This window comes from Eurosta solidaginis, chromosome 5 (genome assembly GCF_040869045.1).
Source record: "Eurosta solidaginis isolate ZX-2024a chromosome 5, ASM4086904v1, whole genome shotgun sequence".
Classification (NCBI taxonomy): Eukaryota; Metazoa; Arthropoda; class Insecta; order Diptera; family Tephritidae; genus Eurosta; species Eurosta solidaginis.
In genome coordinates, this window is record NC_090323.1 from 106,943,046 (window position 1) to 107,231,403 (window position 288,358).

The following is a 288,358-nucleotide window of genomic DNA, read 5'->3' on the forward strand; positions in this document are numbered from 1 at the left end:
GCCATAAGAACCTCTGAGAGTGCTGGTCTTCGGAATCTACCCCCACCCTGTGATACATTTCGCGAATATCACCACTTATCCATATTCGAGCTACGCGGAAATTGAACAATACTTTGATGAGTGGTGTCAGTGAATCAGACCCTTTATCTAGGCATTTATTCAGAGCAAAACCCTGATATTCGGCGGCTGCGTCCCATACCAATCGCACTTTGTTTGGCTTGCTTGGGCTACTTACCGTGAAAATAGGTAAGTACCATTTTCGGGGATGATTCACGAACATTTCGTCTCGTTCCAGTTTACGCATATATCCTTTGCTTTTCATTTGTCTGATCTTTTCGTCAACTTTGGATTTTAGCATCGCATCCTTCGCTAGTTTGGACTCGAAACAGTTCAAGCGTCGTAAAGCCCCCAAGTAGTTATCGGGTAGGCTTATGTTATTATGCTTCCACAAGAGCTTGACTACGAAGGCGGTTTCCTTTCGTTGGACTGCCTCTTCTAACCTTGGGAACCGGTTAGGAGCAAAGCTTCCTTGCTTGTCATCCTGATGGCTTAAGTAATCGAAGTTCATTTTATCAGCTATTAGTTTGTGTAGGGATATATCGTTCTCCAGTTCGTGAACATGGAGCTGAAACTCGCAGTCGCTATAAGTTTCAGCACCTTCTCTTGCTTGACCCAAGTTCCAAAAATCGTCCAGCCCAATCGCGTTTTAACCGCAGCTGGTTCATGGGGTTTACCCTCTCTGTATTTCAACGGTATAGCTGCACGTACGTTGTTCAGGCCGATTATTATTCTAGGCTTTGCCCCTTGATATGAGGGGATCGGAAGGCCTCGTAGGTGTTTGAATCGCCTTTGCATTTCTTTTGCGTCGAATGTTTGTCTTGGTAAATCTAGGCTTTGTACTGACCGCACATTTAAGAGCCGTACGATTGTGTCGTTTTCAGCTGACGATATATTTAGATTTACTGTTTTGGAATTCTCTTCCGTTCGCATAGTTCCGTCTGTCCATTTCAGTGATAAACATGCCTCAGGCCCATCTATACCTAGTTGGTCAATTACGCTTTGTTTGATCAGAGTAGGGCCCGAGCCGTCGTCAAGGAAGGCAAACGTGTTAAGGGATTTATGTGCTCCATAAATTGTAATAGGAACGATCTTATAAAGTACACTTGAACTGCTCGCTTGCTGGCTCGCTACTAGTGTATTCTCGCTTGACGGATTGTGGAGTTTCGGGTGATGCTTCGCTGTGCACTTGTTGACTCCGCATTCTTTGCGCTCGCGGCAGTATTTGGGGTTATGTTGCTTTAAACAGGATCGACACAACTCGTTTTCGTGTATGTATTCCCATTTTTTATCGTAACTTGCATTTTCGAACGTTGAACAACCTTTAACGTCATGCTGCCCACTACATATAGGGCACTGGGGCTCTTGACTTGGACGCTCCTCTTGAACTTTAACCCTGTGGAGTCTACGTTTCTCCATGTCAGTTGTTTCTTGACTGGCCACCGGTATCGAAATAATACAACTGGCCGCTTCAGCCGATTCGTAAAGCCAGTCACTAAGAGTGGCAATCGTAACGTGCTCCTTGGATCTAGCGAACATGGCCCAGCTCAGGCGCATTTGGGCTGGAAGTTTCTCGATCAATTCTTGGACAAGCATGGGATTATTTAAATGCGCGGTTAAACCGCTCGATTGCATGGACGCGGCGATATTTCTTACCTCAAGCGAAAAATTCACTAGGGTATCGAGCTTGTTTACGTTAACCCCTGACGACGCCCTAAGAGTTGCCAAGAGGTTACTGATAATATGCTCGGGTCGACCGAACATCATCTTTAGCGTCGAGATTACTTGCGCGACTAACGAGGAAATTAATAGTTGATTACTCACGCATTCTAATGCTTTACCCTTTAGTGCTTTCTGTAACCGAAGCATATTTTCTTCGTGCGAGAATCCACATATTCTGGTTGAGTGTTCAAATTTACTTATGAACAAAGGCAATTATTCAGGTTTCCCTGTAAAAAAAAGACTACAGGCCTGTCAAAATGCTTCAATCAGACCTGTCACCTGATGTCTCCTTATGACCGCCGAACACCACCTACATAGCGGTGCCAAAGAGCACAACGAAATGCTGAACAGACAGTTTTTTCTTGTCACAAACCAGGACACCCTAGGACACAGCTGCTTGATGTAGCACCGTCTCCGAAAGGCTTAAGGGAACATCTCCATAAGCTTTTATGTTTATAGATGGACCAATTTATAATATCTGTGTTTGCTGGGTTGAGCACATATGGTCAAAAATTAAAAAAAAAACAGTTGTTGTTGTTTTTTCCCGACGCGTTTCGACGTTCTTTTTTCACGTCATCTTCTGGGGATTTCTTTAATGATAAATATGCAGAAATAATATACATATTAACATCTTGATACTTTTTTCTAACACTTTCTAACAATTAACTTGAAACTGACACATCATACAAATGTTTTATTTACTTGTATTAATTGTATTATAATTAAATGAACTATTGCACTTTATTTTAACAAATATACATAGACAGTTCGCACTTGCATTTTTGTTTACTTTGATTTACATCTCTGAAAAACAGCTGAGTAGACGCTGCTGATGTTGTCAAAGTCTTCTTTGAAATTTAGTGTGTTGTGTATATGTTGTTGTATTCGTATGCTTTCAAAAGACATTCTCGTTTTTTCTCTTTTTTCGATATCTAATATTTCAACATTTGAAAAGTCCGCTACGTGGTGGCTCTTTGTTAAGTGATGAGCTAAACCAGTGTTCGTTTTTTTGTTTGCTGCGTCTTTTTTGTGTTCATTAATACGTATACCCAGTTGTCGTTTGGTTGTGCCAATATAACATTTTCCACATTTATCATCATCGCGACCATTGCATGTTATTTTGTAAACCACATCGTTTTGTTGATCTTTAATTTTCCCAGAAAAAAATCACCAAAAAAAGCTGCAAGCTCAAATAGCACAAAACAGTGACAAGTTTGGAATAAGGTTTAATGAAGATTGGTTCATCAACAAAACCAGCATTGAAGTACCACATGAAAGCTGTTGTTTACTCTCGTTTGGAACAAAATTTGCATTACCAGTAACAAAAGGTTATTTTTCCCCCATATATCTAATCGCAGAATTGGAACAAGGGATACAAGATATCGAGGATGACTTGAATCGTGACGGAATATATTCACAACATCGCCTAAATGGAAGCCAGATACCCCAGGCAACAGCTGTCGCTCTTTGTCTGCGGTGGCCGCACTGGAGTGAAGAAAGAATGATAGATATGATGTTGGATCGAAATAATTTGATAATTTTTTACCTATGCTTTTGAAAAACAAAAAGATTTCCAGAAGTCTCCGAGCCTAAGAATGTATCGGTAATTCTATACGACAGCATGACACTGCTAATAAACGTCCAAAAATATCGAGAGAGGTGTCACACGACGCGCCTTGACATTAATATTCATAATCAGAAACCGGAAAATAAAAATTTTAAAAGATATTAACGAAAAACCGAAAAAATACCCGCGGGTCCCTCCGAAACCGGGGATGAAATCCATAGTATTTTTGCGCAGAACACCTTTCTACGTTGGCGGCCTTCGACCGCGCTTATAAAAAATAATCCTGGGCTACGTCATGCCAAGTCCGGGTTTGGTGTAGCTACCGCCACGGTGATGTCCTTCTGCGTTCAAAATTTTTTTTGTGGATACAATTACAACAACCACATGAAAAGCGCCAACTTCAACTAGAAATATCTCCGCTCTGTCCGGAAAACTTTTATTTTTCGGTTTCGGATTATTGTTGTCGACATTAATACGCGTCTTTTGACACCTCTTTCGACGCGTATTAGCAGTGTCATGCTGTCGTATAGAATTGCCAATGTATCATCCAAAATTTCGACGGCCTGCATCCATTTTGGATCACAACCGCGAGATATTTCAACTTGCTTGTGTTGCAGTAAAGTCATTGAACGCATTAAATCGCCCACCAGTCACCTGAATAGAATAAGAAGTGTTATATATACATATTTATACATACTTCGTGAACTTCACTGCATTATAGCATACCTTTGACTTTTAGATACAAATCAGATATTGGCCCCTATTATGAGACAAACTCGATCTTCGACTGTGGTCGAAAGAGCTGATCGAACGAATTTTCATTCGGTATTACGACGCGCGTTCGATGAAGGCAAGCGTTATTGTGAATTTCGATAAATTCAAAAGTTCACAATAGCACATTTCCAATACTCTGTCAAATAAAATAAAATAAATAAACAAAAGCAGAACTGGTTATTAAATGCAAATATTAAAAATAAAAGTATGACTACAACGGAATTGTGGTTTGATGATTCGTCAGATGAAGAGGAAAGCTTACTGGAGCTAGCCAGAAGTAGAAGACAGGTGAGATGCTTCAAATCCTTTGGAAAGAATTCCACCCCGTAAGTGTAGCTTTCTAAATAAGTTGTTAAATTGTTTAAATTATAAGTTTTGTTTATAGATTTATTCAAAATTTCAGACTGTCCAAAGAAGCGTTCATGGACTTGTTGTCCAGTACAGATGAACTGCTGCAGCAATGCACAAGAGCCAAGTCTATTCCTAATATTTTTTAGTTTTGGCAACAGTTCTCCGATTTTGTGCTCAGGGATCCTACCAACTGAGCGTTGGAAACGAAAATGCACTCGGACTTTGTTACGGTCTGCTGCTACGGTCTACGGCTATGATCCACTTGGGAGCGTGTTCACGCGAACACACCTAGCGATGTGGCGAAAGTTGCGATAAAAAGATATCGAAAAACAAGAAAAAGACAGACCGGCGATCACTAGCGAAAAAATTGCATGCGTTTCCGGGCTTAAAAACGAAAAAGGTGGAAAAGTTTTTGTGAAGCTAGAAATATAGAAGACATCCATATTTCTTTTTTGCTTCACGACAACGCAAACGAAGAAATATTAGAAAAGCTACATTCACCGAAACAAATAAAGAAAAGAAGCGACATTTAAAGCCGACGGCAGTGAAAAACCTATTAATTGCACACTGCTTGCCGTTTAACTGAGTCCCACATTCTTATCGACCAACTACCCGGTCAGCACATTGGTAAAATAAGTGTTGTGAATAATTTTAATTGTGGCGAAGCTTTTAACCAGTATCGAACAGTTTGGAATCTTCCGTTTTTTTGCAATTTCCTGCGGACCAAAAAGGACATTTAAGGAACATTTAACGAATCTGGCTGATACGACAGCATCGACAAGTCCGAATCCAAATAACAACCTTTTAGTAGTGCAGGGTCAAGCGAATTACTAAAAGACTTTTAAACCAACACCTCCGCCTCCAGGGCCAGCAGTACACTGCAGCGTAATACAACGAACACCCAGTTAGCACCAAGTCATCCAGGTCGTAAAAGTCAACACGAAGTTTTTATTGTCACCAGGTTCACTCGATCACCTCGAACCACGAGAGCAACAACCACCAGACGGTACCACCGACCCCAATACTACTAGCGCATCCTTATTAGCTGCGTTCATACCGGCTATAACAATACTAGCACAACCCTTATCAGCTACGACCAGATGGGCTACAATAAACCAGCTACAATGACAATCACAGGGCAGCGAATATAGGCCTGCGGCCAGTCCAATTGCGATAACGAACATCAGCGGTTAAGCGGTGAGTTCGTTCCAATACTGAACTAAAATTATGTATTCGTAGCCTTAACCTTGTCTTTTAAAATTATATTTTTGACTCCGCAACATTATATAATGTCAATATACCAACATACTCAAGTTTAAGGTTATCACCCTAGTGTAGAATTAAAGCGAATGTGAATACGAATGCAATATGCACAATGACCAAAGGAAATGAAAAGTTTAGAAAAAAAAGCAATTCTCGTTGTACGTTCAAAATTGTTGCATACAAAAAAAAATTACCCAACAAAAAAACAAAGCATATTTTAATGGGCATAGGTGTGCAATTTATACTGCCTGTGAAACAAAAAAAAAAGTGTTTCAGGTATTAAAATTTGCTTTGCGATACGGTAGAATTTTACCATTACATTTTTTTTAATTGATGCAATCGTTGCGAATATGATTTTGGAATGAGCAAAAGTGTTGATATTGTTTCGGTAAGGAATAAAGTTTTATTGGTAATTCAAGTTCAGTTGCATTATCAGCTAAAATGCATTAAATCTATATTAAGAGACGCAAATAACAAGTAATGCGGATTAGCTTGCATTATCAAAACAAAAACTTCTTTTGTATACATTTTTTGTTGACTGAGTTGAACTAAGCCCGAAACAATACCAACCCTGACTGTTACATGTAAAACAGTTTACGTTTCACTTGAACAAGTAAAACGATCTCATTAATTGTGCTATAAGTTTAAAAGGTTCACGCTTTACCTGAACCTGTAAAATAATTTCGTTGAGTTCACAATAAATTTAAAAGTTCACGTTCTACCTGAACAGGTGTATGACTCCCGTAATTTTTCCATGAATTTAAAAGCATACGTTTTACTTGAACTTGTGAAACGATATTTTTTTAGTCCTAGTTGCGTTTATAATAAATTTCCTAGTGCATAGTACATATTAGTGTTATTATAATATGTGTAATACCAAATTGTTGTTCTGTTAAACTCAAAGTAAATCTAATACAACAACCTATTAATTTTGTAAGGGGGCCCCAATTATCAGAAGTTGTATCCAAACTGTACAGCCCTAAGATAGATTTGTGAAAAGAAAGGAGAAAAGGGCATTTAACCAAATTTCTACAAAAAAAAAAGATTTTTTTTATTACACATATAGTATAGTAGATTATAAAACAAACCAATTATTATTACTTTCAATGGACCGTCGCAAAACGCGGCTCACAATAAATTTTTCTAAAAACTTACAAACAGGAATAGAGTTCCTCTTTAATTAGGCTCGCATTTTCGATTGCTATATTTTTTTTTATAAAATTATTTATAAGCTTAAACATATTCAAAAACCTTGCAGTAAGAACAGAAAAAGAAAGCTATGTTAGTAATAATGAATATTGAATAAATTTGTTAACAATATGGGAATGCTGGCATCATTATTGATCTAGAAGGTACGTAGGGTGATCAGGTAAGGGGCCACCGAAATTCAGGTGCGTCGGTGGCCATGGATTTGAGGGTGGGTATAAGCACCGGGCGTCGCAACAACACCCGCGGCGTCCCTCTATATATTCGGCCCTTTATGTTTATTTTCCTTTTGGTTCTTTTATTTTATTTTCAGCAGTTTTTTTTGATTTTCAGAGTAGTAACCGGTCATGTCCGGTTCGGTAATTTTTTTTGTGTCAGTTTTTTTTTTTGAATTTTTTGGAATTTAGATTTTGAATGCCAACGGTCTGTCCGTGACATGCGGTTCGGCCGGATGTTGTTTTATTTTGAATTTCAAGCGTTTTGAGTCGGTCTCTGCGCTTTTTGACAGCTAGTTTTGATAGGCATGATAGGAACTTTTTTTCTGTTTATGGCGCAGGAACAGTAAGGTTGGCAAGGACCCGCCCCAGCCGACAATGACTAGCCACTGTGCACCACAACATCATGCCGACCGCCTTCCTTACTGCTTCCACTGTAAATGCGTTTCCATAACAGATGGCGCCCAACGCGATTTGGTGCCTGAGGCGCTGTCGCGCTGATCATTCCGGGTCAACTTGTGAAGTTGACCATCCCACCAGTCCGAGGTGAGCAGCCGAAGGAGCAGCCACCTGCGTTGCGGTGGGATGGTTGGGCGGATCAAGTTGTCCGAAGTGATCATCGTTGACAGTTGCTGAGGCCGCCATAACAGATGGCGCCCAACGTGGCGCCTGAGGCGCTGTCCGCGAGGGTCAACCTGTGAAGTTGACCATCCCACCAGTCCGAGTGAGCAGCCACAGAAGCTGCCACCTACGTTGCGGTGGGATGGTTGGACGGATCAGGTTGTCCGGGCTGGTCATCGGGGGCAGTGGCCAAAGGGGTCACGGGACTTCACGTCAGTCTCCGGGATTTTTTTTATTTTCACCCGATGAGGCAGTGCTGCACGCACTTTATTTTTTTTGTTTGTAAGTCGGGGTTTTTTTTTCCGGAAGTTGTCCGTTAGTCGGCATAGGAAAAATATTTGTCCGCTAATTGGGTTTTTTTATGTCAAATTTTTTCTATTTTTTTTTTAGTTTCCCTCATGCCGAATTTGTGATGTCAGGTATGAGTGAGTGTGTGATTTGTAGGACCCCAGCTCATCCCACGTCTCAGGTGGCAACCCATAGTGCCACCTGGACTGTGACGGGTTGAGCTGGGATTCAAAGTGGCACTCCTTCCTGTCCCACCAGACTGGGGGAGCGGTTCCGAAACCGCTCCACCCATTGCGGCGGAGGCAGGAGGGGTGTCCAGAGTGAATGGACGGGAGGCCTCAACACCCCCAACCAGTCCCAGGGGCAAGGACCTGGAGACTGCCCCTGCGTTGCGGCTGAGCGTGTTGAGACCGACCCGTGTGTGCCTGGAGCGGACCCTAGTGGCCCCAACCAGTCTCGGAGGGGGGCCTTAAGACCCCCTCGCATTGCGGTTGGGAGCACTAAGGACATGTATGAATGTATCTGTGTTTTTTTTTCTGTAGCCCTGCTGCCTTCTAATGATGGGATGTCAGCATTCCCATCACCACCTATATTGTATATTTTACTAACTATTTTTTTCCCAGCTTTGAATTTCTTTGTCGATACGATAGTCGAACAAAGAACAACACACAAAAAATTTTTTTTTCTCGCATATGTATAAATATTCACATTTCTTTTTTTGACAAATCCTCGCCTAAAATATAGGGTGGAAGGAGGGTGAGTTTAGACCTTTTACATAACCCCTAACGGCCTTAAGTTTGGCAGTAAATAAAAGCATTTTTCCGAATACTAGGATCTAACAAACTACGACCTAACAAAAAAAAAAAATTTTTTTTTAATTATTATGTCACGCGAGCAGTCGTACGGCCAACCGGGCCGAACTACTCCCTTTGGGAGTGCGGGAAGCTTCCGGGGGAACCAGAACCGGGGCGGTAGTAATAGGGGGGTTTTTCCCAAGGCCAGGCGTCCCTTGGTGGTGCACACCCCAGTAGGGGACATTACGGAGATCCCGCGCTAATGAACATAGGCTCGGACCTGAACGATCCGCGCGACAAAATAGACAGACCTATAAGCACCAGCAACCTTAATGCGCCTCCAGTAAGCGCGCATGATATCTCGGGGCTAGTGACCAATGTGTCGACCTATGCACCCGATGGAGCTGGAGCTTTACCACCAAATCAGGATATAGGAAATTTTGGAGACGCTACAAGTGATCGGGCGAATACCCTAGGTATGCAGGACGAAGCCAATCGTGGAGGCTCGTGGGTGGACATGCTACACCAACTGTTCCAGGCTTCGCAGGAGGAAATGCGGAGAGAGATGGGGTCAATTCGAAGCAATATGGACCAGCTCTACGCCGCTCTCGAATCCGCGCAGCAATCAAACCAGCAACACAGGAACGCAATTAGGATGGACCGTAACCCATTTCCAACGGGAGTACCACCAATGTACCCGACTCCAAGCAGCATAGCAGTAAAACCGCAGGAGTGGAAAATCTCATTTGACGGCACTGGGAGCGTAGCCGATTTCCTTTTCAAACTGAAAACCTTGTGTGAGCGCACACAATGCCCTGACGAACAAATAATGGCTAGTTTCCACTTATTCCTTTCTGGACGAGCCGAAGAATGGTACTGGCTTTTCACGAAACAAAACCCAAACGCGAATTATGTCTTTTTGTGCTACTCACTGAAAAGAGAGTTTGGCACTTTGAAAACTGACCACGAGATCATGATGGAGATTTTCATGCGAAAGCAGAAAGCAAGTGAGTGCTATGACGTGTTTCACACGGACATAATCTCCTTGAAACGTCAACAGTAGCCTTAAGCTGATGCTTTTCAACGCAGATGTAAGGAACCTTCATGATCTACGCGATGTAGCACGCAGAGGTGAACAAGTGCTGAACGAAAGCAAGCTGTTGGGAGCCACTTACCCAGGACGGCATGTAAGCGAAGCACGCGTGACAACCCCGGACATGAGGATAGAAGGCGAAGACGTCGAGATGGATCCGCAGATAGAGGCGCTGGAATATCGACGCAGCAGGCGATCGGACTATTCCGGAATCCAATGCTGGAATTGCCAGGCAATGGGGCACTCCTATATATATTGTGAGGAACCCATAAAAATCCTTTTTGTTTTAAATGTGGGTATAAGGGGGTATTTACTCCTAAATGCCCTAGGGACCATCGCAGGCAGGGAAACCAGTACCCGAGCGAGAAGGCGGGGGAACCTCGTTCGGCTTCATAGCTCCCACATCAGCCAGTGCTCGAGGCGTCATCCCGTGCGCTCAACCAGAGGGTGAATCTCTGCATGGAGGTGATACGCTTCCGAGGTGCAGTAGTACCCTGGCGGAGGAGCCCTCAAACGTGATAATAACTTACCCTGACAGTACGGACAATTCGAATAGTTCCGAATCCGAGAGTCAAACGTCCTCATCCGCGACGGGCGAGCGTATCAAGATTCTGCAACGCCAGCATAGGGATGTCGCTTGCCAAACACAATTTTCACCAAACCTAGAAGAAATGGAACATAGGTATGAACAAATAAGACAGACCATTTTCGAACAATACCCGGTATCGGACAATATTTTGAAGTGTAGGAAGAGATACCACAGGAGAGTACAGGAGCGTAGACTGCTGCAAGCCACCACGTTAACGCTTACAGAGGATGAAAGGCCTCTAGTAAAGGCTAAAATTAGAGATAGCTTTCTTGTAGGGCTGTTGGACTCGGGAGCCAACGTCTCCATCTTAGGGAAAAATGGAGTAGAATTCCTAGAGGATGACGGCTTCGAATATCAGCCCTTACACGCGTTCGTATATACCGCGGGCGGCAACAAGCAAAAACTTTTTGGCTCAGTATCCCTACCAGTCAAAAATATCACAAAGGTTATTCGTTTTTACTTTGTTCCCTCATTGCTCCAAGAAGCATACTTCGGGGTAGATTTTTGGAGAGCATTTGCGTTAGCTCCCGAAATATTCCCAAGCGTAGAGTGTTTAGAGGTTAGTTTTGAGAAGGAAGAAGAACTTAACCTGCACGAATTGTCACCAACGCAAAAATTAGAATTGCAAAAGGTCATCGAGACGTTTCCTTCATACGAGAAATTAGGCCTAGGGCAAACGAAATTAGTGGAGCATCACATCGACACCGGTGATGCTGTACCTATAAAAAGCAAACATTTCCCTCTTTCGCCACCGAGGCAAGCCGAAGCTTTTAAAGAACTAGACAGGTTACTCGAATTAGGAGTTATAGAAGAATCCAAATCCCCGTGGTGTAGTCCTGTAGTACTGGTCCGGAAACCAGGTAAAGTTAGGCTGTGCCTAGATTCGAAGAAGGTCAACGCGGTGACTAAGAAGGACTCATACCCCCTGCCTCATATCAACGGCTTATTGAGCAGACTCAAGGACACGCATTTTATTAGTGGCATTGATCTGAAAGACGCGTTCTTCCAGATCAAACTGACAGAGTCCTCCAAAGAAAAAACAGCATTCGCAGTTCCGGGGAGGCCTCTGTACCACTTCAAGGTGATGCCATTTGGTCTGTGCAATGGACGGCAGAATATGAGTAGGCTGATGGACAAGGCAATCCCTTCGCGTCTGCGAGAGAATGTCTTCGTCTACCTAGATGATCTAATGGTGTGTAGTACAAATTTTGAAGACCACCTGAAATTGCTGGCGGAAGTGGCTAACTGTTTGAGAGAGGCAGGTCTGACAATAAACGTCGAGAAAAGTAAATTTTGCCAGAAAGAAATACGCTATTTAGGGTACCTGATAGGCAGCGGGTGTTTGAAAGTGGATCCGGGAAAAATAGAAGCAATGCAAAACTTCCCGGTCCCTAAATCCCCTCGGAAAGTGCGTAGGTTTGTGGGCATGGCGAATTGGTACCGAGCGTTTATTACCAACTTTGCTGACTTGGCAGGTCCCTTGACCGACTGTCTCCGCAAGTCAGCAGGCCCGTTTAAGCTTACTCCTGAAGCTATAGAGGCATTCGAAAAACTAAAAGTAGCCTTGAGTTCGGCGCCTGTCTTGGCCCAACCAGACTTTTCCAAAGAATTCGTAATACAATGCGACGCTTCCAAAATAGGTGTTGGCGGAGTGTTGTTCCAGGTCGATGATGAGGGCGCTGAGCATCCAATCGCATTCGTGTCGAAAAAGCTGAATAATGCTCAACGCAATTATACAGTAACCGAGCTGGAATGTCTTGCAGCCATAATCAGCGTGAAGCGTTTCCGACCCTATGTCGAAGGATTACCTTTTCGGATTATTACGGACCACTCCAGTCTCAAGTGGCTGATGACACAAAAAGACTTGAGCGGGAGGTTGGCGAGATGGTCACTCTTAATGCAAAGATACGACTTTAGAATGGAACATCATAAGGGCACCCTGAATGTAGTACCAGACGCGCTGTCGCGTTTTGATGCTGACGAGTTAGCTTTCACTACCACACCCGGAGAAATAGATTTAGTCTCCCGAATTTAGCAGCAACGAATATTTAGACTTAATTCGGAACGTCACCGAAAACGAGGAATCACTTCCGGATTTGCGAGTTGTGGACGGTGTAATTTTCAAAAGAGTTAAGTTTCGTCAGGGGATGGAAGGGGAAGAAGACTCGCTGTGGCGTTTATGGCTGCCAAAAGGGTTGACTAAGGAAGCAGTGCGATTAGCACATGACGCTAACCGGAGTTACCATGGCGGAAGAAGTACTTCTGGCCGCAGCAGGCTAAGGACGTCAGGGACTACGTCCAGCATTGTGACACCTGCAAAACGGTAAAACCCACCAATCAGCAGTCGAGACCACCTATAGGGAGTACCTTTGAATCCGAAAGGCCATTTCAGCGGTTATATTGCGACTTTCTAGGGCCGTATCCAAGATCTAAGCGGCGTAATCAATTTATTTTTATAGTATTAGACCATCTTTCAAAATACGTTTGGCTAAAGCCCATGCAAAGAGCCACCACTGTTAACGTTATAAATTACTTCGCCTCCGAAATTTTTCCGACTGTGGGGGTTCCTGAATTTATCCATAGTGACAATGGTAAACAGTTTATCTCGAAGGAAATGAACCAATTTTTAGTAAATTACGGGGTGACGCACGTGAGGACGGGGCTATATTCTCCCCAAGCGAACGCATCCGAACGCGTCAATAGAGAAATTGTTTCTAAGATTAGGATTTTCCTGAAGGATAAGCCTGACCACACCGATTGGGATAAGCATATACCCGAAATTTTATCAGTTTTGAGAAGTGATTTTCATACAGCGATTCAGTGTTCCCCATACTTTGCATTATATGGCCAAAATATGGTCCAACATGCCTCCACGTACAAAATTTTAGAGAAGCTTGGCAGCTTTCGAGAAGACCAAGTTACGATAGTAAGCAGAACTGACAAGTTGACTAATATTCGTGAGCAAATCCGTAAAAATTTAGATCAGGCTAAGGATAGGGGAGTAACCACCTATAACAAGCGCTCTAGAGAAGTCAACTACAAGGAAGGTCAGGAAGTTTTCCGAAGAAGCTTTGCCTTAAGTAACTTTAAACAGGGTATTAACGCCAAATTCCTGCCGAAATACCTTAAGTGTCGTGTGCTCCGAAAAATAGGCAATGCATTGTATGATCTCGAGGACCTAAACGGGAAATTGATAGGTCGCTTCCATGCTTCGGACATTCGTCCGCAATGAACCAACAAGGGCGTTTCTTTTGCTAAATTACAATTTGATCTTTTTTTTTATATATCTACCAATCGGACTTTTTTGTCTGGGCGTTTTGGCGGTCGGGGACATCTCACCCAGTATTCTCCCCGAGCACTGACCTCATAGGATGTTCACGCGCGTACTCACCGAGGACCGTGAACACCCTGGCAGTCCACACTTAGGTCGGACTAGCCTTTCGGAGTTTTGACGAGTTCTCCAGATCAAAATGTCTACACCTTTTTTTTTGATTTTGCATTCCTGTGGGAGCGATACCCACTAGAAATCATCTTTCGGAGTTTTGACGAGTTCTCCATAACAAATGCCTAATTGCCGCAAAGCCCTTTTAACTAGGAAACAGAAATAATTCCCAACTTGACTGAAATTTTTTTTTGATGGACCCATGTTGCCCGGCTAGCTTCGTAGTAGGACTTTGAGACTCTTATCTCAGGGGTGAGTCATGCCCCACGTTGATTGACATCGGAGGTCCCTGGCAGTGGCTTCCCACAGATGATCCGGTTTCCTGTTCGCTTCATCGTCAGGTCTTCAAAGCGAAGCAGGTTTGTTACGGTCTGCTGCTACGGTCTACGGCTACGATCCACTTGGGAGCGTGCTCACGCGAACACACCTAGCGATGTGGCGAAAGTTGCGATAAAAAGATATCGAAAAACAAGAAAAAGACAGACCGGCGATCTTTAGCGAAAAAATTGCATGCGTTTCCGGGCTTAAAAACGAAAAAGGTGGAAAAGTTTTTGTGAAGCTAGAAATATAGAAGACATCCATATTTCCTTTTTGCTTCACGACAACGCAAACGAAGAAATATTAGAAAAGCTACATTCACCGAAACAAATAAAGAAAAGAAGCGACATTTAAATCCGACGGCAGTGAAAAACCTATTAATTGCACACTGCTTGCCGTTTAACTGAGTCCCACATTCTTATCGACCAACTACCCGGTCAGCACATTGGTAAAATAAGTGTTGTGAATAATTTTACGCCCTTTAATTGTGGCGAAGCTTTTAACCAGTATCGAACAGTTTGGAATCTTTCGTTTTTTTGCAATTTTCTGCGGACCAAAAAGGACATTTAAGGAACATTTAACGAATCTTGCTGATACGACAGCATCGACAAGTCCGAATCCAAATAACAAGCTTTTAGTAGTGCAGGGTCAAGCGAATTACTAGAAGACTTTTAAACCAACACCTCTGCCTCCAGGGCCAGCAGTACACTGCAGCGTAATACAACGAACACCCAGTTAGCACCAAGTCATCCAGGTCATAAAAGTCAACACGAAGTTTTTATTGTCACCAGGTTCACTCGATCACCTCGAACCACGAGCGCAACAACCACCAGGCGGTACCACCGACCCCAATACTACTAGCGCATCCTTATTAGCTGCGTTCATACCGGCTATAACAATACTAGCACAACCCTTATCAGCTACGACCAGATGGGCTACAATAGACCAGCTACAATGACAATCACAGGGCAGCGAATATAGGCCTGCGGCCAGTCCAATTGCGATAACGAACATCAGCGGTTAAGCGGTGAGTTCGTTCCAATACTGAAATAAAATTATGTATTTGTAGCCTTAACCTTTTCTTTTAAAATTATATTTTTGACTCCGCAACATTATATAATGTCAATATACCAACATACTCAAGTTTAAGGCTATCACCCTAGTGTAGAATTAAAGCGAATGTGAATACGAATGCAATATGCACAATGACCAAAGGAAATGAAAAGTTTAGAAAAAAAAGCAATTCTTGTTGTACGTTCAAAATTGTTGCATACAAAAAAAAAATTACCCAACAAAAAAACAAAGCATATTTTAATGGTCATAGGTGTGCAATTTATACTGCCTGTGAAACAAAAAAAAAGTGTTTCAGGTATTAAAATTTGCTTTGCGATACGGTAGAAATTTACCATTACATTTTTTTTAATTGATGCAATCGTTGCGAATATGATTTTGGAATGAGCAAAAGTGTTGATATTGTTTCTGTAAGGAATAAAGTTTTATTGGTAATTCAAGTTCAGTTGCATTATCAGCTAAAATGCATTAAATCTATATTAAGAGACGCAAATAACAAGTAATGCGGATTAGCTTGCATTATCAAAACAAAAACTTCTTTTGTATACATTTTTTGTTGACTGAGTTGAACTAAGCCCGAAACAATACCAACCCTGACTGTTACATGTAAAACAGTTTACGTTTCACTTGAACAAGTAAAACGATCTCATTAATTGTACTATAAGTTTAAAAGGTTCACGCTTTACCTGAACCTGTAAAACAATTTCGTTGAGTTCACAATAAATTTAAAAGTTCACGTTCTACCTGAACAGGTGTATGACTCCCGTAATTTTTCCATGAATTAAAAAGCATACGTTTTACTTGAACTTGTGAAACGATATTTTTTTGAGGGGTAGGATTCACCCCAAGTTTAGTCCTAGTTGCGTTTATAATAAATTTCCTAGTGCATAGTACATATTAGTGTTATTATACTATGTGTAATACCAAATTGATGTTCTGTTAAACTCAAAGTAAATCTAATACAACAACCTATTAATTTTGTAAGGGGGCCCCAATTATCAGAAGTTGTATCCAAACTGTACAGCCCTAAGATAGATTTGTGAAAAGAAAGGAGAAAAGGGCATTTAACCAAATTTCTACAAAAAAAAAAGATTTTTTTTATTACACATATAGTATAGTAGATTATAAAACAAACCAATTATTATTACTTTCAATGGACCGTCGCAAAACGCGGCTCACAATAAATTTTTCTAAAAACTTACAAACAGGAATAGAGTTCCTCTTTAATTAGGCTCGCATTTTCGATTGCTATATTTTTTTTTATAAAATTATTTATAAGCTTAAACATATTCAAAAACCTTGCAGTAAGAACAGAAAAAGAAAGCTATGTTAGTAATAATGAATATTGAATAAATTTGTTAACAATATGGGAATGCTGGCATCATTATTGATTTAGAAGGTACGTAGGGTGATCAGGTAAGGGGCCACCGAAATTCAGGTTCGTCGGTGGCCATGGATTTGAGGGTGGGTATAAGCACCGGGCGTCGCAACAACACCCGCGGCGCCCCTCTATATATTCGGCCCTTTATGTTTATTTTCCTTTTGGTTCTTTTATTTTATTTTCAGCAGTTTTTTTTGATTTTCAGAGTAGTAACCGGTCATGTCCGGTTCGGTAATTTTTTTTGTGTCAGTTTTTTTTTTGAATTTTTTGGAATTTAGATTTTGAATGCCAACGGTCTGTCCGTGACATGCGGTTCGGCCGGATGTTGTTTTATTTTGAATTTCAAGCGTTTTGAGTCGGTCTCTGCGCTTTTTGACAGCTAGTTTTGATAGGCATGATAGGAACTTTTTTTCTGTTTATGGCGCAGGAACAGTAAGGTTGGCAAGGACCCGCCCCAGCCGACAATGACTAGCCACTGTGCACCCCAACATCATGCCGACCGCCTTCCTTACTGCTTCCACTGTAAATGCGTTTCCATAACAGATGGCGCCCAACGCGATTTGGTGCCTGAGGCGCTGTCGCGCTGATCATTCCGGGTCAACTTGTGAAGTTGACCATCCCACCAGTCCGAGGTGAGCAGCCGAAGGAGCAGCCACCTGCGTTGCGGTGGGATGGTTGGGCAGATCAAGTTGTCCGAAGTGATCATCGTTGACAGTTGCTGAGGCCGCCATAACAGATGGCGCCCAACGTGGCGCCTGAGGCGCTGGCCGCGAGGGTCAACCTGTGAAGTTGACCATCCCACCAGTCCGAGTGAGCAGCCACAGAAGCTGCCACCTACGTTGCGGTGGGATGGTTGGACGGATCAGGTTGTCCGGGCTGGTCATCGGGGGCAGTGGCCAAAGGGGTCACGGGACTTCACGTCAGTCTCCGGGATTTTTTTTATTTTCACCCGATGAGGCAGTGCTGCACGCACTTTATTTTTTTTGTTTGTAAGTGGGGGTTTTTTTTTCCGGAAGTTGTCCGTTAGTCGGCATAGGAAAAATATTTGTCCGCTAATTGGGTTTTTTTATGTCAAATTTTTTCTAGTTTTTTTTTAGTTTCCCTCATGCCGAATTTGTGATGTCAGGTATGAGTGAGTGTGTGATTTGTAGGACCCCAGCTCATCCCACGTCTCAGGTGGCAACCCATAGTGCCACCTGGACTGTGACGGGTTGAGCTGGGATTCAAAGTGGCACTCCTTCCTGTCCCACCAGACTGGGGGAGCGGTTCCGAAACCGCTCCACCCATTGCGGCGGAGGCAGGAGGGGTGTCCAGAGTGAATGGACGGGAGGCCTCAACACCCCCAACCAGTCCCAGGGGCAAGGACCTGGAGACTGCCCCTGCGTTGCGGCTGAGCGTGTTGAGACCGACCCGTGTGTGCCTGGAGCGGACCCTAGTGGCCCCAACCAGTCTCGGAGGGGGGCCTTAAGACCCCCTCGCATTGCGGTTGGGAGCACTAAGGACATGTATGAATGTATCTGTGTTTTTTTTTCTGTAGCCCTGCTGCCTTCTAATGATGGGATGTCAGCATTCCCATCACCACCTATATTTTATATTTTACTAACTATTTTTTTCCCAGCTTTGAATTTCTTTGTCGATACGATAGTCGAACAAAGAACAACAATACGTGTTCGCGCGATTTTTTTTTCCACACAAAAAATTTTTTTTTCTCGCATATGTATAAATATTCACATTTCTTTTTTTGACAAATCCTCGCCTAAAATATAGGGTGGAAGGAGGGTGAGTTTAGACCTTTTACATAACCCCTAACGGCCTTAAGTTTGGCAGTAAATAAAAGCATTTTTCCGAATACTAGGATCTAACAAACTACGACCTAACAAAAAAAAAAAATTTTTTTTTAATTATTATGTCACGCGAGCAGGCCGAACTACTCCCTTTGGGAGTGCGGGAAGCTTCCGGGGGAACCAGAACCGGGGCGGTAGTAATAGGGGGGTTTTTCCCAAGGCCAGGCGTCCCTTGGTGGTGCACACCCCAGTAGGGGACATTACGGAGATCCCGCGCTAATGAACATAGGCTCGGACCTGAACGATCCGCGCGACAAAATAGACAGACCTATAAGCACCAGCAACCTTAATGCGCCTCCAGTAAGCGCGCATGATATCTCGGGGCTAGTGACCAATGTGTCGACCTATGCACCCGATGGAGCTGGCGCTTTACCACCAAATCAGGAGATAGGAAATTTTGGAGACGCTACAAGTGATCGGGCGAATACCCTAGGTATGCAGGACGAAGCCAATCGTGGTGGCTCGTGGGTGGACGTGCTACACCAACTGTTCCAGGCTTCGCAGGAGGAAATGCGGAGAGAGATGGGGTCAATTCGAAGCAATATGGACCAGCTCTACGCCGCTCTCGAATCCGCGCAGCAATCAAACCAGCAACACAGGAACGCAATTAGGATGGACCGTAACCCATTTCCAACGGGAGTACCACCAATGTACCCGACTCCAAGCAGCATAGCAGTAAAACCGCAGTAGTGGAAAATCTCATTTGACGGCACTGGGAGCGTAGCCGATTTCCTTTTCAAACTGAACACCTTGTGTGAGCGCACACAATGCCCTGACGAACAAATAATGGCTAGTTTCCACTTGTTCCTTTCTGGACGAGCCGAAGAATGGTACTGGCTTTTCACGAAACAAAACCCAAACGCGAATTATGTCTTTTTGTGCTACTCACTGAAAAGAGAGTTTGGCACTTTGAAAACTGACCACGAGATCATGATGGAGATTTTCATGCGAAAGCAGAAAGCAAGTGAGTGCTATGACGTGTTTCACACGGACATAATCTCCTTGAAACGTCAACAGTAGCCTTAAGCTGATGCTTTTCAACGCAGATGTAAGGAACCTTCATGATCTACGCGATGTAGCACGCAGAGGTGAACAAGTGCTGAAAGAAAGCAAGCTGTTGGGAGCCACTTACCCAGGACGGCATGTAAGCGAAGCACGCGTGACAACCCCGGACATGAGGATAGAAGGCGAAGACGTCGAGATGGATCCGCAGATAGAGGCGCTGGAATATGGACGCAGCAGGCGACCGGACTATTCCGGAATCCAATGCTGGAATTGCCAGGCAATGGGGCACTCCTATATATATTGTGAGGAACCCATAAAAATCCTTTTTGTTTTAAATGTGGGTATAAGGGGGTATTTACTCCTAAATGCCCTAGGGACCATCGCAGGCAGGGAAACCAGTACCCGAGCGAGAAGGCGGGGGAACCTCGTTCGGCTTCATAGCTCCCACATCAGCCAGTGCTCGAGGCGTCATCCCGTGCGCTGAACCAGAGGGTGAATCTCTGCATGGAGGTGATACGCTTCCGAGGTGCAGTAGTACCCTGGCGGAGGAGCCCTCAAACGTGATAATAACTTACCCTGACAGTACGGACAATTCGAATAGTTCCGAATCCGAGAGTCAAACGTCCTCATCCGCGACGGGCGGGCGTATCAAGATTCTGCAACGCCAGCATAGGGATGTCGCTTGCCAAACACATCTTTCACCAAACCTAGAAGAAATGGAACATAGGTATGAACAAATAAGACAGACCATTTTCGAACAATACCCGGTATCGGACAATATTTTGAAGTGTAGGAAGAGATACCACAGGAGAGTACAGGAGCGTAGACTGCTGCAAGCCACCACGTTAACGCTTACAGAGGATGAAAGGCCTCTAGTAAAGGCTAAAATTAGAGATAGCTTTCTTGTAGGGCTGTTGGACTCGGGAGCCAACGTCTCCATCTTAGGGAAAAATGGAGTAGAATTCCTAGAGGATGACGGCTTCGAATATCAGCCCTTACACGCGTTCGTATATACCGCGGGCGGCAACAAGCAAAAACTTTTTGGCTCAGTATCCCTACCAGTCAAAAATATCACAAAGGTTATTCGTTTTTACTTTGTTCCCTCATTGCTCCAAGAAGCATACTTCGGGGTAGATTTTTGGAGAGCATTTGCGTTAGCTCCCGAAATATTCCCAAGCGTAGAGTGTTTAGAGGTTAGTTTTGAGAAGGAAGAAGAACTTAACCTGCACGAATTGTCACCAACGCAAAAATTAGAATTGCAAAAGGTCATCGAGACGTTTCCTTCATACGAGAAATTAGGCCTAGGGCAAACGAAATTAGTGGAGCATCACATCGACACCGGTGATGCTGTACCTATAAAAAGCAAACATTTCCCTCTTTCGCCACCGAGGCAAGCCGAAGCTTTTAAAGAACTAGACAGGTTACTCGAATTAGGAGTTATAGAAGAATCCAAATCCCCGTGGTGTAGTCCTGTAGTACTGGTCCGGAAACCAGGTAAAGTTAGGCTGTGTCTAGATTCGAGGAAGGTCAACGCGGTGACTAAGAAGGACTCATACCCCCTGCCTCATATCAACGGCTTATTGAGCAGACTCAAGGCACGCATTTTATTAGTGGCATTGATCTGAAAGACGCGTTCTTCCAGATCAAACTGACAGAGTCCTCCAAAGAAAAAACAGCATTCGCAGTTCCGGGGAGGCCTCTGTACCACTTCAAGGTGATGCCATTTGGTCTGTGCAATGGACGGCAGAATATGAGTAGGCTGATGGACAAGGCAATCCCTTCGCGTCTGCGAGAGAATGTCTTCGTCTACCTAGATGATCTAATGGTGTGTAGTACAAATTTTGAAGACCACCTGAAATTGCTGGCGGAAGTGGCTAACTGTTTGAGAGACGCAGGTCTGACAATAAACGTCGAGAAAAGTAAATTTTGCCAGAAAGCAATACGCTATTTAGGGTACCTGATAGGCAGCGGGTGTTTGAAAGTGGATCCGGGAAAAATAGAAGCAATGCAAAACTTCCCGATCCCTAAATCCCCTCGGAAAGTGCGTAGGTTTGTGGGCATGGCGAATTGGTACCGAGCGTTTATTACCAACTTTGCTGACTTGGCAGGTCCCTTGACCGACTGTCTCCGCAAGTCAGCAGGCCCGTTTAAGCTTACTCCTGAAGCTATAGAGGCATTCGAAAAACTAAAAGTAGCCTTGAGTTCGGCGCCTGTCTTGGCCCAACCAGACTTTTCCAAAGAATTCGTAATACAATGCGACGCTTCCAAAATAGGTGTTGGCGGAGTGTTGTTCCAGGTCGATGATGAGGGCGCTGAGCATCCAATCGCATTCGTGTCGAAAAAGCTGAATAATGCTCAACGCAATTATACAGTAACCGAGCTGGAATGTCTTGCAGCCATAATCAGCGTGAAGCGTTTCCGACCCTATGTCGAAGGATTACCTTTTCGGATTATTACGCACCACTCCAGTCTCAAGTGGCTGATGACACAAAAAGACTTGAGCGGGAGGTTGGCGAGATGGTCACTCTTACTGCAAAGATACGACTTTAGAATGGAACATCGTAAGGGCACCCTGAATGTAGTACCAGACGCGCCGTCGCGTTTTGATGCTGACGAGTTAGCTTTCACTACCACACCCGGAGAAATAGATTTAGTCTCTCCCGAATTTAGCAGCAACGAATATTTAGACTTAATTCGGAACGTCACCGAAAACGAGGAATCACTTCCGGATTTGCGAGTTGTGGACGGTGTAATTTTCAAAAGAGTTAAGTTTCGTCAGGGGATGGAAGGGGAAGAAGACTCGCTGTGGCGTTTATGGCTGCCAAAAGGGTTGACTAAGGAAGCAGTGCGATTAGCACATGACGCTAACCGGAGTTACCATGGCGGATGGCAGAAAACCTTAGAACGTGTTAGGCAGAAGTACTTCTGGCCGCAGCAGGCTAAGGACGTCAGGGACTACGTCCAGCATTGTGACACCTGCAAAACGGTAAAACCCACCAATCAGCAGTCGAGACCACCTATAGGGAGTACCTTTGAATCCGAAAGGCCATTTCAGCGGTTATATTGCGACTTTCTAGGGCCGTATCCAAGATCTAAGCGGGGTAATCAATTTATTTTTATAGTATTAGACCATCTTTCAAAATACGTTTGGCTAAAGCCCATGCAAAGAGCCACCACTGTTAACGTTATAAATTACTTCGCCTCCGAAATTTTTCCGACTGTGGGGGTTCCTGAATTTATCCATAGTGACAATGGTAAACAGTTTATCTCGAAGGAAATGAACCAATTTTTAGTAAATTACGGGGTGACGCACGTGAGGACGGGGCTATATTCTCCCCAAGCGAACGCATCCGAACGCGTCAATAGAGAAATTGTTTCTAAGATTAGGATTTTCCTGAAGGATAAGCCTGACCACACCGATTGGGATAAGCATATACCCGAAATTTTATCAGTTTTGAGAAGTGATTTTCATACAGCGATTCAGTGTTCCCCATACTTTGCATTATATGGCCAAAATATGGTCCAACATGCCTCCACGTACAAAATTTTAGAGAAGCTTGGCAGCTTTCGAGAAGACCAAGTTACGATAGTAAGCAGAACTGACAAGTTGACTAATATTCGTGAGCAAATCCGTAAAAATTTAGATCAGGCTAAGGATAGGGGAGTAACCACCTATAACAAGCGCTCTAGACAAGTCAACTACAAGGAAGGTCAGGAAGTTTTCCGAAGAAACTTTGCCTTAAGTAACTTTAAACAGGGTATTAACGCCAAATTCCTGCCGAAATACCTTAAGTGTCGTGTGCTCCGAAAAATAGGCAATGCATTGTATGATCTCGAGGACCTAAACGGGAAATTGATAGGTCGCTTCCATGCTTCGGACATTCGTCCGCAATGAACCAACAAGGGCGTTTCTTTTGCTAAATTACAATTTGATCTTTTTTTTTATATATCTACCAATCGGACTTTTTTGTCTGGGCGTTTTGGCGGTCGGGGACATCTCACCCAGTATTCTCCCCGAGCACTGACCTCATAGGAAGTTCACGCGAGTACTCACCGAGGACCGTGAACACCCTGGCAGTCCACACTTAGGTCGGACTAGCCTTTCGGAGTTTTGACGAGTTCTCCAGATCAAAATGTCTAGACCTTTTTTTTTGATTTTGCATTCCTGTGGGAGCGATACCCATTAGAAATCATCTTTCGGAGTTTTGACGAGTTCTCCATAACAAATGCCTAATTGCCGCAAAGCCCTTTTAACTAGGAAACAGAAATAATTCCCAACTTGACTGAAATTTTTTTTTTGATGGACCCATGTTGCCCGGCTAGCTTCGTAGTAGGACTTTGAGACTCTTATCTCAGGGGTGAGTCATGCCCCACGTTGATTGACATCGGAGGTCCCTGGCAGTGGCTTCCCACAGATGATCCGGTTTCCTGTTCGCTTCATCGTCAGGTCTTCAAAGCGAAGCAGGTTTGTTACGGTCTGCTGCTACGGTCTACGGCTACGATCCACTTGGGAGCGTGCTCACGCGAACACACCTAGCGATGTGGCGAAAGTTGCGATAAAAAGATATCGAAAAACAAGAAAAAGACAGACCGGCGATCTTTAGCGAAAAAATTGCATGCGTTTCCGGGCTTAAAAACGAAAAAGGTGGAAAAGTTTTTGTGAAGCTAGAAATATAGAAGACATCCATATTTCCTTTTTGCTTCACGACAACGCAAACGAAGAAATATTAGAAAAGCTACATTCACCGAAACAAATAAAGAAAAGAAGCGACATTTAAATCCGACGGCAGTGAAAAACCTATTAATTGCACACTGCTTGCCGTTTAACTGAGTCCCACATTCTTATCGACCAACTACCCGGTCAGCACATTGGTAAAATAAGTGTTGTGAATAATTTTACGCCCTTTAATTGTGGCGAAGCTTTTAACCAGTATCGAACAGTTTGGAATCTTTCGTTTTTTTGCAATTTTCTGCGGACCAAAAACGACATTTAAGGAACATTTAACGAATCTTGCTGATACGACAGCATCGACAAGTCCGAATCCAAATAACAAGCTTTTAGTAGTGCAGGGTCAAGCGAATTACTAGAAGACTTTTAAACCAACACCTCCGCCTCCAGGGCCAGCAGTACACTGCAGCGTAATACAACGAACACCCAGTTAGCACCAAGTCATCCAGGTCGTAAAAGTCAACACGAAGTTTTTATTGTCACCAGGTTCACTCGATCACCTCGAACCACGAGCGCAACAACCACCAGGCGGTACCACCGACCCCAATACTACTAGCGCATCCTTATTAGCTGCGTTCATACCGGCTATAACAATACTAGCACAACCCTTATCAGCTACGACCAGATGGGCTACAATAAACCAGCTACAATGACAATCATAGGGCAGCGAATATAGGCCTGCGGCCAGTCCAATTGCGATAACGAACATCAGCGGTTAAGCGGTGAGTTCGTTCCAATACTGAACTAAAATTATGTATTTGTAGCCTTAACCTTGTCTTTTAAAATTATATTTTTGACTCCGCAACATTATATAATGTCAATATACCAACATACTCAAGTTTAAGGCTATCACCCTCGTGTAGAATTAAAGCGAATGTGAATACGAATGCAATATGCACAATGACGAAAGGAAATGACAAGTTTAGAAAAAAAAAGCAATTCTTGTTGTACGTTCAAAATTGTTGCATACAAAAAAAAAAATTACCCAACAAAAAAACAAAGCATATTTTAATGGTCATAGGTGTGCAATTTATACTGCCTGTGAAACAAAAAAAAAGTGTTTCAGGTATTAAAATTTGCTTTGCGATACGGTAGAATTTTACCATTACATTTTTTTAATTGATGCAATCGTTGCGAATATGATTTTGGAATGAGCAAAAGTGTTGATATTGTTTCGGTAAGGAATAAAGTTTTATTGGTAATTCAAGTTCAGTTGCATTATCAGCTAAAATGCATTAAATCTATATTAAGAGACGCAAATAACAAGTATGCGGATTAGCTTGCATTATCAAAACAAAAACTTCTTTTGTATACATTTTTTGTTGACTGAGTTGAACTAAGCCCGAAACAATACCAACCCTGACTGTTACATGTAAAACAGTTTACGTTTCACTTGAACAAGTAAAACGATCTCATTAATTGTACTATAAGTTTAAAAGGTTCACGCTTTACCTGAACCTGTAAAACAATTTCGTTGAGTTCACAATAAATTTAAAAGTTCACGTTCTACCTGAACAGGTGTATGACTCCCGTAATTTTTCCATGAATTTAAAAGCATACGTTTTACTTGAACTTGTGAAACGATATTTTTTTGAGGGGTAGGATTCACCCCAAGTTTAGTCCTAGTTGCGTTTATAATAAATTTCCTAGTGCATAGTACATATTAGTGTTATTATACTATGTGTAATACCAAATTGATGTTCTGTTAAACTCAAAGTAAATCTAATACAACAACCTATTAATTTTGTAAGGGGGCCCCAATTATCAGAAGTTGTATCCAAACTGTACAGCCCTAAGATAGATTTGTGAAAAGAAAGGAGAAAAGGACATTTAACCAAATTTCTACAAAAAAAAAAGATTTTTTTATTACACATATAGTATAGTAGATTATAAAACAAACCAATTATTATTACTTTCAATGGACCGTCGCAAAACGCGGCTCACAATAAATTTTTCTAAAAACTTACAAAAAGGAATAGAGTTCCTCTTTAATTAGGCTCGCATTTTCGATTGCTATATTTTTTTTTTATAAAATTATTTATAAGCTTAAACATATTCAAAAACCTTGCAGTAAGAACAGAAAAAGAAAGCTATGTTAGTAATAATGAATATTGAATAAATTTGTTAACAATATGGGAATGCTGGCATCATTATTGATTTAGAAGGTACGTAGGGTGATCAGGTAAGGGGCCACCGAAATTCAGGTGCGTCGGTGGCCATGGATTTGAAGGTAGGTATAAGCACCGGGCATCGCAACAACACCCGCGGCGCCCCTCTATATATTCGGCCCTTTATGTTTATTTTCCTTTTGGTTCTTTTATTTTATTTTCAGCAGTTTTTTTTGAATTTTGATTTCAGAGTAGTAACCGGTCATGTCCGGTTTGGTAATTTTTTTTGCGTCAGTTTTTTTTTGAATTTTTTGGAATTTAGATTTTGAATGCCAACGGTCTGTCCGTGACATCCGGTTCGGCCGGATGTTGTTTTATTTTGAATTTCAAGCGTTTTGAGTCGTCTCTGCGCTTTTTGACAGCTAGTTTTGATAGGCATGATAGGAACTTTTTTTCTGTTTATGGCGCAGGAACAGTAAGGTTGGCAAGGACCCGCCCCAGCCGACAATGACTAGCCACTGTGCACCACAAGATCATGCCGACCGCCTTCCTTACTGCTTCCACTGTAAATGCGTTTCCATAACAACTTGCCCAGCCGACTGTGTCTGTGGTACTATCAGAGGTGTTGAATGTCTTGGAAAATTTTATTTGTGAAAGATGGATAAAATTGAATTACGAGGAGGCTGAGCTGCATCAAGCAAAGTTGCATTTCTATAATGTGCAAGTTCCTTTGCTATATGGGAATTTTGTTCCATAATTGAAACCAGTCTTTCAAGCTGTTGTTTTGTACTCACGACCTTGGACCTATATAAAATTAATTCAAATAGTTTAAAATTACTAGTAGGTAGTAAAAAAGCAGAACATAAATACAAAAAACTTACATTTTAAACAATTCGTTTTCTATTCGATACAGCATCGACAACAAATTTCTATTCGCTTGAAAATTAGATACACAACGAAAATTTCGACAGAGATGAGTTGTCATAATACCAATTTCAAATTCGATTTTCGATGTTCGATAGCCAGCGAAGATCGAAGATGGAATAATGCTCATAATAGGGGCCATTATTTTGTATATTACATTCCATTCGCAACTACTTTTCATTAGTCAATTCGTAAAGGGGTACAAAACTGTTTATACCAGCCACCACTTTGCCATTGAATTCCACCAGAGAATGGCAGGATCAATCAATTTTTGGTAAATGCAATTTGTTTGACTCAATCTTACAAATACTAAATCCAAAAATTACTCTTATATAATCCAGCTGGTAAAATTTTTAAAGACAGGCAGCATTTCTGTTTAGTAGATTGCAAATCTATAAATAGTAAGTTGTGCCAAATCCACATGTCAAATAATTGAATTTATACAGTTGCCGTGTGTAAAAGATGCGCTACTCAAGTCGATGAGCAACAAGTCCTCATATGCATTCAATGTGATTCATTATGAACAAAGTTTTTATTTGTTCTGTGATAATTACAACTAATGATCAGTACATTTTTTAAAAGCATGTATTTTATCCGCCGCTGTGTGAAAGGACTAGTTATTTTGGTAAAGATAGTTAAATAATTCATCTCGGCGACTTAGGTGTGAACTACCAAAATCAACTATTTCAAACCCAAAATTTAAGCCCACTTGCTCTACATTTTCTTCTTCACCAATATCGTATTTTATTATGCATATGTTATGCATAACACAAATACTACAAATTAAATTCGTGACTGCATTTATATCAGTATGGTCTGTAAACTTTAGCAATCGTCGGAACCGTGTTTTGAACAAACCGAAAGTGTTTTCTACTGTCACACGAGTTTGTGAATGCCGCTGATTAAAACTTCTCTGAAGTTTCGTGAGGTGGCCATTGTCTTTATATGGAGGCACTAACCACTTTGTACTAAAATATGCTGAATCTCCAAGTAAAAAAGTTGAATTCGGAAACATTTCCTCATAGCTTTGTTCAGCATGTGCGAAAAGCGAGGATCTTCTAAGAACACTACTGTCATGTAAAGAGCCTGGTTCACCACAGTAAATATCTATAAACTGTTTGTCTGCATCTACAGCCGCTTGCAAAACTAAACCAAAGAGGATAAATACAATATGAGCCGTCACTCGTTATTTTGTGGCGAGTATCTCGCTGGAAATTGAAAAAGTGATGCCGAACGTTTTCTGAGAGGGATATTTTTAATTGTCTCGCATTTATCCATGCCGTGTAGGCCCCTTGTGCAACTGTGATTTTTAGAAAGCGAATTAAATAAGTTAATTAAATACAGTCGAAAAATAAACACAAATACTCCACGAAAATGTATAGAAGACATTTATAAACATCTCGCCCAAAAAAAAAGTAGCGACTACCTCTACTACATCGAGTAAATGCCAAAAAAATAACGAGTGAAGGCTCTTATTGTATTTATCCTCTTTGACTAAACTGTAATTTTGCTTTCTATCAAAATAGTTTTCCTTTCCAACCTTAGGCGCTTTTATGGCTATATGTGTGGAGTCTATTGCCCCAATTACGTTGGGTATTTAACGTTTTTCGCAAAACTTGTAGCAGTTCCTTGATATTTCCGGCCCTTGTGGCCATTTGATGTACTCGTGACTTATGGTAATAAGCCATGAAGTAACGCGTCGAACAACCTGCCATGCCGTTGATTTCGTCACTCCAAATAAGTTACCAAGTTGACGAAAGGCAACTGTGTTGCTAATATACCACACGTAAATATAAACACAACATTTGGGACTTATTTTTGACCTTCCAACATATGTGCAACTAAGCCCTGAGAGTATCTTTCTGTAATTTAAGATTTTCATTAGACTTCGCGAAGTGATATGCATTTTTGCAAATTACCTATTAAGAAATCCGCAGTGCCTTGCTTGATCCTCATGGGGGACTTAAAATCTTTTTCGCTCATTGCATCAATAGTTCCAACAAAGTTTTGAGAACTTTCAGGCGCGTCGCCCTCGCTACCAGAGTCTTCATTTGAACTGGATGAAGTTACCTCGTCGGCTAACTCAGCTATGTCTAGAACTTCATTGATAACGCGCAACATATTTTCGGAATTCTGAAAATGATTTATATAATTAATGACCGAATGTATGAAATTTTTGTATTACTCAACAACTTTTCTTGCCGCCTCCATTTTCAATTAAAAATCATAAATAAACAAAAAAAATAAGTATGCGTATACAGTTCTGCCAGGTTTTTGTGGCATTTTGACATTTGCTGGGCAGTGCTGCCAAATTTTTATATGGCTATGCGCAACTGTCGATGGTCGTTTTTTTTTACCCGTAAACGTAAACGTATATACGCGTGTTAAAAAACTCCGCTTATATATGTGCTAAATGAAAATTAGCAAAATCGGATGAAGAACAACCCCACTTAAAAAAAAATTGTTTTAAAGTAAACTTTTAACAAAAAATTTAATATCTTTACAGTATATAATTAAATTATGTCAACATTTGTGTCTAATCAAAGAAATCAAATGCTTTTAAAAAGGCTTCTTTCAAAGCTTCAAAAAGAGCACAACATGTCTCACGTACTGAATGACAGATGGTAGTTTTTCCCAACAGGAAAACAGTCATCAGGCTGGAAAAGCTATCTCCTGTTCCCAAGTAATGTAAAGTTACTACCAACTTTTTCCCTACCGAGATAGCTTCCCGGAACTTTGTATTAGATTTGTAAAGGTATGGGGTTATGCGCTCCTTAAGAAAGTCAAAGTCCTCCTGAGTCATCCTCAAAAAACTGTTGCACCATTTTGGATCTCGCACGAACCGCTTAGAACCCACATGTTCATCTATCCCGAAGCCTTGGCCTAACCCACCACTGCTTCCGCTTCCTTTGCTGGTTCCCCTTCCTTGTCCATGCCCTTGTCACAAAACAAAGAGTCGCAGCAACTATCGCCATTTGTTTATTTTTCCGAATTTTTTTGTTTCAATTAATTATTTGATGGGCCTTTACAAAATTTAGTTCATTTTCGCACTTCTTCTATTTTAATTTTTTGTCTTTTGTTCAAAAGAATGTATCAGCTGATGGGCTGTTAAAAATATTTACTCAACGTTTGCCATCAGTAGTGAAAACTGGATATCAATCGACTGACACCACAATTTGATGACAGCCTTTGGCACACACTGCTATATCGACTTCATGCCAGTTTTTAATATGTAATGAAAACACATTTGACACCAAATCGCCATGGTGACAGTTAAGTCAGTATTTGATGTCAGTGATTTTGACATAGTGAAAACCAAGCATTAGTGTTTGGTTCAGGATTTGAATTCACAACCCAGCAAAAATCTAGTGACCAAAAATGGCGACCAACAACAAAATATCCCACATTGTTCCACAATTGTTAGTATGGTAGAATGAGATGGCTTAATTGAAATGCCCGATACATATATGCTTGCCTTTTCTTACATGCTATGTACCCTCAAATACGTCACAAAAATTTTCTGCGAATCCGCCATTCCGTTTACCATTTCATTCGTGTCAATTTTTTGCGTGTCAAAATGTTTCCCAAGTGCGTTTACATATAACATATTTAAATAATCGAAATTATTAATGGTTGGTGTAGAGATTAACCAAAAATAATAATGTTAGGAAGGTTAAGGTGGTGATTGCAATATTTCTAAGAATTCGAGTGTATACACATAATCAACGCATGATTAGCATTTATATGCCAAAATTTTTTTTTTTTTTTGGGGCTTTGAATACTCGTTTTGTGAGTATTGATAATGGCACGGATCTTTATGTGTCCGTATAGCGCCAGGTTGTACTTGGGTAGTGATGTATTTCCTTGGTTGTATGTTGATTGCTTTACTATTTGTATTTATCTATGTGCTTTTTAAACTGGTTTTTTCACGGCACCACGCCAGGTTATATTCAATTTGTCTTAAGTTGTTGATTATTCATTTAATTATTGTAATTATTTATCATATTTACTAAGTCCCGTTTTTTGTTCCGTTGATCTACGGTGGCGTTATGTATTATCAGGTAATTTGTCATTTCCAAGAATTGTAGTGCAATTTGGTTTATGTATATTTTTATTTAGATGTTCCAATCCTTTTAGCTCACACCTCAAATTGTCCTTGGTTATTAATTTTAAATTGAGTTAAAGCATGTGTATGTCTTTGCCAATATTCCAATCCTTTTATCACACTCCTTTGATTTTTATCATGACTGTACATTTATGTATTTGATTATAATTTGTCTTATCCAAGAATTATGGTCAAATTTGGTATATATAATTGTTTACATTTTATTTAAAGCATATGTATGTCTTTGCAAGTAGTCCAATCCTTTTATCTCCTTTAATTTTTATCATGACTGTACATTTATGTACATGATTGATTAACTTTAACTTTTTTTTTCTTTTTTGTTCCGTTTGTCCTCGGGACATTATATATTTTATTTTCCTTTCGCACTGGACTGCGCACTTCATTTACTTTTTCCGTTTGTCTTATTTATGTGGGCTCTTTTCTTTTTCATTACAGTTATATGTTTCGTTTGTCCTCAGTGACATTATATATTTCCAAAACGGTATGTATGTACATAACGAGATAGTTTTATGTATCAATAAATTTGCATTTGTTTTAAATTTATTATTTTAATGTGATAATAATGAATTGAATTTATTATATAGGATAATTGCCCGCTGGCAATTGTCCGTGTTTGACATTGAACAGCGTATAAAACGAAAGTTTTATACATATATGTTTGCACATCACATATGGTTTATTATTTCTTTAACTTATTAGGCACGATAGCACTTAAATATTTTTAAACAATTACGCAGGTTAGATATATTGATTTAATGGTTTACTCCAGGTACGATAATTGTTAATTTGATTTTTGTTATTTCGATTTCCGCACTGTCCTCCATTTTGTTCTCAACCGCATGACTAAAGTCCTATTTTTTCACACGGTTGAGCTGTGAGGAAAAACGAACATAACGCGACGACGTTACAAACCGAAGTGGGTATATGCCAAAATAGGAATTAAGTTTAAAGGAACTTTACCACCAAAAAGTCCCATCGTGATTTCGTCGACCACATTTCACATGTTGATCCTATCGACGGGGTAGTTTTCATCGATCCCGAAAAAAGATCGCAAGGTGTTTGGACAAGTACTGCCGCTTTCAGATATGGACGTGAGGATTTGGACGTGCTTCGTCTGACATTTCGTAAAGACTTGTATTTAGCGCATGAGCAAATATATCCGCCACAACAAACTGAACGTTTGAAGTTCCTCCTTATTGTCTAGTTTCTGTGTCACTACAACCCGCGCCTGGCGATACGGGTAAATCTTGTGGCGTTGACTATGAGTTAAAAGCCTTTGTTGGTAAGTATAATTAACAGTAACCAATAGCTACATTGTAAAAAAAAATAATGCACAAGTATATTAAAAAAAATACTATTTGAAGCCTGAGAATCAGATTCACTTGGGCAAATCATAAGAGTGGTATTCATGTAAAATTTTCAGTTGTTTCCATTGTTTCAAATATATAATTTGATTAAATCATAGGGTAATTCTTTACTTTAGCTCACAACTGCTAAAACTCGTGCAAAATTATTGGGAAGGGTGTCAAAAGACGTGCTTTGGGCCCATGTGGTTGTTGTAATTTTGATGGTTTTGTTGAGCCCACAAGAAAAGCTGGGTAAAAGTGTTTTGCGCAGATATAGTTTTGGTCTCCAAACCGGAGTGTACTTATCGCTACAATAACATTAGTTCTGCGCGGAAACGATTTGATCCCAAAATTATGTTGAACCTAATGGTTATTATTTCAAAACGCCACCGAAGCCCACTAAACAGCAAATAGTGTTATGTATGTTAAGATCTGTTATTTTGAATTCAAAATTTTTAGTTAACGCTTTTGTACTACGGAGGTCAAAACGCATCGTTTGATACCCCTCGATAAGTTTTGATAAAAATTAGGTAATGCACGGTCTTGTATAACTTAAGAAGTAGATTAATTTCTTGGAAGTGTATTTGCATATCCATATCAACCAAATACTAGCCCCTTGTCAAAAACATGGGTATGACAAATTTTAGTGATGTTAAGTCACGCGTTTACAGCTTACTGTTTTCGAAAAAATCGTCGTTTTGATTCAGACCTCGACATAGTGACAAGTTAAATCTTTGGCTAGCTAAATTGACACTGAAATGAAAAACTTCGTTTGTCAACATTCCTGTTTCTGGCAAGAGACCGTGTGGTTAATTATTATTTATTTTAGGTGAACCTACCAAGATATCCTGGAAATGTCAGAAGTGTGTCTAGACTTTACATTGTACAAAAATAATGTACGTTACAAATTTTCAGACACTCCCGTACTAAATGTTTCCATAACTGAACAAGATCGACATGTAACAATTTTGGTAACAACAGTTTCGTAGTCTACATCACATACACTTTCCGCATCCAGATACATTGGCCGATAGTGGGGCAAATAATACTAACTTGCAGAATGGAGAAAGCAATGTGCAAGCAACAAGTGGAGGGATTTCTATAGATTTTAATGAGTTTCAAACATTTTCTATTTTTCACGATGCCAATAACTCATTTGTACGCGATCCAAGCAGTTTTTATGTTATTGATACACAAAATGCTGCTACGTGCGCTGTACCACACGCTGCAATTAGCTTTCTATCGCCTAGTGATGTCGAAGCTTATTTCGCTTTAGCCTGTCAATCTGAATTAGTTTTATATATAATAAATTGTGAAACTGGTCATGCAACATCTCAACCATTGAAGGAGAATAATATCATGCCCCGTTTATTTTCGAACGCATTTACGTAAGTTATTTAAACCAAAAAACAATAAGTCTTAATTAATTTTGGCTACTTATTATTTAACAGTGGCAAAAGTGACTTCTCTGATGCAAATCATGCCAATTCGCTAGTATTTAGTTATATCAATGGTCAAATATATTTATTGGCTTTATGTCGTGATGATCAATTATGCGTATGGTCAACGACAAGTTTTCAATGTGTCTCATCAATTGAATGCGTACGCGATAGTAGTAGGGCTCGAACCCAAGGACGTGAGTTGAAAAACGGTTTTTGAAATTTTCCTATACACACTATAAAATAATATATATATATATATATTTTGTTTTTTGTCTGCACAGCTCAACTTAGTGCCCTACGCAAAATAAATGATACATCTGTTTCGCATTCTTGTCGTACGCTACCAAATCTGAATTTGTATGCATAGACATACACACAGACGCTGGAAATTCGCCTGGATTGAGTTTAATTTATCGTAAGAATATACCTGCGCCACTATTAGATTTAGCAGATTTTGCTGTTGCGGAAAGTAGAATTTGGGCATTATGGACAAATGCCGAAGGAGAATTTAGTATATCCAATTACCCATTAATGCGTGGTTTGGGCATTAGTTGGACAATAGTTGCACTGGAAGCACCACCCGATCGATATTGTATTAGCAATGAGCATAGCATGGATCCACGAGAAGCATATTGCAATTACATTTTTCAACGTGGCAAATTTGGGCGTGAAGTTAATGCAAAAGCATTATTTGTAAGTAGTTATTATTAAAACAAAAAAATAGTTATGTTATATTTCTTCCATATTAGATGTTTCGTCGAACAAATTTGCGTTTTGAATCGAAACACTGTACACTGCCTTTATTGAAAGACCAAGTCTGTCAAGCAGTTGAAGATGAAATTTAAAATGAAGTCAAAGAGTTTGATGTTACTGATGACGATTATTTGGAAGTCGCCACACGGCAATGGGAACGTTTCTATTCGTGTTGTGAGCAATACCATTTGAAGTCTTGTCAGCCAAGTGGCCTATTTATACTCGAGCCAATTGATGGTTTATGTTTGGTTAAAAAAAACACATTTTCTTTACTACGTCCATGTGAAACTTTGGAGCATATCATGCTTGTTGGTGAGGAGGTCGATATGAACACTGTAGTTTCAACATATTTTGCAGGAAATGAAAAAGTTGGCGAAGATCTTGTTATTTTAGTTTCTATTGTGGCACAGTTCGAACGTTGGCTGCCAGATGAACTAAAGCTAGACATTGATAAACGTCTTTATAGACTGGAAATGCCCAATGTCTTCATTGCTAAATTAGCTGATGACATATTAGCGGGCGATCCGGATCGTGAATTATTACCGAGCACCTTTCTTATATGGATTAGACAAAAATTACAGGCAATCAATGATATGCGTATGGCAATGACACTTCTGCTTGATAGTTTGCGCATGGATAATAGTAATCCAGCTGGAATGCAAACCAATTTAGGTAACTATTTTCTGGCAATTTTATTTTTTTTTTGTAAAACATCTAAGATTTACCGCATCGAAATAAAGCTGCTGATATGGCTTAGTCTCTGCTGCAAGAAACTCATTTATGACAATGAAATGGAAAACTCAACACGTATTCGTAAATCTGTGGTGAATAAGATGCTTGTTCTCAATGCTTTTGTGCTGCAGTGGCTTTATAATGATTATAAGGTATGTGGGCTTGTATGCCTCTCTGCATACAAATCTTTATTTTATGGCAAATATAAATTAGGAAAAGTTAAGATATACGTGATGTGACCAATTCAAAAAGACGTTCAAAAATATTTCCATTGCTAATCGAAGAATTTAAAATGTTTCTTTGCAGAAAGCAAACTGCATGGAGCTTTTGCATTTGTTTGTCAAACATAGCCGCTTACTTGAAGCCGCCGAATTGACACGGGAAATGATTAGCGCTATTTTGGGTGCTGGAAGTGAATATTTCAGTTTTAAACATGCCATCACAAATCAGGATATGTGCCTGCCAGTAAATAACTCGGACCTTTTGTTGTATGGTCTAAGATTAATTGCCGATGCAGATATTAAATATAAGCAGGTATTTAAATAAATTAATACACATAGAAAACATACATGTCTGATTTGCAATTCTCAGGTGCTTGCCGAGTTAGAAGATATTATACAAATTTATATTGAAACAGCGCAACGCACAGCGGGTGACAAAATTCAAATGGCATACCAAAAAGAACAATCAAGTCAAAGACAACAAATATCCTTGGCTTAAGTAATTACTAATTTATGTAAATTATATTTTAGCTTTTGTAAGTTAAACTATCTGAAAACACACTGAAATAATCTTGATTAAAAAACTATATGAGAACCTAATAATTCTAAGTTTTTTCCTACGTTCCTATTCTAAGCTTTTTATGCCTAATTAAAATTATGCTCTAATTAAAATAATATTCAACAATAAAGTTTGCAAAGATTTTTAAAGCAATATAATTGCAATGTATAACAAAAAAGTATTTTGAATATATTTGTGATGAACTTAACTAAAATAATTCTAAGGTTTTTCCTACGTTAATAATCTAAGCTTTTTATGCTCTAATTAAAATAATATTCAACAATCTCGTAAAGTTTGCAAAGACTTTTAAAGCAATTTAATTGCAACGAATTTGTCAATAATTTTTAACCAAAATTTATAAAATAGATGTATAACAAAAAAATATTTCGAATATAAATAATTGCTGATGAATTTAACTGATAGTACCAATACCATGAAATAAATGGTCCTTATAAATATTGTAATCACATAATTCAAAACAAAAAATTGCTATGAGTACCTATGTACGTTTACTATTGCAAAATCTCGAAGGAAGAAAATTGCATGAAGTACCCTCAATGAAAAATTATTCCACTGAATGTATATATCGCATTTTAAACTAAAAAATGTGAAAACTTAAAAAAAAATTAAATCGGTATTTAAGTGTAAATCGATCCATGAAAGCATCGCAAAATAACTTATGTTTTTTTTGGTAGTTAACGTTATCGTTTAGCCTGGTTTTGTTAAGAATTTTGTTATTTTTGGGGTATAAATCAACCTTCAACACAAAGTTACCCTGATTATGAGTTGAAATACTTTATAGTTAGGTTGCGATATGTAAAATTACATATTTTTGTACACAGTTCTAAAATGTAAAGGAAAAAAATTTATATTTGTCTATTAATTAAATTATTAAAAAGATATTGTTATATTAATGATATAGAGAAGCGCCAACACGAATGCAAGTAGTTTCAAACCTCCGGTAGGCAATTCACCACTTTAACTGTCAGAAAAAATGTTAAATTGTTCATTTTATGTAAAAAAAATTTGAAAGTTGCAATTGAAGTTCTGAAAGCTCAGGAATTTCAATTTAAGTTCAAAAAATTACAATTGAAGTTCACAATTTTCAATAGAAGTTCAGTAAATTATAATTGAAGCTCAGGAATTTCACTGCAGTTCAGCAAATTACAACTGAAGTTCAGAAAATTACAATTTAAGTTCAAATATAATTTTCTGAACTACAAACAGAAATTCTTAACTTCAATTTTAATTTTCTGAACTACAAATAGAAATTCTGAGCATGAATTTAAATTTTCTGAACTTGAATTGAAATTTTTGAACTTCAATTGTAACTTTTGAACCTTAATTGCAGCTTTCTGAACTAAAATAAAAAAGGTTTAGCATTAAAATTGGCGAACTACAAGCCAACTTACTCAAATTGTGAAATGCCTACTCGCGATTTGATGGTTTGCTGCAACCAATAGTTCTGCTAGTTCCTCTCTTTTGTTTTCTATATCATTAATTTATTTATTTAAGTTTCCCTTAACTTTGTATGCATACTATCGCATGCAATAAAATTTGTATTTGTGGGTCACCAACATGACTGAAAACCTATTCCTTCCTTAAGACTTATAGTTAATAATTTACAACTATTATAAATAATGTAATATATTATAAAAATGTTGAATAAAAGAAATGTTAATAGATTTGAATTAATGAAATATTTTATTTATATAGCAGTATAATCCAAGTAAAAAAAACGGTCTTAACACTAGTGAAAAGACGGTCATATTAACGTAAAAATACTGTAAAAACCCTCGTAAAGTTACAGGTATATAACTTAAAAAATGACTGCCATAACGTGAATGTAAGAACAGTACAGCACTATAGCGTGTTTACATTTCGATAACCTAAAACCGTATATGTGTGAGCAGTATGGACAATCACATAAATATGTACGACCATGGTTCAACTATATACAGGTTGGCTCATCTGTAAAGCAACAAAATATGTCTGTTCAAATTGTCAAAATCTGTGTATTGGTGTTGGTGCGAATGCTATGGAATGTAAACATAAAACTTAGCAGTTTTTGTATGTTAAGTAAAATGTTGCCAATGTGTTGGTTTCATTTGGAGTTTGCAATCTCCTTTTGACAATCCCTTCGACCATGCAATGACATAAATAAAATCAGCTGATGAGATGAGCCAACCTGTACATACCCAGCAAAAATCTAGTGACCAAAGATGGCGACCAACAACAAAATATCCCACATTGTTCCACAATTGTTAGTATGACAGAATGAGATGGCCTAATTGAAATGTCCGATCCATATATGCTTGCCTTTTCTTACATGCCATGGTCCCTCAAATACTTCACAAAAATTTTCTGCGAATCCGCCATTTGTTATTTTCAGCTTGAAACACAAGCGCAGCAATAGAGTAATAAAAATTTATTTACAAATAATTTCGGATATAATAAAAACTAAATTTAAATAAAGTGTTGTGTGCGCTACGGTATTTGCATTTTATATTAATAATATATTTATATTTTCCACAAAGGAACCAAATTCAAGTAAGTTTTAATGGATGTAGGTTATGGCGTTTTTGGTAGCATCTGCGTACAGTGAATAATTCAATTCGTGCATGCAATTTCTTTTGTGATTGTGGAAAAAATGTTTCAATTTATGTTGTCTTTTAATGCATGTTTATTGTAAAGCCAAGAAAAAATAATCCCTCAGCATCAGGTGGGGTAATTTTTTTGTATGTAAATGAACAATGCCAAAAATGTGACTATCGCTGCTTTGATGATGGTGGTCGTTGCGAATATTTTTCCCTATGGTAATAGTCTAGTTGAGGGGTCGACTTCTAATACGCTACCAAAAATAACGAGAGAGGTGTCAGAAGACGGGTATTAATCTCGAGAACAATAATCCGAAGGCCGAAAATAAAAAGTTTATCTCTGTCCGGAGATATTTGCAGTTGAAGTTGGTGATTTTCATGTGGTTGTTGTTGTGTTCGTGCCCACAAAAAAAATTGTGCATCACCGCGGCGGTAGCCACTGTTATACCACACACCTGGACTTGGCATGGCGTAGCCCAGGGTTATTTTTTATAAGCGCGGCCGAAGGCCGCCAACGCAGAAAGGCGTTTTGCGCAAAAATACTATGGATTCCTCCCCCGTTACGGAGGTACCCGCGGGTCATTTTTCGGTTTTTCGTTAATATCTTTTGAACGAGTTAAAATTTTTATTTTCCGCCTTCGGATTATTAATACTGATATCAAGGCGCGTCGTTTGACACCGCTCTCGATATTTTTGGACGCGTATTAGCAGTCGAACCCTTAACTAGACTAAAAAAATAAATAAATAGAAAAATAAATTGAGGCAATTTCGATTTAAATTGAGTCATAGAGAGTGGTGTTCATACAACTCAATTTAGCTTACACAATAGTGATTTGACAGCTGTTGTGTTTTGAATTTAAAATTTATTTGTAAAAAAAAAGAAATAATAAAAATTTAAAAAATATGGAAAATTTGAAACGTGTGTTGTTATTTGAAGCCATAGAATCAAGTTTACATTCACGCCAAGGTTCATATCGTAAAAAGAAGAGGGATAACTTAATAGTTATCCAGGATTTAAGAAGACAGCAGCTTTTGATCCTAGCTGCATTGGAGGAAAATACCTTAAATAGGTCATTGTGGAAGCTGGTAAATATATTTAGATAAGTGTTTCTAAATAAATATATACATACATACCTAATGTTGCTATTGTTAGAATCGATATTCATTCTTTTGGGAAGAAATCTGCGCCGTTGATGACCACCATTTCAAGGCATATTTTAGAATGACGCATTCCAGTTTTGAAAAGCTGTGTGGATTCCTCGGAATATTAAGGAAAGCTGATACGAACTGGCGCACAGCAATTTCTTTGCAAAAACGTGTAGCAATTGCTTTGTTTACCCTTGGGTCAGCTGCAGAATATAGAGTAGTGTCGGAGCTATTTGGTGTTGGCAAATCAACTGTGTGCGCCATTTTCCTAGAGTTCTGCGAGGAAGTCTGGCAAGCGCTATCTACACGGTACATTAAAAAACTTCCACCGACGCAAGAAACTGTTGACGAATATGTGGATGGATTTCATAGCCTTGGCTTTCCACAATGTTTAGGGGCGATTGGTGAGTGTAATTTCTCTATTTATATGACAATGGCTGTAAGTGAAATCACAAGGATATCTTATAGAGAGGAAGGAAGGATAATGGTTAGGTTAAATTGAACTTGCCGGTCCGTGAGGACCTCACATAGGCTGAATGAGTTCATAAAGTTACCAAAAGTTTGCTTAACGACGAAACTGAAAAGCCCCTACCAAAAACCAGGACCTATGTTTTCACGAGCCTACAGTCCTCTATTTTTAATTAAAAGAGTAAAACCTGCACATGATATTAGACACATGCATCTCCGGCTTGGTTCCACGCCTTTCCTGATTGGTCGATCATGTACAACTCTCGTCTTCTGTTAATCTCTTCCAATCTGATAAGGCTTCTGCGGTACAAACTTCGGAGGATGCGCCCTGATTAGTTAGCTTATACGCTCCTTCATTTCCATGTTTTTTCATTTACCCAGGCATCCAATACTACTTCCACCTGAAAAATACTACAATGATCTCACATTACTTCTCCTCGTTTGCCATTTTAGCGCCCCTTTTACCAACCTTCCACCTAACTTGTGGCTCTAATGGTCCCATCCAAGAAGAGGTACCGGATCGAGTAGTCTGTTCGTTCAATATTTGATGATCCTGTACTATTATGGTCGCTTGGTCTGCGTGCAAGCTGATACGAGGGATTGAGTCTCAAGTAGACATCTGTCCGAAAGGAATGCTTCGACCAATTAGCGCCCCAGTCAGTGACTGCTTCGACACATAACTCATCCTCTCGGGAACAGTCGGAGCTCTACCTCCCTTTGGCTTCTCCGAGAAGGCCGGACAGTTAGCGTTACTTCCACTTCGTCTTTCCACTTCGTTCTCCCTCTCTCATCCTCCTTACTAACATTAAATTCTGACTTGTTCATCTTAGTCGCACCACCGCCTTTCCCACAAAGCGGGCTCAGCGGCCTAATTAAATATGGGGAAGAAAGCCGTCCGGAACAGCAGCGCCCTTTACTGTGGTACGACCAACGTTGTTTTACGAGGCGATCTGTTATGGGGAGTTATTATATGAGTCTATCATAGACTTATATAGTAACAATAATATATATTATATAGTAATAATAATAATAATAGTATTATTAATAAAAATAATAACTTTAGATGGCTGCCATATAGAAGTCAGACCAAATGCTTCTGACACAACGGATTATTTTAATTACAAGGGATGGTATTCCATTGTACTCCTAGCTCTTGTAGATTATAGGTAAGGAGAACATATAATGCGTTTATTTATTGGCATTTATTTCTTTTTTATTTAATATACATACATATTTTTTTATATAGATACCGTTTTATTTACATCAATATTGGAGCGCCAGGACGATGCAACGACTCCCAAATATACAATTCATCTCTGCTGAAGAAGGTATTGATTGAGGACGAGGTACTCGCTGCAAATAAAAAAAACATAAGCGGAGTACAAATGCCTATATGCATTTTGGGAGACTCCGCATTTAAATTTTCCACAACGTTAATGAAGCCATATGCCTTTTCCACAGATTTGTCCGAGGAAAAAAAACTGTATAACTATATGTTATCAAAATGCAGAAGAGTGGCGGAAAATGCCTTTGGTCATGTAAAGGCTCGGTTTCGTCGAATTGGAAAGGGCATAGATAATGAAATTGGTAACGCCCCGAGCATTGTGCAGGCGGCCTGTGTTTTGCACAATTTCCTCAATGAAGAAAACGACACCATTAACCAGATGTGGTTGGAAAATTTGAGGGAGTATGACCGAAACCGGGAATATCCTACACATAGTGTTGTGATTGGCGATAACGAACCCTCTGCCGAAAATATTAGACAAGCGCTGTGTCGTTATTTTGGTAAGAAAATTATTACTTCATTCATTATACCTTTCATGAAAATGAAATGGTATATTAATTTCGTCACGAAACCCAAAATTGTAAGTCCTCAAAGGAAAATAGATAGACCCACCATTAAGTATACCGAAATAATCAGGTTGAAGAGCTGAGTTGATTTAGCCATGTCCGTCTGTCTGTCCGTCTGTCTGTTTGTATGCAAACTAGTCCTTCAATTTTTGAGATATCTTGATAAAATTTGGTGAGCGGGTATATTTGGGTGTCCGATTAGACATTTGTCGGAACCGGCCGGATCGGACCACTATAGCATATATCCTCCATATAACCGATCTTTCAGAAAAAAGAAATTTTTGTCATATCTTCCTCAATTTATCAGATTGAAGCTTCAAACTCCACCATATGCTTTCGTATATTGCACATATTGTTGTCTGAAAAAATGGATGAGATCGGACGTATATATAGTATATATCCCCCACAACCGATTGCTCAAATAAGAAACTTTTCGTAATTACTGCCCCATTTTAAGAGCTAGAGGCTTCAAATTTCAACGAATGCTTACGTATATAGCATTTATTGTTGACATACGTGATTCGTAGTCATAGTTTTTACATGCAGACCACAAAAGACGTGAAGCTTTGCATCCTCACACAAAGTACGTACCTATATTTTTTATTTTATATTTATCTTTAAAATCGTTTAGGTATGTACATCTGTTCACTATATATTTCTTATCTTATACAGCCGATTATTTGGAGATTACGAATAGGATAAGATTATTGTTCAGCCCCATTCATGAAAGGTATGAGGTGGTCGGTACAGCCGAAGACAGACCCGTCCTTACTTGTTTTCATTTAATAATAAATAAATATGAGGAGACTAGCGTACCCTGAAAGACTTTGTCCTGGCCGGAAGTTGGTACGATTTTTTCGAAAAGATTAATCTTGGTAAAAAGCTTCCGATGTACCAAGTTTCAAGAAAATCACACAAGATTTTTAAGCTTTAGCTTTTTGTGTTTATTTAACTTTTTTGGTACAAATCAATATAATTTAATTATTGTTTCGTCTACTCTTGCCGAAGTGAAAAGTTTGCGAGCACAGCAAGCAAGCGCGGTTGCCGGTATACACTCTCTGCAAGCGGACAAAAACCGGTTATTAGGCGAATTGGAAATTTTACGTTCTGAGCTCAGTAATTTACATAAGCTCTATGATGAAGCGGTGGGTGGCGTACTGCGGGGTAGTGCTGGCAAAAAAAAGAAACGAAACAAAGACAAAGGCACAATCATGGGTAACAATTCTGCCGACGCTAACATTGAAAAGAGTTCTGGCCCCGTTTTTGCTGCTAATGTCCAAAGCAGTTTCAATGTTGCTGTTAGCTCTGCCGAAGTGCCTTGCGCTACTAACACTGCTAATGCCGGCGCTAACATTTCTATGAACACTGCCTCTTCTCATGCTGTTAATAACCAAAATATTGTAGATGATAGCAACACTGCGCGTACTTTAAATGGTAATGACGCTGTATCGAATGACGATAACATTGTTGATGTTGCTGGAAATTTGGGTGACACTAATTTAGATCCGGCTGGTCCTAGGTTGGTTACTGCCGTGCCGCCCCGACGGGCAATTTTCGTATCAAGATTGCATCCATCTCTGACGGAGTCTGATGTCGTTAATTATATCTTAGCTAAGATTAATAGTACAGGTTCTATTAACATTAGTGCACATAAATTTGTTTTTAAGTATGTGAGGGATTTTTCTTCATTTAAAATATCAGTTCCAGATGTATATTTTGATATGGTTCTTGATAAATTTTTTTGGCCTATACATTCGGTGGTACATTTGTACACCACAAAGTCGAAGGTTGAGCCTCGCGCACGTATAGTTTCAAAAAACTTGATTACCAGCCCTGCAAATACGATTCAAAAGTAACTATTCACTATCAGAATGTTCGTGGTTTACGTTCTAAATTAAATGCATTTTACCTTAACAGTTTTACTTTTACTGCGGAAGTGATTGCTTTCACAGAGACTTGGCTAAAACCTGATAATTTAAATTCGGAGTTATTTTCAAATGACTACGTTGTTTTTCGGTGTGATCGTCAATCGAGAGCAGGCGGTGTCCTGATAGCTGTATTGTCCAGTATTTCTACTGAATTGTTGAGCTTTGAGGACGCGCTTGACATTGAATTCATAGCTGTACAGCTCTTTTTCCCGAATTTTTTCTTATATATTTCTTGTTCCTACATACCGCCTCGGTCAGATATGTACGTTTATGATTGCCATAAAGCAGTTATCCACAGCCTTCATTCTCGTTTGCGTGATAACGATCGCCTAGTGGTTCTTGGGGACTTTAATTTACCATACGTTAGTTGGATTGGCAACGATGATTCAAACTTTTTGACTCCTGTTACTCAGCATGATTTCATTGGTTCGCTTATGGAATTGCCGCTAGTTCAGATTAATAACGTGGTGAACTCTAAAAATAAGTTGTTAGATTTAGTTTTTGGTGATAGTTCAATAGGTACTGGTCTCAGTCGAATCCCTGCCTTATCCCTGCCTGAAGATCCCTTGCACCCCACACTTGAGGTTACACTGGACAATCTACTGCCTACGATTAATTGCATGGAAGTGTTATGTCGTTCTCGTTCGAGATGTTTTAAAAAGGCTAACTTTGATTTGCTTAATCAACTGTTAGCTTCCCACGATTGGTCTGACCTTTATACTTGTACTGATGTTGAGACTGCCACGTCTATTTTTTATAGTTACCTTAGTGACTTTATTAATCGTTGCGTTCCGGTTCATTTTGTTAAGGCTAAGAGTAGTAAACCACCTTGGTTCTCGAGGCAACTTGCTAACCTGAACAATATTAAATCGAGGCTCTATAAGCGTTTTAAAAGATCTGGTTCTTCTGAAGATTTTTCTAAATATTTAGTTGCCCGTTCCAATTTCCAACGCCTGAATCAAAACTGCTACAAGTCGTATTTAACAAGATGCAAAATTGAGTTTTTTAATAATCCTAAAAAATTTTACGGGTTTGTTAATTCAAAGCGCAGATCTTCGGGATTTCCATCATCTTTGTCTTTGGGTGGCGAGAATGCTAGCCTTGACCATGATATTGCCGACTTATTCGCAGACTTTTTCAAATCGACCTATTCTTCAACCTGTACCCAAACCGGTAGTTATCCGTTCGAGATAGTTAGTTCTAACTGTATTCTCAATCCAGTCATTGATAGTGCCACTGTACTTCAGAGTTTTTTAGCTCTGAAACCGATTTTTTCTCCAGGGCCCGATGGTATTCCTGGCTGTATGCTTAAGTTCTGTGCTGTGAACTTAACAGAACCGATCGTAAAATTGTTCAATTTATCTTTGCAATCAGCGTCATTTCCATCAATTTGGAAACAGTCGTTTATCATACCTCTGCACAAGAAGGGTAGTAGATCTAATATTGAGAATTAAAGGGGAATTGCTAAGCTTTCAGCTATTCCTAAAACCTTTGAACAAATAATTACCTGTCAGCTTCAACATTCGTGTATTTCCATATTATTACCCTTTCAGCATGGGTTTGTGAGATGTAGGTCAACCACCACAAACCTACTTGAGTTTACCTCTTTAGTTCGGGATGGTTTTTTGGCTTGCAAGCAAACTGATGTGATTTATACGGATTTTAGTAAAGCTTTTGATTCAGTGAATCACGAACTTCTGATTCTGAAGCTTGATTTACTGGGCTTTCCGAAGAGTCTGACTTCATGGCTCTCAAGCTATCTTTCTAATAGAACCCAAAAGGTGCTTTATAAAAATATTATTTCAAAATCAATTCATGTTACCTCTGGTGTACCTCAGGGCAGTCATTTAGGCCCATTGCTTTTTACTCTTTTTATAAATGATCTGCCACAGATTTTGAATCATTCACGAGCTCTAATGTATGCCGATGATGTAAAAATTTGCTATACATGCTTGCCTTCGGAGTTAACTCGCTCAAATCTACTTCAGGTTGATTTGGACTCATTTCAACGCTGGTGTACAATTAATGCATTAGTTCTAAACTGTTCCAAATGTAAGTTCATGACATTTCATCGCGTGAAGCCTGTCCTGTCGTCTTATGCACTTTATTCGATTAACGATTTAGGGGTTCTGTTTGACTCGAAACTGAGCTTCAACTCACATATTTCTGCTATTACTAATAAAGCAATGGGTACCCTTGGTTTTGTGAAACGCTGGGCTAAGGAGTTCAAGGATCCGTATCTGACCAAAGTCCTCTACACTTCGCTGGTCCGCCCAATACTTGAGTATTGCTCGTGTGTTTGGTGTCCATTATATACTACTCATATAAAGCGTATTGAGTCTGTGCAGAAACAATTTTTAATTTTTGCTCTACGGGCCTTTAACTGGGACTCAAATCTTCATCTTCCGTCTTATAGAAGTAGACTTCTTCTCATTAATTTGCCAACTCTGGAAAATCGTAGAATATTACTCGGGGTAATGTTCCTGCATAAGCTAATTCTAGGTGAGGTTGACTCCTCTGAGCTGCTAAGTCGATTGAGCTTTGCAGTTCCTGCTAGGACGTCCAGACACTACGTGCCCTTCCATTTACCCCTGTGTCGTAGAAATTTTGACAAAAATGATCCTATACGTGTTTGGTGCTCGTACTATAACGACTTGTATAATTGCATTAGTATCGAATGTTCGTTTGTTGCCTTACGCAATGGTATACTTTTCAGTCTCAACTGATATCTTAAAGTTTATTTGTTTAATTTGTAATGATAGTTTAATTTAAGTTCTTGTTCAATGTTAAAATAAATTGTAAATTTTTAATTTATTCCATTTTTAATTCTATACTTGTATATATTTTTACGCTATCTTTTTTTTTATGTTACTTTCCTTTGTATTTTGCTAGTCGACCACTCTTGTTAGTTGACTTTAAATAATTAAATAAATAAATAAATAAATAAAAATAAAATATTATTTTTTGCTTAGTACTAACAGAAGTTTCTCCAAGTTGTCTGCTTTTCTTTTTTCAATTGCAATAAGCTCTTTTTCATTATCATCACTTTTACTTAAGTGTTCAGAAATCTCTGAGGACAGATTGTCAAATTTTTGTAGCAATTGTTCTTGAAAAGTACTAGTTTTCTTTTTCGGTTTAGGATCCAATGTCGCTTTCGAGGTTGATGGTCCTGGTGACGGAGAAAATGGAGATGGAGGCGTTGACGACGACGGAGTAGGTGATCCGGCCGATATCAGTGAAATTGATGATTTCGAGTCAATAGATGATTCTGTTTTGGAATAAAAATTTAAAAAATAGTCATAACAATTTTAATAAATGAATATTTAGAGCAGACGCCAAAGGAATTGAGCAATCAAATATGAGGACCTCATTGTGTTAATTAATTTGATCGCAGAAAAGATTTTAGATTATGATTTCGAATAATGCCAGGAGGTTACATAGTATGTTGTATTGCTTACCATGGATCCTCATGGCAACATCTGAAATCATTACCGAAGTTAAAAACAATTAAAAGAATGCGGTCCCCATATTTTTTTCCCAACTCTTTGCCGCTCCTGGTCTAACTATATGAAGATAAAAACCGAAAACCTTTGTACTTATTTATTATGAAGAACCTCAGACCGAACCGACCGACGAAGACCTCTGCTAAACTACTAGTTAAAAATGGTACTCTAGCGAAAAAGAAGCTGTCATCTCGTAACAAAGAGAGACTAAGGGGGAATAATATCCCAATCTCTCAAATACAAAGGGATGATATTCTCGATTAGATAAGTCTTTTAATAACTTCGCGTTGATGACGGTTAATACCGGAGAAGATTTAACTCGACGCTGTGTTGTCTGGACTATGTCTTGTGGTAAAATGCTTATGCTGCCTGAATAATAAAATTCAAATAAATCGCGCCTGACTAACTTCTCGGAAAGAAAGCGGACCAAATTGTAAATCTACAACATCTTCGAATCCCACTAAAGGCATACAAGACATTTCATCAAAATCGGTCCAGTCGTTTAGGAGGAAAACCTTTGTACTTATTTATTATGAAGAACCTCAGACCGAACCGACCGACGAAGACCTCTGCTAAACTACTAGTTAAAAATGGTACTCTAGCGAAAAAGAAGCTGTCATCTCGTAACAAAGAGAGACTAAGGGGGAATAATATCCCAATCTCTCAAATACAAAGGGATGATATTCTCGATTAGATAAGTCTTTTAATAACTTCGCGTTGATGACGGTTAATACCGGAGAAGATTTAACTCGACGCTGGGTTGTCTGGACTATGTCTTGCGGTAAATGCTTATGCTGCCTGAATAATAAAATTCAAATAAATCGCGCCTGACTAACTTCTCGGAAAGAAAGCGGACCAAATTGTAAATCTACAACATCTTCGAATCCCACTAAAGGCATACAAGACATTTCATCAAAATCGGTCCAGTCGTTTGGAGGAATTCTGTCATAAACACGCGCACAGAAATACATATATAATTATTTTTTATACACATCTTTATATGTGCCCATTATTATGAAAGTCGTCTAACTCAATTCCTGTCGTTTCAGTTCAGTGGTAATCTGTTTGTATCTCTCCTCGCCTCCTGTTTTTTAGAGTCCAATAGCCAAAACATACAATTCTTATTATTGGTTTAAATTGCTAAACCCATTTACAGATACATTCGTTTAGAAATAAGATATCACTTAAGACCATGAGTTGGAAATGAACTAGACCACTTTCATAATAATGACCATATACATATAAAGATGTAGATTACGTAACAATTGCAAAACTTAAAAACATACCCTCTATGCTCTCCTTTGAAATTTCTTTATATATATTGGCCTTGAAGCCTCCAATAATCTGGTGCACCCTCTCATAATGTGGCCATGTGGAAGGCGATCCACCGGTTGAACCAATATTTAACTTCTCCCTTCTGCGAATTTCGAAAAGATTAAGTACATACATAGATACGTTTTATTTATTTCGACTTATTCCACAAATGTACCTGTATCTTTGCGTAAAATTTTGCAGTTTCACCTGGATCTCTCGTGGGCTGTGGGGGAAACCAAGGTTGGTCAGCTCTATTGACATTTCTGCATATATGTGCCCATTTTTGCGGACACCGCGAAGATCCTCTACAAGTTCCTCCCAGAGGTCAAGGATGGCCAGCTCGCTGCCATCATACCACCCAAGCCTCTTTTTTTTGCTTTTGGTACTATATAAAAAAGAGAAGTTGAGTTTTTATTCTTTTTTATTTTAAAATTTCAAAATTACTCACCATATACGTTGTTTGCCGTCATTTGTAACAAAATATTGATTAATTTTATTTTTATTTGACGTTTTGTTACTTTGACATTTGGTTTTTTTCATAAAACTGACGTTTAAATCTACTCACTGAACACACTTTACAAGGTTGCATTCGCAGTTTGAAACAATTTATTACGCAATTTTAATTAAATTGGCAATTTGTTATTACAATTTATTATATGACAAATTGCGTAATAAATTGCCCAAATAGTATAAATTGCCAATTTGGTGTCTGTTTGAACATAGTATTAACACTAGTGAAAAGACGGTCATATTAACGTAAAAATACTGTAAAAACCCTCGTAAAGTTACAGGTATATAACTTAAAAAATGACTGCCATAACGTGAATGTAAGAACAGTACAGCACTATAGCTTGTTTACATTTCGATAACCTAAAACCGTATATGTGTGAGCAGTATGGACAATCACATAAATATGTACGACCATGGTTCAACTATATACAGGTTGGCTCATCTGTAAAGCAACAAAATATGTCTGTTCAAATTGTCAAAATCTGTGTATTGGTGTTGGTGCGAATGGTATGGAATGTAAACATAAAACTTAGCAGTTTTTGTATGTTAAGTAAAATGTTGCCAATGTGTTGGTTTCATTTGGAGTTTGCCATCTCCTTTTGACAATCCCTTCGACCATGCAATGACATAAATAAAATCAGCTGATGAGATGAGCCAACCTGTACATAATTGAACCATAGGTACGACGGAATGGACTGGTCACAAAAGTTACCGCTGCCCTGTACAAATGCTACTTAACGATTTACGTGTTCCGTCGACACAGCTTTTAGTCATTTTCCTAATCAATTTACGGGCACATTTTTGCTGGGAAATTGATCATTTGTGATTTGAAATTACCGAATGTGTTATCGATAATTTAAGTTCTCTATCGTAGTTATGAAATAGGCTTAGTTTTTGATAAATGTACCAATATGCTTTCTATTTTGAACAGTGTTAACATAAAGTGCAGAAACACAAATTATCAACCTTATTTAAGGTCAATTACTCAAAAAAATGGGAAAGCAATACATAGTCATGTTCCAAACAATCTTGAAAAGCGGTTTCTAGTTTGGACAGGGAAATACAAACATGTTAATGAAATCCCATCGCACGTTAGGTATGTTCATGCCTTAGGTGAATAATGAAATTTGGGTAAAAGTCTAGTTGGATCGACTGCTATTACGAGTCCAAAAATATCGAGAGAGGTGTCAAAGGACGCGTCCTGACATCAGTATTAATCCGAAGGCGGAAAATAAAAATTTGGGGTAATAGTGCAGCTTACGGTACCCACCGAAATTTGGGCCAAAATTTTCGAGTGAGATATCAAAAGACGCGTATTCACGTCTAGATCAAGAATCCGAAAGCGGAAGTTACCTGTTTTTACCCGTTCAAAAGATATTTGCATCTGAAGTTGGCGATTTCCATGTGGTTGTTGTTGTGTTGTACCCCCAAAAAAAATTGTGCATCACCGTGGCGGTAGCCACGGTTATACCACACACCCGGACTTGGCATGGCGTAGCCCAGGGTTATTTTTTATAATCGCGGCCGAAGGCCGCCAACGCAGAAAGGTGTTCTGCGCAAAAATACTATGGATCCGACCCCCGGTTTCGGAGGTACCCGCGGGTAATTTTTCGGTTTTTCGTTAACCCTTTGATGTCATAATTAAAGTGGGCGCGATTAAAAATATGTTTAATATATAGGGTTATTAGTTAAGCTTTGAATATGAACTGATATCTCTTTCAAGTATCTATCCCTTTTGGAATCACCGTTATAAGATGTTGCTTATAAGCAACATTGCGCCATGGTGGCACATTTTAGAATAAAACCGAATTTTGAACTTTATATGATTTTTATTAAGTTTTATTACATTTTATGTGTGGTATGAAACAAAGCAATTTGATTGTGGGTAATTGCGTCCTGGCCTTCCACAACCTAGGCGTAGTCACCCGTCACTTACCCATAGAGTGGCGACGTCACCCCTCATGCACTTCAGAATTCTGCAGTTAAACTGTAATGGACTAACTGGGAAGATTACGGAGATAGTCGATTTCATGAAGCGGCACAACATCCGCATTGCTGCGATTCAAGAGACTAAACTCACAGCAAGATCTGCATTGCAGACCTGCTCTGGGTATAATGTCCACAGGAGGGACCCCGAGAGCGGAAATGGAGGCGGCCTCGCGTTTATTATGCACCACTCTGTGCAATATCATATATTTGATCCTGGCATCGACCGCAGGGACAATGTCTTAGAACGTCAAGGCCTATCTGTCCGGTCAGGCGATGCAAATCTAGAAATCATCAACATCTACATCCCTCCTGTCGCCTGTTGCCCCAGTGGATACCGCCCTAAAATCGAGGCCTTACTCACTGGCAACAATCGCATTATCTTAGGCGATTTCAATGCCCATCACGACCTATGGCATTCAAACTTGCGGGCGGACAGTAGGGGTGAGATGTTGGCGGATCAAATAGAAGAAACGACGTTCTGCACAATAAACGGAGACGCCCCCACACGTATGGTAGGAAGCTGTCATAGCTCGCCAGATATCTCAATCGTGAGTGCAGAACTCGTAAACTGCGTCAATTGGCAGCCGATGGTAACATTGGCATCCGACCACCTGCCCATACTTATTTCGTTCGAGCGTACCGCCGACTTCATCGTCACCGAAAAACGCACTTTCAAGAATATAAATCTGCAACAGACAGCAGCTTTGCTGCCCTCCCTATCCCGACTGATGCCCGCCAAGGGGAGCGTGCCTTCCGTAAGGTCATTGAATCCGCCTCGGCACATTTCATTCCCGCCGGGAGAATTGCCGAAATCCGGCCCCACTTCCCGGCGGAGGCCGCGAGCTTAGCGAGGGAACGCGACCTTATAATACAGCTTGATCCAGGCGACCCCCAAATAAGGGATATAAACCAACGCATCAGATTGCTTGTGGACGAACACAAGCGGGCGAAATGGGAAGAGCACCTAAGAGGTTGTAACCTCTCTACCGGTGTAGGTAAACTTTGGTCCACCGTAAAGTCCCTATCGAATCCGACTAAGCACAAAGACAAAGTTTCCATCGCCTTTGGCGATAAGGTGCTGTCGGATGCGGAAAAAAGCGCGACCGCTTGCTGCCGACAATATATAATGCATCCTACGGTCGACAAAGATAGACGGAGAGCCAATAGACACGCACATAAACACAAATTCAGCGCGTCACCAATCACCATCACCGCTAGAGAGGTTGAGGACGCCATTGGTCGCGCTAAACCATCCAAAGCAGTGGGCCCAGACGGCATAGCCATGCCGATTCTTAAAAACCTAGGGAAAGAGCGTTTCAAATATTTAGCGCATGTCTTCAACCTGTCTCTCTCCACCTTTGCCATACCCGAGAAATGGAAAATGGCCAAGGTGGTCCCGCTACTAAAGCCTGGGAAACCAGCTAACGTAGGTGAGTCATATCGTCCGATATCTCTCCTATCGCCAGTGGCAAAGACGCTTGAAGCCATTTTGCTTCCTTATTTCCAAGCACATTTGCAGCTAGCCCCTCATCAGCATGGCTTCAGAAAACTCTATAGCACTACCTCCGCGCTAAATGTCATTAGCACCCAGATAAATTGCGGTTTGAATCAATACCCCCACCATAGAACAGTACTTGTAGCGCTAGACCTATCAAAAGCCTTTGATACGGTCAACCATGGCTCATTACTGCAAGACCTGGAAGGGTCTACCCTTCCCCCATGTCTTAAAAGGTGGACCGCAAATTATCTGGGTGGTCGGCAGGCATCGGTGCAATTCAGAAACGAAACATCAAAACCAAGGAGAATTAAACAAGGGGTGCCACAGGGTGGTGTCCTATCCCCACTTTTGTTTAATTTCTATATATCTAGACCACCTACCACCGGAAGGAGTCACAATCGTTTCCTACGCCGATGACTGCACAATAATGGCCACAGGCCCAGGCCCAGAGATCGATGAGCTATGCAATAAAATAAACGGCTATCTCCCTGATGTCTCCAGTTTTTTCGCCTCGCGAAACCTGGCATTGTTTTTATTTAATTTATTTATTATTACGGCTGTTTAAGCCTAAAACTTAAACTACTAAGTACAATTCATTATTATATCATTTATTTCTATTGAATATGCTGTTGGAATGCCATGTGATTCCGATCAGCATATTTACTGGCGTAACAAACGGACGAGTCTGGGAGCCAGTCATTTAAGGAAGGTTGGAAAGGACGCGTTTCCAATCCTCCAGGGCTCCCAGCTTAAGGCAACAAAATTTGGAACTTATATTTTTCAATTATATTTGTATTTTAAGCTGTCGGAATGTATTGGTCTCCGATCAACACAGCTAAACATGTCTTTGGATGTTGGAAATTGAAGTGTACCCAATCACTCCTCAACTTTGTTTAGTAAAGACGCTGTCGGAACGCATGAAGATTCCGATCAGCACATCTCAAAATATATTGGGATGTTGAAAAGGACGTGTTTCCAATCCCCCTGCTCCAACTTTTGTTTGACCTTATTTTGGTTACACATCATATAATTTTATTGTTATATTAATGCTGTCGGAATGCGAGTGATCCCGATCAGCAACAGTAAATATAGGCTGAAAATATCGAATTCCAGCGACATTTGTTGTTGGAAGTGTCTGGAGTTACAGGTGGCGACTGATTTTCTTTTCCTTAGGGCCGGGTGCATTGTATTTTGCTGCTACCAGTATTACCATTCCCTTTTCGCGCTCCAGTATCGGTATGTCATGTAAAAAATAAAAGAAAAAAAAAACTTTATCTTATTGGAAGGGTTTTACAATGCTCCAATAAACTTTTTTTAAAGGTATTGAAGTTATTACTACTTTTTATGTGATTAGGAAGTTCATTGAAATATTTCAGGCCCTTATAAAATATATTTTGCTTATCCACTTCTGTTTTGAAAAGAGGTAATCTAAAATTATTGTTTTCTCTGATTACGTATGAATGTGCATCATTTACATATCTAAGCTTTTCGCTGAGGTATGTTGGTAATTTACCGTGCTTAATATTAAATACAAATTTCATACTGTGGTAGAATATGAGCTGTTTTATACTTAACCAGTTTAGTGCTTCTATCATGTTATTAATGGGAGTATCATACCTCATGTTTAATATAAATCTCATAGCTTTATTTTGCATAACTTGTAGCTTATCTACCTGAGTTACAATTGGCCATAAAGAATATTGTGGGACAATATATGAAATGCGGCTCTATGATGGATTTATACACTTTCAGTTTGTATTTTCTACTGATAAATTTGCATGACCTTTTCCAAAAACCAATTTTCTTGCCTATTTTGGCAACTATATAATCAATATGATCATTAAATTTTAATTTATTATCAATCTGAACCCCTAAGTACTTGAAAGTTTTAACTTCGTTAATGTTTGAGTTCATTATTTTTAGCTCGATATTACAAGATTCCTTATTCATCGTTCTAGATATGACCATAAAATGGGTTTTTATTAACATTAAGTTTAAGCTTATTGTTACAAAGCCACCTGTATAGGGTGTTCAAGTCTTCCTGCATTTTGCTCCTAGCTAACATGATATCAAGTTCACTTACTTCGAGCAGTGCGTCATCCGCAAGATTTGTCACCGACTAAATCTTCCGCGACCTTATTTACAACATGGACGCCCCAAATGTCGACCATATTGAACATCCACGTCGATGGCACTACGTTACCGACTGTCCTACACCCCAAAATCTTGGGTGTGACGTTTGATCAGGATTTACATTTTGGTGCGCACGCAACCGCAATTGTTCCGAGAATTCAGAGCCGTAATAAAATCCTCAAATCCCTTGCTGGCAGTACCTGGGGAAAAGATAAAGAAACGCTCATGACCACATACAAAGCAATTAGCCAGCCGATTACGTGCTACGCGTCACCCATATGGTCGCCAAGCCTAAAAACTACCCACTGGAAGAAACTACAGGCCTGCCAAAATACTGCTCTCAGAATCGCCACGGGCTGTCTTCTTATGTCCCCAGAACACCATCTGCATAATGAGGCGAGAATACTCCCCATCAGGGAGAGAAATGAGATGCTGACCAAACAGTTTCTGTTGAATACCCAGACACCTGGGCATCCCAACAGACATCTGATTGACAAACCAGCACCACCTAGGTGCCTAAGGAGTCATCTCCGTAAGCATTTTGAGGAAATACGGCACCTGAGAACCCAGCCGTATGAAGCGAAAAAACACAAGCAGGTCCTTGGTGAACTCCATAGACAGGCGTCGGACCTTTATGTCGGGAATTGCCCGGTGAATCCAGTACTTGAAGAAAAATATCCAGAACTCGCGGAAGAGGAATGCATACTCCCCAGGGAAACGCGTGTCACTCTTGCTCAACTTCGTTCTGGATACTGTAACAGGTTAAACTCTTACCTATCCAGAATCAACCCCGACATACAAAATGTATGCCCCGCTTGCAATGTGTCCCCACATGACACCAACCATCTCTTTAATTGTAATGTGGAACCAACGCCTCTAACACCCCTTTCCTTATGGTCCACCCCTGTTGAAACGACAAGTTTCCTTGGACTCCCGTTAGAGGATATTGATGACAATTTGTGATCGGTCGCGGCTATTAGGTGGGGCGAGCATTGCTACAACAACAACAACATGGTGGGTTACAACACAAGTGTACCTGACATTTTGACATTATAATACCGGTTTGGCATAATCGGTACCTCCCTTTTGCTCCCCATTCCAGCCAATGGCGGTCTCGATCAAGACGCACTTCCCAAGGCAGTCGGTTCTATGTACCGGAGCGACTCGGGATTTTTCCCGACCAAGGACTGTCATTTCAGTGTGACCCCATTTAATTTGTTTCGTCCCTCCCACAAATTGTCATCCTCCCAGCAGCTCCTTGCAGCAGGACTGCTACATATTCCCTTACTCCGGGAAGGTATCGAACCCAATCCGGGTCCGTTCCTGACCCCGGTCCTGAGAAATGGTTTTGCTGCATTTGCCAGAAAAGAATCTTTTTAGGACGGTCATACTCTGTTCAGTGTGTCTCGTGCAAGGGATGGTTGCATCGGACAGGTTGTTCTGGGCTTGATCCCAAAACCCGACGTCCACGTAACTTTTATAAATCTTTTGTGGCTGCTTGCTGCTCACGCCCAAGGGCGTCCCGTAGTCTACGCCTAAGCGTATCCCCACTACCTTCCAGCAGCTTCGCTGCTCAGCAAGCCACAACAAGTACCCGCTGCTGCTCGCGCCCCACGGCGCCAACAACTCAAACAGCTGATACCACTCATAACTACTACCTTCGTAGTAGAGCTGGTAGCAATGCTGAGCATCAGCCCCTGCCCCCGTCTTCTTCTCCCCCCTCTTTTCTGGCAGCAATCGTGCAGGTCAGGGAAACAGACTCTTAGTCCCTGCCTCCGTTTGCACCGTCTGCCAGCACAGAATATATAGGTTTGCGACATCCGCTCAATGCAGCTCCTGCCTTGGGTGGTGCCACTTTCCTAGATGTTCTGGTCTCCCTGACGGCAACCCCTCGACGGGTTTCATCGCGCCATGTTGCCAGGTCGCAAACCCAAATCATCCGGGTACCCCAATGCTTGCCCAAGGGCGCCCAGTCCCAAGGCCACAACAGCAATTGCGTCCTGGCCTTCCACAACCTAGGCGTAGTCACCCCTCACTTACCCCTAGAGTGGCGGCGTCACCCCTCATGCACTTCAGAATTCTGCAGTTCAACTGTAATGGACTAACTGGGAAGATTACGGAGATAGTCGATTTCATGAAGCGGTACAACATCCGCATTGCTGCGATTCAAGAGACTAAACTCACAGCAAGATCTGCATTGCAGACCTGCTCTGGTTATAATGTCCACAGAAAAGACCGCGAGAGCGGAAATGGAGGCGGCCTCGCGTTTATTATACACCACTCTGTGCAATATCATATATTTGATCCTGGCATCGACCGCAGTGACAATGTCTTAGAACGTCAAGGCCTATCTGTCCGGTCAGGCGATGCAAATCTAGAACTCATCAACATCTACATCCCTCCTGTCACCTGTTGCCCCAGTGGATACCGCCCTAATATCGAGGCCTTACTCACTGGCAACAATCGCATTATCTTAGGCGATTTCAATGCCCATCACGACCTATGGCATTCAAACTTGCGGGCGGACAGTAGGGGTGAGATGTTGGCGGATCAAATAGACGAAACGACGTTCTGCACAATAAACGGAGACGCCCCCACACGTATGGTAGGAAGCTGTCATAGCTCGCCAGATATCTCAATCGTGAGCGCAGAACTCGTAAACTGCGTCAACTGGCAGCCGATGGTAACATTGGCATCCGACCACCTGCCCATACTTATTTCGTTCGAGCGTACCGCCGACTTCATCGTCACCGAAAAACGCACTTTCATAAACTTCAAAAAAGGAAAGTGGGAAGAATATAAATCTGCAACAGACAGCAGCTTTGCTGCCCTCCCTATCCCGACTGATGCCCGCCAAGGGGAGCGTGCCTTCCGTAAGGTCATTGAATCCGCCTCGGCACATTTCATTCCCGCCGGGAGAATTCCCGAAATCCGGCCCCACTTCCCGGCGGAGGCCGCGAGCTTAGCGAGGGAACGCGACCTTATAATACAGCTTGATCCAGGCGACCCCCAAATAAGGGATATAAACCAACGCATCAGATTGCTTATGGACGAACACAAGCGGGCGAAATGGGAAGAGCACCTAAGAGGTTGTAACCTCTCTACCGGTGTAGGTAAACTTTGGTCCACCGTAAAGTCCCTATCGAATCCGACTAAGCACAAAGACAAAGTTTCCATCGCCTTTGGCGATAAGGTGCTGTCGGATGCGGAAAAAAGCGCGAGCGCTTGCTGCCGACAATATATAATGCATCCTACGGTCGACAAAGATAGACGGAGAGCCAATAGACACGCACATAAACACAAATTCAGCGCGTCACCAATCACCATCACCGCTAGAGAGGTTGAGGACGCCATTGGTCGCGCTAAACCATCCAAAGCAGTGGGCCCAGACGGCATAGCCATGCCGATGCTTAAAAACCTAGGGAAAGAGCGTTTCAAATATTTAGCGCATGTCTTCAACCTGTCTCTCTCCACCTTTGCCATACCCGAGAAATGGAAAATGGACAAGGTGGTCCCGCTACTAAAGCCTGGGAAACCAGCTAACGTAGGTGAGTCATATCGTCCGATATCTCTCCTATCGCCAGTGGCAAAGACGCTTGAAGCCATTTTGCTTCCTTATTTCCAAGCACATTTGCAGCTAGCCCCTCATCAGCATGGCTTCAGAAAACTCTATAGCACTACCTCCGCGCTAAATGTCATTAGCACCCAGATAAATTGCGGTTTGAATCAATACCCCCACCATAGAACAGTACTTGTAGCGCTAGACCTATCAAAAGCCATTGATACGGTCAACCATGGCTCATTACTGCAAGACCTGGAAGGGTCTACCCTTCCCCCATGTCTTAAAAGGTGGACCGCAAATTATCTGGGTGGTCGGCAGGCATCGGTGCAATTCAGAAACGAAACATCAAAACCAAGGAGAATTAAACAAGGGGTGCCACAGGGTGGTGTCCTATCCCCACTTTTGTTTAATTTCTATATATCTAGACCACCTACCACCGGAAGGAGTCACAATCGTTTCCTACGCCGATGACTGCACAATAATGGCCACAGGCCCAGGCCCAGAGATCGATGAGCTATGCAATAAAATAAACGGCTATCTCCCTGATGTCTCCAGTTTTTTCGCCTCGCGAAACCTGGCATTGTTTTTATTTAATTTATTTATTATTACGGCTGTTTAAGCCTAAAACTTAAACTACTAAGTACAATTCATTATTATATCATTTATTTCTATTGAATATGCTGTTGGAATGCCATGTGATTCCGATCAGCATATTTACTGGCGTAACAAACGGACGAGTCTGGGAGCCAGTCATTTAAGGAAGGTTGGAAAGGACGCGTTTCCAATCCTCCAGGGCTCCCAGCTTAAGGCAACAAAATTTGGAACTTATATTTTTCAATTATATTTGTATTTTAAGCTGTCGGAATGTATTGGTCTCCGATCAACACAGCTAAACATGTCTTTGGATGTTGGAAATTGAAGTGTACCCAATCACTCCTCAACTTTGTTTAGTAAAGACGCTGTCGGAACGCATGAAGATTCCGATCAGCACATCTCAAAATATATTTGGAGGTTGAAAAGGACGTGTTTCCAATCCCCCTGCTCCAACTTTTGTTTGACCTTATTTTGGTTACACATCATATAATTTTATTGTTATATTAATGCTGTCGGAATGCGAGTGATCCCGATCAGCAACAGTAAATATAGGCTGAAAATATCGAATTCCAGCGACATTTGTTGTTGGAAGTGTCTGGAGTTACAGGTGGCGACTGATTTTCTTTTCCTTAGGGCCGGGTGCATTGTATTTTGCTGTTACCAGTATTACCATTCCCTTTTCGCGCTCCAGTATCGGTATGTCATGTAAAAAATAAAAGAAAAAAAAACTTTATCTTATTGGAAGGGTTTTACAATGCTCCAATAAACTTTTTTTTAAAGATATTGAAGTTATTACTACTTTTTATGTGATTAGGAAGTTCATTGAAATATTTCAGGCCCTTATAAAATATATTTTGCTTGTCAACTTCTGTTTTGAAAAGAGGTAATCTAAAATTATTGTTTTCTCTGATTACGTATGAATGTGCATCATTTACATATCTAAGCTTTTCGCTGAGGTATGTTGGTAATTTACCGTGCTTAATATTAAATACAAATTTCATACTGTGGTAGAATATGAGCTGTTTTATACTTAACCAGTTTAGTGCTTCTATCATGTTATTAATGGGAGTATCATACCTCATGTTTAATATAAATCTCATAGCTTTATTTTGCATAACTTGTAGCTTATCTACCTGAGTTACATTGGCCATAAAGAATATTGTGGGACAATATATGAAATGCGGCTCTATGATGGATTTATACACTTTCAGTTTGTATTTTCTACTGATAAATTTGCATGACCTTTTCCAAAAGCAATTTTCTTGCCTATTTTGGCAACTATATAGTCAATATGATCATTAAATTTTAATTTATTATCAATCTGAACCCCTAAGTACTTGAAAGTTTTACATTCGTTAATGTTTGAGTTCATTATTTTTAGCTCGATATTACAAGATTCCTTATTCATCGCTCTAGATATGACCATAAAATGGGTTTTATTAACATTAAGTTTAAGCTTATTGTTACAAAGCCACCTGTATAGGGTGTTCAAGTCTTCCTGCATTTTGCTCCTAGCTAACATGATATCAAGTTCACTTACTTCGAGCAGTGCGTCATCCGCAAGATTTGTCACCGACTAAATCTTCCGCGACCTTATTTACAACATGGACGCCCCAAATGTCGACCATATTGAACATCCACGTCGATGGCACTACGTTACCGACTGTCCTACATCCCAAAATCTTGGGTGTGACATTTGATCAGGATTTACATTTTGGTGCGCACGCAACCGCAATTGTTCCGAGAATTCAGAGCCGTAATAAAATCCTCAAATCCCTTGCTGGCAGTACCTGGGGAAAAGATAAAGAAACGCTCATGACCACATACAAAGCAATTAGCCAGCCGATTACGTGCTACGCGTCACCCATATGGTCGCCAAGCCTAAAAACTACCCACTGGAAGAAACTACAGGCCTGCCAAAATACTGCTCTCAGAATCGCCACGGGCTGTCTTCTTATGTGCCCAGAACACCATCTGCATAATGAGGCGAGAATACTCCCCATCAGGGAAAGAAATGAGATGCTGACCAAACAGTTTCTGTTGAATACCCAGACACCTGGGCATCCCAACAGACATCTGATTGACAAACCAGCACCACCTAGGTGCCTAAGGAGTCATCTCCGTAAGCATTTTGAGGAAATACGGCACCTGAGAACCCAGCCGTATGAAGCGAAAAAACACAAGCAGGTCCTTGGTGAACTCCATAGACAGGCGTCGGACCTTTATGTCGGGAATTGCCCGGTGAATCCAGTACTTGAAGAAAAATATCCAGAACTCGCGGAAGAGGAACGCATACTCCCCAGGGAAACGCGTGTCACTCTTGCTCAACTTCGTTCTGGATACTGTAACAGGTTAAACTCTTACCTATCCAGAATCAACCCCGACATACAAAATGTATGCCCCGCTTGCAATGTGTCCCCACATGACACCAACCATCTCTTTAATTGTAATGTGGAACCAACGCCTCTAACACCCCTTTCCTTATGGTCTACCCCTGTTGAAACGACAAGTTTCCTTGGACTCCCGTTAGAGGATATTGATGACAATTTGTGATCGGTCGCGGCTATTAGGTGGGGCGAGCATTGCTACAACAACAACAACATGGTGGGTTACAACACAAGTGTACCTGACATTTTGACATTATAATGCCGGTTTGGCATAATCGGTACCTCCCTTTTGCTCCCCATTCCAGCCAATGGCGGTCTCGATCAAGACGCACTTCCCAAGGCAGTCGGTTCTATGTACCGGAGCGACTCGGGATTTTTCCCGACCAAGGACTGTCATTTCAGTGTGACCCCATTTAATTTGTTTCGTCCCTCCCACAAATTGTCATCCTCCCAGCAGCTCCTTGCAGCAGGACTGCTACATATTCTCTTACTCCGGGAAGGTATCGAACCCAATCCGGGTCCGTCTCCTGACCCCGGTCCTGAGAAATGGTTTTGCTGCATTTGCCAGAAAAGAATCTTTTTAGTACGGTCATACTCTGTTCAGTGTGTCTCGTGCAAGGGATGGTTGCATCGGACAGGTTGTTCTGGGCTTGATCCCAAAACCCGACGTCCACGTAACTTTTATAAATCTTTTGTGGCTGCTTGCTGCTCACGCCCAAGGGCGTCCCGTAGTCTACGCCTAAGCGTATCCCCACTACCTTCCAGCAGCTTCGCTGCTCAGCAAGCCACAACAAGTACCCGCTGCTGCTCGCGCCCCACGGCGCCAACAACTCAAACAGCTGATACCACTCATAACTACTACCTTCGTAGTAGAGCTGGTAGCAATGCTGAGCATCAGCCCCTGCCCCCGTTTTCTTCTCCCCCCTCTTTTCTGGCAGCAATCGTGCAGGTCAGGGAAACAGACTCTTAGTCCCTGCCTCCGTTTGCACCGTCTGCCAGCACAGAATATATAGGTTTGCGACATCCGCTCAATGCAGCTCCTGCCTTGGGTGGTGCCACTTTCCTAGATGTTCTGGTCTCCGTGACGGCAACCCCTCGACGGGTTTCATCGCGCTATGTTGCCAGGTCGCAAACCCAAATCATCCGGGTACCCCAATGCTTGCCCAAGGGCGCCCAGTCCCAAGGCCACAACAGCAATTGCGTCCTGGCCTTCCACAACCTAGGCGTAGTCACCCCTCACTTACCCCTAGAGTGGCGGCGTCACCCCTCATGCACTTCAGAATTCTGCAGTTCAACTGTAATGGACTAACTGGGAAGATTACGGATATAGTCGATTTCATGAAGCGGCACAACATCCGCATTGCTGAGATTCAAGAGACTAAACTCACAGCAAGATCTGCATTGCAGACCTGCTCTGGTTATAATGTCCACAGGAAAGACCGCGAGAGCGGAAATGGAGGCGGCCTCGCGTTTATTATACACCACTCTGTGCAATATCATATATTTGATCCTGGCATCGACCGCAGTGACAATGTCTTAGAACGTCAAGGCCTATCTGTCCGGTCAGGCGATGCAAATCTAGAACTCATCAACATCTACATCCCTCCTGTCACCTGTTGCCCCAGTGGATACCACCCTAATATCGAGGCCTTACTCACTGGCAACAATCGCATTATCTTAGGCGATTTCAATGCCCATCACGACCTATGGCATTCAAACTTGCGGGCGGACAGTAGGGGTGAGATGTTGGCGGATCAAATAGACGAAACGACGTTCTGCACAATAAACGGAGACGCCCCCACACGTATGGTAGGAAGCTGTCATAGCTCGCCAGATATCTCAATCGTGAGCGCAGAACTCGTAAACTGCGTCAACTGGCAGCCGATGGTAACATTGGCATCCGACCACCTGCCCATACTTATTTCGTTCGAGCGTACCGCCGACTTCATCGTCACCGAAAAACGCACTTTCATAAACTTCAAAAAAGGAAAGTGGGAAGAATTTAAATCTGCAATCAGACAGCAGCTTTGCTGCCCTCCCTATCCCGACTGATGCCCGCCAAGGGGAGCGTGCCTTCCGTAAGGTCATTGAATCCGCCTCGGCACATTTCATTCCCGCCGGGAGAATTCCCGAAATCCGGCCCCACTTCCCGGCGGAGGTCGCGAGCTTAGCGAGGGAACGCGACCTTATAAGACAGCTTGATCCAGGCGACCCTAAATAAGGGATATAAACCAACGCATCAGATTGCTTGTGGACGAACACAAGCGGGCGAAATGGGAAGAGCACCTAAGAGGTTGTAACCTCTCTACCGGTGTAGGTAAACTTTGGTCCACCGTAAAGTCCCTATCGAATCCGACTAAGCACAAAGACAAAGTTTCCATCGCCTTTGGCGATAAGGTGCTGTCGGATGCGAAAAAATGCGCGAGCGCTTTCTGCCGACAATATATAATGCATCCTACGGTCGACAAAGATAGACGGAGAGCCAATAGACGCGCACATAAACACAAACTCAGCGCGTCACCAATTACCATCACCGCTAGAGAGGTTGAGGACGCCATTGGTCGCGCTAAACCATCCAAAGCAGTGGGCCCAGACGGCATAGCCATGCCGATGCTTAAAAACCTAGGGAAAGAGGGTTTCAAATATTTAGCGCATGTCTTCAACCTGTCTCTTTCCACCTTTGTCATACCCGAGAAATGGAAAATGGCCAAGGTGGTCCCGCTACTAAAGCCTGGGAAACCAGCTAACGTAGGTGAGTCATATCGTCCGATATCTCTCCTATCGCCAGTGGCAAAGACGCTTGAAGCCATTTTGCTCCCTTATTTCCAAGCACATTTGCAGCTAGCCCCTCATCAGCATGGCTTCAGAAAACTCCATAGCACTACCTCCGCGCTAAATGTCATTAGCACCCAGATAAATTGCGGTTTGAATCAATATCCCCACCATAGAACAGTACTCGTAGCGTTAGACCTATCAAAAGCTTTTGATACGGTCAACCATGGCTCGTTACTGCAAGACCTGGAAGGGTCTACCCTTCCCCCATGTCTTAAAAGGTGGACCGCAAATTATCTGGGTGGTCGGCAGGCATCGGTGCAATTCAGAAACGAAACATCAAAACAAAGGAGAATTAAACAAGGAGTGCCACAGGGTGGTGTCCTATCCCCGCTTTTGTTTAATTTCTACATATCTAAGCTACCTTCACCACCGGAAGGAGTCACAATCGTTTCCTACGCCGATGACTGCACAATAATGGCCACTGGCCCAGGCCCAAAGATCGATGAGCTATGCAATAAAATAAACGGCTATCTCCCTGATCTCTCCAGTTTTTTCGCCTCGCGAAACCTGTCATTGTCACCGACTAAATCTTCCGCGACCTTATTTACAACATGGACGCCCCAAATGTCGACCATATTGAACATCCACGTCGATGGCACTACGCTACCGACTGTCCTACACCCCAAAATCTTGGGTGTGACGTTTGATCAGGATCTACATTTTGGTGCGCACGCAACCGCAATTGCTCCAAGAATTCAGAGCCATAATAAAATCCTCAAATCCCTTGCTGGCAGTACCTGGGGAAAAGATAAAGAAACGCTCTTGACCACATACAAAGCAATTAGCCAGCCGATTACGTGCTACGCGTCACCCATATGGTCGCCAAGCCTAAAAACCACCCACTGGAAGAAACTACAGGCCTGCCAAAATACTGCTCTCAGAATCGCCACGGGCTGTCTTCTTATGTCCCCAGAACACCATCTGCATAATGAGACGAGAATACTCCCCATCAGGGAGAGAAATGAGATGCTGACCAAACAGTTTCTGTTGAATACCCAGAAACCTGGGCATCCCAACAGACATCTGATTGACGAACCAGCACCGCCTAGGGGCCTAAGGAGTCATCTCCGTAAGCATTTTGAGGAAATACGGCACCTGAGAACCCAGCCGTATGAAGCGGAAAAACACAAGCAGGCCTTTGGTGAACTCCATAGACAGGCGTCGGACCTTTATGTCGGGAATTGCCCGGTGAATCCAGTACTTGAAGAAAAATATCCAGAACTCGCAGAAGAGGAACGCATACTCCCCAGGGAAGCGCGTGTCACTCTTGCTCAACTTCGTTCTGGATACTGTAACAGGTTAAACTCTTACCTATCCAGAATCAACCCCGACATACAAAATGTATGCCCTGCTTGCAATGTGTCCCCACATGACACCAACCATTTCTTTAATTGTAATGTGGAACAAACGCCTCTAACACCCCTTTCCTTATGGTCCACCCCTGTTGAAACGGCAAGTTTCCTTGGACTCCCGTTAGAGGATATTGATGACAATTTGTGATCGGTCGCGGCTATTAGGTGGGGCGAGCATTGCTACAACAACAACAACAACAACAACAACGCATTGATTTTGGAGGTTTCGATATGTATGATCGTGTTGCTGAAGATGGTGGACTTGGTGATCCAGTATTCGAAACATTAGATGGTATTGGAGAAGTTGATGCCGGTGAATCTGATTCCATACTTGAAAGGGTTGTCGACGGACGACCCGTTGTTGTTGTTGCTGTAGCAGTGCTTCGCCCCATCCAATAGGTCTGACCAATCAAAAATTGTCATCAATGTCCGGTAATTTTTTATAAGCGCGGCCAAAGGCCGCCAACGCAGAAAGGTGGTCTGCGCAAAAATACCATGGATCCCACCCCCGGTTTCGGAGCGACACGCGGACCTTTTTTCGGTTTTTCGTTAATATCTTTTGAACGGGTAAAAAAAGTTATCTTTCGGATTATTGATCTAGACGTTAATACGCGTCTTTTGATACCTCACTCGAAAGTTTTGGCCCAAAATTCGGTGGGTACCGTACACTGCACTATTACCAAAAATGGTAATTGTGCAGTTTAGGGGCCCACCCTAAAATTGGGCCTTTTTTTTGAGTGAGGTATCAAAAGACGCGTATTCACGTCTAGATCAAGAATCCGAAAGCGGAAGTTAACTTTTTATACCCTTTCAAAAGATATTAACGAAAAACCGAAAAAAAAGACCGCGGGTACTTCCGAAACCGGGGGTGGGATCCATAGTATTTTTGCGCAGAACACTTCTGCCACGGTTATACCACACACCCGGACTTAGCATGGCGTAGCCCAGGGTTATTTTTTATAAGCGCGGCCAAAGGCCGCCAACGCAGAAAGGTGGTCTGCGCAAAAATACCATGGATCCCACCCCCGGTTTCGGAGCGACACGCGGGTCTTTTTTCGGTTTTTCGTTAATATCTTTTGAACGGGTAAAAAAAGTTAACTTTCGGATTATTGATCTAGACGTTAATACGCGTCTTTTGATACCTCACTCGAAAATTTTGGCCCAAATTTCGGTGGGTACCGTACACTGCACTATTACCAAAAATGGTAATTGTGCAGTTTAGGGGCCCACCCTAAAATTGGGCTTTTTTTTTTTAGTGAGGTATCAAAAGACGCGTATTCACGTCTAGATCAAGATTCCGAAAGCGGAAGTTAACTTTTTATACCCTTTCAAAAGATATTAACGAAAAACCGAAAAAAAGACCGCGGGTACTTCCGAAACCGGGGGTGGGATCCATAGTATTTTTGCGCAGAACACTTCTGCGTTGGCGGCCTTCGGCCGCGCTTATAAAAAATAATCCTGGGCTACGCCATGCCAAGTCCGGGTGTGTGGTATAACCGTGGCTACCGCCACGGTGATGCACAATTTTTTTTGTGGGTACAACACAACAACAACCACATGAAAATCGCCAACTTCAACTGCAAATATCCCCGGACAGAGATAAAATTTTTCTTTTCCGCTTTCGGATTATTGTTCTCGAGATTAATACGCGTCTTTTGATACCTCACTCGAAAATCTTGGGCCAACTTTAGGGTGGGGCCCCTAAACTGCACTACTATCCCAAAAATTACCCTGAGTGGGTCCAACACCGGTTTGGAGACCAAAACTATATCCGCACAAAACACTTATGTTCACAATTTTTTTTGTGGGTACACAACACAACAACAACCACGTCAAAATCGCCAACTTCAACTGCAAATATCTCCGGACAGAGATAACATTTTTCTTTACCGCCTTCGGATTATTGTTCTCGAGATTAATACGCGTCTTTTGACACCTCTCTCGATATTTTTTGACGGGTATTAGCAGTCGACCCCTCAACGACACTTTTACCAAAACGTGTCTTTTCACACCTCTCCCAATATTTTTGGTCAGGTTTTAGCAGATGTGAGCTAAAGTAAACAATTATCAAAAATTTTAACTCGGTCAAAAGATATTAACGAAAAACCGTAAAATTACCCGCGGGTCCCACCGAAACCGGGGGCCTTCGGCCGCGGTTATAACAAATTACCCTGGATGGGTCCTACACCGGTTTGGAGACCAAAACTATATCCGCACGAAACAACTATGTTCACAAATTTTTGTGTGGGTAAAACAACATTACAAAAACCACATGAAAATCGCCAACTTCAACTGCAAATATCTCCGGACAGAGATAAAACTTTTCTTTTCCGCCTTCGAATTATTGTTACGCGTCTTTTGACACCTCTCTCGATATTTTTGGTAGCGTATTAGCAGTCGACCTCCAACTAGACTATTACCTTTTTTATAAGCGCGGCCGAAGGCCGCCAACGCAGAATTCTGTTCGGGTAGACTATACATTAAGGGACAGGGGAGGTGGTTGGGAGTTGTGGGAACGGATGGGGGTGACTCCCCCTTCCTAAAAACACCACCCCCACCCACAGGAGGCTTTTAGTTTGAACACAATTTAATATTAAACTTACCAAAAAAAAAAATGCAAGAAGACGCAGTGAAAAAAAATCGCGCGATTCCAAATTTTCAATTTTTTATAAAATATACGTAAATAATAAAAAAAAGCGCCGCAGGTGAAAATCGCGATTTTTTAAATAAATTACGTTTACTTAGTAAACAAAAAATAGAAAATCTGGAATAAAAAATGGCGTGATTAAAATATATTTGAGTCGTTTTTTATTTATACATATTTTGAAGTCTGGTAGCACCATATTTGCTCAATTCACTGCGTTTTCTTGCATTTTTTGGTAACTAATATTAAATTGTGACCAAACTATAAGCCTCCTGTGGGTGGGGGTGGTGTTTTTAGAAAGTGGGAGTTACCCCACCCCATCCCACAACTTCCAACCCCCTCCCCCCTGGCCTCTTAATGTCGCGGAAAGTAAACAAATAAATTATTAAATTTTACAACAATACTTAAAATTAAACAAAGGAAAATGTTTGGTTGTGGTTTTATAAACATTATAGAGTGTACTTATGTATAAAATTATTATTTCTTTGTTTCAGTCTATGGCATTTAAAGCCCTTACAGACTAGATAACAATGCTTAATTAAAATTAGATAATTATTTAATAGTATAGTACATAAGTTGAGTACAGGGCCGTAGAGAGAAAATCCGGGCCCGGGACTAAACAATTTACGGGCCCCCTATAAAAAATCCACTAATACATTTATTTATTTATTTATTTATTTATAAATAAATAGCCTACGGCTAATACAGTTAATCCCATACAATTATTAGTTACTGAGAAAAAATATATTATATATATATTTAACAGCCAGCTGTATATAAATTTAATTTTAATTTCAACTACTATAATATTTATTTGATTTTTCAATTCCAGTCTTATAATTTCATTAAGTACTTATACCTAATTCTAACAAATCAACTTATTGCTCAATTTGTTACATGAGCATCTAACCATAAACCAATCTTTTCTCTAAACATTCCGATAGTTCTTACATGTTTAATATCATCAGGTACAGGATTATATTTTGCAATTATATTGTTAAATACCGACTTTAAGCCCTTACTTGTACGTACAGGTTCCAAGTGAAATTGATTAGCTTGTCTAGTTGGGTACTGATACACATCTTATTAATGTCTCTAAGTACTTTACTTGCATTATCTTTTTATCTTTTGTTTTCGCTAGTCATGTTACTTACGTTATTCGTTGTGGTTTTCAGTTGATTATTTGTTTAAGTATTTATTTGCTTTTGTATTCTAGTCTGTAAGATTGTTTAATCATAGACTGAATAAATTATACATACATACATACATACATACTCTGGAAGCAAACCATTTTCCACTCTATAAATAAAAGTTAACACATCCCTTAACACTTCATTTTCTACGGATAAATAGCCTAACTCACTTAACATACTGTGAACATTTTCTCTACGCCTTTTGTTCAATACTGCTCTCATCCCTTTATTAAAATTCTTCTGCAACTTAGATATATAATTTTTATTTGCCATTCAGAGTACTGTAGAACAGTACTTTATATGAGGCACCAAAATAATTTTGAAAAGTTAAATTTTCCCTGCTTTAGAAATAGTTTTCCGTAATCTATACAACAAATTAACTTTTTTTGCCATTTTACCATTTAGTCTTTAAAACTCAAGTTGGCATCTATAATTAACCCTAGGTGCTTATATCATGGAACCCATTTCAGAATTGATCCCATAAGCATAACTGATCCCATTTCCATATCTTCCCTAAACCTCCGCTTTCCCAATGCCATACATTTTGTTTATGAACATTACGCATAATTGATTCATGCAAAGCCAGTCGCACATGGTAGCTAAATCCGCGTTAATCTTTCCACTCAACTCTTGTACATCGGTTCCACTTAAATAAATCAATGTATCATCTGCAAACATATGTACTTCACAATGATGTAATACATTTGGCAAATCGTTTATATATAGTATAAACAACAATGGTCCTAATTTACTTCCTTGGAAGACACCAGGCATGCTTAACCAACGAAACGATATCATTTCGTTACGATAATCAACGTTAATAAACGAAACGAAGTCATTTCGTTTCGTTTATTAACGTTAAGATCGTCAAATTAACGAAATGATTTCGTTTCGTTTTCTGCCATATCAAAACGAAAGCAAATCGTTTATGTTGATTATTAATTTCAAACTATGCTGGCAAAGCTGATTGATGGCGGAGTCATTAAAGGTGAAAGCATTAGCCAAGCTGATTGCAACTTTTCTCATGAATTTTGACAGTACAAACATTTCTCAGAGTATTTTTGACATTACCACCAACGAATTACACAAACAAATTCCATAGAGTTTGTGTGTGTATGTGCGCTCGTTGTTGCCACCTTACGGCTTCACCATGGCTATAGCATTGCCAGCACAATTCAAACATAAAGTATCACGTTTTTGTTAACGTTTTTAACGTTAACGAAAGCTTTTCGTTTCGGTTAAAAACGAGATACAATTTATCTTGATAATTTCTTTATCGATAATATTTCGAAGTGTTTCAACGGAAACGGTGGAAATTTTTTGATAAACGATTAGCTTAACGTTAAGGTGCATCCCTGGAAGACACCATGTCTTACTTCAAACTCATTGGAAACTCTATTGTTAAATGTCACAGTTTGAAATCTTTCACTTAAGTAGTCTTCTAACCACTCATAAACAAATCCAGTGATGTTGTACATATCCCATAATTTTTTCAGCAACAAATTTCTATTTATTGTTTCAAAAGCTCTTTTGTAGTCCAGAAAAACTGCTAAAACGCCTTCACCTCTATCAATAGCTCTAACCCAATTTTCTATAACAAGTTGTAAAGCCGACTCCGTACTGTGTTTCTCTCTAAAGCCTGACTGGTGCTTTGTAAGTAATCTTTTCTGATATGTACTTAGTAATGTTTCATGCACCACAGTTTCAATCACCTTTTCTATCACAGGAAGGGCATTAATTGGCCTGAGATCATTACAATTCACACTCCCCTTGATTTTAGCGATTGGCACAATTATTGACGTTTTTAAGGTTTTAGGCATATTCTTTTGTGCAAGTGACTGTTGGACAATACTAGTCACTTCATCACCCACCACTTCCCACAAGTTTTTAATCGCTTTACTACCGAGGCTATCAGGACCTTTCTGTGATTGATGCAAACGATGCCGCTGATGATGACATGTTGGTGTTGCTTATAATGCACATCGTTACCAAGTACATTCTGCGAGTCTTTTTGCGTCGGGGTCACCACTTATAGAATCGTATGTTTATTCTATAACATTTATTAATTCAAATTCAAAATAAAACTTAAACTAAAACTAAAAAGAAAAAGTCGTGTCTTTCACGGGGAAAGTCTCGAGTTATATGATGCGTTGAAATTCAAAGTATTATTAGACGTTGGCTGTAGTTGCTAAAACTCAGCTGTTCTATGATGTTGCCACATATTGCTGTAGGGTCGATTTAATTTCTGCCGAGTACCATGGACACGGTACACTTTTAACCCACATATCTGGTCTCCTTCCTTGCTGTATACTTAGTAATTATTTGCTTTAACACTTCATATTTAGTTCCACAATCGTTACTTGGGTACCCTACATTTCTGAACTTATTCTGGACTACAAAAGACACTACCTGGTAATCTATTTTCCCTTTCATAAGAAACTTCGTTTGTTTTTCAATAGAACAGTTTAGTATCCCTGCAATATCAATGTCCAGTATAAAATGATCCGAAATCCTTGGCGTTTGCAATACTTTGCATCCAAGATAGCTATTATCAGTTATGACCCAATCAATAAGAGTTTCACTGTCTCTGGTCACCGTAGTAGCATTTGATACAATTTGTTTCATACCTACCTATATCCACAACACAGGACTTCAACCTTCTGGTGTAATAATCATCTTCCTTCATCCAATCAATATTAAAATCGCCTATAATACAATCTTTTCGACTACCATCTAACAACTCTTCCATGCTCAAAGAGAACTCATCAATAAATTCACCTTTATTATAGCTTGGGGATTTATAAACACCAGCAAATGTACCTATCTCGGCTGCCTTAAAAAATAACTTAATGGCCAAAATCCACCATCTTTTCGGATTGCTTTGGGTTTTTAAGACCTCATACGAAAAATCTTCATTTACATATATTACTATTCCTCCGGTGTGTACAGAATCTGAATCGCATATAATACTAGAATATCCCTTGTATCCGCATCAACATCTGTTACGTGTGATTCAACAATTATTGCAATGATTGGCCGGCTTTCAAAAAGTAATTCCCACAACAATTCTTTTTTCGCAATCAGACCATTAACAGTTAAAACTATTAAACGCTTATCAAATTCAGTGTCTTTTTGCTTGGGTTGCTATATGCTTTCATACCTAACTGCTCTTCTCTTAATACTTATTTTTCTTTTGTATACAGGACACTCACTGCTGAAAAAACTATGGTTATAATCCAATTTTAAATGTAACCTACTGTTTGCATTTACACAATTCATACATTTCAAACATTTCAAAACTTCTGATTTACAGTCCTTTGCCAAGTGGTTTCCGCCACATTTAACGCATATTTTTTCACCCTTACATGCCTCACTCCCATGGTTGTACGAATAACATTTCATGCACCGTGACAATGCCAAATACTGCACCTTGGACCTCCGCCACTTGATTTTCAATCTTCTCTGGTCCATCATTCTTTTGAACGTTAGTGGATCACATTCCAAAAGTACCATATATGTATTCTTCAATTTCATATTTCTCTTTACTTCGACTTCTGAATCTGCCTAGAATATTTCTGGATTTTGATTTTTTATTGCCTCTAATAATTCCCCATCTTCCATTTCATCTTCAACATCATTTATTCTTATCTTAGGCCTCTTCCATTCTGGCATCCTAGCTTCATATTCTTTTCCCATCTTTTCACGAACTTCACTACTAATTTTTTTAATTTCCTCCTTAGTTTTGCACGTAATTGCAATGCCACCGTTTCTATTTTTTCTGACGTTTTCAATTCCGATCTTCATTTCTGCTGGGTTCAATTTTTCTTTGCATTCCTTCTTGGTAATATCACTTGTTTGCCTTTGCTTTTTTGGATGTACAATAATAACTTCTTCATTATTCTCTGTAACCTTATTTGCATAAGTTGGCAACTTATCTTTGTTGTTGTTTTTGTTTTTGTGTAATAATTCCGATTGATTAACTTGAATTACCCAAGCGGGTTAGGGGGTCAGAATATACCCGCGGTAGGTATGTCTGTCGTAAGAGGCGACTAAAATACCAGATTGAACGGCATCCGTTTTCGGATTCGTGGTCCAGGGTCCAAAGCGCGTGTTTTGACACATCTCCCGATATTTTTGGACGAGTTTTAGTAGTTGTGAGCTAAAGTAAAGAATTACCTAATAAATTTTCACATCAAAAGTAAATAAACAAAAAATGTAAACATAAACAAAGTTTTACATTTTATAACTAGCTTCGAATGAAAAAACATGTAAAATGCAACTCTGATGCTTTTACCTGCCCTGCAAAAATTGTTGGATTACGTGTTCCATTTTCTTCATATTGGAGTACTCTAACAATACTCCTTTGCATTGCGTTTGCGGACCACCATCACCCGATCATTGCTCGTTTTTTAACGACCGTGATCACGACACGATCACGATCGAACAGAGTTGTCAAAAGTAAAATATTGCATACAAATAACTGATAACAAAATTTTACTATGGCAACTCTGATAAAATACAACCGCGCACTGGTTTTATGTATACATACTATAGTATAGGGAAATATTAGTTTCTTTATTCACGCAAATGCTAAATAACATAAGAATATTTGTAGAATAAAATATAAAAGTTGTATTGCCCTCTTCATTTACTTTCATTTTAAATTAAATTCACTCCGATAATTCTTTCTTACACAATTCCTCTTTAGTACTTTGGCATATGATCCTCTGTGGGTGCTCCATGGAGTACTACAGTGAAAGTACTTTGGAAAGTACTCTCACGTATGTACTCTATGGAATACTCACAAACAAAGCGAGAGTGGGATCACCTACTCATCTCCTAGGACATCGCAATGGTAATTGGAGCACATTTTTTGTATGAATACAGATTAGTTTTGGAACACTCCTATACTCGCAAGGAGTATTCCTTACACTATTTATGGAGTACTCGCGTTTTTGGAAGGGTGGTTATTGTAGCATGGTAAGTTCTAAGTGACGTTTACATTTGCCGTCATCCAGTGAGTTTTACAGTTCCGGCTCACGCTCAGTTCTCACGGGAATGCTGTGGATCATTGAGAGACTTGAGAAGCAGATGTCGTGAAATTTTCGCACACGGGAAATGTGATAGGCAGATGTCGCCGCTGTTTTTCAGTTAACTCATACGGCGAAAGGCTAAGCAGCGGCATCTATTTTTGAAGAATTATGTTTATTAAAGGTATCGTTGCCAAACTAAAAAGATGTAATTAACAAATTATCTGGCTCACAAATTGAACGAGACTTCTATCCGGATTTATCTGGCTCAAGTCGTTGTTGCATTTACATGCAAAATTATTTATTTGGCTCAGGATTTTGCCACCGGATGATGGCTATTTTGAGATGCCATTTGTTTGATTCCATTTCATTTTGACATTTTTCATACAAATTGACATTTATTTTTATTTTATTTATTAATTTTTACACGCATAAATTAATTGAAGTACTCAAAATTAACTAACAAAACTAACTTTGTTTAAAAACCAACACTTTTTGTAGCAAATATTTCACAATAAAACGACAGAAGATTATGACGCCAAATTGTATGCGCTAATACGCCAATTACACGGCTCAAGTATCCTTGTGCCAATTATCAATTTGCACAAGGATTTGCCCCGTGTGTGCACTGGTTGCGCTATTGGCGCTGAGAACTGCGCTAAAATTAAAACGATTTTGATATTTACACATGTCTGCAAATATTGCACATGATTTTTTTGTGTGGTGAATGTTACACAGTTTACCTGTGGTTTCTGATAATATAACATCAGTAATTGTTGCTTAAAAATGTTAATATCGAAGGCGTAAGGACTATCTCCAGCTTGTAACAGGAATTCACACAAATTCAGTAATACATAATAATTTTTTATACAATTAGAACACGTCTCCTTTGTTGCGCTAGTTGAAAAATGAATATTGCGCAGTGCTGCAATGAGTTGAGCTGGTCTTGCAACTAAAATATTAAAATTATAAATACAATGGAAAAATAAACGCTTCTGGTGCGAGTTTTTCGACTTATACTGTGAATTACCAGCACTGTGGAAAATAAATAGTGTTTTTTTATACAATTAGTGCCTTTTTTATACAATTAAAACACATGTTTCATTTGTTGCGCTACATTAAAAATGAATATTGCTTATTATTTTTGAGCCGTGTATGTCAAAATTTTCATTTGCACAAATTCCGTCGTTTTATATTTGCGCATGGCTTTTGTGTCATGTATGGGCCGTCTAAGTGGAGTATAATCGTGGCTAAGTTGCCAAGTCAAGTCAAGTATATGCTAAGTATCAGTAATGGGTCATTAACTACTTATGTGGCGAGGCGTTAAAGCCTCGTTTTCGTTATGGCATATATGTTGTCAAATGTTGCCAAAATAATGAAAACGGAATGCCAAATAGTGTCAATTGTGTTTGCAGTCAGGTTTGACAGCTCACTGTCAGACAAAATGGCATCCAAGTGAAAACGACCAAATTTCAGTTTGCCAGCGCAGTTGGCAACTTTTGACATACAAAACAGATTTGCCAACATGCTGGCAAATCTGTCATAAACCGTGCGCACAGCTAATTTCACACATCACATATAAAAGGTAAATTTTAAAAATTTGTAAAAAAGTTTATTTATTAATTTGTTGCATTGTGCTTTTTAGTTTAAAGTTAAAATAGAGGACGTAATGGATGAGTCAGCTTCAAATTCTTCAATTTTCGTTCACCCATTCGGTAGTACCAGTGAAAAAAAGAGGCGGGTGAGAAAACTGACCGAAAAATGGACAGCCGAGCACACGGAGAGGCTAATGCAGGAAGTAGAGGTCAGGGAAAGGACCTGGAATTTTCTTTCGCCTCAATACAGGGACCGGAATTTGAGGGAGGCTCTTTGCACACAGAGTACATTAACTTTGATTGGATAACGGTTGGTTGTACAGGTATAAAGGAATCGAGATAGATATAGAATTCCATATATCAAAATCATTAGTATCGAAAAACATTTTGATGGAGCCATGTCCGTCCGTCTGTCCGTTAACACGATAACTTGAGTAAATTTTGAGGTATCTTGATGAAATATGGTACGTAGGTTCCTGGGCACTCATCTCACGAACGATATCGGACTATAACCACGCCCACTTTTTCGATATCGAAAATTTCGAAAAACGGAAAAAGTGCGATAATTCGTTTCCAAAGACGGCTACTGGGATGAAACTTGCTAGGTGAGTTGACCTTATGACGCAGAATAGAATATTAGTAAAATTTTGGACAATGAGCTTGGCACCGCCCACTTTTAAAGGAAGGTAATTTAAAAGTTTTGCAAGCTGTAATTTGGCAGTCGTTGAAGGTATCATGATGAAATTTGGCAGGAACGTTACTCCTATTACTATAGCCGTGTTTTTTAACACGCGTATATCCGTTTACGCTTAGGACTGCTAAGAGACAAGTTTTTTTGTCGCTTATGAAATAGTAGAATATAAAATCAGTACTTCTAAGTTTCAATAAGTAGTTTTTATCGACTTTTTTGGTCTGTTTTACCATTCTAATTAAAAACAAAATGTCAGCAGAAGAAATGTGAGTACTTTTGCGTAAATATTATACAAAATTTTAAATAATGCATATTTACTCAATTTTTTCAGAAAATAATCAAGGAAACGTTGGACGAGGGAGGAGGCGCTTCTTTTGTTGCAGTGCTACACTGCCCGAAAGAAGGAGTTTAAGCACAGCAGGAAAAAGAAGTATACTTACGTGAATTTGTTGGAAGATATGTTTGGACGAGGCTTTTTGGTATGTTCCTTTTACTAAATTTTTTATTCAAAAGGTTGATTATGTTTTATATTGATTTTGTAGGATACCACTGTAACAATAAAGACGTTGGAGGCGAAGATGCGCACACTTTTGATAGGGTATAAAAGCGCCAAGGACAACAACAGACAGACCGGTGCGACATATTGCAAAGCTCCATTTATGGAAGAAATGGATAAGATTTTTGGCCGTGAGCCAATAATCTCAAATTCTCACAGCCTGAATCTAGGCTCAAGAATACAAAGGCCATTATCTGAGCGCTGTTCGTTGGCTGCTGTTGGTAAATATTTCACTAATTGGTTATCTATTAGTTTCTCTTAAATACAATATTTGTTTATATTTATTGATAGAGTCATGTTTGCTTCGTGATACCCTGTTGTTGTCCAGTGAAGACTCATCATCGAACACAGAGTCCCAGCGCAATATAGATTCCACATCAAGATGTTTATCGGCTTGCAATCACGATGGAGATGTGCCAACGTCCAGTGGAAACTCATTTGCCAGCCCAGAGGCATTGTGCTATGTAGCCTCCAACCGAGTACCTTTGACTATTGGAACAAGCAATCCCCGAAAAAGAAAGCGTGCAAAGGAGAACTATTATGAAGAAAAGTTAGAGGAAGAGGATATCAAGAATATTATTTCGGAGAAATTAAATGCTCCTTAAGCCAAGGAATTCACACTTTTGTGTACTCAGTGCATCTGTTGTATAATCTCGGGAGAGCGTGAGCATAATGTGTTGTGAAGTACCTGAAAAATTCTGCAATACATTGAATCAAATTCATTTGCTTAAATATATTAGTAAACAACTTGTACGTATGTTACACTTACACTTCAATATTTTTACAATCATCTTCAATTGTTGCTAAATTGTGATAAATAGGATTTTTCAGGCAGCCGAGGTATTCCACTCAGCAGTCGATATAGTAATCAATAAATATATATACATGAAGTCAGCAAATTTAAATGAATTTTATGAATTAATTTAAATTTTTGTCAATCATGTAACACAGTACCTGTTTTAAGACAGCATACAAAACAGTTAATTAAATAAAGTATACAAGTTTAATTTTACTTCTGTTATAGTATTCAGCGTTGTGGGGCCATTTAGAAACTATTCTATTTTGCGATAGGTCGTTTTCGGGCCGTAATGCCAAGATCCATCAGCTAAAAGTGACTACATTAGGAATGGTATTTTCGAATGAAGAAGTTCAAGAAAATTGTGGATAGGGTAGATGTCTTTGTTCAATATTACAACTTTTGTTTCTAGATGGCGATCACATGGGAAATTCGCCAGGCCTGCTTTTGAATCCGTAGTAGCGAATATCCTACACTGACGTTAATATTTTCCGTATCCCTCCATCACACTAATGTCTTCTTACCCTCTTTCTTTTCCTTTCTAACTTTGCCTCTATTTCTACTGTTGCCCTTACCATCTACCTCTCCCTTTTATCTCGACCCCAGTTTAGGCCAATACCTCGGGAGCAGAATAAGATATTGAAATAAAAACCATCATTTGTTCATATCTTTCGTTTGAAACCCATATCGTTAAAACAAAAATCCTTGGAGGTACCTCTGGTTTATATATAGCTTTCTATCTCCAGAACAGAGCAAGGGTATATAAACCCTCGTTGTATGGTCTCCGGGGTCCATATTTAGATAGATATCTCCAGGCCCTGGTTACCCAAAATTATATGAAATATATTTAGCTACGTTCTCGCACACCTACCATATATACATACAAAATTCGGTTCAGTAATTTCTGAAGGAGTTATTCCAGTAAAACCATGACACGAGATTATTATATATAATAAATACATTTTAATTCTGATTTTCAATCATACATTAAGCCAGCAATTTATATTAGTTATGGCATTCAACGCTGTGGTGATGCTAGAAGAAAGGTTCTTAGTGTAGCAAGGAAGTCTCATATTGGGACTTTTGACCTCCAAAACTCCAGGCAGTGGAGTAATTGTGTCCTTAGCGATTAGCTTGTATTCGATTCCCGGATGAACTTTCCTTCGAGACCCTACAAGGGATATTTATTGCTTTCATCATATCTTTGACGCTTCAACGTACTGGTAGGGGATAAGCGTGTTGAATTATAACTATTGTTACGGTGATGTGATACTGTAATAGAAGAAAAAAACTTATTTAAATAACAATATGGTAATGAGTGGAAGTTTTGACTTTAGGGCACTATTAACCTTATAACATCAGTTAAAAACAAGGAAGGACGGGACATACCTTTCATGAACAGAGCTGAACTAAGGAAGCGAATTTTTAGATAAATATAAAATAAAATAAAAAAGTAGGTAATTTGCGTGAGAGTACAAAGTTTCACGTTTCTTGTGGTCTGCTTGACATAGCTATGAAGTTATCTGAATAACATATGACGTACACGTAAGTATTTGATGAAATTTTAAACTTCTAGCTTTTAAAATGGGGCAGAAATGAAGAAAAGCTCCTTATCTGAACAACTCGTTTGTATGGGTATAGACTATATCGCCATCACAGGACGGTGCTCGTGGCACTTGACTTGTCAAAAGCTTTTGACACAGTCAAACAGCACGCTACTCCAAGACGTACATACATATTAGGCTCACACCTGTCCCGTTTTCTAATAAGATGGACAGCTAATTATATGAATGGTCGGCAAGCGTTGGTTCAATTTAGGAACGAAATCTCAAAGCTAAGGAAAATTAAAAAGGGGGTCCCACAGGATGGTGTCCAATCCCCGCCTAATCTCATTTCTACATATCAAAGTTCCCTTCCCCACCAGAAAGAGTTACAATCATTTCCTATGCCGGCGACTGCACGATTATGGCAATGGGACCTGGCCATTCAATAGATGAATTAGTTTCTAAGGTAAACAGCTATCTCTCCGATCTTTCTAGTTTTTTCGATCTCTCTAGTTTCGATCAGGATCAAAACTTTGGTGAGGACGCAGCCGCAATTGTACCGAAAATCCAGAGCCGCAATAAAATCCTCACATCTCTTGCTTGGGGTAAAGATAAAGAAATGCTCATAACCACCTCCAAATTGGCAATTGACCGGCCGATTGCATGCTACGCGTTCCCGATATGGTCGCCTTTCCTAAAGACTACTCCCTGGAAGAAGATACAGGCCTGCCAAAATACCGCCCTCAGAACCGCAACGGGCTGTCTTCTTATGTCTCCAGAACACCATCTACATAATGAGGCGATAATACTCCCCATTAGAGAGAGAAATAAAATGCTAACCAAGCAGTTCCTGTTGAATACCCAGAATCTTGGGCATCCCGACAGACATCTGATTGATGAGCCTACACCGCCCAGGGGTTTAAGGAGGCATCTCCGTAAGCATTATGAGGAAATACGACACCTGAGATCGCCACCGTATGAAGCTAAAAAACACAAGCAGGTCCTCAGTGAAATCCACAAACAGGCGTCGGACGCCTATGACAGGAATTGTCCGGTGAATCATGTACTCAAAAAACAATACCTAAAACTAGCAGAGGAAACGCGCGTCACTCTAGCTCAACTTCGGTCTGGGTACTGTAACAGGTTAAACTCTTACCTATCCAGAATCAACCCCGACATGCAAAACATATGTCCTGCTTGTAATGTGTCCCCACATCACACCAACGATCTCTTTAATTGTAATTATGGTCCACCCCTGTTGAAACGGCAAGTTTCCTTGGACTCCCGTTAGAGGATATTGATGACAATTTGTGATCGGTCGCGGCTGTTAGGTGGGGCGAAGCATTGCTACAACAACAATAACAACAGCAGTTAGGTATGAAAGCATATAGCAACCCCAACTACACCGCAAACCCAACTACACCGGGTACCCCAATGTATACACAGGGACGTCCAGTCCCAGGGCCTAGAGTGACGACTTCTCCCCCGCTGCACTTCATAAGTCTGCAGTTAAACTGTAATGGATTAACTGAGAAGATCACGGAGATAGTCGATTTCATGAAGCGGCATAACATCCTCATCGCTGCGATTCAAGAGACTAAACTCACAGCAAGATCAGCTCTGCAGACCTGTTCTGGGTATAATGTCCACAGAAAAGATCGCAAGAGTGGAAGTGGAGGCGGTGTCGCGTTTATCATACACCACTCAGTGCAATATAATATATTTGATCCCGACATTGGCCGCAGGGCCAATGTCTTAGAACGACACGGCTTATCTAACCCGCACCGGGTTAGGGGGTTAGAATATACCCGCGGTATGTATGCCTGTCGTAAGAGGCGACTAAAATACCAGATTCAAGGGGTTGTGTAGCGCAACCTTTTCAGGTTGCCAGCGCAATATATAGCTTCTCCAAACCCTGTTATCAACCTCACCTATCCGTGGCGAATCCTGTTTCATTAACAGCCGAGGCTCTGGCGACCCCGAACTCCTCATGGATCTAGGGGGTGGGAGGGCGGCATGGTCTAGAAGGTGGCATGTGGTTATAACAAATCGGTCCCGAAATGGTCGGGCTTGGTACCGGAACGTACCGGAACTGCATCCGGCAAAGGGCCATCAACTCGATAACACTCCCCAAGGCCTTCTGTGAGTGTCCTTATCGCTACAACATTAACACCATCTGTCCGGTCAGGCGATGTAAACCTAGAAATCATCAACATCTACATCCCTCCTGCCACATGTTGACCCAGTGGATACCGCTCTAATATCAGAGCACTACTCACTGGCGATAATCGCATTATCTTAGGCGATTTCAATGCCCATCACGATATATGGCATTCAAACCTTCAGGCGGACAGCAGGGGTGAGATGTTGGTGGATCCAATAGAAGAAACGACGTTTTGCTTAATAAACGGAGACGCCCCCTCGTATGGTAGGAAGCTGTCACAGTTCGCCAGATATATCAATCGTGAGCGCAGGACTCGTAAACTGCGTCAACTGGCAGCCGCTGGTAACATTGGCATCTGACCACCTGCCTATAATTATTTCGCTTGAGCGAACCGCCGACTTCATCGTCACCGAAAACCGCACTTCAATAAACTTTAAAAAAGGAAAGTGGAATAGTTAGAGTTGTTTGTTGTTGTTATAGTTGTTTCTTAGGTGTTAGTTTACAGAAAAGTTCAATATTTTATGCACCTTTAGTTATTAAACATTTGTTACTGGTGTAGATTTGTGAGACAATAGTTAGATTTAAGGCTAAGTAGTAAGCTTGGTTGATTTGCATGGACGGAAGTTAACCCATATCGCGCCATCGATTTTTCGATAGGCTTTGGGCTCAGGAAAAAAAGTTCCACTAAGCATACCCAAAAGAATAATTTTCGAGCCTGCGAAATTTGAGTTTTTTGACTTTTTTTCTTTGATTTTTAAGGTGTTTTTCATGACCTACTTAAAAAATTTTCTTTTGATTTTAAAATTTTCATGTATACCCTATCCGACTCAAAATTGTCCCCTAAAAACTCTGGCGATAACAGTTTAAAAAAAAAAAAATATTTTTTGGGTTTTGAGGAGTGTTTTGGTGAAAAAATTTATTTTTTCGCCATTTTTTTAAGGGTTTCTTCAGAAACGTGCAAAAGTGTTGCCGATGAAAACAAATTTGTGTCATAGTTCCTTTCCCACTTAAAATTATGTGATAAAAACTTTGGCGTTAACAGTTTTTAAAAAAATTTTTTTTTTTTGTTTTTGGGACTTGTTTTGGTCGAAATCGATTTTTTTTATTTTCAAGGCTCAAAATCATTTTTTATGTATATTTTTCCGTTAGACCCACCAATAAGTATATCAAAATGATCAGGGGACGAGCTAAGTTGATTTAGAAATGTCCGTCTGTCCGTCCGTCCGTCCGTCTGTCCGTTTTTTTGAACGCAAACTAGTCCCTCAATTTTTGAGATATCTTGATGAAATTTGGTAAGCAGGCATATTTTGATGGGGGATTTGACATTTGTCGGAATCGATCGGATCGGACCACTATAGCATATACCTCCCATACAATCGATTGTTCAATAAGAGGGTTTTCGCCATTTCTGCCTCATTTTAACAGCTAGCAACATCAAATTTTACCACAAGCTTACGTATTGGGCATAGATGGTTGGCTGAAAAAATCGTCAAGATCGGACATATATATAAGATATATCCCATACAACCGATTGTTGAGATAAGAGGATTTTCGCCATTTCTGCCTCATTTTAACAGCTAGAAACATCAAATTTCACCAGAAACATATCTGGCATAGATTGTTGTCTGAAAAAATCATCAAGATCGGACATATTTATAGTATATATCCCATACAACCGACTGTTCAGGTAAGAGGATTTTCATCATTTCTGTCGGAATCGATTTTTAGTCCCAAGTGAATTCATACGCTAAAGACGGTGGTAAGTGTAGTTTAAAAAAAAATTCTTTAATGCAGTTTTAGAAGAATTTTGGTTAAAATGAAGCAGAAACGACGAAAATTCTCTTATCTGAACAATCGCTCATTAATTAACACACAGTGAAAATTTTGTTTTGTTGTTTGAACTATTTATTGAAATGATGAAAATGACAGTTTGCAAATATTTTCTAATACAAAAAAGTGTGAAAAATGTGGGAATTCATTTTAAAGTTCAGATATTTCCTTGTAAATCCTCCATTGATTCCATTCGGTCACTTTACTTCGGCTTTCTACTGTAGTCGCCATGATCCTTTCGCAATTTTTATGAATGGCACGTTTAGATACATTGGATACTAGCTGAACGTACCGCTCGGTGCCTTGAATATGCATGGAATATTCGGATCCGGAGCGGTGGATCTTCTTCGTCTTCAAAATAAGCTTTCAAATGTTCATGCGGTATACCTCTTGTGAATGGCGGTTCTGACAGCTCATGATTGTCGTTCAAATTAATCATATGAACGTAATCAGTGCAATCAAAATTAATTTTTGGTTTTACGTAGGCACGGAGAGATGGATCAACTAAATTATCACGAATATATAACATTTTTTCCAGTGTTTTCGCTCGTCGAAGAGCATGCTGAGTAAAACATTTTCACAATGTGCAAAATAGGAATTATTATCAATTGTGTGGTTAATCACTCTACATAAATTGTCTGGCAAATATTGCGTCCATCGTATGAATTTTCCAAGAAAAGCTCTACCGTATACAACCGACTTATATTATTTGACGTCAAAATACATGGGAACGTACACGAACATTATGTATGTTCCCAAGATTTTCAAATTCTCGGATGGAGTGTTGATTGTAGCGTAAAGACGAAGGATTCTACAGGCTTTTGTGAGCCATCTAGCATGATTTATAGGGCCCGGTGTAATCACAGCCAGTGAAGGTGGAACGTAACCGTTCGAAATAACATTAGCAATTTTGTATAGATACTTCGCATCCGTTGATAGTTTCTTCTCTTCATCTTGATCCAAGGGTGGCGGCATGTTTTCAAGTGGAATCGCTTCAAAATTCGTAACAACCTGGAAAATATATTGTTTTTTGGAAATTTATTACTAATTTATGTCGCGTATAGGGAAAAGTTTCAAAAAAAGGAGTGATAAGTACCTGTTGGTTATGACAATTGTGAAGATCTTTTTCAAGTGATCCTGTTGAGGTTCTTGGCCCAGTCGATCGCAATTTTTCCAGTGTTTCATACAAATGACGAAACGGCAATTCATGGAAATGTAGTAAACAAATCCACCAGTGTAATGCTCTGTTCAGTTGCTTTTCAAATCGTCGCAATATACCTCTGCCAAGTTGACATAACCAAGTAATTGGTTGTTCGGCTCTTGTACGACGACTAAATGTGATTCTTTCTTCATTTCCGAATAGTAAGTTTCGCCAACTTTTATTTGAGTCAATGCGTCGTCTTTCCGACCGTCAAACGAAAATGCTTTCAAACACCCTGTTGTGCGTTGGCTGAGAACATCCGATCTAAGTTTTTTCCTTTCTCTGTCTACTTTTTTTATGTCACAAACAATGGTTTGGCCGTGATCATCTTTCCATCCAATGCCTTCAAAGAAAGCTGATGCTAGGCAAGATGCAACTCTGCTTGTCACGCCCGATCTTCGCACATCATTGCAAATTTTGGTATACTGTATCTTGGAGAATAATGTGGTGCGGTCGATGTATGAGCCACATCCATTGGAGTATCATCTTGCAAATCTGAGGGAGTTGGCTGATACGTTACATCGCCGGTTAAAGCCAATGATGGTTGTATTGTAAACACTTCTGTCTCGAAGGATCCTCAACAACAGGTATTGTTAGTGTTCTATCGTTGTGCTGGTCAAAAATGAAGTGTTTGAGGTTATCGGGAATTTTACCACAGTTGCAAAGATTTGTTTGCAGTGGGCATTTGCATTGTGCGATGAAAAATATTTTCTTTGTACCATCAACGAAACTTTAAAATTTTTCCAAATATCGTCCGGCCCTAGACAATTCCTTGTATTTGTTAAGTAACGCATGTAGTTTTTTTGTGACGGCTCTTTTATTCAATAAATCGATACTCAGTTTGCTCCAAATTTCTATAAGTTTATCGTAAACATTTGGTGTGAATGCCTTGTATGTGAATATTTTATTTGTTTTTCTGATATGATCGGCAAAAAAAAAGTAAAACTTCAGAATATCGAATGCAGTTGGCAAAGAAAGTTCATCTAGATCCCTTGCTGGACCGAATAGTTCCACATTATGAGAATGCAAGTTGCCTAACAGCGGTACTGACGTTGATGCTTCTTCTACTTCGCCCTCATTGTGCTCTACATTTCTTGATGATGATGATGCTCCTTCGTCCATATTGTGTTCCTTATGCCTCCTAACAAAACAAACACATTGTGGTAAAATTTGATGTTGCTAGCTGTTAAAATGAGGCAGAAATGGCGAAAACCCTCTTATTAAACAATCGATTGTATGGGAGGTATATGCTATAGTGGTCCGATCCGGTCGATTCCGACAAATTTCAAATCCCCCATCAAAATATGCCTGCTTACCAAATTTCATCAAGATATCTCAAAAATTGAGGGACTAATTTGCGTTCACACAAACGGACAGACGGACAGACGGGCAGACGGACATGGCTAAATCAACTTAGCTCGTCCCCTGATCATTTTGGTATACTTTTTGGTGGGTCTAACGGAAAAATATACATAAAAAATGATTTGGAGCCTTGAAAATGAAAAAAATCGATTTCGACCAAAACTGTTAATGCCAACGTTTTTATGGCATAATTTTAAGTGGGATAGGAACTATGATAAATTCGTTTTCATCGGCAACACTTTTGCACGTTTCTGAAGAAACCCTTAAAAAAATGGCGAAAAAAAAAATTTTTTTACCAAAACACTCCTCAAAACCCAAAAAATATATTTTTTTCAAAAAACTGTTATCGCCAAAGTTTTTAGCGGACAATTTTAGTCGGACAGGGTATATAAGAAAATTTTAAAATCAAATGAAAATTTTTTAAGTAGGTCATGAAAAAAACCTTAAAAATCAAAGAAAAAAAGTCAAGAAACTCAAATTTCGCAGGCTCGAAAATTATTTTTTTGGGTATGCTTAGTGGAACTTTTTTCCTGAGCCCAAATCTTATCGATGGCGCTATATAGGTTAATAAATCGACCCAGCTTACTAAGTAGCCATACGCATGTTAAACGCGTCCGTCCGTTTCGAGTGCTTCAATTCAACAGCCCTTTCGAAATTTTTTGATCGTTCATTCGTCCGTTAGTTATTAAGCGTTGGTCAAGTTTTCGTTCATTCTCAGAGTCGCTTTCCATTAGGGTCGCTTAGGTCAGTGTTGCATTCCCACATTCGGCTAGCATGACAGGGCATTCGACTCGAATGCTGGGTCCCATTTCTTCATATTCTCCACCACAGAATAACTTTTGGTTGGCCCCTCCGAGCTCCCTACTTTCTCGACTGAATACCGTCCGTGATTGAGTTTCTTGACGACCTTATATGGCCCCAAAAACTTAGGCTTGAGTTTTAACCCCGACCCGAATTGTGTCCTTTTAATGGCCACTAGTTCTCCTGGTGCGTATTCTGTTTCAGGTACTCTCTTTTTGTTGAAATATTTCCTATTTTCCTCCTGGATCCTTTTCATATTTTGCTTTGCCTCCTCTCGAATCTCATCCCGTTCCTCATCTAAAACCTGGAAATTTTCCTCTTCAAGAAGTGCTCGGATATCTGCATTACCGTTTGTGCTCATTTCTACGCCTGTTAATAGCCTAAACAGAGAGTGTTTTGTGCTGCGTGGGGGTGTGTTATTTATCGTTTGATGTACCCGTTCGACGGGCTTGTACCATACCTTTGGATCCCCTGCACACAACTTTGCTAGCATCGGGACAAAAATTTTATTAATTCGTTCGACCTGTCCGTTACCCCGCGGTATACCAGTGGCAATAAAAAGATGTTGAATCATCTCTTGTTTACAATAGTCCTCGAACACTTTCGCCGTACCCCTATCTGTAATGATTCGCTCTGGGTTGCCGAAAATAGACGCGAGTTTCTGCAACCTGTCCACTACTTCTGCTGCACCTGTCCTGGTACATATGCTATGCCGGTAAATATTTTTTTCTGTGTTTGTTATTTTTGTTGTGATCCCTTTTTGTATTAGTGTGCTCGGAAAGCCATTTTTATATAAAATGTTCTTGATTTTAACGTTGTTTTGTTTGAACTCCTGTTCGCTGAGTTTATAAATTTTTTCTTTCAGGTTCAACTCAGTGTTCCTTTTTTGAGTCCAGGGATAATTCGAGTTGAAATTAATCATCCTGGACTAGGCTACAGACTTGGTATACCAGTTTGTTTCTATGTCATTATTGAATCTGTGGAGCTGAATATCAGAAAACGCCAACTTTGTATTTTCTTCTTCTTTACAAGTAAATTTGATTTTTGTATGTTGGTTATTGAGCGGTTTCAGCTTCATTTTTACGTCCGTTTTCTTAATTATAGCAAATGTGTCGTCTACATATTTCTTTATGTATTTTATATAGATTCCTTTTGATCTTAGTTCAGCGATACTATCGTCTAGTATTTTTTCTAAGACAATGTCCGCTACAGTCGGGGATAGAGGATTCCCATTGGCATTCCAAATTTTTTTTTAGTTTCAGTTTAGTTTATTAATAAATTTGTACAAGAGAGACTTTTGTCTCTAAACGTACATCAACATTCGGATCTTATACAATATTTCGAATTTCTAAATTTATTTTTAATATATTATGTTAAATAACTAGTTGTTAAAACTAATCGCAGAATTAAATCTTAACAATATCAACTATTCCATATATATACATCTGTATGAATGCACAAAAATAAAACAAAATAAGAAACAAAAATAAAAGAATGAATCTGATTCAGAAAAATTAATTGTGATAAAGCCAATTTAAAGCGCCTGTTATTGCGTTCATTTTTAATGTCATTTGGTAGTGAGTTCCATAATTTGATAGCACTGACAAAGAATGTTCTGGAAGATGTAAGATACTTATAGCGTGGAACAATAAGGTTGCCAGTTCTGTCGGATTTTGAAAAACGTAAATTTCTAAAGAGGTATTCCGGTTGCCTTTTAAGGATTAAATCGTGCACGAACCCCAAATTGCGATAATTCAGAAAGCTAACCATACTGCAATTAAGTATCTTGGAGGAAAACTCTCATATATGATCAAATTTCCGCCTAGAAAATATATATCGAGCGCAGCTGTTTAAAGCTAGCTGCAGCTTTTTCAGTGACTCACTGCCAATTTGCCGAAAACGATCCCCCTAAAGGATATCAGTGGAACTATAAGAGTTCTCACCAATTTCAATTTCACATTAATTGGAATTAGATCTGCTGAATGCCACAACTTTCTTAGGACGTAGTATATTTTGCTTAAAGTATAGTTTACATGGTCCTTGCAACCAAGGTATGAGTTCAACTTAAATCCAAGGCTCATACCCACAGACTCATAACTAATATCAAGGCCTTGCAAGGATAAAGTAGGCAATGTCGTAACCAGCTGCCGGGAATACGCCAAACACATAGCCTTGGTCTTAGAAGCATTTAGATTTAATTTACTGTCATTTGCCCATGAAGATATGTGCTGAAGGTCTTCATTCATTCTGCACACCAGATCATCTGATAGGCCAATCGGACGAGAAAGATATACTTGAGCGTCATCAGCATACCGATGCATCGACTCTCTCTTGGAAATATAGGTCATATCATTAATAAAAATAGAAAATAGTATTGGACCGAGAATGGATCCCTGTGGCACCCCCGAATCAAGGCGTTTCATCTCCGAGCAGCTGGTTCCAACCACTACTTTCTGTAAGCGACCTCTAAGATAACTTTCAAGCAATCTTACGGAACTATCAGGGAATCCGTAGTACTTACTTAATTTTTGTAAAAGAATAGAGTGATCCACTGTGTCGAAAGCTTTGGGAAAATCCAAAAGCGCCAGCACAATTAATTCACCTCGGTCATGGGCAGGGCGGATATCTTCGATAATCTTGAGCATGGCGGTATTACAACTGTGGAAGGCTCTGTAGCCAGACTGATAGTCGCTCACGAGCCTGTTTGTATTAAGATATTCCGTAATTTAGGCAGCCGCTAATTTCTCCCAGACTTTTGAAAAGACCGGCAATATGCTTATGAGACGATAATCCGTTAAGACAACAGCCGATGGTTTTTTAGCAACAGGAATGACTTTTCCTATTTTCCAAGCATCGAGAAAGATTGACGTTGTAATTGAAAAATTGATTACATATGTGAGTCAGAGTTGGAACTATGTATTGCATTATCAGTTTCAAAAACCTAAGACTAACACCATCCTCACCAACTGCATTCGATTTAATTGCAATCATACTTTTCATGACATCAAACTCTGTTACTGCATTGAACTGAAATTTATCTTCTGGTGTATGAAGTAAACTGTCATCAATCTTAAAATTCTCGCTGTTCCAATGCAAAATACTAGCCTCATATTCAAGCTCAGAAAGATTGGCTGCTTTGAAATCCCTGTAGTAGAAATGTGTTCTATTTGTGCAACTTAGGGATATGTTATAGGAAATAAACAACATGTGGTCTGATAATCCAGCAAGGGAGAATTGGTCATAATGGAGCACTTAGAACTGTTGGATGTGCACATCAAATCTAACAAACTAGATTTGCAATTGGGTGAAAATCGCGTAGGATATTTGTAATGACGTCAAGTCTTGGGGAGTTCAAGTCATTCGTTAATTTTAGACATTGTGAGTCATTGTTGAGTATATCCGTGTTGAAATCACCACAAAGTAATATGTGCGAAAATTGGGCCAATTGCGAAAATAAATTATCTAGCTTAAATGTTTTATTGGGGTTGTATACACATATTATTAAGCATTTTTTAAACCCATTCCCAACTTCCAAGAAAATATACTCAATAGGATCATCTACACTTGACTTAAAAATTATTTTGTGAGGAATATTTGCTTTGCAGTATATGGCAACACCCCCGCCCTTGGCACCCATTTTCCTGTCGTTCCTATTCACTTTGTAACCATTTTATGCATACATGTTATCACTAATATCTTCCCTAAACCAGGTTTCAGTCACACTGCAGAATGAAGTTCATGTAATCAAGCTTTGGGGTATTAAAGCTACGAGCGTTTATGTGACAGAGCTGCAATCCCGGATGATTTTTACTTACAATATTTAAGATAACCCTCAAACAATCATTGTCAGTACTCAAGAACTCATTCGAACTATCCATAATAATTTACGCAACTAGGCTTTCAGTAACAAGAATTACTAAAATCAAAACAAAGTAAAGGGCATACATGCTTATACATACATATAAAAGGAATAAGATCGCGGGTTCGAATCGAGCTCAAGGCCTAACAATAATTTTTTTTTTATCATTATTATTGTTATGATAAATTTTTTCTTAATTGAAAAAATTTTTAAATTAGAATAGAAGAAAGAAAATTTTTTCTTTCTTCTATTCTAATTTAAAAATTTTTTCAATTAAGAAAAAATTTATCATAACAATAATAATAATTTTTGTTGTTATATCGGCCTACTGATTTGTAAGATCGCGAGTTTGAATCGAGCTCAAGGCCTAACAATAATTATTTTATCATTATTATTGTTATAATATATTTTTTCTTAATTGAAAAAATTTTTAAATTAGAATAGAAGAAAGAAAAAATTTAGACAACTGCCAAAGCTCGTTGTATAGATCCATTTCGGGAACTGCTAAATTCCTTCATCGGCAACGTTTAGGCGCCGCTGCTATAACCATTAATATACACAAACAATAATAATGATAAAAAAATTATTGTTAGGCCTTGAGCTCGATTCGAACCCGCGATCTTAAAATCAGTAGGCCGATATAACAACAAAAATTGTTATAAAAGGAATAGATAAAAGAAAATGAATACGAAGAATATAGCTTAGGTAAAATAGTAATAAAAAATAAATAAAAATAAAAATAATAAATAAAATAATATTATGCTCGGTCTTATTATGTTTTTGACGTTTCTTTTGCATGTTTCGCTTCGGTGACTAGCACATCAACATCATTCTTGCTCTTAACTATCTTCGGCTCTGCACTCCGCTGCATTCTCACATATACTTTGCCTCTTATACTAAAACAGATGCAGGTACGTTTTGTCTTTTTTTTTTTAATTGCGTTGCGTGGCGCATTACATCTCTGTTTTGCAAAGTTAAGCTCTCATGAACATAAATTTTTCCGTACCCAACTTCATTAATATCAGAGAGTGTTAATGCTCTCTTTTTTTATTAGCAAAATCCAGCGATAGCTTTAAGCAGTTGGATTCTGTCACGTGCTGTGCTCAGTTTTATTAAAATAGGCGCTGAGGTTGATTTGTGGTTAATGTTTGTGCGCATACGAAAAAATTGGCGTTTGGTAGGAGGCTCGATATTTATGGCACGACACAGCTTTGAGAATATTTCGCTGATATTTTCATCTTTGGCATATGGTATTCCCATAATAATAATACCGATTTTTCCTCAAATTCTTGGATCTGCTATCGCATATCATTTGCTTTGCATTTGAGTGCCTCCAATTCTGTGTATATTTTTTCTACACCATTTACTTTCCCCAATTTTCGTTAATCTTTGTTTGCTGTTTGCTAACTCACCGACAATCTCACCTATTCTTTGCATAACCCTTTCCTCCAAATTTTTCATGGACTCGTTGATTTTCTTGATTATGCTATCTTCATGTTTCTTTAATTTCTCCTCCCACATATCAAGAAGCTGTTCAGATGTAGCCAGCTCAACTTGTACCTTTCTCTCTGGATTCCGAGTGGTGGTCAATGTATTCGGCGAAGATAAATTGGCATTTGCCTTCAGCAACTGTCGGTGTTGTTGTCTTTTGACATTTTAGATTCGTATGTAAATATAAATATGCAATAGGAAGAACAGGTGCAGCAGAAAATGAAACTTTAGATTGACTATATTTTTAGCTAAACAAATAAAAGCAGCTAAAGCAAACCAACTTTTTTTTTATTTATTAAAACGCACGCGACCTATATTAATACTGAATTGAAGCACAATTTAAGTTTTAAATTAAAGTTTATTTGCAAAAAAGGTGCGATTGTTGTCAGCGAAATTTACACGTTTATTCCGTTTTCATTCTCCACAAATTTATTGGTATATTATTTCGTCGCTAACAAAGTAGTTGTTGTCTCTCAAACAAAACTCTAGTATCGATAAAAATTGCTTCCTCGTTAGAGTTGTTTGGTTCTCTAGAGTTGGTCACTTTTGCATAATTGTTCGGATTGCTAAGTAGATTGGGATGTTTGTAAAAAGCGAAACAACGTCAAAGGATACCAGTATTTCATTGTCTTCGATTCTAGCTTCTTTTTAATCTTCTTTCAATTGTAACAAGTTTTTGATGTTGTAATTTTCCGAGACAATATTCTTTGATATTTTTCCAATGAATTTAGCGAGTTTGTAGCCTGGGACTTTAACTGACGATGAAATGGGTTTAAGTGGAATTTTTCGTTATGAATTTTTGGTAGTCTGTATATTTTAGGTGCACTAGCTGCATGGCATTTCAATAATTGTCTAGTTTTCGCGTCAATGTTTTTTTGCGTATATATTTCATTTATGAGGGCGTTGTTTTTCCTTAACAGCTGTTGCGTAGGGCAATTCTCATCGTTTTATACGTTTGCTTGTCACTTAGAAGGTCCTTTATCTTTTTCTTATATTCCATTTTGCACACTATCACAGTTTTGTTACCTATAAGCATAAAATAAGCCCTTATAGGAATTAATATTATAATGTACTAAATAAAATGAAAAGGTCCGCGCGTTAGAAAATTATTGCCTTTATTAAAGAAAATCTTTTCTTTTTATACAGAAATTTCTTAGCTTACACATACACGATTATACTATTACAATTAAACTAAAAGTATTTACAAGATCGCGGGTTCGAATCGAGCTCAAGGCCTAACAATAATTATTTTATCATTATTATTGTTATGATACATTTTTTCTTAATTGAAAAAATTATTAAATTAGAATAGAAGAAAGAAAAAATTTAGACAACTGCCAAAGCTCGTTTCGGGAACTGCTAAATTCCTTCATCAGCAACGTTTAGGCGCCGCTGCTATAACCATTCAGCCATCACAGCGGTTTTTTGTTTGTCTTCATTAATCCTACATCTATTCTGGTTCTTGCCAATTGATATTCACAACACTGCGACATCTGTTGCACAATGAATGTGAAAATTGGACTTGTTTGATGACAATGCTGCCATAGTGTCATATTTTATTGACACTTTTTCCCCGTGCTCTGGGATGTATTAACAATTTTTGTTGTTATATCGGCCTACTGATTTGTAAGATCGCGGGTTCGAATCACTATATTTAACCTTATAATATCCCTTATGTTTTATCTAACTTATGAGAGTAATGGATCTTATTATCTAAAATTATGATCTCTCTAAAAGACGAGGTTTTCCTAACTGAGGCCTCTCAAACTTATATTTATTTCTTTAATATGATATTTCTAACAACTAATAGAGATAAATGATTTATATTTTCTTTTGTTTTCTTGATTATTCCTATTAAACACAATTTTTTTTTTTTTTCATTTCATTTGAGTTCTTAAACATAGAAAGTGTGAAATCTGTAACTAATTGTATAGATAATTGAAGGGTTTGTTGGCGGAAGAGCAAGGTAGTTATGTAATGGTAGTAGTTCAATTAATGGGTAAAAGAAAGATACAGTGGATGCAAAAAAAAAAAGTTCATATTTTTAAATATTCTTTTTATATTTGTTGTATTTTCCAGCAACGTTTTTGATCTTATATGTCATGCGATTTCTGCGGCGGCCCCCAAGACAGAATCGTCATGATATTTATGAAGAATTATTTATTTCTTTTCAAATATTATTGGAGAGAATTATTATTTTTGATATACATTTTCTAGCGTGATAGCCTTCTTGGTTGGTATTTCCATGTGAAATACTCTGAATATTTGCTATTGCTTCCTGATTACCTTTGTCTTCAAAAATATCAAAAGCATTCAAAGAAGTTATGAAAATTATTGATTTGCTATTGAATTTAGACAGGGCTAATGAAGCTGCCTTTACTGTCGATTGCGACATTTTGAGGGTTACTATTTTAATTATTTGTTGCTCTCCCCAGCTTTGGGTTTGGTTTTAAAGGGTTTAGAGTGCTTTGAATAGTAAATACGTGCTTGAACATTTTTCAACTGCCTATATTTAACTTTCATATAGTTTTTGGGTATCGTAGCTATTGCAATGGTCAATAGCGCGATAACGCACATTAAAACTGCTAACCAAGCATCTGAAATGTTTGGAGCGGTTTTCGTATGTGATTCTGTTGGTGGTTCATATTTGACTATTCTACTTTCTGTTACCTTATTATCAAAATCTCCAGAAGATTCCTTTCATATCTCATATCCGGCTATTGCTATCATGATCCCGTTTGCTAATATTTTCCACCAAGAAATTTTGAAGAGAAAAAAAATCTTCCTGCTACTTTGAAGAAAAAATTCTAATTTGAGATTATTTTTAATACAATTTCTTAGTTTTTGTCTTTATTGTTATTGAACCTAAGCATTCCAGTTTACTTAAGAAAATTTTGTTAATTGTATTAACATTATAGAAGCTATTGTTTAAAATTTTTTCTAAAATTTTTGATTTTCTTTAAAAAAATTTTTGTTTTAATTTAATATTTTTAACATTTCTAGTTTTCTGAAAATTGTAATAAATTTTTTTTTTTGTTGAATTTATTTTACAAAGTATTTTTTAAAGTTAAATTTTATGCTATTATTATCTTTTCTACGCCACTTTGGGCTTCAATCTTTTTCTCTATTTTTAGGTTGAGTTTGTGCCATTTTCAAAGCTGACATCAAACTTTTTGTAAACAAAAATTTTTGTTCATCCTACAATGTTAAAAAAAAAATCGTAAGCAAAAACTTTTGTTTGCCGCAAGTCTTGCTGCTGCCAGTCTCAAAAGCTATGCCGCCAGTCGGGAAAAAAATATCTTGTATTATTCCACTTGATGCATTTCTATTTGTTTTATTGCTGCCAGTCTTAGTATTCCACTTCTTTTTATGCTCTTACTGCCCGCCTAATGTGCTGCCATTTGCCGTTTGTTATATTCCTTGTTATTACGGTTGCGATTTTCGCTGCGTATACCAGGCAAAAGTCTTCATCCTTATGATATGAAGTTGCTTGCATCCTTGCCAACATGTTACAGATTCTCAAAAATTTGTTTGATTTTTAAAGGAAAATCCGATTCTTAATGACTTTAACCGATTACACGCAAGTAACAAAATTGGAATTTTGATTTTGAACGGAATGATTTTAAACTGACTGATTTTAAACTGAATGATTTTAAACTGCCAGGCTCTTCCTCCAGTCAGATCATTTTAGCAGTTTTGCTGATGTTAATCTAGACTGGCAGGATCGCCCTATAATGTACTAAATAAAATGAAAAGGTCCGCTCAAGTATAGCGTTAGAAAATTATTGCCTTTATTAAAGAAATGCCATTCTTTTTATACAGAAATTTCTTAACTTACACATACACGATTATACTAATACAATTAAACTAAAAGTATTTACATTACTAATATGGATATGTAAAGTCAGCATTTACTTCATTGACCTATTTATAACTACAATGCAACCAGATATGTGTCTGAATGTTTTGGCAGTGCACATTGACAAACCGACGCTGTCGATCAGTCATGCTGATCGATACGTGGGTTGGTCAGTGTGACGAGTTGAGTAAGAGTTAACAACTGTAAACAGATACGGCTCCCCGCTGAGTTCAACATACCTTATCTATGCCGCTATGACTTGCCTGCGTGTGGTCAATATTTGGTTATGCATAAAAAGTGCATAGAAAGTGAAACTCATTCTGGTATGTACATAAATACAAATACCTTGTATATACGGCGTATTCAGGTAATGCCACAATATAATGTAATCTGTGTACGTGGGGCTTAAGTTGCATTTGACAGGCGCGTGCATTTGGCAACGCGGATGTCAAATGCAACTGAAGCCCACGTCAAAAATTAAAAATAGATATGCAAAATAAACTTGCTCTTAAAGTGGACGGACGGTGTCCAGTTGGAAAAGTGTGGTTTAATCTAAGTTGCTATTATATAAAATTCCAAAGTGTGGCGAAGCCAACCACCACGACAGTCAAAATTGGCTAAAATGAATAATACGGCGACGGTTTGGTGGCGGCGCCCTCCACAGGCAAGAAGCCTAACTTAATATGGCGACCGTGAAGGTTTTTGGTGGTGGTAAAGCAGCGGCATTGAGGGCAGAGTCCCAACGGCGATAATAAAAAGTGAGTGCGTGTGGTTTAAAAATAAATTATCAAAAAAGAGACAATTTTCAAAATTCGAATAATAAAAAAAAAATTTGTTCAAACTAAATAAAAATTGATTTTTTTCTACAAACATAATTAACATAATACGGGTATAATAAACATTTTTTTTCTAACTACATAAAATTTTCTACGAATACTCTAATAATACTATGCACAAATAATAAAAATTTTTCTAACTAAATACAATTTTCTACAACAATACAATTTTCTACAAAATTTAAATTATAATAAAATGCGGAAATATACAAAATAAAGTTTTCTAATAAAAAGCGGAGATAATAGATTTTTCTAAAAATTTAATACAACAATACATATTAGACTAAATAAAATTTTCCCAGAACTAAATACTACGCAGATAATAAAAAGAACTAAATTCGACTATCTACAAAATTTACAATTAATAAATACAGAGATAATATAAATTGTTTAACTAATATACATAGTAACGGCATGTAAAAATCCACGCACTCAAATAACGGTATGAAAAACTCACGCCACTCATATAACGGAATCATAAACTGTACCACCGCCAGCAGCAGCGGCAGCACCAGCAGCAGCGAACATCATAACAGCAGTAGCGAAAAGTAAAAGCGGCAAAATAAGTATATGCACATATATGTACTAAATAAATTTTTTCCTACGGTTTTTTCTAAACGCATATATGTATCAATATAAACACTAAAATTTTTATTAATGCGGTGCGTCCGCATTTCATACAATATATATTTGGATTTTTTGATTACAACAGTGCGTCCGTTTATATAAAACATTTGGATTTTTTTGATTACAACGGTGCGTCCGTTTATATAAAACACTTGGATTTTTTTTTTATTAAAACGGTGCGTCCGTCTAAATGCACGAATAAATTTAACCACTAATAATAATTCAGTATTTAAAAATTTTAAAATTTTCAAACCATTTTACAAATTTCAATATCTTCAGATCTCAATTTATTCGAGTTTCAATTCATTGTACAAATTTTCAATTTCTTAAAATTTTTCATACATTCAAATTTCTATTAAAATTTTTTTTTTCAATTCATTTTACAAATTTTCATATTTTCAAGCTCCCATTTTTCAAATATTCAATTCATTTCACAAATTTTAAATCTTTTTTCACATTTCCGAATTTCCATTTTTCAAATTTTCATTTTATTTCCAATGCATTTTTCAATACGTCGATTTTCCAACAAAATTTTAATTTTCGATTTTACATGGCGACTGTTTCTTTAAGGTTGTTGTATTATGAAAGATTGCGTGCAAAAATTTAAAGAAAATCAAGAGGCATTTATTAATATTACAAAGTGCGTTTTGCAAAATCGTCCATTATCAACTAACGTAGTAAAACTTAACTAGTATAAAAAGTCTCTCAAAGTAATAATAATATAATAATATTATTATAATTGCAAAGAAAAGTGAAACTAACAACCTTAAAGATATTAAATTTAAACTTGAGCGCTGTAGGGAGTTATTAGTGAAGTGTTTTGATAAGTTAAATTGTGAAATAGAAATTCCATTAGATCCGTTGAGCCTCATTGAATATAGTGATCTGGTACAAATAGAATCTGAAGAAAAGTACTCAGGACGCTAAAAAACGAACTTTCAGTAAATTTCCAAATTTCAAAAAGCTCTTCGTTACCTAATATCAAACATTCACTCACAGAACCTACTAGTTCATGAAATAATTCAGATTTTTTTAAGAGTTTTGCTAAAATGGCAACAGTAGAAGAAAATAAATCTTTCATAAGCCTTTTTGCATCGATAATTAGGGAAAATTATAGTGGAGATCCGTTAGCTCTCGAGTCGTTCCTTGATAAAATTAGTTTGATTGAAGATTTAGCAGAAGCGAACTTGACCAGTACATTAGTAGCGTTTGTAAAATCAAAATTAGAGGGAAAACCCGTGAAGCAATACCGACGCAAGTAACTTCAGTTAATGAAATTAAAGTAGCTCTACGTAATAGGATCAAACCATACAACTCGGGAAAATAGATCGTCAAACGGTAGAGGTAGAAATGCAAACGTCCGCGCTTTAAACGCGAGTGCCCCTCAGGAGCGAACACTGGGGGAGGACGAACTAAGCGAGTAAGCGATTTTCCCTCACCAATAGACATCTATTGTTTAATTTAAATTATTCAGATTTCATAGAGTTACAACTTAACGGGTCACAAAAATTTTGTCCTTTCCTAGAAGACATTCAAGCCGACATTTCTTTAGTAAAAATATCATGTATAGACAAAAACATATCCTTATATTACAAACGCATATTATTAACATTGCCGGTGTCACTTCCAATTCAGTTTCTACTTTAGGTAAAATTACCATAAATTTAACTTTTCCAAAATTTTCTCTTAAGCAGAAAGTAGTAGTAAATGAAGACTATAACATTCCATCCGATGGCATACTGGGTAAAGATTTTCTGAAACTTAACAAATGCATTATTAACTATAAACGAAATATTACTTCCTTTTGGGTAGGTAATGAAAAAGTCGCGGTACCAATTCTTCACGGGACAGAAAACGACAATTGTATCATTCCTCCCAGATGTGACATTTTTTGACTTTTTGATTTAGGTGATTCACCCGATCAACTTTTCGTGGACTCGCAGGGGATTCAAAAGGGTGTATTCACAGCGAAATGCATTGTTAATTCCAGTAATCCAATAACTAAAGTCATAAACACCACGGATGATGTAAAATATGTGCAAAGAAATAGTATTCGAACATAAAAACTTTCAAACTACAATGTTTATTCTATCAACAAACTGAAATCGATAACAAACGTACGCAAAAACCATGATGCAATTATAAGGTGACTGACGTTGGCAGCTTCTCTTTCTAATCCGCCATCTTGAACTCCCACTCTGAAATTCATTTTGCCTCTTTGCGAAACTACTTTTTCATTCAGAAGAAAAATCGTATTAAAATCCACGAAATTTTCCTGGAAAATTATGCAACGGCATCACTTTTTTCTCTAATTCTATTTTGTGTTGACTTTTATATGATTCGATGTTGTGACAATTTTCATAAAATAATTTTGTTTATCTAACAAAATTATAGAAATTTGAACATTTTCGACACAAAATGAAGGTATTTTGTTGAAAATAATGATTATAATACATATTTAAATAACTATCCTAATTTGGGTCATTTGTTTTTCTTTTCCAGGTGTTTTTTCTGTTCTAAGGCGTCTTCCCAATGTACTCCTTCTTCAGCCTGTCGCAACATATTCGGAAGACGAAACTATCGCCTTGCCAATATTTCAGATGTTGCTAAATTGAATTGCCAATTTATTTGGTGGGATATCGTCCTAGAGGCTATATTTTTATTTGGCCAGGTACACCTTTGATAACCCTCGCCGTTAAGTTGGCAAGTGTGGTATTATATACAAGTAAAAGTGGTGTTATATAGTGGCAGAGGAGCGCTTGTATGTATGTGCATTGCAAGCGTTTGTACAATGCAATATGCTTTGTCGGTAGTGTGTAGATTAATGTTGTAACGAACTACCGCCGGATCCCACACCAAATTTAAGCTTATCTACTTCGGTCTGGGAGCAATAGTGTTAGATTACACATCGTAATGCGATCCATCAGAAATCCTTCAAATAGTTTATGACTGAGTGACCTTGCCTTGTTTTAACCTTAAACACATCTTCATACTGATGGTAGGTTATTCAATGGTGAATGACGTTTAGAAAGTTTCATACTTGTGTGCACTCTGTTTAGCCCCGCAGTTTAGGGGTTGCTGTTGTTATTTTTGTACCGATAAGAACACTCCCCGATGGCCTTGGGAAGTGTTATCGATGTTGATGGTCTTTTGCCGGATGCAGATCCCGTACGTTGCGGTAACAAGCACCATTAAGTTACTAGCCCGACCATCTCGGGAACGATTTGGTATGACAACATGAAACCTTCTGGCCCGTTCCGCCCTCCCTCCCCCTAGATCCATGAGGAACTTGGGGTCGCTAGAGCCTTGGCTGATAAAGAAACAGGATTCGCCTCGGGTAGGTGAGGTTGGGTTGGAGAAGCTATATGTTGTGCTGGCAACCCCTTCAAAGAGATGCGCTACACAACCTGTCGATTGCTGTGATGAGGGAGTAAGCTATCCGACGCACATTTTCAATTTATCGTTGAAGTCCATCGTCATTCCCAAACAATGAAAAACGGCAAGGATACTTCCTCTTTTAAAGCCTGGGAAACCAGGTAACGAAGGTGAGTTGTATCTACCAAAATCACTTCTTTCGCTAGTAGGGGAACATGAATTCAGGACTGAACCAGGAAAAACCCCATCATAGGACGGTGCTCGTGGCACTCGACCTGCCGAAAGTTTTTGACACCGTCAACTACGGCACGCTACTCCAAGACATAGAAGGGGTGAATCATCACCCTTGTCTAAAAAGATGGACCTCAAATTATCTGAATGGTCGGCAAACATCGGTTCAATTTAGGAACGAAACTTCAAAGTCTAGTATAATTAAACAGGGGGTGCGACTGGGTGGTGTCCATCCACGATTCTGTTTTACTGATTTCTACATATCGAAGCTCCCTTTCACACCAGAAGGAGTTACTATTATTTCCTACGCCGGTGACTGCACGATAATGACAACAGGACCTGGCCCTCCAAAAAACGAGTTAGTTTATAGAATAAGTCGCTATCTCCCCTGTATTTCTGGTTTCTTCGCCTCGCGCGACCTGGCACTATCACCGACCATATCCAGGGCCACTCTGTTTATGACGTGGAAGGAACATATGACGCAAATATTGGACTTCACGTCGATGGTGTTACGTTATCAAAAGTCAGTCACCTAAAGATCTTAGGTGTAACATTCGATAACAAAATCACCTTCAAGTCACATGTCACCGAAATTGTCTCCCAAGTACAATGCCGCAACAAAATTCTCAAGTTGCTTACCGGCAGTACTTGGGGAAAAGATAAAGAAACGTTGCTAGCCACTTGCAAAGCAATTGGCCGCCGCTCATCTGCTACGCGGCATCAGTTTAGTAGCCTAGTCTTAAAAACTCACACTGGAAAGGCTGGAGGCCTGCTAAAATGCTGCACTCAGAACTGTCACGGGATGTCTTCTTATGACCCCTGACAGCATTATATAGTAAGGTAAAATATCTCAAAATTAAAGAGCAAACCGATATGCTGCAGGGACAGTTTTTGCTTAGTCACAAACCAGGAAACTCTAACAAACAACTGCTTGATCTATCCCGGCCTCCAAGAGGGTTAAGGAAACATCTCCATAAGATGAGATCAGGCACCTACATACCATGGAGCCCTAAGCAAAATCCATACAGAATCAGTAAACGCTTTTGTTGGGTCGCGGCCGGTGAACCACGTTATCAATATACACTATCTTATCCCTTGCAGAAGAAGAAAGCATACCACCAAGGGAGACCCGAAGCTCTCACCCCCAGCGGGTTAGGGGATCAGAATATACCCGCGTTAGGTATGCCTGTCGTAAGAGGCGACTAAAATAACAGATTCAAGGGGCTGTGTAGCGCAACCCTTCAGGTTGCCAGCGCAATATATAGCTTCTCCAAACCCAATTGTCAACCTCACCTATCCGCGGCGAATCCTGTTTCACTAACAGACGAGGCTATGGCGACCCCAAGCTCGTCATGGAACTTGGGGGTGGGGAGGGAGGGAATGGCCGAAGGTTTCATGTGGCCACATAAATCGTTCCCGATATGGTCGGGCTAGCACCTTAATGGTGCTGTGGTACCGGAGCGTACCGGATCGCTTCCCAAGGCAGTCGGTTCTATGTACCGGAGCGACTCGGGATTTTTCCCGACCAAGGACTGTCATTTCAGTGTGACCCCATTTAATTTGTTTCGTCCCTCCCACAAATTGTCATCCTCCCAGCAGCTCCTTGCAGCAGGACTTCTACATATTCTCTTACTCCTGGAAGGTATCGAACCCAATCCGGGTCCGTCTCCTGACCCCGGTCCTGAGAAATGGTTTTGCTGCATTTGCCAGAAAAGAATCTTTTTAGGACGGTCATACTCTGTTCAGTGTGTCTCGTGCAAGGGATGGTTGCATCGGACAGGTTGTTCTGGGCTTGATCCCAAAACCCGACGTCCACGTAACTTTTATAAATCTTTTGTGGCTCCTTGCTGCTCACGCCCAAGGGCGTCCCGTAGTATACGCCTAAGCGCCCCTCCATTACCTTCCAGCAGCCTCGCTGCTCAGCAAGCCACAACAAGTACCCGCTGCTGCTCGCGCCCCACGGCGCCAACAACTCAAACAGCTGATACCACTCATAACTACTACCTTTGTAGTAGAGCTGGTAGCAATGCTGAGCATCAGCCCCTGCCCCCGTCTTCTTCTCCCCCCCTCTTTTCTGGCAGCAATCGTGCAGGTCAGGGAAACAGACTCTTATTCCTTATTTCCAAGCACATTTGCAGCTAGCCCCTCATCAGCATGGCTTCAGAAAACTCTATAGCACTACCTCATATAACGGAATCATAAACTGTACCACCGCCAGCAGCAGCGGCAGCACCAGCAGCAGCGAACATCATAACAGCAGTAGCGAAAAGTAAAAGCGGCAAAATAAGTATATGCACATATATGTACTAAATAAATTTTTTCCTACGGTTTTTTCTAAACGCATATATGTATCAATATAAACACTAAAATTTTTATTAATGCGGTGCGTCCGCATTTCATACAATATATATTTGGATTTTTTGATTACAACAGTGCGTCCGTTTATATAAAACATTTGGATTTTTTTGATTACAACGGTGCGTCCGTTTATATAAAACACTTGGATTTTTTTTTTATTAAAACGGTGCGTCCGTCTAAATGCACGAATAAATTTAACCACTAATAATAATTCAGTATTTAAAAATTTTAAAATTTTCGAACCATTTTACAAATTTCAATATCTTCAGATCTCAATTTATTCGAGTTTCAATTCATTGTACAAATTTTCAATTTCTTAAAATTTTTCATACATTCAAATTTCTATTAAAATTTTTTTTTTCAATTCATTTTACAAATTTTCATATTTTCAAGCTCCCATTTTTCAAATATTCAATTCATTTCACAAATTTTAAATCTTTTTTCACATTTCCGAATTTCCATTTTTCAAATTTTCATTTTATTTCCAATGCATTTTTCAATACGTCGATTTTCCAACAAAATTTTAATTTTCGATTTTACATGGCGACTGTTTCTTTAAGGTTGTTGTATTATGAAAGATTGCGTGCAAAAATTTAAAGAAAATCAAGAGGCATTTATTAATATTACAAAGTGCGTTTTGCAAAATCGTCCATTATCAACTAACGTAGTAAAACTTAACTAGTATAAAAAGTCTCTCAAAGTAATAATAATATAATAATATTATTATAATTGCAAAGAAAAGTGAAACTAACAACCTTAAAGATATTAAATTTAAACTTGAGCGCTGTAGGGAGTTATTAGTGAAGTGTTTTGATAAGTTAAATTGTGAAATAGAAATTCCATTAGATCCGTTGAGCCTCATTGAATATAGTGATCTGGTACAAATAGAATCTGAAGAAAAGTACTCAGGACGCTAAAAAACGAACTTTCAGTAAATTTCCAAATTTCAAAAAGCTCTTCGTTACCTAATATCAAACATTCACTCACAGAACCTACTAGTTCATGAAATAATTCAGATTTTTTTAAGAGTTTTGCTAAAATGGCAACAGTAGAAGAAAATAAATCTTTCATAAGCCTTTTTGCATCGATAATTAGGGAAAATTATAGTGGAGATCCGTTAGCTCTCGAGTCGTTCCTTGATAAAATTAGTTTGATTGAAGATTTAGCAGAAGCGAACTTGACCAGTACATTAGTAGCGTTTGTAAAATCAAAATTAGAGGGAAAACCCGTGAAGCAATACCGACGCAAGTAACTTCAGTTAATGAAATTAAAGTAGCTCTACGTAATAGGATCAAACCATACAACTCGGGAAAATAGATCGTCAAACGGTAGAGGTAGAAATGCAAACGTCCGCGCTTTAAACGCGAGTGCCCCTCAGGAGCGAACACTGGGGGAGGACGAACTAAGCGAGTAAGCGATTTTCCCTCACCAATAGACATCTATTGTTTAATTTAAATTATTCAGATTTCATAGAGTTACAACTTAACGGGTCACAAAAATTTTGTCCTTTCCTAGAAGACATTCAAGCCGACATTTCTTTAGTAAAAATATCATGTATAGACAAAAACATATCCTTATATTACAAACGCATATTATTAACATTGCCGGTGTCACTTCCAATTCAGTTTCTACTTTAGGTAAAATTACCATAAATTTAACTTTTCCAAAATTTTCTCTTAAGCAGAAAGTAGTAGTAAATGAAGACTATAACATTCCATCCGATGGCATACTGGGTAAAGATTTTCTGAAACTTAACAAATGCATTATTAACTATAAACGAAATATTACTTCCTTTTGGGTAGGTAATGAAAAAGTCGCGGTACCAATTCTTCACGGGACAGAAAACGACAATTGTATCATTCCTCCCAGATGTGACATTTTTTGACTTTTTGATTTAGGTGATTCACCCGATCAACTTTTCGTGGACTCGCAGGGGATTCAAAAGGGTGTATTCACAGCGAAATGCATTGTTAATTCCAGTAATCCAATAACTAAAGTCATAAACACCACGGATGATGTAAAATATGTGCAAAGAAATAGTATTCGAACATAAAAACTTTCAAACTACAATGTTTATTCTATCAACAAACTGAAATCGATAACAAACGTACGCAAAAACCATGATGCAATTATAAGGTGACTGACGTTGGCAGCTTCTCTTTCTAATCCGCCATCTTGAACTCCCACTCTGAAATTCATTTTGCCTCTTTGCGAAACTACTTTTTCATTCAGAAGAAAAATCGTATTAAAATCCACGAAATTTTCCTGGAAAATTATGCAACGGCATCACTTTTTTCTCTAATTCTATTTTGTGTTGACTTTTATATGATTCGATGTTGTGACAATTTTCATAAAATAATTTTGTTTATCTAACAAAATTATAGAAATTTGAACATTTTCGACACAAAATGAAGGTATTTTGTTGAAAATAATGATTATAATACATATTTAAATAACTATCCTAATTTGGGTCATTTGTTTTTCTTTTCCAGGTGTTTTTTCTGTTCTAAGGCGTCTTCCCAATGTACTCCTTCTTCAGCCTGTCGCAACATATTCGGAAGACGAAACTATCGCCTTGCCAATATTTCAGATGTTGCTAAATTGAATTGCCAATTTATTTGGTGGGATATCGTCCTAGAGGCTATATTTTTATTTGGCCAGGTACACCTTTGATAACCCTCGCCGTTAAGTTGGCAAGTGTGGTATTATATACAAGTAAAAGTGGTGTTATATAGTGGCAGAGGAGCGCTTGTATGTATGTGCATTGCAAGCGTTTGTACAATGCAATATGCTTTGTCGGTAGTGTGTAGATTAATGTTGTAACGAACTACCGCCGGATCCCACACCAAATTTAAGCTTATCTACTTCGGTCTGGGAGCAATAGTGTTAGATTACACATCGTAATGCGATCCATCAGAAATCCTTCAAATAGTTTATGACTGAGTGACCTTGCCTTGTTTTAACCTTAAACACATCTTCATACTGATGGTAGGTTATTCAATGGTGAATGACGTTTAGAAAGTTTCATACTTGTGTGCACTCTGTTTAGCCCCGCAGTTTAGGGGTTGCTGTTGTTATTTTTGTACCGATAAGAACACTCCCCGATGGCCTTGGGAAGTGTTATCGATGTTGATGGTCTTTTGCCGGATGCAGATCCCGTACGTTGCGGTAACAAGCACCATTAAGTTACTAGCCCGACCATCTCGGGAACGATTTGGTATGACAACATGAAACCTTCTGGCCCGTTCCGCCCTCCCTCCCCCTAGATCCATGAGGAACTTGGGGTCGCTAGAGCCTTGGCTGATAAAGAAACAGGATTCGCCTCGGGTAGGTGAGGTTGGGTTGGAGAAGCTATATGTTGTGCTGGCAACCCCTTCAAAGAGATGCGCTACACAACCTGTCGATTGCTATGTGATGAGGGAGTAAGCTATCCGACGCACATTTTCAATTTATCGTTGAAGTCCATCGTCATTCCCAAACAATGAAAAACGGCAAGGATACTTCCTCTTTTAAAGCCTGGGAAACCAGGTAACGAAGGTGAGTTGTATCTACCAAAATCACTTCTTTCGCTAGTAGGGGAACATGAATTCAGGACTGAACCAGGAAAAACCCCATCATAGGACGGTGCTCGTGGCACTCGACCTGCCGAAAGTTTTTGACACCGTCAACTACGGCACGCTACTCCAAGACATAGAAGGGGTGAATCATCACCCTTGTCTAAAAAGATGGACCTCAAATTATCTGAATGGTCGGCAAACATCGGTTCAATTTAGGAACGAAACTTCAAAGTCTAGTATAATTAAACAGGGGGTGCGACTGGGTGGTGTCCATCCACGATTCTGTTTTACTGATTTCTACATATCGAAGCTCCCTTTCACACCAGAAGGAGTTACTATTATTTCCTACGCCGGTGACTGCACGATAATGACAACAGGACCTGGCCCTCCAAAAAACGAGTTAGTTTATAGAATAAGTCGCTATCTCCCCTGTATTTCTGGTTTCTTCGCCTCGCGCGACCTGGCACTATCACCGACCATATCCAGGGCCACTCTGTTTATGACGTGGAAGGAACATATGACGCAAATATTGGACTTCACGTCGATGGTGTTACGTTATCAAAAGTCAGTCACCTAAAGATCTTAGGTGTAACATTCGATAACAAAATCACCTTCAAGTCACATGTCACCGAAATTGTCTCCCAAGTACAATGCCGCAACAAAATTCTCAAGTTGCTTACCGGCAGTACTTGGGGAAAAGATAAAGAAACGTTGCTAGCCACTTGCAAAGCAATTGGCCGCCGCTCATCTGCTACGCGGCATCAGTTTAGTAGCCTAGTCTTAAAAACTCACACTGGAAAGGCTGGAGGCCTGCTAAAATGCTGCACTCAGAACTGTCACGGGATGTCTTCTTATGACCCCTGACAGCATTATATAGTAAGGTAAAATATCTCAAAATTAAAGAGCAAACCGATATGCTGCAGGGACAGTTTTTGCTTAGTCACAAACCAGGAAACTCTAACAAACAACTGCTTGATCTATCCCGGCCTCCAAGAGGGTTAAGGAAACATCTCCATAAGATGAGATCAGGCACCTACATACCATGGAGCCCTAAGCAAAATCCATACAGAATCAGTAAACGCTTTTGTTGGGTCGCGGCCGGTGAACCACGTTATCAATATACACTATCTTATCCCTTGCAGAAGAAGAAAGCATACCACCAAGGGAGACCCGAAGCTCTCACCCCCAGCGGGTTAGGGGATCAGAATATACCCGCGTTAGGTATGCCTGTCGTAAGAGGCGACTAAAATAACAGATTCAAGGGGCTGTGTAGCGCAACCCTTCAGGTTGCCAGCGCAATATATAGCTTCTCCAAACCCAATTGTCAACCTCACCTATCCGCGGCGAATCCTGTTTCACTAACAGACGAGGCTATGGCGACCCCAAGCTCGTCATGGAACTTGGGGGTGGGGAGGGAGGGAATGGCCGAAGGTTTCATGTGGCCACATAAATCGTTCCCGATATGGTCGGGCTAGCACCTTAATGGTGCTGTGGTACCGGAGCGTACCGGATCGCTTCCCAAGGCAGTCGGTTCTATGTACCGGAGCGACTCGGGATTTTTCCCGACCAAGGACTGTCATTTCAGTGTGACCCCATTTAATTTGTTTCGTCCCTCCCACAAATTGTCATCCTCCCAGCAGCTCCTTGCAGCAGGACTTCTACATATTCTCTTACTCCTGGAAGGTATCGAACCCAATCCGGGTCCGTCTCCTGACCCCGGTCCTGAGAAATGGTTTTGCTGCATTTGCCAGAAAAGAATCTTTTTAGGACGGTCATACTCTGTTCAGTGTGTCTCGTGCAAGGGATGGTTGCATCGGACAGGTTGTTCTGGGCTTGATCCCAAAACCCGACGTCCACGTAACTTTTATAAATCTTTTGTGGCTCCTTGCTGCTCACGCCCAAGGGCGTCCCGTAGTATACGCCTAAGCGCCCCTCCATTACCTTCCAGCAGCCTCGCTGCTCAGCAAGCCACAACAAGTACCCGCTGCTGCTCGCGCCCCACGGCGCCAACAACTCAAACAGCTGATACCACTCATAACTACTACCTTTGTAGTAGAGCTGGTAGCAATGCTGAGCATCAGCCCCTGCCCCCGTCTTCTTCTCCCCCCCTCTTTTCTGGCAGCAATCGTGCAGGTCAGGGAAACAGACTCTTATTCCTTATTTCCAAGCACATTTGCAGCTAGCCCCTCATCAGCATGGCTTCAGAAAACTCTATAGCACTACCTCCGCGCTAAATGTCATTAGCACCCAGATAAATTGCGGTTTGAATCAACACCCCCACCATAGAACAGTACTCGTAGCGCTAGACCTATCAAAAGCCTTTGATACGGTCAACCATGGCTCATTACTGCAAGACCTGGAAGGGTCTACCCTTCCCCCATGTCTTAAAATGTGGACCGCATATTATCTGGGTGGTCGGCAGGCATCGGTGCAATTTAGAAACGAAACATCAAAACCAAGGATAATTAAACAAGGGGTGCCACAGGGTGGTGTCCTATCCCCACTTTTGTTTAATTTCTACATATCTAAGCTACCTTCACCACCGGAAGGAGTCACAATCGTTTCCTACGCCGATGACTGCACAATAATGGCCACAGGCCCAGGCCCAGATATCGATGAGCTATGCAATAAAATAAACGGCTATCTTCCTTATCTCTCCAGTTTTTTCGCCTCGCGAAACCTGGCATTGTCACCGACTAAATCTTCCGCGACCTTATTTACAACATGGACGCCCCAAATGTCGACCATATTGAACATCCACGTCGATGGCACTACGCTACCGACTGTCCTACACCGCAAAATCTTGGGTGTGACGTTTGATCAGGATCTACATTTTGGTGCGCACGCAACCGCAATTGTTCCGAGAATTCAGAGCCGTAATAAAATCCTCAAATCCCTTGCTGGCAGTACCTGGGGAAAAGATAAACAAACGCTCATGACCACATACAAAGCAATTAGCCAGCCGATTACGTGCTACGCGTCACACATATGGTCGCCAAGCCTAAAATCTACCCACTGGAAGAAACTACAGGCCTGCCAAAATACTGCTCTCAGAATCGTCACGGGCTGTCTTCTTATGTCCCCAGAACACCATCTGCATAATGAGGCGAGAATACTCCCCATCAGGGAGAGAAATGAGATGCTGACCAAACAGTTTCTGTTGAATACCCAGAAACCTGGGCATCCCAACAGACATCTGATTGACGAACCAGCACCGCCTAGGGGCCTAAGCAGTCATCTCCGTAAGCATTTTGAGGAAATACGGCACCTGAGAACCCAGCCGTATGAAACCAAAAAACACAAGCAGGTCCTTGGTGAACTCCATAGACAGGCGTCGGACCTTTATGTCGGGAATTGCCCGGTGAATCCAGTACTTGAAGAAAAATATCCAGAACTCGCGGAAGAGGAACGCATACTCCCCAGGGAAACGCGTGTCACTCTTGCTCAACTTCGTTCTGGATACTGTAACAGGTTAAACTCTTACCTATCCAGAATCAACCCCGACATACAAAATGTATGCCCCGCTTGCAATGTGTCCCCACATGACACCAACCATCTCTTTAATTGTAATGTGGAACCAACGCCTCTAACACCCCTTTCCTTATGGTCCACCCCTGTTGAAACGGCAAGTTTCCTTGAACTCCCGTTAGAGGATATTGATGACAATTTGTGATCGGTCGCGGCTATTAGGTGGGGCGAGCATTGCTGCAACAACAACAACAGCGTACCGGATCTGTATCCGGAAAAGGACCATCACATCGATAACACTCCTCAAAGCCTTCGGGGAGCAACCTTATCGCTACACAACAACAACAACCCGAAGCTCTCTTTGGCTTTGGACCTCTGCCCACAGTTGGACTATATGCATATTGGCTGGATGATAAGCATTTTGATACTCCTTATCGAACCAAAATTTGGCATAATCAAAAGTTGGCGAAACCTATCCTAATATTTTTTTTGGGGAATGTTTTTTTGGCAGAAATACACTCCTTATCAAACCATTGTCGAAGGACGACGCCGTTAAGTAAAAATACTAAACATTTGTTTCTAAAGTACTTTGAACTGGATACCAAAAATTTCGTTATAGGAAAAAGACACATTACCTATTTCCCGCGGCAGTCGCTTTGGCCTATACTCACTTCTTTAATAAACAAATTACAAAATATTAGTTTCGTGCTTTGCTAAAAAAAGTACTTGGTTTAATACTATTTCACAAAAGGGCACCTTCTTTTCTTCCCCTTTCTCTCATCCTTCGTTTAATATGGGAGTTTTCAAAATGAGCTGTCACTACATATACCACCTTGTCGTTATTACATCATGCCCAAAAACTAACTTCAATTCGGAAAAAACAAATTCCTAAACAAGCTCAGAATGAATTAATAGACCTTTGCATAGATTATGCCGACATTTTCGCTCTTGACACGGAAAAAATGACTTTAAGCAACTTCTATGAGCAAAAATTAAGACTTGCAGACAATGACCCGGTATATGTTAAAAACTATCGATTGTCATATTCTCAACGCGATGAAATAAATCTCCAAATAAATAAATTGTTAGACAACGATTTCATTGAACCTAGCTAATCTAATTACAATAGTCCTTTGATTTTAGTTCCAAGAAAAGATACTAATGGCCAAAAAGCTTAGCGTATGTGCATAGATTTTCGCGGAGTTAACAAAAAAATCATTGCTGATAAATTTCCTCTTGCGAGAGTTGACGATATTTTAGAAAATCTTGGTAGGGCAAAGTATTTTTCCACATTAGATCTTTTCCCGGGATTTCATCAAATTCCCTTGCATCCTGACTCACGCGACATAACTTCTTTCAGCACTCACCGAGGTGCATTTAGATGGAAAGTTCTTCCATTCGGTTTGAATTCGTTCACACGAATGATGACAATTGCTCTTTGGGGTATACCACCCAATGTAGCATTCTTATACGTCGACGATATAATCGTCACACATAGGTAGATTTTCAAGTTTTAGGCGCCCAAAAATATTTTATTGCCTATATCTTCATAAAACAGTTTATTAAATGAAGAATTATAATAATTTGTTTAATTAATCGGTTATGTTAAAAAAATAGATATTACACTGTGTAACACTAAAAAATTTCTGCGCAGTGAGGCTATTTTTCATGTTGTACAGCAAGAAGTGTAATAACTTAGTTCTGTCTTTATCTAGGGTAAATTTTTAATAGGTTTTATGAAAAATTATAATAATTTGTATAACTAATCGGTTATATTAGAATAGATATTACACTGTGTAACACTCAAAAATACCTGCGCAGTGAGGCTATTTTTCATGTTGTACAGCAACAAGGGTGTATCAAACCCTCTATCTAACCCCCTATCTGCAAGTATCTGCAGCTAAATTTAATGCAGTTGGCAAGCTAATTGTGCCAAGTACCATGTTCAATACTAATTTTCACTTGGACGGACTTGGAAACATAACAAAACTGGTTTTGAACACCAAAAATCAAAAAAACAAAAAAAAAATTTTGTTTTAACATTCTAAATAAAATCGGTTCTTTATCAATTTATAACTGAAATATCAGAATCCATCACAATTACTTAATTCAATTGTCTTAAAACTTAAAATGTTCACGTTAAAACATGCGATTTCCCATAGGTTAAAAAAAAAACATAATACGCGTTTCAGGATATATGCAATACTTCTATATTGCTACAAAAAGCTAAGTACATTCCCCAACATCAGAGTGCCGATATATTGCTGTTTATATGTTTTTGTTTTTGTATTCCAGAATCGAATGTACCAAAATTTAAGTTTTTCCTTGTCACACTTATGCTGCTACAATCACAAAAATTTTATAGGCTGTCTTGCTTTGATTTCGCATCCAAAACACATTGCGAGCATTTTCTATTAGCAATATGGGAGTATTACATATATGCGTTTCAGAAATAGCTGAATTCCGATTACTTGACAGCTAAGGCAGATATGCGATGGATGGGAAGGGGTAGAATTATTGTTCCCATGTCTATTCTTAAGCTGTGGGAGTGCTTTTTTTATACTCAGTTGAGCAGAGCTCACAGAGTATATTAACTTTGATTGGATAACTGTTGGTTGTACAGGTATAAAGGAATCGAGATAGATATAGACTTCCATATATCAAAATCATCAGTATCGAAAAAAAATTTGATTGAGCCATGTCCGTCCGTTAACACGATAACTTGAGTAAATTTTGAGGTATCTTGATGAAATTTGGTATGTAGATTCCTGGGCACTCATCTCAGATCGCTATTTAAAACGAACGATATCGGACTATAACCACGCCCATTTTTTCGATATCGAAAATTTCGAAAAACCGAAAAAATGCGATAATTCATTGCCAAAGGCGGATAAAGCGATGAAACTTGGTAGATGGGCTTACGTTATGACGCAGAATAGAAAATTAGTAAGAGTTTGGACAATGGGCGTGGCACCGCCCACTTTTACAAGAAGGTAATTTAAAAGCTTTGCAAGCTGTAATTTGGCAGTCGTTGAAGATATCACGATGAAATTTGGCAGGAACGTTACTACTATTACTATATATGTGCTAAATAAAAATTAACAAAATTTGGATGAAGAACACGCCGACTTTTTTAAAAAAAAATTTTAAAATTCAAATTTTAACAAAAAATTTAATATCTTTACTGTATATAAGTAAATTAAGTCAAAATTTAACTCCAGCAATGATATGATGCAACAAAATACAAAAATAAAAGAAAATTTCAAAATGGGCGTGGCTCCGCCCATTTTCATCTAGCTTGTCTAGAATACTTTTAATGCCATAAGTCGAACAAAAAATTACCAATCCTTCTTAAATTTGGTAGGGGCATAGATTCTATGACGGTAACTGTTTTCTGTGAAAATGGGCGAAATCGGTGGAAGCCACGCCCAGTTTTTATACACAGTCCACCGTCTGGCCTTCCGCTCGGCCGTTAACACAATAACTTGAGCAAAAACCGATATATCTTTACTAAACTTAGTCCACGTACTTATCTGAACTCACTTTATCTTGGTATAAAAAATGACCGAAATTCGACCATAACCACGCCCACTTTATCGATATCGAAAATTACGAAAAATAAAAAAAATGCCATAATTCTATACCAAATACGAAAAAAGGGATGAAACATAGTAATTGGATTGGTTTATTGACGCAAAATATAACATTGGAAAAAACTTTGTAAAATGGGTGTGACACCTACCATATTAAGTAGAAGAAAATGAAAAAGTTCTACAAGGCGAAATCAACAGCGTTTGGAATCTTGGCAGGAATACTGTAAGTGGTATTGCATATATAAATAAATTCGCAGTACCCGACAGATGATTTTCTGGATCACCTGGTCCACATTTTGGTCGATATCGCGAAAACGCTTTCACATATACATCTGAGGGCCACTCGCTTTTAAAACCCTCATTAGTACCTTTAATTTGATATCCATATCGTACAAACACAATCTACAGTCACCTCTGGCCCACCCTAATGGCGATATCTCGAAAAGGCGTCCACCTATAGACCTAATGCCCACTCCCTCTTAAAATGCTCAGTAACACCTTTCGTTATTTACCCATATCGTACAAACATACTAGAGTCACCCCTGGCCCACTCTAATGGCGATATCTCAAAAAGGCGTCCACCTATAGACGTAATGCCCACTCCCTCTTAAAATGCTCAGTAACACCTTTCGTTTGAGACCCATATCGTACAAACATTCTAGAGTCACCCCTGGCCCACCCTAATGGCGATATCTCGAAAAGGCGTCCACCTATAGACCTAATGCCCACTCCCTCCTAAAATGCTCAGTAACACCTTTCGTTTGATACCCATATCGTACAAACATTCTAGAGTCACCCCTGGCACACCCTAATGGCGATATCTCGAAAAGGTGTCCGCCTATAGACCTAATGCCCACTCCCTCTTAAAATGCTCAGTAAAACCTTTCGTTTGATACCCATATCGTACACACATTCTAGAGTCACCCCTGGCCCACCCTAATGGCGATATCTCGAAAAGGCATCCACCTATAGACCTAATGCCCACTCCCTCTTAAAATGCTCAGTAACACCTTTCGTTTGATACCCATATCGTACAAACGTTCTAGAGTCACCCCTGGTCCACCTTTATGGCGATATCTCGAAAAGGCATCCACCTATAGAACTAAGGATTACTCCATTTTAAAATACTCATTACCTCCTTTCATTTGATACCCATATCGTACAAACACATTCTAGAGTCACCCTGGCCCACCCTAATGGCGATATCTCGAAAAGGCGTCCACCTATAGACCTAATGCCCACTCCCTCTTAAAATGCTCAGTAACACCTTTCGTTTGATATCCATATCGTACAAACATTCTAGAGTCACCCTTGGTCCACCTTTATGGCGATATCTCGAAAAGGCGTCCACCTATAGAACTAAGGATTACTCCCTTTTAAAATACTCATTACCAACTTTCATTTGATACCCATATCGTACAAACACATTCTAGAGTCACCCCTGCCCACCCTAATGGCGATATCTCGAAAAGGCGTCCACCTATAGACCTAATGCCCACTCCCTCTTAAAATGCTCAGTAAAACCTTTCGTTTGATACCCATATCGTACAAACATTCTAGAGTCACCCCTGGCCCACCCTAATGGCGATATCTCGAAAAGGCATCCACCTATAGACCTAATGCCCACTCCCTCTTAAAATGCTCAGTAACACCTTTCGTTTGATACCCATATCGTACAAACATTCTAGAGTCACCCTTGGTCCACCTTTATGGCGATATCTCGAAAAGGCTTCCACCTATAGAACTAAGGATTACTCCCTTTTAAAATACTCATTACTAACTTTCATTTGATACCCATATCGTACAAACACATTCTAGAGTCACCCCTGCCCACCCTAATGGCGATATCTCGAAAAGGCGTCCACCTATAGACCTAATGCCCACTCACTCTTAAAATGCTCAGTAACACCTTTCGTTTGATACCCATATCGTACAAACATTCTAGAGTCACCCCTGGCCCACCCTAATGGCGATATCTCGAAAGGACATCCACCTATAGACCTAATGCCCACTCCCTCTTAAAATGCTCAGTAACACCTTTCGTTTGATACCCATATCGTACAAACATTCTAGAGTCACCCCTGGCCCACCCTAATGGCGACATCTCGAAAAGGCGTCCACCTATAGACCTAATGCTCACTCCCTCTTAAAATACTCAGTAACACCTTTCATTTGATTCCCATATCGTACAAACACATTCTAGCGTCACCCCTGGTCCACCTTTATGGCGATTTCTCGAAAAGGCGTTCACCTATAGAACTAAAGCCCATTCCCTTTTAAAATACTCATTACCACCTTTCGTTTGATACCCATATCGTACAAACAAATTCTAGAGTCAGCCCTGGTCCACCTTTATGGCGATATCCCTAAATGGCGTCCATCCATAGAACTATGGCCTACTCTCTCTTAAAATACTCTTTAATACCTTCCATTTGATACACATGTCATACAACCACATTCCAGGGTTTCCCTAGGTTAATTTTCCTACATGGTGATTTTCCTTATTTTGTCTCCATAGCTCTCAACTGAGTATGTAATGTTCGGTTACACCCGAACTTAGCCTTCCTTACTTGTTTCTAATTGTAGCAACTTTCAGAAATTCAATTATGGTCGCCTAAATGTCTAAAATCTACCTATGTGCGTCATTGGTTGTAGTGAAGCACACCATATCAAAAATCTAACTAAATCCAAATAAATGCAACTTTTTACGAGCAGAAGTAACATTTTTAGGTCAAAATTTTCCGCAAAAGATTTGTTGCCAGATGACTCCAAAATAACTTCTATAAAAAAGTATACAAAACCAGCAGATAAAGACGTGGTACGACTTTTCGTCGCGTTCGCTAACTATTACAGAAGGTTTTTACCATATTTTGCGTCTCTGGCAGCGTCTTTAAACAGTTTGAGCAGAAAAAGAGTTGAATTTGTTTGGAGTAGATAGTGCGAAGAATATTTTCAGTCGCTGAAAGCAGCGTTACTTTCAATAAAATTACTACAATACCCAGATTTTACAAAGCAATTCATTATTATGGTCGATGCTTCCACAACTGGATGTAGCGCTATTTTGAGTCAAGACAACCAAGGCAATGATTTACCAATTTGTCTCGCTTCCAAAGCATTTAATAAAGCAGAGCAGAAAAAACCAATAATAGAATTGGAACTCTTAGCTATTTACTTCCCAATAAAGCAATTTCGACCATACGTTTATGGCACACATTTCATTGTAGACCTCTAGTATACCTTTTCAATATGAAAGACCCATCTTCAAAACTTTCGAGAATAAGGCTAGAACTAGCTGAATACAATTTCACTATTGTATATATTAAGGGTAAATCCAACGTTGGCGCTGATGCACTGTCGCGCATTACAATCGATGAGATTAAGGAATCTAACAACCAATTTTAGCAGTACAGACAGGATCAAAGACAAAACGACAAAACGAGGAAAACCTTCATAGGAAAAGTGACAAAAACGATAAAAAACAACTTTACACGTTTACCATAAATTGTCATTTAATCTTTGGAAAAAATCTGAAATTACTTACGATTATTTTTATCATATTATGAGCATTTTTCGATCTTCGCTGGCTATCGAACATCGAAAATCGACATCTAATCTCTGTCGGAATTTTCGTTGTGTATCTAATTTTGAAGCGAATAGAGATTTGTTGTCGACGCTGTATCGAATTAGAAGAAAATTGTTTGAAACGTAAGTTTTTTGTGTTTATCTTCTACTTTTTTGCTACCTAATAGTAATTTCAAACTATTTGTATTAATCGTACGTATATAGTGCAGGATGCTTTATTTTTATTAAAATTAATATCCACACAAAAATGATTTAAAAGAAAATGTTATATTTTCATGATACAAAATTGAATAATAATGAAACTTTTTGAAAATAGAAAAATCAATATTGAAAATTAAAATATTGTAAAACATATTAAAATTACAAAGTTCAAAGTAACATAATAACAAAGTTAAATAAAAATAATTGAGTCGATATAATTTAAGAACCCTACATATAGGTCCAAGGTCGTAAATACAAAACAGCTGATTGGAAGACTGATTTAAAAAATTGGACAAAATCCGTTTATGTAAACCATGTAAAATGTTTGTGTATGAATATTTGGGTGATTCACATTAACAAAGTAAACAATGTAAATTAGTTGTGTGTAAAAATTTTGGTGACAAATTAACATTGACGATCGGCAAGTGTATTGACCGGGGTGAGTAACTGAGCAAAAATGTTAAGGTGTGAACTGACAAGGGTTTCGTATTCGGCATTCATTTGATGTTGGCTTACCGCTATGTTGGGTCAATGTAATTTATGTCGCATAATATTGTAATATGATTATGCTATGACTGCGTGTGATCGGTTCATAAAAATGCATTGGCATAGAAGTTTATGGCGGCCACCGTGGTGTGATGGTAGCGTGCTCCGCCTATCACACCGTATTCCCTGGGTTCAACTCCCGGGCAAAGAAACATCAAAATTTTAGAAATAAGATTTTTCAATTAGAAGAAAATTTTTCTAACCGGGGTCGCCCCTCGGCAGTGTCTGGCAAGCGCTCCGATTGTATTTCTGCCATGAAAAGCTCTCAGTGAAAACTCATCTGCCTTGCAGACGCCGTTCGGAGTCGGCATAAAACATGTAGGTCCCGTCCGGCCAATTTGTAGGGAAAAATCAAGAGGAGCACGACGCAAATTGGAAGAGAAGCTCGCCCTTAGATCTCTTCGGAGGTTATCGCACCTTACATTTATTTATTTTTTTTTTTATAGAAGTTCATGAAGCATAATGCCGCAAATGCTACACCATCCGCCTTAGAAAAAGAGGCTTATATAATTGTGTGAACAATTGTGTAAGACTCTTTGTTTGAGTTTTGAATGCTTTTGGTAACTTGATATGAAAGTGAAAGAGTTTGTGTACTTGGTTTCTAATATGCTAACCTTGATACTTCTATTTATTTTTACATTTTTTTTAACAAGGTTTTGTACAAGTATTTTTCTCATCAAAATTTTAAATTTAACAATTATTTTACTTATTTTGTTTATTTTATTTATTTTACTTATTTTATTTATTTTACAGCCCGATTTTAAATATGTGCACCTACTTAAAATCCGCTTGTCTTTAGAAATTTTTATTAAATAACCGAGTAAATTGGAATGCTTATTTTACGATTTATCGAAAATTTTTTTGTATATAAGTTAACGAAAAGATTCTTATTGTTTATCTTACTATGGACCCTTTCCTTAATCAGTTAAGTATCCTATTCTACCGAGGGTTATAGTAAAAATAATTTCCTATTAATATTTTCTATTCTACCTGTGGCTAAAAAAAATATTTTTCCTGTTATGTATTGCTTATGACCTTTTGAATTGTGAGGTTTACTTAAAGGGGACCCCAGGTGCCTGAATATTTTTATGTTTATTTCTAATAACTAAAGATGATTGATTTTTTGTTGTTTGGACACATAAAGTAAGGAGTTTTTCACTCTTTGTGCGAGAAAAAGAAAATGTTTGGGGTTGTGATTGATGGAAGAGCATAGTAGTTTAAATAACGGGTGAACGGAAGGTACAGTGGATGCAAACATTTTTTCATATCTTTAAGTGTTCTTTTTGTGTTTTCGATATTTTCATATTCTCAAGCAATATATTTTAAATTTTTTCTTCATGCGATTTCTGCGGCGGCCACCAAGGCAGAATCGTCATGACTTTTATGAAGAATTATTTTTATTTCTATACCGGGATTGTCACATGCACAACCTCTTTGGTTAGTGCAATTATTTGATCTTTGAGAACTTGTGTACCAATTGTTATTTTATAAATTCGCCTACTGCAGTAAATATTTTATTCTTAATCCCCAATTTGTCCCTTAGGACAACTGTGTTTTTCCTTATAAATTTCAAGTCCTGGATTGCCGGCATTTCTTGTATGCCTGGTCGAATATTGTTCTAAGTCAATAACTTCCTCAACAATCTGGTTGCATGAAAATTTTCTACGCTACCATTTTCTATCCTAAGATGGAAATGAGCGTGACTAGTCTTTTATTGCAAATTTATATAGCGCTTTAATATTTCTATATATATGTTTTCTTTGTAACTTTTTCTTCATTTTTTCTTTTGTTGTTATGGGCTGGTTTTAAAAGTTTTGTATTTGTTTTTTTCGTTCTTAGTTTTTGCCTACTTCCACTGTCCTAGAAGTTCCTATTGCTTCATGACCATGTTTGTCAGGAGCATTCACATGAATTTATGAAAAAAGTTTTTTTTTTTTTTTGATTTGCTGGTCGCTTAAGGCAGGGCTGCCTTTGCTGTTGATTGTGACATTTTTAGATGTACTATTTGAGATCTACTTGAATTGTTTATTGCTCTTCCGCAGTTTTGGGTAAAAAGAATTTAGATGTTTGAGGAGAGAAAAAAAAATTTTAGATGCGCTGTTGTGCGTTTTTTAATTGCATATATTTGATTTTCAAATATTTTCTTAGTATCGTCGCCATTGCAATGATCAATAGCCCGACTACGCAAATCATTGCTCCTATCCAAAAATCTTGATTTTTTGGGGTAATTTTTGTGTCTAGTTGGTCTGGTGGCTCATATTTAACTGTCCTATTTCAGATACTTTATTTTCTGAACTTGCTGAATTTTCCTTCCCAAGTTCATATCCGGCTATCATTATGCCATGCGCAATCTTTGTCCACCAAGCCATGCTGAAAATTTTCTATAATTATCTTTCTGAGAAATGAACTAATTTTAATTTTTAATAAAATTTTGAATTTATTATTTATACTGTGTTTCATTAGGTTTATTAGCGTAATATAGTTTATAAAAAAAATTTAAAATTAATTTTAATTTTCAGAGTCAAAAAAACATTATTGGTGCTACTATAGCTTAACATTTAGCATTTTCGGGGAACACTCTCCTAATCATTCTCATTATTTCTTCTACCTTGGTTGTGGGATTTATTATAACTTCTGTTGTGGGTTCCCTTTCCGTTCCTATTATTTTCCACAATTTCTTTAACCCTTCTAATTACTTTTTTAGGTCCCTAGTGTGTAATGCATTTTCGTCCCACCATTGGAGGGGGAAATCTGGAAAGTCCCTTTCCATTGAAAAAAAATGTATAAAATGCCCTATGGACTATCTCCAAAGGGATAGGCGACACTATCGGAAGTTAACTTACTGTTTTAAAAAAATGTCCTAAACATTCCATTTTACTTGTTATCTAGTTAACTTTATTAACGTATAAGAAAATGTTTATTCTTAACTGGAAAAATTTGTTTAACTTAAAAAAATTTTTAGCATTTTTATTATTATTTTTTTTAATTTACAAAATATTAATTTCTGTCATTTTCATCGATAGTGTTAAAAAATTTCTTTAGCTTTTAATATTTAAAATTTTCTTTTCAAATAATACATTTAATTTTCCTACTCCCTGTTTTTTTTTTTATGAAATTTTCTTTGAACAGGAGCGTTTTACCTTTTATTTATTTTTCGATTCCTACTTTTAAAAAAAATCCTAAGCAAAAACTTTCGTTTTTGCTAATAGTTTAGAGTCCGTAAAGGCCGCCCAATTTATTTCTAAATATACTTATAAGTACTGCTCTCCGCCAGTCATGCTGTCAATTGGCCGTTCAGAATATTGCTGTTTAAAATGTGTCCTTTAAATCCGTTTATTCCACTTCGCCTTATGCTATGTATTTGCTTATTATTTCAGGATCCTTTAAAATTCGAATTTTGCCCGGATGGTAAGATTATTAATTTTTATACTTTGTTTTTAAAATTTCCTGGGCAGGATCTCTGAGCAGCTAAATCTTTTAAGCGATATTTGCTTGGTCAGCAAATCTTATGCTTATTGCAGCTAAAACTGGCAGGATCTTTTTCCTCCAGCCAGATCTTTTAGCAGTTTTGCTGATTTCTGATCAAGCTGGCAGGATCGCCATGAAAAGTTAAAATTAATGAGACGAAAGGCTTCAGCTTCAATGTCTGACAATAATTGATTTTATTAAAGAAATTATTTTCTCTTTTATACATAATTTCTTAACCTACACATTCATAATTATTCTAATACTAACAAACTAAAAATATGTACATTTGTAATAATAGTATGCAAAGTCAGCAGATTGCTATTTATGTAAACCATGTAAAATGTTTGTGTATGAATATTTGGGTGATTCACATTAACAAAGTAAACAATGTAAATTAGTTGTGTGTAAATATTTTGGTGACAAACTAACATTGACGATCGGCAAGTGTATTGACCGGGGTGAGTGACTGAGCAAAAATGTTAAGGTGTGAACTGACAAGGGTTTTGTATTCGGCATTCAATTGATGTTGGCTTACCGCTGTGTTGGGTCAATGTTATTTATGTCGCATAATATTGTATTATGATTATGCTGTGACTGCGTGTGGTCGGTTTATAAAAATGCATTGGCATAGAAGTTCATGATGCATAATGCCCCAAATGTATTGCATAGGTGGGCATGACGCATAATGCTACAATAAATCAACAAGTTTAAGAATTATTGCATATATAAAACATAAAAAACTCGAGTTACTTGGTTTTGAGGTCGCTAACGAAATAATGACTTTAGAGAAATTACTTTGGAGGCTTGAATTAGAAGCCAGCAAACGCAAAATTAATCGAATTGAATGGCCTAAAGACGATACTTTATTCAAACATTATACTATTACAAATTTAGAAGATATAAGGAAATAAAATTTTAAAATCATTAGAAATTATTCTAACAGATCCAGTGGAGACAGTAACAGACGAAGACACAAAACTAAAGATAATGAAAATTTACCATAACGATCCAATTTCAGGTGGACATCGCGGAATGAAAAAACTTTACGCAAAAATACGAACAAAATTTTATTGGAAAAATATGACTCGTGATATATCGAAATATATCAAAAGTTGTAATGATTGTCGTTTAACAAGGTTAAACCTATAACGAAAGAAAAACTTGTTTTCACACCAACACCTTGTAAACCATTTGATGTACTAGTTATAGATACAATAGGACCTCTTCCTGAGTCCAAACACGGTAAAAAGTTCGCAGTTACCATGATTTGTTACATGTCTAAATATAATAAAGAAAAAAATAAAGACTAATGTTTTTGCTTTAAATTGAACGACCAAAAAAATAAAAAAATCAACTCAACAATTCCTTTGGTCTAATAAATAGAATAACAATTTCAATCGGAGAGCGGAACCGAAATACAAGAAAACATAATCTATAAATCTTATAAAATAAAGCCTCTAAAAGCCATGTATGCACATAACTTCACACAGAATGCTCCGATTTTAAAAAGGTTAAAACGGTCTCAAGATATAGGCCAAAACCTGGATCCGGATACCCCTAGGGTGTGTGTGTAATAGGGATATCAAATGGAAGCTGTTGCTGAGAGCTTTAAAGTAATTTCCATTGCTATATTTGATTTAGTTGCATTAACCTGGCAAAACTGATAAATATGCATGCGAAGCCGAAATAAAGACATGAATTAATAATACCCACATAACTATTTACATACGGCCTATTCGATTTGCCGGGAAATAAGAGATGAAGAAGAATGGGAAAAACTTGAGAGAAGAGAAAAGATGGAAGGAGACTGAGAAAGAGATAGAGTGAGACGAAGATAGAGATAGATGAAGCGAAAAGAAGGAGGGAAGGAGTGAATAAAAGGATTAAGAAAAAGTGAGGGGGGGGGGCAGAGTTAGACGGAAAAAGCTTATTAAAATGTATGCAGATAGACCTAATTTAGGACAGAACAACGTCTGACGGGTCTGCTAGTATTATATAATATGAAGCACTTTTTTCAACACATACGATACAAATACAATGATGACACCTGTTACATAATAAAACAACACAACAAGAACACTAAAGGACTCGCAAATATGCAACAAAGGCTCAAATTTCTATTGAACTACAAAGGTTATGATATTATACCAACACTTAAAAGGTAAAACGAGTAAAATTATAGAAGCGTTCAGTTTGTAAAAAACAAGAAAAGAAGCAGAAAAAATTGCGGGTGAGTTTTCAAGAAAAATTTTAAATGTAGAAATCAAAGAAAAAAATATACAATTAAAAATGTTCTTAACTACCATTGGCAACATAAACGAAGACCTACTCAAAAGGCTAGACGAAAAAGATTTCCGATTAATTACAGAGAACCACAAACAACATTTGAGCGATGTAAAGAAAGTTACCGAGAAAAATATAAATACAAAAACATAAACACATATACAATAAACTTTGAAAAATTTGGTTTAAGGTCTAATAAGGATTGGTTTGTTAACAAACCCGAAATAGATGTACCGAAAGAATGTCGCTGGTTGTTGTCACTGGGAAATAAATTTGCACTACCAGTCTCAAGGAAATCTTTTTCACCCATACACATGATTGCCGACATCGAACAAGGAGTCCAGAGGATCAAAGATGAAAATCATAAAAATACGGTACGATGCAAGATTGCGAATAGAATAAGCAACTAAAAAACAAAATGAAATGTGGACCAAAAGAAAAATTTATTTTGAGGCTTTACGATGAAACAACCAAATTTATGAATAATCACAAGGACTCTATAATAATAACTAGTGCAGATAAAGGTAACAAAACTGTGATAATGTACAAAACGGAATATAAAAATAAGACAAAGGACCTTCCAAGTGACAAGCAAACGTATTGAACAATGAGAATTGACCCCACCCAACAGTTGTTAAGGAAAAACAACGCCTTCATAAATGAAATATATAAGCAAAAGAACATTGACGCGAAAACTAAACAATTATTGACATGCCATGCAGCTAGTGCACCTAAATTATACGGACTACCAAAAATTCACAAGGAAAATATTCCACTTAGACCCATTTCATCCTCAGTTAACGTCCCATGCTACAAACTCGCTAAATTCATTGGAAACATATTAAAGAATATTGTCTCGGAAAATTACAATATCAAAAACTCGTTACAATTGAAAGAAGTTTTAAATGAAACTAGAATCGAAGATGACGAAATACTGGTATCCTTTGACGTCGTTTCGCTTTTTACAAACATCCCAATCCACTTAGCAATCCGAACAATTATGCAAAAGTGGCCGACTCTAGAGAACCAAATAACTCTTACGAGGAAGCAATTTTTATCGGTACTAGAATTTTGTTTGAAAGGCAACAACTACTTTGTTAGCGACGAAATAATATACCAACAAATATTTGGAATGCCAATGGGGAACCCTCTATCCGCGGAAGTGCGATCCTCAATTAATTATCTATCTATCTATCCCCGACTGTAGCGGACATTGTCTTAGACAAAATACTAGACTATAGTATCGCTGAACTAAGATCAAAAGGAATCTATATAAAATACATAAAGAAATATGTAGACGATACATTTGCTATAATTAAGAAAACGGACGTAGAAATGGTACTGAAAACCCTCAAAAACCAACATCCAAAAATCAAATTTGCTTGTGAAGAAGAAGAAAATACAAAGTTGGCGTTCTTGGATATTCAACTCCACAGATTCAATAATGGCATAAAAACAAACTGGTATGCCAAGTCTGTAGCCTCGTCCAGGATGATTAATTTCAACTCGAATCATCCCTCGACTCAAAAAAGGAACACTGCGTTGAACCTGATTGAAAAAAATTATAGTCTTAGCTACCTGGAGTTCAGAAAAGAAAACAATATTAAAATCAAGAATATTTTATATAAAAAACGGATTTCTGAGCACCCTAATACAAAAGTGGATCACAACAAAAATTAAAAAAAGCAAACATTCAAATCAGAACACAAAAACATAACCAAAAGAAAATATTTACTGGCATAGCATATGTACCAGGATTAACAGACATGAAAACGTTAGGCACATACATACCCAACAACACTATAGCTTTTTCTCATCGACCTCATCAAACACTAAATACAATATTTACAAAAACTAAAGACAGAACAAAAAAGGAACAACAACACAACGTTATATATGAAATTAAATGTAATGGTAAAGAAGGAGAACCCTGCGATAAAATATATATAGGAACAAAGAAGCGAGTTTTGGGAGTGAGAATAGGCGAACGAAATATGACGACAGCCTTGGCGCAGCACATCAACGAATTCGATCACTCAGCTGATTTCGATAATGCACGCATAATAGATGTGGAAAGCAAAATAAAGAAAATATTAACGTTGGAAGGGCTTCGAATCCAAGAGCAGATAAAAAATGCAATGAACTACAAAGAGAATGTAGATAATATCAGCTGTGCATCCAAAAGTGTAAATGTTTATTAATTGTAAAAATTTAGTTTATGTTAAATGTATATATGTGTGGTTAATTCGCAGTCTGCAATTTATGTTAAGGTATGTATGTATTATAATTTAGAAAATATTTTCTAATTATGTTTTCTTGGCGAAATAAATACATAGTCTCCCTGAAGAAGACACAATAACGTGTCGAAACGCGCCAAAGAAAAAGAGAAAAACTAATGTTTTTGCTTTGTTTTGATGCTTCCTACTTTTTAAAGGATTTCAAATGATGTTATTGAATAGATAACTTTAGCATTGTGCTAGTGGTTCTCGATATTTCGCTATATTCTCTGGCCCTTAAATTGTTTTTTTTTAATTTTTTGGAAAATCTGCAGGTCTTTCTAAGGCGTTTGATAAAGTCTCCCATTCCATACTCTTGTACAAACTTGACCGATTAGGCTTTCCGTCTTTGCTTCTCTCATGAGTTTCTTCTTATTTAAGTGAAAGAAAGCAAACTTTTATATTTAAACATTGTTGGTCTCATTTTATCAACATAACTTCTGGTGTTCCACAAGATTTACAAGAGGGACAATTTCTAGCCCATTTTTGCTTGTCGAATTAAGTTCAATATTCCAGTCAGATCGTCTAGACATAATTACATACAGCTATGAAATCGTAACATCCGCGATAGCTAACTCGTCATGTTAAAACATGAGCTTGAACCTGATCGCTGAATTGAATATTTTTTGGTATTTTTACAACCAATTCAACGTCTATTATCAAATTAAAATATGTTCCAACGTACTTTTGGTCTGTAAAAGTGCAATTCATTCAAAATAAATCATGGTTTGTTTGCTATCGTATGTTGGTAGACAAAAAATGAAAATAGTGGTAGAAGTTTTTTCCAAGAAAACAATAGCTACAGTTTATATTTGTACAAAACAATTCATAATTTATTTTAAAACAAATAAAGCACATTTCACGGAAATAACACTTAAAAAAACATGTAAACAAAAAAAATACATGTAAATTTGTATATACATATGTGGCTTATGCCTATATGATTTCGAGCTTGAAATACTGACGAAAATTTACCGAAACGTCTAATTACAACAATCATTTTCCAACGGCCACAAAATAACCGACTCCGGCATGTTGTCGTTTACGTTAAACTTTTTTATTTTCGTTCAAATTTATTCACAAAAAACTGATGAAAATAGCGCAGAAAAATATTTGCGTACTCATTTACTACATTTATTTCATAAAGAAATTAATTTCTTGTTTGAATTTGTGCACAAATTTTTCAAAATTGGTTAGTTTTGTTAGTGTCACCTCTTAATGTTATTTGGGTGTGCTCGGAAATTAAGTACGTTTACATAATGATCGCAGTATTTGGTTTCAATGCGAATATATTGAAATTTTGGTAGATTTTTGGTCTTTGGTTGTAGAAGTTGTAGAAAATGAAAATGGGTCAAAAAGTTGGTAGATCTACCAATAAAGTTGTAAAGTCCGTGCACTGATTTCAATAGACATTGTAAAAACTTAGGCCCTTGCGATTCGATATTCGAAATTAAAACATATCTACTTATAACTTTAAATATGTAGGTTGAATTGAATTGGTGCCAACCCCTATAACTCTGTTGACTCTTAGACACTTGTTTAATGATTATTATCTCTATATTTTTATAATTTATAATTTTGCTGTATTTTTTTACCCTTTTAATGTTATTTAAAATAGTTAAGTATCTATCTATGAGACAGTGTCCTGAAGATAAATTAATAGTTATTTACCATTTGTACAATAATCTTGTACAACTTTAGCGTCTTCTAAATACAGATATTTATTTTTACTCAGGCAGCTGTACACTTTGTCTTCATGCTGTTGTTCTTCAATTCGCAATAAAGCGAAAACTATGGAAGCTCTATCGATTAAGTAACTAATAGAAAAACCAGAAGACCACAGTACCGCAACAGTCCTCAACCCATACTGAACCGAACCATACACTTATTAAAATAATTAATTAAAACTGTGCACTTCATTTTCGGAACAATCCTCATATGTATATCAGAAGCAAGGTCTTTAAACTACCTTCCCAACCTCGCTTTAACTTTGAACATCGCCTCAATACTTTTACGTTTGAAATATAAGCTTTTAAAAGTTCTACCGTTTTCCTCCGAAGATGACACGGTACGAGTCATAGCGGAATAATGCAAAGTAACGAACAGAATTCGGGAAAATTTCGTTTTTTAGAGAACTAGAGCATGCTGATTTGTTTTTTCATACCTCAAATAATTTCGATGCTATTGAGATTGGAAAAAATGCTGCCGCGAAAGTAATACTTCATAAAAGTTAAACTTACATCCTAAAACTACATCGAACGAACTAGAAGTAAAGAAGCTTAAGGCGGATTTACATAACCGCTTTGGTCGCGTTGCTCCGCTTCGACAGCGCAATAAGATAACAATGAAAATGCCGCGTTTTTCGCTTTGAAGCGACCAACGAGGTCATGGAAGTCCGCCTTTAAGCGGAGCTTCTCTTCCAATTTCCGCCATGCCATTTTTGAATTTTTCTACTATTTTCTACATTATTTCGCCATGACTCGTTTATGTCATCTTTGGAGGAAACTGTCTGATTTGCAGAAAGGTGTTCTTTGCAAAAAAAACTATGTATTGGGTCCCCGATTTCGGACCCTCATGGATCCTTTTTGTCGTTTTTTGCAAATATTTTTCGACAGAAAAAATTTTTATTTCCTCCTTTGGATTCTAAAATCTGCGGTCGAAACGCGTATTTTGATACCCCTTTGCTGATTTTTGATAAAAATTTGGTGTTGCACCGTCTTGTAATACATTACCAAATTACTTTTATTACAGCCACGAGGTAATGGAACGCTCTCGAAATAAAATGCGTATACGTATCGCAAACATTATGATAGCGCTGACGATTTTGGGATGCTGTATTATGGTATATAGTGGCAAGCAAGCTGCAAAAAGTGGCGATTCTGTGGTCAAACAAAATCTGGAGTGGCACAAAAAGTATAACGAGGAATCAAAAAAATCTTAGAATATAAAACGAAATTTTTAATGTAAACATATCTTGTTAATGTTATGGTATTGAGCATAGTGCAACAATACGTGTAATATATATGGAAGGAAATTTGGCAAATTATAGTAATATTTTTTGTTTTGGTATTTATACTTTCGAGATGCATAATATTTCTATCAATACTGTTCAACTCGTATTGGCAGGTTGAAAAGTACGTGTTGCCAATCCTGTAATTTCACAATAAACTTAGCGAACAACGCAAATTAAATATATCACTGGGCTAGTATACTGATCCAATTGTCCGCTGGGTTTCATCAGTTATTTTTGATACAAGTTACTCTGCACTTTCCAACATAGAAAAGCGCACACTCACAAATACATGCTACTGTTGTTTATTGTTTTGTACATTACTGAAATTTCAATGGATAGCGTCATAAACGGATGACTTTGCTGTTTGTTTATTGCGCTAACATTTTTTATTTAAATATGAACCAAAGTAAACAGCAAGACAGTAACGCTAGGAAGACGAGCGACTGGCCAGCAAGGGCAGCAATTTTTTAACGCGCCGTGTCAACATCATTTTGTCTTTAAATTTGTTTGTATATTAAATTCGTGGTTTTAATTTCATTGTGTTCATTAAATGTAATCTAAATTTTAATTATTCTCGAGCAAATCGTCAACGTAAACCTAAATCAAATTAATTCAACAAAACTAAATTGGTGATTTGTGATTGGATAGAAGCTTTAATCCGTCATCGTTCTCCGGCAATCTGTTCAAAGTCATTGTCAACGTCTAATTGGTGGTAAATTGTGCATCTTTCCCGTCTATCACGTAATTGTCATCGTCAAGGTCCAATTGGTGATAAGTTGTGCATCGTTCTCCGTCAATATGGTCATGTTGTTTTTTTATTAACAGCGCTTCGCTCCATTCAATGGGCTCGACCCCTCACAAATTTGTCATCAAAATCCTCTAACGGGAGTCCAAGGAAACTGGCTGTTTCAACAGGGGCGGACCATAGGGAGATGGGTGTTAGAGGCGTAGGTTCCACATTACAATTGAAAAGATGGTTGGTGTCATGTGGGGACACATCACATTCAGGACATACATTACGTATGTCGGGTTGATTCTGGACAAGTAAGAGTTTAACCTGTTACATTATCCAGAACGAAGTTGGGCCAGGGTGACTCGTGTTTCCCTTGGTAGTGTGCTTTCTTCTGCAAGGGCGGAATATTGCATATTAAGAACGGGGTTCATCGGGCGCGTCCTGACAAAGGCGATTACCGATTCTGTGTGGATTTGGCTAGGGGCCTGCTTATGCTTGCCTGGGTCAAACGGCTGTGGTGGCAGGTGCCGGATCTCGTCATAGTGCTTTAGGAGTTGTTCCCTTAATCCCCGCGGAGGCGGTGCTAAATCAAGAAGTTGTTTGCTAGGATGTCCTGGTTTGTGACAATTAAGCAAGAACTGCTTGTTCAGCATTTCGTTGTGCTCTTAGATATTGAGCTATTTGGCCTCACTATGTAGATGGTGTTCGGTAGTCATAAGGAGACAGGTGGCAGTTCTGATTGCAGCATTTTGGCAGGCGTGTAGCCTTTTCCAGTGTGTATTTTTAAGACCAGGCGACCAGACTCTTGACGCGTAGCTCATGAGCGGCTGGCCAATTGCTTTGTACGTGGTTAGCAACGTTTCTTTATCTTTTCCCCATGTGCTGCCGCAAGTGACTTCAGGATTTTGTTGCGACTTTGTACTTTAGAAAGAATCTCGGTGGCATGAGCCTTGAAGGTTTGAGTATTATCGAACGTTACCGCTAAGATCTTTGGGTGACTGACAGTCGATAGTGTGACACCATAGACGCGTACGTCCAATATTTGCGACATCTGTTCCTTCGACGTCGTAAACAGTGTGGCCGTCAATTTTGTCGGTGATAATGTCAAGTTGGGCGAGGTGAAAAACCGGAAAGATAGGGGAGAGAGCTATTTATTTTAGAAACTAACTCATCGACTGAATCGATCCAGGTCCTATAGCCATAATCGTGCAGTCGTCAGCATAGGAAATGAGTGTGACTCCTTCTAGTGGGGAAGGGAGTTTTGATATGTAAAAATTAAACAGAAGCGGGGATAGCACACTACCCTATGGAACCCCCTGTCTAATTATTCTAGGTTTAGAAATTTCGTTCCTAAATTCAACCGACGCCTGCCGACCACTCAGATAATTAGCGGTCTATCTTTTTAGACAGGCGGGGAGGTGCGAGCCTTCTATGTCTTGGAGTAGCGTGCCGTGGTTGACTGTGTCAAAAGCTTTTGACAAGTCAAGTGCCACTAGCACTGTCCTATCATGGGGTTTTTGCTGATTTAATCCGTAATTAATCTGGGTATTAATGGCATTGAGCGCGGTGGTGGTGCTGTGCATTTTACGGAGGCCATGTTGATGCGTGTCTAGGCGAAGATTTGCCGTGGAATGAGGGAGCAGAACGGTTTCCAATGTCTTGGCTACTGGCGAAAGGAGTGATATCGGTCGATAAGACTCGTCTTCGTTAACTGGTTTACCAGGCTTTGCTATTTTCCATTTTTTGGGAATAAGAAAGGATTACAGTGGCAGGTTGAAAACATGTCTGAGGTATTTTATTCCCTCATCGCTAAGGTGTTTAAGCATTGGCATTGCTATTCCGTCGGGGCCTATCGACTTGGAGGGCCTGGTCTTACGGATGGCTGCTTCAACCTCTGTGGGGGTGATGGTAATGGGTGAGATGTCGTGTTTATGTTTATGAGCTCGTCTGTTAGCGCGACGTCTGGCTTGTCTACAGAAGAATGGTCATTGTCATTGTCAACGTAATTTGTGGTAAATTTTGCATCGTTCTCCGTCAATCTGGCCATAGTCAACGTCTAATTGATGGTAAATTGTTTATCGTTCTCCGTCAATCTGGTCTTAGTCATAGTCAACGTCTAATTGGTACTAAAATGTTCATCGTCATCCGTCAATCTGGTCATAGTCATCGTCAACGTCTTTTTGGTGGTAAATTGTGCAACGTTCTCCGCCAATCTGGTCATAGTCATCGTCAACGTCTAATTGGTGGTAAATTGTGAATAGGTCAGCGTCATAAAATTCGTTAGTTTAAAAGCTTCCAACGAAAATAAATTAACAATAATAAATAAATTGGCGCCTTATACTAGGAGTTTTTTGTAGTAATACAGACGTTGGGTCGGCATTCCAAACATAGGGTGGTACACACATCCTTTGTTTTTAATATGAGCTAGAACTACTTTCGGTCAAGCAAACGATAGCGACACAGGGTCGGACGGAGATACTACGTCAGTGAATATGGCTGAAAGAAGTCGTAGCCAGCAGCGGATTGAGGCAGAGGCAAGTAATGTCGTTCCAGCGGCGGGTACACATACCCACTTTTCACAGCCACCACCGATAACACCGCAAACAACATTACCATCAGCACAGCCACAAGCATCGTCATAATCGTCGTCGTCAAATTCATTGTTGCTGGTAGAGAGTTCCGCCGTAAAGTTACACCCACAGTTATCTACCTTTGTTGGCAATACAGAGGACTTTCCTTTATTTGTAACGAATTTCAGCGCCAGCACCGCCCAGTTCTCCTACAAAAGATAGAACCTAATGTGACTGCAGAAAGCACACCAACGCAACACATGGCGTCAATGCATACATATCTATCCCGAAGACGTTTCAAATCTTGGCAATACCTTGCCAGTTGCAGAAAGTGCAGCAGTTTCTCGCTATTAACGACAACCACCTCGAGAAAATTTTAAAATTTTCAAATAAGTCGCCAAATGTGAGTACCATCTTATGAACCCCATGTTGTTGGAGCAATTGATTTCGAAGCTTCCTTCATTCATACAATTGGAGTAAGTATGCCCTATTGTTTATCCTTTCCCCACTGTTGGCGTATTGGTTTGGTTGGGCAATTTGGTGAAAGTAGTTGCGACTATGGCCGGGGTTAGTAACAGTTCTCTGCGTTCTAGTCAACAAACATTACCACAGTTGCGATATAATGTACAAACTAATCGTCAGTCTGGACCAAATGGAGGGTCGGCGCGCAGAGTTCTGCATAGCAATTACGAGCAACTGTCATTTCCTTCATGCAACGAATCTCACACTCCGCCACAATGCCGAACATTTCAGTCGCTCGACTTAGTCTACAAGTGGTCATTGGTCAAGGAACATCGTCTTTATTTCGACTGCACTATGGTCTGGCGACCGGGGTTTGCTGGCCAAAAGTCATTTTCTAATGTATCCGATATACATTTTTTTTATACCCTCACAAAAATAATACTTCAGATTAAGAAAGCGCATACTTAGTTTTTTCTTTAAATATTTGGCAGTAAAGATTTCAGCTGTTAAATTTCGCATTTCGAAAAAAAAAAAATTTAATAGTTCTTTTTCAACTTCTTCGGATAGTGCATATATTTAAAAAAAAGTGTATGGAGGTTAATAAGGAAGGTAATTATTTGTGATTAAAGGAAAAAACAATTACTATTGATTGCTAGATAAAAAATAAAATCCTTTTCAAAAAGGGCTCAAATTTTGATGATAATACTCCTAGTTAGAGAGCTATAAAAAAAGTCTGAGGTTGTCTGACCTAAAACTTCTTTGAACATAAAATGCATTCAGTTTTGAGTTTGAGGGCTGGCTATTACGTTGCGTTTTTTGAATAAAAGCCCTTTTTCTTAGAAAACTTCTGCGTGCGTTTTTCCGTGCTTTTCGATGTTTAGAAAGAAGCAGTGAAAAATGATAAGAAAAAAACCGCTGTTTGCAACTTTCTGTTAAAAAATATAATTAAATAAAGTACAACTGAAGAGTATGATAGATACCCGAAGGAAAAATCGAGACTAGTATGCCTGCAAATGAGTGAAAGATGGGAGAAATGTTATAGAAAGCCCGAACATTTCTTGAGGAAAAAGGCTCAATGGCTTCAAACGGAAGCTATAATAAAAAACCGAAATCATTTTCTTTAACCCCCATATCAAAAATGGGCCGCAAACCACTCGTTTTCAAAGAAAAATCAGACAGATTCCAAAAAAGACAGGCTGCGAAGCTAGCAAAAAGTCAAGAAAACAACCTAGGTTTAATGCTCCGTGCTACTTCTACGGCTGCGGTAAAAAGAGATAATGTTGATTTAGCTGCTACTTTGAGGGCACTTTGTCAAAATTTCACAAATATTTCCAAACTCAGAAAAGTTGTTGAAATAAATTTAACGAAAGATCTCCCATTTCGATGTCTGGAAATGAAGCCTTAGCTTTCATTTTAGACAATAACCATACGAAGGAGCAGCATATGAATACGCGCTTGGAAAATAATAGGCGAAATTCTTACATTTACCTACCATATGAAGAGATTTTAAACAAAAAACGCGAGTGCCGGCCGGCGATAATCACTGTAACAGAAAATTATGCAAAAGTTTCGTTAAACATGTTAGTAAGGCATAAAACTGAAAGAATTGTTGAGTTACAAAAGGAGGTAATCCTTGCAACCATGGAGTCCAAAAAAGAGGAATTTTTAGTTGCTGATTTAACTATCAGTTACGGGTTTGATAGTAGCACGGGTCATTCTCTTTTTAAACAGAACTTTCCGTCCTCATCAATATCATCGCAATTGAACACTTCGCTCCTTGCTACCACGTTTACACCTTTATGTTTAAAAGATGCAGCTGGACACCTTTTATGGTGCAATCGAACACCACAATTCACTAGATTCTGCCGACCACTAAAACTAGAATATATAAAAGAAACAAGAGAGGTTATCTTGAATGAAGACAAAAATATTAAAAAAAGAAATCGAAGAAATCAAATCTCTCCTAATTACAATAGATGCTCAGAAAAAACTCGAAATAAATTGCAAGTTTTATTTGAAAGCAAGTGATGGAAAAGTTTTAAATATATTAACTGTAACCAAGTCAACTCAAACTTGTCCGATATGCAGTGCAACTTCAAAAGAATTTTTTTAAAATAACAGACCCCTCGTCAGGTAAGTTCAAACCAAGTCCCGGCAGTTTACGATATGGAATAAGTCCTTTACATTGCTGGATAAGGTTTTTTGAATTCGTTGTTCATCTTAGTTATAAAAAAGTGGCAAATTCGCAATGAAGCAGATAAGCGCATAATTGAAGAAAACAAAAAGAAAATTCAAGACTTGTTTTGGGAAAAGCCTGGACTGCATATCGATAAACCAAGAGCTGGAGGACTTGGAAATACAAACGACGTGAACGCATCACGACGCGCTTTTTTGAATAATGAAATATTTGCAGAAATCACTGGTGTTGACAAAGAGCTTATATATAATTTACACATAATACTGACATGCTTGTCATGCCAACTTCCGCTAGACTTAAACAATTTTGAGCTTTTCTGTTTCCGAACAGCAGAAATCATGTATCAAAAATATCCTTGGTGCCCGATGACAGCTACCGTACACAAAGTTCTTATTCACTCGAAACAAATTATTAAGAGCATGATACTTCCAGTTGGATATTTTGGGGAAGATGCATTAGAGAGTAGACACAAACTTTATAAATTCGATAAGCTGCACAATGATCGCAAAAACAGCAGAGCTAATAACCTTGGAGATGTATTTTGCAGAGCCTTGGATACGTCAGTCCCACTGATTTGAGCGTAAGTCTTTCCAGACGGATCAAAAAAAGTCACGTATGCAACTTCCAGCAGAAGTAAGATCCTTGCTGAGCAGTGCGGATTGCTATTTACCAAGTAATGAAGACGAGCAAGACGAAGATGGGCGCGATCTAGAGAATTTCGATATCGATCCAAGTTCCGATGCACTTTTATATAGCTTAGAGTTAGAAAATGAGATGTTACAGCATTATTTTTGTTACTATAACTACTATTTTTCTATTGTAATATGTTTGTAGTTTTGAATAAATTAAAACAATATTGTGCAAATATAATCTAAATACAAATAATCTCGAAATTTATGTCTAACCAAACACGTTTTATTAGAAGCACATCTGATAATATTAAATTTTTCATAATTTTCACAATCTTTTTCAATAAAAGTAGTATGATCTCAAAACTGAGTATTTGAACTTTTCAAAGGTGTATAAGACAGTGTTATTATTGTCACTAGGAAACTAATGGCTGTACTTAAAATGACTTAAGTTAATGGTTAACAGAAAACATGGAAAGCATCAGGTTGGTTTCTTTTATCGTTCTGTGTTCTTTGAAAATAATTTGTAAATAAAAAAAAAAATTTCGAATCACCCTAATGTAGTTGGGTGAAAAATGAAATTCTGACATCATATTCGTGATCAGAGACTTCGAAAACCCTGGCTTTATACAAAATTTTGAATAAAACGGATATATTAATAAAATTGGTCGCCATATTGGATCCGCCATTTTGAATTTTAAAATTCCGACATCCGATTCGAAATTAAAAACCTCGAAACCCCATGTATACCAATTTTCAAAACAATCGGATAACTCCTCGAGTTTTGGCCAGCAAATAGTGCTCGCCAGACCATAGTGCAATGGTTGGAAGCTTATGCATCAAAAGTTTTTGCGTACGAACTTATGGTTCAAACACGCAGCGACGTGTGTAAAGTACGTATACGTATAATGTAGGTGCATACGATAGTTTTTAGCGAAATAAATATGTGTAAAGCTGTGTACATGTTTACATCTTTGTATGTGTCTTGTTAACAGAAAAGCAATGATGCCCTTGACCAGTTTGCATGCATGCTTATGAAAACATCAAATTTTGGAATTATCATATTTCACTTGTTAAGGACTGGAACTGGTATGAAATAGGTATAGGTTAGGTTGAACTGGCTGGCCCATGAGGACCTCACATAGACTGAATAAGCCCGTAGTGTTACCAGAAGTTTGTTTTAACGACCAAACTGAAAAACCCTATCAAAAACCAGGACCTATGTTACAAAATAACTCCGGCCTCTTGGCAAATACTAAAAGCTTCCTAGGATTGAGGCAACTTGCTGCTTCTAGATCTGACAGCTGTATCACTCCTAGTAGCTGGAGTCTTAGCCTGGCAAGCGCAGGGCAAGAGCACAGAACGTGCTCGATCATTTCCTCCTCCAGCCCGCACTTCCTATATCTGCTATCACTGACCAAACCTAATTTAAAGGCATGTGACGCCAGAAGGCAGTGTCCAGTCAGAATACCTGTCATGAGTCTACAGTCCTCTCTTTTTAATGATAGAAGCAACTTTGCTAGTCTAAGGTTGTAAGACCTGCACATAATCTTCGACACTTTACACCCCGCACTTGAACCCACGCCTTTCCTGCTTGGTAGATCATGTGCAATTAATTGGGACGTCTACGGAGCAAGTTTCAAGGGATGCGCCCTTTTTAGCTAGTTCATCCGCTTTTTCATTCCCATCTATTCCCATATGCCCTGGGACCCAATATAGATGTATGCTTCTCCCTGTACCGATTCTTTCCAGGACTGCTTACACTCTAATACGCATTTAGATGCTGTGGTATGCGAGATTATTCCCTTAATTGCTGCTTGACTGTCAATATAAAATTTAACAAGATTGCAGCTTGGGTTATTTTCTTCCAGGGTTTCTACTGCTTTGGTTACTATTTCCGCTTGGAAAACGGTACAGCAATCCGGCAGCCTGTAGGATCTGTTTATTTCCGGATCAGCACAGTATACCGCAGACCCTACTCTTTCCACTACTTTGGGACCATCTGTGTACACATGTATCGCCTCGTCCGCCATTTCAGCACCCTTGCGCCAACCTTCCACCTCTATTGTGGCCTTAAGATCGCCCTAGAAGCGCAGATAGGGAATCAGGTAGTATGTTCGTCTTGTGATTGATGACGCTATACTACTATGGCCGTATGGTCGGCGCTCAAGCTGCCCCGAGGCACCGAGCCTGGTTGCAGTTGTTAACGCTATGTTCTTTGCCACCAGGTCTACAGGTGGAATGTGCAGAATGGCATACAGTGCAGCTGTCGGGGTTGTTTTCACGGCTCCCGTAATGCTAAGCATAGAGAGTCTGCATACCCTCCAGTTGTTTGGCCTGGTGAACGGAGGTGTTTTTTGACCGCTCTATAAACGATGTTAATTTTTCTCAAAGCTTAAGCTTTTATCCACTTGTTGACTCAAGTGTAATCAAACAATTTTACTTACCTGTGTTTTACATTTTTATATCGTGAATTTCAATTATGATGAGAGACAGTGACTTTATAAAACATATTTTATTTAACTCTGGCATAATAAGTCATAATAAATAAATTTGCTATTTTGCTCAATTTATGCATAAGTGAGACAGTGACTCTTTTTTGCCGTACTAATTTTTGTGCTTTGCTCAGCTTTGTCAGGGTGTGGGTGTTCCCCGCGTTGGGCGTACCTTGGCCCGCTCGAGTGGTACAGCCGAACTCCCAAGTCGTTGGCAAAGGTACCTAGAAAGACGAAATAAAAGTAACAATCCTTATATTCATTTTTCTAAGCAAGTGTACTTCCCGTAAACTCGACACTCCAAGGTCCCAACACCTCGTCCGCTACGCCTTAAAGCCGGAGCCTCCTAGTTTCCGCACTAGAAAAGAAATAAAGAAAAAAAAGGAAAAACCATTTTTATTAATTTGGGCATAAATCACTTATATAAGTGGACAATTTTTTTTGTTGGGTAACAAATGCATCAAAATTCCAACAATCACATGAAAATTGTAAACTTCAGCTGCAAATATGTATTTATAATTGAAATTTTCTTTTTTTATTACCTGTTATTGTGCCTGAGGCATTTGGGTTGTCGTTGGACACCCACCTGATACATTTTGGACGCTAATAGCAGTCAAAAATGCCCCAATATGCTTTGCACAACAGAAATCCCGGCGCCATGGGGACCATAAGTTTGAGGTGACCTTTTCAAAGCCAATCCAGATGGATGCCGGCACACACTACGTTTGAATTACCCCGTAGAGCGGCGTGCTATTTTTTAATAAATAACACTCGCGCACTGGATTTAGTTAATTTAACAACCCGAAATTTAAATTAAGCACCACGAGACACTAGAGCAGGTATAAAAATGTAAACAAACGCGAAATGTCAAATTAAAGTAAACCAACAAAAATCCCAATATGGGGAAGTTTACAAAAGCTCGATTTCAAGCGTTGCCGGATGAGCGGTAAGGGTGTGGTGAAAATCGGAAAAGGATAGATATGGGGTAGAAATGATTGCGGTTGGTTTGAGGATGAAGAGATAAAACGGCATATGAAAACGGAGTCCTTTGGGATCGGCTATATAAGAAGGAATACCTGTAGAGAAAGAGTATAGTTGTTGAATATAGCACATACAAGTCTGCAGCGCGCCGCCCGCTTACAGAAATTTTTTGAGATTAACAATTTCTAATAGCAAAGTGCATATCCCTTGTGCGCGAAAAATTTAAAACAGTTTTAGTGCGAAGTAAATGGTGTTTTTGTGTAAGAAACCCTCCAAAAAGGCAAAAAGCCAAACATTGATCGCGCGTACGGGCGACAAAAAATTTTAAATTCAGGCAGGAGCCAAAATTCGGCGGGCATAAAGGATGTGGAATACCACTTATCTGGAAGGAGTATCACAGCTAATCATGAGTGCTTCTGCATAGCGCCAGGGATATTTCGTTGCACTAAAGTTGTATCAATACCTACCATAATTTCAATGCCATAACGATTATCTGTACCAGTATAATTAGCGAAGACTGAATCCAGGAGTGTTGAGTGCATCAGAAGTAACAAGTGTGAAAAAAGCGGGGAAATTAAAACAAGAAAAGGGGCTTAGCGTTATTATACGTATGAGGGTAGGTTAAGTTTAGTTTTTTTTTATGCGTCGAATCGCTTATCGTTAGAAAAAAATCATTCCATTGTAGATTAAGCTATTTTCTGTTTTTTTGTTTTAATGTAAAAATTAACGTTTCCTCGTAAAATTGAATTGTCACAAGTTAAAAGGCGACTGTAAGTCGCCGGAAAAACACACCACACGTGTCCTGTAAGACAATCTAAATTTTTTTAATTTAGAGTGCAGTGACTGATAAATCCTGCAAACAACCCCTGATCTCCCGAAAAGAGCGCTCTCATAGGTAAGAATTAGGGTGTTTTAATAGTTTTGAATTTGGCTACGATTTAGCCTACAATCGTTTGGGTGAATTTGTTTTTGGTGACCAAACGCTCATATATATAACTTTTAAATTTTGAGACTGATACCAACATATTTGTCGTTTGAAGAAGTATTTTTTTTGTGCAATATAAAAATGTTATGCGCGAAAATATTGTCAAGATACAATAATAAGGTAAAGATTGATTTTTGTCTAGGAATATTTCGTACGTAATACAATTTTTCTATTGTTTCATTACATGTATCCTTTTTGTACAATATTATACCACAATGTTCGTATCGATATAGTTCTTTGATGTGAAGTTTGTGCAGATTGCATTTACGTGGACGATTCCATTTGAGTATAGGCGAATGCCTTATGGTAGTAATTTTAATTTTGTTTTATATAAATACTCGTCACCAAAAGAGATACTTAAGTTTGTATTATTACGCATACATGGAGTTTTGCGAACGTATATTTTCTTATAAGAAAGCCAGTTTAAAAATTTCTTTTGGCGTAAATAGTTTCTTATTTCAATCTTTGTATAGGATTAAGGTATTTTAATTATAAAATGTTAAAGTGAATGGAAAAGAAAAGGATGATGGTTTGCTAAATCTAATCGGTCGGGGAGGGGAAGATGACGCTAGGGTAATTAAATAGGGTCATTTGGAGCAGAGGAAAAGGGGACTCGCTGCCAGACGAAATTATCGAGAGGTGCAAGGTTGGGTGGGCTTCCTGCGAGGGAGGTGCACGGATGTAAGTATGATGATGATTGTGACATCCGCCCCGCATCAAGGTGGACAAGGGTTAAGGGCCCCGATCTCTCGCCCTGAGCTAGCTGGGCGACATTCCACCTTGATTGCACAAAGGGGCGGATTCACCTTCCAACAGGTGTACGTAACAGTTATTATTTATATGGTGCCCAATCTAAAATACAGGAAAAGTACATATATTCGTATAGTTATATGCAAGTATAGGGTACATAGAATTTTAAAGTAACATCAGCGCAAAAAAGAAAAAAAGTTTAAATTGGCGCTCATGCAGTTTAAGTTTCAAAAAAAAGGAAACATTTAATATTTTTCGTTTTATTTGCATTTTAAAAATTTATTTAAACTTTTTTTTGATTCAAATCGTTCATCGAAAAAGGGTTTGATGAACGCTGTCAGCCGTGCGGCTTAGGTGCTTTCTTATAAAGTTTTTTTTGTTTAATTGCACTAAGGCGTTAGGTGACAGCACATCAACCCCCATACAATAGCCAAACGGTGACATAGTTACCGAACATTAGGGGGATCTATCTGCACCGCCACAGTACAATGCACAGATAATTTTCAAATTTCTTTTTTGTTATAATTTGTTTCTTACAGTTTCTTTGAATTAACAATTTAAATCAGTTTAGTTTCTATGTATGAAGACCGAAATTGAAAGTTTAAATTTTGATGTTCCATGCATACATACATATGTATATAGAGTAGTTAGTGGCCGCAACACTCGTTTAGATACAAAGGTTGTAAGCATAACTCTTTTTTGGATATACATACTTATATCTTTTTTTTATTAAATAATCAGTCCACACACGAACTCATACAGGAACGATAAACTATGCTCCAAACCCTCTGTTTGGAAAAACCTCTTCGGGAGTCATGCCATCTGAACTCCCGCAAAGTAGCACATTGTTAGAGTTTTGAAATTACAATAAGGATTTGCTTTACACAAGCATATTTGAAGTTTTGTTGAAAATATTCGAAATTACAATAAGGGTATTTTTTTTTATTTGCAATTTTTTTTAATTTGAAAATAATTTGGCGCTTAACATACATGCATACATACTGGTTACTTTAGGTTTTATACGAGTTTGTATGTAAAATACAAGGTTTCAGAAAGTCATTGCGTTTTTGATTATTTCCTTTTGGTGATACACGGAAACTAAATTTTTTTTATGAATAATACACCACTTGCATTAAACACTAGAGGCAAAAAGAATATTGCAGCCATGGCATCTAATGATCCAAACGTGAACGCATCGGTCGAACAGGATGCCTCGTTCATTGATTTATCGGAGCGGTTTGGAGAGACAAAGAGTAGTGAGGAAACCGGGGCAAAATCGCTTTTGTTTAGATGCTCGCAAACTAAACGCCGTCACCGTAAAAGATGTATACCCTTTACAAAATATAGAGGGTATACTAAGTCGCATTGACGACACACACTTCATAAGTAGCGTTGATCTAAAGTTCGCGTTTTGGCAAATCTAGATAGACGAAGCTAGTAAACCTTATACCGCGTTTAGCGTGCCTGGACGTCCACTCTACCAATTCGTTACATTGCCATTTGGATCGTGCAATGCGGCCCAAAGACTATGTCGCCTAATGGACCGTGTCATTCCACAAAGACTAAAGTCGAATGTTTTTATCTATTTGGATGACTTACTAATCATCGCCCCTGACTTTGACTCACATCTTCGGATTTTGCAAGAAGTCGTCATCTGCTTAAGAGACGCGAACCTTATACTAGGGTTGGAAAAATCGAAATTTTGTTTCAAGGAATTGCCATATTTAGGTTATATAGTAGGAGGCGGGATGTTAAAGACATATCCTGAGAAGATCAAAGCAGTACAGAAAATCCCTGTTCCAAAAACGGTAAAAGATGTGCACAGTTTCCTCGGAACTGCAGCATGGTATAGGAGATTTATAAAAGATTTCGCCACAATGGCAACACCTTTGACAGATTCGTTGAAGAATGGGAGAAAGTTCGAAATGTCTGAAGAAGCATTCAATAGCTTGAAGAGAGCACTCACGAGTGCTCCGGTTCTCAAACACCCTGATTTTTCAAAAAGATGTTTCATACAATGCGATGCATCTGATTATGGTCTGGGTAGTCTACCTAAAAGAAAGTGATGATGCAGAAAAGCCAATCGCATACTTTTCACAAAAGTTCAACGAATGTCAAAGAAAATATAGTACAACGGAGAAGGAATGTCTTCCGGCGGTGATGGCCGTCAAGAGATTTCGACCATATATCGATCTAATGCCCTTTACGATAGTGACTGACCTCGCCAGCCTGAAGTGGTTAATGTCTTTGAAAGATCCCAATCGGAGATTAGCTAGGTGGTCATTACAACTACAAGCATTTAATTTTTAAATAGAACACCGTAAAGTTGCAGACAGTATAGTGGCCGATACGCTCTCGCGTTGCATAGAAGAGATCACAGAATCTCCAATAGCAAATATGGATACCGTAGAGTTCGAATCGAAGGAATATAAAGAGTTAATCAACACAATTGAGAACAATAAAGAAAGGTTGCCGGATCTAAAGGTAGAAGACGACATGGTTTTTAAAAAGTTTTTGTCTAAAAAGGTAGAACTAGAAGAGAATGAGTAGAAGTTGTGGGTCCCTGAAGCTCTGACGTCAACTCTCATCGAAAACGCACATTGTCCAGAGATAGCTGCGCACGGGGGTATGGCGAAAACGCTACATATACTTAGAAGATTGTACTATTGGCCTAACATGGTGGTACAGGTTCGCAACTTTGTGCGAGAATGCCAGACCTGTAAGGAAACAAAACCTTGTAATACAATCTTAAAGCCAGGGATCGGAAAAGAAGTGGTAACGGTCCGCCCATTTCAGAAATTATACATTGATTTCTTAGGCAAATATCCGAGATCGAAACGCGGAAACTGTTTTATTTTTATCATTATCGATCATTTTTCAAAGTAAATTTTTTTGAAGGCAATGCGCGAAGCTACCGCGAGTAATGTGGTTAAGTTCTTAACAGAAGAAATATTTCACAAGTTCGGCGTTCCGGAAATAGTACATTCCGATAACGGTAAACAGTTTGTATCCAAACAGTTCTCGGAACTATTGGAAACGTACGGGGTTAGACACCTAAAAACAGCCTTTTAATCACCGCAGTCGAATGCTGCTGAAAGGGCGAACCAGTCTGTTTTAGCTGCCATCAGATCATATCTAGAAAATGACCATCGAGACGGGGACTTATACCTAACTGAGATCGAATGTTCTCTTCGGAGTGCAATGCACTCTGCGACAGGAGTCTCGCCATATTTTGCACTCTTCGGATTTAACATGTTCACAAATGGGGCTGATTATGCATTGGCAAGGAAATTGAGTTGTCTAAACGACAACGAAATGTTCATACTTGATCTCAGTGACAAGCTTAGATTAATGCGCGAGAAATAAAAGCAAATTTACATGAAGCGTATGAAAGTAACGCGACTCGTTACAATAAAAGACTCCGTCAAATACAATTTAAGCCCGGTCACGAAATTTACAAACGGAACTTTGTACTTAGCGACTTGAAGCAAAACGTAAACGCTAAATTTTGTCGCAAGTTCACTAATTGTCGAGTTACTAAGGCGCTAGGGAATAATATGTACCTATTAGAGTCATTGGGAGGTAAGAGTCTAGGGGCCTGGCACGTGAAGGACCTTAAACAATAACCGCAACCTAAGAACCTAGCGCCAAGGAGCCTAGCACTGAAGAACCTAATGCTCAATAGCTTAATACTGATTAATTTAATACTAGTTAACCTAGAACTAAACACCTTACGGTTAAATAACTTAAAACTATATACGTGTATACTAAATAACTTAATACTAAAATGCCGCTGCGATGACCTGAAAGAAGGACAAAATGTAATAAACTTTATACAAATATATTCCATTACGTGCTGTGAAACTCACCCTCGAAGAGGGTCAAGTCGGGGGTAGGTTATTCCTGCAGAAGTGGTGATGCAAAATTTTCCTATAAGAAAGAAAAGAAAGAAAGAAAAAAGTAACGAATCTTAAGTACATATCTCAGTTTTTTGTACTTCCCGCAATGGCACGGCACCTAAATCGACATATGCCCGGCTGAGTTCTCGAGGCAGGGGACGTTGTCAGGGTGTGGGTGTTCCCCGCGTTGGGCGTACCTTGGCCCGCTCGAGTGGTACGGCCGAACTCCCAAGTCATTGGCAAAGGTACCTAGAAAGACGAAATAAAAGTATGCAAAAGTAACAATCCTTATATTAATTTTTCTAAGCAAGTGTACTTCCCGTAAACTCGACATTCCAAGGTCCCATCACCTCGTCCGCTACGCCTCAAAGCCGGAGCCTCCTAGTTTCCGCGCTAGAAAAGAAATAAAGAAAAACAAAGGATAAACCATTTTTATTAATTTGGGCATAAATCACTTATATAAGTGCACAATTTTTTGTTGGGTAACAAGTGCATCAAAATTCCAACAACCACATGAAAATTGTAAGCTTCAGCTGCAAATATTTATAATTGAAATTTTCTTTTTTTATTACATGGTATTGTGCCTGAGGCATTTGGGTTGTCGTGGGACACCCACCTGATAAGTTTTGGAAGCTAATAGCAGTCAACACTGCTCCAAAACTCCAATATGTTTTGCACAACAGAAATCCCGGCGCCTTGGGACCATAAGTTTGAGGTGACCTTTTCAAAGCCACTCCATATGGATGCCGGCACACACTACGTTTAAATTACCTCGTAGATCGGCGTGCTCTTTTTTAATAAATAATACCTCCGCACTGGATTTAGTTAATTTAACAACCCGAAATTTAAATTAAGCACCACGGGACACTAGATCAGGTATAAAAGTGTAAACAAACGCGAAATGTCAAATTAAAGTAAACCAACAAAAATCCCAATATGGGGAAGTTTACAAAAGCTCGATTCCAAGCGTTGCCGGATGAGTGGTAAGGCTGTGGTGAAAAGGATAGAAATGGGGTGGAAATGTTTGCGGTTGGTTTGAGGATGACGAGATAAAACGGCACATGAAAACGGTGTCCCTTGGGATCGGCTATATAAGAAGGAATACCTGTAGAGAAGGAGTATAGTTGTTGAATATAGCAGCATACAAGTCTGCAGCGCGCCGCCCGCTTACAGAAATTTTTTGAGATTAACAATTTCTAATAGTAAAGTGAATATCCCTTGTGCGCGAAAAATTTAAAACATTTTTAGTGCGAAGTAAATGGTGTTTTTGTGTAAGAAACCCTCCAAAAAGGCAAATAGCGAAACATTAATCGCGCGTTCGGGCGACAAAAAATTTTAAATTCAGGCAGGAGCCAAAATTCGGCGGGCATAAAGGATGTGGAATACCACTTATCTGGAAGGAGTATCACATCTAATCATGAGTTCAATGCCATAACGATTATCTGTACCAGTATAATTAGCGAAGACTGAATCCAGGAGTGTTGAGTGCATCAGAAGTAACGAGTGTGAAAAAAAGCGGGGAAATTAACACAAGAAAAGGGGCTTAGCGTTAATATACGTATGAGGGTAGGCTAAGTTTAGTTTTTTTTTATGCGTCGAATCGCTTATCGTTAGAAAAAAATCATTCCATTGTAGATTAAGCTATTTTCTGTTTTTTTTAATGGCAAAATTAACGTTTCCTCGTAAAATTGAATTGTCACAAGTTAAAAGGCGACTGTAAGTCACCGGAAAAACACACCACACGTGTCCTGTAAGACAATCTACATTTTTTTTATTTAGAGTGCAGTGACTGATAAATCCTGCAAACAACCCCTGATCTCCCGAAAAGAGCGCTCTCATAGGTAGACATTAGGGTGTTTTAATAATTTTGAATTTGGCTACGATTTAGCCTACAATCGTTTGGGTGAATTTGTTTTTGGTGACCAAACGTTCATATATATAACTTTTAAAATTTTGAGGCTGATACCAACATATTTGTCGTTTGAAGAAGTATTTTTTTTGTGCAATATAAAGATGTTATGCGCGAAAATATTGTCAAGTTACAATAATAAGGTAAAGATTGATTTTCGTCTAGGAATATTTCGTACGTAATACAATTTTTCTATTGTTTCTTACATGTATCCTTTTTGTACAATATTATACCACAATATTCGTATTGATATAGCTCTTTGATGTGAGGTTTGTGCAGATTGCATTTACGTGGACGATTCCATTTGAGTATAGGCGAATGCCTTATGGTAGTAATTTTAATTTTGTTTTATATAAATACTCGTCACCAAAAAGATACTTAAGTTTGTATTATTACACATACATGGTGTTTTGCAAACGTATATTTTCTTATAAGAAAGCCAGTTTAAAAATTTCTTTTGGCGTAAATAGTCTCTTATTTCAATCTTTGTATAGGATTAAGGTATTTTAATAATAAAATGTTAAAGTGAATGGAAAAGAAAAGGATGATGGTTTGCTAAATCTAATCGGTCGGGGAGGGGAAGATGACGCTAGGGTAAGTAAATAGGGTCATTTGGAGCAGAGGAAAAGGGGACTCGCTGCCAGACGAAATTATCGAGAGGTCCAAGGTTGGGTGGGCTTCCTGCGAGGGAGGTGCACGGATGTAAGTATGATGATGATTGCGACATCCGCCCCGCATCAAGGTGGACAAGGGTTAAGGGCCCCGACCTCTCGCCCTGAGCTAGCTGGGGGACATTCCATCTTGATTGCGCAAAGGGGCGGATTCACCTTCCAACAGGTGTACGTGACAGTTATTATTTATATGGTGCCCTATCTAAAATACAGGAAAAGTACATATATTCGTATAGTTATATGCAAGTATAGGGTACATAGAATTTTAAAGTAACATCAGCGCAAAAAAGAAAAAAAGTTTAAATTGGCGCTCATACAGTTTAAGTAAAAAAAAAGGAAACATTTAATCTTTTTCGTTTTATTTGCATTTTAAAAATTTATTTAAACTTTTTTTTGATTCAAATCGTTCATCGAAAAAGGTTTTGATGAACGCTGTCAGCCGTGCGGCTTAGGTGCTTTCTTATAAAGCTTTTTTTGTTTAATTGCACTAAGGCGTTATGTGACAGCACATCAACCCCCATACGATAGTCAAACGGAGACATAGTTACCGAACATTAGGGGGATCTATCTGCACCGCCACAGTACAATGCACAGATAATTTTCAAATTTCTTTTTTGTTGTAATTTTTTTCTTACGGTTTTTTTTGAATTAACAATTTAAATCAGTTTAGTTTCTATGTATGGAGACCGAAATTGAAAGTTTAAATTTTGATGTTCCATGCATACATACATATGTATATAGAGTAGTTAATGGCCGCAACACTCGTTTAGATACAAAGGTTGTAAGCATAATTCTTTTTTGGATATACATACTTATATCTTTTTTTTATTAAATAATCAGTCCACACACGAACTCATACAGGAACGATAAACTATGCTCCAAACCCTCTGTTTGGAAAAACCTCTTCGGGAGTCATGCCATCTGAACTCCCGCAAAGTAGCACATTGTTAGAGTTTTGAAATTACAATAAGGATTTGCTTTACACAAGCATATTTGAAGTTTTGTTGAAAATATTCGAAATTACAATAAGGGTATTTTTTATTTGAAATTTTTTTTAATTTGAAAATTATTTGGCGCTTAGCATACATGCATACATACTAGGTACTTTAGGTTTTATACGAGTTTGTATGTAAAATACAAGGGTTCAGAAAGCCATTGCGTTTTTGATTATTTCCTTTTGGTGATACACGGAAACTAAATTTTTTTTATGAATAATACACCACTTGCATTAAACACTAGAGGCAAAAAGAATATTGCAGCCATGGCATCTAATGATCCAAACGTGAACGCATCGGTCGAGCAGGATGCCTCGTTCATTGATTTATCGGAGCGGTTTGGAGAGACAAAGAGTAGTGAGGAAACCGGGGCAAAATCGCTTTTGTTTATACGCCAATTACACGGCTCAAGTATCCTTGTGCCAATTACCAATTTGCACAAGGATTTGCCCGGTGTGTGCACTGTTTGCGCTATTTGCGCAGAGAACTGCACTAAAATCAAAACAATTTTGATATTTACGCATGTCTGCAAATATTGCACATGCTTTTTTCTACGTGTGTGGTGAATCTTACACAGTTTACCTGTGGTTCCTGATAATATAACATCAGCAATTATTGCTTAAAAATGTTAATATCGAAGGCGCAAGGACCATCTCTAGCTTGTAACAGGAATTCACATAAATTCAATAATAAATAATAATTTTTTATACAATTAGAACACATGTTTCATTTGTTGCACTAGTTGAAAAATGAATATTGCGCAGTGCTGCAATGAGTTGAGCTGGGCTTGCAATTAAAATATATATTTTATAAATACAATGGAAAATAAACGCTTCTGTGCGCGTGAATTACCAGCACTGTGGAAAATAGTGATTTTTTATACAATTAGTGCCTTTTTTATACAATTAAAATACATGTTTCATTTGTTGCGCTACTTTAAAAATGAATATTGCGCAGTGTTTTTGAGCCGTGTATGTCAAAATTTTCATTTGCACAAATTTCGTCGTTTTATATTTGCGCATGGTTTTTGTGTCATGCATGGGCCGTATTAGATGCTCGCAAACTAAACGCCGTCACCGTAAAAGATGCATACCCTTTACAAAATATAGAGGGTATACTAAGTGGCATTTACGACACACACTTCATAAGTAGCGTTGATCTAAAGTTCGCGTTTTGGCAAATCGAGATAGACGAAGCTAGTAAACCTTATACCGCGTTTACCGTGCCTGGACGTCCACTCTACCAATTCGTTACAATGCCATTTGGATTGTGCAATGCGGCCCAAAGACTATGTCGCCTAATGGACCGTGTCATTCCACAAAGACTAAAGTCAAATGTTTTTATCTATTTGGATGTCTTACTAATCATCGCCCCTGACTTTAACTCACATCTTCGGATTTTGCAAGAAGTCGTCATCTGCTTAAGAGACACCTTACACTATGGTTGGAAAAATCGAAATTTTGTTTCAAGGAATTGCCATAGTTAGGTTATATAGAAGGAGGCGGGATGTTAAAGACAGATCCTGAGAAGATCAAAGCAGTACAGAAAATCCCTGTTCCAAAAACGGTAAAAGATGTGCGCAGTTTTCTCGTAACTGCAGGATGGTATAGGATATTTATAAAAGATTTCGCCACACTGGCAGCACCTTTGACAGATTCGTTGAAGAATGGGAGAAAGTTCGAAATGTCTGAAGAAGCAGTGGAAGCATTCAATAGCTTGAAGAGAGCACTCACCAGTGCTCCAGTTCTCAAACACCCTGATTTTTCAAAAAGATGTTTCATACAATGCGATGCATCTGATTATGGACTGGATAGTCTACCTAAAAGAAAGTGATGATGCAGAAAAGCCAATCGCATACTTTTCACAAAAGTTCAACGAATGTCAAAGCAAATATAGTACAACGGAGAAGGAATGTCTTCCGGCGGTGATGGCCGTCAAGAGATTTCGACCATATATCGATTTAATGCCCTTTACGATAGTGACTGACCACGCCAGCCTGAAGTGGTTAATGTCTTTGAAAGATCCCAATGGGAGATTAGCTAGGTGGTCATTACAACTACAAGCATTTAATTTTTAAATAGAACACCGTAAAGGTGCAGACAATATAGTGGCCGATACGCTCTCGCGTTGCATAGAAGAGATCACAGAATCTCCAATAGCAAATATGGATACCGTAGTGTTCGAATCGAAGGAATATAAAGAGTTAATCAACACAATTGAGAACAACAAAGAAAGGTTACCGGATCTAAAGGTAGAAGACGACATGGTTTTTAAAAAGTTTTTGTCTAAAAAGGTAGAACTAGAAGAGAATGAGTAGAAGTTGTGGGTCCCTGAAGCTCTGACGTCAACTCTCATCGAAAACGCACATTGTCCAGAGATAGCTGCGCGCGGGGGTATGGCGAAAACGCACGATAGACTTATTGGCCTAACATGGTGGTACAGGTTCGCAACTTTGTGCGAGAATGCCAGACCTGTAAGGAAACAAAACCTTGTAATACAATCTTAAAGCCAGGGATCGGAACGGTCCGCCCATTCAGAAATTATACATTGATTTCTTAGGCAAATATCCGAGATCGAAACGATGAAACTGTTTTATTTTTATCATTATCACTCATTTTTCAAAGTAAATTTTTTTGAAGGCAATGCGCGAAGCTACCGCGAGTAATGTGGTTAAGTTCTTAACATAAGAAATATTTCACAAGTTCGGCGTTCCGGAAATAGTACATTCCGATAACGGTAAACAGTTTGTATCCAAACAGTTCCCGGAACTATTGGAAACGTACGGGGTTAGACACCTAAAAACAGCCTTTTAATCACCGCAGTCGAATGCTGCTGAAAGGGCGAACCAGTCTGTTTTAGCTGCCATCAGATCATATCTAGAAAATGACCATGTTATTGTTGTTGTAGCAATGCTCGCCCCATCTAATAGCCGCGACCGATCACAAATTGTCATCAATATCCTCTAACGGGAGTCCAAGGAAACTTGCTGTTTCAACAGGGGCAGACCATAAGGAAAGGGGTGTTAGAGGCGTTGGTTCCAAATTACAATTGAAGAGATGGTTGGTGTCATGTGGGGACACATTGCAAGCGGGGCATACATTTTCTATGTCGGGGTTGATTCTGGATAGGTAAGAGTTTAACCTGTTACAGTATCCAGAACGAAGTTGAGCAAGAGTGACACGCGTTTCCCTGGGGAGTATGCGTTCCTCTTCCGCGATGGGGAGTATTCTCGCCTCATTATGCAGATGGTGTTCTGGGGACATAAGAAGACAGCCCGTGACGATTCTGAGAGCAGTATTTTGGCAGGCCTATAGTTTCTTCCAGTGGGTGATTTTTAGGCTTGGCGACCATATGGGTGACGCGTAGCACGTAATCGGCTGGCTAATTGCTTTGTATGTAGTAATGAGCGTTTCTTTATCTTTTCCCCAGGCGAGGGATTTGAGGATTTTGTTACGGCTCTGAATTCTCGGAACAATTGCGGCTGCGTGTTCACCAAAATGTAGATCCTGATCTAACGTCACACCCAAGATTTTGGGGTGTAGGAGAGTCGGTAGCGTAGTGCCATCGACGTGGATGTTCAAAATGGTCGACATTTGGGACGTCCATGTTGTAAATAAGGTCGCGGAAGATTTAGTCGGTGATAATGCCAGGTTTCGCGAGGCGAAAAACTGGAGAGATCAGGGAGGTAGCCGTTTATTTTATTGCATAGCGCATCGATCTTTGGGCCTGGGCTTGTGGCCATTATTGTGCAGTCATCGGCGTAGGAAACGATTGTGACTCCTTCCGGTGGTGAAGGTAGCTTAGATATGTAGAAATTAAAGAAAAGTGGGGATAGGACACCACCCTGTGGCACCCCTTGTTTAATTCTCCTTGGTTTTGATGTTTCGTTTCTAAATTGCACCGATGCCTGCCGACCACCCAGATAATTTGCGGTCCACCTTTTAACACATGGGGGAAGGGTAGACCCTTCCAGGTCTTGCAGTAACGAGCCATGGTTGACCGTATCAAAAGCTTTTGATAGGTCTAGCGCTACGAGTACTGTTCTATGGTGGGGGTATTGATTTAAACCGCAATTTATCTGGGTTCTAATGGCATTTAGCGCGCTGGTAGTGCTATGGAGTTTTCTGAAGCCATGCTGATGAGGGGCTAGCTGCAAATTTGCTTGGAAATAAGGGAGCTAAATGGCTTCAAGCGTCTGTGCCACTGGCGATAGGAGAGATATCGGACGATACGACTCACCTATGTTAGCTGGTTTTCCAGGCTTTAGTAGCGGGACCACCTTGGCCATTTTCCATTTCTCGGGTATGACAAAGGTGGAAAGAGACAGGTTGAAGACATGCGCTAAATATTTGAAACCCTCTTTCCCTAGGCTTTTAAGCATCGGCATGGCTATGCCGTCTGGGCCCACTGCTTTAGATGGTTTAGCACGACCAATGGCGTCCTCACCCTCTTTAGCGGTGATGGTGATTGGTGACGCGCTGAATTTTTGTTTATGTGCGTGTCTATTGGCTCTCCGTCTATCTTTGTCGACCGTAGGATGCATTACATATTGTCGGCAGAAAGCGCTCGCGCATTTTTTCGCGTCGGACAGCACTTTGTCGCCAAAGGCGATGGAAACTTTGTCTTTGTGCTTAGTCGGATTCGATTGGGACTTTACGGTGGACCAAAGTTTACCCACACCGGTAGAGAGGTTACAACCTCTTAGGTGCTCCTCCGATTTCGCCCGCTTGTGTTCATCCACAAGCAATCTGATGCGTTGGTTTATATCCCTTATTTGGGGGTCGCCTGGATCAAGCTGCCTTATTAGGTCACGTTATCTCGCTAAGTTTGCGGCCTCCTCCGGGAAGTGGGGCCGGATTTCGGGAATTCTCCCGGCGGGAATTAAATGTGCCGAGGCGGATTCAATGACCTTACGGAAGGCACGCTCCCCTTGGCGGGTATCAGTCGGGATAGGGAGGGCAGCAAAGCGGTTGTCTGTAAAGGATTTATATTCTTCCCACTTTCCTTTTTTGAAGTTTATGAAAGTGCGTTTTTCAGTGACGATGATGTCGGCGGTACGCTCGATCCAAATGAGTATGGGCAGGTGGTCGGATGCCAATGTTACCATCGGCTGCCAGTTGACGCAGTTTACGAGTTCTGCGCTCACGATTGAGATATCTGGCGAGCTGTGACAGCTTCCTACCATACGTGTGGGGGCATCTCCGTTTATTGTGAAGAACGTCGTTTCATCTATTTGATCCGCCAACATCTCACCCCTACTGTCCGCTCGCAAGTTTGAATGCCATAGATCATGATGGGCATTGAAATCACCTAAGATAATGCGATTGTTGCCAGTGAGTAAGGCCCTGATATTAGGGCGGTATCCACTGGGACAACAGGTGGCAGGAGGGATGTAGATGTTGATGATTTCTAGGTTTGCATCGCCTGACCGAACAGATAGGCCTTGACGTTCTAGGACATTGTCCGTGCGGTCGATGCCAGGATCAAATATATAATATTGCACAGAGTGGTGTATGATAAACGTGAGACCGCCTCCATTTCCGCTCTCGCGGTCTTTCCTGTGGACATTATACCCAGAGCAGGTCTGCAATGCAGATCTTGCTGTGAGTTTAGTATCTTGAATCGCAGCAATGCGGATTTTGTGCCGCTTCATGAAATCGACTATCTCAGTAATCTTCCCAGTTAGTCCATTACAGTTTAACTGCAGAATTCTGAAGTGAATAAGGGGAGACGCCGCCACTCTGGGGGTAAGTGACGGGTGACTACGCCTGGGTTGTGGAAGGCCAGACGCAATTGCTGTTGTGGCCCTGGGACTGGGCGTCCTTAGGCAAGCATTGGGGTACCCGGATGATTTGGGTTTGCTACCTGGCAACATGGCGCGATGAAACCCGTCGGGGGTTGCCGTCGCGGAGACCAGAACATCTAGGAAAGTGGCACTACCCAAGGCAGGGGCTGCATTGGGCGGATGTCGCAAACCTATATATTCTGTGCTGGCAGACGGTGCAAACGGAGGTAGGCACTAAGAGTCTGTTTCCCTGACCTGCACGATTGCTGCCGGAAAAGAGGGGGGAGAAGACGGAGGTAGGGGCTGATGCTCAGCATTGCTACCAACTCTACTACGAAGGTAGTATTTATGAGTGGTATCAGCTGTTTGAGTTGTTGGCGCCGTGGGGCGCTAGCAGCAGCGGGTACTTGTTGTGGCTTGCTGAGCAGCGGGGCTGCTGGAAGCTAGTGGGGGGCGCTTAGGCGTAGACTACGGGACGCCCTTAGGCGTGAACAGCAAAGAGCCACAAAAGATTTATAAAAGTTACGTGGACGTCGGGTTTTGGGATCAAGCCCAGAACAACCTGTCCGATGCAACCATCCCTTGCACGAGCCACACTGAACAGAGTATGACCGTCCTAAAAATATTCTTTTCCGGCAGATGCAGCAAAACCATTTCTCAGGACCGGGGTCAGGAGACGGACCCGGATTGGATTCGATGCCTTCCTGGAGTAAGAGAATATGGAGCAGTCCTGTTGCAAGGAGCTGCTGGGAGGATGACAATTTGTGGGAGGGACGAAACCTATACCTAACTGAGATCGAATGTTCTCTTCGGAGTGCAGTGCACTCTACGACAGGAGTCTCGCCATATTTTGCACTCTTCGGATTTAACATGTTCACAAATGGGGCTGATTATGCATTTTCAAGGAAATTGAGTTGTCTAAACGACAACGAAATGTTCGTACTTGATCTCAGTGACAAGCTTAGATTAATGCGCGAGAAATAAAAGCAAATTTACATAAAGCGTATGAAAGTAACGCGGCGCATTACAAATAAAAGACTCCGCCAAATACAATTTAAGCCCGGTCAAGAAATTTACAAACGGAACTTTTTACTTAGCGACTTGAAGCAAAACGTAAACGCTAAATTTTGTCGCAAGTTCACTAAGTGTCGAGTTACTAAGGCGCTAGGGAATAATATGTACCTGTTAGAGTCATTGGGAGGTAAGAGTCTAGGGGCCTGGCACGCGAAGAACCTTAAACAATAACCGCAACCTAAGGAACCTAACGCCAAGGAGCCTAGCACTGAAGAACCTAATGCTCAATAACTTAATACTGATTAATTTAATACCAGTTAACCTAGAACTAAACACCTTACGGTTAAATAACTTAAAATTATATACATGTATACTAAATAACTTAATACTAAAATGCCGCTGCGATGACCTGAAAGAAGGACAAAATGTAATAAACTTTATACAAATATATTCCATTACGTGCTGTGAAACTCACCCTCGAAGAGGGTCAAGTCGGGGGTAGGTTATTCCTGCAGAAGTGGTGATGCAAAATTTTCCTATAAGAAAGAAAAGAAAGAAAGAAAAAAGTAACGAATCTTAAGTACATATCTCAGTTTTTTCTACTTCCCGCAATGGCACGGCACCTAAATCGACATATGCCCGGCTGAGTTCTCGAGGCAGGGGACGTTGTCAGTGTGTGGGTGTTCCCCGCGTTGGGCCTACCTTGGCCCGCTCGATTGGTACGGCCGAACTCCCAAGTCGTTGGCAAAGGTACCTAGAAAGACGAAATAAAAGTATGCAATAGTAACAATCCTTATATTAATTTTTCTAAGCAAGTGTACTTCCCGTAAACTCGACATTCCAAGGTCCCATCACCTCGTCCGCTACGCCTCAAGGATAAACCATTTTTATTAATTTGGGCATAAATCACATATATATAAGTGCACAATTTTTTGTTGGGTAACAAGTGCATCAAAATTCCAACAACCACATGAAAATTGTAAGCTTCAGCTGCAAATATTTATAATTGAAATTTTCTTTTTTTATTACATGTTATTGTGCCTGAGGCATTTGGGTTGTCGTGGGACACCCACCTGATAAGTTTTGGAAGCTAATAGCAGCCAACACTGCTCCAAAACTCCAATATGTTTTGCACAACAGAAATCCCGGCGCCTTGGGACCATACGTTTGAGGTGACCTTTTCAAAGCCACTCCAGATGGATGCCGGCACAAACTACGTTTAAATTACCTCGTAGATCGGTGTGCTCTTTTTTAATAAATAATACCTCCGCACTGGATTTAGTTAATTTAACAACCCGAAATTTAAATTAAGCACCACGGGACACTATATCAGGTATAAAAGTGTAAACAAAAGCGAAATGTCAAATTAAAGTAAACCAACAAAAATCCCAATATGGGGAAGTTTACAAAAGCTCGATTCCAAGCGTTGCCGGATGAGTGGTAAGGCTGTGGTGAAAATCGGAAAAGGATAGATATGGGGTAGAAATGGTTGCGGTTGGTTTGAGGATGACGAGATAAAACGGCACATGAAAACGGTGTCCCTTGGGATCGGCTATATAAGAAGGGATACCTGTAGAGAAAGAGTATAGTTGTTGAATATAGCAGCATACAAGTCTGCAGCGCGCCGCCCGCTTACAGAAATTTTTTGAGATTAACAATTTCTAATAGTAAAGTGAATATCCCTTGTGCGCGAAAAATTTAAAACAGTTTTAGTGCGAAGTAAATGGTTTTTGTGTAAGAAACCCTCCAAAGGGGCAAAAAGCCAAACATTAATCGCGCGTTCGGGCGACAAAAAATTTTAAATTCAGGCAGGAGCCAAAATTCGGCGGGCATAAAGGATGTGGAATACCACTTATCTGGAAGGAGTATCACATCTAATCATGAGTGCTTCTGCATAGCGCCAGGGATATTTCGTTGCACTAAAGTTGTATCAATACCTACCATAATTTCAATGCCATAACGATTATCTGTACCAGTATAATTAGCGAAGACTGAATCCAGGAGTGTTGAGTGCATCAGAAGTAACAAGTGTGAAAAAAGCGGGGAAATTAAAACAAGAAAAGGGGCTTAGCGTTAATATACGTATGAGGGTAGGCTAAGTTTAGTTTTTTTTATGCGTCGAATCGCTTATCGTTAGAAAAAAATCATTCCATTGCAGATTAAGCTATTTTCTCTTTTTTTTTTAATGGCAAAATTAACGTTTCCTCGTAAAATTGAATTGTCACAAGTTAAAAGGCGACTGTAAGTCACCGGAAAAATACACCACACGTGTCCTGTAAGACAATCTACTTTTTTTTTATTTAGAGTGCAGTGACTGATAAATCCTGCAAACAACCCCTGATCTCCCGAAAAGAGCGCTCTCATAGGTAGACATTAGGGTGTTTTAATAATTTTGAATTTGGCTACGATTTAGCCTACAATCGTTTGGGTGAATTTGTTTTTGGTGACCAAACGCTCATATATATAACTTTTAAAATTTTGAGGCTGATACCAAAATATTTGTCGTTTGAAGAAGTATTTTTTTTGTGCAATATAAAGATGTTATGCGCGAAAATATTGTCAAGATACAATAATAAGGTAAAGATTGATTTTTGTCTAGGAATATTTCGTACGTAATACAATTTTTCTATTGTTTCATTACATGTATCCTTTTTGTACAATATTATACCACAATATTCGTATTGATATAGCTCTTTGAAGTGAGGTTTGTGCAGATTGCATTTACGTGGACGATTCCATTTGAGTATAGGCGAATGCCTTATGGTAGTAATTTAAATTTTGTTTTATATAAATACTCGTCACTAAATAAGATACTTAAGTTTGTGTTATTACACATACATGGTGTTTTGCGAACGTATATTTTCTTATAAGAAAGCCAGTTTAAAAATTTCTTTTGGCGCAAATAGTCTCTTATTTCAATCTTTGTATAGGATTAAGGTATTTTAATAATAAAATGTTAAAGTGAATGGAAAAGAAAAGGATGATGGTTTGCTAAATCTAACCGGTCGGGGAGGGGAAGATGACGCTAGGGTAAGTAAATAGGGTCATTTGGAGCAGAGGAAAATAGACTCGCTGCCAGACGAAATTATCGAGAGGTCCAAGGTTGGGTGGGCTTCCTGCGAGGGAGGTGCACGGATGTAAGTATGATGATGATTGTGACATCCGCCCCGCATCAAGGTGGACAAGGGTTAAGGGCCCGACCTCTCGCCCTGAGCTAGCTGGTGGACATTCCACCTTGATTGCGCAAAGGGGCGGATTCACCTTCCAACAGGTGTACGTGACAGTTATAATTTATATGGCGCCCAATCTAAAATACAGGAAAAGTACATACATATATTCGTATAGTTATATGCAAGTATAGGGTACATAGAATTTTAAAGTAACATCAGCGCAAAAAAGAAAAAAAGTTTAAATTGGCGCTCATACAGTTTAAGTTTCAAAAAAAAAAGGAAACATTTAATCTTTTTCGTTTTATTTGCATTTTAAAAATTTATTTAAATTTTTTTTTTCAAATCGTTCATCGAAAAAGGGTTTGATGAACGCTGTCAGCCGTGCGGCTTAGGTGCTTTCTTATAAAGCTTTTTTTGTTTAATTGCACCAAGGCATTATGTGACAGCACATCAACCCCCATACGATAGCCAAACGGTGACATATTTACCGAACATTAGGGGGATCTCTCTACACCGCCACAGTACAATGCACAGATAATTTTCAAATTTCTTTTTTGTTATAATTTTTTTCTTACAGTTTTTTAGAATTAACAATTTAAATCAGTTTAGTTTCTATGTATGGAGACCGAAATTGAAAGTTTAAATTTTGATGTTCCACGCATACATACATATGTATATAGAGTAGTTAGTGGCCGCAACACTCGTACAAAGGTTGTAAGCATAACTCTTTTTTGGATATACATACTTATATCTTTTTTTTATTAAATAATCAGTCCACACACGAACTCATACAGGAACGATAAACTATGCTCCAAACCCTCTGTTTGGAAAAACCTCTTCGGGAGTCATGCCATCTGAACTCCCGCAAAGTAGCACATTGTTAGAGTTTTGAAATTATAATAAGGATTTGCTTTACACAAGCATATTTGAAGTTTTGTTGAAAATATTCGAAATTACAATAAGGGTATTTTTTTTTATTTGAAATTTTTTTAAATTTGAAAATTATTTGGCGCTTAACATACATGCATACATACTAGGTACTTTAGGTTTTATACGAGTTTGTATGTAAAATACAAGGGTTCAGAAAGCCATTGCGTTTTTGATTATTTCCTTTTGGTGATACACGGAAACTAATTTTTTTTATGAATAATACACCACTTGCATTAAACACTAGAGGCAAAAAGAATATTGCAGCCATGGCATCTAATGATCCAAACGTGAACGCATCGGTCGAACAGGATGCCTCGTTCATTGATTTATCGGGGCGGTTTGGAGAGACAAAGAGTAGTGAGGAAACCGGGGCAAAATCGCTTTTGTTTAGATGCTCGCAAACTAAACGCCGTCACCGTAAAAGATGCATACCCTTTACAAAATATAGAGGGTATACTAAGTCGCATTTACGACACACACTTCATAAGTAGCGTTGATCTAAAGTTCGCGTTTTGGCAAATCGAGATAGACGAAGCTAGGAAACCTTATACCGCGTTTACCGTGCCTGGACGTCCACTCTACCAATTCGTTACAATGCCATTTGGATTGTGCAATGCGGCCCAAAGACTATGTCGCCTAATGGACCGTGTCCATCAAGAGATTTCGACCATATATCGATTTAATGCCCTTTACGATAGTGACTGACCACGCCAGCCTGAAGTGGTTATTGTCTTTGAAAGATCCTAATGGGAGATTAGCTAGGTGGTCATTATAACTACAAGCATTTAATTTTTAAATAGAGCACCGTAAATGTGCAGACAATATAGTGGCCAATACGCTCTCGCTTTGCATAGAAGAGATCACAGAATCTCCAATAGCAAATATGGATACCGTAGAGTTCGAATCGAAGGAATATAAAGAGTTAATCAACACAATTGAGAACAATAAAGAAAGGTTGCCGGATCTAAAGGTAGAAGACGACATGGTTTTTAAAAAGTTTTTGTCTAAAAAGGTAGAACTAGAAGAGAATGACTAGAAGTTGTGGGTCCCTGAAGCTCTGACGTCAACTCTCATCGAAAACGCACATTGTCCAGAGATAGCTGCGCACGGGGGTATGACGAAAACGCACATAGACTTATTGGCCTAACATGGTGGTACAGGTTCGCAACTTTGTGCGAGAATGCCAGCCCTGTAAGGAAACAAAACCTTGTAATACAATCTTAAAGCCAGGGATCGGAAAAGAAGTGGTAACGGTCCGCCCATTCAGAAATTATACATTGATTTCTTAGGCAAATATCCGAGATCGAAACTCGGAAACTGTTTTATTTTTATCATTATCGATCATTTTTCAAAGTTAATTTTTTTGAAGGCAATGCGCGAAGCTACCGCGAGTAATGTGGTTAAGTTCTTAACAGAAGAAATATTTCACAAGTTCGGCGTTCCGGAAATAGTACATTCCGATAACGGTAAACAGTTTGTATCCAAACAGTTCTCGGAACTATTGGAAACGTACGGGGTTAGACACCTAAAAACAGCCTTTTAATCACCGCAGTCGAATGCTGCTGAAAGGGCGAACCAGTCTGTTTTAGCTGCCATCAGATCATATCTAGAAAATGACCATGTTGTTGTTGTTGTTGTTGTAGCAATGCTCGGCCCACCTAATAGCCGCGACCGATCACAAATTGTCATCAATATCCTCTAACGGGAGTCCAAGGAAATTTGCCGTTTCAACAGGGGTGGACCATAAGGAAAGGGGTGTTAGAGGCGTTGGTTCCACATTACAATTGAAGAGATGGTTGGTGTCATGTGGGGATACATTGCAAGCGGGGCATACATTTTGTATGTCGGGGTTGATTCTGGATAGGTAAGAGTTTAACCTGTTACAGTATCCAGAACGAAGTTGAGCAAGAGTGACACGCGTTTCCCTGGGGAGTATGCGTTCCTCAAAATGCTTACGGAGATGACACCTTACGCCCCTAGGCGGTGCTGGTTCATCAATCAGATGTCTGTTGGGATGCCCAGGTTTCTGGGTATTCAACAGGAACTGTTTGGTCAGATTCTCATTTCTCTCCCTGATGGGGAGTATTCTCGCCTCATTATGCAGATGGTGTTCTGGGGACATAAGAACACAGACCGTGGCGATTCTGAGAGCAGTATTTTGGGAGGCCTGTAGTATCTTCCAGTGGATGGTTTTAGGCTTGGCGACCATATGGGTGACGCGTAGCACGTAATCGGCTGGCTAATTGCTTTGTATGTAGTCATAAGCGTTTCTTTATCTTTTCCCCAGGCGAGGGATTTGAGGATTTTGTTACGGCTCTGAATTCTCCGAACAATTGCGGCTGCGTGCTCACCAAAATGTAGATCGTGATCAAACGTCACACCCAAGATTTTGGGGTGTAGGAGAGTCGGTAGCGTAGTGCCATCGACGTGGATGTTCAAAATGGTCGACATTTGGAACGCCCATGTTGTAAATAAGGGCGCGGAAGATTTAGTCGGTGATAATGCCAGGTTTCGCGAGACGAAAAACTGGAGAGATCAGGGAGGTAGCCGTTTATTTTATTGCATAGCGCATCGATCTTTGGGCCTGGGCTTGTGGCCATTATTGTGCAGTCATCGGCGTAGGAAACGATTGTGACTCCTTCCGGTGGTGAAGGTAGCTTAGATATGTAGAAATTAAACAAAAGTGGGGATAGGACACCACCCTGTGGCACCCCTTGTTTAATTCTCCTTGGTTTTGATGTTTCGTTTCTAAATTGCACCGATGCCTGCCGACCACCCAGATAAATTGCGGTCCACCTTTTAACACATGGGGGAAGGGTAGACCCTTCCAGGTCTTGCAGTAACGAGCCATGGTTGACCGTATCAAAAGCTTTTGATAGGTCTAGCGCTACGAGTACTGTTCTAAACTGATTTAAACCGCAATTTATCTGGGTGCTAATGGCATTTAGAGCGGTGGTAGTGCTATGGAGTTTTCTGAAGCCATGCTGATGAGGGGCTAGCTGCAAATTTGCTTGGAAATAAGGGAGCAAAATGGTCAAGCGTCTTTGCCACTGGCGATAGGAGAGATATCGGACGATACGACTCACCTATGTTAGCGGGTTTCCCAGGCTTTAGTAGCGGGACCACCTTGGCCATTTTCCATTTCTCGGGTATGACAAAGGTGGAAAGAGACAGGTTGAAGACATGCGCTAAATATTTGAAACCCTCTTTCCCTAGGCTTGTAAGCATCGGCATGGCTATGCCGTCTGGGCCCACTGCTTTGGATGGTTTCGCACGTCCAATGGCGTCCTCAACCTCTTTAGCGGTGATGGTGATTGGAGACGCGCTGAATTTGTGTTTATGTGCGTGTCTATTGGCTCTCCGTCTACCTTTGTCGATCGTAGGATGCATTATATATTGGCGGCAGAAAGCGCTCGCGCATTTTTTCGCGTCCGATAGCACTTTGTCGCCAAAGGCGATGGAAACTTTGTCTTTGTGCTTAGTCGGATTCGATAGGGACTTTACGGTGGACCAAAGTTTACCCACACCGGTAGAGAGGTTACAACCTCTTAGGTGCTCCTCCGATTTCGCCCGCTTGTGTTCATCCACAAGCAATCTGATGCGTTGGTTTATATCCCTTATTTGGGGGTCGCCTGGATCAAGCTGCCTTATTAGGTCACGTTATCTCGCTAAGTTTGCGGCCTCCGCCGGGAAGTGGGGCCGGATTTCGGGAATTCTCCCGTCGGGAATGAAATGTGCCTAGGCGGATTCAATGACCTTACGGAAGGCACGCTCCCCTTGGCGGGCATCAGTCGTGATAGGGATGGCAGCAAAGCGGTTGTCTGTAAGGGATTTATATTCTTCCCACTTTCCTTTTTTGAAGTTTTTTGATGTTTTTCAGTGGCGATGAAGTCGGCGGTACGCTCGAACGAAATGAGTATGGGCAGGTGGTCGGATGCCAATGTTACCATCGGCTGCCAGTTGACGCAGTTTACGAGTTCTGCGCTCACGATTGAGATATCTGGCGAGCTGTGACAGCTTCCTACCATACGTGTGGGGGCGTCTCCGTTTATTGCGAAGAACGTCGTTTCTTCTATTTGATCCGCCAACATCTCACCCCTACTGTCCGCCCGCAAGTTTGAATGCCATAGATCATGATGGACATTGAAATCGCCTAAGATAATGCGATTGTTGCCAGTGAGTAAGGCCCTGATATTAGGGCGGTATCCACTGGGGCAACAGGTGGCAGGAGGGATGTAGATGTTGATGATTTCTAGGTTTGCATCGCATGACCGAACAGATAGGCCTTGACGTTCTAGGACATTGTCCCTACGGTCGATGCCAGGATCAAATATATAATATTGCACAGAGTGGTGTATGATAAACGCGAGACCGCCTCCATTTCCGCTCTCGCGGTCTTTCCTGTGGACATTATACCCAGAGAAGGTCTGCAATGCAGATCTTGCTGTGAGTTTAGTCTCTTGAATCGCAGCAATGCGGATGTTGTGTCGCTTCATGAAATCGACTCCGATCTCCGTAATCTTCCCAGTTAGTCCATTACAGTTTAACTGCAGTATTCTGAAGTGCGTAAGGGGAGACGCCGCCACTCTGGGGGTAAGTGGCGGGTGACTACGCCTGGGTTGTGGAAGGCCAGGACGCAATTGCTGTTGTGGCCCTGGGACTGGGCGTCCTTAGGCAAGCATTGGGGTACCCGGATGATTTGGGTTTGCTACCTGGCAACATGGCGCGATGAAACCCGTCGGGGGTTGCCGTCGCGGAGACCAGAACATCTAGGAAAGTGGCACCGCTACGAGTACTGTTCTAAACTGATTTAAACCGCAATTTATCTGGGTGCTAATGGCATTTAGAGCGGTGGTAGTGCTATGGAGTTTTCTGAAGCCATGCTGATGAGGGGCTAGCTGCAAATTTGCTTGGAAATAAGGGAGCAAAATGGTCAAGCGTCTTTGCCACTGGCGATAGGAGAGATATCGGACGATACGACTCACCTATGTTAGCGGGTTTCCCAGGCTTTAGTAGCGGGACCACCTTAGCCATTTTCCATTTCTCGGGTATGACAAAGGTGGAAAGAGACAGGTTGAAGACATGCGCTAAATATTTGAAACCCTCTTTCCCTAGGCTTGTAAGCATCGGCATGGCTATGCCGTCTGGGCCCACTGCTTTGGATGGTTTCGCACGTCCAATGGCGTCCTCAACCTCTTTAGCGGTGATGGTGATTGGAGACGCGCTGAATTTGTGTTTATGTGCGTGTCTATTGGCTCTCCGTCTATCTTTGTCGATCGTAGGATGCATTATATATTGGCGGCAGAAAGCGCTCGCGCATTTTTTCGCGTCCGATAGCACTTTGTCGGCAAAGGCGATGGAAACTTTGTCTTTGTGCTTAGTCGGATTCGATAGGGACTTTACGGTGGACCAAAGTTTACCCACACCGGTAGAGAGGTTACAACCTCTTAGGTGCTCCTCCGATTTCGCCCGCTTGTGTTCATCCACAAGCAATCTGATGCGTTGGTTTATATCCCTTATTTGGGGGTCGCCTGGATCAAGCTGCCTTATTAGGTCACGTTATCTCGCTAAGTTTGCGGCCTCCGCCGGGAAGTGGGGCCGGATTTCGGGAATTCTCCCGTCGGGAATGAAATGTGCCGAGGCGGATTCAATGACCTTACGGAAGGCACGCTCCCCTTGGCGGGCATCAGTCGTGATAGGGATGGCAGCAAAGCGGTTGTCTGTAAGGGATTTATATTCTTCCCACTTTCCTTTTTTGAAGTTTTTTGAAGTTTTTCAGTGGCGATGAAGTCGGCGGTACGCTCGAACGAAATGAGTATGGGCAGGTGGTCGGATGCCAATGTTACCATCGGCTGCCAGTTGACGCAGTTTACGAGTTCTGCGCTCACGATTGAGATATCTGGCGAGCTGTGACAGCTTCCTACCATACGTGTGGGGGCGTCTCCGTTTATTGTGAAGAACGTCGTTTCTTCTATTTGATCCGCCAACATCTCACCCCTACTGTCCGCCCGCAAGTTTGAATGCCATAGATCATGATGGACATTGAAATCGCCTAAGATAATGCGATTGTTGCCAGTGAGTAAGGCCCTGATATTAGCGCGGTATCCACTGGGGCAACAGGTGGCAGGAGGGATGTAGATGTTGATGATTTCTAGGTTTGCATCGCATGACCGAACAGATAGGCCTTGACGTTCTAGGACATTGTCCCTACGGTCGATGCCAGGATCAAATATATAATATTGCACAGAGTGGTGTATGATAAACGCGAGACCGCCTCCATTTCCGCTCTCGCGGTCTTTCCTGTGGACATTATACCCAGAGAAGGTCTGCAATGCAGATCTTGCTGTGAGTTTAGTCTCTTGAATCGCAGCAATGCGGATGTTGTGCCGCTTCATGAAATCGACTCCGATCTCCGTAATCTTCCCAGTTAGTCCATTACAGTTTAACTGCAGTATTCTGAAGTGCGTAAGGGGAGACGCCGCCACTCTGGGGGTAAGTGGCGGGTGACTACGCCTGGGTTGTGGAAGGCCAGGACGCAATTGCTGTTGTGGCCCTGGGACTGGGCGTCCTTAGGCAAGCATTGGGGTACCCGGATGATTTGGGTTTGCTACCTGGCAACATGGAGCGATGAAACCCGTCGGGGGTTGCCGTCGCGGAGACCAGAACATCTAGGAAAGTGGCACCACCCAAGGCAGGGGCTGCATTGGGCGGATGTTGCAAACCTATATATTCTGTGCTGGCAGACGGTGCAAACGGAGGTAGGGACTAAGAGTCTGTTTCCCTGACCTGCACGATTGCTGCCGGAAAAGAGGGGGGTGCAGACGGAGGTAGGGGCTGATGCTCAGCATTGCTACCAACTCTACTACGAAAGTAGTATTTATGAGTGGTATCAGCTGTTTGAGTTGTTGGCGCCGTGGGGCGCGAGCAGCAGCGGGTACTTGTTGTGGCTTGCTGAGCAGCGGGGCTGCTGGAAGGTAGTGGGGGGCGCTTAGGCGTAGACAACGGGACGCCCTTGGGCGTGAACAGCAAAGAGCCACAAAAGATTTATAAAAGTTACGTGGACGTCGGGTTTTGGGATCAAGCCCAGAACAACCTGTCCGATGCAACCATCCCTTGCACGAGACACACTGAACAGAGTATGACTGTCCTAAAAAGATTCTTTTCCGGCAGATGCAGCAAAACCATTTCTCAGGACCGGGGTCAGGAGACGGACCCGGATTGGATTCGATGCCTTCCTGGAGTAAGAGAATATGGAGCAGTCGTGCTGCAAGGAGCTGCTGGGAGGATGAAAATTTGTGGGAGGGACGAAACCTATACCTAACTGAGATCGAATGTTCTCTTCGGAGTGCAGTGCACTCTGCGACAGGAGTCTCGCCATATTTTGCACTCTTCGGATTTAACATGTTCACAAATGGGGCTGATTATGCATTTGCAAGGAAATTGAGTTGTCTAAACGACAACGAAATGTTCGTACTTGATCTCAGTGACAAGCTTAGATTAATGCGCGAGAAATAAAAGCAAATTTACATAAAGCGTATGAAAGTAACGCGGCGCATTACAAATAAAAGGCTCCGCCAAATACAATTTAAGCCCGGTCAAGAAATTTACAAACGGAACTTTGTAATTAGCGACGAAGCAAAACATAAACGGCGGCCACCGTGGTGTGATGGGTAGCGTGCTCCGCCTATCACACCGTATGCCCTGTGTTCATCTCCCGGGCAAAGCAACATCAAAATTTTAGAAATAAGATTTTTCAATTAGAAGAAAATTTTTCTAAGCGGGGTCGCCCCTCGGCAGTGTTTGGCAAGCACTCCGGGTGTATTTCTGCCATGAAAAGCTCTCAGTGAAAACTCATCTGCTTTGCAGATGCCGTTCGGAGTCGGCATAAAACATGTAGGTCCCGTCCGGCCAATTTGTAGGGAAAATCAAGAGGAGCACGACGCAAATTGGAAGAGAAGCTCGGCCTTAGATCTCTTCGGAGGTTATCGCGCCTTACATTTATTTTTATTTATTTAAAACATAAACGCTAAATTTTGTCACAAGTTCACTAAGTGTCGAGTTACTAAGGCGCTAGGGAATAATATGTACCTGTTAGAGTCATTGGGAGGTAAGAGTCTAGGGGCCTGGCACGTGAAGGACCATAAACAATAACCGCAACCTAAGAACCTAGCGCCAAGGAGCCTAGCACTGAAGAACCTAATGCTCAATAACTTAATACTGATTAATTTAATACTAGTTAACCTAGAACTAAACACCTTACGGTTAAATAACGTAAAACTATATACATGTATACTAAATAACTTAATACTAAAATGCCGCTGTGATGACCTGAAAGAAGGACAAAATGTAATAAACTTTATACAAATATATTCCATTACGTGCTGTGAAACTCACCCTCGAAGAGGGTCAAGTCGGGGGTAGGTTATTCCTGCAGAAGTGGTGATGCAAAATTTTCCTATAAGAAAGAAAAGAAAGAAAGAAAAAAGTAACGAATCTTAAGTACATATCTCAGTTTTTTCTACTTCCCGCAATGGCACCTAAATCGACATATGCCCGGCTGAGTTCTCGAGGCAGGGGACGTTGTCAGGGTGTGGATGTTCCCCGCGTTGGGCGTACCTTGGCCCGCTCGAGTGGTACGGCCGAACTCCCAAGTCGTTGGCAAAGGTACCTAGAAAGACGAAATAAAAGTATGCAAAAGTAACAATCCTTATATTAATTTTTCTAAGCAAGTGTACTTCCAGTAAACTCGACATTCCAAGGTCCCATCACCTCGTCCGCTACGCCTCAAGGCCGGAGCCTCCTAGTTTCGGCGCTAGAAAAGAAATAAAGAAAGCAAAGGATAAACCATTTTTATTAATTTGGGCATAAATCACAACCACATGAAAATTCTAAGCTTCAGCTGCAAATATTTATAATTGAAATTTTCTTTTTTTATTACCTGTTATTGTGCCTGAGGCATTTGGGTTTTCGTTGGACACCCACCTGATAAATTTTGGAAGCTAATAGCAGCCAACACTGCTCCAACACTCCAATATGTTTTGCACAACAGAAATCCCGGCGCCTTGGGACCATAAGTTTGAGGTGACCTTTTCAAAGCCACTCCAGATGGATGCCGGCACACACTACGTTTAAATTACCTCGTAGATCGGCGTGCTCTTTTTTAATATATAATACCCCCGCACTGGATTTAGTTAATTTAACAACCCGAAATTTAAATTAAATTTAAATTAAGCACACCAGAGCAGGTATAAAAATGTAAACAAACGCGAAATGTCAAATTAAAGTTAACCAACAAAAATCCCAATATGGGGAAGTTTACAAAAGCTCGATTCCAAGCGTTGCCGGATGAGTGGTAAGGCTGTGGTGAAAATCGGAAAAGGATAGATATGGGGTGGAAATGGTTGCGGTTGGTTTGAGGATGACGGGATAAAACGAAACTCCCTTCGCTCGCCGTTCCCTATTGTCGTTCCTGAAGCTATTGACAGTTTTGAGCTCTCGCATACTCCTACATCGTCATCACTTGACTCTACTAAACTAATGCCTGCCTTGGATTTGGCGCTAAAGGAAATCAGCGCTCTTAAATTTGATAACTCACGCTTGGCTGATATCGTCAACTCTTTGCGAGATGAATGCAAAATACTCATTGAGCAGTCTGGCGCGCTTAAAGCCGCTGTTCGCTCATTAGAAAAACAGCTTTGTTTAGATGAGCTGCTTTCTGCTATTGCTTCACTAGCCACTGAAGAGAAGGAAATGCAAAATGAAAACAAATCCAAGAACAACTGTTTGGATAATAATTATGCTCTCCCGACTATCAAACCAGATTGACTGAGAGTTCTGCGGGTGTCACTGTTTTAGACACACGTACAACTACAACTACGTTATTAAACGGCTCTCTGCATTCTGCTGGAGTCGGCGTAACCTATAATGCTGCCTCTTTCTGCTGTCTCTGCCGCCGCTAGTTCTAATAATTATTGTTCGTTGCCTTTGACAACACAATCTTCAACAATGGCAAATGGCGCTCTGTCATATGCTATTGCAGCTGCTCCATAAAACAGTTGTGCTATCTCCTCTGCTGCTGCTGTATCTGCTGTTAGCAATAATCAGCATTCGTCAAATATTATTAATAACAATAATAACAATGTGACTCAGCTTTGTCCCGATTTGCAAAAGCCTTTGTCGTCGGGTACTCCTAAAAACTTGCCTTTGCCTGGTCAGTGGACCAAAGTTCAGCGTAAAGGTCGCAAAAATAAAAAGCAAGATATCAACAAGCCTTTGCATACTGGAATTAACCATGAATCCATAATCCCCCTAAAGATTCCGTAAGGGTAAATCATCAAATCAAAACCCGCTCCTCCAGTTTGATAATCGGCCTTAGTGATAACACGGAACTTGACGTTGTTAGCTCTAGGAAATGGTATCATCTATCCTCCTTCAAACCAAGTGTTACTGCGGATGGTCTTATTGATTTTGTTTCCAAAAACACTAACATTAGTGTTCATCATCTCACATGTTTTCCTCTGGTCAAAAAGGACGCGGATATCAAAGAACTGACACGATTAAATTTCAAGCTTGGTGTATCGCCTGCACTAGTGGATAAAGTTTTAGATCCCAAGCTCTGGCCGGCAGATGTTAAAATTAAGCCTTTTAAAAACCGTAAAGTTGGTCAAGGTGGCGGTGGTGATGCTTAGCAATCAGCAGTGCCAGAAAAACATTTTTCTAGGTATGTCAGAATTTATTTTCAAAATGTCTCTGGCCTTAGGACTAAGTCCAACTTGCTTTTTGATATGAGCTCCCATTTGGAATATGATATATTCGTTATCATTGAAACATGGCTGAACTCTAATTTTTTTGATAGTGAATTCTTTGATCCCAACTTATATAATGTCTACCGCAAAGATCGTGACTATTGTAAACCTGGACTTTCTAGAGGTGGTGGAGTCTTAATTGCCGTGCGCCGTCATTTTCGGTCATCGCTTGTGGACCTGTCTGACATGGATTCGTTGATCGACCAACTTTGCGTCTCTGTTCAAGGCAGCTCGAAATTGTTTGTATGCGCTTCATATATTTATAATTTTGAAAGCTTTGTTCCAGATAATGCTCCTAGTTTCTCATTTAGGTGTGGGAACTTTGCTAATATTTCCCGAGAAGTTTCTTTAATTGATTGGGAAGCTATTTTTTCTGGAAGTGATCTCTCACGCTGTTTCAATGCCTTCAAAGGCCTTATCAATGAGATTTTTAGTGACAATATTCCGCGGAAAATTAAAAAGTGTTACAAAATTCCTTGGTATACTACTGGGCTCAAGCGCCTAAAGAATTTGAGGAATAGATTTTTTTTTTAAATTCAAGACTACAAAGTCTTTGGTGTTTACAATCAAGTACATTCACTACAACAAAAAATTTAAAGCGTTAAATAAGAGGCTGCGTACTAATTTCACCCGAAACTTCGAATCTTGTATCAAAGATAACCCTAAAGCTTTTTGGAATTATGTAAAATCCAAGAAAGCTACCTCGAGTATTCCCTCGTCAGTTTTTTATAGTGGGTTTCATACCTCTTCACCTATGGAGTCGGCTAACCTTTTTGCAGACTTTTTTAACTCCAATTTTGATACCCAGCCAGTTAGTGTTTCTGAGTCCTCCTCAATGGTAGACTCTCCCATCAACTTCGGGGCTCTTACTCTTCCTCTAGATGACATTGTTGATGGAATCCGGAACCTCAAGTCGTCTTCTCAGACAGATATTGAGGCTTATCGTCATATCTCTTTAAAATTGTATGAATCTCCCGCTTTTTTTAATCTTCAATAAATCTCTCGAGTGTGATGAGTTCATTGATGCTTGGAAGTTAACCTTCATATCCCCCCTTTTTAAAAGTGGTAATAAAAACAATGTTGGCAACTATAGACCAATTGCGAAATTATCTACTATCTCCAAACTTTTTGAGTATGTTGTAAAACAAAAAATTAGTTTTGCTGTCAAGAAATTAATTAGTGATAGTCAGCATGGCTTCATGCCTGGTAGATCCACGGTTTCAAACTTAGCAATTTTTTCTGAATTTTGCCTTGCAGCCTTCAACAACCGTCTTCAAGTCGATACGGTTTATACGGATTTCTCCAAAGCGTTTGATAAAGTCAGTCATCAAATCTTGATTTCGAAACTAGCCAGATTGGGCTTTCACTCTGTATTTTTTTCTTGGATTAAGTCTTACCTTCACTCACGCAAATGTGTAGTTGTTGTTGACAATACTCACGCCAAGCCTTTTATAGCATCCTCAGGAGTACCGCAAGGCAGCATTTTTGGGCCACTGCTTTTTGTAATTTTTATTAATGACATTTCAGCCTGCTTTCAGCATTCCCATTTTTTGCTTTACGCTGATGATCTGAAGGTGTTTACAACTGTTTCTACTCCTTCCGATTCAGAAAACATTCAGTCTGATCTGAACAACGTTGCTGGTTGGTGCCGTAATAATAATCTGCCTTTAAATATTGGTAAGTGCTTTCACGTAACCTTCTCTAAGTCTCGTTGCACAATTACCACTTCATGTTATATTGACGGCTCTCGACTGTCCACACGTACTGAGATTTCTGACTTAGGCGTAGTTTTCGACTCGCATTTTTCGTTTACCACTCACATAACCTCGATAATTGCTAAATCCTACTAGGTTTTGGCTTTTATTTGGCGATTTAGCTCTGACTTAACAGATCCTTATACTCTTAAGTTGCTGTTTACGTCTCTCGTACGCTCTAAGTTGGAATATGCTTGCTTTATCTGGAGGCCTTATCATGACTGCCATATCAAAAGGCTCGAACGAGTCCAAAAAATCTTTTTATGGTTTGGCCTGAGGTCTTTGAACTTTTCCGAGCCGATTCCCTCTTACAATGCCAGATGCGCACTCATTAGCCTCCAATCACTTCAAAGTAGGAGGACAAGTCTTTCTCTTACTTTTGTCTATGATATTATTAATGCTGTGATTGATTCACCACGTTTACTCGAGAGTATTTGTTTCCATATACCCCCTAGATCATTTCGAAATTGGGATATGTTGTACATTGATTGCGCCCGGACCCTCTATGCCTCTAACGCTCCCATTTTTAGAGCCCTGATGGAGTTCAATTCTTTGGCCATTGACTTTTCTTTGCCAAAGACCACCTTCAAATCATTGTTGGGTGTAATAATTTTTTGATTGTATTGCTAAGTTCTGTGTATTTTTAAGTACAAACTCAAGTAGTCTGTAAGAACTTTAGACTATTTTTGAAATTAAATAAATAAATAAATAAAAATTGTTTGAGGTAGGTTACTTTTTGTGTGGCTTTCCACCAAATAAGAACTCCATAGTATAGGATAGGGCTTACAATCGCTGTAAAAACCCAATGAGAACGAGAGGGCGATAAGCCCCACGAACACCCCAGCATTCTCTTACATGCATAAAGTGCCGTTGAAGCCTTCTACCCCCTCCCCTAAACGAGCTTCCATGACAGCTTACTGTCTAGGATGATTCCTAGATACCTTGTGCAAGGTTTCTCCTGTAGGGTCATCCTCTTTGTAAACAAGACCATATCCGTCTTATCCGCGTTGACTTTCAACCATACATTAGATGCCCAGGTATGAATATCCCGAAGCGCCCGGTCCATCAAAGAGCTAATCGTTGGAAGGCACTTTCCACTTATGACAATTGCAACATCATCCGCGTAAGCCGTAAGTTTTACGGGTCCCTCAGCAGTTGATTGATGATCAGCGTCCACAACAGAGGTGATAGCACCCCTCCCTGCGGCGTTCCCCTGTCCACTGATTTCGTGGCCTCGTACAATCCCCATTGTGATGTAATCTTCCCGCAATTTAACATGCAGCCGATCCATCTGGTTAAGGCTGGATGTTCTTTAATGTAATTAAGACCATCCATAATCGCACATTAAGAAACATTATTGAAAGCCCCGGAAATGTCTAAGAAGACCCCTAGAGCATATTCCTTATATTCCAGGGCTTTCTCTACGTTTATTACCACTCTATGCAATGCGGTGTCTACGGCCTTGCCTTTGGTGTACGCATGTTGTGTTGTGGAGAGCAGCTTTTCATCCACGTTGGACTTTATGTACACATCTATCAGCCTCTCAAAGGTTTTGAGCAGAAATGATGTTAAGCTAATGGGTCTATAATCTTTGGGATACACGTGACCAATCTTCTCCGCCTTTGGTAGAAAAGCTACACGAGCAGTTCTCCAAGAGTGCGGTACATGATTCAGTCTTATGCACCCATCGAATATTATTCTAAGCCATTCCACGACCGCCTTACTTGAAACTTGTAGCATGGCCGGGAATATACCATCTGGGCCCCGCGATTTAAACTTAGAAAACGCCTTCACTGCCCACTCGATCTTGGTATCGGTCACCAAGCCCGGCACTACCCGCTCCGTGATCGAAGTGTGAGTGCTGTCTGCTGGCTCTTCTAAACCATCTCCCGATGGGAAATGTGTATCGAGAAGCAACTGAAGGGATTCCTCACTATTGCGTAACCATTCCCCATTATCTTTCTTTATTAGTCCCTGGACTATATTTCCCTTGCTAGGACTTTTCTCAACCGTGCTGTTTCGCCGGAGCACTCTATGTCCGTACAGAAACTCTTCCATGAGATTCTCTTCGCCCTGGAAATTTCACGCTTGTAGATCCTCAGTAGATCCCTGTACTCGTCCCCACACGCTTCGCTCTCCGCGGTCTTTGCTAGCTTAAACATTTCTTTTACGTGTCTTCTTAGAAGACTCAGCTAATTGCTCCACCATGGCGGCTTTGCTTTTCCTCTGAATCTTCTTAGAGGGCAAGCTTTCTTATACGCAGTCATAAGCGTCCTTGTTAGGAATTCATTAGACTATAACCGCACTGCGTCACCCAGCCTTAACGCACTGAACACACCTCTGGGTACAACTGGCATCGCTGTCAGCTGTTGCTGAACAGCAGTTGCACTCAGCAGTCCCAATTGCATTCAGCAATGAAAAATGATGGCCACTGAGCGTGGGAAAAACCGGCGCGACCGAATTCGTTTTTGGACAACTGAAATTACCGGTTGTGGCTAAAAAGGTAAAAGAAAAGTTGAAGCCCAAAGGAAAGTGAAAATCAAAAGTATAGTTAAAACCAAAGAGTATTTTCATTATATATTGTAACGAATGTAAGCAGCACTGATCGATGCTACCGTCTCTAAGCCGATGCTAAGCAGTGACGTGAATTCACATCCATAGATCAATCATTATGTATCTACATAAACGAAACAATAATTGCGTCTACACATATGTACCATGTACGTATACGAGAAGCGGAGAGTCAATGCACAAACACATCATATATCTGAGATACTCCTGAAAGTATGCAATGAGAAAAACTATAAAATCATGCAATTGTAGTTACAGCTGAGAAGTTTGAGAGCTGCTGGACTAGTAGGTTCTGGAAGCGCCTAGAAGATGCGAACGTTGAAATCCGATAGTATAAAAGGCGGCAACTGTAGAGGCGCTGGATTTCAGTTTGATTTGAGTTTCGATTAAGACGCTATCTAGCGAGCAATAGCAGTATTATTTTGAATAGTAGAGTTTCATTTGAGCTATTAATCAGTTTGGTTATTAAGCAAGCTAGTTGCAAAGTATAAGTGTTACTGTGAAGTACCTTAATAAAGGCCATTTTCCATTATTCAATATTGGAGTTATTTATTCAACAGTTTAGTGGTTCGAACTTAGAAGAAGAAGGGCAAATAAGAGGATTTGCAAGTAAATTTGTTACAATTGGTGTCAGAAGAGGAATTGTTGAATAAATTCCAGAGGACAACAAGGACATGGCAAAGTTCAGTGAATTGAAGATCCAGCAACTGAAGAAGGAGTTGGAGAGCCGTGGATTGAATACAAGCGACGTTAAACTCGAACTTCAGGCACGGCTACGAGAGGAAATGGAAGCAGAAGGAATTGATGTGGACGAGTATGTCTTTTATTCTGATGGGGACGAGACAACAACAAAAATTGAAGAGAAAAATGAAACACCGCAGACAATGGCGAACACAGACCTGAACATGATATTGGCTGCAATGTCGGCACAAATGTCCGAAATGTCATCACAAATATCTACCAGCATGTCATCACAATTAGAATCGCAGGAGACACGCATAACATCGAAGATTGAAGCACAAGGAACGCGTATGTCAGAAATGTCGACACAGATTACATCTAAGATGGAAACGCAATTGGAAGAACAGAAGACATATATGTGTCACGGATATTAACATCACTAAGCTATACCATCACTAAGGCGATGCTAAGGCCATGCTAAGCGGTATTTACGTCAATAATCAAATCATGTATACACATATATAAGGCAGCCGAGAGATGTCACACACAGATGCATTTACTTATACGCCTATGTGTGTGCGAGAGACTGTAAACTACAAACTCACATACATCTGAGAGACGCTGAAAATTAGACAATTGTAAACAAGTAGAAACTATATGAGAACTATAAACACACGAAACAGTTGGTAAGTTCTGGAAATAGAAGAGCCTAGATGTATGCAGCGTAAACTATAAAAGCGGCGCAAGCGAGTAAGAAGTAATTCAGTTTGATTTGAGTTGTCAAGCAGTTTCGACTAAGACGCTATCTAGCGAGCAAGAGCAGTATTATTTTGAATAGTAGAGTTTCATTTGAGCTATCAATCAGTTTGGTTATTAAGCAAGCTATTCGTTGCACAGTTTGAGTGTTATTGTGAAGTACTTTAATAAAGGCCATTTTGCATTATTACAAATTGGAGTTCTTTATTCAACAGTTTAGTGATTCGAACTTAGCAGAGGATTGCAAATAGGAGGATTTGCAAGTAAATTCGTTACAATTGGTGTCAGAAGAGGAATTGTTGAATAAATTCCGAAGATTGGGAATACAACTTGGACATGGCAAAGTTCAGTGAATTGAAGATCCAGCAACTGATAAAGGAGTTGGAGAACCGTGGATTAAATACAACCGGCAATAAGATCGAACTTCAAGCACGGCTACGAGAGGTAATGGAGTCGCAAGGAATTGATGTGGACGAGTTTGTCTTTTATCCTGATGGTAACGAAACAAGAACAAAAATTGAAGAGAAAAACGAAACATCGCAGACAGTTACGAGCACAGACTTGAACATGATATTGGCTGCAATATCTGCACAAACATCGACAGTAGCATCAATGTCGTCGCATATTTCATCACAACTGGAAGCGCAAGAGGCACGTATAACAGAAATGTCATCACAAATATCCACAAATATGTCATCACAACTGGAAGAGCAGAAGACATATATGGCATCCCAACTGGAAGAGCAAAAGACATATATGACAGATGAATACCAAAAACAAATCAAAGTTGCTATAAAGAATGCAACCAATATAGTAGATTCTAACATGGCACATAGATTGGTCCAAATGAACCCTTCGGCTCCTCCACTGGTTGCGCTACCAAAAATCCACAAGCCGGACACGCCAATGAGGCCCATCATTAATTTTAAATCGGCACCATGTTACAAACTGTCCAAATATTTAAAAATGATATTGATAGATACTCTGGAGCTAAGGAACGAATATGCAATAGCTAACACAACAGAACTAATAGAGAGACTCGAGACCGTAGAGCTAACAAGAAACAGCAAATTGGTATCTTTTGACATAAAAGATTTATACCCATCTATACCACTATCGGAGACTTTGGACATAGTTAGCTCAACAATAGTTCATAACACAAAAAACAAAGTGAAAAGTATGCAAATCACAAATACGCTAAGAACCACTTTACGTCAAAACTATTTTCAATTCAACAATAAAATATATAGACAAACAAACGGTCTTGGAATGGGAAGCCCCACATCAGCAATTCTTATGGAAGTGTTCATGCAAAATCTGGAAGAAAAGTACATACAGGAGCTGAAGTCCAAATTAGGCGTGTCATTTTATGCTAGATACGTGGATGACATAATATGCGTTTTAACTACTAATAACGAAGAGCTTGTACTGGAGTACTTCAACAAGCAGCACGGAAATATAAAATTTACAATGGAAACCGAAAAAGACGGAGGAATCAACTATCTAGACCACACGATAAATATTGATAAAGAAGCCAAAAGATTTAACTATGACATATATAGAAAGTCAACGGCCACCGATACAATAATACACAATACCTCAAATCACCCTCAACAGCATAAAAATGCAGCATTAAGGCACTTGGTACATAGACTTGAAAGAACACCGCTTACACAAGAGGCATATAAGAGAGAACTTGAGGTTATATATAATATCGCTGCAAACAACGGATATAAAAAAGCACTAGTAGATAAGCTCAGAAGGACAAATGGAGAATCAAAAAGAAATAATGAAAAGGAAAATAATAGCTGCACGACTATGACATATACTGGAAAAGCAACATATAAATTGGCAAACTTCTTTAAAAAATACAACATTAACACAGCATTCAAAACATCGAACAACCTAGGACGAAAACTAAGAACAAACATTAACTCAGAGGATCCGTTTAGCAGCCACGGCGTATACAAGCTTACTTGCGGATGCCAGCATAGTTACATAGGGCAAACAGGACGGCAAATAAGAACGAGGTTCAGAGAACATATTAGAGATTACAACAAAAAAACACGGAATCCAAACATTATACCCGAGTCTAACTTCGCGAATCACATGGTCGAGAATGAATGTTCCCCAGCAAACATCAATAAAACAGTTAGGGTTCTTCACATACAGGAAAAGGGCCGACGTCTCAACGTACTCGAAAACATGGAAATCTACAAACAGAAAACATTAGACGGTAGAATAATAAACGAACAGATAAACACAATTTCTGACACAATATTCGAGCCTTTAAAACTTGTTTACAGGAAACAACTTAATCACACAGGTACAACAGACAAACACACAATATCAAATAAACACAAAACAATTAACACACCAAAACAAAAAACCGACAAAGAAGGTCAAACGACTAAAATCACAGATTTCTACCTACCCCAGTCAGCCACACAAATCGATTAGTAAACCACCCTCGGTTCTGAATGAACACACAGCACATACACCTAACTAAATATACACAAGCATCAATTTGACAATACCTGCTCATATACCTACGAATTATAAATACAGGACAAACGACAACAACAGATCAGAACGAAAATCGACACTGACGATGGCACAACGCCGAAACCGGTTTGTCTCAAAACCAAATTTGACAAATGATGACGGAAAATCGTTCCAATATACATCACAAATATGTCATCACAACTGGAAGAGCAGAAGACATATATGGCATCCCAACTGGAAGAGCAAAAGACATATATGACATCTCAGTTGGCTGAGCAGTTGAAAGCACAGGAGACCCGCATATCCTCGCAGCTGGAGGCACAGGAGATAAGGGTAACATCGAAGCTGGAGGCCCAGGATACAAAAATTTTACAGTTTGAGGAAAAAATCGAGGCCGAAGTGGATGCTTTGAGAGGACGTATCGAGCAGTTGCAACTTAATCGCCCAGCAGTTTCAGCAAGCAATCCAAAGGAAAAACTCCATCTTTTGACGGCTCTGTTCCTTTCCAGGTCTTTAAGTTACAGTTTGAGAAGACCGCAGCAGTGAACAACCGGAATGCTGAAGATAAAGTTGCTGCCCTATTCGTAGCATTGAAGGAGCCAGCAGCCGAAATCCTACAGACGATTCCCGAGGGAGAGCGCAACAACTATGAAGTATTGATGGCCGCTGTCGAGAGACGTTATGGAAGCGAGCATAGAAAACAGATATACCAAATTGAGTCGCAAAACCGTTACCAAAAAGCAAATGAGACATTACAGGAGTTTGCTTCGGATGTTGAAAGATGGGCTCATCTTGCAAATGCGGACGCACCCGTGGAATACACTGAAAGGGTAAAGATTCAGAGCTTTATTAACGGCATACGGGACGTCGAAACGAAGCGAGCCACATACGCGAACCCAAAGTCAACATTTGCTGAAACGGTATCCCATGCACTGACTCAGGAAACAGTGTCACTTTTGAGTAAGCCCGCATACAAAGCTCATGGCGTGGAAGTGGAAAGGCCAGATTGGGTAGACACAATTTTGGAAGCACTGAAGGGATTACAACAAAACAATGCCGGAGTTATGAAGTGTTTCAAGTGCGGTAACCGAAGTCACATTGCACGTCATTGCAGCACCGGTCATGGTAGTTCCAACTTGGCTGGTCGTAAACGCAAAGCTTGAGGAGATAAACAAGAGCGAGTCAAATGTAAAGATCGAGAAATTGCCCCAGCTATTGAATGTCGTGTGATACCTATCTCGCAAACTGGAAGGAAATCGAGCAGTCTTAACGTCAGAGGGAATGTGGATGGTAAAGAACGTGTACTGACTGTAGATACGGGCGCATCTCGTTCCTTGATCCGATATGATTTGGTCAACAGGAGAATAAAACCGTTACCTGGAGCAAGGTTGCGTACGGTCACTGGCGAGTATAACAAAGTTCAGGGAGAAGTGATATATGAAGTCTTGATTGGAAAGGTCACGGTTGTACACAAATTCGTTGTGTCGAAGATCGTTGAAGAAGTCATATTGGGAGTGGACTTCTTGGTTGACTATGACATCAAAACCGATATGCAGAGAAAGGTGATGCGTTATGAGAACCAGGATATATCACTTAACTTCAAATTGGAGAAAGGGCTCAGTAGTAATCGAGTACTGGTGGAGAAGACTCGACAAAAACCACGGAAGTCAAAGGAAAAGGTTAATAGGTCGAATGGGCCAAATAAAGCAAAATCAAAAGTACCTGTAAGATGAAACACTGGCATGACAAGAACTTTAATTCGGAAGGTTTCTTGGCGGAAGATTTGGTACTGTTAAACAACCCTCACCGGCGGAAAGGTGTTCCAGCCAAATTTCGGTGCAGTTGGGAAAGTCCGTACAAGGTTGTGAAGAAGATCAGTGATACCATCTACCGCATACAAAGCATTGAAAAACCACGGAGTAGAAGAGTGGTACATTTGGAGATGCAAGCGACGTTTAGATCGGGAGATTTGTCTGATCGGGACGATCAGACTTAGGTGGAGGGCAGTGTAACGAATGTTAGCAGCACTGAGCGATGCTATCGTCTCTAAGCCGATGCTAAGCAGTGACGTGAATTCACATCCATAAATCAATCATTATGTATCTACATAAACGAAACAATAATTGCGTCTACACATATGTACCATGTACGTATACGAGCAGCGGAGAGTCAATTCACAAACACATACATATATCTGAGATACTCCTGAAAGTATGCAATGAGAAAAACTTAAAATCATGCAATTGTAGTTACAGCTGAGAAGTTTGAGAGCTGCTGGACTAGTAGATTCTGGAAGCGCCTAGAAGATGCGAACGTTGAAATCCGAGAGTATAAAAGGCGGCAATTGTAGAGGCGCTGGAATTCAGTTTGATTTGAGTTTCGATTAAGACACTATCTAGCGAGCAATAGCAGTATTATTTTGAATAGTAGATTTTCATTTGAGCTATTAATCAGTTTGGTTATTAAGCAGCTAGTTGCAAAGTATAAGTGTTACTGTGAAGTACTTTAATAAAGGCCATTTTTCCATTATTCAATATTGAAGTTATTTATTTAACAGTTTAGTGATTCGAACTTAGCAGAAGAAGGGCAAATAAGAGGATTTGCAAGTAAATTCGGTACAATATTTAAATAAAACTAAAGACAAGTTGTGATCGAAAAATAACTTAAGAGACTAAGAACATTCAAAAGAATAATTATAATTAGAGATTAACATAATCTAATACAAACTGAAAGAGTAGAAAAAGAAATTTGTTAAATAAACTGTGTGAACATAAACTGAACTAAGTCTAATCGTTTGAAATAAATAAAATAGTTAGTGAGTGCGGGTGTGAACATTGGGCTGCATACCCACAAATTAGCGTGATTATAAATTACACAAAAAATTGTTGGCACGAGAAGGCCAACCTTTCAAGACACCTCCAGTTGTTCCACATTGGCAATTAATTTAGTCCAGTTTGTTGATCTAGGGTTTCTAAAGGTTCTTCCCTTCTCTACCCTCTTTAGGGGAATGCTGAAGCTGATATAAGCATGGTAGGAGAAGGATGGTCTATCAAGAACCATCCAATCATACCTTGATATATCACGTTCGGAGCTCAGTGTAATATCAAAAACATTGCTGGAAGTTGGACCAATGTATGTAGGGACATTTCCCCTGTTGCCTATCTTCAAATTGGTTTGCAGGATGTAACAAAATAGAGATTCGCCTCTCTCGTTTGTATCTGCTCCTCCCCACGCATTGTGGTGAGCATTTGCATCCGCGTCTATGACCCCGCGCGCGCTAAGTCCAGAAACTTTTCCTCCCGATGAGAGCCACGGCTCCTGAATCAGCGCCAGGTCAAACTGAAATAGGTATACCTAGCTAACTACTGCAAACGGTTCAAACCTAGGTGTAGTTGACACGTAGTTACGGGCAAAATCTAAATTTGTTTTATTGATACGTTCCAGGCTGATTAGGTACGTACGTTGAACGTCAGTTAGTTTTCATTTGCATGACTTCCTCATTAGATACGCCTTGTCAGCTGACACGTACCACGCATGTCCGTTGGTGAGTGTTCGCAGCATAAGAGTCATCGCTTACGCCATTGTCCGATCGGGAACGAATTTTGAATTGTCGAAAGGACCAGGTAATCAGTATTTTTAAAGTTGTCCCCGTTACTTTGTCAGGTCCTCGAGGTAAAATGTCTATCTACACAATGTTCAACGAAGGATCATCAGTGTCGCTTTTGGAAGACGATGTCGCAACACAATTAGTTGTACGAGGTCGTGTCATCAATATCCTCTAACGGGAGTCCAAGCAAACTTGCTGTTTCAACAGGGGTGGACCATAATGAGAAGGATGTTGGAGGCGTTGGTTCCACCATACAGTTAAAGAGATGGTATGTGTCATGTGGGGACATATTACAAGAAGGACATATGTTTTGTATGTCAGGGTTGATTCTGGATAGGTAAGAGTTTAACCTGTTACAGTATCCAGATCGAAGTTGAGCTAGAGTGACTCGCGTTTCCTTAGGGAGTTCCTCTTCTGCTAGTTTTGGGTATTGTTCTTTGAGCACAGGATTCACCGGGCAATTCCTGGCATAGAGGCCCGACGCCTTTTTGTGGAGTTCACTGAGGACTTGCTTGTATTTTTTAGCTTCATACGGCTGTGTTCTCAGGTGCCGTATTTCTTCATAATGCTTACGGAGATGACTCCTTAAGCCCCTGGGCGGTGTTGGCCCATCAATCAAATGTATGTTGGGATTCCCAGGTTTCTGGGTATTCAACAGGAACTGTTTGGTTAGCATTACATTTCTCTCCCTAATGGGGAATATTCTCGCCTCATGTAGATGGTGTTCTGTGGACATAAGAAGACAACCCGTGGTGGTTTTTTGCGGTATTTCGGCGGGCCTGTAGCTTCTTCCATTGAGTAGTCTTTAGGCTATAGGGGATGCGTAGCATGCAATCGGCTGGCCAATTGCTTTGTAAGTGGTAATAAGAGCTTATTTATCTGTACGCCAAGTACTGACAGCAAGAGATTTGAGGATTTTATTGCGGCTGCATGATCACTAAAATGTAGATCCTTATCAAACGTCACACCCGTAGCGTAGTGCCATTGACGAGGATGTTCAAAATGGTCGACATTTGGGACGTCCATGTTATAAACAAGGTCGCCGATGATTTAGTCGGTGATAACGCCAGGTTTCACGAGGCGAAAAAACAGGAGAGATCAGGGAGGTAGCCGTTTATTTTGTTGCAAAGCTCATCGATCTGTGGGCCTGGGCCTGTTGCCATGATTGTGCAGTCATCGGCGTAGGAAATGATAGCGACTCCTTCTGGTGGCGAAGGTAGCTTTGATATGTAGAAGTTAAACAAAGGTGGGGATAGGACACCACCCTGTGGCACCCCTTGTTTAATTCTTCTTGGCTTGGGTGTTGCGTTCCTAAATTGCACCCATGCCTTCCGACCATCCAGATAATTTGCGGTCCACCATTTAAGACTTGGGGGTATGGCAGACCGTTCCCGGTCTTGCAGTAACGTGCCATGGTTGACCGTATCAAAAGCTTTTGACAAGTCTAGCGCAACGAGTACTGTTCTATGGTGGGTGTTTTAATTTAAACCGCAGTTTATCTGGGTGCTAATGGCATTTAGCGCAGTGGTTGTGCTATGAGGTTTTCTAAAGCCATGCTGATGATAGGCTAATTGCAAATTTGCTTTAAAGTAGGGGAGCAGATCCTTGGGGATCAGCCTACAGAACTGTGATGGCCAAAGTTAAAGGACCGATATCACAGCAACCTACGGGCCCGATACTGATGAATATTATTGTTGAAACACTTTTCCCGGCGCAAGATCGCTGGACTTATCCAAGCGAGGATCTAGAAAGTACGGAAATTCCGCAAATTACAGAGCAAGAGGTGCTGGACGCTGCAAAAAGAGTTGCTGATAACAAATCCCCAGGACCCGACGAAGTACCAAACATAGCCCTTAAAGCCGCGATTACAACTAGGGCTACATTATTTACTGATCTTTTTAATGCCTGTATGCAAGAAGGCGTGTTCCCTCGCCCGTGGAAACGACAAAGACTTGTCCTATTGCTGAAACGTGGTAAACAGCCGGACCAACCATCCTCATATAGGCCACTTTGTATGCTGGATTCCCTAGGGAAGATTTTCGAGCGTATAATTAGTGAGCGCCTACAGCTGACTCTAGAAAGACCAGGTGGCTTATCGAATAGTCAATATGGATTTCGCAAATCAAGATCCACCGTAGATGCAATACAAACAGTCGTCAATATAGCTAGAGAAGCTATCTCTGGAGGCCAAAATAAAAGATAGTTCTGTGCACTGATTATGTTGGACATCAAGAATGCTTTTAACACTGCGAACTGGATGCAGATAATGGCAGCGCTGCAAAGCTTCGGCACTCCAGCTTACTTACGCAGAATTATAGGTAGCTATCTTAAAGACAGAGTACTTCTTTTTGACACGGATCAAGGAGCTAAAGAGTACAAAATCACAGGAGGCGTCCCACAGGGATCTGTTCTCGGTCCAACGCTTTGGAATGTAATGTATGACGGGGTGCTAAAGATTGATCTACCAGAAAACACGTAAATTGTGGGATATGCTGATGATATTGCAGTGGTAGTAGTGGCCAAGAAACTGGACCTGCTTCAAGCATTATGTAATGACGCCGTAGCAAGAATAAAGGAATGGCTGACCAATACAGGACTGGAGTTGGCTAGCCAAAAGACGGAAGTGGTATTAGTAAGCTCCAAAAGGTCGGCGAACAAGTTAGTCTTAACTGTCGGGGATCATCAAATCACCTCAAAGGATTCCTTAAAATACTTAGGAGTGCACATTTACTCTAAGTTAACTTTCAAAGAGCACTTCAGAGCGGTGGGGGAGAAAATTACCAAAGTTAATGGATCACTTATGCGAATAATGCCTAACATTGGTGGTCCGAGCGAAGCTATACGTCAGCTATTGTCCACAGTAACCAGCTCAATAATACTATACGCAGCACCAGTGTGGTATGGATCTAAACAGACCCCTCAAAAATATATATTAGCAGCGTACCGACTTGCTTCTTTAAGAATAGCAAGTGCTTATCGGACGGTGTCCGACGACGCGATCCTGGTTCTAACCCGGAAAATCCCAGTGGACTTACTGGCAAGCGAAATGGCCGATCTGTATAACACTAATATCGAGCGACCATCTGAAGAAGACAAGAAAAGAGCAAGGACACAAACAATAGCTAAGTGGCAAGAACGGTGGGAGGCCTCGAGTAAAGGGCGTTGGACTTTCACACTAGTTTGGAACGTAGCTCAAAGGAATGAGCGGAAGCACGGCGAACTGAACTACCATCTCACGCAGATAATGAGTGGACATGGCGGTTTCAAAGAGTATTTATGGAAGCGTAGGATAGAGGAAGATCCTCATTGCCCAATGTGTACCACAGAGTTAGAAAACGCAGAACACGTCATGTTCTACTGCCCCCGTTTCCACGAAGAAAGACCCACCTTGCATGGAGTCTTTGGGGAGGAACCTACCACGAGAAATTTAGTTTCACATATGTGCAGCAGGAAAGAATGCTGGACTGCAGTGAGCAAAATGGCATTTATAGTAATGACACGCCTGACGGATGCTGAGAGGGAGCGCAGAGAAATGCGCATGCGAAGCAGTGGCGATTAAATGGACACTCAGAGCAAATAGTGGGAACCTGGACGCAGGGACAACAGTAGGCTCTTAAAAAATGAGAAATATGGAACGCCACCCTGAAGTAATGCGAAAGTGGTGCCGGGGTGGGCGACGGTTCCAGAACGGAGCTGTTTTTTAGTCTACGGACACACGGTTGCTGCGACGGCAGCAATTATGGTGCATTAGGCATTTTTCAGCCTCCCCGCAAAAAAAAAAAAAAAAAAAAGTAGGGGAGCAGAATGGCTTCAAGTGTCTAGGCTACTGGCGATAGGAGAGATATCGGGCAATAAGAATCTCCTATGTTAGCTGGTTTCCCAGGCTTTAGTAGCGGGAACACCTTGGCCATTTTCCATTTTTCAGGGGTGACAAAGGTGGAAAGGGACAGGTTGAAGACATGTGCTAAATATTTGAAACCCTCTTTCCCTAGGATTTTAAGCATCGGCATGGCTATGCCGTCTGGGCCCACTGCTTTAGATGGTTTAGCATGACCGATGGCATCCTCAACCTCTTTGGCAGTGATGGTAATTGGGGACGCGCTGAAATTATGTTTATATGTGCGTCTGTTGGCCCGCCGTCTAACTTTGTCAACCGTAGAATGCATTATATATTGTCGGCAGAAAGCGCTCGCGCATTTTTCGCATCCGACAGCACTTTTTCGCCAAAGGCTTAGACGGATTCGATAGGGGATTTACGGTGGACCAAAGCTAACCCCCGCCGGCAGAGAGGTTACAACCACTAAAATTCTCCTCCCATTTCGCCCGCTTGTGTTCATCCACGAGCAATCTGAGACGTTGGTTTATATTCCCTATTTGGGGTTCGCCGGTATCGAGCTGTCATATAAGTTCACGTTCTCTCGCTGAATTTGCGGTCTCCGCCTTAAAATGAGGCCGGATTTCCCGAATTCTTCCGGCGGGAATAAAACGAGGCGAAGCGGATTCAATGACCTTGCGGAAAGGACGTTCCCCTTGGCGAGCATCAGTCGGGATAGGGAGGGCAGCAAAGCGACTGTCTGAAAAGGATTGTACCCATCCCACTTTTCTTTCGTGTTATGCCTCTCACTCTTCAGTGGTACGGTGACAGCCAGACAACAGAAAGTTACAGGAAACCGTCTCTTGAAATAAAAGAATTAAATAGTTGCCATACATACTTATTGAAAAACGTCCACACGATAAAGGGAACAACCAAGTAAGCCCCTTCCAACCTTTGATTCGGGGGGATGGTATAATGGTGTGAAGATGATAGTGTGCGACAACATCGCGAGCTTGAGGTGGCTGGAGGAAGTGGTTACAAACCTCCTAAGGCAAGGCACGAACGCGCGGTTTGCGGTGGTGGATAGGTACGAAGGTGCTGAAGGGGGACAAACAGCCCAATGGTGCTGCGAGTCCTATAGATGAACCTCCAACACAGTAAAGTGGCGTCGAGCGAACTCCTCCAAACCCTTGAGGAGAGTTCGTTTGACGTGGCGCTGATCCAGGAGCCGTGACTCTCATCGGGAGGATAGGTTTCTGGACTAGGCGCGCGCGGGTTTGGCGTTTAGTACGGGCAAACGGAAGCACGGGTGCGAGCTGTAGTAATGGTATGGAAACAGCTGTATTCATATATGCTGCCTAATTACATTACCGAGGACCTCGTAGTGGTGGCCGTTGACCAAAAGAATAAGCAGGCATTTATCCTGGCATCCTGCTATATGGCCCATGCTGCGGAGGTTCCACCGATGGAGTGCAAAAGTCTAGTACAGGGGGAAGGGCGGCTGGTCATAGGCGCAGATGCAAATGCGCACCACAATGCGGGGGGAGGAGCAGATACGAACGAGAGAGGCGAATCTCTATTTTGTTACATCCTGCAAACCAATTTGCAGATAGCCAACAGGGGAAATGCCCCTACATACATTGGTCCAACATCCAGCAATGTTTTGGATATTAAATTGAGCTCCGAGCGTGATATATCAAGGCATGATTGGATGGTTCTTGATAGATCATCCTTTTCCGACCATGCGTATATCAGCTTCAGCAACCCCCTAAAGAGGGTAGAGAAGGGAGGAAACTTTTGAAACTCTAGGTCAACGAACTGGACTAAATTTCAGAAACAGATAGAAAAACAACTGGGACAACCCAAAGAGGTCGCCAATGTGGAGGAACTGGAGGAGTCGAATGAATTCCTAACAAAGACGCTTATGAATCTGTATAACAAAGCTTGCCCTCTAAGAAGATTCAGAGTAAAAGCAAAGCCGCCATGGTGGAGCAATGAGCTGAGTCTTCTAAGAAGACAGGTAAAGAATTGTTTAAGAACGCAAAGACCGCGTAAAGCGAAGCGTGTCGGGACGAGTACAGGGACCTAATGAGGATCTAGAAGCGTGAAATTTCCAGGGCGAAGAGAATCTCATGAAAAAGTTTCTGTACTGACATAGAGTGCTCCGGCGAAACAGCATGGTTGGAAAAAGTCCTAGCAAGGGGAAACATAGTCCAGGGACTAATAAAGAAAGAGAATGGGGAATGGTCACGTAATAGTGAGGAATCTCTAGAGGTGCTTTTCGACACACATTTCCCATCGGCAGACGGTTTAGAAGAGCCAGCAGACATCGCTCACACTTCGATCACGGAGCGGGTAGTACCGAGCCTGGTGACCGATACGAAGATCGAATGGGCAGTGAAGTCGTTTTCTAAGTTTAAATCGCCGGGCCGAGATGGTATATTCCCGGCCATGGTACAAGTTTCAAGTATGGCGGTCGTGGAATGCCTTAAAATAATATTCGATGGGTGCATAAGGCTGAATCATGTACCGCACTCTTAGAGAACTGCTCGTGTAGCTTTCCTACCAAAGGTCACGTGTATCCCCAAAGACTATAGACCCATTAGCTTAACATCATTTCTGCTCAAAATATTTGAGAGGCTGATAGATGTGTACATAAAGTCCGACGTGGATGAAAAGCTGCTCTCCACAATACAGCATGCGTACACCAAAGGCAAGTTGGTAGACACCGCATTGCATAGGGTGGTAATAAGCATAGAGAAACCCCTGGAATATAAGGAATATGCCCTAGGAGTCTTCTTGGACGTTGCGGGGGCTTTCAATAATGTTTCTAAATGGGCGATTATGGATGGTCTGCATTACATAGCGGCCATGATGGTTTTTTGATTTTAAAAAAAAAATTTTAAATCACTCTCTTAAACATTGTAGAAATGCCAAACCAAAGGAAACACACAAAAAATTGTTGGTATGACATTTTTCACTTTTTTTAATACCAAAAAAATAAAATGCTTATGAATTAAGTGAAAAAATATTTCGAAAAGTTTTGAAATCCGTTTTTGTGTACATACATGGCAAAAGACTTAGTTGCCAATATAGTGGATGCCTCAACACGTCCTATTTTTTTCAAAGGGACAAAAAAAAGGCCTTACTTCTTAACCTCTTCTAATTAAGAAGCGAATGTTGGAGACCATCCCTATTGATTTTTCATTCATCCTTCTTCACTTGGTTGATACGTCTTTAACCCTTAAATGTGCTGAAACTTCACTTCATAAGGGATCAGCAGTATCAAATGTTCCTCCCGGTTGGAAGATAAATTCGTTAATTGGCGCTTAACTGTTTAGGAGATGCTGGTCGTTGCGTAACAAGTCATTCCAGCTAACCCTGTTTCGCGATAACTGACGCCAACAGGGGGCACCAAGAGAGATCAAAGTCTTCCCCCACCTGCTTCTCCGAACTCAGTGGAGATCTTCCCATAACTTGCCCACGCCAGCAAAAGCGCTGTAGCTCTTCGCAGCTTTGCTAAACAGCATCGTTCAGTTGGAGTATGATAGTTCGTGGAGGCTGAATTTACCGGCTGAACTGCCAAAGTCTGCCGCCGTGGTCTGAAGCTAGTGTGCTGGCCTATCCATCAAAAATATTTAAGAAAATTCTTATAAATGGTATCGATAGTCCCTCGGCATTACCTTGGCACAAAAGTTCGTCCGCCTTAGCAGATAAAGTTTTGGCTCGGCATAAAACATGTATTTAGGTGATCCAGTTCGTAGAAAAATGAATACATGATACGTAGCCTTCAAATTGGATGGCAAGCGAGACCTTAATCTCCTCGGATATATGTCACACCAAACTGTTATTATTAGTAGGTATGCATCTCTTACGTACACCTTGGTACAACAATTTGTTGAAGAAAATTCCTCAGAAGAGGATCGCGGCCTGATGCTTATTTTTGCGGGAAACCACAAAAAAATTCTGAATTGAAAATTCTGGAATGTGGTTGACCGTTGGGATTTCTTTCCCACCAAAAACTGTTATTTCCACCAATAAAAAATTCGGTTTTGGATAAAATATCATAATATTAATGCTAGAACGCAAAAATATATGGTAATTTTATACGACAGCATGACACTGGTAATACGCGTTCAAAAATACCGAGAGAGGCGTAAAAAGACTCGTATTGACCTCGACAACAATAATCCGAAGGCGGAAAATAAAAATTTTAGATCGTTCAAAAGATATTAACGAAAACCCGAACAATGACCCCGGAGTGCTCCGAAACCGAGGGTGGAATCCATAGTATTTTTGCGCAGAACACCTTTCTGCATTGGCGGCCTTTGACCGTGCTTATAAAAAAATACCTTGGGTGGGTCCAACACCGGTTTGGAGACCAAAACTTGTTATATACTACCAGACGTCAAATTAGTTTTCTACTGACCTAAGGAGCTCGGAGCGAACGTGCATGCTTGTTTTAACCGGGCTTTGTTACTCGGGAGGTCGGGGTTCTTGCTGCGATTCACTCTAGTGTGAGCATATGTTTATAACTACAATATTTCATGCACTATGCGGACTAAACCGCCTAAAGGCAAAGAGTCAAAATAAAAGCACAAAAGCAAAAAGCACACAGCCTGTATTTGTTATTTACTCTAATGAATGGCAAAGTAGGAACGGACGGACTGCTTAAAGCAGTTAGCTAAGCGTGGGGCAGTTGAGGGCGAGCAGTTTAGTGTGAGTTATAAGGGAGTAATTTGATGTGCTTGTAGGCGTATGAGTCGGGGCACAGTGCATGACGTACCCGACTCACACGTTTGGGGTTGCGGGTTCAAAGCCCACTGCAAGCAAGCATTTTTTAAATTTATAATCTTTTTTATTTTATAAATTACTATTTTAATGGACTGTATGTTATTTTACTTTGTTTATGGTGCATTTAAAATACGGGACGATGCAAAGCATCGGCACACCTTATTTATGATATCTTTATTTTAATGTATTTGTTTGTTATTTTTAAATTTATTTAGAGAGAGGTCACTATGTACCTGTTGCACCTTGTATTTATTCATTGGGGGCGAGCACTGGGGGCTCCAAGGTATTGGCTGCGGGATGAACCACCTTGTTTTGCTTTGAAAACCCCCTTGTATTTATTCATTGGGGGCGAGCACTGGGGGCTCTGAGGTTTCGCTCTAATGAGCCACCTCATCTTCTATTTGAAGAACCTCTTGTATTTATTCATTGCGGGCGAGCACTGGGGGCTCTGAGGTTTCGCTCTAATGAGCCACCTCATCTTATATTTGAAGAACCTCTTATATTTATGCATTGGGGGCGAGCACTGGGGGCTCTGAGGTTTCGCTCTAATGAGCCACCTCATCTTCTATTTGAAGAACCCTTAAAAAATGTGATATGGAGGCGAGCACTGAGCTCTGAGGTATTGGCACCCCATGTTCTACTCGAAGAACCTCAATTTTAAATTAAAAACTAAAACTAAATCTTTAGAATATTTCACTAACAAGTTGAGAATTACAAGCACACTCAATGGCTAATGAAACAAACGAAAGAAAAAAAGTCATAGTTTAAGTCGCTTAAACACAGTGGAATGAAAAACCTCAAATAAATAAATAAATAAAGCGTGCATCAACAAAAGGAAAATGTATACACCAGCGTGTGGAGGAGATAGGTGTCGTTACTCCTCTGAGTGTCTTCTCTTCCCTGCCCTACCTTGTATTGAGAGTTACTGGCACTCTCCCATACCCATCCAAAATAAATAAAGTCACGACTAGATATTTTGCTTACAAGACCAAAACAAAAATCTACACTTTATTCATTATTTGAAAACTATAATTTTAATAACCTTATATATATGAAATACTGTGCCCTTTATATTCTTGAACAGGCATTTCTATAAAAGTTTTTACAAACGGCTTGAAGCAAACTTGCTTTGTGAAGCTACATAACGCATTTAGATAACTTATTCAACTTCTTTCAAAAAAACAAAAAAAAAAAATTACGAATATAAGTGTTGGAGGCAAACGATATTTGGATCCTGAATCCATTTTTAAATGATTACAAAACTCCAGAAAATAATTCGTCAATGCGGTATAGCTTAAACATTTCTGCCATTAATTTCATGTGTATATACATACGCATATGGTTTCATGTACCTAATAGTATTATAAGTAACGACTCTAAATGAGAATTGCCATTTAATAAAGAAAGTTCAAAAAAAAAAAAACCTTGTCTTAAGATGACTTACAAATTTACATTTATAGTGTTTTAGCAACGAGCCATTACGTTTATTCACGCTTATTCAAATAAAATCCAACGTTTTTATTAAGCTTAAAGTTTACCTTTGAATCTTTTCCACCGGATTTACAATATGTCTATTTCGTTCGTTGGGTTGGGTTGTATGCCCGACAAGTCTATACTCTATTAATTACGATATTAGTACATAATTGTCTTGTCATCATTTAGCTAAATAAATATGACATACATTTCCACACCTATATGTATCACGAACCAACTCTTTATCAGGAATTCCTGCGTACTAATTCGCCTATATATTTATGAACATATGTACGTGTGTTTACAAATGAAGAAACGAGCAACTAACATGCATGATACCAAAGCGAAAGGTGGAAATGTAAGTTATGAAAACGCGAATGATGCTCATTCAAACCTTGAATCATGTTCGTTCAAACTTTGAATGATTTGAAGAAAAGAAAATACGGTAGTTAGTTACAACTACTACTTGTTTATAAAAGAAAAATATATAAAGTAAATACATATATATATGTGTAAATATACAATACGGTGTGACTTACATTTTGGGGTGGGTGCTCCATGGTTGTTTGCGCAAACAGCTTCAGGCTCCACTGTAAAACTTTGTTACGTTGTTTGGTTTAAATATATACAAATGCACACTCTAAAAATTTTCTTTTTTTAGTCTTTACGTATTATACATCATTGCGAATATTATTATTTTTTTTTTGGTTTTCCTTTTAAATTTTAAAAGGAGTAAACTCTTATTTATCGATTCTTATTTACTGGTACATTTTAGGTAGGAATTAAATAATTGTTTTGCTTGTCTTAAGGACTGCGCGGTCAGCTCCGTATGGATGGTATTGACTTAGTTTTATGGTTTTTGTTTACACAACCTATGTTTTGGTGACCACATAATAGTGCCACATACTACGTACACTAATAATGCTAGGAGTTACATTTCGGAAAACCAAATCATTACATAAAATGGGTATAGTAACGCGATATGAAGTATAGATGTATTGAATGAAGATGATCCCACATTCAGCAGCCTACGTCCTGCCACAAGGACCCAATACGAATTTCATTATTTTCACCAATGCCGTTGGTTCATTCATTTGGTCATTACATTAGGTTTCTTTTCGGTTGTTGTTTTTAAAATTTACCAACCCACCCTAGTATGATTTTTGCGTAGGTGGCACAAAAGTTAATTCTTCCTAGAAAATTAATGATGCGTGCGGAGTGCTTCGGACGTAACAATGTCGAATATATCACATTAAAAATTGTACCAAGCCAACGTCTGGCGGTATATGCGCTTCTTTACTGGTGTTTTCTGCATCAATTCACTCTACTCTTCAACTTCTGCGGATTCATTGTGGAACTCTGTGATGATGGCAGCTTTAGCGCCAGTAAGTCCGACGTTAATTGGGTTCGATAACAATGAACTTTCGCGTCACAATCACGTTGGTTCTCTGTTTTTGTACCTGCATCCGATGTTTCGTTAATCCTAGGGATATTCTCATCAAATGGCGTGGGATAATCGATACCCCATTCACATCTGGCCGTCAGGATCGCATTAGCTCAGAAATTTGAGTATTTGGCAGCTTTTATTGCCAATGAAATGCCCGAAGGGCAAGCGCAGTATCCTCGTTAGGGGAAATAATTCTTTGCAACAACGAATTCTTATTTTTATTCGCGAAATACAAGCGCTGATAAGCCTCTGTGGCTTTTCATAACACAGCCGTGCTAAACTTTTCCCGCAATTACTAACGATTGCGTATATAAATCCCGATATAAAAACTTAACTTTATTTTGGTCACAAAATAAATTTTACTTCACTTCTCCTGAGCAGAAGTGGCTTCCTTCACGTATTCGATCAAAATGGCCGAGCCAAACAAATTTCTTTCGCAACACCCTCTTTGTTCTCTCATTCTCAGCTGTTCTGACACACAATGGCAGTGTTGGGTAACGCCAAAGAAAAAGATATGTTCAGTTAAGAGTTGACGTGTTGAATAACTTGTTATACAATCTCCGACTATCTCTCATAGCGAACGGTTCGTTCTCTCTTTGTGTTATTTGACTTCTCGCAAATCGTGCTGCAATACACAGCCCACGTGGGTTTTTCGTTGACGGATTCTGTGTTTCAACAATTAATTACTTTTTTCTTTATATACACACAGTGCATATACAAAATTAATTATTCTTAAATAAGTGGCGAAACCATGGCCCCCGGGCCTCCCTTATAGGCGCTAATCGGTTTGCTTTGCTATCCGATAGCACAACAATAAAAAAAAAGAAAAGTGAAAAATAAAAACCACAACAATCACTCCAATCTTAAATTTCCCTGCACTTCAGTCTCCCAAAATTCATAGTTTTGGAATCTGTTGACAAAAATAAGCCGCTGTCACATTTCTCTTGCTTCTCAGTTCACAACTCCATTCGTGCTGTGAGCAAAGAATTCCAATCCATTTCTGAACTTCGCGATGGAAACATATTGTTACTAGTGAATAACACCAGCGCCGCGGAAAGGTTCATCTCCCTAAAAGAACTTCCTGGCATATGCCGTATAAACGCAAAGTATCACGAAACGCTTAATTACAGCAAAGGCACAGTCTATGCTCCGTTCCTTAACAATGTACCAAACGAAGAAATAGTAGGAGAGCTTAGTTCCCAAGGAGTTGTAGACGTCTACAAATTCCAACGCAAAGTATCACCCTAACTCTATTTCGGAAGCTGCCAATTTTATCGAAAAGCCCATCTCCTTTGCCGAACTAAACACAGCAAAGCAATTTGTTAAAGGTAAAACTCCGGGACATGATAATATGACATAATAAAAAATGCTCCAACTGATGTCAAAATTAGACTTCTGAGGCTTTATAATAATATCTTTGTGCAAGGTATTTTCCCACAAAACTGGAAACACTCTGATATTGTACCTATACTACAGCCAAACAAACCACAATACGACGTTAATAGCTATATACTCATTTCCCTTTTCTCTTGTCCCAGTAAAATATTGAAAAAATCATTGCAAAGCGTATAATATGAATTGAAAAACAAGTATTTAAGTCCCAACCAAGTAGCATTTAAACCTGGGCAAAGCACATCCGACGTACTATTGCACTTCGAACATCAGCTGTCAACCGCTATTTCAAATCGAAACCACGTCACCGCACTTGGTCTCGACTTCGAAAAAGCATTTGACAGGATCGGTATACATGTAGTTTTGAGACAACTCAAAAAATGGAATATAGGTGCAAAAATATTTAACCTCGTAAAAAGTTGTTTGACCAACCGCACTTTTCGAATAAAGGTTAACAATAAATACTCTGATAGGGTACCCCTGTACAATGGAATTGCACAGGGCTCCCCTATATCGGCAATATTCTTTATAATCGCATTCGGCGAAATAAACAATATATTAGCAAAATACGATGCCATGCACTCTATTTATGCCGATGATGTCCTGATTTTCTCAAAAAGGCACAACTTGAACGAAGTTAATAACATGTTCCAGAATTTACTGAGTGATATCTCTCTATGGGCTTTGAGCTCTGGATCAAGATTATCATTTAGTAAATGCAAGATATTATATATTTGTAGAAAGCGTATTGCGATAGATTCAGCTTAACTTATAATAATCACACAATTGAAAGCGTTGCCAATCTAAAAATATTAGGAATAATCTTTGATAAATCGCTTAGCTTTAAGGATCATTGTAATTATATCAAACGTAAAATTAACAATAGATTAAATCTCATCAAATATTTTGCCTCAAAACATAGTAACATTCATCAAAATACTTTAATAAATTTAACAAAATCTTTAATTATATCTGTCATTGATTATGGTTTACCAATATATGGCCAGTGCCCAAAAAGCACGATAGCATGCATATCGACAGTCTACCATTCGGCAGTCCGTAAAAGTCTTCGGGCTTTCTTAACCACACCAACTAAACACATTCTGGCAGAAGCTGGACTTTTTGAATTGAGGGATAGAATCGAGTACACTACACTTCGCTTGATTCCAAAAATTTACTGTTCTAGTAATCCAATTATCCATAATGACTTAAAAAATGCTATTAGGAGAACCAAGAAACTTAAGAGAAAATCAGTTATATATATAAAGTCGCCGAGGGAGCCGCGAAACTATGTGTGCTCATAAAACCTAAGCTCACTGTACCATCGAGATTCCCACCGTGGGAGTTCCCCAAAGAAAATATTATTACCAGCCTGCTACAGTATCCAAAGCAAGGTACATCGAATTCCGTATATCAAACATTATTCTCCGATATTAAGAATCATTGGAACAACAAAGGCTGGAGTTTCATTTTCACTGATGGACAAAGATTCAACTTTGTTCGCTATCGTATCTGAAAAAAGTCACATTCTTCGTACAGGTCCTTTATATCCACATAACTCAGTTTACACCGCCGAGATAACGGCAATCAGCTCGCCACCGACTACGCATCTTCAACAAAAGGTGTTTAGGCCAGCAGGCTAACCCCAAAGGAAAATTAAGGGCCGGCCACCCTAATGCAATTTAATACAAACCCGATTATTTGTTACGGCCGTTAGCACTTATACTAAAAGAAAAAGTGACGTTTCGTTAAGTTACCCCGCCAAAGGCCTGTTAGCTTTGGGGGTAAACGGAATGCGTGGAAAGGAAACTCTTTCACTTGGATTAAAACCGCAGCAGTTTACGCAAGCTCGAACGTCTTGAAGCCGCAAGTTAAAACCACATCAAACGTCACACCGCCAGAACGCAGAGTCCCTGGATATATTAAAGGTAATATTGTAGCAATTGCATGCTTGCACCTTTAAACTCTCTTTCTGTTAATTTCCACTGCATATTTTGTGAAATAAAGTCTATTGAAATTTTAATATTAATCACTGCCTTTCTTTCCTAACCTCCATCGAGAGAAACTAGTCTGGAATCCGCCAGCTCAAGTTTTCGTGGTCCATCAGCGCCAGTAAAGGAGTCAGAACTATATCGAGATACAGTCCACTAATAAAACAATTAAAGTTATCAAATCATCACATCAAGCGTTGACTACAAAGCCATTCCGGACAAAACAACGGAATTTGTTCAGCGTCAATACACTAATAAAAGCGTTGGTTAAAAGGTATGTGCTCAAATTAAAAGTGACACAAAGAAAAAAGTGGTTAAGTTTTTTTCATATAAATCACACGCGGTGATAAAAAATTTGCTAAAAAAAAAGTGACACAAGAGAAAAGTGTAAAAAATTGTTTGTTCATATTAATCACATGCGGTGATTAAAAAATTACTGAATAAACAGTGGTATTGCAAAGCCTTTTGTCTATCCAATACTCTCCCCCACCCGTGGTAAGAGGTATTGGACACAGCCTAAGGCTAGCAGTCAGTGGCTTTAAACTTCCCTTGAAACGTTGCACTGCACTGCACTTTCGGTTCTTGCAACCATCGCGGTTATAAATTATTATACAAATTTTGAGCTTATTCGTGACAAAAAGGTGCTTGTCCAAATTTCTATAACACCACTTTGGTCGTTATCTGAATATTTAGAAAAAATCGCTATCACAGTGCTTTCTGCTCGTTTAAAAATTTAAACGTGCACACACACACGTTTTTTTTCAAAAGACCATTTATTGGCTCTAGCTACAAGAGTTAATTTTGTGGCAAGCAAATTTTCCTTGGACACTTAGCACCAGCAATACATTTTATTAGAAGAGACATAACCTCACTCCTCATATTGCACACCGGTCACACATACAGGCTCACTGTTTTGTCAATTTAATTATAATATCTTCTTTTTTTAAAAAACAATATAAATTGGGTTTGAGTCGTTCAATCCTCACATTTATATTCGATTTTTTTCACTGTATCTTTATATCACATATTTATTATATTATATCACACACGTATATAATTATTTTTCATAAAATCTGGTATTCAGTGGCGAAGAGCTGTAAATAACACTTTATTGCATATATATACATATATATTTGGTTATAATAAATTTTAAAAAGATCATAAAGAGGTGATTCCAAAATTTTTCTTTTGCGTGAAAATTTGTTTTTGAGTGGTGGTGTTAGGTTATTGAAACCCTTCCCTTTGCTTCTGAGCATCAAACTCGAATTTGCTAATTAGGCCCTGCATAATAGTTATTCTCTGTTAAATATCAAACGATATGGAGAAATTCATTAAAGCAGCTGATGAGGTGGCACAGTTTGAGGCTGAATTCAACGACAGACCTCAAGCTGAGCACACAAAATATACTCTAGCCATTCACCAAGAAGAGTTCAAGAATAATTGGAGAAAGGCAAAGTTAGCTTACGAGGATCTCTTGTACTCTGAAACGGCAGAGAAAAAGGTGTTAGCGCAGGCCAAGCCGAAATACCAGGCGACGTATGCCGCATATGTACGCGGCAGTTCAACCATGGCTGAATTAATAGCAAAGCTAACTAAACGCGATAAGGAGGGAGAAGGGACACCTGATCCAGAACACAGCATGCGACTACCTCCGTGCGATACGGATGTATTCAAAGGTGACTACCTCTCCTGGCCAACGTTCCGTGACATGTTCACGGCAATATACATACGGAATAAGCGCCTCACTCTAGTTGAGAAGTTATTTCACCTCAACCAAAAAACGCAGGGTGAGGCAAGGGATATAGAGAAAAAATGCCCACTTACAAACGAAGGGTTTGACACAGCGTGGAAGAATTTAGGGGAAAGATATGAGAATAAACGAATTCTCGTCAATACCCAATTAAAAATATTATTCAATCTTGAAAGCGTAGAAAGTGAGTGTGGCACCGCGATTAAAACACTTCAGCGGGAAATAAATAACTGCATCTCAGCTCTGAAAGCTCATCAAATTGAGATAGGCAATTGGGATGCGATATTCACATATCTATTCTCCACCAAACTACCCGAAAGCACGCTAGCTTTATGGGAACAGACCATAGAGAATAAAACTGAAATATCAAAATGGGAAGATATGGATACATTTTTATCAAATAGGTTCCAGACCTTGGAAACAGTCTCGGGATTAACAGGTAGCAAAAATACCAAAGCTCCCAAACAACCACCACCCAAACATAATAATGATTCGTCTCAAAAGAAGGTAGGCGCTTACCAAGCAAATGTAGCTAGAAACACTTGCAGATGCTGTAAGAAAAATAACCACAAGCTGTCACAATGCCAAAGCTTCCAACGGCTCTCTGTCGTAGACAGAGTAGCGTTTATAAAAGACAGTAGGGGGTGTCTGAATTGCCTCTCAGCGAAACACACAGTATCCAAATGTACGTGCTCCTTTAATTGTAGAATTTGCCATCTAAGGCATCATACACTCCTGCATATTCAACAAAATGCGGGCACGAGTGCAAGACCAACCACAACCCAACAAACACAATTAGATCAAAGACCATCTACCTCGGCACAGGCTCAGGCCCAACGTCAGTTTGCCACGGCAAATAATCAACCAACCAACTTCAATTCCTTTTTCGCGAATACAAGCAAAGGGGTTCTATTAGGCACTGCGCAAGTCAATATATTTTATAACAATGAACACTTTTCGGCCCGCGCCCTAATAGACTCCGGATCAGAGTACTCGTTCATTTCGGAGCGACTTAAGAGAAGGATAAATTTGCCCTGTCGGAAGCTAAATGCACAAGTGTCAGGGATAAACAACACGGTGTCAGCCCAAGTGAAAGAGGCATGCTTCATTCAGTTGCGGTCATCAATAAACCCGAATGTACGCATACACACTACAGCATTGGTTTTAGCCCAGCTCACCGGCAATCTGCCAACCTGTCAAATTGACCCCATGACACACCAAGTTTTCCCGGCCTTGGTGCTAGCAGATCGGAGGTTCTTTGTAAATGAACAAGTAGATCTTATTCTGGGTGGGGATATTTACGCACAGATAATGCTAGGCGGTATACGGAAAAATGTTTTAGGCACCCTCCTTGCGCAGGAAATAGTATTTGGCTGGATATTAACTGGCCAAACGGAAACGGCCAGCCCAGCCGGCCGGTGTGTGTCATTTTTTAATGAGGTATCGCTGGATAAACAAATAGCGTCATTTTGGGAGCTGGAAGACATTCCCAAAAACCATATGTATACCAAAGACGAAAATTACTGCGAGGAGTTGTATGAAAAAAACCACCAAAAGAAATAAAGATGGCAAATATATCGTGTCTTTGCCTTTTAAGCAGGATTTTCAAAAGGGTATCTCATTAGGACCGTCGCTTAAGCCCCGCTGTGCTTAGGAATCAATCTTCTTGAAATAATTGGTTTGGCCGAATATCTAGCCCTGTGCTGTACAATGTTATTATCTTTTCTCACCTAGAAGATGTTACACCAAACACGTACGCACAATTAACTCATTTTCGCTGCACTTACTTTATATTCATGCCTTTATATAAATACATATGTACTACACATAACTTTCATCGCGTCATTAATTGCTTGTGAATTTTCGCGGTGGTGCTTTTAATCTCAAGATGCCCATTTGATATACAGAGTGCCGTTGGTAGGGGGATAGGTGTTAGTCATAATATTAACAAGGGTGGTGGTGATGGCGTCTATTTGGCATCAATTTAAGTTATTCAAGTGCTTCTTCACACGATTTCACTCATGAAAATTCCGATTATTAGTGGCTGCTCGACTGCAGCAATCTTGATGGCTGGGGCAGTTAATTACAGCGTAGCATATTCTCATCAATATCATAATAATGGTGATATAATCTTCTATGATGACTTCTCAAAAAATTGGATGCTAATCTTGCCGAAGTTGATATGGAAAGGTTTTGTGCTGAAGACATTCTTCTACGTATGCCTTCATATTGCAAGAATATGGGTAATAGTAATCATTTTCTGCAATCGTATACCATAGAAAAAAACCATGTAGCCTCTGAATGCACAACAACATAATGGAGGAGGCGGTGGTATGATTGGTTGCCCTAATCAAGCATCACAAATTCCTATCACCTCAAACATGGATAATGCCATATGTAAATCGGGTTTGCTTTCGTCGCCGTTTAAAAAGTCTCATTTATCAGCTGATTCAATATCCACGGATGCCTCTCCGGAAGATCAGGATATTATATTGACATGCGAAGGAAATAAAGACAATTACACAATCGCTTTTGCGAGTACTGTTCTCCATTCCAATGAGAGCTTCTATGCTGAACCTACGGATGTAGCCGCAAATTCACATCGAAATTGGTCCAGCGCGACCTTCCCTGGTATATTGAACTGGCAACAACGGCTTTGGCAGACCTTACAATGTCTTTATGCAGCACGTACTGAACCAAAGCAAAAACATATTGATACAGAAAGTGAAGCGTTTAAAGAGGAAGATGCTAAATTATTCGATGCACGCAACTCTTATGTGAAAGGTGCAACATTTAATTATCGACACTCATACCAGCTAAGTGTGGCCATCTCTAAAATGCAAGGCCTAACAAATTCGACAAGACGTGGACCTAAACACGTTATTCGCTATGGTCCACAATATTAACGCGCTTTGGCTAGTCCAATAATTATGCTCGCACCAATGGCGCCACATTTCGCATCAGAACTATGGTCGAACTTTGTAGCTACAGCAAATCGTTTGAGTATTGAATCAACCGAACTGCAATGGGACCTCCATGTGCTGATACAACGCTGGCCGGATACAGACGTAGGCTACAAACTGGATTTAACAATTAAGGTTAATGGTTCTGAGAGTCGTGCCATTAAAGTATAACGTAAAAATTTGGGTAGTATTACTCATAATGATGCCATGGATATTGCATTCGATACCGCACCTATCGCGCCATATCTTATTGATAAGAAAATATGTACAACAAATTTCGTGTTATATCTCGGTATTGGAGTTATATTTATGTAATTAAAATTAAACAATCAACGGAGCAACCAACAAATTCAAATGCTGAAGCTTTCAGTAGATAAGCATCACATAGGTTAATAGGTATGTAAATTGTTGTAAATAGATGTACTTAATACATAGTTGCTAACAACGCAGGAGTGTAGCTCTAAGGAGAAAACAGAATAAAAACCGGCATACTCACAATTTCATACATTTGCATAACAATCTTGACGATATTGTGACGCATAAGGCTTTGGATGTCTCAATGTCACGTTCAGATCAGGTCACCGCTGTGCAAGTCAATTTACGAAGAAGAACCACATTGGCGTTGCACAGTCCGGTCACAGTCATCGCTCGAATATGCCTTGGATGATCATTTAGGTACAACTATGTTATATTATAGCTTTTAAATAAGCTTTCGCAAACATTGAGTCGCTCGAATTATACAAACACACATTCACCTCTGCCCACCAGCCAGATTCTTGCCCAACCACGCTGGTCAATGCTAAAAGGGGTCTATACAAACACCACGCATCTTTGCCACAATGAGCGCCGAAGAAAATAAACCACTTTGACACAAAACAATGCTGGTCATATTTGTATGATATTTCGTTTTTGTCACTGAGGAATGCCATAGCGGCAAATAGTTCTTATCATTTACGGCACGCCCCGCCAATATGATCAATAATAAATTAGCCAAATGAAACTGTGCGACGAAATGAATGCTGCAGAAAACCTGAAATTGAAAAGAAAAGAGGAAAACAGTTCATTAATAGTAATAATAATTTAATACATTTACGACACTTACCGCTCTGCTACCGTACAGCCTCGTGGAATTTTTCACAATGACATTTCTCATCCAGGAAATGCCTTTAATAGCCAAACAACAAGCAGTGATGCCAACACCCATGGCCGCAATTAATGAGCACTTGACTCACCCTGCACCATTTAAGCCCAAAAGCCAAATGTACCAAATATTCTGGTAGGTCGTTAATAGCAAGTAAGACGTTGCTATTCAATGAAATACCAATTAAAAGAGTATACCAAATCGTTTACGAACGTATGAGGAGAAAGAGTAGTATTGTCACATACAAGGGAAGGGGCAATAACCGATCTAGCCACCAGTGTAAAAACCCTGCAAAGACGCCGCGTCAATCCACGTCATTTGACTAGTCATTTTACAGCCACAGGTTATATTCATAGTCACATTTGCATGGGTGTGGGTAAGTTTGTGACCAAATTTTTTGTAGGGAATGTCCACATAATAATCCAGCAAAGTTTTGCACCTGGTTGGTGGGAGCCCAGGGTGGCTTATAGTAAACATCACCACCATTTATAGCAAGTTTCTGCAATTTAAAACACACTAGGGGACACAAAGATAACGCCAAATTTTGAACTCTGTTTCTAAATTTTGTATACCTAAATTTGTATACCTAATTTCGTATACCTGGATTTGTATACTTAAGTTCGAAATTTGTACACCGGGTTCTGAAATTTGTATACCTAAATTTGTATACCTGTTTCTAAATTTTGTATACCTAATTTTGTATGCCTAAATTTGTATACCTGTTTCTAAATTTTGTATACCTCATTTTGTATACCGAAAGTTGTATACCGGGTTCCGAAAAATTTTATAAGTCACAATTTTGAGGTAATCTCGTCACTCAGCCACAACCAGATATTTTTTTTGAAAAATAATCGACACGTATATAATATGACTTAATGAGTCTAATTGCAGGCATCATGACCCGCTACGGCCAATTGCGCAAGGCATATGAAAAAAAGGTCAGCTATTTCAAGGTCCCATGCCTTTTGTGTTCGGCTAGGCATCCGATCCGTTTATGCCCAGTCTACCGTTCAAAGACGCCTGAGGAACGGATGCGCGAAGCTCTTCTGGGCAATTATTGTGGCAATTGCCTCTCCATGGCACATCGCACGGCTGGTTGCACAAGCAACGGGAGATGTCGGCGATGTGGCGAGAAACACCACACCACCCTTCACGTGGATGAGCAAGCCAAAGCCTCGCGTGCCCCGTACAAGCCGTGGAGCGTACAGGTAGAGGAGGAAGAACGCGAGAACCTCGAAGGGGCGTTATCACTATACGCCTCCGATATTGAGGCGGAGGAGATGGAACGAGAAACCACGGAGAGGGACATCTATTCTCAACCGGCCAGCATGGTCCAAGAGAGATCGGAACCACTGCCCTTCCGACTCTCCGATAGATCGGAACCACTGCCCTTCCGACGATCAGGGGGATCGGAATCACGGCTCTTCCGACCCCTGCTACAACATGAGCGCCAACAGTCGAACAGAACCCCTCACCGTCGTCGCCGACAACGACAACGCCCTCAGCTGGCCAACAACAACACAAATCGCCGTCACGAAGCCATCACGAGTAGCCTGCCTCGCTCTACGTCGACCGCCGCCGATTCTCGAGGAGTCATTGCCACTCGCCAGCTAAGGACGCCGCTAACATTACGCAGTGGACGTACCGGGCTGAACCCCGTCACTGGACCGGTACTGCGGCCCATGATCTCGCTTTCGCCGACCGCTATCGTCAAAATAGAAGCTGGAGGACGACTATATCTGGTGCGAGCATTGATCGATGTTTGTTCGCCGTCAACCGTCATATCGGCCGACTTGGTCCGGGATCTGCGGCTGGACGAAACTCGAGTGGGTACCCAGACAGGCTGTGTGGTGTGTCTGCGGGGGAAGCACGGCGATAACAAACGAATTGCGACCCATGCCGTCGTCACACCACATTTCCACCGAGTGGCGCCTAGTCACAGCCTGGATCCAGCCATCGCGGCTATGTATACACACATCTGTCTCGCCGATCCCAAATTCTACGTCGCGTCGCCAGTACGCCTAGTTCTCGGGGCAGACGTATATGCCGACATTATGCTGAATCAAGTTCTGCCAGCGTCATTCGGCCCGCTCTTGGCGCAAAGCACGATATTCGGCTTCGTGCTCTCTCGAGTATCCAGAGCCTAAAGGGTCGCAGATAAATATCAAAAAAAAAATGAATTTTGAATTTGCCTTTAAATTATGAATTTTGTAATAAAGAATATGTTATACTTTGAACTCATGTGTACAGTCTGTCCATCCACAAATTTCTCATCTTTCTCCCTCTAGATGTTGTCTGCTCTAGCAGCAGGGCAAGGCGACGTTGCGTACCGCAAGGGGGCCGGCATGTTTAGGCCAGCAGGCTAACCCCAAAGGAAAATTAAGGGCCGGCCACCATAATGCAATTTAATACAAAACAGCTTATTTGTTACGGCCGTTAGCACTTATACTAAAAGAAAAAGTGACGTTTCGTTAAGCTACCCCGCCAAAGGCCTGTTAGCTTTGGGGGTAAACGGAATGCGTGGAAAGGAAACTCTTTCACTTGGATTAAAACCGCAGCAGTTTACGCAAGCTCGAACGTCTTGAAGCCGCAAGTTAAAACCACATCAAACGTCACACCGCCAGAACGCAGAGTCCCTGGATATATTAAAGGTAATATTGTAGCAATTGCATGCTTGCACCTTTAAACTCTCTTTCTGTTAATTTCCACTGCATATTTTGTGAAATAAAGTCTATTGAAATTTTAATATTAATCACTGCCTTTCTTTCCTAACCTCCATCGAGAGAAACTAGTCTGGAATCCGCCAGCTCAATTTTTCAAAAGGGAACTGGGTAATCTGCTCGGATAGTAAACCCGGCATTGAAGCGCTCTTGAGCCCAAGCACGAAAGAACCTATTATCGAAAAAATTCGGTTTAAGCTATGCTAGCATAAGCAGAAAATAAAAATCATGTGGGTTCCCGGACGCAAGGGAATCGTAGGCAATGAAAACGCCGATATCGCAGCAAAAAGCGTTAGCAATATGCCTAGCTTCTTTTTTGATGTTTTTATTAAAACCGACATCCTAAGAAAAATAGATAACATCTTTAATTCCTATGTATCTGAGAAGTGGATCACCTACGATCACTTCTACAAAACAGTAAACACTGAAAGACTAAAATCTATAATACCAACAGGCGTATCTTCGCTCCAAACAAAAATCTTCACCAGGCTCCGACTGGGACATACACAAATCACTCATCAACATCTTTTAAAAGAGACGCCTGCTCCAATATGCTCTGCCTGTGACTGTCCACTGTCCATTACTCACCTACTAGACAACTGCACCAAGTACAACAACGGCCGGTATAACATTTTCAATGGCAGGAAACCTTCTGATTTATTAAAAGAAATTTCAATAGAAAATATTTTAAGTATTTACGATTTTATATACCAAACTGGACTACTTTATTATATATAAAAGCTGTTCTCCATTAATGTCTACACAATGTACTAAGCTATTCTAGCTGTATTTCGTTGCTAACTAGTACAATTAAAACACTAGCTAGCTTACCGAATTGCATGGAAAGCAACAATAAAAAGTAATCGAGTTGAGTTGGCTAACCGCTTTCAGTTGAAACCGCTTAGGTAATTGTCGACCTGATTGATAGTGTAGTATAGTGTTGCATATTCAAAAATAGGGCACTATTGTGAACGAGCAAATGAAATGGGGATCCACCCCAGCGGGTCAGGGGGTTAGAATATACCCGCGGTAGGTATGCCTGTCGTAAGAGGCGACTAAAATACCGGATTGGCCTGAAGGTTTAATGTGGCCATATAAATCGTTCCCGAGATGGTCGGGCCAGCACCTTAATGATGCTGTGTTACCGGAGCGTACCGGATCTGTAAACGGCAAAGGACCATCACATCGATCACTCCCTAAACCTTCGGGGAGCAAACGTATCGCTACAACAACAACAACAACAGCAAATGAAATGAACATACGAATGTACAGATAAACAAAAATAACAAAATAACAGCGTGGCGGCGGGGTGACATACATACAAACAAACACACGCATTTCATGTATTTTGTTTTTGTAATTCTCGGGTTGAGTGTCAAAAACATACTGCGCTAGAAGTAGAAATGTCATAGCAGCGAAAAAAGGTAACAATTAGCTGATAAACCTCCACCATCTGTATGGTTTTGGCATATTGAAACTGTTTAGCTAGTTCAAGCGTTTTTTCTAAGCTCGCTTAAAAAAAAACATCTGTTGATTATTTATAATTTAGTAAAAAATCCTCTAGAATTAGATTAAGCATTGTTAGAATTTTCAGGCCGATAGTCTTAGCCGCTAGTGCCTACTCAAAGTAATATAATTATTTATAATTGTATTTCTCATAAATAAATAAATAAAAAACTTGTTATACTGATAACTTCTGGTTGACTGATATGAGTGATCATATCCTGAGACAAACGTATGACCACAAATCAAGGAGAATGCAGAAAAAAAGAGTTAGGATAGCTGACAGCCATAACAAAACAGGTTTTAAAGATGCTGAAGTAATAAAACATCTTTAAAAGCTGAAAAATGGCGAAATGTTATGTCCTAGCTGAGAGGTTGAATATCCTTCGCGTGAAACGTATGTTTCGTCGTTTTACAAACTTCACAGCACGAAATTTACTCCCTCATAGCGCGATATAAACCTGGCCAGTAGAAATATCTCCTTAATCTTTCTAGTGTTTTAGCAACTCCGCCATGCGAGGCTGTATCCACGTTATGGGCATCAAATAAAACTTGATTATGCAATCCGTTCGGTACGACGAGTTTCCAGTCGGTTTCTTGTTGGTCTGTATTTCCGCTGTAAAACTCAGTCCTATAATATATATATTTATATTCATCTTTAAAGTCGGGATATCGGCCTTCCTTGTCCCTGATCTTCTCCCTTAGCTCTGAGTACATGTCACTGTCAAACTCGTCCGAGTTTAAATCGATTTCAGGAGCATTTTCGCAACTTAAAGATAGTACGTTCACTCGAGACAGAGCATCTGGTACGATATTGGCTAAGCCTTTACGATGTTCAATCATAAAATCAAAAGCTTGTAATTTAAGTGCCCATCGCGCCAAACGACCGCTGAGATCAGTTTGCTTCATCAACCATCGTAGGCTGGCATGATCGGTGATAATACGAAATGCTTGGCCTTTAATGTAAGGTCTAAACTTTTTCACAGCTCGAACTGCCGTCAGATAATCTTGTTCCGTCATGAAATAACCACGATGTGCTTTATTCAGTTTCTGGCTCATATACGCAATAGGGACTTCCTCTCCCATCTCATTTGTTTGAGCCAGGACTGTGCCTATGCTGTACTGACGCGCATCACACTGTGTTTGCGCGGCGTAGGCTGTCACCCGTCCCATCACCCTCTTGTACATACGTATAGCTATGAATTTATATATAACCCGTACCGTGTATTGTATTCGATCTCTTGAATTGTATTTTTTTCATATTGAATTACCCCCAAAATCAATACATGGCATTTACCCTTAAATTCCCTATTGGGAATGCTCATGGCCGTGTGGCAGCCTCCACCGCGCAAAATCCACCAAATCAAATTCGCCGCAAGGAAAGGATGGCGATCTGGCATGATCGCCATCTGTCAGAAAACCACCACCTTTTGGCTATCAAAATTTTCTTTATTGTTGTTGTCATCTCGTGTAAAGAGATCGCTAAGAATTTCATTTTTTCGTGCAAATCAACATCTTTTTCGATAAAAAACTTCTGTTAATTTATTATTAGCATACATAGTGGTGCAAACTCATTATAGTTCTTTTGCTAACTTCTGTGTTAAAAAAACCATCGTTTGCTAAAATCAAAGTGGTTTTCTCCTTTTTTTCGCGGCACCTCCACACATATATATTGTACAATTATAAATTTTAATAGTCAAGTGCATATTATATGCGTATACAATTATAATAATATAACTCCAAATAGTCGGAGTGAATCTCATGTGCTTATATCGCGTAAAGTTTGTGAAGACGGCAGCTTCTACCAATTGTCAAGTCACCGATAATTTTATTTTCTTAACACAATCTTGTAATCACTTATAGTGTGAAAAAATTTACAATAAAATTGTACCTCAATAGTGTTTAAAATATCATCCAGAGTTAATTCAATTTGTTTGGAAAGATACGATTAGCCAGTGCGCATCAGCTCGCCGCCTAGACGGGTGAACCACTTATTCAACAAGTCAAAGCAGAGTTCAGCATATTCTTGCAACGAAGACATTTTACTGATCTACAATTGTTGGCTGTGCAACTGCCCATTTGGCCCATCATAGCTACGTTACGTGACGGCCCTTAGAACCAACGTGAAAGCACCAAGGTCTTGGACATACGTTATCATCGAGATTTGCTTCGCCGTTTATCTGTAAGAACCATAGTCGGCCCATCAGCCCTCTCAATACAAACCGGTGAGTACCATCCTCTTGAGTATCTAATGGTCCTTCGAGCCGGATATGAACCAGCGACCTATGGATCTACAGTCCAATAAGTATACATTTTTTTCTTTTTGTTTTGTTGCTTAATAGGCGAGTATAAAAATCCCGAACGCACGTTAACTGAAGATGAAAGTAGTGAAAATGAGCAAGATGATGAAGATTTATCCAAAGATTTCGACGATTTGCCGGGTCCCAGTAATGTAAAGAAAAGTCGGCCGCGAATCAACTTTATTACACCCGAGCTTATCACAGTTCTGGATAAATGCAAAGAAAGTGATCGTGATGCGGTACGAATACTAATAGCAACTGCTAAAGCTTTAAAACATGACGCTAACGACCTTATTATAAACGGAACCTCCCTTCGACGGTGTCGTTTTCGATATCGAGTTGAATCCGCCCAAAAAATTTATCGCGCCTTCAAAAACCAGGAAATAACTGCAGTGGTGGTTCATTGGGATGGTAAAATTTTACCATTTTTGATCAACTCAGAGAACGTTGATCGGCTACCGGTAGTGATATCATTCAATGGTACTGAACAATTGCTTGGAATCCCAGCTATTTCTGCAGGCACGGGAAAGCAACAAGCGTCAGCCATATACAGCTTGCTCAGCGAATGGGGCCTTCTTGAAAAAGTGCAAGCCCTCTGCTGCGATACTACAGCGTCCAATATGGGACGTTTACAAGGGGCGTGTATAATTTTAGAGCAAAAATTAGAGAGAGACCTTTTATATTTACCCTGCCGACATCACATTCTGGAAATAATTTTGCGGAGCATGTTTGAACAAAAAATGCAAGTGTCTTCTGGTCCTGTTGTTCAAATATTTCACAGATTTAAACAGAGTTGGCAGAAAATAAATCAAATGAATTTCAAATGTGGTGTTGAGGATAACTATGTGAAAGATACACTTGTGGACACATCAGAAATTATAGAATTCGCCTTGCAGAATCTCAATTAAAATCAACCACGAGAGGATTACTTATAATAATGAAAACCTTATGGCTACCTTATAATAATGAAAACGGAATAGACGTGTAAAATTTCGCTGACAAGAAATCGCACCTTTTTTGCTAATAAACTTTAATTTAAAACTTAAATTGTGCTTGAATTCAGTATTAATAAAGTTCGCGTGCGTTTTAATAAATAAAAACAAAGTTGGTTTGCTTAAGCTGGTTTTATTTGTTTAGCTAAAAATATCGTCAATATAAAAAGTTTCATTTTCTGCAGCACCTGCTCTTCCTATATTGCACATTTATATTTACATACAAATCTAAAATGTCAAAAGACAGAAGCGAAAGACAATACAAACCGGTGAGTACCATCCTCTTGAGTATCTACACTGTATTAGGAATGGCTTACTGAAATCGGGGTTCGCTAATAAAGGTGCTTACGTTAAACTTTGCTTCATAAGCTCGAAAGCGTTCTGTGCTTCTTCAGTCCAATGGAAACAGTGACCCTTTTTAAGGAGTTTAGTTAAGGGGTGGGTAATCGCAGCAAAATTCGCTATAAATCTCCTGTACCATCCAGCCATTCCCAAGAAGCGGCGTAACTGTTTCACAGATTTCGGTGGCGGATATTCCATTGTGAATGATGACAAAGTGTGTTATCTTATCTGTCAACTGCCTGGCAGGCTGTTCAATATGGCTACTTTTCAGCGTTTTGACAGGCTGTTCAATATGGCGGCGCCTATCTACAGCGGGTGATAGAAAGAGATACAGAATGAGACAGCGATAGTCATTTACAAATCAGGTGATCCAATCACTTTGGAATTTTGACGTTTATGCAGAAGATATCACACTTAGTCATCATTCACAATGGGATATTCTACGATTGCTGATGTAAGGTAGCCCTTATGATAAGTGTTGAGTGACCATAACATCAATCATTAAATATTAACCATATCAATTTTTTTGACCACACCAATCACTCACAATGAGGGTTACCTTAACAAACGTCACTTTGAATGACGCGAGATTTTTACGCGCATTCAAACTGACCGGTTGTGAAAAAATTATAGCTCATGAGAGTGTGAGAAGAAACTAATTAATATATTTAGTATCGTGACGGTTCTTCTTTGTAATTTAATAAAAACGTTTTTTAAATAAATAATACAAGTATAAATGTTTACTAAATTCAGAATTATTATAGGCTTGTATGGTCAGATATTTGAACAGTGCAAGATTAAACTTCACTTATAAACCCGACGTTTCGCCAAGCTCCTTGGCATCCTCAGGGGCTGGACATCTTTATTTAAAAACAATAACAATAACAAAGACAAATTTGTAAAAACAAGTTGGAACATAAACATTTTTAAATCATGACACAAACATTAAATGCGGAAAAAAAGAAACTCACATGAAATAATAATTAAAATAAAATATCACAAAACTCATAGGAGTATATAATACCATGCATGTTTGGTATATTTGTCAAAACTAATTTCAAATCATAAGCATAATAGATATGCTGCCGCAATTTGATCAGTATCTTCTCGTCTATTTACTGTTTTCTCTCTATTTTTTAGTATGTGAAGACTCTCTAGTGTGTACCGCTTTTTCTCTTTCCTCTCTGTGTCTATTATTTTTGTATTTTGTAAATCAGCGGTGTGTCCATGTGTTAGAATATGTTGAGCAAGTGCCGTGCCGCTTTTTTTTTTCTTTATGTCCGCTTCGTGCTCTGCTAGTCGAACTCCCAATTTTCTTTTCGTCGTCCCTATGTATATTTTGTCGCATTGTGTGTTTTCTCCACCTTTGCATTGTACTTGGTAGATTACATTGTTTTGTTGGTGTGGTTCTACTGGGCTTTTTGTCTTGGTAAATATAGTGGAGAGAGTGCAGTTGGATTTGTATGCTAGAGAAATATTTCGTTTTTTAAATGTTTACACTTAAACCAATGTACGAACTATTTTATTTCAAGTAGAAAAGTGGAAACAACGTGCGTGCAAAGATTGCAGCGAGCAATTGCACAAACAAAAGAAGAGGGAGACAGCAATTGAAATTTTACATGGAGACCATTTTGGCCAAGCCGGAATCGGTCTCGCTACATGGCGACCGTGATCAAGCCTGCGGTAAAAGCGGAAAAATGGCTCCTGGGAGGTGGGAAAAAACCCCCCATCATAATATACTAATGAATTTTAATCGAAAATATGTGCGTGGTGGTTGTGAAAAAGAAATGCGTGGTGGTTGTGTTAACACAAAAATATGCAAAGAAATACATAAAATAACATAAAATCCAGAATTACATGAAGTAAAAATTTTTTTTTCAAAAACTTACATAAAATGGTATAAATTACAAAAAAATTATTGCAACAAAATTTAAAAAAAATTACATGGAATAAACTATAATTTCGAACTACAAAATCTACCTACAAAAATTAGAAAATTTCAAAAAAACAAAATACAAAAAAAAAAACAAAAAAAAAAGTTACAAAATTTCAAAAAAAATTATAAAAAGACTACAAAAAACAAAAATTTTACAAAATTACAAAAGACTAAAAAAAAAAAAAATATTTCAAAAAGGTTACAAACAATATGATCATATGTATTTAATTAGCGAGCTTTGCTCATATTGCTTTATACAATGGTTTTTGTAATTGATATTAGAGAAAAATTGTAAGTTTACAAACGGCGATGGTTACTAGGACATGTTTCTGAATTTCACTTCTTCATCAGCTAGCTTTTCGGGAGCTGAGCGTTGAACTCGAGTAACCATCGCCGTTTGTAAAATTACAATTTTTCTCTAATATCAATTACAAAAACCATTGTATAAAGCAATATGAGCAAAGCTCGCTAATTGAATACATATGAAAGCCAAAAATTTACACCGAGGTAAACATCTTGCTTTAAACTAGGAAAAAGGTAAAATTCGATAGGATAGGTTTTGTTTTCATAAAGTACATCTAACGTTACAATGCCTAGAACTGACTGGGTCGAGCCATCTGCGGTGCATAGGTTTGTGACCAGTTTCTTAATCTTCGGGTTTTTCGAAAGCACATCCGTTACCCATTTGGAACCTAAACAACTAACCGAAGCTCCAGAGTCGAGTAACTCTAAAACTTGTTTTCCTAAAATTTCTACAGATGCGTAAGACCTAAGATCTCCTGGTTTGCAAACTACCGTGGTTGATAAGTGTTCTTGTTTTGTCTTTACATTTATCCAGTATGCTTTGGCTCGAGCAGTCGAACGGGAATCAGAGAATATTTTCTGTCGCTTCAATGCATACTCTTCTAAGCTGCGATGGAGTGGTTGGATCGGGTGAACTGGTATGTCTGATACAGCCTTTTTAGTGGTATTTTGTAATACAGTGATTTTTGGCCTTAGTTCTGGGTTTGTTTGGGATGCCTGCTGGTGGAGTTGTAGACACTCCTTTGTTTGTTTTCCGGATTATTGCAGTTCGGGCAGTTTGGCAAGAAGAATGCAAGTAATCCACATCCGTAGCAAAACACTCTACGAGGTTTGATACACTGCTTGTAACTATGCCCAGACAAATTGCAGTTCCAGTATTTCCTTTCTATTTCTTCAATATTTGGGGTCTTTTCAGGTCCCGTCAAATCGTTTCCCATATTTGAGTTCTGATCGGCTTGCAATATTTCTGCTAGCGGTCTTTTATTCTGTGGAATTTGCGGTCGCGTAGAATTTCCTTTTACCGTTTCAAAAAAGTTTTCGCGGCGCCTACATGCACGTCTTAATGCAGAAATGGATGATACCTCTAAGTGAAGCAACTCCAAACGTATCTCCGGAAGTAGGTTTCGAATGAGGGTTTCAACTAATTCTTGCTCTGACATTGGTTCTCTCAGATTATCCGTTAATTTCATAACACTTTCGAAATACTGCTCAAATGTTTCCCCCTGTTTCTGTCTCCTATTCCTTATCCTTTCCTTGATATCATAATCTGTTCGAATATCCTTAAAATTGCTTTTTAATGCTTCGCATAATTCGAACCAGTCTACACCTCGCACAAAATGGTGATACCTCCAGTACCAATTCTTTGCCTTTACTTCAAAAAGTATGTGCGCATTTTGACAGAGAGCATTAAAGTTGCCTCGCAATGATGAAATAGTCAATGCGTTTATCCCGTAAATGAATTCATCAACGGAAACATTTTCCAAAGACCCATCAAAATTTAATTTCCAATTAATGATAATCTTTGAAATTACTTCTGGCGATAGATTTTGTGAGTTCCCATTACTCCGGTTACTGTTAGAATTATTTGGAGTATCATGGTCGCTATGGTTGAAATGCAGAAAGTCGTGTTTCACTTGTATTAGGCAGGTCTAATTAGTTTCGGAGCGACTCTTGGTCTGGTCTTTGCCTATTATCCCGATTGTTATTCAAACTAAGAATTTGTAGTTCGGAGATTTCGCGTGTCATGGTAACCCTCTGACTCTGAGCTGCCTCTTCTACCATTTCCTGTATTCTATCAATGTCTAAATTAGTATAACTCTGATCTACCCGATTGTGTCTGTGGTTGCGTCCGCGGCGCATATAAGCAGGCGACCGCGTGTCGTATTGTAAGGCTCTGTCGTGTACATTATGATTAGCAGCCCTAGGCCTTAGCGTGAGATCTCTAAAACTATTGTTAGCATTTCTGGGTACTGCGCTGTGATGATTCATTCTCAGGGATTCAAGGGGTTGTGTAGCGCAATATATAGCTTCTCCAACCCAATTGTCAACCTCACCTTCGAGCGGCGAATCCCGTTTCACTAACAGACGAGGCTCTGGCGACCCCAAGCTCCTCATGGAACTTGGGGGTGGGGAGGGAGGGATGGCCTGAAGGTTTAATGTGGCCATATAAATCGTTCCCGAGATGGTCGGGCCAGTACCTTAATGGTGCTGTGTTACCGGAGCGTATCGGATCTGTATCCGACAAAGGACCATCACATCGATAACACTCCCCAAAGCCTTCGGGGAGTAACTAATCGCTACAACAACAACAACAACATGATTCATTCTCAATTCCCGTGCGAAGTTTCTTGTTCGGAGAAGCTCCTTAAAGAATGAGAATCAGTCGTCCTCCTACACAATGGACATGATTCGTTATCTGTCAACCACATCGTTAGACACGATCGGTGAAACCCGTGCAAACATGGCGTGGAGACAAAATTTAAATTCGTAGTCTCCTCGTTACAAATCGCACAAATATTCCCCGGTGTTGGGTGGTGGTCTAAATTCTCATTACTGTGGCGTACAGACATTTTAAATTTATTTTATTTGGATTCAATTACCCAAATACGCAATAAAAAAGAAAAAAAAAGTATGTTTCTGGTGTCTATGTATAAGCTCTATCATCAACAAAAAGAAAACTTGAAAAAGAACCTTGAATGATTTATCAATAGGCCGATAAAAACAAAAATAATTGTTAATAAACCATGAGCACTTGGGAATGTCAAACAAAGTAATTGACAATAAACAAAAATCCAGCATTATCAGTGATTTGCACCAGATGGCGCAACACTGAATAAATATAGTTGGTAAAAAAGGAATAGAAGTAGCAAATTTGCCAGTCAAACAAACCACCGCTGTATAGCTAAATGGTTAGCGCAGCATGCCTAAGGCGTACTGATGATGAAGGCTTAGCACCCTTCGAAATGGATCTATCTGCGCAGCTATGGCAGGTTGTCTGAAAAATTGTCTACTTACTATTCCAAAAACAAAATACAATTTTTCAAATTTAGAAAAATTAAAAAATAACAATAATTCTCATTAGAAAAAAATTATTGTTCTGGCCTTGAGCTCGATTCGAACCTTGAATGATTTATCAATAGGCCGATAAAAACAAAAACAATTGTTAATAAACCATGAGCACTTGGGAATGTCAAACAAAGTAATTGACAATAAACAAAAATCCAGCATTATCAGTGATTTGCACCAGATGGCGCAACACTGAATAAATATAGTTGGTAAAAAAGAAATAGAAGTAGCAAATTTACCAGTCAAACAAACCACCGCTGTATAGCTAAATGGTTAGCGCAGCATGCCTAAAGCGTACTGATGATGAAGGCTTAGCACTCTTCGAAATGGAACTATCTGCGCAGCTATGGCAGGTTGTCTGAAAAATTTTCTACTTACTATTCCAAAAACAAAATACAATTTTTCAAATTTAGAAAAATTAAAAAATAACAATAATTCTCATTAGAAAAAAATTATTGTTCTGGCCTTGAGCTCGATTCGAACCTTGAATAATTTATTCAACTTCTTTCAAAAAAATAACTTATATAAGTTTTGGAGGCAAACGATTATAAATATTTGGATCCTGAATCCATTTGTAAATGATTACAAACTCCAGAAAATAATTCGTCAATGCGGTATAGCTTAAACATTTCTGCCAGTAATTTCTTAAAAAAATTTGGTATATGTAAGAGGATAGTGCATTGAACATCTCCTTACATGGTTTAGATTCTCCTTATAATTGTATGATGTTAGAAAATTGTATGTGTGTATATATATACGTATATGGTTTCATGTATCTAATAATATTATAAGTAACGACTCTAAATGAGAATTTTCATTTAATAAAGTTCAAAAAAAAAAAAAATTGTCTTAAGATGACTTACAAATTTACATGTATAGTGTTTTAGCAACGAGCCATTACGTTTATTCACGCTTATTCAAATAAAACCCAACGTGTTTATTAAGCTTAAAGTTTAACTTTGAATCTTTTCCACCGGATTTACAATATGTCTATTTCGTTCGTTGGGTTATATGCCCGACAAGTCTATACTCTATTAATTACGATATTAGTACATAATTGTCTTGTCATCATTTAGCTAAATAAATATGACATACATTTCCACACCTATATGTATCACGAACCAACTCTTTATCGGGAATTCCTGCGTACTAATTCGCCTATATATTTATGTACATACGTACGTATGTTTACAAATGAAGAAAATAGCAACTAACATGCATGATACCAAAGCGAAAGGTGGAAATGTAAGTTATGAAAACGCGAATGATGCTCGATGCTCATTCAAACCTTGAATCATGTTCGTTCAAACTTTGAATTATTTGAAGAAAAGAAAATACGGTAGTTAACGTACAACTACTATTTGTTTATAAAAGAAAAATATATAAAGTAAATACATATATATATATGTGTAAATATACAATACGGTGTGACTAACATTGGGGTGGGTGCTCCATGGTTGTTTGCGCAAACAGCTTCAGGGCTCCACTGTAAAATTTTGTTACGTTGTTTGGTTTAAATATATACAAATGTACACTCTAAACATTTTCTTTTTTAGTCTTTAATTATTATACATCATTGCGAATATTATTTTTTTTTGGTTTTCCTTTTAAATTTTAAAAAGAGTAAACTCTTATTTATCGATTCTTATTTACTGGTATATTTTAGGTAGGAAAATAAATAAATATTTTGCTTATCTTAAGGACTACGCGGTCAGCTCCGTATGGATGGTATTGACTTAGTTTTATGGCTTTTGTTTACACAACCTATGTTTTGGTGACAACATAACAGTGCCACATACTGTGTACACTAATAATGCTAAGAGTTACATTTCCGAAAACCAAATCATTACATAAAATGGGTATAGTGACGCGATATGAAGTATAGATTTATTGAATGAAGATGATCCCACATTCAGCAGCCTACGTCCTGCCACAAGGACCCAATACGAATTTCACTATTTTCACCAATGCCGTTGGTTCATTCATTTGGCCATTAGATTAGGTTTCTTTTCGGTTGTTGTTTTTAAAATTTACCAACCCACCCTAGTATGATTTTTGCGTAGGTGCCACAAAAGTTAATTCTTCCTAGAAAATTAATGATGCATGCGGAGTGCTTCGGACGTAACAATGTCGAATATATCACAATAACAATTTTACCAAGCTAACGTCTGGCGGTATATGCGCTCCTCTACTGATGTTTTCTGCATCAATTCACTCTACGCTTCAACTTCTGCGGATTCATTGTGGAACTCTGTGATGATGGCAGCTTTAGCGCCAGTAAGTCCGACGTTAATTGGGTTCGATAACAATGAACTTTCGCTTCACAATCACGTTGGTTCTCTGTTTTTGTACCTGCATCCGATGTTTCGTTAATCCTAGGGATATTCTCATCAAATGGCGTGGGATAATCGATACCCCATTCACATCTGGCCGTCAGGATCGCATTAGCTCAGAAATTTGAGTATTTGGCAGCTTTTATTGCCAATGGAATGCCCGAAGGGCAAGCGCAGGATCCTCGTTAGGGGAAATAATTCTTTGCAACAACGAATTCTTATTTTTATTCCCGAAATACAAGCGCTGATAAGCCTCTGTGGCTTTTCATAACACAGCCGTGCTAAACTTTTCCCGCAATTACTAACGATTGCGTATATAAATCCCGATATAAAAACTTAACTTTTTTTTTGGTCACAAAATAAATTTTACTTCACTTCTCCTGAGCAGAAGTGGCTTCCTTCACGTATTCGATCAAAATGGCCGAGCCAAACAAATTTCTTTCGCAACACCCTCTTTGTTCTCTCATTCTCAGCTGTTCTGACACACAATGGCAGTGTTGGGTAACGCCAAAGAAAAAGATATGTTCAGTTAAGAGTTGACGTGTTGAATAACTTGTTATACATTCTCCGACTATCTCTCATAGCGAACGGTTCGTTCTCTCTTTGTGTTATTTGACTTCTCTCAAATCGTGCTGCAATACACAGCCCACGTGGGTTTTTCGTTGACGGATTCTGTGTTTCAATAATTAATTACTTTTTTCTTTATATACACACAGTGCATATACAAAATTAATTATTCTTAAATAAGTGGCGAAACCATGGCCCCCGGGCCTCCCTTATAGGCGCTAATCGGTTTGCTTTGCTATCCGGTAGCACAACAATAAAAAAAAGAAAAGTGAAAAATAAAAACAACAACAATCACTCCAATCTTAAATTTCCCTGCACTTCAGTCTCCCAAAATTCATAGTTTTGGAATCTGTTGACAAAAATAAGTCGCTGTCACATTTCTCTTGCTTCTCAGTTCACAACTCCATTCGTGCTGTGAGCAAAGAATTCCAATCCATTTCTGAACTTCGCGATGGAAACATATTGTTACTAGTGAATAACACCAGCGCCGCGGAAAGGTTCATCTCCCTAAAAGAACTTCCTGGCATATGCCGTATAAACGCAAAGTATCACGAAACCCTTAATTACAGCAAAGGCACAGTCTATGCTCCGTTCCTTAACAATGTACCAAACGAAGAAATAGTAAGAGAGCTTAGTTCCCAAGGAGTTGTAGACGTCTACAAATTCCAACGCAAAGTATCACCCTAACTCTATTTCGGAAGCTGCCAATTTTATCGAAAAGCCCATCTCCTTTGCCGAACTAAACACAGCAATGCAATTTGTTAAAGGTAAAACTCCGGGACATGATAGAATATCATATGACATAATAAAAAATGCTCCAACTGATGTCAAAATTAGACTTCTGAGGCTTTATAATAATATCTTTGTGCAAGGTATTTTCCCACAAAACTGGAAACACTCTGATATTGTACCTATACTACAGCCAAACAAACCACAATACGACGTTAATAGCTATATACTCATTTCCCTTCTCTCTTGTCTCAGTAAGATATTGAAAAAATCATTGCAAAGCGTATAATATGAATTGAAAAACAAGTATTTAAGTCCCAACCAAGTAGCATTTAAACCTGGGCAAAGCACATCCGACGTACTATTGCACTTCGAACATCAGCTGTCAACCGCTATTTCAAATCGAAACCACGTCACCGCACTTGGTCTCGACTTCGAAAAAGCATTTGACAGGATCGGTATACATGTAGTTTTGAGACAACTCAAAAAATGGAATATAGGTGCAAAAATATTCAACCTCGTAAAAAGTTGTTTGACCAACCGCACTTTTCGAACAAAGGTTAACAATAAATACTCTGATAGGGTACCCCTGTACAATGGAATTGCACAGGGCTCCCCTATATCGGCAATATTCTTTATAATCGCATTCGACGAAATAAACAATATATTAGCAAAATACGATGCCATGCACTCTATTTATGCCGATGATGTCCTGGTTTTCTCAAAAAGGCACAACTTGAACGAAGTTAATAACATGTTCCAGAATTTACTGAGTGATATCTATCTATGGACTTTGAGCTCTGGAGCAAGATTATCATTTAGTAAATGCAAGATTTTATATATTTGTAGAAAGCGTAATTGCGATAGATTCAGCTTAACTTATAATAATCACACAATCGAAAGCGTTGCCAACCTAAAAATATTAGGAATAATCTTTGATAAATCGCTTAGCTTTAAGGATCATTGTAATTATATCAAACGTAAAATTAACAATAGATTAAATCTCATCAAATATTTTGCCTCAAAACATAGTAACATTCATCAAAATACTTTAATAAATTTAACAAAATCTTTAATTATATCTGTCATTGATTATGGTTTACCAATATATGGCCAGTGCCCAAAAAGCACGATAGCATGCATATCGACAGTCTACCATTCGGCAGTCCGTAAAAGTCTTCGAGCTTTCTTAACCACACCAACTAAACACATTCTGGCAGAAGCTGGACTTTTTGAATTGAGGGATAGAATCGAGTACACTACACTTCGCTTGATTCCAAAAATTTACTGTTCTAGTAATCCAATTATCCATAATGACTTAAAAAATGCTATCAGGAGAACCAAGAAACTTAAGAGAAAATCAGTTATATATAAAGTCGCCGAGGGAGCCGCGAAACTATGTGTGCCCATAAAACCTAAGCTCACTGTACTATCGAGATTCCCACCGTGGGAGCTCCCCAAAGAAAATATTATTACCAGCCTGCTACAGTATCCAAAGCAAGGTACTTCGAATTCCGTATATCAAACATTATTCTCCGATATTAAGAATCATTGGAACAACAAAGGCTGGAGTTTCATTTTCACTGATGGACAAAGATTCAACTTTGTTCGCTATCGTATCTGAAAAAAGTCACATTCTTCGTACAGGTCTTTTATATCCACATAATTCAGTTTACACCGCCGAGATAACGGCAATCTGCTCGCCACCGACTACGCGTCTTCAACAAAAGGGAACTGGGTAATCTGCTCGGATAGTAAACTCGGCATTGAAACGCTCTTGAGCCCAAGCACGAAAGAACCTATTATCGAAAAAATTCAGTTTAGGCTATGCCAGCATAAGCAGAAAATAAAAATCATGTGGGTTCCTGGACGCAAGGGAATCGTAGGCAATGAAAACGCCGATATCGCAGCAAAAAGTATTAGCAATATGCCTAGCTTCTTTTTTGATGTTTTTATTAAAACCGACATCCTAAGAAAAATAGATAACATCTTTAATTCCTATGTATCTGAGAAGTGGATCACCTACGATCACATCTACAAAACAGTAAACACTGAAAGACTAAAATCTATAATACCAACAGGCGTATCTTCGCTCCAAACAAAAATCTTCACCAGGCTCCGACTGGGACATACACAAATCACTCATCAACATCTTTTAAAAGGGACGCCTGCTCCAATATGCTCTGCCTGTGACTGTCCACTGTCCATTACGCACCTACTAGACAACTGCACCAAGTACAACAACGGCCGATATAACATTTTCAATGGCAGGAAACCTTCTGATTTATTAAAAGAAATTTCAATAGAAAATATTTTAAGTATTTACGATTTTATATACCAAACTGGACTACTTTATTATATATAAAAGCTGTTCTCCATTAATGTCTACACAATGTACTAAGCTATCCTAGCTGTATTTCGTTGCGAACTAGTACAATTAAAACACTAGCTAGCTTACCGAATTGCATGGAAAGCAACAATAAAAAGTAATCGAGTTGAGTTGGCTAACCGCTTTCAGTTGAAACCGCTTAGGTAATTGTCGACCTGATTGATAGTGTAGTATAGTGTTGCATATTCAAAAATAGGGCACTATTGTGAACGAGCAAATGAAATGAACATAAGAATGTGCAGATAAACAAAAATAACAAAATAACAGCGTGGCGGCGGGGTGACATACATACAAACAAACACACGCATTTCATGTATTTTGTTTTTGTAATTCTCGGGTTGAGTGTCAAAAACATACTGCGCTTGAAGTAGAAATGTCATAGCAGCGAAAAAAAGTAACAATTAGCTGATAAACCTCCACCATCTGTATGGTTTTGGCATATTGAAACTGTTTGGCTAGTTGAAGCGTTTTTTCTAAGCTCGCTTAAAAGAAAAACACCTGTTGATTATTTATAATTTAGTAAAAAATCCTCTAGAATTAGATTAAGCATTGTTAGAATTTTCAGGCCGATAGTCTTAGCCGCCAGTGCCTACTCAAAGTAATATAATTATTTATAATTGTATTTCTCATAAATAAATAAATAAATAAATAAAAAACTTGTTATACTGATAACTTCTGGTAGACTGATATGAGTGTTCATATCCTGAGACAAACGTATGACCACAAATCAAGGAGAATGCAGAAAAAAAGAGTTAGGATAGCTGACAGCCATAACAAAACAGGTTTTAAAGATGCTGAAGTAATAAAACATCTTTAAAAGCTGAAAAATGGCGAATTGTTATGTCCTAGCTGAGAGGTTGAATATCCTTCGCGTGAAACGTATGTTTCGTCGTTTTACAAACTTCACAGCGCGAAATTTACTCCCTCACAGCGCGATATAAACCTGGCCAGTAGAAATATCTCCTTATTTTTTCTAGTGTTTTAGCAACTACGCCATGCGGGGCTGTATCCACGTTATGGGCATCAAATAAAACTTGATTATGCAATCCGTTCGGTACGACGAGTTTCCAGTCGGTTTCTTGTTGGTCTGTATTTCCGCTGTAAAACTCAGTCCTAAGATATATATATTTATCTTCATCTTTAAAGTCGGGATATTGGCTTTCCTTGTCCCTGATCTTCTCCCTTAGCTCTGAGTACATGTCACTGTCAAACTCGTCTGAGTTTAAATCGATTTCAGGAGCATTTTCGCAACTAAAAGATAGTACGTTCACTCGAGACAGAGCATCTGGTATGATATTGGCTAAGCCTTTACTAGGTTCAATCATAAAATCAAAAGCTTGTAATTTAAGTGTCCAGCGCGCCAAGCGACCGCTGAGATCAGTTTGCTTCATCAACCATCGTAGGCTGGCATGATCGGTGATAATACGAAATGCTTGACCTTCAATGTAAGGTCTAAACTTTTTCACAGCTCGAACTGCCGTCAGACATTCTTGTTCCGTCACGGAATAACCACGATGTGCTGTATTAAGTTTCTGGCTCATATACGCAATAGGGACTTCCTCCCCCATCTCATTTGTTTGAGCGAGGACTGCGCCTATGTCGTACTGATACGCATCACACTGTATTAGGAATGGTTTACTGAAATCGGGGTTCGCTAATAAAGGTGCTTACGTTAAACTTTGCTTCATAAGCTCGAAAGCGTTCTGTGCTTCTTCAGTGGAAACAGTGACCCTTTTTCAGGAGTTCAGTTAAGGTCTGGGTAATCGCAGCAAAATTCGCTATAAATCTCCTGTACCAGCCAGCCATTCCCAAGAAGCGGCGTAACTTTTCACATACTTCGGTGGCGGATATTCTACGATTGCTGACACTTTATCAGGGTCAGTTTGAAGGCTACCACGTCCGACAACATAACCTAAGTAGCGAACTTGCTTCAAACAAAATTTACTTTTCGAAATGTTGATAGTTAGGCCAGCTTTCTGAATATGCAGCGCAACTTCTATCAAAAGTTGTAGGTGAGATTCAAAATCTTTAGATATCAGCAGGAGGTCGTCAAGGTAGACGAAGACGCGTTCTTTGAGGTAATAAGGAATAACCTTATCCATTAACCGGCACATAGTTTGGGGTGCATTGCACAACCCAAATGGCATTACTTTAAATTGATATAATGGCCTATTGGGCACAGTAAACGCTGTCTTTTTGCCCGAATCCAACTGAAGCGGGATTTGCCAGAATGCGTCCTTAAGGTCTAAACTAGAAATAAACTCTGCCCGTAGTAATCTGCTAAGTATGCCTTCTATGTGCGGTAAGGGATAAGCATCCTTTACTGTCAAAGAGTTAACCTTCCGGCTATCTAAACATAAACGAAATTTACCCGGTTTTCTGTCTAAAACTAATGGCGAGGACCAGGAGCTATTCGATTCTTCGATTACTCCCGTAGCTAACATGCGATCTAATTCTTGGCCCATCAACTTTTCAATTGCCGGAGATATAGAAAAATGACGTTGCTTTATAGGAGTTGCCTCCCCAACTTCAATAACATCCTCGACAAGGGTTGTCTTTCATAAGCCCTTTTCTTTAAATGAAGGGTAGCAACGAATAGCTGCGGCCAACTTTTCATTTTGAACCGGCGAGAGGATATGCGCATTTGCATCTTCTCCGCGTGCAGTCAGTTCACTTACTATGTTTGGAGAAATTCGAACACGTTGCAAAAATTTACACCGAGGTAAACATCTTGCTTTAAACTAGGAACAAGTTAAAATTCGATAGGATAGATTTGGTTTTCATAAAGTACATCTAACGTTACAATGCCTATAACTGACTGGGCCGAGCTATATGCGGTGCATAGGCTTGTGTCCAGTTTCTTAATCTTCAGGTTTTGCGAAAGCACATCCGTTACCCATTTGGAACCTAAACAACTAACCGAAGCTCCAGAGTCAAGTAACCATAAAACTTGTTTTCCTAAAATTTCTACAGATGCGTAAGGTCTAAGATCTCCTGGTTTGCAAACTACCGTGGCTGATAAGTGTTCTTGTTTTGTCTTTACATTTTTGCAGTATGCCTTGGCTTGAGCAGTCGAACGGGAATCAGAAAATATTTTCTGTCGCTTCAATTCATACTCTTGTAACCTGCGTTGGAGTGGTTGGATCGGGTGAACTGGTATGTTTGATACAGCCTTTTTAGTGGTATTTTGTAATACAGTGATTTTTGGCCTTAGTTCTGGGTTTCTTTCGGATGCCTGCTGGTGGAGTTGTAGACACCCCTTTGTTTGTTTTCCGGATTATTGCAGTTCGGGTAGATTTGCAAGTAACTTGTTTGTAACTATGCCCAGACAAATCGCAGTTCAGCATTTCCTTTCTATTTCTTCAATATTTGGGGTCTCTTCAGGTCCCGTCAAATCGTTTCCTATATTTGAGTTCTGATCGGCTTGCAATATTCTGTGGCATTTGCGGTCGCGTAGTATTTCCTTTTACCGTTTCAAAAAATTTTTCGCGACGCCTACATGCACGTCTTAATGCAGAAATGAATGATACCTCTAATTGAAGCAACTCCAAAAGTATCTCCGGAAGTAGGTTTCGAATGAGGGTTTCAACTAATTCTTGCTCTGACATTGGTTCTCTCAGATTATCCGTTAATTTCATGACACTTTCTAAATACTGCTCAAATGTTTCCCCCTGTTTCTGTTTCCTATTCCTTATCCTTTCCTTGATATCGTAATCTGTTCGAATATCCTTAAAATTGCTTTTTAATGCTTCGCATAATTCGAACCGGTCTACACCTCGCACAGAATGGTGATACCTCCAGTACCAATTCTTTGCCTTTCCTTCAAAAAGTATGTGCGCATTTTGACAGAGAGCATTCAAGTTGCCTCGCAATGATGAAATAGTCAATTCATTAACGGAAACATTTTCCAAAGACCCATCAAAGCTTAATTTCCAATTAATGATAATCTTTGAAATTGCTTCTGGCGATAGATTTTGTGAGTTCCCATTACTCCGGTTACTGTTAGAATTATTTGGAGTATCATGGTCGCTATGGTTGAGATGCAGAAAGTCGTGTTTCACTTGTATTGGGCAGATCTAATAATTTTTGGAGCGACTCTTGGTCTGGTCTTTGCCTATTATCCCGGTTGTTATTCAAACTAAGATTTTGTAGTTGAGACTCTAACGTCCGAGTTAATATTTGTCTTACCATTTCGGAGATTTCGCGTATCATGGTAACCCTCTGACTCTGAGCTGCCTATTCTACCATTTCCTGTATTCTATCAATGTCTAAATTAGTATAACTCTCATCTACCCGATTGTGTCTGTGGTTGCGTCCGCGGCGCATAGAAGCAGGCGACCGCGTGTCGTATTGCAAAGCTACTTCGTGTACACTATGATTAGCAACCCTAGACCTAGGTGTGAGACCTCTAAAACTATTGTTAGCATTTCTGGGTACTGCGCCTTGTGATGATTCATTCTCAATTCCCGTGCGAAGTTTCTTGTTCGGAGAAGCTCCTCAAAGAATGAGAATCAGTCGTCCTCCTACAAAATGGACATGACTCGTTATCTGTCAACCAGATCGTTAGACACGATTGGTGAAACATGGCGTGGAGACCAAATTAAAATTCGTAGTCTCGTCCTTACAAATCGCACAAATATTCCCGGGTGTTGAGTGGTGGTCTAAATTCTCATTACTGTGGCCTACAGACATTTTAAATTTATTTTATTTGGATTCAATTACCCAAATACGCAATAAAAAAGAAAAAAAAGTATGTTTCTGGTTTCTATGTATAAGCTCTACAACATAAATAGGTCTTGTAAGTTGTTACGTACGGGCTGTCGGATAACGCCCGAGCTCTACTGGTGTCTCTTCTCTCTGCTCTTCTCCTCCTACTGTATCCGCTGGGCAAGCTCGAAAAACACTGGGTACGCTTGCGTTAATGCACGAGCTAGCTCGCCGGACTATGGGGTGGTTCTTGTGCCTTCGCTGCATGCCAACCGCACCATACAAAAAACTCGTACCCTTCTTTAACTAGGAGGCGATACTGTGGTTCCCCCTTTTTCTTTCTCGCATCCGATGCCGAGGAAAATCGCCACTGATGTTGTGTGGCAGGCATTCATCTTCCCTCCCTACCATGGTCGACATTGGCCGTTGTTGCTGTCGACCCCAACGATTGTCCACTGGGCCTTTTACGAATCTCTCATTCTGCCCCTCCTAAAGTCTGAGTCCGTCCGTTGATGTTGCCCCCGCCCAACACACAAGTCACGCTTTTTGATGATCAACAATTCATAGCATTATATTTACTACCATAACTTACATACTAAGTGTTTAAATTCTTGTTGGAATCTAGCGCTAAGCCTGTTCAAACGGCCGAGTATGCTAAATAGTAATGTATTATAAATCAATGAAATATCAAATGTATGAAAGACACTAGCCTATATTAAAAGTTGCTAATTATTATATTGTATAAAATCCTGCGCTATCTTATCCACGTATGCCGAATTTTGGCTCTTCAATAAAACGCGGTGAGAACACACCTACGTATGCGAATCAATCAAAATACCAAACAAATTGTTGGAAGACGCCAGGCTCATCGTGGCCAACCGCTACATCCACCCCCGCAAACCCTACAAGACGTCTTGTGCAGGCCCTTGGTTGCACTTTCTAGCGCGCTCGAATCACCCTACCACTCCCTTTGGTTCTGCCAGCGTCTTTGCGCTTCGCTCAACAAAAAAAAAATAGTTTAATACTCGTGAGATAACGCCTTCACATGAATTAAATGAAAGCAACAAACCAGGAGAAACTAACACAAGAACTGTAGCACTATAAGTGTGCAAAAAAAAAGATTTACATTTAACAAATCATAGAACAAGCATATTTGGTGGTCATTCTCCTCATTGGATCACTCTTCGATTCATCGCCGAATTCCTGTCACATCATTCTTGGATTATAAAAATGTCTTCACGTTGCTGTGGAGCGCAGGTTCAGAGCACACCTGACCGCGTTCCTAACTATCAATCTGCTTAACTGTCGAGACGCGTGGCTTAAGCGCCAACGCAACACTTAAAACTTAAAAAAACTGTTTGACTGCTTCGCCGTTCACTGCTTCCGTTGATGCTTGTTATTTCGTTACATATTTTCGCTGCTGTTGTACACGTGCACATGGATGCAGTTCAGCGACGGCTCTTTCAACTGGCGCTGACCCCGTGTGCGCGCGCTCAGCAAACTGTCGCCTTCCTCGCCGCGTCCCACTTGCTGGTGATAAAATAATTTGCTCACTACCAGGGCGCGCAATCCAGCCGCCTGCGAGATGTACGCTCTAAATTGGGAGAATAAAATCAGAGTCTCTCTTTTGTTTCTGTTGGCTGCTCACTTACCCTAATTTTTGCGCTTGTACTGGGCGTTGCTCCAATCAATTGGCGGATATTTCTTGCGCGTCAGGCAACGAAGCCAAAAAACTCTAACTCTTACAATATGAGTAAGCTTTTGGATAAAAGCAATTATGGATAAACTGAGATATTAAATTTGAGACGCCAATCCGACCGCGCTGTTCATACAGAAAGAAGGCGGAAGTTGGCCGTCGCGGCCTATACATTTTCCCACAGCTGATATGACATACGTCACATGGATGGAAGCGTTTGGGAATGGAATAACAGAGTTACATTATTTTGGTACTTTATGTTATGAAGTTATTAGGGTGACCGCAACAGGGCGAGCGCTGCAGCTGAGCTCACGAGGCAAAGCGCTCGAAAAGCAGGTCCACCAATACATCACGTACGTATGTCCTTCGCATGATAAATTCCAACGGAGCGCCCCGATGAGTCGCCTAGCTCATAGAGGGAGTTTCCTTTCGCCGCCAGCACGATGGATCTGAGATATTTGGCTGAGAGCTTCGCATTGAACTTTTCGGCCACGTTGCTTAGTTTGAAATTCTTTCGATACACGATTTGTCCCTCTCGATACTTTACTGGCCGAGATCTCATGTTATAAGTCCGTTGTCCCTTACTGAATGCTTTCTCCAAGTTAAGGATGAGCTGGCTTCGTATCGAATTGAGGCGGTCATTCTTTGATAGGACCTCTAGATTTGGGTCCCTCAGAGCGTCCATGCGCCGTAGTATCTCATACGCGCTGCCGTGCTGCATCATTGTTTGCCCAAATACCGCTTTATATGGTTCCATCCCTATCGCTTCGTGTGTTGCGCTTCGCAGCGCGAAAGCTGCGCACGACACGTGCTGATCCCATGCTTCTTGCCCCACTCCCTGCAAATATGTTCGAATCATAGCTAACAACGACCGGTTGACGCGTTCCGACGCATTGGCCTGAGGTGAGTAAGGAGCCGTCTTCACATGACTGACACCGTATCCTTGCAGAAAATTCTGAAACACTTCCGCGATGAACTGACGACCATTGTCCGAATGGACCGCCTCTGGAACGCCGAAAACGTGAAACACATCATTTTCCAGATACTTTATCACCTCATCGCGCATTGGCTTGAGGAAGACGAATTTGGATAGATGGTCGAGAGCTACAAATACATAAGCATTTCCCGATTTAGAGCGCGGATATGGGCCACAAAAATCTACGTACAGGCGTTGAAATACCCTTTCTGATCGGAAGCGACCTATCATAGGTGGCCTCGAGGTAACGTTCGGAGACTTAGAACACTTGCAGAGATCGCAATCTCCCAGAAACTTCTTAGTGTTACCAAGCATTCCTGGCTAGAAAAACCAACTCCTCAGCCTGACGAGCGTTTTCGCCACTCCTCCATGTCCTGCTGACTCGCTGCAATGCATTTGCCTGAGAAGTCCTTGTCTGAGACCCTCGGGAACCCAAATTCTCCATGTGCTCTCCTCAGACTCTTCCGCGCGCCTAGCATATATCTGTTTAAATACTAAGCCACCCACTACCCGAAGATCTGGCAATCGTTCTGCGTTCTCAGTTATATTTTGCATCAGTATTTTGTAACTCTGACTGGTGAATTCGGGAGAGGAGAAGTCTAGATAACGCTCCATTTTCTGTTCGTTGATCTCTTCCATGTGCACGCGGCTCAACGCGTCAGGGACAATATTCTGGGATCCTTTCCGGTGCTCTATCTTGAAGTCAAAACCCTGTAGCTTGAGGCTCCATCTGGCCAAGCGCCCGGAAAGGTCCTTCTGTCCCATCAACCACTTCAGACTTGTGGCGAACATCGTACACTTTCACGTATGTAGTATTGACGGTCCGAACAGGGCATAATAATAGTATTACGCACCGAATGTAACACGAACAATGTATCGATTTTAAGATATACATATATTGTCAGCGCTAATTTTTGTAATTATTATTCCAACCCGACCTCTTGAGTAAACCACGCGGTCACGATAAAGTTTTTATTAAATATATAGTTTAGTGATATTAAACTCGCCTTTTATTGTGGTAAACAGCGCCACAAACTGGTGACCCCGACGGTGCAAAGACATCGAACACTGGACAGCCCGCTGTAGGAACAGCAACTAGCGCACACGTGGAATACCCAATAGTTAACAAGGTATCTGTGAAGGTACCCCCATTTTGGCCGGAACAGCCGGAAATATGGTTCGCCCAGGTAGAGGCGCAATTTGGAGTTTCTGGTGTCTCCAGCGACAGTTCCCGCTTCAACACAGTTGTGGCCGCGGTGGAATCGAATGTTTTAGCTCAAATTTCAGACGCCATTTTGAATCCACCTGATAGCGGAAAATATGCTAACCTAAAAAAATGTATAATCGAAAGATATTGCGAAAGTGAGCAGAAAAAGGCTCAAAAGCTACTATCTGAAGTTGATTTAGGCGACAAACGACCAACACAGCTGTTAAATGAGTTAAGCGCTTTGGCAAAAAACAAAGTAACTCAAGAATTTTTAAAGTCACTTTGGCTGCAGCGACTACCACCGCAGGCACGAGCAATACTGCAAGCATCAGACGCACAACTCCCGGAGTTAGCTAAGCTGGCCGACAAAATTCTTGAGGTTGGTGACTTTCAGCACATATCAGCAATCTCTACACCAAAATCAGCTGTGAGTGAATTAGCAGACATCAGCCAACGAATTGAACGGATCGAAAAGCAAGTAAGTAAATTTACTCAAAACTGCGATTATAGACAACACAAACGATCGCGATCAAGTTCTGCAAGGCGCCGTAGGCGATCGCCGACTCCGAAACGTGACAACGGCGAGTACTGTTGGTATCACGAAAAGCACGGGGAAAATGCCAAAAAATGTCGCAGTCCTTGCTCGTACCCAAAAAAGTCTCCAGAAAACTAAACGCATCTTCTGATCCCGCGAGCAGGTTGGAAGAAAATACTCCTAGTATAGCTCGCCTTTTAGTCAGAGACAATATTTCGAAAATCAACTTTTTAGTAGACACAGGTGCTGACGTATCGGTTCTTCCAGCGCGCTACGCAACATCAAATATAGTCCGTCACACTCCGAAGCTTTTCGCAGCTAACGCTTCCCCTATACGTACGTACGGCGAGAAAAGAATTAAAATCTCTTTGGGTCTACGGCGCGAATTCCCCTGGACCTTCGTGCTGGCCGACGTCAACTCACTTATATTGGGATCCGATTTTTTAAAACATTATGACCTACTGGTTGACATTAGAAAGGGGGTGTTGCTAGATAGAAAAACCCTGCTTCAATCCAAAGGTGTTACTACTCAAGCAGATATTAAACAAATTTTCACTTACAATGTGCACGAAAACTTCGGTAAACTACTTCAGGAGTACAAAGACCTGCTAACCATAAATGCAAATAAAGGGCCAACTGACTGTAAAGTCACGCATTATATTACGACAACTGGACCTCCCGTTTTCGCACGCCCACGAAGGCTGTCAGGGGAGAAGTTACAAGCGGCCAAGAGGGAGTTCGACTACCTCATGGAGAAAGGTATTTGCAGGCCGTCCAAAAGTAACTGGGCCAGCCCACTGCACCTGGTAAAAAAATCTAATGGGGAGAGGAGGCCCTGCGGTGACTACCGCGATTTAAACGCGATAACGGTGCCAGATAGGTACCCGATACCGTATATGCATGATGTGACTAGCATTTTGCACGGTAAAACGATTTTCTCCGCCATCGATCTTCAAAGAGCGTACCACCAAATCCCGATAGAACCGAACGACATACCAAAAAACGGCAATTTCAACGCCATTCGGTCTTTTTGAGTTCGCGTTTATGACATTTGGCTTAAGAAACGCCGCTCAAACCTTTCAGCGCCACATCCATAGTGTGCTTAAAGGCCTCGATTTCACTTTTTCGTACATTGACGATATCCTGGTAGCTTCCAGCTCAGACGAGGAGCATGAAATGCACTTGCGAGCCGTCTTCGAACGCCTTCGTAAAAACAACTTAACGATTAATGTGGCTAAATGCCAGTTTGGCAGAAACGAGTTGACTTTCTTGGGGCATGCAATCAGTGCATTAGGTATTAAGCCACCCCCCGAAAAGGTGGAGATTATACGCAAATTCCAGTTACCAGCCGTAGCGAAAGACCTAAAAAAGTTCTTAGGCATGATCAACTTTTATAGAGCGTTTATTCCTAATGCGACAAAAAATCAGCAAACTTTGCAGCAATTAATACAGGGTAATCGAAAAAATGACAAAACGCCTATAAATTGGTCCGCCGAATCAACAGCTGCTTTCAACGCTTGTAAAGAAGAGCTAGCCAACGCTACTTTATTGAATTATATGGCACCAGCTGCGCAGTTGACGCTTAGCGTCGACGCCTCCGCCGAAGCTGTAGGTGCCGTATTACATCAAATCATCGACGGACAGGTACAACCATTGGGTTTTTATTCGAAAAAGCTCACAACAGCGCAAATAAAGTATAGCGCCTACGATAGAGAGCTGACCGCCATATATCAGGGAGTACAACATTTTAAATACGTTTTGGAAGGCAGAGAGTTTGTGATATTTACTGACCACAAACCCTTAATATTCGCCTTTCAGCAGAAGAGCGATAAAGCTTCGCCAAGGAGAGCACGACAGCTGGATTTCATCAGTCAATTTTCAACTGATATACGACATGTGCACGGCCGAGATAACAACATTGCTGACATGCTGTCACGTATCAACGAAATACAAACAAACATCATCGACTTCGAACAGCTGGCGACAGAACAAGAGAACGACGCTGAACTTAATGTTTTGCTGAATTCAGGTGAGAATAAATCAATTATTTTGAAGAAAGTTTGTATTCCGGGTTCAAAAAAGGCCATTCTCTGCGATCTATCTAAGGATAAGGCACGACCTTTCGTACCCAAATGCTTTCGAAATGAAGTACTACTAAAATTGCATAATCTTTCACACCCCGGCATCAGAGCAACGCGTAAGTTAATTGCAGAGCGCTACGTATGGCCTGGCATGCACACAGATGTTGCAAAGTTCGTTCGTGGATACATGGCATGCCGAAAAGCGAAAACACAGAGACACACAAAAGCACCGCTGGGTAATTACGCCATGTGTGACGGGCGATTTCAACATATCAATATAGATATTGTGGGGCCATTGCCGACATCCAATGGTTTCCGCTATTGCTTGACGTGCATAGACCGATTTTCACGATGGCCTGCGGCCATACCACTCACCGACATAACAGCAGAAAGCGTAGCGAACGGTCTTATTGGTGGATGGATAGCAATGTATGGTGTGCCACAGAAAATCACCACAGATTTAGGCCGCCAATTTGAGTCCGGCGTTTTTCGAGAGTTGACACGTTTATTGGGCGTTCAACATTTACGTACAACACCCTATCATCCACAGGCCAACGGCATAATCGAGCGTTGGCACCGTTCTTTAAAAGCTGCTATTAAGTGTTGTGATACGAAGAATTGGAGCTTCGTTTTACCACTCATTCTCCTCGGTATGAGAACTACGGCGAAAGCTGATATTGGGGCAAGTCCAGCCGAAATGATGTATGGTTGCACCTTGCAGATACCAGGAGAGTTTATACAACCTAAAAACCTACAAAGCAGTGAAACTGAGTTTTTGCAGTTATTACGTAAAGCAATGGGAGAGCTTCCTATGACTAAAGCATCACGCCATTGCAAAGATAGTTCGTACGTGCAACCCGCATTACATGATTGCAAATTTGTATTCATCCGCGTTGACAGAGTACGATCTCCGCTAGAACCCGCATATGAGGGCCCGTACGAAGTTATCGCCAAAAACGACAAATATTTCACTGTGAAAATTCAACAACGCAGTTCAAAAATCTCCATCGATCGGCTAAAGGCTGCATACTTTTACGATGATTCTTCAACCACCCGAAGCAGATCAAAAACTCCCACGAGCAATACCGAAACGCAAAGGGAGTATAACGAGAAGGAACAACCAGTGCGAACTACCTCCTCCGGACGACGAGTAAGGCTGCCGGTTCGTTATCGTTAACTTCGTAACTAGCAGGGGAGTATTGTGGCGAACATCCTACACTTTCACGTATGTAGTATTGACGGTCCGAACAGGGCATAATAATAGTATTACGCACCGAATGTAACACGAACAATGTATCGATTTTAAGATATACATATATTGTCAGCGCTAATTTTTGTAATTATTATTACAACCCGACCTCTTGAGTAAACCACGCGGTCACGATAAAGTTTTTATTAAATATATAGTTTAGTGATATTAAACTCGCCTTTTATTGTGGTAAACAATGCCACAGACTCATATGGTGGGTGATGATGGTGAATGGGAGACCCTCCACATATGCCCGAAACTTTTTCACACTTACTACCGCGGCTAAGCACTCTAACTCCGTTATAGTGTAGTTTCGGTGGGTCGAGTTAAGCTTTTGGGACATATATGCGATGGGTCTCTCATTCCCCTCGTCATCTTTCTGGAAGAGGACACTCCCAATTCCTTGCGTTGATGCATCGCATTGAATATAGAATGGTTTACTAAAGTCCGGGTTAACCAATACGTCTGCTCACGTTAACGCAACTTTCAAGTCATTGAAGGCCTTCACCGCGGACTCGGACATGGCAAACGCTTTTCCTTTCCGCAAGCAGTCTGTCATGGGGGGCGCCATGGTGGCAAAGCTTGGTATAAATCTCCGATACCAACCACACATGCCGAGAAAACGACGAAACTGCTTACTCGTCGAAGGGGTGTGGAAATCAAGTACTGCCCGTATTTTCGATGGATCTGTCTTTAATTCACCCTGACCGACAATATACCCGAGATACTTTAAGTCCCTCTGGCAAAACCTGGACTTCTCAAGATTCATAGTCAGACCCGCGCTGGCGAGGCATTTCGCTACTTCCGAGAGGTGCTCCAAATGCGATTCAAAATCCGGAGAGCAAATGAGAAGATCGTCTATATAAATAAAGACATTCTCTCTCAAGCGAGACGGAATGATCTTGTCCATCAGGCGGCAAAGTCTCTGGCTTGCGTTGCACAGTCCAAACGGCATAACCTTGAACTGATACAACGGTCGGCCAGGGACCGTGAACGCCGTCTTTTCTCTTGACGAACTCTCCAAGGGGATCTGCCAGAAGGCGTCTTTAAGGTCTATCGGGGATATAAAGTAGGTTTCCCTAAGACGGGACAGAATGCCTTCGACGTGCTGCGTTGGATACGCGTCCTTTTTGGTAAGCTCATTGAGCTTCCTCATGTCCACACATAGACGCTTCTTCCCTGGCTTCTCGACGAGGACAATAGGGGAACTCCACGAGCTATTACTTTCTTCGATGACATCTAGCCTTAACATCCTATCAATTTCCTCATAAGCAAATTGCTGTTTCACTGGTGACATTGGGTAAAACCTTTGCTTTACAGGGACAGTGTAATCAAAGGTTTCGATTACATGTTCCATAACATGTGTTCGTCCCAAGCCCAGTTCGGTGAAAGACGGGAACAGCCTCTTCACTCGCTCTAGCCTACATTGTTCCTCCTCGGAAAGACTGAGCTGATTCTCGTCCCCGATCTTCAGTTCTGAAACTACTGCGGGAGCAACCCCGAAAGTGTCCCAGAAATCGATTCAGAGATACAGCTCCTGCTGCAGACTCGGGGCAAGATAGAGAGTCATAATCTCCGTTCTCCCTCTCCAAGTCACCTTGACTTCCACTTTACCAGTAATGGGTTGAGATCTCCCGTGTGCCGTTTTCAGTCGCTGGTCTAATCTTTTAACCTTTTCCTTAAACCTCTCACTCCACATAGTTGCGCCAGACCCAAAGCAACTTATTGACGCACCACTGTCCAGCAGACCATTCACCTGTTTTCCCTCTATTTCCACGTTTACATAAGGCCGTCTGTCCTCTGCATCTCGGATGACAGTCTCCTCAATGGCCTTCCGCTCCCTTTTACTGCTTTTTGTACTTTTACGAATGCGAAGGATTTTTCGCCAGTTTCTCTTCGGCAATCCTTCCTCCTGTTCATCAAATACGTCTTCGTCTTGTCCAAATATTCTCCGCCTAACAATCTTATACCGCTCCTGTCTTTCCTGGAGCGACATGTGGGCCGGCGACCTCCAATCTGTTTGGGATCGGCGGTCACCTGTTATTGGTGCTTCTAGCTTAATTTTTCCGGGGCTAAACTCTGCTGGCAAGGCTCCCCGGTTTATCCCGCCAATCTTCCTGTTTTCCTGACAAACCTCGCACAACACGTACTGCACGTTCGGAATGCCGCACTTGTAGCACAACATCCTATGCAGTTTCCCATCGCATGAATTTGCATGCGACCCGTTCGTGTTAAAAGTTGGTGTGACTTTCCCAAGATCTTTCCCAGTAAAGTTCCCCCTATGCTGACCCTGAAAAGCTTCTACGGCTTCTGTCGTTTCCTCACTCGGCTCATCATCCAGTTCCTCGACAGCTCTCCTTCGGAAAAGCTTCGGCTCAAACTCGGTTAGATGTTTCTCTGCTCGGCGGCATTCTTTACGTAAGTCTTCCAGCGACTCGATTCTGCACCCAAAAATTAGATTTTTGATTCTGGGCTTCAAGTTCCTTCTTATGAGGTTGACTAGACGTTGCTCTGGCATCCCTGTCTTCAAGGTCAGCTCCAGTCCTCTAATGGCGGCATAGAACTCCTCAAATCTCTCGCTATAATCTTGCTTCCGTTCATTCATCGCCTGCCGAATCTCCTCATCACATTCAGCCTTCCGAAACTGTCCCACCATGGCTGCTTGAAATGAATCAAAATCCACTGTTTTATCCCCGGCATGTTCTTCGGTATATAACCAATACCAGTCCTGTGCCTGTCCGTCCAATAGCAAATGAAAGTTTGCGAAGAGATCTTAGGGAGAGATGTCGTGTTTTCCCCGCAGAGTCTGAACTCTAAAGAGGAACCGTTCAATCGGTATAGCTTTGGGCCCCCCATCAAACTTAATATTCCAGTCGCGTATGGCTTTGGTAGTGCCCCTTTCAAAACGCTGACTTCTTCTGCCCTTTTGATCCTCCGATGGCGGTGTCATCCCACGATAAACGTCTGCTCTCCCTCTGCGTTGAGGTGAGCTGTTGTCCTCATCCGTTGCAAAATTGTCACCAGCCTCTGTTTCCCCTTGCCAGCCACCCCGATTCGCTTCGGAGCTACCCTGTATACCCCACTTTTCCAAATTCGACAGCCTATCTGCCAGACCGTTCATGTCCTTCCTCAGAGTATGGACCACTTCCTTCACGGCGTCTGATGTCGACCGACTGACATCCATCTGGTACTGAAAGAACATGAGCTGAAACTTGTGAAGCAGCTCATGTCCCCCAATCCCCGAAGCCACGTCCCGTGTATTTTGTGGAATGTTAGAATTGTCCACTTCTCGCTCCGAAGAACCTGTTTCCCCGTCGAGCGGTTGAGCTGGCGGAACCTGATCTTCAGCATTCCCCTCCTTCTCCGTATTACTACGGGGGCCTGCTTTCTTTTTGTTTGGATTAGTCATCTTTTGCTTTATGTACACAACATGAAGGTACCACGTTATGCAAGAATTTAAGTATGTATTTACGTTTGTATGTGATAATTTATATATGTGCGTAATCAGCGTGACCTATAGTGATTAGATGCGACCTCTGCCCTTTTCCGTTCTGCGTCATTCAAGAGTCAAAATGTCCCATGTAATTTAATTCCTAACCTACAGCTGCAGACACTTGTGACTAGACTTCTGGAATAAACATATATTACTTCAACCCTATTCCAAATGAAAGGCAATTGGAGTCTAAAGCTGACCATATGTTTACAAGGTATAACAGGTTAAGAGATTTTTCGTCTGAGTTTTAGGGATTGCGGTTAAACACCAATGGCATTATACCTAATTCCAACGTTCTCCAAAACTTGACCTGATAAACAGAAAGAGTTATTATTCGGGTACCCACTAAATCGAGGGCGCCATTTATTGTTATATATTACCAAACGCCAAATCAGTTTTCTACGGCAACTGACCTAGGGAGCTCGGGGCAGGCGTGCATGCTTGTTTTAACCGGGCTTAGTTACTCGGGAGGTCGGAGTTCTTGCTGCGATCCACCCTAGTGTGAGCGTATGTATATAACTACAATATTTCTTGCACTATGCGGACTAAACCGTCTAAAGACAAAGAGTCAAAATAAAATCACAAAAGTCAAAAGCACACAGTCTGTATTCATTATTTACTCTATTGACTGCCATAGTAGGAACTTAGTAGGAACATAGTAGGACTTCTTACAGCAGTGGAATGAAAAACCTCAAGGTGAAGGTCGTAACACACAAAAAAAAAAAAAAACAACAGGACTATGCAAAAGTAAAGTGTGCATCAGCAAAAGGAAAACGTATACACCAGCGTGTGGAGGTGATAGGTGTCGTTACTCCTCTGAGTGTCTTCTCTTCCCTGCCCTACCTTGTATTGAGAGTTACTGGCACTCTCCCATACCCATCCAAAATAAATAAAGTCACGACTACATATTTTGCTTACAAGACCAAAACAAAAATCTACACTTTATTCATTATTTGAAAACTATAATTTTAATAACCTTATATATATGACATACTGTGCCCTTTATATTCTTGAACAGGCATTTCTATAAAAGTTTTTACAAATGGCTTAAAGCAAACTTGCTTTGTGAAGCTACATAACGCATTTTTAGTATTAGATAATTTATTCAACTTCATCCAAAAAAAAAAAAACACCTTTATAAGTGTTGGAGGCAAACGATTATAAATATTTGGATCCTGAATCCATTTTTAAATGATTACAAAACTCCAGAAAATAATTCGTCAATGCGGTATAGCTTGTAATGGTAATTCATAATTCCAAAAAAAAGTTTTTGGATGGTTATTATATTTTCGTTTGTCTACACACTAGCGCGTATATATTTTTGCCAACGCTTCGTGGGTATAAGGCTACGAAATGAAAGCTGACATTAAAAGGGTATGTCGTCTGTCTACATAAAATTTTTAAGGTCTTGATCCTTGGGAGCGAGGTCTTTCGGGGCCCGTCTTTGTGGCTAACAAGCAGTGGTTGGGGGGGGTGGGGGGGGTTCGCGACCTCTTCCTTAAGATCTCTGTCATTACATGGTTATTACAGAGCCCCTATTTGTCTTTATTACAAAAATTTTTTTATACCCGTGGATAATATATTGGAAAAAATTTAATGATAAGGGTGGATGGTGTGATGAATGAGAATCGGATCATCTGAAAATACAGAAACTAAATATGTTCGTACACGGAAAGCTGCACCGATGTAATTGCGCTCGCGCTTCCATGCCCTCCCTGCCTTGGCCTTTAAGCGCCTAAAATGTTTATTTATAAGGCCCCTTGGTTCAAATTACCCTTTCACACTATTACCCGGAAAACATTTGTTCCTAAATTAGCACTCCATGATTTTCATTTTTAGAGTTGGATGTTTAAATTCAACAACCTTTCATCCTTACGTATATTTCTGGTTCTTTTTCTTTATTGTTTTACTTTACAATATTGTTACATAAATCATTCTTACTCTAAACGTACGAATCTAAACCTAATTTAGTAAAGAATTTATAAGAAGGTCCTGATAAAGGAACGCAAATGGAATGTTACAAAAATTCAAAAACTAACGTTTGAGTAAATATATATTAACTGTTTTTAATATAGTAATTTTCGGTATACACACGTATCTTTCAGAAACAGGAAACCACCTTGGACCTAACAATAAGTTTATTTGTTTAATTTACGATGTTTTCTAGAATTCAATGGGATACAATAATATAATTGCTAACATGATTTTTTTGGTGGTAGCCCAATCCCTGATCTACCTCAACATTGTTTATTGCACATATGTGCTCCGTGACCTACTTTTGGTAGTCATATGTATCAATGTAACAACATTATGCACCTATATACGTATGCAAACGAAGATCAAAAAAAACATGCAAAAGAAGCTCAGCTGCTTCGATCTATATGGTGAGGTATGTACTTGATAAAAAAATTCCAGCACAGTGCCGTCCAATAAAAGTTAACAATATAAGATAATGTATGGCAAAAATTGAAAGACTTTATTACTGATTTTAAATAATAAGACAACTGGTCCTAGCTAAGGAACGTAAGGTGGATAGCGTTCAAAGATAAACAAAATAGTGAAAAAAACAAATTGACATTACCTCGTTAATAAGGTGAAGGAAATCCTGAGAATCTCTATTCACCGTATTAAACCATGCAAATTGCTGTTCTGCAACTCAAATTTGGGTTTTTAGGAATCACATATATATAAACAATTCGAAAATTACGCGTTACGGGGTCCCACCACAATTTGCTTTCATAACACACATATATAAATTAACTTGAAAAATTATGGAAAACTTGAATATGATACATAAGATTAATACAAAGTACTTACGTGATTATCGATGATACGTAGAAGGCCCTCCATGATCGTCGTTATCACTGTTTTATGGTAAAAGTTTTCCATCATTTAATTATTGGGGGTAAATTTACGAGTTTTAGGTGGTTAAGTATGGCAAAGGAAAATAAGCTTGATACTAACCCACAGGGTTTTAACTTCGCAAAGTACGTTTGTTTCTTTTTGAAACAGCCTAATATGCGTACATTAACTTGCTATATAGCAGGAGGTATATGCTCACAGAGCTTGAGAAGGATTACTTAGAGGCAAATAATGAGATTACATCTCTTTGTAGATGACCAATATGACATTGACCATGAAAGTTTTCTGTCCGTAATTTACAGAAGAAATCGCAAAAAAAAAACTGAAAACAATGTTGAGAAGATTGGTGGGGAACAAGTGTGTGAACCAAAGACTTTCATACATATATGTTTGTAACACATTCTTAAATTTAACATGTATATATGAAGTGTACGTATAAAGGTATATAACTAACATTTGAATTTGATTGATAGCTGACTTATGTATATACACATTTTTGTTGTAAAAATTGGGTTAATAATTCAAATTAATTTGGAATCCAATGCTAAAACAATTAATTCTTAATGCTTTTTAGGTACCAACCTAAGTAGTTAAAGGTACGCATATATGTAGGTATGAAAAACGGAGATATATGTTGAATTTACGATAAGTAATTTCGTAAAGATTATTCGCCTGGAATCAAATCCAACACGATTTTCTTATTTTATGTAGTTGATCGGGGTAATTTAGGTATGCAGGTGCATGTATGTTCAGCAAAAATAGGAAATTGTACCGTAAGTATTACGATAGCTAAGGAGTGATTATCGAATCACGTTTTGCAAACTAAAATATTTTGTTTTTGTTTTTTAAAGAAAATAATATTTAGGACGTGTAAACTTATCCTGTCCCTCTAGATTGGGTTTCAATGCCGCAACTGGAACTTATATCAGCAAAACGTGTCAATGAGCTGGATCGCCTTTATGCCCAATGCCGGTTGTAGTTTCGTCTATCAAATGGTTGTCTCTGCTGGTAGTTATGCATAGATGGTCGTTGCAGACGAAGAAAAATAACGTGGGCAGAATTGTTACTGCTTGATTGTTGTACATTGTAATTATATTTCAATGTAAAATAATTTATGGCTTAGCCGGATGTACATGGTACTGCAAATTTATGTTCACTTTGTTTAAACTACACACAATAAAAAGAAACACGTCTCAACTCTTTGATGGTCCAATTGGAAAAGAACGAGGCTGCTCATTCTGTGTAAACCATATATCCGCCATATGGTAATGACATTTGGTGTGTACCAATTAGAAAATTGTAGTAGATTACATTTATGCTTTTTGGTATACCAGTTCGCTTAGTTTTGCTTTGGTACTTTTTATATGTTACCATTTTTATTTTTGGTACATTTTTTATTAGGTGTATTTTTCCGGTTGGTTTTGCTCAACTACGCAGAGGGATTACATAAAAAAGGATATCTCTAACTCGAACGCAATCAATTCAGAGTATTTGTAGACAGATTCCGATGAAATATTACGAGGTTAGCTTCCTTTCCCTCGAATACTGGTAATTTCTGCAATGTCCATTACAAACAAGATAATGCGATAACTTGCTTCCAGAGCATTAGCTTGAAAGGAGGACACTTAGCTTCGTATGTCTTTAGCGTGGAACGTACCTATTTGTCTACCTTGCAGGTCTTCTAATATATAATATGCATTACCGATTTTTTCTTTAATTCGTGCTTTTAAAAACGATGGACTGAGTTTTGCATTGATGTTTTTCTCGAAGTTGCTTTGGGAAAAGTTCCTACGGAAAACTTCTTGTCCTACCCTAAATGATACAGGCTTCGATCGGAGATCATATTGTCGCTTGCTTTGTTCATATGCTTTAGTCATCCTTTCCTTTAATTTTGTTCTCATTAGGGAAAGTTCATCGTCACGGGACAGTCTGGTGGTCGGCTCATTTAACTGCTGAAGTTTTCTCAAGAGTTCGTAGGAGGACCCATGTGTTATCATGTCGAAACCGAACAAGGCATGATAGGGTGAACAGTGTAATGCTTGGTGTAGGGAATTCCGGAGCGCGCAGCTAATGGCGCTTATATTTATGTCCCATTCACGGTGATCGGCTTTCATATATGCCCTGATACCAGCTATCAAAGAACGATTTATACGTTCAGAAGCGTTTGATTGGGGAGAATACAAGGCTGTGAAAACATGCTTTACGCCATGTTCTGTAAGGAAGGCTTCAAAATCATTCGATTTAAATTGAGAACCATTGTCGCTAACAATAATTCCCGGTGTACCGTAAACGCAGAAAATCTGAGTTTTTAAAAACTGTATGATAAGATTTGTCGTAAATTTTTTTAATGGACAAAGCCAGTGAAATTTAGATAAATGGTCCATTACAATAAGTAAACCAATATTACCTGACTTGCTTCTTGGGTAAGGTCCTAAAATGTCGACATATAGCCGTTGGAAGGGTCTTTCTGAAATTCTTTGATTACCCATTGGCGGTCGTAAAGTCGCATTTGGTGCTTTCGTCATTTTACAAGTATCACATTTTTTTACATATTCTTTGACATCTTTTACCATTCATGGCCAATAAAAATTCCTACGAAGTAAATCTAAAGTCTTAGCGATTCCACCATGAGCTGCAATCATGTCATCATGTGCCTGAGATAATAAATCTCGCCGCAGTTCTAGAGGAATCCAAAGCTTCCACGCATCTTGTTCCGTTTCCTCATTACCGTCATAATGCTGAGTCCGCATATAAACATATTTATCAACAATCTTTATATCTGGATACTTTTCCGAGTTTTGAAAAATGTTTGCTTTTAACTCTGCATAATCTTTGTCATTGAAATGTGAAGAATCAAGATCAATTTGTGGACCCATTTCTAACGCGTTCACTTCTTCGTGCATTCTAGAAAGGGCATCTGGTACTATATTATCTTTGCCTTTCCTGTGGCTGATAGTAAATTTAAAGCTTTGCAATTTTAAAACCCACCTAGCTAATCGACCACTTAATTTTGGTTGCCGCATTAGCCATAGTAGACTCGAGTGATCAGTAATTACCTCGAATCCTTGTAATTCTAAATAACAGCGAAAACGTTCTATTGCCAGTACAGCAGCAAGACATTCGCGTTCAGTTACGCTATAGTTGCGTTGTGCGGAGCTTAATTTTTTTGACATAAAGGCAACCGGACATTCATCACCACTTTCATTGAGCTGGACTAGGACAGCGCCAATACCAAAATCACTCGCGTCGCAGTGGGCGAAAAATTTTTTTTCAAAGTTCGGATTTTGCAAAACAGGAGCAGTAGTAAGCAGACGCTTCACTTTTTCGAATGCAGCTTGTGCTTCATTCGTCCACCGGAAGCTCTTTTTGGTCGAAAGGACCTCAGTAATCGGAAAAGTGACTTCCGCGAAATTTTCAATAAATCGCCTGTACCACCCTGCCAAGCCAAGAAATCCGCGTACTTGCTTGAACGATTTAGGTTTTGGCCAGTTAAGAATAGATTCTACTTTTTCTGGGTCTGTTGCAATGCCACCATTGCCGATAATATAACCAAGATATTTAATTTTTTTCACACCAAATTGACTTTTATTAACATTTATTGTTAAATTTGCTTTGCGAAATTGTTCTGCGACTCGTAATAAAACCGAAAGGTGGGATTCAAAAGTATCCGAAATAACACAGAGGTCATCTAGATATCCGAAGACACAATGTTTTAGGTCAGGTGGAATAATTTCATCCATTAATCTACACATGGTCTGTGCCGCATTACACAAACCGAATGGCATTACAATGAACTGGTACAGAGGCCGACCAGGTACAGTGAATGCAGTCAGTGCCTTAGACCGTTCTGTAAGTGGTATCTGCCAGTAGGCATCTTTTAAATCAATTTTAGTTATGATGTGTGCTTTGGGCAACCGATAAAATATACCTTCTATAGATGGGAGTGGGTAAGCGTCCTTGCAGGTAACTTCGTTGAGTTTTCTAGCATCTAGGCATAAGCGAACTTTATTTCGCTTAATAACCATGCGCATTGGCGAGCTCCATGCGCTATTGGATTTTTCAATTACACCTAAATCAAGCATTCTGTCTACCTCCTTGTATATGAGCTTCTCCACGGCTGGCGAAACGGGATAGAAGCGTTGCTTAACTGGCTTCGCATCGCCCACGCCAATATCATGAGTAATTAAACTTGTTTTACCTAAACCTTCGTTTTCAAAGTTGGGAAAGAGAGATTTAGCCGCTTCAAGCTGTCGACTTTGACCCTCGGTCAACAGACATGAATTGCCGTCGAAACTCCCAGTATCCGTGTCCTTCTCCGAATTATCTAAAGATACTTGAGAAATGATGTTTGGCGCTAAGCCAAAGGTTTTCCAGAAATCGACGCCTAAAATCAAATTTTGATCTAGCGACGGTACGACAAAAAGATTAAGTTTTTTTATCTGATTTTTATACTCGATATCAACGAGTAGACTACCTTCCACGGGATGTGGTTTACCGTCTGCTGTCTTGACATTCGGGTGTATTTTCTTAAATTGTGGCCAGTCAGCTAAGTTTTCTTTTGCGAGTGACGAACCCACGCAACTAATGTTTGCTCCAGTGTCCAACAAGCCGAACACTGTGCGATTAAGGACTTTGACTTCCGCATAATAAAACGAGTCTTTGTCGTTTAAAACTGCTGAAACCAGATATTTTTTGTTTCGCGTAATGCTTTCCAAAACTGTCTTAATCGTAAGGTTGACCTCCTGGGTTTGCAATGAGAATCCAAACTCTGAGGAAAGTCTTTGAAGATACGCGCTTTTGCCTGAATGTAATTCCACATGCGCTCATGAAATGGTTTAATTGGGTAGAGGATTTTGTCTGTTGCTTCAACTTTTTTCTTTCTTTCCAATGTTTTACAGGGCAAAGAAGCGTCAAATAGTTGTGGTAGGCCTGAGCTAGCCGGTAAAGTGTGTGAGGTTTTTTGTAATATTATTGGTGTGACATTCTTTTCTTCTCGAATGTCACCTTCGGCGAGTTTTTTGATCTAGCGAGACATATTTCGCACTGAGGCTTATAAACGTTTTTAGCTCCACAGCCGTAGCAAAAAACTTTGCGCTCTTGAACGCACATATCCCACGCGTGTCCTTGAGTATCGCAATTCCAACAACAGAGCATATTTGGCGGTTTCGTTATTGCCGCAACCGAAGATACAGGGTTTGCATACAAGTCACCAGTTTCTTCCTCACCATCTTCTTCACGCAATGTTGCTACATTACGTCTGGACGGTACTGTATGAGCTTGTGACAATCGTCTATAGGACTCCTGGCTTAAAAGATTTTCGCGCATTTGCACAAGTTTGCGGAGGTGTGCTATGGATTGAATGGGAATATATAAAAGTTCGTGTCGTATGTCTGACCTTAAATTTCTTGTGATCATTTCGATCAACTCCGATTCGTCTAAGGGAATGGGTAACCGATCCACAATTGAAGCGATGGAGTCATAGAACTGCTCAAAGTTCTCTCCCGGGCGTTGTTTTCTGTTCCTAATCTCTTCACGAATATCATAATTCGTACGATAATCTTTAAACTTGTACTTTAGCGCTGCACAAAATGCTGGCCATTCTATTCTAGGTACTTGTTTATGATATCGCCAAAACCATGATTTAGCTTTACCAGAAAGTATATTATGCAGGTTTTTGCAGGCCGCTGAGAAATCATTATTTAACGTTAGAGCCGTAAGCGAGCGAATTCGGTATATAAATTCTTCTACACTCAAGCTTGTTGATGAACCGTCGAAACTAATGCGCCAGTTTTGAATAGTGGTAGTTACTCTATCTGGCCTTAACGAGCCTACATTGGTATTGGATCCCATTGGTAACTGATTAGATACTAGACTCTCCCCGATAGTGCCGTGTGGGGTACCTGATTGGTTCTGTTGCAAATTCAGATTCGCGAGCAACCGTTGGACTGTCGTCTCGACCATTTGTCCAATATGTCGATAGTCAATTGCAGTTTGGTTTTGAATCGGCATAACGTTTTGGTTATACTTATTTTGCTGGTATGAGCGTGATTGAGCACTGTTTGGTGCCGAATGGGGTACACTGTTATTCTCCCTAATGGTTGGTGAATTATGGACATTGGTTAAGGGAAGGGAAAGATTTCGGTCATTTTCACTTAAGTTTGATACTTCTTCTGCATTTGCTGCATACAGTCTACGATTAAGTCGTCTCATGTTATATCGTGGCACAGCTCCTTGAGCTTTACCTCTACCACGAGCTGAATTGTGGGAATTAGCCACTTGAGATTGTTCTTGTGAGCTTGGCTTTAAATTAAGTTTTTTTTAGATCCCGTTGCTTGCAGGTTCGCCTACAACAAGGGCATTCCTGAGAATCGATTAGCCAATTTGTAATGCATTGGTTATGATAAACGTGATTGCACAGCGTTATCAAACAGTCTTGTCCGGGTTTCATGTCCTGAAGACAAATTGTGCACGCGCACATATCGTTGTCAACAATAGCTGACAAATTCTCGTTGCTATGTACAACTGCCATTTTATCAACTAACACGTATAAAGAACTCAAGAAAAGTAATTTTATTAACTTTAAATATTAATAACCTGTTACAATGTTTTCCGTAATTGGTAATTTGTGAAGGGTAAGTAAGAATATACCAGTGTACAAACAAGAGATATAAAAGAATAATTAACTGGGCTATGACTTGTGAGTTTACATTTGTTATAATTCCGCTGGTTTTGACTTAAGATATTGTTGGACTAAACCTTGCTACCTGGAGCTAAAATCTAGTAAATCCGAAACAACAAATGTCTTTAAAATGTTTTTTTTTGTTTTTTTTTTTTGTTTTTAAGCTTGGTAAACTCACTGATACCTGCCAAAATTTAGTTTAACTTAGCTAAATCCCTAAAGGAGTTAAAAAGAAACTGCAGAGAGCCAAGCGGTCGAAATCTGTCTGGTCTTTAATACGCCAGACAGTCGAAGTTCCAGCGAGGATCTGTGATTTATTTTAATACCTCAGGTCTCTTAACAAAGTTATTTAAAGATTGGTATACTATGAAATCTTCATTTGATTTTATTACAAAGTTAGAAAAATACATAGCCACGGGCTGAAGCAACGATGTTGGCATTTTAACCGAAGTCGTTTCGTAACCCGAAGGTTGATAATGGATTTTTCTTGCCACACATCGGCCCCACGTTGGCCGCCATTTTGTAATGGTAATTCATAATTCCAAAAAAAAGTTTTTGGATGGTTATTATATTTTCGTTTGTCTACACACTAGCGCGTATATATTTTTGCCATGTCAACGCTTTTTGTGGGTATAAGGCTACGAAATGAAAGCTGACATTAAAAGGGTATGTCGTCTGTCTACATAAAATTTTTAAGGTCTTGATCCTTGGGAGCGAGGTCTTTCGGGGCCCGTCTTTATGGCTAACAAGCAGTGGTTGGGGGGGTTCGCGACCTCTTCCTTAAGATCTCTGTCATTACATGGTTATAACAGAGCCCCTATTTTTCTTTATTACAAAAATTTTTTTATACCCGTGGATAATATATTGGAAAAAATTTAATGATAAGGGTGGATGGTGTGATGAATGAGAATCGGATCATCTGAAAATACAGAAACTAAATATGTTCGTAAACGGAAAGCTGCACCGATGTAATTGCGCTCGCGCTTCCATGCCCTCCCTGCCTTGGCCTTTAAGCGCCTAAAATGTTTATTTATAAGGCCCCTTGGTTCAACTTACCCTTTCACACTATTACCCGGAAAACATTTGTTCCTAAATTAGCACTCCATGATTTTCATTTTTAGAGTTGGATGTTTAAATTCAACAACCTTTCATCCTTACGTATATTTCTGTTTCTTTTTCTTTATTGTTTTACTTTACAATATTGTTACATAAATCATTCTTACTCTAAACGTACGAATCTAAACCTAATTTAGTAAAGAATTTATAAGAAGGTCCTGATAAAGGAACGCAAATGGAATGTTACAAAAATTCAAAAACTAACGTTTGAGTAAATATATATTAACTGTTTTTAATATAGTAATTTTCGGTATACACACGTATCTTTCAGAAACAGGAAACCACCTTGGACCTAACAATAAGTTTATTTGTTTAATTTACAATGTTTTCTAGAATTCAATGGGATACAATAATATAATTGCTAACATGATTTTTTTGGTGGTAGCCCAATCCCTGATCTACCTCAACATTGTTTATTGCACATATGTGCTCCGTGACCTACTTTTGGTAGTCATATGTATCAATGTAACAACATTATGCACCTATATACGTATGCAAACGAAGATCAAAAAAACATGCAAAAGAAGCTCAGCTGCTTCGATCTATATGGTGAGGTATGTACTTGATAAAAAAATTCCAGCACAGTGCCGTCCAATAAAAGTTAACAATATAAGATAATGTGTGGCAAAAATTGAAAGACTTTATTACTGATTTTAAATAATAAGACAACTGGTCCTAGCTAAGGAACGTAAGGTGGATAGCGTTCAAAGATAAACAAAATAGTGAAAAAAACAAATTGACATTACCTCGTTAATAAGGTGAAGGAAATCCTGAGAATTTCTATTCACCGTATTAAACCATGCAAATTGCTGTTCTGCAACTCAAATTTGGGTTTTTAGGAATCACATATATATAAACAATTCGAAAATTACGCGTTACGGGGTCCCACCACAATTTGCTTTCATAACACACATATATAAATTAACTTGAAAAATTATGGAAAACTTGAATATGATACATAAGATTAATACAAAGTACTTACGTGATTATCGATGATACGTAGAAGGCCCTCCATGATCGTCGTTATCACTGTTTTATGGTAAAAGTTTTCCATCATTTAATTATTGGGGGTAAATTTACGAGTTTTAGGTGGTTAAGTATGGCAAAGGAAAATAAGCTTGATACTAACCCACAGGGTTTTAACTTCGCAAAGTAGCTATACGTTTGTTTCTTTTTGAAACAGCCTAATATGCGTACATTAACTTGCTATATAGCAGGAGGTATATGCTCACAGAGCTTGAGAAGGATTACTTAGAGGCAAATAATGAGATTACATCTCTTTGTAGATGACCAATATGACATTGACCATGAAAGTTTTCTGTCCGTAATTTACAGAAGAAATCGCAAAAAAAAACTGAAAACAATGTTGAGAAGATTGGTGGGGAACAAGTGTGTGAACCAAAGACTTTCATACATATATGTTTGTAACACATTCTTAAATTTAACATGTATATATGAAGTGTACGTATATACGGTATATACGGTATATAACTAACATTTGAATTTGATTGATAGCAGACTAATGTATATACACATTTTTGTTGTAAAAATTGGGTTAATAATTCAAATTAATTTGGAATCCAATGCTAAAACAATTAATTCTTAATGCTTTTTAGGTACCAACCTAAGTAGTTAAAGGTACGCATATATGTAGGTATGAAAAACGGAGATATATGTTGAATTTACGATAAGTAATTTCGTAAAGATTATTCGCCTGGAATCAAATCCAACACGATTTTCTTATTTTATGTAGTTGATCGGGGTAATTTAGGTATGCAGGTGCATGTATGTTCAGCAAAAATAGGAAATTGTACCGTAAGTATTACGATAGCTAAGGAGTGATTATCGAATCACGTTTTGCAAACTAAAATATTTTGTTTTTGTTTTTTAAAGAAAATAATATTTAGGACGTGTAAACTTATCCTGTCCCTCTAGATTGGGTTTCAATGCCGCAACTGGAACTTATATCAGCAAAACGTGTCAATGAGCTGGATCGCCTTTATGCCCAATGCCGGTTGTAGTTTCGTCTATCAAATGGTTGTCTCTGCTGGTAGTTATGCATAGATGGTCGTTGCAGACGAAGAAAAATAACGTGGGCAGAATTGTTACTGCTTGATTGTTGTACATTGTAATTATATTTCAATGTAAAATAATTTATGGCTTAGCCGGATGTACATGGTACTGCAAATTTATGTTCACTTTGTTTAAACTACACACAATAAAAAGAAACACGTCTCAACTCTTTGATGGTACAATTGGAAAAGAACGAGGCTGCTCATTCTGATTGACAGCTCACTCTCTTTCCTGTGTAAACCACATATCCGCCATATGGTAATGACATTTGGTGTGTACCAATTAGAAAATTGTAGTAGATTACATTTATGCTTTTTGGTATACCAGTTCGCTTAGTTTTGCTTTGGTACTTTTTATATGTTACCATTTTTATTTTTGGTACATTTTCTATTAGGTGTATTTTTCCGGTTGGTTTTGCTCAACTACGCAGAGGGATTACATAAAAAAGGATATCTCCAACTCGAACGCAATCAATTCAGAGTATTTGTAGACCGATTCCGATGAAATATTACGAGGTTAGCTTCCTTTCCCTCGAATACTGGCAATTTCTGCAATGTCCATTACAAGCTTAAACATTTCTGCCATTAATTTCATAAAAAAATTTGGTATATGTAAGAGGATAGTGCATTGAACATCTCCTTACATGGTTTAGATTCTACTTATAATTGTATGATGTTAGAAAATTTACTGTGTGTATATATATACGCATATTGTTTCATGTATTATAAGTATTATAAGTAACGACTATAAATGAGAATTGTCATTTAATAAAGAAAGTTCAAAAAAAACCTTGTCTTAAGATGACTTACAAATTTACATTTGTAGCGTTTTAGCAACGAGCCATTACGTTTATTCACGCTTATTCAAATAAAATCCAACGTTTTTATTAAGCTTAAAGTTTAACTCTGAGTATTTTCGACCGGATTTACTATATGTACTATGTCTCTTTCATTCGTTGGGTTGTATGCCCGACAAGTCTATACTCTATTAATTACGATATTAGTACATAATTATCTTGTCATCATTTAGCTAAATAAATATGACATACATTTCACACCTATATGTATCACGAACCAACTCTTTATCAGGAATTCCTGCGTACTAATTCGCCTATATATTTATGTACATATGTACGTATTTTTACAAATGAACAAAAGAGCAACTAACATGCATGATACCAAAGCAAAGGTGGAAATGTAATGCGGCAGTTACTCACGAACGTACGTACCAAAAACGTGTCAGCTGACACGACCTATCTTATGAGTGTGTAATGTAAACGAAAACTCACCGACGTGCAACGCCCGTACGTACGTCGTAGCAATCAAAACAAAACGTTTTTCCGTAAGAACGTGTCAGCTGATCGCACTCTAGACAGAGTTGCCTAGTAAGCTTTTGTGCGCTAATTTTTGACCGTTTGCAGTTTTATGCAAAAACACCTAATTAAAGTTTGAAAAATTGTGAAAATAATTCGAAATAATTATGTAAAAGTGCAGATTATAAATATGTTATCTATTTATATTAGTTTAATATTAATTCCAGCCTTTTACAACATCAAAAATTAAATTGGAAACAGTTGATGTTTCCACAAGCATGCATGCAAAATGGTCAATGGCAACAGTGCTTATCTGTAAACAATACACACATAAATATGTTATGTACATGTACACAGGCGCACACATTGATTCTCACGGGCTTGAGGGTTCGGTCAAATGTGTTTCGTACGACAAACGTCCGTACGTACGGCACACGTCGGTGGGTAATTGCCGCTTAAGTTATGAAAACCGAAAGATGCTCATTCAAACCTTGAATCATGTTCGTTCAAACTTTGAATGATTTGAAGAAAAGAAAATACGGTAGTTAGCGTACAACTACTATTTGTTTATAAAAGAAAAATATATAAAGTAAATACATATATATATGTGTAAATATACAATACGGTGTGACTTACATTGGGGGCTCCATGGTTGTTTGCGCAAACAGCTTCAGGGCTCTACTGTAAAATTTTGTTACGTTGTTTGGTTTAAATATATACAAATCTACACTCTAAAAATGTTAGTCTTTACGTATTATAGGTCATTGCGAATATTATTTTTTTTTTTGGTTTTCCTTTTAAATTTTAAAAAGAGTAAACTCTTATTTATCGATTTTATTTACTGGTACATTTTAGGTAGGAAACTAAATAATTGTTTTGCTTGTCTTAAGGACTGCGCGGTCAGCTCCGTATAGATGGTATTGACTTAGTTTTATGGTTTTTGTTTACACAACCTATGTTTTGGAGACCACATAACAGTGCCACATACTACGTACACTAATAATGCTAGGAGTTACGGTGAGGACCCCAAAACCGAGGGTTTTGTACCCTTGTAACGTAGCGTTACAATAAACCACTTGTACTTATGCTTGTATAGCATAGTCAACAACCACTAATAGCAAACCAATGAAAAAGCACAATAATGGTGCGTTGACTTCTCAACCAGTTTCTATAGCATAGCCAAAAACCACTTGTATAGCATAGTCAACAACCACTGATAGCAAACGAATGAAAAAGCACAATAATGGTGCGTTGACTTCTCAACCAGTTTGCGGCACCACCCATATAAACATTGAATTTGCATTTTTGCAATTCAGTCCTCGCAGGTGAGCCAGCGGGAGTGGTTGTCTTTTTAAAGACAAAATTGCCACTCCGGCTAGCTAGCCGAGTGGAAGGGGGCGCTGTCATGGCGCGGGTCACCCTCCACCAGAGTTGGACGACGAGAGTGGTGTCTTCGGACTATCCTTCCCTCCGTCGCCCACCCTGGTGTTGAGCGGCCCGCTGCCTTAATGACCAAATAACCCCCTCCCCCCTCAGCTCTGATTTTAGTAGGCTGGCCGGAGCGGAGGAACCACTCCCTCTAGTTAGCCGGGGAGAAGAGGGTGCGGCCGTGGCGCGAGTCACCCCCTGCTGCACCAGGATGACGCGAGTGGTGTCTTCGGACTACCCTTCCCTCCGTCGTCCTGGTCTGGTAAGGAATGACGCGCCGTGAGCCGATGCGTGCGCACAAGGGGCTACCGCTGTGCCGTTAAGGTGCACTTCCCCTCCGCCACGGGTCGACCCACGGCGCCTCGGCTGGTACAACCCCACCCCCCTTACGCACCTTCTATTAGTGTGCAAGTAGGGAGGCGGGGGTGTCCAGCGGTGAAACCAGCACTAACCCGAGTCCTCGCAGTTTCTCCCGCAGGTGACTGACCCCGCCGATTACCGAGCCTGCCGAAGACGTTCGATCAGCCCGATCCTGCCGAAGCCGACCGACCAATACAAGTCCGCTGGTACGTCCATCCTATCCCGCCCGCAACACGCTGCCGCTGTCCAGGTAAACCCCGTCGCCAGCCCATCTCCCCTCTCACCACGGCCCTGGTACGCGCTCCGTAGCCCACCGCCGCATCGTCGCCCCTCTGGTGCCGCCGCTGCTACGACGACCGTTGGCCGTTCGCCATCCTACCGCCGTTAAGCCGTTGCATCCGTCGCGCCGCTGCTACGACGTCCGCTGGCCGTCCGACATCCTACCGCCGTTAGGCCGCTGCATCCGTCACGCCGCTGCTACGACGACCGTTGGCCGTTCGCCACCCTACCGCCGTTAAGCCGCTGCATCCGTCACGCCGCTGCTACGACGTCCGTTGGCCGCTTGCCATCCTACCGCAGTTAAGCCGTTGCTTCTATCCCGCCGCTGCTTCCGTACCGCCGTACCAGTCCGTCCGTTACCCGACCGTTCAGCCGCCCTACCGAACCTCCGTTAGTCGACGCTCCGCCCCCCTCGCCATCTTGCGACGGAAAGCTGCTGTCCGCCTAATATCTCCAGCCGTGTGTGCGTGTGTTCGTAACACATAAATATTGTGTATTTATTCAGTAGGGGTTTGTGGGACCTTTACTCGACTCTGGATTGACTGAGCGTTACCCCAGCCTTAGACAAAACCCACCTCATAAATGGCGCCCGAGCAGGGACCCTCCTCCGCAGGTGACCGTGGAAAAACAACTACAACCACCACCAACACTGCCGGGGCGGGTTCAACGAACACATCGCTAGAAACAACACACACACAGGCTCCGGAAGGCACGCTGCTGAACACCGACTCGCTAAATTGGATCTACCTACTTAGGAAGGAGAAGCTGATCGAGGAGTGTAAGGAACACCGAATCGACGTGGAAGGCCAAACCGTAGCCGAGCTGCGTCGCGCACTGAGTACTTACGTGAGAGCGAAACGCGCCAGGAAATCCAGTGAAGACTAGTGTTGGGAACTATCGAATGAAAACTATCGAGTTATTCGATAGTTCACTAATTTTCATTCATTCGATAGTAATTTGAAATTCGTTCATTACTATTTTTTCGAATTACTAGTTTTAGGTATGAATGATTCGTTCACTACTATTTTTTCGAGTTACTAGTTTTAGGTATGAATGATTCGTTCATTACTATTTTTTCGAATTACTAGTTTTAGGCATAAATGATTCGTTCACTACTATTTTTTCGAGTTACTAGTTTTATGTATGAATGATTCGTTCACTACTATTTTTTCGAGTTACTAGTTTTATGTATGAATGATTCGTTCATTACTATTTTATCGAACTACTAGTTTTTGGTATGAATGATTCGCTCATTACTATTTCTTCGAATCGTTCGTTCTATTTAAATTTTTGCTGTGCATATATCAGTGTTAAAAAGATATTAAAATAAATTTAGCATACGTCAACCTAATCGACAAACGTTTTAAGCGTGGTAATTATTAAATATTTTTAACTGAGGAAGTGATTTTAACGATTTAATTTGTGTAGATATTTATAATGCGGCCTGGATTGAAGAGATCTTTCGTTTGGGAGTTTTTTTTACCAAAAATGGCAATGAAGTTAAATGCCATATATGCAAAAAAAATTTAAAATTTTCTGGCAACACATCAAATTTAAATGACCATCTACGCCGTAAGCATCCGTCTTCCTCAGAACATAGGAATCTAACTTCAGGAGAAATAGCGCCAGTAATTTCAGAAGAGGAACGTAGTTCTACTTCTCTTTCGTCAACTACTGCAGGGAGTGCAGCGCGCAGTTCGAACAGTACCTACCGAAGACATTTCCAATAGTGGATGTTTGAGAAGGACTGTTCAAACAAAATTATTTGTTACCAGCACACTTTCTGAGCTCTCAGAGCAAGAAAAAACTAATATTGATGAATCTCTTTTAAAGATGATTACAAAAGACTTGCAGCCGCTTTCCATCGTTGACAATGTAGGATTTGTAGAATATACAAAAAAGCTTCAGCCATTATATTCCTTGCAAAACAGAAAAGTTTTATCAAATACAATGCTACCTTTTAAATACAATGAAGTAAGAAAGAAACTGCATGACTTGCTCAACATTGTAACATATATTTCAGTTACAATTGATATGTGGACTTCTGATAGTCAAAAATCTTTTTTGTCAGTTACTAGTCATTTCGTTCGGGATAACAAAATGATTTCTGCAGTTTTATCAACAAAGGAAATCTTAGGAAATCATACCTCCCAAAATATAGCTACAGAATTGAAGTTAATATTTGATGAGTGGTCCGTTTTTGACAAAATTGTTACTGTAGTAAGTGATAACGGGGCTAATATTAAAAAGGCTATAATTGAAATGCTACAGAAGCACCACCACCCATCTGTAGCGCACACATTAAATTTATGTGTAATTGATGCCATCAAAGCTGTTCCACAAGTTACTGTGCTCATAACCAAGTGTCGTGCCATAGTCACTTACTTTAACCATAGTTCTCAAGCGACGGAAAAATTAAAAAATATCCAAAAGCAAATGGGCGTTACTGAACTGAGGTTAAAACAAGATGTCCCTACCCGGTGGAATTCCACCCTTATAATGATGGAGCGCAAATGCTTGGTAAAAGAACCACTCTCTGCCATAATAACTTATTTACCAAATGCTCCTGATTTCCTCAATTCATCAGAATGGGAAACATTGTTGGACTACACTAATCTTTTCAAGCCCGTAGAGGCCATGACAACCGAATTGTCAGGAGAAAATTATCCCACGATGTCACTGGTAGTGCCCCTAATCAGAGGTCTTCAATACGCAGTACGAAATCGCAAAATGAAAACTGTAGAGGGAGAAAGTTGAAGAGGAGATTCTTAGAGGTAGTTTGGAGACGACTAGGGCAGTTGGAGTCTGACAAAATGTGCGCCAAATCAACATTCCTAGATCCTAAGTTTTAAAAAATTGCGTTCGGTAATGAAATTAGAGCAAATAATACAACAAAATGGCTAGTGGAAGAAGTAACTTCCCTAATACGGCAACAAAACACAAGTGTTTCTACCAACACCCCAAGAGAAGTATCGGTCGATAAAAGCGAAGTATCTCTCTGGAACCTTCTCGATGAAATAGTTGCTGAAGCAAAAACAATTTGTCAAAACGCGCCCAATGTCAATGCAAATATTCAGTTGGAGCAATATCTAAGGCAAAATTTTGTTGATCGCTCAAATAATCCCCTAGACTATTGTAATCGTAGCTAGTCAACATTTCCGGAACTATATATGCTTTCGAAAAAATATTTATGTATACCCGCAACATCGGTTCCGTCAGAACGAGTTTTTTCGAAAGCAGGGCAAATAATTAACGACAGGAGAAACCGACTTAAAGGAGATAAACTAGATATGATAATATTTTTGAACAGCAATTTAAACATTGAAGGTATTTTTCATGTCAACTCGATGTACATACTTGTATTATTTACTTTACAATCAATTTTTTAAGGGTTTTAATAATACAATCAGTTGCCATCTCTGCGGCGAAAATTTAATATAGACTCTCATGTACTATCCGACTTTGGCTAGAACAACTATAGCGACTTTTAGTATTTAAGTGCTTGAAATATTTGTTTTATGTTTCTTTTATAAGTGAAATTTAATGTGGAATTTTTATATTAATTAAACGTGACCTGAATTTTGAAAAAAAAAAAAAAAAACAGTAGCTTATGTATAAGTTAAGGCAATCAATAATGCCTCTGAAACAGATTTGAATAATACAGATATAAATCCATTTTAAGTAACCTTCTTTCCTGTTGTTGTTGTTGTAGAGGCATAAAATCTCCCCACAGGTTTGGGGAGACCAAAAAACTCAGTGGGTTGCGAACCAAGGTCATTTGCATATCATTCATGCGCTTTGCATAACATGTAACAAAGGCATTTAAATTGAATATTTTCATAATTTACTTGAAGCAAAATTTACACCATTTTAGTCATATTTAACGTTTTTGTTATGTTCCAATGTAGCGTGATCCAGATACGGATAGAAATTTAACATACAAATGCAACAACAAATTGATCCATATGGTTCACATTGTTGTCGCATTTGCATGTTAAATCTCTAGCCGTATCTGGATCACGTTTGATTGGAACACGACGTTTTTTGTCTTATATAGGTTTGTTCTTTAGCTACCCCGAGGGGTAACTAAAACAATCCAGAAATTGTTATTTTGGCTTCTGGCAAGCTAAAGAACAAATCAAATTAATGAATGAATGAATGAAAAAATTCGTTCGATAGTTAAAATCATTCAGTAACTAACTATCGATAGTTGAATTCATTCGATAGTTCCCAACACTAGTGAAGACCTGTTGAAAGAGCTGGAACGAGAAGTGAACGAGGAAGAGGGGAAGTTCGCTACGCTACCCCAGCCAACAACAAAGCCGATCCCTTCAATCCAGATCCACAGCCCACAGCCGCACGGAGGAAAGGGAGAGACCGCATTACCGAAACGAGACGAAATGAGCGACGGTGAAATTATGAATACCGTTCGCCGCTGGGACTTGCACTTTTCGGGGGAGGAGTCACTGCACGAATTTCTTGAGAGGATAGAGGAGCTTGCCGAATGCTACCGCATCCCCGTCGACCGGCTCCTCCCAACACTGCCGGAGCTTCTACGTGGGAAAGCACTGCAATGGTACCGCGTCCGTAAGCAACACATACACCGCTGGAGCGATCTGCGGAGGGAGGTGGAAAAATTTTTTTCTACCTAAGCGACACATACGACATTTGGAAGAAGCCATCCGACAACGCAAACAGCAAGGCCGAGAGAAGGCTAAGGACTACATCCTCGCACTGGAAACGCTGATCCGCCAACACCCGACGATGTGCGAAGAGAATCACCTCGAACGGATCTACGATGGTCTACGCGTGGAATACCGCCTTTTCGTCAAGCGCAGCGAGTTTAGGACGATCGAGGAGCTCCTGGAGCTAACGGAAGAGTATGAGCTGTTAAGGGGCGAGGAAGCGAAACAGGGGAAAATGGTGGTCCACAGCCTATACCACCTACCCATGGAATACGACAGCAAAGAGTGCTGTTGGCGCTGCAAGGAACACGGACACCACCGCTTCCAATGTAAGGGCCCCTGGAGGAAGTTCTGCTCCCGGTGTGGCCAAGACAACATCCTCTCCAGGGACTGCCCATGTCCTTCGACTAGCCCAATTACCGAGAACGCATCCCGAACGCCGTCCAACGCTATTAAAGGAAGCCGCCAAGCACCGTACGTCCGACCAGAGAAACCGAGGGAACATCCCGCCGGCAAATCAACCGCAAAAACACAAGTAGATGGCCGATTCTATATACCAGTGGTCATCGAGGGCATGAGCGTGCGCGCACTAGTGGACACCGGCGCCACCCTATCCTATGTAGATGATACCGTACGGAAACACCTAGAAAAGAACAACATCAAGGCGCGCCCCAACAAGCGAAGTATCCAGCTGGCAGACCAAACGTGTGTCTGTACCTCGAATTCCTACCCGGCAAGGATTGTGTATCAAGGACGAGCCACAGACGCGATGCTGTCCGTTATCCCAAACTTGGCCGAACAGGTAATCCTCGGAATGGACTTCCTAAGAAAGAGGGGAATCATCCTCACGCTGGATGGCCAGCCGCTAGAGGCCACCGTGACCAAGAGAGCACCCGAACTGGATACGCTATGTGCATTGACGAGCCGAGAACACCTGAGCGACGAACAAAACACGGAACTGGGAAACTTCCTGGCGCATCACCAAAAGCGGTTTGGCGAAATCATCGGACCGAGCACTGCAGCCGAGCATACGATTCGTCTTAAACACAACCGACCGCTGAAGCAACGATACTACCCCCGCAACCCGGCCATGCAACAAGTAATCAACGAAGAGGTAGACGAGTTATTAGCCGGAGGAAGAATAGAACCATCACGAAGCGCGTACTGCTCGCCAATCGTGCTAGTCCGCAAAAAACAGGGCACGTGGGAGATGTGCATAGATTACCGTCAGCTCAACGCCGCCAGCGAACCAGACGCTTACCCGTTGCCGCAAATTGGAGCCATTCTCGACCAGCTGAAAGAGGCGAAATTCATCTCGACCATTGACTTGAAGAACGGCTACTGGCAAATCCCGCTCGCCAAAGCATCCCGACCATACACCGCATTTACAGTTCCTGGCAGAGGGTTGTTCCAGTGGAAAGTCATGCCATTTGGCCTACACTCTGCTCCGGCTACCTTTCAACGCGCTCTGGATTCGATACTTGGACCCGAACTCCAACCAAAAGTTTTCGCCTACCTGGACGATATCATCGTATTGGGAGATACCTTCGCAGAACACTTGGCGATCTTGAGGGAAGTGTTCGAGCGCCTACAAAGACACAAGATGCAAGTAAACTTCGAAAAGTGCAGCTTCGTCCAGCAACAACTCCATTACCTAGGATACATCATCAGTTCGAAAGGAATTCACACCGATCCAGCAAAAGTATCCGCTGTACAGGAGATGCCCGCACCGAAAACGCTCAAAGAGCTCCGCCGTTTTCTTGGACTCCCGTCTTGGTACCGCCGCTTCGTGGCAGACTTCTCTACGCTCGCCGCGCCGCTTAACCAACTGCTGAAAAAGGGACAAGTCTGGAAATGGGAGGCGCAACAAAATCACGCTTTCAAAGCACTCAAGGATAAGCTTTCCAGCGCGCCAATACTTTGTTGTCCGGACTTCTCTCGACCGTTTTTTCTCCAGACCGACGCGAGCGGAGAGGGCCTGGGCGTCGTGCTCTATCAACGCCATTCCGACCACGAAAACGTAGTAGCTTACGCCAGCCGAAGCCTAACCCAGCTGGAAAAACGATACTCGGCCACCGAACAGGAATGCCTCGCCGTGCTATGGGGTATCCGTAAGATGAGACCGTACCTGGAGGGGTATCACTTCACCGTCATCACCGACCACCACTCACTAAAATGGCTGCACTCGCTCCAAAACCACTCTGGACGTCTGGCAAGATGGGCACTGGAATTGCAACAATATAATTTCGAGATAGAATACCGAAAAGGAGCACAGAACGTGGTAGCCGACGCACTCTCCCGTTGCCCGCTACAACACGCCGATGATGACATTTTGTACACCATAACCAACGGAACAAACGACTGGCACGAGAGGAAAGCAAGACAGGTGCGGGAAAAACCTCAAGCACATCCAGATTACCAGATCGTCGATAACCGACTCTTCCGCCACATTTCCCCGAGAAATCAACTCTCGCGGTCACCGCAATGGAAGCTGTGCATCCCAGCCGACCGACGAAAGGACGTACTACAAGAAGTCCATGACGCCGCCGCCGCCGGACATCTCGGGGTGAAGAAGACGCTTAAGAGAGCACAACAGAACTATTACTGGCCCGGGATGTTCCGCGATGTTCTCAAACACGTACGGAAGTGTATCAGATGCGCAGAATACAAAGTCGAGCAAAGAGGCCATCAGGATTGATGGCAACCATGCAATCATCACGGCCGTGGAAATAGTAACCGCTGACTTCGTGGGACCACTGCCCCGTTCCAAGCAAGGAAATACTTGTCTCCTTGTCATGGTGGATAAATTCTCCAAGTGGGTGGAGTTGATCCCAGTGCGCCAAGCGACAACGACAAGCGTAATCAAAGCACTCCAAGAAAGAGTCATATACCGATTTGGCTGCCCGAAAACCTTCCTCACAGACAATGGCAAACAATTCGTTGGGAAGGCATTAGCAACGTTTTTAAAGGACCACCGCATCGATCACAAGTTTACGGCAGCTTACGCCCCGCACGAAAACCCCACCGAGCGAACCAACCGAGTCGTGAAAACCATGATAGCTCAGCGATGCAAGGACGACCACCGCACCTGGGACCAGGAGATTCCGCAAATAGCATTCGCGATAAACACGGCTAGCCACGAATCGACAACAGCATCAGCAGCAGAAATCAACTTCGGTAGAGACCTTACAGCACCGCAGCAAGTGCGCACGGAGGGAGCAGTACCAGCAGAGCCACCAACCGTACCACCGTCCATCACCAAGTTATGGGACGAGATAAAAGGGCACCTAGCCAAAGCTTCAAAGCAACAAAAAAAACACTACGACTTACGCAGACGGCAATGGAAGCCACGCATAGGCGAGCAGGTGATGAAAAGGGACCACCCACTCTCATCCGCGGCCGACAAATTCGCCCAGAAGTTAGCACCAAAATTTTCCGGCCCATATTTGGTGATGGAATATGTTTCCACGAACACGGTGAAAGTAGGCCACCCGGGGCAAACAAAGCAACAACACGCGCACTTGCAAGATTTAAAGCCGTACAAATTCTAAACAACCCTCGTTTTGCTTACTCATTGCAGGAACCAACCGTCCAACAATGAGTCGAAAACAGCGGCAACCCACACCACCGGACTCACCGAAACCGATACGCCCGTGGCGCCCGCCGTTTGAGGCAACAGTGTGGCCGGCAAACAAACCGAAGATTCAGAGAATCCAAATTTTTCATGGGCCACCAATAGAGCAACTAATGGCCATAAAAGAAGACCCACAACCAGAGCCACAGGTACGGGGCGACACCGAATACATCGAAACAAAGAAAACGTCATACGAAGAGGGGCACCCCGATCCCCAACAATTTTTCGGGGAACTAAAACTAAAACGCCCGACAAAACTGAGCAAAAAGTGCTGGAAATTCTATTGGAAGAACCAGCGCGTCAAGGTGAAGATGATGGGCGAGAACCGGGCGAAAGTCTCGCTGATGGGAATCAACCGAATGGTACAAGTCGAATGAGACAGCAAGAGAAGAGGCCGCCGCATTTCATTTTAATATTTTTATATTTTCATACCTTCTACAAAGACTTGTTAGATTTAAGTCAGAAATGAATTGTAAATTATTTTCACAAAAAAAACAAAAAAAAAAAAAAAATATATATATATATATATATATATATAAATACATACATATCTACATAACATTAAAAGGGGAAGAAGAGAAGTACGACAACGGACACAGTTTAGTACGACTCCACCCCCGACAAAAAAAAAAAAAAAAAACAACAACAAAACAGTGGAACATTTTTTTTGAACAATTACAATAACATTAACTCTGTTAGATATAAGTGGAATGACTCTGTATATTTTTGGAAAATTTTTTTTTTTAAATAAAGTGCTTCGCCCACATGCACACCGGCACAAGACCTAGGCCATGCCTGGAGATCCATCTTTCCCCACCGCAGCTTTCCGTCAACCGAAGTGGGAGGGGGACTGTAACGTAGCGTTACAATAAACCACTTGTACTTATGCTTGTATAGCATAGTCAACAACCACTAATAGCAAACCAATGAAAAAGCACAATAATGGTGCGTTGACTTCTCAACCAGTTTCTATAGCATAGCCAAAAACCACTTGTATAGCATAGTCAACAACCACTGATAGCAAACGAATGAAAAAGCACAATAATGGTGCGTTGACTTCTCAACCAGTTTGCGGCACCACCCATATAAACATTGAATTTGCATTTTTGCAATTCAGTCCTCGCAGGTGAGCCAGCGGGTGTGGTTGTCTTTTTAAAGACAAAATTGCCACTCCGGCTAGCTAGCCGAGTGGAAGGGGGCGCTGTCATGGCGCGGGTCACCCTCCACCAGAGTTGGACGACGAGAGTGGTGTCTTCGGACTATCCTTCCCTCCGTCGCCCACCCTGGTGTTGAGCGGCCCGCTGCCTTAATGACCAAATAACCCCCCTCCCCCGCGGCTCGGACTGAGCGGAAGGGGCGCTGTCATGGCGCGAGTCACCCTTCACCTGGGCTGGACGACGCGAGTGGTGTCTTCGGACTATCCTTCCCTCCGTCGCCCACCCTGGTGTTGAGCGGCCCGCTGCCTTAATGACCAAATAACCCCCTCCCCCCTCAGCTCTGATTTTAGTAGGCTGGCCGGAGCGGAGGAACCACTCCCTCTAGTTAGCTGGGGAGAAGAGGGTGCGGCCGTGGCGCGAGTCACCCCCTGCTGCACCAGGATGACGCGAGTGGTGTCTTCGGACTACCCTTCCCTCCGTCGTCCTGGTCTGGTAAGGAATGACTCGCCGCCCGAACGACCGCACGACCCCCTCTCCGCAGCTCTGGTTTCGGCCGTGAGCCGATGCGTGCGCACAAGGGGCTACCGCTGTGCCGTTAAGGTGCACTTCCCCTCCGCCACGGGTCGACCCACGGCGCCTCGGCTGGTACAACCCCACCCCCCTTACGCACCTTCTACTAGTGTGCAAGTAGGGAGGCGGGGGTGTCCAGCGGTGAAACCAGCACTAACCCGAGTCCTCGCAGTTTCTCCCGCAGGTGACTGACCCCGCCGATTACCGAGCCTGCCGAAGACGTTCGATCTGCCCGATCCTGCCGAAGCCGACCGACCAATACAAGTCCGCTGGTATGTCCATCCTATCCCGCCCGGAACACGCTGCCGCTGTCCAGGTAAACCCCGTCGCCAGCCCATCTCCCCTCTCACCACGGCCCTGGTACGCGCTCCGTAGTCCACCGCCGCATCGTCGCCCCTCTGGTGCCGCCGCTGCCACGACGACCGTTGGCCGTTCGCCATCCTACCGCCGTTAAGCCGCTGCATCCGTCGCGCCGCTGCTACGACGTCCGTTGGCCGTCCGACATCCTACCGCCGTTAGGCCGCGGCATCCGTCACGCCGCTGCTACGACGACCGTTGGCCGTTCGCCACCCTACCGCCGTTAAGCCGCTGCATCCGTCACGCCGCTGCTACGACGTCCGTTGGCCGTCCGCCATCCTACCGCCGTTAAGCCGCTGCATCCGTCCCGCCACTACGACGACGACCGTTGGCCGCTTGCCATCCTACCGCAGTTAAGCCGTTGCTTCTATCCCGCCGCTGCTTCCGTACCGCCGTACCAGTCCGTCCGTTACCCGACCGTTCAGCCGCCCTACCGAACCTCCGTTAGTCGACGCTCCGCCCCCCTCGCCATCTTGCGACGGAAAGCTGCTGTCCGCATAATATCTCCAGCCGTGTGTGCGTGTGTTCGTAACACATAAATATTGTGTATTTATTCAGTAGGGGTTTGTGGGACCTTTACTCGACTCTGGATTGACTGAGCGTTACCCCAGCCTTAGACAAAACCCACCTCATACCCTCACAACGTATACCTTTTTTCCGTTTTTCTTACATACATGTTATACAAGAATTGAATCTAATTCTGAATTTAACATTTATACATGTTTATGACATGAATTATATCTTTATGAATTACACGTCAAAACACATACATGCGGTTGCATATTGAATTATTACTTACTAAATTGAAGGACAAACCAGACTTGCGCACTTTTTCACGCAAACAAAATATTTACATTTTTCGCCCACATAAATTTCAAATATAGGTCACCCTAACATACACTCAAACATTTGGAAGGAAAGTGGAAATGCAGTAAACATAAAATTGTGCCGGTCAACCAACCCTTTGCGCATCCAATGCACTCAGCTACAAATACAACATACATAATAATTTGGACTAGTATCGCCTGTGGTCGAAATTCGACCAACGTGTATTTTTTTCAACTCAGTCTATGCATCAAGTATTGGAAATATAGCAAACTGGTCTAACTTACTTAACTTTTTCTTTAAAATTTTGAATTTGATCTAAGACTTTGTACTTTTTGATTGTATTTTCTTAAATTTTCTACAAAATTTTCACATGTAATTATAACGTTTTGCTATGGAGCTCCTTAAACAAAAATATAAAAATTATGTAAAATCATATGAAATTGACATAGAATTATGGTGAAATTACTTGAAATTGAATTGAAAAATAGGTTTTTCCACACCACCCGGAAGGTCCCCGTTGGCGCGCTACCGAATTTAGTTTTGGGAGCTCGGTTCCCCAGTAGGCCTATATCACCCATATACACATATCGCCCATTTACGTCAATAGTGTCATAATTAAAAAAAACACGAACTTTTAGTTAAAAATTAAGAAATTTGCTTAAGGAATTTAGCCTATTTCACGCCACCCGTTTAAGTTGGTATAAATACATATCTAATATGTAAGTGTGATACAAAACAAAAATTTCGAGTAAAATAGAGGATACCTTCATAAAAAATAAAATAAAAATATAAAAAAATTATGTAATGAGAAAGAAGGCATAGTTTACTAAAAAAATGTTTAATTAAAGAAAAAAAAGTAAAGTACTTAAATTGCGAAAAATTAAGTGAAGTGAACAAACAGTTCCATATAAAAACGCAATAAGTGCACTTATGCTTTTTCTGGGTTTTAATGTGAATATGAAGATTCTAATATTCGGATATTTAATGTTGGGATCCCATTGAGATCTATGTACGTAATTAATTTGTATTAAATTTGTAAACACTATATTTCATGAATATATATGACCATATCTACCATAAAATATCGTCTGTGAACAATATAATACTAAGATATAACAGAGCAGAATAAATTAGGAAGAAAGGAAAAACAAACAAAAACATTGAAATTATTCACGCAATCATATTTACTAAAATAAAATTGATTTCACTACTTTAAGCGACATAAACCAATTAGGGTTTTGGGATCTAAGCTTCCGATTAATGGATATATAATCCAACAAAGTTAGCCTAATAATAAATATAGTGGGTAATATACTGCCTATGCAAGACGGCCGCTATGCTGCCGGTTGCCGCTCTGACCTAAAATCAAAAAAGTTTTTGGGACGTTTTTTTGTTTCGTAATTAGCATAAAAGGCAATATAAAAAATGTAATGTTATATTTTTGTAATTTTTTTTTTGTTCAGTATAAGACGTACTTTATCTAAAATAAGGATTAAATCTGCAAATGCAACAACATTTTCGAGCAAATTTGCCATTAATTGTTATAAATAAATTAGTTAGTTTCAACAAAAGTTAACTCATTATTTGTGATTTGATGTTTTTTTGAAAACAACTAAAATAAAAAACAAGGAATCTGTTAAATAAAGACTAATGTATTTACGTGTAGGTAAAATTTGCCACAAAAAATGGGCCGGTCAAAAATTAATTCTATTTAAGGTTTTTGGTACGCTATAAATTATTTTGGAACAATTTTTTAGGATTTTAGTAGAGGCTATTATAGGTAAGCGGCAACAATGGGAAACCATATTTGTATGCAGGTGAAACATTTGTGCCTTCGAATTTAGCGGGGATACATAAAATTTGAAATTCACATTAAACACTTAGATAATTGTTCCCAAAGACGGCGCGCAATAAATTAGTTAGTTTCAACAAAAGTTAACTCATTATTTGTGATTTCATGTTTTTTTGAAAACAACTAAAATAAAACACAAAGAATCTGTTAAATAAAGACTTATGTATTTACGTGTAGGTAAAATTTGCCACAAAAAATGGGCCGGTCAAAAATTAATTCTATTTAAGATTTTTGGTACGCTATAAATTATTTTGAAACATTTTTTTAGGATTTTGGTAGAGGCTATTATATGTAAGCGGCAACAATGGGAAACCATATTTGTATGCATGTGAAACATTTGTGCCTTCGAATTTAGCGGGGATACATAAAATTTGAAATTCACATTAAACACTTAGATAAGTGTTCCCAAAGACGGCGCGCTTGTGCATAAAGGTTTAGGTCTTTGAAATTCGCATTAGAAAACTTAGATAATTTTTACCAAAGATGGCGCGCTTGTGCACGATAATGAATTACGATATTTGTATGAATTTTTCGAATTTACAAAAAACTTTTTCTATTATTTATAAACAAATAGAGTAATATTTGTTAACAAAAATAGGCCTATGCACTGCGGCTGATCAATACGAATCGATTCGTATAACTTTTATATGATTTTACGTATGCTAAGTATGCGAAACAGCCTGTCAATTGATTGTATGGAAATTTTGTTAGCGTATTAATATATACATAGATAAACGAAGACCAACAGTAAAAGTCGCCAAACTAAGCGTCGCTACTAGTTGGGACTTTTCTCTACATACTTACGTACAAGCATACGACACACCAACGCACGCCCTAAGCAGAAGCCGAAAGCATTAAACGAGGCCAACGCACCATCAAAACCAAGTGACAGCGAACATACGCATAAACACAAATGATCGAATTCGATAGGTAAAGCAAAGACTGGAAAACACGGCAGGCATACAACAAGCGTACGTACGAGATTTGGTACATTGTTCGCTATGTATATTAGGGCTCCCGAAAATTGGGATATGAAATGCCGGGATAGCGGATTGTCATACATGATCGAAAATATGCATATATGTATATATACAGATGTACAACCATATGTATGATAATGGAAAGAGGGAAAACGCATGTTAGCATGTAAGCGTATGTATGTACTAATAGAATACAGCGAAAGTGGCGTTAAACTAGAAGTCGATTTTTGCATTCCCACCTTTTATAATTGTTAAAATTGTTATTGTAAAATTACTGACTGCCTGCGCGCAGTCCCACATAATTTTATAACGGAGGAATTATTACCAATGAATTGTTTTTAGGAAATAACCGTCCGCCGGCGTACAAAATCATATATAAGGGCGGCAAATTAGCTTGTAAGATGAGAAGCTAGGAGATAGGCATACGAGTCAGTGGGCTTCTACCACTGATCAGCACGACCTGAAGGTTTCTACTTCATTTCGTGATTATTTGATATTCAGTAGGAGGTTTCTACTCCAACTGACGGAGAGCTTAGCATAGGGGTTCTACGTCCGCTACTCTTATTTAGACAGAGACAGAGAGTAGGAGTAGCCATTAAGGACATCGATCTTTTTGAATAAATATTATAACGTTTTCCGAAACCCCTTTGCTTATTTATTTCAAGCGGAATAGGTTCCCCACAAAATATAGGAACCCTGGACGGACTGGGCATACCTCAGCAGGAATAATCCGTCACATATGGCGCCCGAGCAGGCTTAAGAAATATCAAGAAAATCTTCAAGGCTTTACATAAAGGATATTCAAAGGAAGATAACAAGGATATACGGTAAGCAAAACAACGAAGGCTAAGCACAGAAACTAACAAGGAAAGGATACACAAATAAGAAAATGGTAAAGGTATCATTGGTATATTATCTGACCCGAGAGGAGCTGGTAAGTTACCACTCGGAGTTCGAGCTGGATGACACAGGAACGGTAGACGAACTAAGGAAGCGACTGGCGGCGTTCGTACAGGCAGAAAAGGACAACGAAAAATGGCGGGATCGGCTTACAGACCTAGCTCTACAACATGCAAGGACGACATCTACTCTAAACAAACCACAGGCAAGTAGTCGGTCGACATCTCCAAGCGCTACGAGAACGGATGACGAGAATACAACCAGCGCACCCATCCAACACGAGGCCCCACAACCACCACTATATGCGATGCAACAACCAGGCACATACGCAACCACTATGGACCGGGTAAGAAAATGGGGTTTGAAATACGACGGGGACAAGGACCCTCTAGGGTTCATAGAACGCGTGGAAGAACTGGCAGAAGGATACGAAATAAACGTCAACTCGATACCAAGAGCATTGCCGGAGCTACTCAAACACAAAGCGTTGCTTTGGTACCGAAATAACAACCGGAGCTGGAAAGAGTGGGACTCATTCAAGAAGGATTTCCTAAAATTTTTCCTCAGCTCCAGATATTTTGAACAGTTGGACGACGAGATACGGGCACCCATGCAAATACCAGGAGAGAAGTTCAAGGATTATGTGCTAGCACTACAATGGCTGATGCGACATGCCGCCTACACCGAAGACCAAAAGCTAAACCTCATATACAGGAACTCCCGCAGAGAAATACAGCTGTATGTTAAAAGAGGCGAGGTCATCAGCCTGGAAGAATTGGTAAGTTTGGTAGAAGATTATGAAAATATTACCCCTGACAGAGATCCGATGGACCAACGGCAAGACCATTTGTACCAAGGCGCCCAGAAGAACGTTACCAATATATACAGTCGGATGAGCGGGAACAGCAGACAGAGAAACAACCATTCCAGAAATCAGACCCGGCACCAAGATACATCGATACAAGCACGGCGTGCAGACGATGTGGAGGAGGCGGCCATGTCGCATACGGTTGCCGTAGCCCTCGCATCGAATTCTGCTGGACATACGGAAAAGTAGGCACACTCACACGAAACTGATGTAGACGAACGCAGGGAAACGGCCAGAGACCTCATTGGCACCGAGGAGTGGGGTCTCCCCAAACGCAACCTCGGGAAAACTAAACACGTTAAGACATACAAAGTCCGGATCTTGGCGAATATTACGGTGAATGGCGAAGAGGTAGTAGCAGCAATCGACACAGGGAGACGCGAAGCTTTGTGAGTGGAACATTGGCAAGAAGGCTGAAGACAGGTATATTCAAGGCGATAGAAACACGAGTGATACTGGGAGATGGCAAACCGAAGACGACCATAGAAGCGGTAGATGTAGAAGTGGTAATGAGTAACCAAGTGCTGCAAAATGAAAGGCTAATCCTACCAGGACTAGTCGGCGAAGTGGTGCTTGGAACGGATTACCTGGCGAAGGTGAACATGGAGATGAAATGCGGAGAACAAACGCTAACCTTGAACACAGACAATCAGGAGGAGGATGCGGTCACTTGTACAACAATGGTCGAAAGTAGAAATGGAAGTAGTCACAAAGAATACAGCCTAAAAGTTGCGTACACAGACGAGTCGGTGAGTAAATTTCTCAACAAAGAATTATAGATGTTCCAGGAGATGTCAGGTGTATCCAACGTGGCCACGCACAATACAGTGATGAGAGCCGACCGTCCCATAAAACAAAGGTACTACCCGAAGAATCCCAAGATGCAAGAGATTATTAATAAGGAAATCGATGAGTTTATCGAGAAAGGTTGCATCGAACTTTCTAGAAGTCCGCACAGCGCACCAATAGTTTTGGCAAGGAAGAAAAATGGTAAGTGGAGACTATGCGTAGTGTTCGGCCGGGGTGCATCTAATCCTGGAGGTCGATCTCAATGAACGGGTTGGGTTTGTGGAATAAAGAAGAAAAATGAAGACGAGAATTTCTCGTTATAATAATCTGTTTTATTGGGTAGAAGTAAAATAAATTGTTACAATATTACCTGAGTGTATTGCAGAAAAAACGGCAGAGATCGCTGGCGGCAGATGTGTACGCGTTGGCTGTTAGAATTCAAGAGGCCGGTTGTATAGCAAGCTACAACCGTTGACCCGCAAAATCCTCCGTTTTGGAGGGGAAAGGCACCCACACATCAACCCCGACATGCATATGCATGAGTGCTGACAAAAAGCACACAAACACGTGCATGTACATGCATGCACATGCATGAGGGTGATGGTGTGGGTGGTTATAAATTAATTCGAGTATCGAGTATCGATTTGCAGAGTTGCATGGGGGGATCGCAATCAGATGCGGAGAAGTTAGGCATCCTGCCTAAACATGCCGGCCCCCTTGCGACACGCAACATCGTTTTCCGCTAATGACCTCCGCTGAAACGAGAAAAATGAATATAAGACTTACACACTAACTTAATCTAAATGAGGAGTTCGCCAGCTTCGCGGGTGGCCGGGAATCCTTCCCGACTTGCTCAGCATGCCACCTAAGCTAGGATGAAAAGTTAACGGTTATGAACAGATGTAAGTGAATATTTCTTGCCATTGAATTATACGTAATTCTTAAATCTAGAAATTCAGAACGTAATATATGTATAGTCGATGGCCAGTAAGGCTGGACGAAGAGGCCGAGGTCTCCGTTCCAGAATGGCACCATTTTTGTTATTCTTTGTTTTTTTTGTTGTTCCGGATGGAGAGGCCGAGGTCTCCGTTCCAGATTTGCAGTTTTTTTTTTTGGTTGGACAAAGAGGCAGAGGTCTCCGTTCCAAACTCGACGGTTTTGAGGTTTTTATGGGCTGGACGGAGAGGCCGAGGTCTCCGTTCCAGCGTCTAACTTGTCGTATCGCTCTCAAGGTAACTGTGGCATTTTTATGGATGTACCGGGGCGAGAGGCCGTGAGGTTGGTTGGGTGAAGCGGAGGTGTTTTATTACAAACGTATGTTAGGCTAGATAAATTAAGTGCATATGCGAAGCGTATTTTTAAATACACTTTTTACCAAGCAGAGATGCGTTATTTACGTTCACCTGACATAAATTTGCAGATGACGATGCGTTCTCTGCGACGCGTTCAATCTGCACGTACCATTATGCCAAATGGACCATGCAACCCTGTAGTGTATTTATTGGTCAGCTGACAGCTGGTATGGTGAATTTGTGGTGTGCGAGTATATATATACATATAAGTATTTGCTTGCCCTTGAAAAAAAAACTAGGTCACTGGGGCAGTAGCACACTAGGCCGGTAGACACAGTTGACTTTTTCCCATTTCGGGATTTTGTCGTGTCGGGATTATTTTATTTCGGGACCCGGATTGTTTTTTTTTTCGAGCCCTTATAATGACTATTTGTGATATTTGTTGTTGAAAAACAACAAGTCCTGCCACCCAGCCAAAAAAAAACAAGCAGTACCGAAGGCAGAAAAATCAAAAAAATCAAAAAGGGATTTTTTTTGTATTTTTTTTTGTAAATGAGACCATAATTATTTTTAAATGAGGTTTTCGCCTTTATTTTTGTGCGTAAGTATGTTTTGGGACTGCCCGGGCGCCCATATGGGTTCAAAAAATGCCGATCCCGATTTTGTGTTTTGCGGGTTTTCGGTACCCGGTTGCCTCTTTTTATGAAACACTAATATGATATGCCGAGCCAAGTAGGCATACATAGATACATATGTACACAGGTTTGTTACATATATGCCAACGGCAAAAAACAAAGCAACTGAACATTCATACACACCGGTGTATAGAATGTAAAATTCCATTGAATTGAAAGAAGCGGTAAAAAAATCGAATGATTTTTTTCTCGTTCTTTCAATTCTTTTTACTACGGCGCATGGACAATTGAGGAGGAAAAATGGTAAGTTAGTTTTAATATTTATTCATTTGAATAAATAAAAGAATTTTTATTTTTGATTATTAATTAATATTCCTTTTATTTTCAGGTGCCTAGTGATGGATGCTGGCGGTTGGCGTGATCCGGGGAATTATTGGTTTTGTGTGTCGTTCCTTTTTTTTATTTTCTAGGTTACCGGCATCGCAAAGGGGTGATCCAACTGCAGCGTCGGCCGCGCCGTCAGTTGTCACACCTTTGCGATGCCCATTGATGCAATTTATTAATGCACGATTTTTTTTCTTTGCAGGTTTATTAGCAAGACAAGCTGGTGGAAGATGTATTGTGGACTTCGTAAAGTAGGGTAGCATACAATACATTTGGAACAATTGTAATGAAGTGGAGTGTGTCCGTATTAGTCATGGATGTGCTACAAGTAAGCACATATTATGTACAAGCTGTAGGCGCTGATAAAATATATTTAAATTGGACTGCTAATGGTGGATTTTTTTTTTTTTTTTTTTTTTTTTATACAGTATAAAGAAGACTATTTTACAACGTTAAAATATTATAATCGTATAATTTGTGGACGTAATACCTTATATGTGTTGGAAATTTCCAACCCAATACAAGTTACACGCTACGTATAACAGCTAAGAATAGTATTGGTAACGGCGCACCATTTCAATATCCATCACCTATACGTACATTAGAAAAGGATGCCATATTTATACCCAAAGTTGGTACAACAGATAGTATCCCATCCGCTATAACAATTGGTTGGGATGCACCACCACTTGATATGTTGCCATACAGACTATATTATGAATTAATCGTTACTGAAGCAGGTGAAAAGCCATCTATGGTTGAAGAGACTGTGTATCAACAAAATTCCCGAAATTTGCCATATTTGTTTGATAGTTTAAAAACCGCCACTGAATATGGATTTAACGTTCGCGTGTGTAGTGATCTCACGACACAATGTGGTCTTTGGTTGGAGGTAGTGAATGGCACCCCAATGGATGATGTCGCTAGTGAACCTATCGATCTTTATCTATCATGTGATCATAGAAATAATACACGTCATTCTATTGCGGAGCGTTGGCATATGCCTAAAAATACCAAATGGTAAAGTAGTTTCATATCATATACAATTCGATGGTTATTCTACATATAAGCTCGATGGTAAGCTACGTAATGAAAACATGAGGGCCCAAAATAAGACGATTAGACGATCAACATCATAGCACTATCTACAATGGGGTTAATCGAAATACAAATTATAGTGTCACAGTATCGGCAATTACACGGCACAGCAATGCCTATAGCTGTGCCAGGTGCGATTAGTCGCATAATGTGGACTAAAATAAAAAATGCCTGATTATAGGTGTGTATTTAAGCTTTGTGTACTACGCATAAGCGGACGTAATGATCCGATTTGCTGTTATTGCCTCTGCTTAGTGCGCATGGGTAATAATAAAAATGAATTAGTTTCATCAGAAAAGCTAAACATTTCAACCCATAAAGAGGTGCATGCACCAAATAATACAGAATGTGGTGCTTATTTGGCTGAAATGTTTTTTGATGCATATTTTCGTTCGGAAATATTTTTTTTTGGGCGATGGTAAACGATTTTTTTTGAACATCAAGGTATTAGAGCTGCTGGAGCGGATAAAGCTTGCCGTCATTGCTTACGTGGCCGTCCATTTTTGCGCACACAACCACATCAGGAATTAGTGATAATAACGAAAGCCGACGTGTTAGCACCAGCCGCAGAGAATGCTGTTGTTTCAACGCCTACTTTAGTCAAGAAACAGCCCGAATTGTCGCAGTGTGAACAACTAAAGCAAAGCGATCTTACAGGGGCTGCCTCAAAAATTTTAGATAAAAAGGGCGTCGCCGTAGACGACGCAATCCGAGAGTTGTTGCTGGCGTTAGTAGCGATGTAACATTATCTCGGTGGTAGTACACCCGCCGCTGCATTAGGTACGAAGCTGCATTAGAATACGAGCGTTAGACTCAAAACGTACAATAACACAACAATCCCAAGATCATGTTTAAAAGTTAACGAAGAGAAATGGCGGGAGGCTCAAAAGGTCTTCAATGAAGTGTGGCGTGAACAAAATGAAAAGTATTATTTGAAGTCACTCGATCATCAAGAAATCAATCTCAAGCCGAACGATATGAAGGCGTTACGTTCCAAAAAATCTGTTCAACGAAAGTGAACCGTTGCATGTAAGACGTCAGACTGGTATCCCACAGCAGGAAGTTGCTACTGCGATCAGTGAAACGACCCCAAAATACGTACTTAATACAGGTTGTATTTTCAATAGAGCACATTACGCTTTTACGCAAACAGTTTTATTTTTAGCCACAACGATTTCCAACGAGGATTTCAGTGCAAATTGGACAATAAGCACAAAAAATGAAATAAGCATACGCAAATAAAGTACCGGGAAAAAACTAATTCAGTTCCAGCAAATGGAATTAAACGAAAGGCGACCAAGGGCCATTTCAACAGGGATGGATGCAGCTTTACCCTGTCTCAATGAGTGGGTGAGTTTGATTGAATTTATTTTAAGCAGCTTGACTTAGGTTTCGAATTGTTGTCGATTTGACACAAGCCGAGAATCACAGGGGGGGGGGGCTTTATTTCCGTCTCAATACAATTTGAAAATTTTACTTTTCATTGAAGATCTCCTTTTTATTTACATACACACATTTTTCCATGAGATATGATGAATAAATGCATCACAGTCGTAAGCATTGACAAATGTTCACGACTATGATCAGAGACTGACTGAACAGCAGTCGAACACTACTCTAAACAAATAAAGCTTAATTTTACAAACCTATCAAATATGAATAAAGCGATGCGAAATATGAATCATAAACGATTATTCATTTACGGTACCTTCTTCTTCCGACGATTTAATAATGTTCGAATCGAAAGTACTTCAATTTGGACGTTTAGTTCATACGGGATGTGATATTTGTGCGGTGCGATTGCTAATCTAATTGCGGATTCTGTAGCAGATAGTGAATCTGCGTTAGGGTGTGGTGTCCTCGCTCGGGGAGCGAGTGAATGTGGGTTAGATTTTGGAAATTAAACGAAGGCTGAAAGCCTTTAGGTTCTGTGACAGATCGGTTCGCCCTTCTGCGGTAGGCTTTTCTGGTGTCCTCGTTATGGGATAACGAGTGAACGGGATGCTTTCTGGTGTCCTCGCTCTGGGCGAGTGAATGACCTTGGGGATTTTCTGGTGTCCTCGCTCTGGGTGAGCGAGTGAATTGTGGGGTTTTCTGTTCAGGGGGCCCTCGGTTAGTATTGTTAAAGCACATAGAAAAAAAAAATGGTTTTTGTCTGCGAGCTTTTGGTAAGCTCTCCCGCGTCTTCGTGTGTCTCGCTCCCTTTCCCTATTGCCCACCAATAGTCAGGTGTAGGATTCCCTCCGGTAGATTCGACACGAGACCGGGGGTAGAGAACAAAAAAAAGGAATATGTAAGATCGCCCTCCGGTAGACTCGCACCAATACCGGAACGGGGGGGTTGATTATATTTAGGGCCTCGGGAGAGACACAAACTTGCGGATAGCGGGGCATCACGGCGCGTGGTTGAACGCGTCTTTATGTCCCGCGCTCCCTTTCCCCATTGCCATCGCGTAGTACGTTTTGAATTCCCCTCCGGTAGACTCGCACCATCACGAGACCGGGGGGGGGGGGGGGTGTGACTGGTGATGGAGATCCAGGAGAGCTGATGGGTTTGAAGTAAGGTATCCAGTATTGGGTGCGTATCAGACGTAACATGAGTTGATTTTCCCCATGCAGACTTTGTTGATGAAATATTAGGAGTGTCAGCCGGGATAACCGGCAGTTGTATGGGAGGAGGATTGGGTGGCGTTCATTAAAAGCTAAGTCCTTTGATGCCCCGAGTCGCCCTCCTACCCGAATGATGCCATGTTGGTCTAGGTAGGGATTAAGTGAGAGTATTGCACTTTTCCCTGCAATTGGTTTTCCGGCCTTTAGATCCTTATATTCGGAACTATAATGTTGTTTCTGATAGATTTTAATTAAAAGTCGTGTAGTGGCCTTAACTTCATCAGGGGAGATTAGGTGCGACATGACATGGAATGAATTTTTTGTTTCGGGGTGAGTTCTTCGGTAGAACCTCATAACGTATGAGAGCACCCGTAAAGCCCTATGTAGGTCTGAAAAGCGTTGGAGAACATCGGTAGTATTTACTGTTGTTGTTGCGCATGTCTTCGCCCTCTTTTCCTCTACGGAGGTGATGTAGTCACTTTCTTGTGCTGGCCATTGGGAAGTGTCTTCTTGCAGCCAAGAAGGTCCCTGCCACCACAACGAATTGTTGACCAATTCAGACGCAGGTAATCCTCTGCTACCTAAATCTGCTGGGTTAGATTCTGAGTTTGCATGCAGCCAGTCCTTATTTCCGACCATGTCGATGATCTTGGTGATCCGATGTGCGACGAAAGTGGACCAGGAACACGGCGGTTTCCTTATCCATACGAGGACGATAGTTGAATCCGTCCAAAGGTGAACTCTCACTGGTCCCAACTTAAGGTTTCTGATAATGGATTCGGTGATTTCCGCTAACAGCACGGCTCCGCAAAGTTCCAAACGTGGAAGAGAAAGAGTTTTCACTGGGGCTACTCGGGTTTTGGCTAGAAGCAGGTTTGTGCAGACATTATCATCCGTTTTGACGCGCATGTAAATGGCTGCTGCATAAGCCTTCTCGGATGCGTCACAAAATCCATGGATCTCGATGTCGGTTCCTGGTGAAAAGTTGACCCATCTAGGTATCCGGATTTTATCGATTTCATGGTATTGGTCGGTGAAGGTTTTCCATCGTTCCAGCGTACTGGTAGATACTGGTTCGTCCCAAGCGGTGCCTTCCAACCAAATACTCTGCATGAGTATTTTTGCCACAATGACCATTGGTGCCAGCCATCCCAAGGGATCGAAAAGTTTGGCGATTGCTGATATTATCGCTCTCTTCGTAATGTTTTCCGGGTTGTCCAGCGTCCCTGCTTTAAAGGAAGTTTTCATTGAGCAGGTCTGCTTTGGGGATGTCCCTTAGAATGTCCTCTGAATTGGATGTCCATTTGCGAAGTGGAAAGCCCGCTGAGTGTAGGACTTAACGAATTTCATCTCTGGCTTTAATAGTCGATGTGATCGTATGTCCACCCGCTAATACGTCATCTACATACATGTATTCTCGTAGTATGTTAGCCGCTGTAGGGTGTGAGTTTGACACGTCGTCTGCCAGTTGTAGGAGCGTTCTTATCGCGAGATATGGAGCGCAATTCACTCCGAAGGTAACCGTCTTTAATTCATAAAGACTAATAGGGTCATTCGGGGACGTGCGATGCACAATACGTTGAAATTTGGTGTGATTATCGTTCACCCAAATTTGACGATACATCTTTTCGATGTCGCTATTGAAGACAAAACGGTATAGTCTCCATCGTAATATAAGGATGGGTAGATCGGCTTGTAGAACTGGGCCCGGGAGGAGAATATCGTTTAAGCTATTACCTTTGGCCGTAGGGCTCGAGGCGTTAAATATTACGCGTACCTTGGTGGTTGTACTTTCTGCTTTTACAACGGCGTGGTGGGGCAGGAAGTAATGATCCGAATCGTCGGATGGGATATTCTTTTTCAATTTTCTCATATGTCCGAGCGTTTCATATTCTGACAACACTCGAACATATTCCTTACCTAAATCTGGGTTTTTTATTAGCCGCCCCTCATTCCGGAAGAATTGAGAGCATGCACGCTTCAGGGATGGTCCTAAGTTAATATTGTTAGGGTAATCCTGCCGGAATGGTAGTGACACGGTGTACCTTCCATTCTCACTTCGTTGCGTTGTTTCTTTAAATAGTTGTTCGCAGTACCTTTCATCATCATTTAATATTTTATTTTTGGGTACATTTTCTAACTCCCAGAAAGCTTTGAGTTGGTTGTCTAACGCAACCTCGTTGTAGAAAGACATAATGCTCTTCGTTGGATTCGGTGATTCGATACGACCGGTTAGTATCCAACCGAACACTGTCTCTTGGGCTAAGAGTGTGTTTAGCACATTCTTTATTATACCGCTCATTATAATGTGGGGATATATGTCTCCGCCAAGTATGAGGTCTACGTCTTCGTTGGCGTAGAACCTCTTGTCTGCCAAAATCAAGTCTGGGAATGCCTGCATAGTTATTGCGTTGATATGGCAGGATGGAAGATTCCCAGTGAGTTTCGCTAGAACTAGTACGGGTGTAGTCAGGCTGAAGCAGGGATCCACTGGTGAACGTAATTCGATGTTGGATGCTTCTTTCACCTGAGCTGACACCGCATTTGTGATGCCTGAAACATGGGCATGCATTTTCCTCGCTGGCAAATTGATTCTGCGTTTCAGTCTTTCAGTTATAAAGGAACATTCAGACCCAGAATCAATTAATGCCCGCGCGGAGAAGTCGGTACCATTATGGTGAATGTGTACGCGAGCAGTTCCTAATAGCACACCTGTGCTGGAATTGGCATGGCAGGATTTGACATTCTGGTTCGTAGAGGAAGGTGGGTGTCCCGATTGCTGTCTTTTCCGTGCCTGTACCGAAGTTGATGGGGTATTATCCGCATCTTTGAAAGGGTTGCGCACCGCCGGTTGCTGAAGTGTGTCCGCATGCAGGAGCGTGTGGTGACGAGAGTGGCATTTGGAACAGTTGTAAGAACTGGTGCACCTCGTCACTGTGTGTCCTGGGGATAAACAATTCCGGCAGCCATTTGTGGATTTGACGAACGTAATCCTTTCTACCGGGTTTAAATCGCAAAAACGTGAACAGTTGCGTAATCTGTGCTACGTAGATTTGCACATTTTACATATTGATTTTGTTGTTTGCTTGGTTACTTTTGTTTGAAAAGCACCAAGTCTTTTTGTAGGGGTCTCCGTCGACTGGCGCGACGTGTTTGACTTTTGCACTCTAGCAGTGGCATTCCCTGTAAAACCAGACACGGTTTCAAGTGTCTGAAAACGATTTGACAAGAATTTGTCCATATCCTCCCACTTGGATATGTCCGTCTTGTGATCAATGCTCTGCTCCCAAAGAACCAACGTATTATCAGGTAATTTTGTCGAACATAAATAAGTAATAATCGCATCCCAATTTGAAACGTCAATCTGATGTGTTTTTAAGGATGCTAAACAATTATTTATGTCGCGCTGTAAGGTTTTGATTGAGCTGCCGCACTCGCTATCTATCTTTTTTAGATTAAACAAAATTTGTAGTTGTGAGTTTACGAGAATTCGCTTATTCTCGTATCTCTCACATAGGTTTTTCCAGGCTGTTTCGAAGCCTTCATTCGTCAAAGGACATTTCTTGACAATGTCCTTTGCCTCACTTTGGGTTTTTTGGTTAAGGTGGAACAACTTTTCTACCGGGCTTAGGCGACTATTGTTTTTGTAGATGGCCGTGAACAGGTCACGAAACGTTGGCCAAGATAGGTAGTCGCCCTTGAATACCTCAGTATCGCAGGCTGGCAGGCGCATACTGTGTTCGCGTGCGCGTTCTCCCTCAGGTTTGACCGCCCTATCTTTTTCCTCCTTCAATTTAGTTTGAATTTCAGCCATGTTCGACATGCACCTCAAGAATACGGCATATGCCGCTTTATGCTTGATCTTGACCGCTGCAATTTTCTTTTCGTCGAGCGTGTCAGAGCCATGCAACTCCTCTAGGGCGTTCTCTGCTTTTTCCCACTTAGCTTGCAACTCTTTTTGCTGTATTGCAAGAGTGTGTACAGTGTGCATTGATATCATTAAAATCGGCCTCGAATTCGATTATTCGATCGGCCAATCTAATGTAGGAGTCCATGTTCATGGTTGAAAAGTGGAGAGCGAATTAACCAAGGGATATAAAACTTGAAAACCTGAGCAAATCACCCAACCAACAACTATTAAAATTACGCAAAATTGATTTATTACTCTTAATTTGTATATTTTTGTTTGACTTTGCAGATTATTTGTGCCTTAAAACAGAGAGCAGGGGGGAGCAACACCGATGTGTACTGTGTAAAGTAAAGGAGGGGCCACTCGCCACTTCAACCTTCAATGTTATTATAAAATAAGTGCGCGCGTTGATATAAACTCGACGAAAAGTGTGAAACCGTGAAATAAATCTTATGCAACAAAGAACAAGATTGTGTAACAAGATTAATTAAAGAAATTAGTGAAAATAATAGTGACGCAAAAGAAATTGAATTTTGCCGCAGTCGAATGGCGTGAATTTTTTTGTGAAAGTGAGGTTATGTGCACCTCTTCCCTGTGCTGTGTCTGGAGAGCCTTACCGCTTGTGGGGGGACAGGCCAGATAGCCACAAGGAATTTAAGAAAACGTTAATGTGCCGCGTTTGCACTTAATTTGTTTTTCGACACTAATAAATTACTCACACTTTTCGCGGTTAATCACAGTCACTAAGCTTGTGGCACTTGGAATATATTTTTTAGACGGTTTTATTTATTTTTTATAACCAAAAAAACAAATTGTGGCAAGAAATATTGCACTTACGTTGTGGCTGTTTGCTGTTCTGGTGATGATGTGGCAAGATGACTTGTGGTGTTGCTGATGGCTTAAGCTGGCTGTCGCTTGCTCAGTGTTTTTTTCACGTTTTGATATCAAATATAACCTTTTAGTTTTGGTTTTGTATAGCTGTTGGTGGGCAAATATTTTTCCGTATAAATTTTCGGGCTAATTATGTTGTGGACTGTATTGTTAAGGTGCTGTTTCCAATTCCTGGTGAGGAAGGACCAACTGTTCGGCCGGGGTGCGTCTAATCCTGGAGGTATGTGGGCGCACCGGGTCGATCTCAATGAACGGGTTGGGTTTGTGGAATAAAGAAGAAAAATGAAGACGAGAATTTCTCATTATAATAATCTGTTTTATTGGGTAGAAGTAAAATAAACTGGTTACAATATTACCTGACTGTATTGTAGAAAAAACGGCAGAGATCGCTGGCGGCAGATGTGTACGCGTTGGCTGTTAGAATCCAAGAGGCCGGTTGTATAGCAAGCTACAACCGTTGACCCGCAAAATCCTCCGTTTTGGAGGGGAAAGGCACCCACACATCAACCCCGACATGCATATGCATGAGTAGTTATAAATTAATTCGAGTATCGAGTATCGATTTGCAGAGTTGCATGGGGGGGATCGCAATCAGATGCGGAGAAGTTAGGCATCCTGCCTAAACACGTAGATTACCGCCAACTAAACGCAAGGTCAGTACCAGACGCATACCCGTTACCCCGTATCCAACAGATCCTGGACAAATTGAGAAGTCACGTAAAATGATTTTTCTCCAATTTCCTTTATTGACTACAAAATAAGTTTGTCAAATAAAAAACACACTGATACACTAACAACATATATTTTTTATTTGGCACAACAAATGCATTTCGGACAGACCTGCTGTCCGTCATCAGCGACGCGCTACTAAAACAAAGGAGTCAAGAATATAAACAAAATAGAAAATATTAGCAATATTATATCAATTACAAAACAACGTACATATGTATGTATTAAACTAAAGAAAAAAGGGGAATTTATGTTCCCGTTGTCAGCATTCATGGCAATCTTGGTTTTTGTGATGTAGAGAGATTCGTAAGCGTCTAACTTTCTGTTGTTGTGCACCGCTTTTATTAAATGAAAACTCTCTTCTACAGTGCCGATGCTGTGGTTTGTTGAGCTATCGTCATTTGTCGTGTGAATATGCGCTGCTACTGCAGACCGATGAATTTGTTTATTGTTGGCGTGCTTTTCGTGTTCTTTGAAACGAACAGAGATTTGCCTTCTAGTTTGTCCAACATATTTTGCATCGCAACCCAGGCAGCTAATTTGGTAAATGCCGCTACGCTCAAGCATTGGGACAGTATCTTTTGTGGAGCCCAAAATGTTTTTCAATTTGTTGTTGTTTGTATATACGATTTTCATTTCATTCTTTTCAAATATGTTCGTTAAATTATTGGTGATAGCAGGAAAATAACTAAATGGTATGCGTACTAATTTGTTTGTTTTAATTTCTTTATTTTGAGCGAAGAGAGTAGTTAAATTGTTTTTGTAGTGTAAGTTGGAATGTTTTTTTATTAGTTTATCGATGAGTTTCTTGTCAAAGCCATTAGTAGTTGCGAGATCAATAATTTTTGTATACTCGTTTTTATAATTGATTACGGAGAGTGGTAAATTCACAAGGCGATAAACCAATGAATGAAATGCAGCTATTTTGGTTTGATAGGGGCAGAAAGAATCACTTGTGATTAAACAGTTAGTTGAGGTGGGTTTTCGATAGACCGCATAGTCAATTTTATTGTTCACTCTTGTGCATTTCAAGTCTAAGAAATTTATGGAGTTTTGTTCATCTTCCACTTCAACTGTGAATTTTATGCTGTCGTATTTGTTGTTTATTGTGTCCAATGTGTGTTGAAGTTCTTGTTTTTTAATTATGCAAAACACATCGTCGACGTATCTGATCCAAATTCGAGGTAAGACACCTTCTGCTTTCAAATCGTTTTCGAATTTGGTCATGAATGCTTCTGCAATTAGTGGTGACAGTGGGTTTCCCATGCTGGTACCGAAGTCATTAGAATAAAACTTATCTCTGAAGGCAAAACAATTGTGGGACATACAAATCTGGGATGCTTCAATTAAAACTTTTATTTCATCCGGGTTGGCCTGTTTGTTTTCCAGGTGTTTTCGAAGAGACTCTATAGCAATATCAACTGGGATGCTCGGAAACAATGCTGTTACATCGAAGGATGCAAAAATTTCGCCTTCATGGATTTCTATATCTTTGGTCCTGTTAACAAATTCGAAGGTGTTTTTTATGCTGGCACCCTCAAAATTTCCATATTTGCTCAACTCATTTACCAACCATTTTGCGACGCGAACCAACGGTGATGATGTATTTGAGACGATTTTCCGCATCTTTTCTCCTTCCTTGTGGACCTTTGGCAAACCGTACATTTTGGGTACACTAGGATTTGGCACCAAAAAGGCGTATTTATTGGTCTTAAAAACTTCGCAAATTTTTTTGATGATTAATTTGGCGTCATTAACCATACGATTAAGCGGGGATCGTTTTAAAAGGTGGAAACCATCTTCTTCGATAGAGAGATGCATTCGGCGGTCGTAGTCTTTTTTGTCCATAATAACGACTTTATTACCTTTATCGGACTTCATATAGTAATTCATCGGTCTGCAGTAGCAGCGCATATTCACACGACAAATGACGACAGCTCAACAAAGCACAGCATCGGCACTGTAGAAGAGAGTCTTCATTTAATAAAAGCGGTGCACAACAACAGAAAGTTAGACGCTTACGAATCTCTCTACATCACAAAAACCAAGATTGCCATGAATGCTGACAACGGGAACATAAATTCCCCTCTTTTTTCTTTAGTTTAATACATACATATGTACGTTGTTTTGTAATTGATATAATATTGCTAATATTTTCTATTTTGTTTATATTCTTGACTCCTTTGTTTTAGTAGCGCGTCGCTGATGATGGACAGCAGGTCTGTCCGAAATGCATTTGTTGTGCCAAATAAAAAATATATGTTGTTAGTGTATCAGTGTGTTTTTTATTTGACAAACTTATTTTGTAGTCAATAAAGGAAATTGGAGAAAAATCATTTTACGTGTTGTCAGACTACAAACCTTAGGTTCGGCTATTTTAATAAATAAATAGTTCTCACACAGTTTATGAAATTGAGAAGTGCTCGGTTTATCAGCAGCCTCGATTTAAAAAACAGATATTGGCAAATCCCCATGGAAGAAAACAGCAAACAATACACCGCATTCACTGTACCCGGACGTGGACTATATCAATGGAAAGTAATGCCGTTCGGTCTACACTCAGCCCCAGCAACTTTCCAGAGAGCACTCGATCACGTTATAGGACCAGGGTTGGAACATTACGCATTCGCATATCTAGATGACATCATCATTACGAGCAAAACATTGGAAGAACACATAAGGCACCTGACGGAAGTATTTCAACGGCTACGAAGAGCAAACCTTAAGATAAACCCGGAAAAATGTGAGTTTTTTAAGAAAAGTTTAAGGTATCTAAGTCATGTCGTTAGCGAGGAAGGCATTCACATGGACCCGGACAAGATAGCAGCCATCAAAGAGTTGACACCGCCAAACAATTTACGCGAACTACGAAGATTCCTAGGAGTGGTATCGTGGTACAGGAGATTCGTCTCAGACTTTTCACAAGTTTCACACCCGTTGACGTCAATGCTAAAGAAAGGAAGGAAGTGGAAGTGGTCGGAAGAGCAGCAGTCGGCATTCGAAGCATTAAAAGCCGCACTCATCCAAGCACCTGTACTAGCTTGCCCAGATTTTTCGAAGAAGTTTTGCCTACAGACGGATGCAAGCGATTTTGGCCTCGGAGCAGTGCTCACCCAAGGATCAGACAGCGAAGAACGAGTGATTGCTTATGCGAGTCGCCGACTTAATAAGGCAGAAACAAATTATTCCCCGACAGAGAAAGAATGTTTGGCAATAGTGTGGGCGATAAGGAAGAGGAGACCCTACCCAGAGGGATACACGTTCACGGTAATCACAGACCGCCTAGCTCTAAAATGGTTAAACGCAATAGACAGTCCGACGGGACGGATTGCTAGATGGGCATTAGAACTACAACAATACTCATTCGACGTACAGTACCGGAAAGGAAAGCTAAACGTGGTGGCAGATGCACTTTCGAGACAGCTGATGGACGAGCAACTAACTACGTTGACAGTAGAACAAGGCAAAGACGAGTGCAAGTGGCTAAAAGCGAAGATTACAGAGGTGAGAAAGGCTCCGGAGAAATTCCCAGACTATATCATCTAGGACGGCAAGCTATACAGGAGAATAGAGAGACAAGTTGATGGTGAAGACGCAGTACCGTGGAAGCTATGTGTACCGACCCCACAGATACGCAGAGTGCTGGCGGAAATTCATGACACGCCAAGCGCAGGACACATGGGCGTTCGAAAATCTATTGTAAGAGCGACGACACGATATTACTGGCCCGGAATGTTCAGAGACGTAAGGAAGTACGTACAGCAATGTCATGGATGTCAGGTATACAAACCTAGTCAACAACAGGACGCGGGTAAGATGTTAACTAAAATTCCAGAAGAACCGTGGGCAACAGTGTGTGCAGACTTTGTTGGTCGAATGCCACGCTCAAAACATGGTAATACAATGGCATTAGTTTTCGTTGACAGATTTTCAAAATGGGTGGAGATAATGGCAATTAGAAAGGCAACAACAGAGAGCGTAATACGAGGATTTAGAGAGAGAATTTTGGCACGATTTGGCGTTCCAAAGGTATTAATTACATACAACGGTGCACAGTTCGTGAGCAAACGTTTTAAGAAGTATTTGGAGGAGCTTGGAGTAAAACACCAGCTGACAGCACCATACACACCGCAGGAAAGTCCGACAGAAAGAGCGAACCGTAACATCAAGAGGATGATAGCACAGTTTTCAGGGAATGAGCAGAGAACATGGGACGAGGTGATACCAGAGATAACACTCGCATTAAACACAAGCGTATGTGAATCGACCGGGTACAGTCCAGCATATGTAGTACAAGGCAGAGAACCAAGGATTCCCAATAGCCTTTACGATGAGCATACATTCGGTACAGGTGAGAGAGTAGCTAATCCAGCGGAGAAATCAATGAAGATGAAGGAGATATTCGAGATGGTACGACGGAAGCAAGAGCGAGCATCAGCAGAGCAAGCAAAGCATTACAATTTAAGAAGAAGGCAATGGCGACCGGCTATAGGCGACCTAGTGCTGGTGCAGGAGCATCAGCTGTCAAAAGCGGTGGATAACTTTGCAGCCAAACTAGCGCCCAGGTACAGTGGACCCCACCGGGTAACGAACTTTGTATCACCAGTGATCGTAGAGCTAGACAAAGTTTTCAGAGGAAGGAGGAGGACAGCCCACTTAAGTGAGCTGAAAGCATACCACGCAACCGACGCCGCCGACAACTATGAATCCAGAAAGCAAAGGCATGAACAGAAGAGCGCTAGTGAAGATCAAATCCCGTCAACATCGTCGAATCGAACAACAAACAATATCTCCGAGGTACAACAACAGAGAGAGAACAGCGAGGTAGCCATCTGTGGTACGCTCACACGAGTCAGCGAAGAGACCGAGAGACAACATGAGGAGGACCAAAATATAAGCCAACAACTGATAGCATACAGAGACACTCAAGTGCAAAACAATACGGAGAATCAGGTACGAACATTTTCAGAAAATCAGGTACAGGTGTACTTTAATGGGGTATTTTGCTCGGTATGTACTTTTGGTGGCAATCCCCCTCACGGGTGGACCCGCTTATTCGAATGGACAACTGGTTCGTTCCCATGCAGACCGAACAATCCC

General features: G+C 40.1%; 3 protein-coding genes and 1 pseudogene across 3 annotated transcripts; all 4 read left to right on the forward strand.

The window, feature by feature from the left end:
• The first annotated feature begins 9,120 nt into the window (after window positions 1–9,120).
• LOC137254248 (nuclear pore complex protein Nup160 homolog) lies at window positions 9,121–38,207 on the forward strand (annotated as a pseudogene).
• A 1,834-nt stretch (window positions 38,208–40,041) lies between these two features.
• On the forward strand, window positions 40,042–48,087 carry LOC137254250 (uncharacterized). Its single transcript, XM_067791944.1, has 5 exons — window positions 40,042–40,224; window positions 40,292–40,688; window positions 41,816–41,918; window positions 41,999–42,537; window positions 47,671–48,087. Exons 1-5 carry the CDS (start codon window positions 40,042–40,044, stop codon window positions 47,811–47,813), a joined length of 1,365 nt encoding a protein of 454 aa, XP_067648045.1. The 3' UTR covers window positions 47,814–48,087.
• A 2,627-nt stretch (window positions 48,088–50,714) lies between these two features.
• On the forward strand, window positions 50,715–130,277 carry LOC137253813 (UPF0389 protein CG9231). Its single transcript, XM_067791308.1, has 2 exons — window positions 50,715–50,954; window positions 129,977–130,277. Exons 1-2 carry the CDS (start codon window positions 50,770–50,772, stop codon window positions 130,164–130,166), a joined length of 375 nt encoding a protein of 124 aa, XP_067647409.1. The 5' UTR covers window positions 50,715–50,769; the 3' UTR covers window positions 130,167–130,277.
• LOC137253812 (uncharacterized) lies at window positions 77,170–78,779 on the forward strand. Its single transcript, XM_067791306.1, has 3 exons — window positions 77,170–77,840; window positions 77,904–78,138; window positions 78,209–78,779. Exons 1-3 carry the CDS (start codon window positions 77,820–77,822, stop codon window positions 78,520–78,522), a joined length of 570 nt encoding a protein of 189 aa, XP_067647407.1. The 5' UTR covers window positions 77,170–77,819; the 3' UTR covers window positions 78,523–78,779.
• Window positions 130,278–288,358: the final 158,081 nt, after the last annotated feature.

What these genes read in the sequence shown, in the direction of transcription:
- LOC137254250 (XM_067791944.1), top strand. Translation starts at nt 40,042, where the DNA reads ATGGAAAATTTGAAACGTGTGTTGTTATTTGAAGCCATAGAATCAAGT. An exon ending in ATAGGTCATTGTGGAAGCTG is followed by an intron (nt 40,225 to 40,291) that starts GTAAATATATTT and finishes TGCTATTGTTAG; the next exon opens with AATCGATATTCATTCTTTTG. An exon ending in ACAATGTTTAGGGGCGATTG is followed by an intron (nt 40,689 to 41,815) that starts GTGAGTGTAATT and finishes TAATAACTTTAG; the next exon opens with ATGGCTGCCATATAGAAGTC.
- LOC137253813 (XM_067791308.1), top strand. Translation starts at nt 50,770, where the DNA reads ATGCTTTCTATTTTGAACAGTGTTAACATAAAGTGCAGAAACACAAAT. An exon ending in GAAATCCCATCGCACGTTAG is followed by an intron (nt 50,955 to 129,976) that starts GTATGTTCATGC and finishes CTTTTATTACAG; the next exon opens with CCACGAGGTAATGGAACGCT.
- LOC137253812 (XM_067791306.1), top strand. Translation starts at nt 77,820, where the DNA reads ATGTTTGGACGAGGCTTTTTG. An exon ending in TGTTTGGACGAGGCTTTTTG is followed by an intron (nt 77,841 to 77,903) that starts GTATGTTCCTTT and finishes TTGATTTTGTAG; the next exon opens with GATACCACTGTAACAATAAA. An exon ending in CTGTTCGTTGGCTGCTGTTG is followed by an intron (nt 78,139 to 78,208) that starts GTAAATATTTCA and finishes ATTTATTGATAG; the next exon opens with AGTCATGTTTGCTTCGTGAT.